We start from the raw sequence: 267,417 nt of genomic DNA on the forward strand, positions 1-267,417 counted from the left end.
GTTTCTATGAAATTTCATCCTGAATGAGAAAACATCTGAGCCCCTTAGAAATTACCCCATGTCCTGCATGAAAAGGGGGAGGATCCCATAACCCAAACTAGCCCCTAGCACAGAGATAAGAGCACATACAGGGGAGCTAAGTGCTTCTGTTAACAATCTACCAATGGAAATCATCACAGTAGGAATTATGCTCTGAATATCCTTTCTATGGAAATTCTGATGGTAAATTATAACAAGGAATTTCCTTGTCTAAACTGACATGCCTCTGTGAAAAGTTTTTATTTCAATAAATGCCTCCTTCCATCCAAAAGCACACTGCTGAAAATACTTCAACCAGGATTCATTCTATACACACGATTACTCAGAATTGATATTATTACATGACACATTCTCTTAAATGTTTACTTAGAAAAACCTAAAGTCTTTCCCACAGATCACTCTGTCCCAGGTTAATGTAAAACATGATTTTATTAAATTAATTCAAACGACTGATTGGACTCTTTCACTTCAGTTTAAACCAGCTCACTTTTCTTCTGTTTCTGTGTGATTGCAAAACTTTCCCTGATTAAACAAAATTCAGAGGATTGAAACAGGGTCACTAAATTGATGCAAGGCTGCGTAGAGATAACGCTGATTCCTTCAGTGCTGAAATGATCACAGTTTTTGGATATCTTCAGGATGGAAAATTTCTAGTTGGAATTTAGGAAAAATTTCTCCTCAGAATGAGTGGTAATGCATTGACACAGGTTGCTCATGGAGGGTTGGGGTCACACTGTAGGCGTTCCAGAACAGTGGAGATGTGGCACTGAGGACATGAGCAGTGGGCAGGCATGGTTGGGTTTGGACTTGAGGACCTCAGTGATCTTTTCTAACCATAATGGTTCTGTGATTTTATGGCTCTAAGAGCTAAGGGAAGAGTTCCAAGGATGGTCACCTGTCCTCCTTGAAGCTCCTCCAGGTCTGAGGAAGTCAAGATTTGGGAAGAATGTTTGCCCTTTGCTTAGTGGGCATTTTATCATAGAACTAATACAATAATAGCAAACAAAGGCCAAATCTGTATAACTGAAGTAGATATAAATCCATACTACCGCTAAGTAAATTGATTATTTTCTTACCCAAAAATTCCCCATGAATTTCAACAAGCTTTGGCTCCAGCCTTTAACACCCTGTAGTAAGCCTTATGGAGCAAGATAAACTGGAGGGGCCTTCACTGACTAACAAAAGTCACCATTCATTTCCCAAAGGTGCTGAAGGTGCCCAAGAAGTCACATAAATAAAATAACAAAAAATAATTGACACAGGAATTATTTGTTATCCTTATTTATTTAATAAAGAAACATAATAAACTTTTTTTTTTGTTGTTGTTTGTTTTTTTTGTGGTTTTTTTTTTTTTTCTTTTCTTTTCCAGGTACAAACAGATTAATATGTCCTATGATATTGGCTGATATTTTTCTTGCTCGTTTCGTAGCTTGAGTGATTCACGTGGTAGCCTTTATTGTACAAATCAACAGAAAAAAATGGTAGCACTCATGCTTATAGACAGTGTGGGCCAACTATTAAGTCAGTGTCTTTAACTAAATCACCGTACTGGGAGGACATATCGTTGCTGTGTACAGATCAGCATCTCCATTAATAAAGTCCTGCAAGTGAGGCTATCTGAAGTTTTGGAGGGGAATTTCCGCATACCATACAAAGATACCATTCCATCTTCAACTTTAAATAAATATGTTCAATGAAACTGAAAACCCAATGGAAAAGTAATCTTCCTGTTACAAAGCTTCTGAAAATAATTTACAATTTATTTATTTTTTCCCTAATAAAAAGTCACACTGTAAACACCTACAGGTAAGACCTATATAGTTTTTGACAATATATTCATTTATTTTTTTTTTAACAGATTGTGGGTAAAAACCAGAACCAGTTATATTTGCAGTAGTACTACAGGATCTCACAGAAATGGCAATGAAATGTTTAACGCATGACTGAAATGACCCGAGGAAGATCTCTTTTCTAACACGATCAGTTGCCAGCTTATCTTCGCATTGCATCCCATTCATCACTGGGCCACACTCTTATTAAGAATAGAAGTTGAACATAAGTTGCAAATAATTAAGATATTTGTAAAACAGAGTGATCAACACAGCGCTGATGTGTGCAAGTTGGCTTTTTGTTGTCGTTGTTATTTGTTTTGAATATTATATATTGAATGATAAAAATCAGATAAGAAATCCTCTTATTTCATAGCTTTTTTTCCTTTTTTTTTTTTTTTTTCATCATTCTGAAGCTTTGAAAGGAAAGTAATTTTACCAGTTGTGAGCCAATAAATGCTTGTTCAGCAGGTGATGCATGTCCTATTTCCTAATTAAACAGTTTCATTATAGGCAGCAGCTCATTTCTAACAATCAATAAATCCCACGGAGAACAAAATGTTTTAATCAGTAAGTCGTGTCCTCTGAGTGTCAGTCACTCTATAAACTCACAATATACTTATATATGTATAGGTATATGCATGTGTGTGTGTGTGTGTGTATATGCATATAAATATAAAAATCGCATACTCTTTCTGGGTGATATGTACAGTCAGAATAAGATTACAGCATAAATACACAGGGAATCTGTATAAAGTTTCTCTAATTTGAGAAGCCTTGAGCAATTTTCTTCTTTGGGGGGTGGAGAGGGGTGAGGGGAAAGGATGGTGAGGAGGAAGGAAAGAATACAGAGTGTTTTCACTTCAAGGAACGAAGAGTAGTTCCCTTAGGTTAGAATCTAATTACATACAAGATTTAAAGGCAACAAAATCTCCAGAGGAACAGCCCTATGTTATACACCAGAGATATGGGGTTAAAAGGGCAAGAAAGCATGATTATAATAATACTTATAGAATACGTTTCATTCCCTTATAGCACTTTGCAACCAGAAAGTCTGACAACACCCCTGTGAGGTAGGTAAGTATTATTACCCCCATTTTACAGATGGGTAAACTGAGGCACAGATAGGTTCAATTATTTGCCTAAAAATCATGTAGCAAGAATCAGGAATAGATCCCGGGAATCCTGCTGGCAAATCCTCTGCATTATCCAATAGCCCACTCTCAAGTGAATGCCTGAGACACCTCTCAATGAATGGAGAGAATAATTAGCCCATATTTACAGATACATAGTCATCCTCTTGACACGTTGTCTTTACACATTTTTACTTGTTTAGAGGACAGATAACAATGGCCATAGACAAAATTTGCTGTAACATGTTGCTTTAATTCTTGTTGCCAACCCCATGTGGATTTTGACACCTTTACAACCTGGGATGTAACTAAATGTCAATCACAATACACCTTAAATACATTCTTGATATCTTTGCTTCTCCAAGGTGAAAAGCACAATTACTCTTCCTTAAAGTGCAATGGCTCATTACAGAAATCTCAAGATTTTTCACGAAGTTCAACCAAACCAAGTACAATCAGTCTGAAGGTGAAAAAGAACCTGTCTGCATTGACAGAACTGCCTCTATATTCCATAGACACTTTCTCATATTCTACCACAGCTGAAAGTTTAATAATAAATAATAAGCTATGTTAGCACATAAAACCTCTAATACTTTCCTACAGCCACACATCCACCTTCCATTCTGTTGTCATTTCTTTGGCCTGAAGCTGATGCGTCAGCTGTAAATATTCCTTTGACTGCAGGAATGAGGATATTTCTATTTTCTAGTGGATTCGTATTATTGGTTCCTATATTTCTTGTCCTTCCCCAGTCATCTAACTGTACCATCTGATAAAATGAAAGATGGACGCTGAGAAGAAAGGATTCAAAACCTCGGAGGTTACATACAGATCCAAGGGCGATTCCCCTCCAACCTTCTTAACACACTACTGCAGCCATTCCTCATGACCCAATCGGTGCTGCTATGATTGATAATACTATTTTTGGAGTAATATTGATGCACAGAGTTTCCAAAAAGGCTGCTTAGCTCAGTGTTCCTGGGAAAACACAGCCTATCCCATGCCCTTAACTCTGCCAGCATACATGGTTCCTTGAGCACTACACACAAGTGATGCACTACTTCTATGGCAAGTTGGATTGCAGTATTCAAAGCAGATTCTTGAAACATACTACAAAATTAGTGCTTTTATTAACAGTTTTACAAACAGAATCCATTATTCTCTGGCTTCCTGAAGGATAGAACAAGCAATTTCTCTTACAATTTTTGTCATCATTTCCTTCTCTAGTTGTTTTTTTTCTTTTTCCTTTTTTTTTTTTTTTTTTCTTTTTTTCTTTTTTTCCCTTTCTTTTTCTGTTCCTGCTGATGAGCAGTTGCAAGTCCCAGCGGGGAGGGCTGAGTGTAATAAACAGTTAAATGTTGCTAACTGGATGGTTTACTTCGCAACAACTTTCCTCTTCAAACAACGGGGATCCCGCATGTTCCTATTAGCTTGACTCAGAGTTCATCATGAAGAGTGTAAGGATCGTTAATCTCCATGGAAAAAGAGACTTTTTTAAGTAAAAAAATATCAAATATAATAAATTTATGAAAGACCATTCACAACATATACAGTAAGTGTTACATTTTGCTACAGCAGCTGTGATATTTTTTTTTTTTTCTTTTTAGAATGCAAGGTCATACACTGCCATAAGTAAACACACTAATATGAGTAAGACCTCAAAAGAATGTATACAGCCAGGCTTTATCTGTGGATAGATATACACTGTGTTTGCTGTTTTACAGTCTAGCATATTCCTATTCACACCATTGATATAACAGCCATGACCCTGCCAAGATTCTTCCTGTGCATATATAAATATAAATATTGAGCCAAGTCAAAAAAAGCAGGGCCAAAGGTTATATGACTTATTAGACTCCTGTAGTTAAGGGTAAAAACTCCATTGTTTCTCCATTGCAACTAATGTTTAATAAAAAGGCTGCTTCGATCGTTGTGTAGTTACAGCATTACATTCTGTAAACAATATTTTAAAGCATTCTAAACAGACATTTAAACAATTGATTCTTTATCTCTGTCTGGTGAGAGCAAACAATCTATGGCCTCATCACTTTTGCTCGAGTCTGTCAACTTCAGCTGGAGATTCTCGCTTGTACCCCTGGTAACACTGTCGTAGGATGGAGGGAAGGACGTGGAGGACAGGGTTTCTGATTTGTCTATTGGCCTGCCATAGTTTTCATTCATCATGAATGCAATGAGACCCTCCTTCTCGGGTGCATCGTCCTCGAGGATGCTGCCATCAAAAGTTCTGTGTCGGTACAAGTAAGACGCCTGCTTCATCGAGCGCCGAAACAAATGTCTCCTGTAGGCGCGCTGGATGATGATGGCGGAGACCTCTTCTTGTTTCCGTCTGAGAGTTGTTGTTATTGGTTCATAAGAGATCTTGGATGGATTCGCCGCCATGAACTTTTCTTCCATTTGTATTTTTAGGGCATCCATCTCCCCAGATTCTCCTAGCACCCTTTTAGTAAAAGCGAACAAAATATCCAAGCAATGGATCCTATCTCCACTGACCATGGGCAGGTCCATTGCTATGAGTTTGATTTTGTTTGGTTTCGCTATGCGCAAAGGTTCTGACAGTGCATCTGCAAAGTCTGAAAGTGCAGAGTACTCAATAAACTGAGTGGCTTCAGGGTCAAACTTCTCCCAGATTTCATAGAACATATCAAAATCATCCTCACTTAGAGGCTCTGTACTTTCCTCAGTGGCTACACTGAAGTTCTCTAAAATAATGGCTATATACATGTTTACAACAATGAGAAATGATATAATGATGTAAGTAACAAAGAATAAAATCCCTACGGCGGGGCTTCCACAGTCTCCCTTTGAACCATTTGCATTTGGAAGGTTTGGGTCGCAGTACGGTGGTCCAGTGTTCAAAATAGGATTGAGAAGACCATCCCAGCCAGCTGACGTTGTTATTTGGAAGAGACAGAGCATGCTGTTAGCAAAAGTTTGGAAGTTGAACATGTCATCAATCCCATACTCCTTCTTAACATAGGCAAAGTTAGCCATGCCAAAAATGGCATAAATGAACATGACCAGAAAAAGCAAGAGCCCAATGTTGAACAGAGCAGGTAGGGACATCATTAAGGCAAAAAGGAGAGTTCGAATTCCTTTGGCTCCACGGATGAGTCTTAGGATCCGGCCAATTCGAGCCAAGCGAATGACTCTGAAGAGTGTAGGAGAGAAAAAGTATTTCTGAATGATGTCAGAAAGTACGGTGCCTTGAAAAGAAAAGACAAACAGCAAGTTATTACCTTGGAAATAATCTCTGATTCCCTTTAAAGAAATCAATAAGGATTATGGAAAAAAATCAATGAAAAGTTCTGCAAACTGGAGGACCTGAGATAAAGGGAATGGCATTATCGTTAGCATTTTCATGGTCACTTAAACCATGCAAAGTTTGTTGAGACTCTGAGCAGAGGTGTCAGTGGTAGTTACAGTTTTATAAAGGGAAAAGTCATCTATCAGGAATGAGAAATCAGCATCAGGTCAGACAGGACACAACGATCTGCAGCTTTTGGTCATGAGCCATTTATCTGGTGTGCAGCTGGTCAGGAGTTTTTTGATTTGAAAATACTCTTTGTTTGCAAAATGTTAGCAAGTCAACATTGTCTGCTGGGTCTGTTTTCATAAGCAACAACCAAAGCGGTGTCAATTCCTACTGGATACTGGTTTGGTTGCTTGCTCATTAGTTTTTCTAGTCTCCCTGATAGGCAGGGAAAGAACTAAGGGCTAAAGGTTATGCTAGCAAGAAAATAAGCTTTCATCATTGTGGCTAAACTCTCTTCTAAGCAGAAATGTAGTAGCTTTGGCCAGATTGTCCAGTGCCAACTGTCTCCAGATGCAATGAGCAATGGCCAGCTCATGCCACCTCATCCCCTACAGAGGGTTTTTGGCATGGCCCAACTCCTCTGATAATGACAGAACCCGGTTGATCATGGGACACAGCTATGGCCAACACAATGGCTCTGCTTTACTGGCTGCCATGGACATGCCCACAGCATGAAGGCTCTGATAACAGCTATGCGACAGTGATGTCCCCTATATATTCACAGAGCTGAGGGTAGCCAGACTCATTGCACCTGCCCATTGCTGACCTGAAGAACTTTTTCACACTAATGTAATAAAAAGTGAATATCTTTGAAAATTTTGCATGTGCCCTTTTCATGTGTCTTTTTTACTTCTCTGACTTAGGCTATTATCCAGCACATGGCTGAAGTTCTGGACCATGTTTGAAATCAGTACTATAGTATGATACAATGACACCTGTTATCTTCAGCACTGCTGTCAGAGTGTTGCCTCTGAACAGATTTGGCTGTCTAGTACATCTCATGATTTCCTTGATCACACAGGTTAGGCAGTGCTACACTGTCTTATTTAATTATTAAAAATCACTTAGAATCCAGTTCTCTGAGTGATTTTTTTTTTCCCCCACAAATCTTTCAACTCTGTCTAATTAAGTTTACATCCACCTTATAAACTTTGCAGTTTGTGTTTAAGTCAGTGCTTCTCTGCCGCTCAGATTCACCTACCTACAATAGACAGAATCACGACGACAAAGTCAAAGATGTTCCAACCATTGGTGAAGTAGTAGTGTCGTAGTGCCAGCATTTTGAAGATGCACTCCCCAGTGAAGATGGCAACAAAAAGCATGTTGATTTTGTGAAGTATGTTCACTTTTTCCTGACTTTGATCATCTGTTTCTACCATCATGGTAACCATGTTAAGGCAGATGAGAATCATGATGGAGACATCAAAGGCTTGTTTTGAGACAACATCAAAAATAAAACCTTGGTATTTGTTCTGGAGGAAGGAAGAGAATTGTTAGTTAGGAGATTTGAACCATGTCAAAATGATGACATGATTGTCTGCTGATTCATCAGGAAGCAATGGAAAATAGACTATACACCATTTCTCACCAGCACTTCAGAAACAAGAAAATGATGATGGATGGTTGGATGATGGAGTTTTCAAACCCATTTACACCTAATGATTCTTGAAACTACTGAAAAAAGACACTGGATTGAGGCCATGAATTCATTCAGTGCAGACATGGCCACTGGAATGACTGTATATGTAAATTAGATTTTTAGTTAATACGGAAGAACAGTGGAAATTCTACACTATGCAGGAAAGTAGGATTGCAAATACCGTCCAAAACTGTAATATGTAAAAGAAAAGTGGCTTTCATCTGCAAAGTGGGATAGCATTTATTCTATTGAATAAATCTCTATTACACATTATTCAAATGAATTATTCTTACCAGTGGTCTTGGGATTGGCTTTTGAGGTTTCTTAGATCCCAACTTTTTCATTGCATTATAATACTTTTTCTGTTCTTCTGTCATAAAGATGTCCTGGCCACCTAAGTATAGGATGAGAAAAACACTGTTATTTCCAATGAAAAGAGCCTCACTGCCTCCATCCAAAATCTACAGCTGTATTTTCTGCTGCTGTGGAGAGATGAGGGGCTGCTACAACTCTGATTTTGTAGAAGTCTCACAGCACAGTTGTGCTAGTGTTAATCTTGTGGCTAATGTGGCAAAGCTGCTGCTTATAAATCAATCTCTTGCCCTTGTTTCGGCAGTGATCACAAGATGATGTACAGCATATTCGATACTTATCTTTTTCTTCTGTTGGTTGAAATTGTCGATGATGACACCAATGAAGAGGTTCAATGTGAAGAAAGACCCGAAGATGATGAAAATCACAAAGTACAGGTACATGTATAAATTACATTCCCATTCAGGCTGCTCCTCACACTGCAGGGGGAAAAGGGAAAACATGAAAATGACACCAGATCTGCACAAACCACAATATTAATGCAGTCCAAAGAAAACTATCCATCAGCAATAAAGATCATGAAAGAGGAAAAACAATGCAACTCCCACTAGCAGAGTCAGAGCTTCACCATCTCTGGCATCTGAAATGGTATGCTTAATTCAGCTGTATTTTATAATACTGTCAGCTGCGATCACTCTGCCTCAAAAAGTGCAACTTCAGAATAAATCCTATAAAATGTTCACAGTTTGAACACAGAAGTGGAAAAGAATCAGCCTTCTGATTCTGATAAGATGGTCATCCCTCATCTTATATGAACTAATGGCACTTGTAAAGAAACAAAAGTAGGATCACAGTATAATTAGATGCTACTGAAAAACACTGGATTTAGTGTAAATGTGTTTAGAACGATATCTTCTTAAGAGAGACTTCAGTATGAAAAACATTTTTATAATAATACTGACATCAGGAAGAACTTTTCCAGGGAAGAATAGTATCTGAAAAACCTGTGGCACAATCCTGGAGTCACAGATCCACAGAGTTCTGGATTATCATCAGCTTATTCATCTCAGATAGAATGGAGAAAGAAGAAAATCATGGTGTTTCAAAGGAGCCCAGTGGCACTATGGGCGGCTCTGGCTTCCCAAATCATTTTCTTGCATAAAATGACATCATTCAAAGGTGATTCTCTGTTGATGCCATGAAGATTTTTCAACATTTGCCCTTCTGTTCAGAGCTTGATTCCCTTTTGGTCCATTAGACCTGACTAAATCTCATTCATGAGAATTCATCTCAACATTTAACAGTAAGTGCAATCTTTTGCCTTAAATTAATTAAAAGAGGGAAATGAGACAATGCCTCCTTCCATTAAAAATAAACACCACGACTTAAAAAATCCCAGTGTTTCTCAAGAGGATCCTGTAAATAAAAATTCAATCCATGGCAAATACAGCAGTCAGTGGGGAGGGTGGAAGAAACAGAACAGACAATTTAGGTTTTTGGTAGACTCAGCCTCACTCAGTAGATGCCTCTCTGTGCTGGGAGTTTTCCAGGACAAATAGATAAATTAACTGAATAAATCTGTGGGCTGCATTTGACTTAATTTCAGGGTCATGAGACTTCAGTACTACCTGCAAAAAACGAAGGTCCGCAATGGGCTAGAGCAGAGTAAGATAGGGATTGGAGGCCTGCATGCATTTTTGCTGCTGTTGTTGAACATACTGAATGTTGCAAAAGTCAATGGAAAAGGAAATAATCCCTCTCACTGTTGTGACCTACCTCTCGTGAATCCACTGCTGCATACATAATATCCATCCAACCTTTAAATGTGGCCTGAAAAGAAACCACAAAATACATAATTGAGCATATTAAATTAGCATATCTGGAAGTGATGGTATCATCATTGTGATGACTTTCCAAAACACAGTGTTGAGTATGTTCTTCATAACTAATGAACTGCTTCTCCTTTAAAGTAACGTATATCCATCAGTTAATGCTCAATTAGTCATTTAAAATCATATATATAGGAACATGACATATGATGCAATTACAGGGGTAGAACAGAGATTTTTAATAGAAATGGGGAACATGGCAATTAAGTCTTCTGAAGCTGGAGTAGGAACTTCTTTATACCTTAACAAGTTCAAGCCACCAGGAAACAGGGCTCCATAGGGCACCTGTATGCCTGTATCACACAGGTCTCAGACCAGGGAAGATGGATTCTATTTCTAACACTCATTCAGACTGACAGGCATTGGGTACACTTTGGGGTCCCACTGAAACTTGGATTCTGCCCTCTTTTAAAACAGTATAAATTGAGGCAGTGTCAAAACAAATGGAGTTGCATGAATCATTGCTGGTTTGAAAGGGACGAAGGCAACCGGCACCTGATGTGAGCCTGGGTAAGGACATTCAGCCTGCTTCACAATTCAGATATGTCTTTTTAAAATATGAAAATAAAAATCAGATTTTCTAATTATTAAATATATATATATATATATATATATATGAGGTTGAACAAGGAGAATCTCCATGACAATCTATTACTGAAGACCTTAATAAAGACAGAGGAGTGTCATTCCCTAGAAGAAACACAAATAAGTGATTTTAGTTATTCTGTAGCAAGAGCACGGCTCTTTGCTGTCAATATTTGCCTCTCATTAGACACAGTTTGATACCAAACATATCTGGCTTTAGTCTGGCTCTGGTCTAAGCCACATTACCTTTACAATTGTCTGCTGAGGTTGTTTCTCATTTGACTTCTGACCTACTTAGACTTACGCTGCATATAAAATCAGTGAGTAGATAACGAGGCATTTTTAGATGCACTGATTTAATTGGATTTACACTAGCATGCATGATCCACTCCCAATATTTTTTCAAATCCTACTGACACCTAGGCTGAATTTTCTCCATGGTGTGCAGGCATGCAGTTCCAGATAATGTTAAATGGAATTTGGACAGGAGTTCCTAGCAGAAATCCAGGCATTTGTGCTGAGCTGGATATATCCAGTGGTTTTAGAAACACTCCATTATCCACTCTCTGTTATTAAATTAAATCCTGGAGGTAATGCTGTCATTCCGTTTTCCTCTGAACACTACCAGTTCAAAGGAAAACATACCTGAGGTTGAAAGAATATATAAAACAACATATGAGAGAATACGTTTGTTTCCATCCACCAGATAAAAAAGAGGAACCTCCCAAATCAGAACTCTTTGGAAAATCTGTGCTGTGGCACAATGTATTGGAACACGCTTCAGATGGAATGTATGCACAGGAATGATCAGCAGTTTATTTCTTTAAACCTGACACACTGATCTTCTTTAACTGCTCTAATATTTTCCTTTTTCGCTGTTCTCTCACTAATCTGCTGAAAGATTTCCTGGTGTCATCACAGTCACTTGCAATTTCAAGCTCAAACTGCTCTTCAGGAAGAGTGGATGGGATGCAACGATAAATCCTTTTGCTCATGGCATAAAACGATGCAATCTTAGTCTATACTTTTCTCCCACTTATGAGGGAATGTTTCCTCTGGAGGAGCTATTTTGCCCCTTGACACGTACCACAGAAGCAAGAGACAACTGCAAGTTTGCAGTGATAACAGATGACAAAATGATCTGATGAAAATAAATATTAAGAGAATGAAGAGATGTAATTTTTCTGCTTTTTCCCAGTTGTCCAGAAGAAGAAGAAAAAACCTCCCAGGCTTCTGGAAAGCTTCCCTAGGCACTTCATCTGCAGAGGGTAAGAAGTACCGAGAATGAAAGAAACACAGCACTGGGGAAAGAAATTATCTGGAATTAGTAACCACTTACACTCCAGATAAGGAAGTGACAAAATCTTCATGGGAGTGTTTGTGATATTATCCTTCCTGGAATCTATCCAGAGAAGCACCATCTTCTACTGAAACTGTCATGTGATGAGATTATCTACAGATAAAATCCTGGGATGGGATTACGTTCTTTTATTTGACTGATGGTTGGAGCTGCAGTGCAGAAAATGAGGGGGGAGGAGGAGAGGTGGGACAGCACTGGATGCCCTCAAACCATTTACTGTAAAACCAAATGGCACCTTAAAATAAATCAAGCCTTCAAATCTGCCTGGGGGAACCATTTTTTGTTGTTTTCCTTTTTTATTCTAGAAAAAAAAGATTTCAATACTGCAATAAGAACCACTGCTTTAGTAGACAGAGACATTGGTCCTCACATTTCTGAAATGCTTCTTCAAGTATTCCCTCTGTTGGCAGGAACTTCTGAAAGCTAAAAGAGCTGCCAACACTATGGCCAAATTACACGTATTTAAGATGGCTGCACCAACTCTATTCTCTTCTCTTTGATTTCTTTTTTCATTCTACTTGATTTTACACAAAACATTTGTCTCATGTATATTTTGCTGAGGATGGCACTGCTGAGCACTGGACATGCCAGAGAACCTAAACGTTTGCATGGCTGCTGGGTCTGCTCTCTTTGAGAGCACTTGTGGAACTGCTGCTTGTCTCTGATCTTTGGATACATGGAGAAACCTCTACGGTTGTACTACAATATGGTTTGTGCAGAAGTACGCTGATTTTTTGAGTATTTTGCAGCCACAGTGAAGGTAAAGTGCAGCATATTGTTTAGCAAAGTGCAAAAGATCATGTAACCTGGTAAACTCAGACACCTCCTGCTATCTCGTGATCATTCTGTAGCTGCTTTGCCAGCTCAGTCATGACTTCCCATCTGGCCTGAAGGGCTGACTTAACTCAACAACTCCCAGATGGCACGCTGGTCATGGAGTGCTCCCATCATACTTCATTCCCTATCTATCTGGAGACCAAGTGTGACAAAGAGTCATAGTATTTAACTGATGTAAGTCTGTTCCCATCCAAGAACAAAGTATATAAAGATTAATTTCTACAAGCAAGCAGTATGGTAAGTGAAAAACAACTTGTTCTCTTGGGGTTCTTCACTGGATTGCTGAAGTTTTAAGATACACTGCAAAATATACACAGAAGTTATCACTGTATGAAAGCAAGGATTCTGCAATGGAAATGAAAAAATCCTATTGGGAATTGATGAGATTTGTCAATATCTGCAAAGCAATTCTGGGAATAGAGAAAATGACCTACTGAAGGACTGGGTTGTAGCAATAATTTCTTCTAATAGATTAGGGTGTTATGGGATTAAATCCCTGGCAGAGCAAATCTTCACTCTTACACATTAAAAAATCATGATAATAAAGATTTTTCCTCTTCATGAATAAGATACTTCCCTTACTTGTAGAGAAAGTCTACATCTTACTTTAGTCGTCCGTTTTGTAAGACTGAGAAACATAAAAATCAAATGACCAATTCAGTGGTGTTAGTTAAGGCATCCTCAGAACAGCACTGATCCTTAGTAGGTAGGAAAAGAGCAAATGTTGTCTGGAAAAAGTTTAACGAACTTGTCAGTGGCATTATCAGAAAGTTTGCCTCTGGACAGCGGTAAGCCTTAAGGGTGCTGTAGTAGCAGCTTTTCATTTCTTTCAAACGTGCTGTAGAAGTGAAGACAGAACGTTAGGCAGACAGGATTTGTTTAACACGTTTCCATTTGGATTTTCAGATATATATCCAGGCATCCAAGGGTAATTCAGAGTCATTTAAAGAAGCTGAAAATGTCAACACTCAAGAGACAAGCGCCACTTAAAAGCTCATATTTTGCATCCCTGAGGGCTGTAACCAAAATGCTTATCTCATCATTACTACACGGTGTCTCAGCATACACAAAGATGCAGCATGTATCTGTCCTTTTAGGAGAGCGGTACTGTTAACTGATCCCCTGCAATTCCTACAACAATTTGCCCACGAAACGTGAGCCCATATGGAGCATATTTGGCAAGAAGTGCCTGTAATTGACACTCCTTGGCTGGAGTCTGGAAAAAGAGATCCAGATGTTTGGGCCCATTTTATGTGGGTGTCATCTTTACACCTTACTGCCTAACCCTGTTGTTAGCAGCAGACAGAAGAGCTCCAGGTGCAGGATGAAAGTCAAAATCAGTACCTTAATGGCATCTGCCTCCTGCACTTCCTCCTGGAGGAAGGAGCCAGCACTTGCCATAGAAGCTGAGCAAGCTTTTAGGATTCCTTCTCTCCCTGCCATAATGAGCTTGTCCAGCCTGCACAGTCTCCATGGTTATGGCACTACTTTTGTACTTGTGCAAGTTTCTGTACTTCCTTTCTGTACTTCCATACATTTGCACCTACAGCAAGTGTGCAGACAACACCAAACTAGAGGGAATGGATGGCATCCAGACAGACATGGACAGGCTTGAGTAGGTGGGCCCATGCCAACCTCATGAAGCTCAACAAGGCCAAGTGCAAGGTCCTGCACCTGGGTCAGGGCAATCCCAAGCACAGATACAGGTTTGGAAGATAATGAGTTGAGAACAGGCCTGAGGAGAAGGATCTGGGAGGGTCAATTGATGAATGACTCAACATGAGCCTGCACTTGTGTCCCTTCCAATACAAGCCATTCTATGATTCAGTGATTAAGTGGAAACTCTACTTCCCTGCTACCAATATGGGATCCCAGGTTTGAATGAAACCTGAAGTGCCATCAAGTCCATCTTCTGTTGGAAAACAGCAGTAACAGGCTATTCCTTTATTAATGTGCCGAGCTCCAACTTATCACCAATTATGTCTATCTTGTTCTAACCTTCACGTGTGGGCAGAGGTGCCAATGACTGCATCAGGCAATAGACCACATTGTCCAGGTCATCATAGCCTTGAACACCTCCAGAGATGGGGTACCACCTAGAATTTTAGTGCATATGTGATGGAAGCTGCTCAGGCCTGCATTCATTATATTTACTTAATTTAGAGTCAAGTCTCATGAACTTGACTAGCAGAGAAAGTCTGAACATGTCTTCTTATTTCTGGGGTTCTTTAGGAAAAAAATTAATAATAATAAATAAATTATATATATATATATATATATATATATATATAATTAGGTATATCTTCTGATGCATTTTTATTTCACCAAACAAAGGAGGCATCTGGCATGCAGTCATGGAGGAGATAAGAAGCACCAGGTGAGGCACAGTATTTTAAACCTGGAAATTTTTGCTCAGCTAGATTGGTTGTTTAAGTAGAAGACAAAGAAATCACTATATAGAACGGAAAATCTAATTAAAGCTGTTCAAAGTGAGTTAATCTACCCTGCATGAGTGAGCTGAATATCATAATTACATGCAAAAGATAAAAGTGCTTGCTCTCAGTTCAACTTTATGACATGAAAAGAACTCTAAATGGCTGTGCCCATTCTAACCCTGCTGCTTTCCAGAGAGCACAAAAGCTGTGTCTCCATGAACAGGGGTCAAAAAATCACAAACTTAAGTGTATGTATACCAAGAACAGAAAACGTAAGTTTATAATAATAATCATTTCTAGCAGAAAGAGAGCTACTTCATGAAGATATTTCATCTGCCAGTGACAGAGAAAAAAACATCTGTCAGGAAGAATATTTGCATCTGATGATGTAACAGAAGCAAAAGATAGGACGAGGGATTTGTTAGAGGTCCACATCTTCGAAGGACACAGAGGGTGGATGCCTGTGTAAGACAACTGAACTGAGCAACTGAGCACCCAGCATGCAAGATTTTATCTATGAAGTGATGAGTGCCATCACAGACACTTCAGAACAGTAACGTGCACATCCAAGGTATTGGTTTCACTCTTGGCACATAAAATACTGTATAGACAGCACTTTTAGCATGGTTCCATACCATGCAATCACTAGGCTTCAGAGCAAATTAGGAACAACAGAAATAAGTATCATTATCAGCACTTTACATGAGGGCCCCATGGAACTGAAATGAAAAACAATTTGCCTAAGATCACACAGCAGGCCAGTGACAGAGCATGGACAAGAGGATGGCTCTCCTGTGGCTTTATCCATTAGGTTCTGCTGTCACACAGCATGTTCAGACTCTGTGTACACAACCTGTTTATCCACGTTTTACGTTTCCTGATGAAAAAGGTCATAAAATTGGCTCACATCTGTCTTTATAGATCAAATATTGCAGCCAGCTTTGAACCTCAACAATGTTCTCTAATATGCTCTCTCCAGTCTTGGAGAGAGACCAGAATCTCTGGGGTTCCTGCAGTCTGATCAGTGCCGTGTTTCACAGTTATGTTCAAGCTGACACATTACGTTTACCAAGTGGAAATGAGGATGAGCATCCAGAATGAGAGCCACCAGTGTCCTTCTCAAACATCACTAAGAGATTCCTCTGCAACTTTGTTCAACTTTCCACTGCTTTGTGCAGTGACTTCAGCTGAGTAACTGAAGGTTTGTTTTTTCTGAGAAGGAAATAATGAAGGCCAGTGGACTCTGTCCATGTGAACAGTCCTTCCTTCACCAATACTTTTTGTTTCTAGATCTGAACTTTGGTCTGGATTGAAAAATAGGAAGGAAAAATAAAAAATAAAAAGATTTAATTCACTTCAATAGTTCAATCACTTCCCAGAGGATTTACATTAGTGATGCACCAGAAACTCAGAATAAAACCAGAAGCTGCCATAAATAGATCTAGGCAAAACTAATATGAATAATCCTCACTTGAGAAAAGGAATTCCCCTGATGAATAAGGCTGAGAAAAAGAAGAAGACTACAGAGGTTAACCTGATCCTATGGTGTGATAGTATCAACAGGAACAAGCAACATTTGTGCATCAGAATTTACTTTCAGGTCACCATACTTACCACTTGCAGGAGAGCCAGGTATCCAGCGCCAACGTTATCAAAGTTAACCTTAACTTTTGTCCAGTAAAATGTGCCAGAAACGTTATAGAGTATGCAGTCAGTCATGTTGTTAATAATTTTAGAGTCTAAAGGCATATCTCCTTCTGTCTTATTAATGCACTTCCCAAACTTCCCGGCAAACAGGTTGACTCCCATGATGCTAAAGATGAGCCAGAAGATGAGGCAGACAAGCAGAACGTTCATGATGGAAGGGATGGCTCCCACAAGGGCATTGACCACCACCTTGAGTGAAATGGAAGAGAAAAAAAACAAAATTACTGACATTTTTTCAGAAGAAAAAAATAAGTAATTTCTAGAGGGATGACAATTTTTTTCCAGGTGTATCTTTTAATTTAGAAACAATCTGCAAAGTCATCATGACCTCCCAGATCATACTGGATAATATACTTCAGTCAGATCACCTTTAATAATCATGCAATTAATTGCAAATTACTGGTTGTCTCAAATAGAGAAGAAAAAAAAAGTGAAATCTTTTACTGAGCTTAGGCTCTCCATACTTCTTGGGCTATGAACTCTAGCTGTGATAAATTTTGCTGCACTAAACCAAAGTCCACTATCTGGTCAGCATGAATGATTAAAACAGGGAAAGCATTATAATGTAACACAAAGATGACTTTATGTTTTCTCATGACATGCTGTAAAGATCCACTACACCAACCCAGGCAGAGCTGTAACCCCCAGTTCTGTTCAGTTTTTATTTGTTCCAGCACAAAGCCACAGGGCTGACGTCACATACGTTGCTGCACCCACTTCCACTCATAACCCCCATGACAGGGCACAGACATTGAAGTTCCAGCACTGAGAGCCATGGCCATGCCTGCATCTCACTTTTTCCCCTCTGCCAAATCATGTTCAATGACTCAGAGATAATGAAACATGACACGAGACTGGAGCAAATCCTGCAACACCTCTCTGAATGAATTATGAAGAGAGGATTTGATTCTTCTCTTGCTGCTGCTGCTCTTACACCAGCCTGATGCCATCTGCTCTCCTGGAAACACTCCTCATTTGCACTAGGACAAGCTAGAAGACTTAAAGACCCAAATATGTGAAGACAAGTTATTATCATAAATTCATGCTAAAAGTTTAGCTGCTAAACTTGCCATGGAAAGTACATAGGCCTGTCTAAGAATAGGTTTTATACCTCTTCATTTCCATCAGTGCCTGATAGGTGGAAGAACCTTCTCAGTGACTTCTAGAAACTGAGCCACTTCATTCACAGTGATATAAATGTTGCACCACTTGCGCCTGCCCCCCATCCATCCCGATCTCATGGATCACCTTCCCAGATGAAGCTCCTTCAAATTTTAAAATCCAGAAATAGGTTTGCTCCACGTGTTAATCCCACCATTGCTACAGATGCCACCAGACATCTTGGAAGCATTTCCAGGCCCTGGCTATAATTCCTAACCAAAATTTGGCATGGCTTTTGCAATGACATTTAATTTACACTGTTGTGGTTTCAAATGGTAGACCAAAAGGATAATGAGATTATCTACTCTTGGTGTTCTTGGTTATAAGCAGGTGCCACATTTTTTCGTGCAGGGTGTGCTCAATTTGAAGCACTTCTCACCTGCTGTTTGATATAAAATCATAGAAACATAAAACCATACAGTCATGTATTCATAGAATTAGGGAATAGTTTGAGTTAGAAGGGATCTTAAATATTTTCCAGCTCCAACCCTTGCCATGGGCAAGGATACTTCCCACCAGACCAGTCTGCCCGAAGTCCCATCCAGTCTGGCCCTGAGCATCTCCAGAGATGGGGCACCCAAAGCTCTCTGGGCAGCAGAGCCAGTGCCTCACTGCTCTCTCAGTGAAAAATTTCCTAATCCAAGCCCACCCTTTTTTATTTTAAACCTGTTACTCTTGGCCCTATATGAAGAGATATCCTCTCTTTTCATCCCAGTTTACAATGTGTCTGAGTTATCACTGAATACTGCTTTGTGTAATTAAAAAGCAGAGCCTCTTTTTAATTGCTGTGGCTCCTTCGGATTTCTAATAATGTTGGTAGATCCCTGCAGAGAGTTCCCCATTTTTAACAGTCCAGATCCAGCACTTTGGGGGGATTTCAGTATTCCAGTGCTGCCATCCAAGGAAGCACTGCCCTCTTCCACTGCTTATGACATTATCTCCCTGTGTACTGAAGGATTGTAATAGTCACCTCCTTTATCAGACCTGCCCAAAAGGTTGTGTTGTGCTGACTGTTCACTCCAATCCCTAAGTCCTTCTTATCTGCATTTTTCCAAGAAACATTCTTAGAGTGACCCACTTTTCTGCTCCTGCAGTATACGATGTATGTGGTTTTATTAAAATGCATGTTGCACAACTGATCTGGTTTTCCCCGTGATCCAGATCAGTCAGTATAATTCCCTTATCTGTAATATCACTTACTACCCCACCCACTTTGTGTCTAGTCAGCAAAGATGTTATATTTCCTTCCAGATGCTGCTAAAGTCCAGATTAAGGACAGTTCTAACTGTGACAGATCCCTCAGCCTGGGACATTCATCACTGAATTTACAATGTCATCACTATTTACAATCACAATTTTCAGATCTGTCATCCATTTTAAATTAATTTGAAGTATGTTTACTTGGCTCCGCATAAAGCTTGTGTTTTGATCACAACTGTCCCGTAGTATCGGATTCCACTCTGTAATCTAAGGATATTATACCAGCACAGTTACAATCATCAGCATAATTTGTAATCAAATCAAAGGACCATATCAGTTGCACAAGAATTATTTCCATGAAATCATGCTAACTAGCATTAATTATGCTATTTCTTTCCTGCATGTATCTTGTAGCAACCTCTCCATGACTTTGCCCAGTATCAGTTTCACATTAAACAGTCTTATCATCATCCCACTTATCCTTTTGAAAGGCTGCAATAACCATCTTTGCTGGGAAGAGCCTCACAGAGAATTGGAACCTCTGAAAGTAATGCCCTGAGGGACAAGAGACAGAGAGACACAGAGACTGTAATTTGGGACAGGCAGATCTAAGTTAATTTACCACAGGCTCCAGCATGGTTTGGAATGCGGTAAGTGATGGAGCAATGGTACATGCATGACCTGATAGGGAGCTGTAGTGATGGCCAGGTGGGATATTGGTCCTTTACTATGTTTCTATGTATCTTTACTATGTTTCCTCACTACACTGTCTTTTCTGGGGACGGGAGAGCAGTTCTGCTTTATCTTTATTTAATAAGTTCTGCTTTACTTTGCTGATACCTCTGGTGTGATGAGGGGTGCAGAAGCCTGCCTTCCAAATTACATGTCTGAGGCCATCCATCAAAGTGCTACTCTGTACCTTTGCTTCAGGACCAATTGCTTCCAAAATTTAGGTGCACCCATTTAAGTCTTTTGCTGCAGCAAGAACTTTCTTGATCCTGCTCTCACCATACAGAAATCCTTATTTAAGAAAAAATAAATTACACTAGAGCAAACTGTTATTTTCTTATTGTCGGTGTTGGCTTCTAATGTTATCATGATTTAATTCGTCACTGCACTGGCAATTTTCCCATGCATTCTGGAGCATAAGAACTCCTAATAATGAAAGGTCTAACTGTCCCTAGTTGTTTTAAGTGTGGTTAGACACACTAAAAATAAAATGATTTGGTTTTCCAGTAGCACGTATTCTCAATTACACTTTATGATAGTTTACAAGCTAATTCACTACCTCTGATGGCTCAGAAAGTCTGAATACATTTCAGATGCAGCAGTGGTACAGAGAGGTGATCAGGCACCAGGGGGATGGCAGCTATGGACATCTTAGTATGGATACTTGCTGGGCTGATGCAACATTGTTTGTCTACACCATGCAGGATATCCAGCGAGCCAACTTCTTGCTGTTCTCAGAAAGCCTCTCCACAGAGCTGTGAACATTTTCATGTTATTTCTTTCCTACTGCAGTTCCTTACTTTTCCGGTGCTTTAGGCTACTCTGCCCACTGTTTTTAAGGATTGAATTCAATTTAATTAAGCCGACACAAAGTCATGAGGGAGTACTGTTATGTCAGCTTAGAATACGTTGAAGGGGTTTAGCTTGAACTTGAAATCTACCACTAGAAGCTAAGTCTTCATAAATCAGTATTAAATTAATTTGCACAACTCTATCCCGTAGTTAAAATAGTGCAACTTTTACTGAAACAAACTTTTGTTCAAGCTGTGCCTGCTTCATAAAGCCTTTGAGTGAAGTTGTAAGGTGGCATAAGATTAAGAGCCTTACTAACATCCGCAGTGTGACATCACTTTGTACCAGCTGAGAATCTGCAGATTACTTTTGTTCTGATTTGTGGATATACTTTAAAATACTGCCTGTGTTTGTTGGAAGGAGAGAGGTCAATGAAATAAAGATTTGGTTGCCCAGATGAATATAGATTTTGCTGATCTTTATCTCAAAAGTAACCTAATTTAGAGAATCACATGTTCTCTGGGACGAAGCAATAGATCCTTAATGTTGGTCATCCCCAGAACAGGCAAACTATGGGTAAAGGGTTTTCATGCCCCATTACAATTGTTCCTAGTTTGGAGATCAGGCTCTCCTAGACTCCTGCCTTACATGGCATTGCAATGAGAGCTGTTAATTGCAAGGAGCTCCATGCATGGAGCTCACTACATGTTCACAAGTTCCATCTGATCACGAGAAAGATACGCAACCAGCAAGCAGCAATTAGCAGTAACCTCTGCTGATACAGAGGTTAGCTTTCAGGTTACACATACTGCAAAGAGTCCACCTAGCCTGTGACTGATCAGTTCAGCAGATAGGTTACAAATAAACAGTTATGCTGTAAATATGAAAGAGAGCAAACTGGATCCTAAAGACAGAACACCACCACAAGCTACACAGTTTTAACATCATTCCTGATATCCCGCATTAAAACTCCAATCAGTTCAAATGAAAAAAAAAAAAAAAAATAAATCAATTCATTTGCTTTCCACATCTTTGGCATGTTTAATTTTTGCCTTAATTATTAGTGAAAAAGTCCTTAAGAACTTTCCCAGTCAGTCTTCTTTTAATACATGCCAAAGGCAGGGAGTAAATTTGAAGCTTAGTTATTCCTCTGATGTGCCTTATAAAGCAGAGGTAATTGCTAGCCAGATGCTTCCTCAGCCAAAAAGCTGTTTTCTGAAGTGAAATATGACAAGTTAGGCAGCAGGATTAGTTTATCATGACATCCACTGGAGGACAAAGCCGTAATGGTACAATTACAATCAAGACAAAGGAGGGATTTCTGATTTTGTTGTTTTGGGACAGCATTATCAATCATTTTCTTTAGCAGAAGAGATGAAGACTAGACCAAATGCAACAGGGCCCTGTTACAGGCTTGTTGTCATGCATTTCAACTTTGATCGATGCTTTGTGTGCTCTTACCCTCATCCCTTCAAACCGTGACAGCGCCCTCAATGGTCTCAGAGCTCGAAGGGTCCTAAGGGATTTAATTGGACCCATCTCGGAGTATCCAAGAGTGTTGGCTATGAGGCTTATTAAGGAGACCTGGATGAAGATACAAAACAAAAATCCAAGCTGTTAGTATGCTTCTGCCATTTTCCTTCTGCCTTTTCTCTCTGAAAAGAAACAGCTGGTTAGAACAGTGGAAACAACCCCAGCTTTAAATGAGAGTCATTTAATTGGAACAACAGAGACAGAAATGATGTTTTTACATTCTCACATATATAGAACTCCTACCAACTCACAAAATATTTTTTTTTTCTTCCCATATTAAATGCAAACTTTATAGAATACACTTTCAAAGATGTCGGTTTCCTTTTAACCAAGTACAGAGAATTCCTCTCAATGTCAGCTTGCACAAAGTGGATGAGAAAAGAGATCTCTGTTATGAAAGCAGCATTCTCTGACACCCATGCTCAAGGTGTGTGTGCCTCTCCCACTACCGAAGACATGATGAGTCATCTAAGTGCTATAATTTAGGGCTTTCCAGATGAAAGCACCTGTAAGATCTATCCATTCCCAGATGAGATAAAAGATTTTAGTCTTACCATTCAATTATCCATCTTACACTTACTCATTAGAAAACAAGTCTTCTGGATTGCTGAACTGATTTAGTAACATAGACTCTAAAATAATCCTGCTTTGAATCTGCACTTTTTCATTTCATTCTGGTTCCTCCACAGCCTCCAAAGGGAGAGGAAGCTCAATCGGTGCTCAGCGCTAAGGCCCATACATCTCAAAGCCTACTTCATTGAAATACATTTTGAAATATTTTCAGATCTAAAGGAATCATGGAGGGGTTTCAATGCTCTTCATGTTCTTAGAGCTTTCATACTGCCCATCTCCTTGTATTAAAAAAGAAACCAAAATGAATCTCCACATGGAGATTCTCCAAAGGGCAACAACATGGCACATATTTATGTCTTTGGGGGAAAGACTGGCAGAGAAAATGGCCTCAACCCCACAAAACCTTGGGACTCCCTATCAAGAAAGGCAGGAGGTATAAGAAAAATAGTACACTCAGTGACTGAACCACAATCTGCACACTCATACACTTCAGAGTGATCTCATTCACTGTAAAATAAATGTAGAGATTTATAATGAATCAATAAAGAGCACTCAACACCCTCCTTTGCTTGCTTTGCCCAGTAACTACAAGTCAGATATTTTCAAGGTTTCCAACCTGCCCTGGTTATGTGCATCTGCACGCTTTCCCTTTCATCCCAGATTTACATCCTTAACTCCCTTTTCCATCAAGGTGGATGATGTCCTGTTCAAAGATCAGTCCTTGGATCTGAGCAGATTACCATTTTCTCTAGAGTGCCACAAATGTCACCCTGATACACATCACAGGTGCTGCTGTCCTCCTGACACAGATTTACACAGCATTAGATATCTATTCAGAGGATTAGGCCACGAAGCAGTGTGATATTTGGCAATGATTTACAAGGCTGGAATCAGAACTGAGTTTGTGGCAACTTGTTTAAATGCTCATCCGTTGGTTTTGAAGGTATCCCCGTCAAATATTATTTATAGGAGAATCACTTACCAACAGACTTGGCCATTTGGACTTGATTAAAAGTGACCTGGGAGGTTATTTTTAGGAAATAAAAAAACAAGCAGTTTTCAAAATTGGTGCTGACTGCCCCACATAATCACAGCAAAAGGTGAAGTCAGCGGTTTCTGCAAGATTTTTTTTCCTGCTACAGCCTGGAGCTACTCTTAAGTTTCTGCTTTTGTTCCCTGCTCAGTATGAGAATGGTGCAGGCACCCAGAAAACACCAACAGGACCTGCACAGCCTCCACATTCATGATACTGCACATATTTCTAATCTTTCCAGTATCTGCTTTGTTGTATTTTCAGAGAAAAAAATGTTTCTGAAGACCAGACAGCACTGTAACATTACGGGGCTCGGGTGTATCCTAAGGAATCCTACTATCTTAAGTGTTTCCCTTAAAATGCACAACTTGCTGTTGGGGTTGAGATTTCTTTTGCATGACACACATGTTAATGGGCAAGCTACAGCCTCTCACCCTCCAGTGCACCTCTTCGGATTGAAGATGCCTTTTTATTGTTCTTATTTGCAGGTGCTCCGCTTCTAACATCGTCTTTGAGATACCTTCTAGAACCTGCTAGAACTTACTAAGAAGCTTTCACAATTTTCTGTCCAAACCTTCCTTCCCTTCCCTTCCCTTTATCAAGTAGCAGTACCCTCCACTTTAGCTCTAGGCTGCTCCATATCCCCTTTACTTCTTGATTTTTTGGGGTTCCTCTTAAGTCCCCAAGATGATGCTTCCATTGGAGTTTGCTATCTATCACAAGCCCCAGTTCACAGCCTAGTCAACAATAAGAGTGTGTTGGGCTGCAGAAGGGTCCTCCTAAATGGGATGGGGTCCTGCCTCTACAAACATTAATGGCCGAAATCCCAACAGTCCCATGGGCTGGGATTTCAGTCACAGCGAAGCTCTTCATATCAGCACAGCCCAACAAAAACTCAACCTCAGCACTCTCAGCAAGTTCCCAGAAAGAATTCCACCCTAAAAAAGTGGAAACCCCTGAAAGAAGCAGCATTTACCACCTTGTAAATCCCAGGCTTTGAGCAAGACCACAGCTGATGTTGCATACACAACTTGGCTTCTTACCACCGCTGTAGAGAGATGGGTGTTGCTGAACTCTCTTTGATCCTGGCATTTAGGGAAATATGTCTCTCCTGTTCCTCACTTTCTTGGCTCACAGGTAGTTTTACCTATATTTATATCTACAGTTCTATCTATGCACCATATTTCTATATGCAATTTATCTAGATCTCCTTTGCTGGGGAAAATGATGGATCTTGAAGGGGTTTGAATGACAGCTTCCTGGAGACACACACAGTGGAAGATGAATGAACTCCACATCTTTCATTTCCTTGCCATTTTCAGTGTTACGCTCGAGAAAAAAATCAGAGCTTTTAAACCCTGTGACTGCACTGAGCATCAGAAATGCCAGCTATGGGGGTTATCTGGCCAATGCATGGTGTTCTGAAAGCAAGCCTGTATCATCTATAAAACTTAGCAGCATGGGTCTGTCACTGTACAACATTTACAGGTGTTTCCAAGGCAAAATCAAGAAGAATCAGTGGATCAGACTGCTGTAATACAAGCAATGATCTCTAAAAGGAGACTAGTCTCACTGATAGCTCTTCGAAGTTGTTGCTATTACGCTTCTAATGAGAACAATGCCTAAACTTCTCAATCACTACTAAATTACATTTAAGAAAGTCTTGTCCAAGAATCAGGATGTAGTCACTCCCATGATGCTCAGTGTTCTTTCTACAACCCAGCCATGGTGGGTCCTGTATCCACTTGTGAGAAGCAAAGTGGTGGGGATGGCAAAATGAGCTCCTTAGAAAATGTATCAGCTTCTTTTCCAGCACTGGCTTTATAAAGCACTTCTCTGAGCTATCAGATGTTTCAAACTCCTTGAACTACTCTACAGGGAGTGCATTGGTACTCACATAACTCATGAGCTAAGAGATATGCAGCACTTCTCGGACTACCGAAATTATGAACACAGAGATAAAGTCACAGAATGGGTATATATGTCTTCACTATCTGACAGTGACTTAAGAAATTGGTGTTGTAAACTGATATAAACCCCAGTAAAGCTGTCAAAAGAGAATTTTAAGACCATGGAAAAAAAGCATTGTAAAGTAGGAAGTGCAATAATGAGTTTCCTTTCAGCACACACAGAGGAAAGGGTCTTTAATCAAAGGAGACAGACTTTTTCCCAAGGAGCTATTGCATTTATAGCAGTAGTTGGGTTACTTTCTATATGCATACATTACAATAGTACTTCAGGAGCATGCACACCCTCTATTTGGGCACAGTCTTGGAGAGCAGCACTTCACCTGAGCCTGATAGAGCTCCCTTTAACAAGGATGCAGATTTGAGACCTTTTATCTATCTAATCTATCTATCTATCTATCTATCTATCTATCTATCTATCTATCTATCTATCTATCTATCTATCTATCTATCTTTGCAGTTTTCTTACCATCCTAAAAGCACATCCTTCCAGATAACAAGCAGTGCGATGCTTCTTGGCACAGAACACATCACCACTGAGATGAATTAACAGCAGAGCCAAGGAATAAACTGTTTGGTCTGGGCTGCCAATTCAGTGCCTCGAACCTGTGAGAAGGTTACTGCTAACTACACACCCTGCAAGCTGGGAGAGAAGCACAGACCTTGGCCCTGGTTGAGGACACGGCATGTGCTGTGTGCACTCAGGGATGTGCATTGTTTGCTCCAATGAGAGACTGGGGAGTGGGAGGAAGAAGAAAAATGCCGTCCAAAAGGGAACACAGAAGCTGAGCTGAAAGCTTGGGCCACTTATTTAATAAGCCATTTCAGTTAATACAGGCCCCCAGTGCTTTCAAGTAGCTTTTTGTGTGCCCCAGCAACACCTGTCTCTCTTTAACTGTGCTTAATTCATTTAGTTATTTATTTCTTAAATGCAAGGTAGAAAGAAGAGAGCTGGGATTACTTTGCGTGTCTCCTCCATCAGATTCCCACATGCAACGTGGCAGCTCAGTGCCATTATAAACCAGACCCCTGGTCCCCAGTTGCTTCTCCTCATTCGGAAAGGAACAAAGTTACATCTCTACCCTCGCTACAGAATGAGAAAACTAGAGGGAAACAGGAATTTGCAAATACAGTTGAGACGTCTGTTAGCTCTCTAAAATAGCCTCAGATGAAAAGGGGCTGTAATAATGTTGATGTTCCCTCCAGTACCTACCACATCCGAGCAGAAGTTATCATCCCCTTAATCTTTTCTCATATCTGTTTACCCTTTCACTCGGGCACTGCATTTTCTGCCTCACAGATGCCTAATGCATGATTGCACCTGCAAATCCAGGAGCTGCACAGCAGCAACAAAAGGCAGAAAAGTAAATAAAATCCCATAAATTAGGACACTGCTGACACTAAGTTACCCTGTGCCAAACTTCCACCTTTCTGCCTGCCTCCTTGAGCCACAGCCCTTAAGTTCAAGTGAAAGCCATGGACTCTGAAGCTGACCATGGTATGGGGATGAACACAGTAACAAAGGGCTGCCCTCATAGCAGCAGGTCTGCTTCTGCTCTGAAGTGCTCTCATGTATGGTAATACAATGGGATACATGAGTGCTCGGCTTAATTATAAACAAAAAATTATCTCCTGGAAAGCCAGGCACTAATTCTTATAAATCAGGTTAAAAAAGGCTTTCACATGCACTCAGCCTTTTTGTCTAGAGGGAATTTCCTCTTTAATTTTATTATTATTATTTTTTCCATCTAATATTCAAACTAAAGCTGTGAAAGTCTATTCATATTCCATCCCCTCAGCCCGTTCCCTGCTTCTCATGTCCACAGATTTCAAGACAGTGTGTTTTGAGGCAATATGTGGCTCCCTTGCTGTCCCAAGGGCTTCTCCATACATCGTTTCTCCATTCCAATTGCTTCCTGGCAATCTCCAGAAGAACCTCTTTATGTCTTGCTGTTCTCTTAATCTGTCACCTTCTTCACACCTGCTCAGGCTTTTCTAACAGCTCTAGAGCGTTCCCAAAACAAATGGCTGTGAGCCAGGAATTAAACCTCAGCTTATTTCTGGGAGCAAGCTGAGCAACCTGCTACTGTGTGCCTGCATCCAGAGAGATGCCAAAGGGCCTGTTCACCTTTGGGATTCATGAGTTTCCCACCCCAGCTACTTCAAATGGGTTTTCAGACTGTCTCAGTTCATCTTTTCCATTAGAAAAAATGTTTTTTTCAGAAGGAGTGGTAACACATTAGCACAGGCTGTTTGGGGAGGTGGTATTGTCACTGTCCCTGGAGGTTTTCAGAACTTGGAGATGTGGCACTGAGGGACATGGTCAGTGGGCATAGTGGGAGTGGGACAATGGTTGGACTTGGTGATCTTAAAGGTCTTTTCCATCCTTAACGATTTGATAGTGCTACTTTTCTATAGTCTTCCCATTGTGGCTTTGCCAGACTTGCAGGTGCCATTTATCAGCACAGGTAAGGATTGCAGAAGCATTAGTGTGACTTCTGGGGACTGTGGGACACCTCTAGATAAGTCAGCACATGGCCGGGATTTTCCTTCTTGCAGCAGAGGTGGTTGCGTGGGTGCAGCTGCTTGGGAAAATCAGGTATTCCTGCTGTGATTTGGAGCAAAAGAATTTCTTCATTGTCAACTCCATTCTGCTTCTCATCCAGATGCCGTGCAGAGACAGCCTTGATTTAGGACAGCTGAGCAGAAACGATATTCTTCCCTTCAGAAGATCTATGAAAACATCACCTGATGCATCCCAGGGTACCCTTTGATGCCAACTGCTGTTGTCAGGAGTAGATGGGGATACGCTCGATTATTATTTATTACTTGAAGATGGTGTTATAATGCCAGGGGTGTGCATAGTGATTGCTGAGAGAACATTTCCCCGGGGCTCAGCCCCATCGGATGTGCTCCAGTTCCATCGCAGCTGGTGGGAGTTGAGGTGCTGAGCTGAAAGGATGCTTATTTCTGGGCAGAATCAGGCTCAGCATTACTTGAATATGACATAATGCATAAGAAAAAGAGAAAAGTGTGGGTGCACTGTTTTCAACAATTGAAGTTCTGGCTTTCCTTGTTTCCTTGTTCAGGAAGGACACAATACAATGGTGTCAGAGTAGAAGAAGGAGTCCTCATTTTCATAGCACAAAGCATCCCAAAGCACAGCCTAGACAAAGTAGAAGGTCAATCCAGCATCTCTGCACCACTGGGGAAAGACTTCAGGTTACCTCCTAACCCCTTTTTATCCCCCTTTGACTGCTACCAGTCTTTTCAGCACCCTGTTCAGCATCCAGGATGAAGCTTCAGGTGCAGTGGGAAGATGTTTTGCACACTGCAGCAACTGGGGTTGCAAAGGTGCTGGTTATCAGGAAGAACAACTGTAGGAAAATCCTCCATTGACCAATAGAGCATGGAAAGCTATCTGCACTCTTAAATATGCTTCACATCTCCTTCCCAGAGATGATCCTGCATCTATGGGAGAACATCACTCTGTAAGGAATCTGGCTGTCATGCTGATGGAGATGGCCTGGCAGACTGCATGCAAGAGATCAAAGGTTTCATCCACTACTCTCTTTCTCATAGAACCACAGAATTATTGAAGTTGGAAAAGATCTCTAAGATTACCAAGTCTAACCTCAACCTATCCCACCATGCCCACTGCCTGTGTCCCTCAGTGTCATATCTCCATGTTCCTTGAATCCCACCAGGAACGGTTACTCCATCACCTCCCACCACCTGTGCCAGTGCCTGACCACTCTGAGAAGAAATTCTTCCTAATCCTAGAATTCTAGAATCCTAGAATCACCAAGGTTGGAAAACACCTCCAAGACCATCCAGTCCAACCATCATAATATCCTATCCAAACCTTCCCTGCCACACCCTGAGGCCAAAGGTATTTTCATAACGTTCTTCTAATAAAAGAGTATTGAAAATCTATTCAAGAAAAAGCAAAGGTTGATAAATCCAGTTAAGCACAATCTGAGCTGAGTTTTTTACATCACTTTCAAAAGCTGAAATTCTCCATTAATAAATAAATCTTCATACTGCAACCAGTTCACAACATGTAAGCTCAGCTTCCTGCTGGACTTTTCTCATCACCTTCATTCACCTGTTCCTGCTCCTATGACTGAAGCAAACATTGTCCTGCTATGCCTTGCCTGAAATCCAGCTTGTGCTGCACTTGGCATCTATGTGGTAACCAACATGGGGTGCAAACCAAGATAAAACAAGACATTTTGATGTTTTCGCATGTGTTGTGTTGAGATAAAGCATGCAGAGGCAGAAGAAAGATTTACAGTGCCCACTGACCTGCTAACACACATAAAAACCCCTTATCTTCACATGGAATGTTTTTCCCTGCTTATCCTGAATTAGCCAACATGGACTAAAACAGCATTATATATATATATATTTATATTTATTATTATTATTTTTTTCTTTGAAGAAAGGCTCCCTGGCTTGTGGAGAGGGATTCTCTTTTCTATTAGTGAGCTGGGAGGTTTATGTCATTGGCAAAAGCCCAGAAGAATGCACTGAGACATCCTCAAACATCCCACAAGAGTATTTGCTTTGAGAAATTGGAAGGAAACCAGTCGGAAACCTGCTCTGAGGTAATAATGCTCTGCCGTAACCTGTGGATTTGCAATAGCTCACAGAGAGCACTAATAAATTCACTCACAAGATGCTTCTCCAAGTGACAAGCTATATGATTTTTACTCTATATCTCAGCTGTATTTCTGTCATTCTGTTCCCCTGTGCTTTTCCAAACAGAAACTAGATGAAATCCACATGTTTTTAAGACACTATCCAAAGAATACAAATTGGATTTCAGTGCTGTCTTGGAGCAACTCATTAAGGCAGATTGTGTAATTACTGGTAAAGCAAACAGAAATCACCTTGCTAATCAACGGGGAGTACAGATGCAAAACAAAAACAAAAACAATTAAAATAATCATAAGCTGTCAATATTTACTTCTCACAGCAAGTTTTTAATTGTCACTTAAAGACAATCCAACACAAGGGCATAATTTAATACAATTCAATTCTCAGCTAGGGATAGAAAGACTGTTAAACTTATTCATCTCAAACCCAAAGATTATTAGCTGTTCTTTAACTCATCAGGCAGTGAAGTATTCTAAGTAGAAGTCTCAGAGCAAGAGCTTTCCAGGAAACTATGCTGGAAAATATCTATTTTTTATTATTATTATTTTTTAAGCTTTCAGTGAAAACGACGGTGTATTTAATGAGTGAACATTCATGAGCAGTTCTTAGACAAGCAGGCAGGAAATTTGGCAGTGAACAGGAAATTTGGAAAGGTGCTCAATGGGGAGTACAGATCTCCAAGTAGAAACTCAGCAGTGTCAGGCAAACACCAGAAACACTTCCTGTTATAACCTTCACAACAAGCAATTGCTTTAGGAAAGATCTTTTCCAAGTATCAAATGTTGAAAGATGTGATAACCTCAGGAAGAATTTGTGGGGTAGCGCTCACCCTGAAACCAGTAAGCAACAATCAGGTTCTTTTAAATCTCGATCTGAACTAACTCTTGGTCAATTAAATTGTAGTAAAAAGCTGCAGTGGAGATGATGGATTTGCAATAATGGACTTTTGTAGAGAGATGACATTGGTGCCCGCTTAAGAGGATTTTTCTGTGTATGCCACAGGACATGAAACCTGCCTGTGGCTTTTTTTTCGAGTATTGCTACCAATGAGTTAGAGACATTACATCCTGTTTCTGAGAGAGTTTTCTATCGACGGCTTCTGCATGGTCTTTCCCTTCCTCTACAGTGTGTGATAAGCAAGTGGAAGGGAGGGGATGGGAAGTAATGGAATAGAACGGAAGGAATCCTTATGTTTGGAAAAGATCACTGAGATCATCTAGTCCAACCATCAATCCAAGAAGCTGCTGATTGCAACATCTCAGCCCTCCAAACGATGCTGAGCATTACCTCAATGAAGCTTGAACTAGATAAGCTCGAGATAATATTTATAGGGCAGAGGAAAGAGCTGAAAGTGACACCAAACATGATGCCAGCATGCACAACCGGTGGAGTTTATCTACTCCCTGTTCTAAATCCTGACTGTCTTTGCCTGCTGCAGGACATGCCTGCTTGAGAGCAGTTTTCATAAACATTTGGTTTGAATGCCATGCGCCTTCATCTCTGGCCCTGTTTGTACTTTTTATTTAATCTGCTTAGCATGAAGAGGTTTTGATTGCATGAATACTTGGAAAATATCTATTCTTTGTGAAAATATTTGCCTGTGCAGCCTGGAAAAGAGGCTCATGCATAAACACCATTCCTGATGGTGATGCTGATGTCTGTTTTCACATCAGACACACTGCAGTCTCTGATATTTTGTCCTTTGAAAATAGCTGTGACTTACACTCCTCATCACTCCAGTCTGCGTGCATAGGAAAGTTCTGTTTGTAGAAGTGAGCTGATTTTCAGGGTGCACTTGCTGTTTGCAGGGAGGCAACGTATGGATATACATTGTTCAGTATTTCAGCAGACTTTTAAGGCATCTCTCCCGGGTTCCCTAAACTGAAGTAAGCCTCTGCTTGTGGTTTGGTTATTCCTTCCTACTTTCCTCTCAAAGAAATCAGTTGCAGCATCATTGACATGACTTTATTGTATTGCATTGTATTTGAAAGCTGTCTCTTTCTGCTTTGCTACGCTAACACACTTCTTTGAGATGCAGAGGCCCATTGTCAGAGGTCTTCCTTTAGGGATTCTACCCCAGCAAAAACAGCCCTCAGTCTGCAGATTACTGTGATGTTCAGTCTCTGCAAGACACAGTTTTCTTTAGTAATCCACAATTGCGGAATGAGGCCTCTGCTGCTCCACAGGCCCAAATCAGAGTCAAAGGTCTTTCACTGAGCAGGGTAAGTATGAGGAAATAACAATTCTTCAGCAATGTGCTTACAGCTCCTTTGGGTTCACTTCCCATTTAGAAACAGTGAATGCTTGCAAATTTTGAGATTGTTTTATGAATTATTCACAGCAGAGAAAGGGCTCTGAGTTGTATTTGTACAATGAGAAGAAAACAGATGATAGATGGTTTCCCATGTCCAAAGAAAAATCAACCATTGCAGCTTGAATTATGAATACCGACACCAAATTACTAATGAATAATTTGCAGATCAAGAATTTTTAAGTGAATAATTTTAAACAAATAAATTTGAGAAAATCAGACAAGTGGTTCATCTGCTTCTTTCGGAGGAGCTAATTCACCCATTCAATCCCTTCTGCAGCTCAGTTGCAGTGATTTGGTTCTCAAAGGACCAAAAAGAAAATGTAAATGCAAGTAAAAAGTGTGCTGTAAAAATGTTACTCTGCCAATTCTGACTGGCAGAGTACGTGAGTAATAGGGTAGAAGAGCATCTGTTAAACCTGCTAAAAATACAGTAACAGTTCTCATAATCTGTGTTGGCAAATGACTTTGAAGGAAATGTCGGGACATGAGGAAAAGCTTTTTAAATGGAGGATGCTAAAGGACAAACACTTTTGTAGGGTTGAGGAAGTAACTAAACCAACCCAATGGTGAGACAACTTTTGGGCTAGCTTGGGGAGCCTGTGAAAATAGTATTTACACGTGGGTTAGTAAAATAAGTCAGGGCAGTGGGTATGCAGTGGGTATGCTCCCTAGTGGGAGTCCTAGGGAGGGGATTGTGGTTGTACCCTTAGCTCTAATTATTGTTAATAATGCAGCAGAGCACCAAATTGCTTTGGTGAATTCACCATGCAAACAGTTGATCCTGTCAGGGAGACCCCTACCTACCTACAACTGTGACACTACTGATCTTTCATCTAGCTCCCCTAATCCCCAGAAGCTCATGACGAACATTAGCTCCTGGAAACCCACATAACTTTACATAAGTCCTAGCAGTCTCATTAGAAAGATGGAGAAATCACAGAAGAAAAGCTATGTCACTTGACCTAAACCAAAGTAAGCACAGTTTTCAGGATTGGGCTATAAATTAGGAACTGGTGGTTTCCAATTTTGTGGTTAGATAATTAAACCAGGCCTTCCTCTTTTATTGAAGCTAATCTGTGAAAAATAAGTGCCTTCAATTTAAGAGGTTTCCAAGCATGTATGCAAAGAGGAATTTATGACTTACAATTTATGTAAAGAACTTCCTTTTCATAAATCAATTTATTAAAGCTCTGGAGAAGCTTCCAAAGGCTCTGATCCAGTAGTGCACTTAGACAAGCTCATAACTTCAAACCAGTAAATCATCTCATTGAAGTGCTTTTCTGGAATAGTGCCAAAGATAGAGCAGCTTTCCCCTGAGTGGAGGTTCAGACTTACAATGGGTGGGGGGGGGGGGAAATAATTTATCAGAAGTTTAATAAGTTGCAATCATGGTATAGTTCTGCCAACCTTCCATATTAAAACTTTAAGCTCACAAGAAATGGCCTCGGGGAGATAACTGCCTCTATTGATACTTTGTGATGAGATATTAAAGCTATTGTGGAGGATGCAATGTTTCTGGTCTTCTGATGGTTTTGTAATAGTGACATCACTTTGATGGGAACATTATTCACACCTGCCTCTGGACTCCTTCACTTGTAAACGAAACCAGAAGGAAATGTTACTTACATTAGCAGGGTAACACATCCGACAACGACATTGAATTTGTTGGGCATGCTGTGCCCTTGGGGATACATGGTCACATAGTAAGGCTGGTGACCTTCCACATTCACCAAAGATTGTTACTCACGGAGTGACAGCTGTCATTTTGCTGATGCAAAGCTACCAGACTTAACAGCCCATCCTTCTGTACCACAAAACCACAACACAAGAAGCAGCACAGTTCCAAAACAATACTTACATCGACAATGAGGAAGTCAAGCCAGCACCAGGCATTGGTGAAATACTTCTTGAAGCCATAAGCCACCCATTTCAGGAGCATTTCCAATACAAAGATGTAAGTGAATATTTTGTCAGCATATTCCAGCATGGTTTTTATGTTTTTTCGATCTTCAAGGTAAATATCTTCAAAAGCCTGGAAAGTGCAAAATATTGATTAAAAGCTACTGCTGAATGGTGTCGGAAAGCATCAGTGCTTTACTGCAAATCTGTAGTATCATTTGATGGGACATTATGTACTGGCAATGATTTCTTATATAGTTCAGTGTTACCACCAGAATAAGTGCACAGACAGAGACTGGACTGATCCTAACCTAACAGGCAGAATTTGACCCTTACATTTAGTCAGACATGTCTTGCTGCTAATGATGACAAATTGGGTTATTAACATGCTTACGCCTGTGTTACAGAGCACGGAGTTCCCTGGCTTCTGTTCAGCCACCACATTTCAGGTAGCTACAACTGCCTGCCTCGAGAAATGCTCATTATTATTCACTTAACAGAGCAATTATGTTTTAAAGGTCAAGGTATCTATCTACCCATCTCATCTGTCCTACTAAGCCTGTGTAGGGGATCATCAAAAGGCATTCGGTGCCTGCATCAAGTACAAGCAACTTAATAACCCTTTTAAAATATTTATGATATGAAACAATGTGCCTACTAACATCAAACAAGTAAAGTTATCCCATAATAACCAAGAAATAATCTAATAATGCCATAAGACAGGATCCTGGTATCTAGGAGGCCCACAGAGGGCTTGGTTGGGAGCTGCCTCCCCAGCTGACCAAGCAGCTATTGTTACCCAAACTGCCTCCATGTCCCTATAGCCTTGAAGTCCCGAGCTTTGGTATATTCCTCTGGTCCCATTGTGTCACCTGGAGCACTTGGCAGCAGGAAAGCACAGTGTTATTTGAGAGGGTCTGTGCTAACCATCTTCATTATCTGCATTTACATATTTCAAGATCTGTCATTGCTTTCTGAGGAACTTCCAAAAGTTAGCAAACATGCAGTGCCTGCAGATACAAGAAGTGTGCTACTTGTCACTCCAGCGATCACACTGGTCTTCTGCCTGCCAGGAAACAGTAATTAAACTGACAAGACAGCTCTGGCAGCCCGAGCCAACGCTTGTCCATTTGTCCCCACACTTCAGGGTGACGTTTTCACCGCGACTCAATCTCCTATCTTGCCTTCAAAAATGATATTTCAAGGGTGTGAAAGAGCTGCTGGAGAAAGCCACAGAAAACAATGCACAGACGGGAGTTTATCACTTCTGGTAGGGGCTCACTCACTTTGTCAGATGACTTGCTGTACTTTGCAATTACCACAAAAATAACAACAAACTATTTAAAGTGATTTCCTGCTCTTGTTCCCATCTTTTCTCTCCCTGTTTTCTACCTACTTGTCAGTAAGTACATTTTGTTTGGTCTACCACAAGCACACAGTGAGCCAGGCAGAAGCTTAATAAGTGGTGAGGAATATGCAACTTGAATGCCCCAGGTGCACTGTACTCCTGCACAAGCTATGACATTACAAAAAAGACTAAACTAAACATTAAGGGTTGTTTCTTCTGCCTTGTTTTGTGTATTAAAAAAGAATTAAACATGTTACCTACAGTATTACCCACAATTAACGTTAGAACACAGACTCCCAGTTTGAGTATTTATGGCTTAAATGCACAAGAAAGGTTTTCAGATCTTTTGCAATTAGCTGTAGATGTATCCTCATGATTTGACCACCATATACAAAGAGAACAGAATCACAGAGTCATTAAGGCTGGAAAAGACCTCTAAGATCATTAAGTCCAACCATCTATCCATTCTCAACATGCCTGCTAAACCATTATCCTTTAAACTCCCTGAAGAACTCTGTGTGTTGCAGGGATGTGGCCAGATGAGCTCAATTTTTTGAAAGGCTCCTTCAGAATAACAGAAAAAAACACACATATGTGTGTTTCCCCCAGCATCTCTAATCCAAACACTAAAAGTGCAGTGCTGATATGTTAAAGCACGGTGCTGACATGTGAGAAGGTGCAGTGGAATTTGCCCTTCTGCAGAACTGTACTGAGTGAATTCAAAATCACACTCACACACACAAAAGTACGCTATGAAAAGTAAATGAGATTTGTATTTTAGCCTTCAGAATCTAAGGCACTTTTAATTACACATGTAAGGAAGGGCACTTCTTTAAAGTATATTACAGCAAACGACATGCCTCCTTTTAAAATGCATCAAAAAATTAACACACTGATGCACAAGCTGGTGCAAAAACTGTCAGAACCCATTGATTTCAGCAAAGCTATGACAATTTTCAGTGGCCTCGTATCAACACAAGTTATTCAGCCTTTTGCTTTTCATAATAAAATAAAATCCCCTGGGAGAAATTTCAGCCCATCCCTAGTGGACCTGAAGAATGGTCTATCTCTTTCCTTTTTGCAACAACATTTATATATTTCCATCTTCATCTCTCCCTGCAAAGACTTTCATTAAACTACATAAGCCCAGTTCTTCTGTATTTTCCTCTTTTTTTTTTTTTTTTTTTTTTTTTTAGGCCACTGATAATTTGCGTTGCCCTCCTCTGGAGTTTCTTCAATTAGTCCACGTCTTTCCCAAAGTGCAGTGCCCAGAGCTGCAGTCTATGCTCCAGCTGAGGCCTCCTTGATGCCAACTGGAGTGGAAGAACATGCTTATTTATACAGCCCAGTGGGGTGTTCGGCTTTCGTGCGGTGCTGTGATGTAGTTTATTCTGTTTATTGCCTTCTCCCTCTCCAGCTCCTTTTAGTAAATCTGCTACATTACCAGTCATGCTGCATTTTGTCTTTCTAGCCTTGGTTATCCCTGGTGAGGTGAAGCATGCACCTTTCTAACTAGACTTTCATCTTGGATATTGAAAGAAGATTCATCCGTTTGGCAGAAGTTGATCTCAACCTTCAGAAAAACACATCCAAATGCGGTACTGCCTACAAAGTTAGCAGATATATTTCTTACTCCTTCACTGAGGAGAACATCAGCGGCTGCTGGACCGAATTCCAGAACACTTCTGATACACCCCTTTGCTGTATCAACAGCCAGAAATCTGGGAGAAATCCTACCAATATCAGGGATGTTCCTGACCCATGTAAATCACAGAATGGCCTGAGTTGGAAGGAACCTCAAAGATCATCCAGTTCCAACCCTCTGTTACAGGCAGGGTTGCCAACCATTAAATCAGTAACCATTAGTCAAACTCTAAGAAACTGCCACTACTATAAAGAGCTGAGGGCTGGTAATACAGAGCAGATAATCCCAGCACCCTGTGGGATCTCAGCAGGACAGGATCCTTTATCAGAGTCATTAGCTATGACCAACCAGTCTCCATGAGTGAGCATTCATTCCAGCTGCAAGCAGTAGATTTCTAGGCAGTGAAAGTATGGTGGGTTAAGCTAAACTGTGTTCAGAACATGGGAGTCATCCACTACCTCTGTTGGTAGCTCTCTGATTCACTGCTCATTGCATCTTTTCCTTCACTGGTCAGAAAATATGTTGTAAAAGAAGGAAGAAAAAGGTACGCCTAGAGCCAAATGCAAGTCTTCAGATGGGAACTACCAAGGAGCAGCTATAGGACACTGAAGTGGTAATTCTTGGCTACCTCTTCATGCAGACTTCCTTAAAGATGACCTTTTCAAAACCTATGCACATCATACTTTTATAACAGAAGAAAGTTCCTCATTATATGGAAAAGGCAGATGAAATCAGAAAAGCAGAAAGCCTGTTTTACTCCCAAACATACTTTGATTTGAGAAATAAGCCACGAGGGTTCCTAAGATCACCTAATTTAAGAACATCTCTTCTTAGGCCCATGTCTACTTTCAACTAGCAAGGAAATCCTGATACACTTACCAGGGCTCCACTGCTCAGCAAGATCATGAATATGATGAAAGTCTCAAACCAGTTGTGTTCAACAATCCTGTAGCAAGTTTTCCGGAGCCTCCACCAAATTTTGCCTGGAAATTTTGAGATGTCCACAGAACAGCATGGGAAGAACCGCACACAAACTGAAAAGGAGCAAAACAATAACAAGGCAATTGTTAAAAAACACCCAACTATTGAATTCTTAAATCTGCAGTTAGTACACGCTAAAGAGGATTACTTCTAGCACAAGCTCCTGCGTGGAGTCTTTCCTCCCTTGTTCTTTTCTTTCCCTTCTGATTTGTCTTCTATTTTACTGCCTCACTCCTTTATCCAAAAATATTCAAAGCCTCTTGAAACCTGCCCCAGTGGTTTCTCCTAGTGATTTTTGTGATCTAGAATATTTTGATCATGAGTCACCACTACCCCAGGTCGACCATGTTGTATTAGTCTAGCTCGGGCAGCCCTGCTGATCAGGTTTAATGACTCCAGCAGGGTATTACCAATAATTTCCACATCCTTCTGAATGTAGAAGGGACATTTTCTTAGTATTACAGCACTACTAGATTTGCTGATTAAAAGCAACAACCTGATGAAAAGGAGGTGAGGAGAGAAGGGGTTGCTGCACTGCAAATGGAACAAATGTGCTGAAGAGACTTAGGAAAAGCAGGAGCAGATTTTGGTCTCTTGGTTTCTCGGTCTCTCATGAGACTAATCAAGGCACCAGGCCAACTTTGGAAAGGTATTTAGGTGGCTAAATATCCTCTGACTTCAGCAGAAATTTAGATGCCCAGTCTCTGTCCACACCAAGTTCCCCACCAGCCCTCATAGAACTGTTTGACCTTACTGAGATGTTGCAGTGACAAATATGTTGTGATGGCTAAATGCCATGGTGGTAACGGGGGCCACAGATGAATCTCTGGTGGCAAAATTTTAGCCAATTTTAGTCTTCTTAGAATCATTACATTATTATAACAAAAGAATATTTTAGTTGGTAGTGGACAGATCCATCTTTTCTATTTATAAAAGCACTATGTTCGCTGTTTTGTGCTGGGTAGGAACTTAAAAATATGATTAGAAGACATCTTGGTAGCCAGGACTTGCCCTTTTCCAGGCTGGCCATTCAGCCTTATGTCAGATAATTTGACTCATGTCCTTTGTGGAAGCAGGAGTTAGACGTGATGATCCTTATGGTTCCCTTCCACCTCAGGATATTCTATGATTCTAAGTGTCACAATATTTGCTGATGAGAACTACACCTGGAAATTAATTTATTTCAAAAGCAATCAAGCTTTACACCCTGCCTTTAATCTATGTGTTGCACAGAAAGAGACTTTGTTATGGATCTTTATAGTCCCACCAGGGGAAAATAAATCACAGGCTGACTGCTCCCCCAGCTGAAATGCAACCAAGGTCACTGACACATCTTGAGGCATCCAACAACTGCTCAGAAGTGACAAGAGAGAACATCTCACTGTGGTGATGTAACGCAATGTTATTGCAAGTAGAAATAATATTTAGTCAAGGAATGTGGGGAAGGAAAGAGGGTGAGTGCCAAGGATACACAGAAGGCAGATGCTGCTAATTCAAGGTGGCATAACTGAGGCGCTTGAGCTGCTTGTGATTTGCAAGCAGATCAAATACAAGTTTTGGGATGCCATGATTTCCATGCAGCTGGAAGTGGGGCTGTGCTGGCAGCAGGCTCTGCCAGCAGGAAGCAAGTTGCTAAGTCTGCCGTGCTCCTTCTGCAAGTTTTCATGAGCCAGGATCCTTGCTATCGAGCAGCAGAGGTGTAGGATGTCACTATAATGTTTCACACACAAACCACTCCCAGAGCTCCCTTTTATCCCTCATCTCTGAGATGTCTGGTAGGTGTGGGTTCTTGGGTGTATAAGGTGTATAAGGTTTTGGTATGGGACTAACAACACAGGAAACCATTAATGCAAAGGTAATGTGACAACAAGGCAAGTAACTACTTATCCTCTAAATATTCCTGTCATTCAGACCCACACTATTTCTCAGTTTACCACTGTATGGAATTCAGAGATATTCTGGGCTCAGTTGAAATACCTTAGGTTAATCAAACTGCTTGAGAAGAACATAATGCTAGAAATGCAAGCGTAAGGACTGGCTCTCTGCCTCTGCAGTCAGGTACCACTACACCAAAGGAAAATTTTATCCTTCATTTCAGCCCTAATCTTCAGATAACTGTGGCAAGGGATAAGAAGGTATCACATTAGTCAGCACTTTTTCCTAAAACCTGTCCAGAGATACTAAGGTGCGTGATTTGAGTACTTCTTAGGAATTAAGGACATGGAACAGACTGCAGGCACACAGTACTCTATGGTACCAGGAGTCCTAACACTCTCCTATGGCAGCTCTGCTTGGAAATGGCCATGCCTCTACATCATGACACATGGGTTTATTAGCTGCACCTCTTAGCAAGAAAACTCAGACTATTTCTCCTATTTCTGTTAGTCACTTAGATGATGGCCTCAGCTCAGCTAGCTGTGGGCTCAGGAGGCAGCACTGGGAAGGGACAGGATCTTCCAGCAATTTTCTCTCCCCATCGTAAGATGTTGGATGAATCACTCCCTGGAGGAGTCTGCTCTGCACCAGGAGCCAACATGATTACCTGAGCCCAGGCACAGCTAAAATTAGGGAATCATCTTCCAAGTAAATACTAATGAGCAGGGCATCATAAGATCTGAAGTTATTTCAATTGTGATGGAAAAGCCTTGTGAAATGGTAAAAACAGGCTATTTCTGATTCAGTCAGCCTCCATCTGATCATCTACAGGTACAGAGAGGTATTTTTAAAGACAGAAAGGCAGCGAGGACCATTAATCTTTATTTATTTATTTATTTTATGCTCTTTGATGGCTTTCATGCAATTCTGCTCTAAAAAAAATAATAATAATAAAATAAAATCCTACTTACTGACAGTAATACCTTGAAAAATCCAAAATAGCCACTCAGATGAGTCAGCCCAAAATCACAGCGCTATTAAATCCCATGCTTTTGATTGGACCCAATTCAGAAATGTTTAGACCAGATTCTGATACAATTACTAATGTCAAGTAGCACTTCCATGAATTATCATGCTGGTTACAATTCAGATGAAATGCTATTTTTAACTACTCATAAATCAAATCGAAATAAAGGAAGCTGAGGGGAAAAAAAACCCAACTAAATAGTAAGAAATGGACCACAAATCAGTCTTTTAATGAGCAAAGTTCTATTCCTATTATGGAATTTCTGATTTCCCTCAGTGTCTGCTCTTTAATACCCATGATTTTCAGGACTCTCTAGCAATGCTGGCAGCCTACTTCTTGGTGACCTTGACCCAAGCTTAAATGCTGCTTTACAAGCTTTACATAACCCAACAAAAAAGTATACCTGACATCGGTCAGCATTCCAAGAGTTGTTTTTTCCCCCAGTTTCTGTGAAATCAAAATAACATAAACATCCCAGAGTGTTCTAGACACAATCTGGTGAGGATCTGAGCAATCCTAACTCTGACTGACTCCGACTGGAAAGTTATTAGGCTTGATCCACACGAAGAACACCATTCATTAACGCCCTTTTACACAGCAAGTGTCATGAATAAACCCTTTGGCGTTTCTTATAACAGCATTACTCATGCTGCCTAGTCTAATAGATCTGTGTTATCCCCCCGAAACCAGTGCTGTTAGGGAATCAGTTGCGTGGAAGCTGAATGTCTTGTGATCTATTCAAGGACTTCGTTTTGCCACTCTAATTCATACTGGGCTGTGTGCTTTTTGAGAGCAAACTGACTCATTTCCATCATGGCATTTTGGATTGTAGGCTATTGCTCAAGAGAAACACAAAACAGCAGAAAAAGTCCTACACAAAAGGTCGAGATATTTGCTAGCAAATCAGTGAAGCTGCACTGAGCTGCACTAGTGGTCAACCTGCCCAAGAAGAATAGTTGCTTTCAATTCTTATTTCAACATCACAGACCATTTCTCACTAAAGAGAGACACATTTATCAAGGAACCTTTCCAAGAAACCTTTCCAAATGCATCATCTGACTGTGATATTTGTTACTTCTTGTTTGTTTTTTCATAACAAGGAATTGCTTCCTTCAGTCACTGTGGTATCCTATGGCACAGTCACAAATCGCAGATTAAAATGGGTTTTATCCTGAAGTTTACACTGTAGATGTGATAAACTCTTACTTAAGCATCTGCCATAACATTGAGAAACTACCAACTACCATTAATATATATATATATATAAATTTAATTTAATTTACAGTTTACAATGCATCTTGTCTAACTGTTCATTTTGCCTTTGGTTCTACACTCACATTTTCTAACCTGTCACATCATAATCATGGAGCTGTTAGATGTGCTTACTTTACCTTCCCAAATCAGGAGAAAAATCACCTTGTAAATGTGGGAGCTACAGTGCAAAAACTTCTGCATGTATAACAGCTTCATAATAGCCTTTACAAACCCTCTGCTTGTTTACACCAATATTTACCTTCCGTTTTTGCATAAAAATGTTTAACATGCTTTGGCCAGATTGGGCTGCTGATTCTCCTCAGTAACTGTGGAAGACCAATTAATTCCTTCTATACTGTGGAGCAGTGCAAGTGATACATTTTGTACACAATAATTTTACAGTTACCTCTCCACAGAAGATCCCAATTGTTGGGACATTCATTTTTAGAAAGAAACAATATTTTGCTTAGCTTTGAATGTTGGTTTCAATTCTGCTTTGTTTGACACAGGGAAAATATGGCTTCCTTAGCATAAATTCAAACAGGCAGGTGTTCATAACTCATTTTTAATGCATGTTCCTGCCAACCTAGGTTTCTAATAACCAGCCTTGCTAGCTGTGCATGCTCAAGCAAAATAACAGCATATCCTTTTTGCCTTGGAGGGAACACAACTCTACAGATCCTCCTGTCTACCTCCTTTCTCATCCTCTGGTCCCACTAACCCACAGGGCTAGGTTTTACACTGCACTAGCCCTAACTGAAGAGATCTGAGGCTGAGTTTTGCCATCACTGAGATTTGCCAACACTGTCACCAACATTTGGGTACCTCAGTCATAGATGGAAACTTCAATTATTTCCCACATAATACAAAGGAGAGCTTCCAATAAAGCCAAAGTCTATTGAGGGTTTTCACTCTCTGAAGGGCTTAACAAGGATACACTGCTTGTTTATCCACATCTACTCACCTCCAAACATATCCTCTTAAGAGGCCATTGCAACTAATAGTGTGATGTGTAGAAGTGAAGGCAGTGGGCAGTCCAGCACTGAAGTGAGCCCTGCTTTAAGCATGGGGTTGGGCAAATTGAAATCTACCCATACTGCCCAACCCAACTTATTGGTTCTGCACAAGCGATGGGACTCTGAGTGTCTTCTGATGTCTGAGAACTGTATACAGAAAAACAGCAGCACATCCTTTCTGCTGAAAAATGCAGTTTTGTGGTCTGTTGGAGTTCCCCTTCACATCTATATTTCTGAGCAGCCACTAAGTGCCACTGGAGAGGGTATAATGCCAATACCACTATTAACAAGAATAACTTGACTATTAACCAGCATAACTTCACTTCAGTGCGTGACATTTTCCGGCTGCGATAATCGCTCCTATGCAGTCACATGAAAATCTGGTCACGGGCACCCCGTGTGTCACGGGTTGCAATAGACTGCGTGTTGATCAAGGTAGCTCATTCTCACACAACCATCTGATGATACGCCTTTGCCAGCGGGCCATGCCCGGGGAATTACGCCTGAGGACTCAGTTAAAACTTTCTCCTATTAGGGTCTGGGATAGAGGAGTGTGCTGGGGTCAGGGGCTCTGCTTGAACAACCTTCTTTGAGACACAGAAGATAATGCCCAAGCAGATAGCAATTTTTGATGCAGAGAATGCATACCAATGGAGGTAACAGCACTGGAGTGTTGCAAGGCATCTGGAGGGAAAAGTACCCAATAGCTGGCATTGCCTAGACGTCGCTTTCTCATCAACTGACAACAAGAATGATCTCTCCATTTCTATCAGTTTTTTCCCAGCAATACTTGTTGGATGCCAGAGCTGTGACCCTACCTTGGCTTCACATTTCCTGACCCAAGAATATTCCCTGTTCACCCTAATCACAGCTATTTTCAGATGATAACAAATTAACAAGTCTCCCCAAGAAGAAACAACCCATGGCTAATCTGGTTCACCTTACTCCGGGAAAACTCTGACCTCAGCAAACTTCCAACAACTATTTCCAGAACATGCACTATCTTTATTGCCTTTGTTATCTGAAAAAGGGGGCTGAATTAGGAACATATTTGTTCAGGGCACAACCTGTACTGAATGTGTTCAGAAATATCATAGTTTGCATTTAGACAGCTGATGAACTAACAAGGCAAGAAATTAACTCTCCCTCTCAACCAGCTTCGTATCACCTTATCTTCAATCATAAATGGTAGGTGGTCATTCTCCCACATATACCAAATGCTGTATCTCCTTATTGGAAGACAGCAAAGGCACCACTAGATAAAATTGCCTGGTGCATGTTTTTCAATAAGTCCATTTTAGTACTTAATAACTGTCAATATATTACCCAGATAGACTGTATTTGTTTCATTGCATTTTATTTTAACTACACTGAAATGATAGCTGCATGAGGCTTAAATGAATTGGTAACTTTGAAGAAAGATATTGGAAGGCATTTAAAAAAAATAAGACTATGGGAAAATACTTTGATTCCTTTCATAAATACAAATTCTAATGCCATTGCAGGAAGAGTCAGTTGGACATTCAGTTTACGATTCTGACTTGAAATTCAATGAGGGAATATCCGTGTGCCAAATTCATGCATTTTTGTCAAATTCAAATCACATCTAATCCAATTCAGTAGTCTCTGAAAAAGCCTGTGTGGACGTGTGCTGCCTGGAAAACAGAGCAGATGTGTTGGGGACAATGTTGCCTGCAACTGCCTCCCCATTGCTCCCAGCCACCACACACACACAGTGAGGGACTGGAAGCCAGTTCTGCTTCAGTTCCCACTCAATGCTCAAGGCTCAGCTGGCCATAGCCTGGGAGAAGGTGAGGACAACCTGACTTGAACAGTGGCTTTTGAGGAATGAGAATTGAGGACTAAAAGGATAAAGGAAAGAGCAGTGATGTTGTGCTCAGGGGGAAGGGATAAGGAGCCAGAAGAGCTGATGTCATAGAGTCAATAGAATATCCCAAGCTGGAAGGCACCCACAAGGATCATGAGGTCCAACTCCTGGATTTGACCCACAGTAAGAATGGATTTTGGCACATCTCTTGATTTCTCTGTGGTCAGGATTAGGATTACAGCCAGGCTGCAGAACTATAATGTTTCCAGTGATCCGCCCAGAAGTGACTGCTTGCCACTGCTACCTTGCATTCCATCAACAAGGCCTTCCAACAAATGGGTTGGGTACTGGTGTGAGTCTGCATGATGGAGTTTCAAGCAGGTCTGGCCATTTTAATAAAGAGAAAATGACTGAGTGCAACTGTCCTGCGAATGATCCAGGGCTATGCACTGAATGAAGCAATGGGCTGCGTGATTCCCATCTTGTTTGTTTTAAAAACTGGGAATTGATCATGGCCAATCACAGCATTTATAAACTGTCTGGCATTTGACTAGCACCAGTCTTTTGTTTGTGCAGTTTAATACAATTTCTCACTTTGCAGTGCATAATACAGTTTGCTGCTCACCAGCATCAGTAAGAAATACAAAGTGAAGGAATGAAAACACCAGATCTAATTTCTAAATACCATTGTCTAGGCCAGAACAGTTACAGCACAGTACCATGCTTTCTTCATTCAACTGCATTAATTTTTGGCTACTGCTTTTAAGCAGAGCTGCCAAAAAAATATTTGGATCCTAGGGACATTTGTAAGCCCTGCAGGGCTCCCTTACCTCATTCAATCATCTTTCTCACACATATAGAGATGCACATTTTTGCTGACTTCAGGGGCATTTATACGCCCAATAAAACCTCTCTGTCTGATCCCATCTGAGCAGCTCTGTTTTTATTTCTAATCACCCCTGAGTTCTCAAGGAAATATTCAGCTAACCCTATTTTTCCTAACCCAGATTTAAAGGAATACAGGAAATTTTACTGACATAACATTCGGAATAGAACTCACTCAGAGAAGAAATAACTTGGAATGTTATTTTTAACATTTTAGAAGGGTTTAAAATCTGTGATTTGGTGTAGTATGGTGTTAAGAAATAATAGAATACTGGCTTATTAAAAGCAGTAATCTGAATGTGAATTGTTATCCAAGGTAATTAAGTAAAATACTGTACACATAACACATTCCATGCCAGGTGGAAGTTATTGGATATGCTAATCTTTACACCTTTTAAAACAAGTGGAAGAAAGTCCGTGGGACTCAAGATCCCTGCAGACAGTTTCTATTAACTGCCCTGTGTATATGTTAGCAATAGAAACATCCTAGTCTTGTTACTTCTCTACCACGTCAGATCATACACATATTTTGGAAGACAAAGTCCTTGGTGGCCAAATCAGAAATACTAACCTTATTTTTTTTTTTAATACGTTAAATCCGTAGTACAAAATATGATGAAAAATAATGCCTAGCACGTTAGGAGCTACATAGGAACTTTGAGGTTGCTTGTGGCTTATCTCACTTTGGAAATCCAAAGTCAAATGCACTACAGTATCTATGAAATGTGCATCCAGTGAAATCCTATTGCAAGCAGTCAGAGTAACTTGGTGTGAACATGGAGACATGTTTGATAAGAGGAGGGTTCTCGCCTCGGCATTGCAATGAAACACACAGGCCCTTACCTTCAGGGAAGCAATCTTCAGGCTCCATCAGCTCCTCAGCAAACTCAGGGATCTGCTCCAGCAGTTCTGCAGGATTTGTCAAATCCACTGTGCTGCCTTCGGAAAGGCTGATTTCATCAAGCTTGTTGTCAATAAGAGCAAAGATGAGGAAAACAAATTGATCAATTGCCTCAAAGGAAGCAGCTGAGTTCTTATTCTACTAACCAATATCCCAGCCAAAGCAGTCACGACAGTGAAATGGTCATGCTCAAGTGAAAGCTCTACCTATGCTAACAGTGGTGAGCTAGCAGTGACTTCTCCTATGGGATGAGCAGAAGTCCTCCTGTCTTCACGTTCTGCTCACACGATGACACTACATGCACATGTGGGAAGGCTCTTTCACCTCCCTCATCCCACATCTCCACCCTGGGATGGGACTACACATCTTCCAGATGCACACTACTGCTCTCGAGATTTAGGAAGAGGGACACAAATGTTTGATCCCCAATTCTATAGCACACCTCAAATCCTTCTCTGCAAAATGGGGACAAATATATTCCCACCCCCTGAAGCATTGGCCGTTTTATCTTCTCAGCTAGAAGACTCAGGTAATTTGGGAAAATAGCTGAGGAATGGATGATTGAAGAAAAACTGGTTTTAAGGCTATGAGGGAAATTGGGTTCAACAAAGCAATGGATTTCATGAAAATCTGATGCCTAATTTTGAAAATTGTCTGCATTTGTTCCTTAAATAGGGGTGCACGATAGCAAAAGCCACCCAGATATGAAACAGAAATTTCATTTCAGGTCAAAGCTTTCTTCTGACATTAAACATTTTTAGTTCTTTATTTATTTGTTTTAGAATACAACAGGAGGGATTTTCATTTATTTATTTTAATTTTAGTGGTCAAAGTAATTGTTTTATAGGTCTGTGTTAATCCAGAATTGTATTTTTCTCAATTTCTCAGCCAGGCCATTCTAGTTCAAGGACTATTATTTACTCAGCCCAGCTCAGTACTTGCTTTTGACTCTGTAGAAGAGGTATCTGGCACAAGGTGGTTTATTTGCAAACTGTCTTATTTTCTTCCCCGAGCTGCCACTGAAACATTGCTGTGGTTTATCTCATAATACTATTGTCTTCATTTTAAAAATGAGGACAATAATACTTACCCATGCTTTTAAACAGCCTGTAAGATAGTTATATGAAAGACAGCACGTACACGTAAATTATTATTTTCATGAAGATGACAGAGTTAGAGAATAGGTGCAGCTCTGTGTATTTATTATTAATGTGAAAATGGACCCTCTGTTTTCCAGTATACAGAGGCAATGCAAAATTTATAGCTGAATTCAGAGAAATGCTGAACCTGGGGTAAAATGAGGGAGACCGAACATTCCAGCAATACTTGTAAGCAGGATGGAAGCTATATGTGCTTGCAATTAGCTGCAGCATGCATAAGGTCATATTCTTGGCTAGGGCTTTTAACGCTCTGCTCTGAAGAAGAGCAAATAATTGAGAAGAGATCATTTAAAGAGAGTCGGGCCAGTAAGCTCAGGTCAAAGACATGGCTAAAGCTTCTAAAAAATCCATATTCAGAATGCAGCTGTTGTACAGAGAGTAGCCAGTTTTCTACAGGCTACGAACAATACATGATGGTGGAAAAAAATATCAGGTTTTCACACAATCAGAACTTTCTGTTACTGTTCATTAGGGAATGCATTTAGTCATTATTTCTTCTGCTACGAAGTCATCAACAGACAGAACACTGAAGTAGTCCTAAATCACACACAGCTGCAGGATGAAGAAAATAGGGATCCCGAAGAGAAAAGAAGCTTTGTTGGATACAATTCTAACGAACAGAGAGAAATCAAAGGACATCGTGAGAAAAATGTCAGCTCAATAGCATTGTCATTGAGAGTGCTGTATTTAGCAGAGACAGGATGGGAAATTCAGAGAACACAACTGCAGGACACAGGGCAATTATATTAGACTACAAGGAAAACATCTTAAAGAATCGAGAATGCTTGAGAGTTATCTATGAGGAGGAGTTTTCAGAAATTATTAGAATCCATCAGTGTCAAAATGAGATGGGGAACATGCAAGACAACATGGACAGGATTTATTTTGAAAAGCCTTCAAGGAAGAAGAGGCAGCGAACGGGGATTCAGAAAGCACATGGCAAAGGTTCTGGGGTCTGAACAGGGACTAGAAAAAGAACTCATACATATGAGTGAGGAGGGAAAGGTTAGGAAAGCTTGTAGGAAAAGAAGCAAAAGTCACTCTTTGCCAGAAAGGTGAAAGGGATTAATGTTTTCATGAATGCTGTAAGAAAAGGGACATAAAAGTAACTTATGAGGGAGATGGGACCAATGAAAATTCAGTTGCTTAAGAAAATAAAAGTGATCAATTAACAGGGAATGAGGGCTTGTTAGAATTAGTGGAAATGTAGGCAGGGAAGTATCTAGAAAACCTAAAACAAATGTAAATCAGCAGATCCAGCAAATGCACATGGCAGAGCATGGGCGTGCAGGGATCTGACACACTATGTTAACACACCATTAGCAATCAATAGTGAATGCTCATGGAAAGCTGGAAAGAGCCCAGGAGAGCAGCAATAAGTAAATACAATACTAAGCTTAGAGAAGAGGAAAGGGGAATAATCATGGGAATCACAGATCACTGAACTCTTGCTGCAGCTTGTAATTAAAGTGAATTAAACAAACTCAGTGGAGAAAAGCAGAGTGCTTCTTGGAGGGCAGCTGAGTGATATGTCAAACAGAAATAAAGACAGTGAGGCAGCTCTCCTTCCTACCACCAGTCTATGCACAAATAGGAACAAAGAGGCCAAAATAAGCCAAACAGGACAAAGAATGTCCCCTTTTTCTGTTGGAGGGGCATACAAGGCAAAGGCAACATCAAAAACCTCTTTGGAAGATCTCCCATCTGAGCACAAATTCACACTATCGAGGCAGTTTTTAATGTGTTTCTGGGTGGCGTGGTTCTGCCTGGAATAGCCTTCCTACCCACTGCTCGGCTCTCCAGTAGTGGCAAACTGATCTATTTATTCTTATTATTTTCCAGAAGGCTTGTAACAGGGAAAAGCTTTAATCTCACTGGAAGTTGGTGTTTGCTCAAGATTTAGCTCTCTTATCTGTCTTTTCCCTCTCTTCCTAACCTTTGAAGATCACAGTCTTAATCTATCAAACTGACAGATGATATATAAATTTGGGTGAAATATCTGTGTTTCTGTAATAGAAAAGCTGACTTCTGAAACAAAGGTATTGGCTTGGATTCCCCCATTGCTTCATGGAGAAAACCCATGCTAAGGACCCAAATGTAACAGAAGCTTTACCTTCAGAGAAGACCTGTAGGGATCAGAGTTAGCACCAAAGATACAGAAGAGGAACTGAGCAATATAATTCTCATATGGGTGGATAATACTCAATTCAAGAGACTGCCGAAAGCAGGCAGAAAGAAAGTGAAAAGTGACACGTGGAAAGAATACAGCACAATGAGACTTGACTCAAAGCACTACAAATGAGTGAGTTCAGAGATAAAACATCAATGGACCTGAAAAGCTGTAACCTCAAGTCACCTTGGGTAATACTAAGAAATCAGACATGATTTTGTAGTGGGATACTGTGATGCAAATATCCCACTTGGAAACATCATGCCTAGGCAAGGAGATACTATTTCTCCTCCTTACGGTTCTGTGGGAATTGTATTTGGAACACTGTTTAGTTCTTGGCACAACAATTCTAATTGAGAGAGTTGTAAAAAGAATAAAAGCTGTACAAAATATTTTATGGGGCAGTGTTTTGGCAAAGAAATGAACTGGTATATTCTCTGAGACCTGTGCCACCAATCATTTTATTTCTATGGTGCCTTACTGATGATTTGTATGGGATGAATTTTTAATCATATAATGTATCCTTTACTGACATGAACAGCGTTTTAGTCAGAACACACTCGATGCTTCCTGTTATTGACTGAACAACTCAGAGCCTCGTCCCTTGGGCATATCAAATCCCTTAAGTTACTTCCTCACAGTTGTTGGCTTTATCTGGCTTGCCCCAAGTTCTTGGGACATTCATCAAAAAGATTAACATGTCCTCGTGTGTCGGCACAAAGATTACTTCTGAACAGGAGGACTATAAGGATGCAATGTCCACACAAGATTTAGCCTTCAAAAATAGCATCCTTTGGGCTTTGCTCTTTCATGTTGGTATTCATAGCCTCATGTGAACTTCCGTTTGATTTCAAGTCATCCCTGGATTATCGCCATATTCCTCCACCTCTTTTTAAGCAGCCACAAATAGAATCAATTATACTCTACTATAGAAAGGTGACATTTGTGTTACAGGACCCTTTGAAAGTTGAGGGAGGAAATGGGGATTATTACTTTATCGCAGTGTTGCTGAATATATCAGAGCCAGAATGTTCCTGTCTTATGACATTTCATTGTAGCACTAAAAAAGGATGTAGTTTTCCACCCTTCATGCTAACACATCAGGGTTTATGTATCTTAAAAACACAGTTAAACAGGAAGGATAGGAAATCCCCTGTGAGAAAAAATCTGGAGATGGTCTTCTAATTACTCCCAGTCACAATTCGTCATCTCATTAGTTTGAAATCTGGGGTTTCTCTTAAGTACATAAAGATTCTTTTTTCCTCTGAGGTTGTGATATGAAATGTTTGAGCTTCCTTCCTCTAAGGTCCAGGACCTTTTTTTTTTTTTTTTTTTTTTGCTGAATACAAAATACAATATGCCAAAAAGCATTCTAGTAAGAAGGATTGCTCCTGGAAGAAAACCTTCATGGCCAGAACGTTTCTGGTGACTGGGAGTGGAATTCAGCTCACCTAAATGTAATCTACATGACACAGACATACACAGCTCAGTTAGTTACTCTGGTCTCCCCTTACAACCAAAGGAGAAAAATGGGTACTTATAAAATATGCTTCTGCTGGTCTAATTTAAATGTTGATTTCAGCAGGATATGAGACACTGTCGCCTAACTATATTGACTCCAGATCTTCACTGACTATAAACAAGTCTCATGTGACAAGTCTAGAAGCAGATGTCCACCCCACGTGATAATATGATTCAGCAGGCTGCAGAAGGTGAGCCGCTCTGTGGCAGCCCTGTTTCCACTGCCCTGTCAGGATTTCCACCTGGGATTTCTCCTGCTGGGTACAGGCTCACCAACACAATGAGAAGCAAATGTGATTTGGCCACTATGAACTGAATGACACCAAAGCTTTCTTGTCAGATACACAAATTCTTGCCCTTCTCATGGTCCTATACCTTTAACATGAAAAACAAAAACAGGTGATATGCCCCAGACCCCCACATAAATTGGTGGCATGCACTATGGAGCTGGCGTGACGAATAGCATGCAGCATCAAGCAGGAAAGTGGTTTCTTTTACCTCTTTTTGCCCTACTGGAGGTGGTGGCTCAGCCTTCAACTGCTTATCCACGTGCAACTCACTTAACTCTTCACAAATCTCAGAGTTCTGACTCCGGGCACCTGGGCTTTGGCATCGCTGCCCCCTCAGCTGCAGCTGCTTTTCCTGCTGGAAATAATCCTAGATGGGTTTATTTTCTTTTTCTTTGATAGCATGCTTAGTTCTTAAGGAGATCTCCCCAGCTAGAAGAGAAAATAGCCTGAACTACACTTGTCAGGGGATGACATCTTAAGGAAAAATGGCAAGCAACAAGATTACACAAGCTTACGCTGTAACTTTTCAGGTTTAGCAACTGGATATGTCAAGATAACTGGCTGTAAAAAAGGAAATCACAGATAGGCCGGATTATTGTTTTTGAACTGTTGTTGCTGGGGGGCAGGAGGAAATTTCCTTGCCTTCTCCATTTTCAATCCAGTTTGGAGGCACAGTTTTTTGCAGAGACCCAGGGCATAGACTGGGGCTTGCAGCTCAGCTGAGGGCTGCAGGGTTTGCTTTGAGCTCAGCAACCAGAAGTGACATTTGGCATAATGGCTGGAGAAGGTGCAAGCACAACACCCAGTGCCACACCACAGCTCTGCTCCAAATGGCACGGGAAAACAAGCTACAGACTCACAGGAGAAAGCTAAAGGTATCCAAAAGTAGAGATGAAAACCTGTGGGTGGACATGTAAATGTGAGCGGTGCCTTCAGAGTACTTTGCACCCACTGATGTCAACGGGACTTAACCACAGGTTGGAAGGAGAGCGCATCTGTAAGGACTTCACTAAGAAGGGATGCAATGTGGAATCAGAGCAATAATTTTTTCTGCAAACACATCTGAGCAGAGCCAGTGCTTGGCAGCAGAAGTAGTGCCATTAAACTCAGCCATGTCGTCCTGGGGCGATGATTACTGCTGCTGAGCTTTCTCCAAGTGCTGCCAGGACTAATGGTAGAGCAGAGTGTGTTTGCATGGTTGGCTCCTACATCTGGAAGCCCAGGTTCGCTGCTGGTGTAAATCAGTTCAGCTTCATTGATTCACCTGTGATAGGGATTTCTCTGAGAACTCCACGGCTCTACACAGCACTGCCATCGTTCATGCCATTACTAATGCTGCTACTGAAATATTAATAAAACTCAAGCTGATTTCAAAGGGTTGTGCTGAATTGCTTACAGAAGGACTTCCATGCTGAGAAAAAAATTACAAGCATAACAGGATTTCAACAGTAATTATTTAAACATATTTATCTTTTGCTCATCCACCTCTTTTTTCCCCTTGGCTTGAGTGGCATTCAATGTTATCCACGTACTAAGTGAGCTTCTCCTCCCCAGGGAGCAACAGCCTACCTGCCTCTGTTCTAAAGCCACATCACCACAGAAAGTCCCTCAAGAGGTACCAGCAGCAGAAAAACACTTTATTCCAAATATAACCATCTGAGAGAACAGATGACACAAAGGAAGCAGTTGGTTAAGCAAATTGCTCTCTGTATAAATACTTTCGGACTGTCAGGTTTGCACCAATCCTTTCGGATGTCGTTCTGTGTTTCTAGTAAATTAATTCAAAATCAAATTACTTGTTTCCTGCTTCAGAAGGCATGTGGTCTAAAATATATTCCAACTTTAATAAATTAAATCATGCACGTCCAAGCCTGTACCTTCTGAATGTGAATGTATTACATATAATTTCTACCACAGAATCAGAGAACTACAGGATTGTATCATGGAATCACACAACCGAGTTTTCTAGGCACAGTTTATCACTGATCGTCACGATGTATAATCACCGAATCCCTGACAAAAAGTAACACTTTCTAAAGAGCATCTCTGGAAATACTCTGTTACTCAGGGGAGAACATAGAATGATAGAATCATTAAAGTCGGAAAAGATCGCTAAGATCATCTAGTACAACCATCATCACCATGACCACTCGGGGCCACAAAATGCTAACATGGAAAGCAAGTGTACTTGAGTAAGGCGCTAAGCCATAGAAAGTTGTGGGTTGTTTTTTTTTCTTAATGCAATGTGCACACAACTTAGCACCAAGTAATCTTAATGGCAGGGTATCAGTTATAGCACTAAAACAACAGAAAGAATTGTTTCATGTTGAAAGTGCAGTGCAATCTGGGGTGACATCTCAAGTTCACTTATGCAGAAAGGTTGCGCACCCAGATTCATTAGAAATGAAGGCATAGATGAGAACAGACTGTGTAACTCAGTTGATCTGACAAATATCCAGGTTGTTAAGCAAATTATTGCACTGAATAACTAAGCCCGTGTCAAATGAAAAGCTTATACCATCGCTCTACTGACGAACCCTTCTGTATGGCACCAAAATTCAGGAATGCTTTCATAGAGACTAAACTCCAGGAACGCAGCTCCAGCAGTTTCCCAGACACTGCACTTGTACCAGGCATCTGATGAGTTAACATTAATTAATAGTGATGGAACACATCTTGGCAAATCACTCAGCAGCATTAGGGAATCAACTGGGTTTCTGCAACGGCTGATGCCAGCCCTGGTAAGCCACTCTCTTGGGATGGAATCTCAGTTCCAGCACACAGTGCCTGATGATCAGCAGGATCCTGACCAGGACAAGGTGTGCTCCTCACAGTCTGCTTCACTTTGGACTATTTACTTTTGCTCTGATTCCAGATGATTTGCTCTTCTGGGATCAACAACAGCAGGTCTATCTCCTGTAAAGCTCCCCACCGTGGGTGGTTTATGTAATTTGTTTTTAATTTTGATATCAAGTGCCATCTCAGAAATGCAATACACATTATGTTAATATTTATTGATTCACTTGTTTTCATCATTTGTAAAGTAAAACTGTTCAATGGTACAACAACTTTATGCCTTCAAATGGCTGACTGTAAGCCTGGAATGGACGCCAACTCCTTTAGAGCATCAGCCAGGAGTTCGCTCACCCCTGTTCAGATCTGGGCCCTAAAAAGAGGTGTTCAGCCAACACTGTGCCAGGGATTATCACATGGAGGAGGATGGATCATGTCCTGTTGCCTTGCAGATCATTGGCAGCAGTAAGAAAACAGCAACCAGATTGAAACCAGAGTGTAATTTGGATTACATCTCAAGTGTGTGTGTGCACAGACCCACATACTTGTTTGATGGCACAAATAAATACAGAGGCTCCACACCACATCCTGCCTCTGAAAACCATGGATCAGCTAATTGTTTTGGGCTCAAATGGGGATTAGTGCAAATGCCGATCTCTTGGAAAGAAGACCTGCTGTTGGCAAAGCAAGATAAATACCTGTCATTGGTGCGGATTTGCTTTATTCCTTCCCCCTGGAAACAGCACTTTTTCCATCCTGTGCAAACAAATTTAGAAAGACGATCCCCAGGCTTGCCTCTTTGATGGGGATCATCTCAGATGGGTTCTCCTGATGCTTTACTCACTCTGCCTGCATTGTGACCCTGGCTTAGAGAATTTATATCCTGATTCCCTGGCTGTGGCTGCTGTGGAAAAGATGTGCAGGAAGTGTCCTCCCCAAGCAGGTGGAGATGTACAAAAGTAGCTGGCTCACTGCTGATCCAGAAAGCACTTATGACGGATGTGGCAGCATTAAGTTAATTCAGCGTAACTTATTTCATGAGGTCAGTGTTGGATGGGACAATGCAAATGCAAACTGCCCTTTACTCTGTCTATAGAACATGGGAGAGTATTAGTCCTATGCATCTTCTCAGCACCTTGCTAAGCTCATAGAATCACAGAATCATTAAGGTTGGAAAAGACTTCTAAGATCATCTAGTCCAACCAACATATCACCACCATATCCACTAAACATGTTCCTGTGCCTCCTTACAGACCTGTTTCAGTCACTGCCCATTGCACAAAGAATCACAAGGAGTGGAAGATGCTGGCAACAGAAGCATCATTGCTTTAGCCACGATGACAATATGACTCTGAGCCACTTCAAGAAATGCTATTGCATAGAGCAGCAATTTGTTCTTCAGTAGTCATCAATGTATTTTATAGAATCATAGAATCATGGAATTGCTTGAGTTGGAAGGGATCCTGAAAGGCCATCTGGTCCAACTCCCCTGCAATGAACAGGGACACTCACAGCTCCATCAGGTGCTCAGTGCCCCAGCCATCCTGACCTTGGGTGTCTCCACAGACAAAGCATCCACCACCTCTCTGGGCAACCTGCACCAGTGCCTCACCATCCTTATTGTAAAGAACCTTTGCTCTATATCAAGCCTAAATCTCTCCTGTTTTAGTTCGAAGTCATTTCCCCTTGTCCTGTCACAGCAGACTTTGCTAAAGAGTCAGTAACCAGTCAAGCTTCCTATAGCCAGCCCTGGGATATGAAAACTGTAACAACATCCCGAGGAGCTACTCATGTACTGCAAATCCAGCTCAGTGGCACTACATGTGTAGTTACCAGAGGACTGTTTACTCTGGAAAGTAACTGTTGATGTTTATGTTCCTCCTTACAGACAGCTATGGATTTCCCAAAATTACAGTGTCTGGAAGCTATTGGCATCCTTTCTGGGCAACAGTTTGCATTCAGTAACTGGCACCCTTCCTGTGTGGAGAAGCCAAGAAGTAAACAATCACGAAAGCCAAACTGTTTATATCCTACCTCTGCACAAGGGGAGAAGGAAGCAGATTGCAGTGCTGCTGAAATACAGCAAGTCTGCCATACTGCCCAGCAGCACCTGTTTCCTATGTGAAGTTAACAGGAGGCTGCAGTCGGCAGAGCTGTCAGGCTGACAGCTCCAGGATATGCTGAATTTACTCTTTCTGAAAAGCCTTCAACAGTCTGGGCTAAAACAGGAGGGAAATAAATAGGCTTGATATAGGGAAACAAATGGTGTGTTCTTGTGACCATCATTTATGATCCTGGTTCTCCCCTCACAAATAAATGCAGATCCTTGTAGTGTCAATAAAACCAGAGAATGTATCTTTCTGCATGCTCAGCATGTGAAGAAATATCACCAAATACATCAGGAAAATCCTCCTGTTTCCTTAGTATGAGGTGGGAAAATTACTATCATTAGCGGATGATGGCATCTGTGATGCTTTTGAGGTTTGAGTTGTAGGATTTTTTGAGTTGGAAGGAACCTTTAAAGGCCATCTGGCCCAACTCCCCAGCAATGAACAGGGACACCTACAGCTCCATCAGCTCCTCAGAGCCCCATCCCCTGACTTTGAGTGTCTCCAGGGATGGGGCACCCACCACATCCCTGGGCAACCTGTGACAGCATCTCAACACCCTTAACATAAAAAAATCTTTTCCCTATATCCAGTCTAAATCTCCCCTTTTTTATTTTGAAATCATTTTCCCTTGTCCTATCACAACAGAGCCTGCTGACAAGTCTGTTCCTTCCTTACAGCCCCTGTAGATGATGGAAGGCCACTCCCCAGTCTCTCTGGATCCTTGTCCAGGACAAAACAGCATTCCTGCACTACTCCTTCTGAGATTGATCCAGAGTATTTTATTTCCAGTGTCTGAACTCCAATCCTGCAGGAGCAGGGCACATTCTATCTACCAGTGTGGTCCCTGCTGGCCCAAGACCTTTTCCCACACTGGGCAGCATGCTGCCCATAATAAAGCATTGATTCATTAATCCAAAGGTTCAGTCTTAAAATTAGCTTAAGAGGGAGAAGCTGGCAAAAAGATGGACTGCCAAAGTTAATTTAGCTTGTTATCAATTCAGTAGTCTTAAATAGGCAGCGAAAGTGCTTCATAAGTGTTCATTGTTCAGAGTTCAAGCTAATACCCTCTGCTAAATTGCATTTTGAAGTTTAATCACACTCTACTCTATGTTTCTTTTGGTAATTGGGATCTCTCTACAGCATAATATGAAGAACTCAAACTAATGGGCTCCTCCAATGGAAGCCTGAATTCTGGAAGCTTGCCTCAAAGCACAGTATGCTTTGAGAGGGTGCCTGAAACACCCTGGTCCTTTCTTCCTAACAAGGCGGTGATGTTTTCATCATGGAATCCTGGTGCGGTCAACAGTAACAGAATAAAAGTAATTATTTTAGATGCCACTATTTCCAATTCTGTTCTTCTGGACCATCTTTAAGTGAAGAGATTTCAAGCCCCCCCCCAGCCCCATGCACACACACACACACACACACACACACACACGCCCACTGTTTCCCCCGGCACAAAAACTGGCTGCTGTTCATTTTGTCCAAAATGCTAAATGTTAGCATTTTCTTTACCAAAGGCAGAAACAGCAAGAAATGCTCATTTCTGAGCAGAGTGTCGCTTCAGGGATGGACAGGGATCCTGGGAAATGGCACCCAGTAGGCTGTGACTGACGCGTGGTCCCCAGTCTGGGCTCGTGGCCAAATGCATGTTGACAAGTCTGCTATGCCTGATATCAGCTTGCTCAATGCCAGGCTTTGCTTTTTTATTTTCCTCTTTTTTTCTTCCATCAGCTCCCTGTGTTTCCTGGACCTCAGGCTAGGCTGCACACAAATGCATATCCTGAGCACTGTGCGTGCTGGCTGAGCTTCCTAAAACCTTTATGGGCACCGTGACTGCTATCTTCATGTCAGCGGAGATCTGACACTCAGCCTTGCTCTGCCCAGTCAGACTGAAACTAAGTAGATACAAATTTCATCCTATGCATAAAAACAAAGACAAAGGTGCTTTAAATCTGTGATTTACAGCTCGTTTGGTTGGTTTGTTTGTTTTACTAATGGGTTTGCTGCTACTCTTCCTAAGGAGGTAAACACAGAATTATTCTACTTATTTCATTGCTAAAAAGCCCTGAATTGAGTTTTCAAGGAACGCAAAGCAAAAGACCAAGTTTAAAAAACAGTCAAATGGTGCAACTAATAACAGTGACAAAACCCTGCTGTCTCACTTGATCAGAAAACACTGTCCCAAATAAAGCTGAGAAGCAGACCCCTGCAAGATTTACTGTGTGCACACTCTCCTGTCAGTACAAACTGGGGAGTCATCAGCTCACTTCAAAGGTATTTCATCCAGCAGCACTAAAAAGGAATCTGTCCCATGGACTGGAACTGAAAACAGCCTGATAATAAACACTGCTTGAAAGGGCAATACAGTTCCATACAATAAAGTATATTTCCCGCAGTAAAAGGCTGGAATTAATGCACCCTGCCAAATAAATGCATGACTTCATCTTTGATTTGTAGACGTTACAATTACTAGGAGAGTAAAACACCATCCCAAAGAGTTTTGTATCAAAATCTTTACATGCTGGAATTTTTAGGGCAATTATCGATAATTTCAGCCACACTGATGTCAAGCTGGAATAATTCAATTGACTGTTACAGAATCACACCTGTTTTGGGAACAGGTCCACAATGGACAGAAATGGTACAATTCAAAATCCACTGACTGCAAAAGAAACAGATGTTGGCCCAGGTGTGCATGGTGAACTCTGTTACCTGAGATGTTTAATTCGTTCCTCTACCTCACAAATGATGTATCACAGCTAAAATAAACTTGCAAGCTCTGTGTAGGAATTATTGCTTGAAGTCCTTGACTCTGTGTTATGAGAAAGCTAAAACTTGATGATCCCAATGGCACTCACCGACCTTGAAATTATTAATCTCTTACTGGTAGAAACATGGAAAAAAAGCCATCAGAAACTGCTTCACCTTGTCAAATGGCATTGAATTAAGTCAGTAGCACTGAAAAAAAGCTGGGGGAAGAAGGGAGGAAAAGCTGAGGGTTCAGGGCAACATGAGAGCTGTACCACTGAATAGAGACCATGGTCACAGTCAGCTCTGTTATTGGAACATATGGAGGCAGGTGTTTATATAAAGCCTGGCAAAATAATTTTACAGGGATGTGACTTTGGTAAAACCCAAACAAAAATGCAAAGGAGAGGAGAACTGCCAATCAAGGAAAATCATCAACATGACTGAGAAAGTAGGGAGTTTTGTGGAGCAATGAATATTCAGTGGGCAGTGTGCATCCCTTGGGTGCTATGTGCAGATGCAGGCTCAGCCCTCTTTGAAATCCTAAGAAAGATGCTGCTGTGCCATTGAAAGGTCTTGGGAGAAAAGGGACCTACAGGAAAGATGGAGAGTGTAGTGATAGAACAAGGGGTAATGGCTTCAAACTAAATGAGGATAGGTCTAGAACAAATATACTTAACTGGGAAGGTGGTGAGATGCTGGCACAGGAGAAGCTGTGGGTGTCCCATCACTGGAGGTACTCAAGGACAGGTTGGATGGGGCCCAGGGCAACCTGGTCTGGTGGGGATTGCCCCTGCCCATGTCAGGTGTTGCACCTGGATGGGCTTTAAGATCCCTTCCAACCCAAATCACAATTTGATTCTGTGATTCTAAAGCTCTAAGAGCACATTAAGAAAGAGCAGGTGGGAAAACAGAAAACACTGAGAGGCAATGGAAAAAGCATGCCCTGTCTGCAGTCGTACTTCCCTGCCAAGTCCTGGAAAGGTGAGGCTGAGTAGGCAATAGCTGCCATTTAAGGATTTCCACACCCACAGAGAAGCCTCAGAAATGGGAAGGCATCTTTGCATACTCAGATGGTACAAACCAGCCACTGTGGGAGCTGGGATCTGGCTGCTGTTAAACACGGTGTGCATGCCTGGTGTCGAGGAATGGGTAAAAAGCTGCAATATGCTCCATCCCAGCAGCAGGCAGAGAGCACTTTCCATATGACCCAATTAGCCACTCCTTTGGAACAAATCAATAATGGCATTTTCTGGAGACAAGCAGGCAAGTGCTGCTGGCTCGGCACTGTGCTGCATGGGGAAGTACAGAGGTGTTATCCCTGTGGAAAGCAGTGCCCATGCCTAGCTTTATCACTGCGGAGGGGACAAATGTGGCCAAGAGCCAGTAGTTACTGCAGCATCATAGATTTTCTTCTCTGTAGCATGCCATAGATAGATCAAGTCAGCAGTTTGATTAAGGAAACATATGCAGTAATTTTATTTAAGGGGAAAAAGCTCTAACAGTTGTACTGGGCTGACTCAAACAACAAAGAAAGTTTAGAGCAATTTTCTGATGTTGTGTGAATGACGTTTGCTGAATGGGGTAGGGTAACAGAAATAACACTGAGTTCAATGGTGAAAGTTCAGGACACTACTTTGGGAACTGACCTAAGGATGTCAGCCCCAAATCACTCATCTGGAACCTCTTTTTAGTCTGCCATGTGTTTTTGTTTTGTTTTTTTGAACCACAAACTGAAGTCCCTGTAATAAAGGCACAAATCTGGGCTATAGATGTGGGCACATTGCTGCTTAAGCAATAATAAGGTAGGAATTCTGAAGTCTCACATGTCTAATGCAAATCACATGCACTCCGCTGATGTCTGAAGCTTTTAATGCAGTTAAACTGCAGATAAGTTCTGGTACTAACTCCTGTATCAGGCTGATCGTACACTGAATTGTTCCATCACTTTACTGGATCCACAAATTACAGAATCATAGAATATCCCATGTTGGAAGGAATCCATAAGGATCATTGACTGCAACTTCTGGCTTCACATATGTCCACCCAAAAATCAGACCACATGTCTGAGAAACAGATCCTTACTCCTTTAGGGGACTAAAAATTGACTTGCATACGAAAAGGTGATTTATAAGCAATTATGATAAAATCTATGGAAGCTTAAGAAAGAAATTTCCAAATTGCCCACTGACTACATCCCTCAGTGCCACATCTCCACTGTTCTGGAACACCTCCAGGGACGGTGACCCCACCACATCCCTGGACACCCTGTGCACTCAGTGCATTGCCATTCTTCCAGAGAAGTTTTTCCTAATGTCCAAGCTGAACCTCCTCTGGCACAACGTCAGGCTATTAACACTCATCCTATTTAGAATTACGTGTCTCAAAGAAAGTAGAAAAATGGAAGACCATATTTATGTAACAGAAAGCAATCTGGACACCAATCGTGTCCAAAGCATGAGTGGGACAAGGAGTGGGGCCGGATAAAGCACTAAACAAAAAAGTTGCAGTGATTGGCACGAACACATGTGCCACACCAGGAAGACTAATGAAGCAAGTTCAAGCCCATCCTTCCTCAGTCTCACCCTCTTCTGCCGGCTTCTTGCACCTGCGCTGACTGCTATTGCTCATCTTTTCTTTCTGATCCTGTTGCCGTGCGTGGGCTGCAAGCATGTGTCTCCAGGCTCTGTGAGCAGGCTTACATCTCGCTTACATCTCAGCAATCAAAGGAGATTTAGAAGCTATCAGGTGGGCTTGCTCCTTCAGAGCCCTCTTGGTGACAGTGCCACACAAGTGCAGCCTTCTGGATGACGGCTGCTGCCAGTGTAAGCTTTGATAATAGAAGTGGCAGCTGAAATTTAAACTGAGACATTTCTAAGGGTTTCTCACCATCTGAAATGTTAAGCTGCTGCATGTAACACTGTAAGGCACATTTCTCATAGTCAATGTGGCTTACTTTAGAGCAGCTTTGTGACTTCCCCAGAGAGTCCAGCACTGGTACAGGAGCTGTAAGCTGAACCAATCATAGAATCATGGAATCACAGAATCTTAGAATGGCTGACATTGGAAGGGACCTTGAAAGATCACTGAGCTCCAACCTCCCTGCTGTGGGCTGGTTGCCAACCAGCAGATCACACTGTCCAGGGCCCCATCCAATCTGGCCTTGAGCACCTCCAGTGATAGGGCAATCATTACCCTAAGATATCTCACTGGGATTCACAGTTTTGTGGTTCTGTCTGAGACCAACTTCTCTATAGCTTCTTAGTCATGATGGATGAGTCTGGAGTGATGTGAGTTCACAATGACCAGAATATGGCCCAGAACCTTCAGTTGACAGATAAAGTATGAAGGGCATGTAAGGATTGCGTAGACTCACTTAGCCATGTGCTTGAGAGGCATGCAATGCATGTAACCTCCTCTTCATACATTACTTTTTGCCAATTCTCCCATGTAATTTCATCAAAACTGGCATGCATTTGAAAGAAGGCAATATTACCAAAGGGCTGCCAAATTCCAGGTCAGCCCACAATTATGAAATAAAGCAGGGTACATTTTCTTCTCCTGAGCAATAAATATAAATGTACATTCTCTTTGTACATGCTAAAATATTTAAATATGTAAAAATATGGATTATAATTAGGGGAATGTTAGAATAGATTTGAATGTTTAGCATACCCTTAGTAGATCTTGTTTCAGTTCTGCATGATGTCCTCTACACAAAAAGACACTTCACCATAATTGAGCCCTTTCAGTGTAATCACATCATTTTTGCTTTTGTTCACGTTGTTCTTCCTTTGTGAGCTCTGCTGTGGTTATCAAGACCATCCTGGAGTCAGGAGGTAAAGGCCACTGCAGAGATGAGGCTCATGGGATAGACAATCTCAATAGACAGAGTTCTGAGTTGGAATTCTCCCACATGCACACATTTTCCCCTTTAGGAATTTGACAAAGCAAGTTCTAGATATCTGAATGCACTTTGTGTTGGAACCACTAAGGCCTGTGCTTAAAGGCTGTGAAAACCATCAACTGGGTCTATGCAGTGGGGAACAGCAACAACCTATAGCTGTTGCTTATCAAAGCCTGCAAAACACTAGTAATAAAGCTATTCAGTGTATTCCTCAACTCCTTTCCTTCTAATTCATGCATGTGTTAGCAGTGAACTACATTACTTTCCTGCAATTCATGTATTTTGTGCCAATGTGACAACGTTAACCTAATATTTATTGAAAATTTTGCAAGAAAGATGCTGCGTGGAAATTGAGCATTTTGGCTTGCTTCTTCTAATGAACTTCTCTTCCCATTTTGTTTCACCCTGAATCCTTGTCGTTTATATTACATAAAATAATTTGAAGTTTTGTTAATATTTTCAGCTCAGTTTCTATTTATAATGCTCCATTGCATTAAAATACTTTTCACCTACCACCTATTTCCCTCAAACCTCCAGTAGATCTTACTAAAGCTCACATTTACTTGCTGTACAGCATAAAATGGATTTCCACTTGCCCAACCTGCTAACATACATCCCAGCACCTACATGAACACACTGTGCAGCTAAATCCACATTGCTCTATTTTGAAAATACCATAAACTGCAAAATTCCCAAACCCTTCATGCTTCAGTTTGCTTGCAACTGTAAACAGTGCTTTTTATCTTGAGGAAGGGGAAATACAGCACTGAAACATACGCGCGTACATATGCATGCCCAAATGCATGCCCAAATTCACTTCCAGGCCTCCTGGGCACTCAATGTACAAAGTTTTAACAAGCTTTTACTCTGCATTTCTAAGACTCTGACCCTTTGTCATGTGTAATGGGTATAGCAGACAAGTGAGCATAAAAAAAAATGCACCGCCCCCCCCCCCCCCCCCCCCCCCAAAAAAAAGAAAAAATGCTTCCAGAATTAAATTCATTCATATGATATTACACGTGTTTATACTGGTTAGTATTGGATTGTCTCATACTAAGGCCATCTACCGTATTCAAACTTCACTTTTCAAGTTACTCTGCTTGTAAGTTTAACGTACATAAGGTTGGGAGTAGCAAGCATCTTCAGAGAAGAAAAACAGATTATCTCCAGTCAGCCTTATACCCAAAATGCTTGAACATATTCCTGTTTGATATTCAGCTAAAAGACGAAAGCAATGGACAGGACCTACCTAGAGCTTTATCACTGAGCACACAATTGCCCCACAAAAAGCCCAAACGACATAGCAACTGTGCCTCCAACACAGATCATTTCCAGAAATATATGCTTTAAAATGATATGAACTATTCTCTAAAAGTGTTTGCCAAAACTTCTCAGCTTTTCTCTTGCAATCTAGGTGTCTTTTCAGACATAGGGGCACTTCTCTGACCCCTTGCACTTCCAACTCCTCACAGGCCTGTCAATTCCTAAGACCAGCTAGTGAGCAGCAGCACTGAAAACACTTCCACAGTGAAAATTAATGGTTAACAGCAAATTTGTGTCCATCGTCCTGGCAATGAGTCATCCCTTAGGGACTCTTTTTTTAGAACAGCCCTTCTCCAAGGACTCTTTTGCTTCAGATCTTGCTTTTACTCATCTAGGAGACCAAGGATCCCTCCTGACAACTCAATCCACTGGCATTAGAAGATGCTGGATCAAGGCTGAAGGGAATGGAAAACATTAACTAGACCTGGTATGTGGAGCCAAGAGCTGCAGTTGTTAAGAAAGGAAGATGGGGAGGATGCAAAGAAAACCACTCCCATAAAGATGTTCCTTCATCTTTCACCAACACTTCAAAGCACACAGAATTTTTCAGCCATTACTACTGGGTGCCCTTGGGAATAATACTGTCTGAAATGCCACAGCAAAGGATAGGCAAATAACTGTTTTTCCTGCCTTAAATGCATACAGTTCCATATCTTCTCACTTTCTCTGTCACACTGTCACATCAGCATCTACTTAGTTTTATTTAAGGGAATTACCCACCCCTTGACTCCTGTTACACAAATATAACCAAGCTATTCCCCAGTAAAGCACACCAAGGAAATTCCCTATCATAGACAACATAAGACTCATTCTGTACCATTCCCATGATTCAGCTGAAAGGAAAAAACAGGCTCCTGTTTGAGAAATGGTTTAATTGCTTATGTTAGAAGAATTAACCTAGACAAGCACAAAGAGCACAGACAAGGGAAATGTCTCTTGTTGGAGACTGACTTTTGCTCTTGGATATGCAGGTGTAACTTATTCTGAAGTTACTAACATATCAAAGGCAGGATAAGGCCATAACACATCTGCATCATGAGCCATGGATCCAGATCAAGGGTGGGAACTAAGGAAATCTTAGTAAGAGGTAACTAAAAAAAAAACATTCTAGTTGCCTACCTGCTCCATTTCTGTGAACGTGCTTTGCTCCTCATCTTCCTCCTCGATATCAGACTCTCCCACAGCAATAGGAACACAAATTGATAGGTCAGGATTGGTCATAAAGTCATCGCTGTCTGTAATTCCCAGGTGTTTCTCCACATTTTTATTCATCCCATCCTCAGTGTGGTTCTCTTTGTGATTCTCCATGTCTTTGCCAAGCTCAGCAGTTGTGTGGCTGTTGACACAATTGTTAAGGGCACCTGTATTCTGGGCAGCAAGTTTCATCATTGCCTTCTTCTCAGCTGTTGTCTTGGGATGCCGAAGGACATTGCAGCAAAAATCCCATGTTGCGTGTTTCACATACTGAAGACCCCTGTTGATCCGAGCAAAGGCAAGCTGCAGGTTGTTCATCTCTCCATCCTCATCTGGTGCCGAAAGGTTGTCAGCACTGAAAGAGCTGAGCAGCAAGGCAAGGAACAGGTTGAGCACCTGAAACAAAGTTAAAAGGAAATCGGTGACTCTGAAAGGTGGAAAGCAATTGTTTGGTCTTGGATGAGGGAAGGTTTGAGTCTTATCTGTGCTGCAGTAACATCATCAGTGTTTGTAGAATTACCTCTAATTACAGGTGGTTTCAGTAGAAATAAAGCTCTGCAGACTTCTCCAAAAATATTAATTTCAGGTGGAGGAGTTTGGCACAGACAATTAAACACATTGATATTCCCTTTCCCTCTCCAGTATCCAAAAAGATAAAAAGGGTAAATCTCAGAAACCGAATACAGGATGAAATTTTCACTGGAAGATATCTAATGTAAATATTCTCATAAATGGTGGTATCATGAATGTCCTTTCATTGCTAACATTACATGTTGGAGAAAATCACTAATAGCAACAATTACTGACATCCAGAGAAGTACTGCTTACATATACAAAAATTATAGGAAGAATGTTCTCAGGACTCTTTTGATTTTTACTCACTGTGAATATTATTATTTCTAGACCATAGTGATATAATGGTACACATATGCACAGCACTTCACCCTAATAATATATTTGGAAAATATTTTAAACGTTTTATGTATTTTCACAGATACTCTTGATTCGAATGCCCTCTTGGCTCTGAAGAAAACCTCTTGCAACTGTGAATTAACACCTAAGAGAACACACAGTTTCAAAACATTTGTCCTGCAGACAAAAAGAAGCCAACACACCCAGAATGAATGTGGCTGAAATTGAAAAAAGGCTCATTCTTCAAGCAGGCTTGGTCATGGAAATGCTGCTACTCTGAGATTTAGATTGGACATAAGGAAAAAGATTTTTACCATGAAGGTGGTGAGGCACTGGCACAGGTTGCCCACAGAAGTGGTGGATGCATTGTTTTGGAGACATCCAAGGTCAGGGGATGGGGCTCTGAGTGCCTGATGGAGTTGTGGGTATCCCTGTTCATTGCAGAGGAGTTGGACCAGATGACCTTTAAGGGTCCCTTCTAACTCAAACAATTCTATGGCTCTATAATAATAAATAGCATCTGACAATATCCACACATTTATGGTAAATTGAAACAGAGACCGCAAACTGGCTTCCTCTTGCTCCTGCTACTTCATCACTGCCTACCCCTGCTGGCAGTGAATTCCAAGATTAGATACAACTACATGTTTCAGGAACATATTTCATGATTTACAGTTCTTTTTACCTCCTTTGTTGTTGTTGTTATTGTTGTTTGTCTGTTTTGTTTTGTTTTTGTTTTTGTTTTTCCTTAATAAATACATTTAAATCCAATAAATAAAACCAGTTTTCTCTTGAAAGCCACCCCCAGTAATACATCCTTCTGGCTGATTACCAGATGTTGCACATAGATCATTATTCCTGCCTATGGTCCAAGAGAGTGAAATACAGCTACCAGACTCACTACTGTGAGAAGCTCACAGTGAAGAGAGATGTCTAGGATGATGGGATGATGCAGAGCTGACTCAAACCAATATCAGCTGAAATATATTCACTCTAAATAACGGAGTACCAAACTGCCTGCTATCAACTCAGCTGCTGCCTGAACAAGGCTGATGGATGTCTGTAGCACTGCAAGGGAGAGTTCAGCGTTGCAGCCCTTATGCTGTTGTAGCAATAAAAGGGATATTTGTGAAGATATTCTTTCTGTGATATCTTAATGCCACCAGAATTACTTGCAAGTCCCCTGACTTCTGACTATCTTATTATTATTTTAAATTCATAAAGTCTGCTGGCCTGCCATATGCAGTATAAGAAGTACTTCTGTTTATCGGGGCCCTAACAAACAGCCACAAGCTTCTGCTGTCCCCTTCCAACCCTTTCTTTCAAATACTTGGAATACGTGAGCTGGAATTTTGCAGACGAGCCTGGTCTTAATCACTCCAGTGACACTTTATTTGAAGAGTCCTGTCAGGACTGTTTCATAACGTACTCATTGCAATCACTGCGATTATAAATGAAAGCAGTCAGCAGCGCTGCAGACACCCATGTCCGTTACGAACTACAGAATAAAGTAATGCCTTCCTGAGTACAGCCCTGATCAAAAGTAAAGTGAGATTAAAGCTAATTGTTTCTTAGTTGTTCCATCACGTTGGAGTGTTGCTGACAGCTTGCGTGGATCTCCTCTTACTCACTGTCCTTGTCTAGTACAAATCAGGATTTCATCTCATATCCATTCAGATATACTGTAACCAATGCTCCCCAACAGGCCGTTAAGAACCAGGGTACTGGCTACTGGCTATAATGCCAAGCAAAAGGATCCCATCAACAAATGAGCTACTGGCACAATTGTTTCATCCATTTTCAAGGAAATCTGATAGTTATATGAGGTTCAGAGATAACCAGTTTGCTACAGATATCCTGGAAATGAGCCCTTGGACAGAGGCAATATTCAGGCCATTAATGCAAACACTGCTTAAAACACGCCACATGTGGTGTACATCTTCTTCCCAGCAGCAAATTAAGGAATGGGAAGACAGAAGACCGAAGAACACTGAGTCTAAAGTCTTGTGGACAGCACAGTTTCAATTATGTTACTTTAATAAAGGTGTATGTTGATGTTTGAGGCCATTCAGAACATACCTATAATGAGTATACTCCTAAAGCTGCATCTATCATCCAAGCAGGGCATGATGGGGTGTCACAACAGATACCAGGCTAATGATGCTCAAGGACACAAACTGTCTCCAGGCTCCAGTACCAAACCTCAGTGATCTAATGGGTCATCTAAGCCCCATTTCAATCAAGAAAGGTTCACAGCATAGTCAACAGAGCCTGAGAAACAGAGGTGACCACATTAGGGGCTGCATGTTGCCTATATGTAGGTAGCCGTCTGGTGCCAACTGACCCTAGCATGCCCAAGTCATCCTATCTCAGGCTGATGTTACATAATTTTAATGAGAGAACTGCATCTACCTGGAGGCCAGGCGGGATATTCTACAGTATCCACTGCAGTGCCACACAGAACTGGGTCAAGACCCTTATCTCCACAGACTGTTATGGGAGCTGAGACCTCTCCCTCAAACATAAAACTCCACACAAGCACCAAAATATTGACATCTGAAGCTGAATTTCAACCTATACTTAGTTCTACTGTGTGCAGAATAATTTTTTTGAAATGCCTCGTTTTACTTTTCTGGGTTTATTTTGAATGTTCAACTACAGTTACATTACCCTACTCACTTGCAGGTATATATACCAACAGTATGCTACCACCTATTTTATTTACCATGGATTATCAAGGCAGTGTCGTGTGCTTCCCAGAAATGCAGTTGACATTTTGCACAAAGAGCTATTTGCACTTCACGCTTTCAGCCAAAAATAAATCTCAAATCACTCCCTCTTTCCTTTATGAGCAGGTAACCTCAGAGGTGTATTGTAGGGTGTTCAAACAGAGTAAACTGCTGCATAAGCACTTTATGTTTACTTATTCCCATTTTACTGTATGCGGCATTTTCTAGAAAAATACATGCTCAACCCATGACACATCATATTTTCTGTAAAAGGTTACTAATAATATCCAGTCTTCCTGGTTGCTAACGCAATGCTTTCAGTTCAAGTAAGAACAAACTAAAGACAAATCTAGTTTTCAAAAGCAATGGTAGATTTGCACATCCATCAAGACCCCCTTAAAAAAGGATTTTCTTTCCAATGACATCAAAAATCCAGTCTCTGAAAGCAGGTCACGTTTTTGGCCACTTTGAGGTTAGGAATCAAATGACACACACGCTCAAAGAAACCCCAAATCCTTTAGCATAATAATGTTAAGTATTTACCCTAATGGCAATAAATAGATCATGTTTTCATGGACAGTTTTATTGCCTTTCCAGTGCTAGAAGCTCTAGATATGCCATTATAAGATGCAAAGGCTCAAATTCATCCAGCCTAAAACTGGGTATTTCCCCAAGAAATACCTCCTCTGGAGAAGTTTTCAGAGCATCACAGAATCATGAAGGTTGGAAAAGACCTCTAAAATCACCCGTTTCCACCATGCCCACTGACCACATCCCTCAGTGCCTCATCTCCACGGTTCTACAACACCTTCAGGGATGATGACTTCACCAACGCAGCTTAATTTCAGGTGACACCTTCTGATCAATCCCTCTTTTAAACCATCTGTATGCAAAGTCTGATACCAGAGCAAAAGCATGTGACTACAGCCTCATTTTTCTTCCTTTCTTGTATTTACCTTGACTTGAAAAAATGGAAGGCTGTAAATCTTTATGTATTTAACCTTCCATTTACCATTCAGTCAAACAGTGTGCAGCCCCTGCAATCCCCTGTGCTCCTGTGTATTGATTCAGCAATGTATTCACTGCCCTGCACTCTGACTGGGATCACTGAGACAGAGAGCATTTGGCACCTTGCTCAGCGCTGCACTGAATACAGGCTGAAATATCACTGCTAAGTCTGAGGCCACTTCACAGATTTAAAATCATTCTGTTTTTCATTAAACTAGGATCAAGAACAATGTTGCACCTGCACAAATCTAATGGTAGGGTTAAACCATCTCTAAGGCAAGGCCTTCAGCTGATGGTCTTGTTTGATTGCAGGGGTCTGATAGGAGCTTACCTTCCTGGCTTCTCCTGTAATGAGATCTTTCTTGGCACACACTGCCAACAAAATCAGGCAGCTTCATTTTCAGACCTCATACTTTTTCTGTGCATGAGGCTTAACCAAACCTTTACACTGTGCAGCAACTATGGCCAGGTGTTCTCATCTGCCTGGGTCACACTGAACAGATCCCAGCAGGCTGGAGCCAGAGATGGGACCTTTGCAGTGGAAGAGACTCACAAACCAGAGTAATCCAGGAACTACTCTCAATAGCAACTCTTAGAACCATTCAGGTTGGAAAAGACCACTAAGATATCTAGTCCAAATGTGAACCCCATCACCACCATGCCCATCATGTCTTCTTTCTTTGTAAGCCCACAGCACCCTCTAAAAACCCAGACATATTCAGTCTGAAGATGGGTATTGCCTTCTGCAATGCAAGAGATGGAGGATAGGGAGGACAGCTGAGGGCAGCTATGAGAACTGACATCACCTGAGGGTGCTTCCATGTGAAAGAAAAAAAAGATAAGCTTTTTTTTTTTTTTTTCCTATGACAACAGGGTCCACAGCACAAAACACTCCAAAACAGTGAATTCTGTCATTTAAAGAGCAAAACAAAAATAACAACAACAAAAACACAATTTAAAACAAACCATATCCCTGTGGCAGTATGCTGTCACTGCTGTCACTCTGCTGCATGGAAATGTCTGAGTAGAACAGCATGGTGAGGTATCCAATGGGATCCTGACTACTCATCTAGTACATCCTGAGGATACAACAGGATCTGTACACTTCAACCACTTCTCCAGCAGTGTCTGTTGGCACAAACCAGCAAGATGAGCTCCATACATTTTGTGACCAATATGAAAAACTGATATCATTCCTTCCTGTTTGTTTCCTGGTGGCAGTGGACATTTGCACTGCTCTTTTGCCAGTGCAGGTAGGGAAGATGCTGTTCTCCCTTTGGAGATCTTAGAAAGCCTTGTACAATATGTACCAATTACTTCATTTTGTTCACCACAGTAAAATCCAAGAAGATGCAAAAGAAAATTGCTCAGTAAAGGGCCTTTTTCTGCATCGAGCAAGCACGAGATCTAAGTTTAACTCAGAGACTCACAGCAATGGGTCATCTAGTCCACCTCTATGCTACTGGAGGATTATTTATTTCCTTGGAAGTACATTTTCCAATCTGCTGTACTTTTTCATCCTAGGGCAAAGTTTATCAAAGAGAGAATTCATCTGCAAAAAGCAATTTACATGATCAGTTATTTTCTATAGTCCATTTTCTGTTATTTCAGCTCTGTGTGCTGGATAAGAAGCTTATATCCTCCCAGACCAGTTTCTCTTTATCCCGTATTCAGTTCATAATCCTTGGCCTGTGATACCTTAGTTCTTTGTTGTCAAAATGATCATGATACCACACTGGACACAAGAAGGAACTTTTTCTCTCAGAGAGTGGTCAGGCACTGGAATAGGCTGCCCAGAGAGGTGGTAGAGTCACCATCCCTGGCAGTGTTCAAGAAGTGTCTGGATAGAGAGCTAGAAGATATGGTTTAGGGGTTTTCTGTAGGTATGGTAAAGGGAGGACAGTTGAACTAGATGATCTTGTAGGTCCTTTCTAACCTTGTGATTCTATGATTCTATAAGTACGGCACGAGGTCCTTCTGGCTGGGGGCAGGCACGAGACAACACTGTTGGAGAAGCATTGATCTCCTTTTTGTTTCTTGCCCAAGATCAGCCAGGAAAATACATGGAAATGAGGATATGGATTTCACAGAATCAAGAATCATAGGATCACTTGAGCTGGAAGGGACCCTTAAAGGTCATTTAGGATCATCTGGTCCAATTACCCAGCAGTGAGTAGGGACACTTACAGCCGGTAGTCACACATGCCTGTCAAAGGCTTAACAGGCAAGCTGCTTCCAGTCCATACAGTTAAACAAGCGTATGCTCAATGTATCTCACTGTAAAACTGTCTGCACTGGCGAGATGGAACAAAGGGGCAGAAGTGCCTTTGCTCCCCACTGACTATGAAGAACATGAAGTGTGGCTGATGTGTGTATCTACCTGCATGGTGGACTCTACAAATTGGGTGAGATGAATGGCTTCCCCCAGCTCATCACCATTTTGGTGGTATTTACTATGAGGCTAATAAAAGTTTTGCTGACTATCTTCCATTTGGGGCACTGACTTCCCTGCAGTGCCAGTGGCCTCTTTTATGCCTGATTGCCTTTAAGTGGTAGGAGGCAGAGTAGCAATGCTGGATGGCAGCTGTGCTCACCCATGTTCAATGGTGTTTGCATGGGTGGAGAGAACGGCCACCTTACTCCTCTTAAGGCTAGAAGAAGTATGTATAATTAATTGGTCAGATTCTTCAGTGCTGTTCTCAACACTTTACATGGGAATAAATCTGCTTGAGTAATGGAAGGGTAGATTATGCCCATTAATTACACTCCACAGCACCTTTGTGTCACATAAGAGTTTTTTGAGGTCATTTTAAACTGCCATTAATGCCTCCTTGTTTTCAATGTAGATATAAATCTGGGTAGACACAAGAGTATGTCAGACTTGACACAGGTACACCCAAGAGCAGCAACAGGCAAAGGCCACCACATAAAAACTGTTCTAACTGCCATCCAGACCTGGTGATCTTCAAGATGGAAATGCTTCTCAGAGTGGGATTCTGAGCAGGGAGGAATGACTTCCTACATTGCCGCATCTTTTCATATCTGCTAACCACCCATGTGGGTATAAATCTGCACCATACTGTATCACTCCAAGCACTAGTCAAGAATTAATGAATTAAATTTAGAGGTCTCCTTCACTGACAGACTTCCAGCACTTTTTGATGGTAAGCCCCTATAAATCTAAAAGACAAATCTCTGGAAACCACATGCCCCTTGATCTGAATATATCTGCCTCCAAGTTTGATTTGGTAAACTTGAGTGGAGACAGATATTCTCTCGTCTGCTGCTAAAGCTGCAGCATAAAACAAACACGTTCCCACAGATTTTTCATCACATATCACAGCAGCACTAGTTCATCAGCAAAGAAAAAGCTCCACCAGGGCTGCTGAGGGCTTCTCAAACTAGTCCAGGCAGACAAAAATTGCAATAGAATAACCCAGTCACAAACTTCTCCCAGAATGACAACTGGAGTTGGGCTTGACAATCCTTATAAGTCCCTCCCAACTGAGGTTATTCTGAGGATTTGATATGTGGCCAAGATGTTAAAGGCTCAATGTACCCCCAAAGCCTTAAGGAAGTCAGAGAAAATTCAGTGACTACATGTCATGAGACTACAGCTACTTTTGGGCTAAGGGGAAATATTTTCAAGCTTAAAGAGGTAGATATAGGTTAGGTATAGGGAAAAAGTCTTCTACAGTGAGGGTGGTGTGGTACTGGAACAGTTTACCCATAGATGAATTGATAACCTGTCCCTGGAGACTTTCAATGCAAGGATGGATCAGGCCTTGGGCAACTTGATTTAGCTGTGCATGTCCCTGTTCATTGCAAGGAAATCAGACTATATGAACTTTAAAGGTCCCTTCCAATTCCAAGGATTCAACAATTCTGTGATTTTAACTACAAAGAGAAATGTTCTGCATTGGAAGAATGAAGTTAAACAAAAAGGTAATTCCCATTCAAACACAGCAGAATACATCTGGGGAAAGGTAAGTAATGGAGAACCAGAAGGAGAAAAGCAGAACTGGCAGCAAAACAACAGACAAAAAAAAGCCAGTGACAATGGCTATATGAAGGAATGCCTTCCCTGGAGCCAGTGCATTACACCAAACTAAAAGCAATACGAGAGTAGGCCCAGAGACTAGGAAATTAAATCAGAGTCAAGGAATCATAATTATTGGCTTCTTTTATTTAAACAAGGAAGGGAGCAATTTCCTTTAAAAATGTTATTTCCTAGACTGTTTCTCAGGCTTGAGTGTGAAAAAGATGTCTTCTTTCTGGAGATATTCAGAATTCGCCTGATTGCTTTCCTGCACAATCTACTGGAGGGAACTGCTTTAGCAGTTGGACTGGATAATCTACAGAGGTCCCTTCTGTCCCCTACAGTTCTGTGATGCTGTGATTTTCATGAATGTTGGGGTCCGAGGGAGGTCCGATTTTTCATTTTGCAGGTACAGATTCCTAGGTGGGTAAAACAGAGGCAGAGCTGCCTCCCAGCCAAGAGAGTTACAATTTTTATTAGTAATTTGGCATTCTGGAATCTCCTGCCTTCAAAGCAGTGGGCAGAGGAGGTTGGTGGTGCCAGTTACATATCTGGAAGTAGGGCCATCCTACATCTGCAAATAGCAGGGAGGGCAGAGAGGTGCATATGTGCATTCTTTGTTGTTGTCCTAAAACATGCCCCATTTGCTGTGCCATTACTTCCTCCTGCCTGCCAGCAGTGGCTTTGGTTCTCAGCCCATCCACTGCATTTCTCAGTTCTCGTTAAAGCCCCAGGAAACAAGAAATCCTTGATCTTTTGCAAGGAAGGGAAGGTAATGCACGTTGTTTCCTCCCAAAGAGGATCTCTACAGGAAAAAACTAGCTCTGAGCTGTGCTTTGCAGAGAAGTATTATAAAAAACAAAACAAAACAAAAAAACAACACCCAAAAACCATAAATAAAGCACTTTGTGGAGGACTGACTGCCCGCACTCTTCAAATCAAGTCTGTGTTCCACCACACGATCAAAGCAAACTGTTCTTTCCAGACACGATGACCTCATCCTCAACAAGCTTCTTCTTGTGTCAGGAAATACAAAAACGTATTTTGCTGATGTGGAAATTTGAAAGTGATTTTATTTATTAATTGCATTCTGTGCGCCTGGCTGAAATCTCAGCCACTGAGGCCACTCAAAAGCTTTTTTTTTAAATGCAAGATGGACATAAAACTGGAAAGCAATGAGAAAGACAACAGTGTGAGTTGACCGTAAGAGCACTTTGAAGAGTTTATGCTCACTGCCAGTCTGCTGAAGACAGGAATGAGAACTAGGCAGACAGCCTGCTTGGGGAGCTAAAAACTGCTTCTGCTGTAGTAAATAAAAGTCAAGACCTGTTCTGCAGTCCTGAGGGAAGCAGCCACCTCCTGGCCCCGTCTGCTTGGGGCAGGATTGCTTTGTGCTGCTGCCCACCAAGGCTGCCCCACAAGTGCCGCTGCACAGCTGGGACAATAAGCAAGGAATGCACTAACCAAGAGAAAGAAGATCTGGCCAGTTGATAGATACAGCCACCTGCCTGGTTCTCATACACAGAGAACATCAGCAGGCGTTTAGTTGTTACTGAAGCTCCCAGAAATAGGATGGCATCACAGCTGAATGTGTGATAAGAGGTTACAGGAGAGGAGAAGGGACCTGGAAGTCCACCTGGAAGAAACAGCCCTATGAAGGAGTTTGTAGCACAAGGATGACTTTAGCTTTTCAGCAGCTGCTACAAATGATGGTGCCTCCATTCCCAAAGACAAATATAAGGGTGTTTTTCCATCTCCACAAAAATTCAGAATGGAAAATATCAATATTTTTAGCAGTATACTTCAGTCAGAGCCCTAAAATCAATTAGCACGTACTCATTTCCTGAGAAGATTGGACAAGGATTCACCTGCCTTGCAAGTACTAACTGGAGAAACATACACTGTGCATGGAAAAGATCAATTCCAGTCCCTTTTAAATATCATACACTTCCTAAGAAGAGTAACCCTGTCACAACAACCTGATTGTTTCCCATATCACTTCTAACAAGCTATTTCTAGAGGCAGCTGTTAGAATGAACTGCTCACTGGTGGGGAGAAATAATCAATGTTTTTAACTGACTATTTTAACAAAAGCATAAGATGTGATGAGTAATTAATAACACACTAAATCTGTACCACTTGGCCTATTTTAACATTAAAACCTTGCCCTTGCCTCAGTGCATGCAAGGAGGAACTCTGTTGTCATTATCCTTTCAATGACATCCAGACAACAGTGATGTTAATAAAAAGGGACAGATTGGGTTGTACCTACCTTTGCACACTCTTGTCCAACTAAATTTGACTCATTGTCTTCTAGGTTTTTAATAACTACTCTGCTATTAGCGTGAACTTAAACACCGACAAAACCCTACTTATGTAATTAGCCAGGCACAGGCAGTACAAAAACGGGCAGTATTTTATCCTACTGATTCCTGCTACATAAATATAGATATTTCAAAACTCAGGTCCTCTTCAATCACCAGACTAACCTATATCTCAGCAGACATTTCACTAGTATCACCTTCACAAACAAAATATATGTCTGAGTGTTCATGTTTTTATATACTGTGAGTCCTACTATAGAATCATAAAGGTTGGAATAAAATTAAGGAATAATATTAAGGTTGGATAATATTAAAAATATTGTTTCAGTGCTTCATATCATGCAGTCAAGATATTTGACCTGAAAAAACAAGTAGTACAAAAAGCATAAAGCTGGTTTTTTGAACACTGCATTAGCATTTTTCTTCCTCCATATTTCTAATAAATCTCCTATCTGTGAAGGTGAATACGATGTAGTTTCATATTTCCTTATGTAAATTCCTGTGGAACAGCACAGGCATTTAGAGACGTTATTGGTCAAGAAGCAATAGCTTAACATTCTACTAACAAAAACCCACACCAAAGGCCAACACTTGTCATAAGACACCATAAAATTGGTATGTGGTGTTTTTCTGGGGAATCCTTGCTTCACAGATGAAAAGAGAGCCCTGGCCTAGTTTTTGTTTTCAGCCTCCTTTGAACTGTATCAGAAGTAGATGTACAATAATTTTTATTAAGATTTTAGCTATTAGTACTTAAAAATATCTACCTTTCTGTGGATAGATGATTCAAGGAAAAAGTTGGCAGATTTTAGTACTTATTCAGCATAGACACCAAATGGCACCTTTAAAAAAGGAACTGAACACACTTGTCCCCTAATACAAGATGCTTGCTCAGATTTAGTCACCAAGTGCCAAGATTCAGCTCTTCAGAATAAACAACTGAGCCTATGGCAGAATGCACAAACTCATAAATCTGTAGTGACATTAGGAAGCAGATTACTTTTTAGGACAACATTTGGAAAGCAGTTTTTCCTCCCATCTATTCCCAGGTGCATTTCCCTCACCTCTCATGAACAAAGAACTCTTATACCTCCAAGCCTGGAATGGGCACTACTTAATTTTCCATACAACGACATTTTTGAAACCCAGCAGTTTTTGATGGTCCATCAAAAAAATATCCTGATTTTAATTTCCCCAGTTTTTTTAAGCTCAATTCTCTTAGTGTTCCACACAGGAGTGGCTGGTGGTTCAACTAGATGATCACAGTGGTCTTCACAACCTTAATGATTCCACTTAGGACTAGAGGGCATGACCTCAACATGCTCCTGGGGAGATACAGGTTGGACATAAGAAATAATTTCTCCCCCAAAAGTGTGGTCAGGTGGTGGAAAGGGCTGTCTAGAGATGTGGTGGAGTCACTGTTCTAGAGTGACTTCTAGGCATTCTAGAAACATTTAGATGTTATACAAAGGGGTATGGTTTAGTGGGGAAATATTGGTGGTAGGTGGATGGTTGGACCGGTTGATCTCAGTGGTCTTTTCCATCCTCAGTGATTCTATGATATATGCCCAATAACATGCACAATAATTGTTTCTGTAGGCACTGATAAATCACACCATTTTAAAATGCTTGAGTCTTCGACAAAACGTTCGTCTTTAACTCCAAACAAACCTACAGATGGATGCAGGCTTCCCATCTCTGCTAGGAGCCATCAGAGGCAACCAGCCTGATTCATTGCTGGTGTCAGGATAAATAGTTTTGATTTGATCACTTCATGTGATGCCATCTGTTTTTGGTGGGCCTTTCATACCTTTTAAGGGTGTTTAATACTTGAGCAGATACAGCCAGATATTTGCTCAAAAGCATCAGCTACCTGACTGCTCTGCTTCCTGGACAGCATTCAAGCAAGGATGGATAATGGAGTACACAAACAGCAGAAACTGCCCAGGGATTCACAGACTATGTCAGTAGCTGGCATGAAAAATTTGAAGGGAGAAGCTGGGAAAGTGCTGTGGTTTGGCTGCTTTCCTTTGTGGTCTGGATTCTCTGGTATCACACTAAATGTACCATAAGCATACATCAGTGGAAGCAAAAAGGATGGTAATATGCTGACAGTTGTTTTGACTCTATTTTGCCTGGGTCCTGAAAGGTGCTTATTCATGCATTCCAGGCTGCTCTTCCACAAAGCTGCACGTGATTGAGGAGAAAAATTCACCTCACTTAAACCAGTGTCCAAGCTGATGAGACTAACTCAAATGACACTTCCACTTTGTGCTATCATTTCTTTGGGGCTCAACTCCTTCTGGACCCTCCCTCTTTCTCTAGTCCCCATCTCCAGCAGTCCAACTCTTACCACAGCTCCTGCAGTTTCTCAACACATCCCCCTCTGCTGCTGTACCCTGCACAAACCATGCTTGCTGTTTTGCACATTTTGCCTGTCCTGATGCTTACCATTCCCGACATGCATATTTCTGCTTGCTTGCCTAGTGGCCTTCACAGCTGATGTCACCAACACATAAGTGAATGTTTCTGGAATGGTGAGAGCTGCTGAGAGCAGATAAGGTGAGCAGCAGGACACAGACATGAGAAGGAAAAGAGAGAGAGGTGATACTTGTGCAAGACTTGGGAAAACCTGAACTCCTCCTTGGATTTGCCATGGAAGGACATTTGCATGCAAAGTAATGTTCTCCCCTGAGTACGTACCACTGTGCCTTATCTCTCCTTTCTTCCCTTTTGTATGAAGAGGAATTGATGGGCTAAATGTTGTCTCAGTGAGAATACCTGCTTGGTGGCTGAAGGACAATATGCAAAGCCTGAGGGTACAGACCTATGTGGTGGTTTGAATGTAGAAAAAACAACTTCATCTTGTAACATACTCTTCCCAAACTTGCTTTAATATTCAACAAGCAGATATAGCCTACTGTTTGCTATCAGGAGGCACACAATATTCTACAATTCCAGTTCATTCAAGTTAATCGTCAGCTGTACAACCGCAATATAACCAGATCCCCCTCCAAGGAGAGTAATCTTTATTCACAGAATAGAAGTCTTCAGTGGCCCCCAATGAATTAGAGCATATTTGTCATTAAATACAAAAATAATTACTTGATTCAGGGCAGCAAGTATGGCTGCAGCTCTTGAGTTCTACATTTCTCTAGAGAGAGACAGTAAAAATTGTTGAAAACGTGATTTGTGTAAAATTTGAAAAGAAAATAAGAAGATAGCTGGAAATGTGCTATCATAGGTCATCAACGCTCCATTTTCATTCATTTACTGACACAAGAAATTTTAATGAATAAGGCCTAATTCCTTTGGGGCAAAGCAACCGTAATCACCCTGTAAAAAGCTTTATAGTCCTGAAAATCCTTGTGTAATGCCTCATGTCTCCTAAAAAGGCCAGAGTCTTGATGTAGTTTCCCTCAGCAACAGTCCCTTCATTTCAGGTAGAAATACAAGACTCATCCAATGACCTTTTCTGACCATCCTAGTACACTTCTGCTGTCTGAGCTCTTGAAGTGCAGAATTGTTCTCCACATTTTCTTAGGCCTGTTAGACGCATAGTTATTCTGCTATTACTTGTGATTTTACCACCAGGGATAGTTCTCTATATCCATTTCACTTAAATAGAAAATCCGAGACATTACCATAAACTTCTTTCAAGTCTGGCTGTGACCTGTTCATCATCTACTGTGATGGAGATATATCAGTACTGGTTGAGACAGGACTTTATGGCTACTCCTACACTAATAAATTAAATGTGCCCAGAAACATTTCCTCATGCTGAGTACAATTGAGAGAGATTATCTTGCTCCATACTATTAAGCTTCATCATACCCTGTGCTGACCAAAGCCTACTAGTTGAAGTAGTCCCTTGAATGTGAACATACAGGTACATCTGTATGATGGGCTGAAGGTTTCCTATGGGGTGGGCTTATAGTCCTGCAAACTTGCAGGAACACCCAGAAAGTGATTTTGCCTAACAGTAGGATTACAACAACAATAATTAAGTATTAGGTAGGTACATGGCACCCAGCCCCAACTAGTGGTTCTTGGGGACTGCTACTTATGAAGATGGTTTGGGATAGGAAATTACCAAGAAATTCTCACTGGCTAAGCATCACCCATGCCTTTAATCCCTTCTCTTCCCCACTCAAACAATCCCCACTCAAATCTACTCCTGGCACATCTGTCAGGGCAGGATCCAAACTAACTGGCCTTCCCTCCCATTCATCCTTCTCATTCTAGAATATCTGTTCCCTTCCAGGTTATATTAGTGAGGCTCAGAACAACCACTCAATGGTAGGAAGGGAGACTTTTGTGGAAAGTCGCTCTGAAGTCAAAATACTAAGAAATCACCATTTGTTTGCATTCCCTCGACCTTGGTTTCATACTCTCTTGCCTTGCTGAAGAGACCTGACACTGCAGAGGCCACTCTGTCAGAACTGCTTTGGTCACAGGCCATTTTATCAGCAGACTTTGGATATGAAAGAATGAAACAGTGGTTAATGAGACCTGCTGAGATACCGTGGCATTTGCTCAGTTTAAGGGTCTACAGATTAAAATCTGATGGATGTTTAGCAGCACTTTCTTAGAATACCTCTTCAAGGAACCATCCCATACTGACTTTAGTAAAAGAATGCAGGGAAGGAAGAACTTCTGCTTTCTAAGAATGTGACATTTTTCTTTTTCTGTGTATCACAGTCATAGGCTGTGTCAAACCAGAAAAGGCTTCTATCAAAACATCAAGGCTTCCACAGATGTGAAAGTGGTATAAAAGGATAGGCTCCAGGGCATCCAGTTTTTTTTAAAGACAAGTTTCTGTTGAGTTTAACTAAAGCAAGCCACTTCAATTCTCATCCAAATCCTGCTGAGCAGCTTTGCTGACAAGCACTCAAATTATCATAGGAAAACAGGACTAGAAAGTCCTCTCAGGTCACCAAGTCAAGACCCCTACTGCCTACTGACATGGGCTGTTGAATTCTTTACTTCAGAAATTAGCCAAGTTCCATCTCACAGGAAGCTGGTTTGAGGCTAGTTGTCTTGCAGAAAAGTCTTCCTAGACAACCTCACTGCACTGAGGGTCCAAGGCCTCCTTTTCTAAAGGCACTGATGGGTGATTTATCCTCGTCCTCTGATGATGAGAGCTCTTCCTTGTAACCTACACAGTTCTCCCTGCCTACTTCTGCATTCCTTTCATCTAATCAAAACTTCACTTTTCCCAGTTTGGCTTAATCTCTCATGAGCATCAGTCACTAAAGGAATACACTGCACATCCAGTACTGCAGAGCACTGCACAACAGCATTGATGCTCTCCTTTCTCCTCTGCAATTACCTTTCCTGATGCATATTAGAATCTCATTTAGCTCTCTAACGGGTGCAGTATATCGTTGGCTCAGTTAACCAGTGATAAATACATGTGGGTGTCTACAGCTGAGTTAGAGGGACAGAAATAAACTTTTTTGAGGTCTACTTAATCCAACAGTTTAGACCTACCTTTGGGGAGGACATTTTATGACTTCGTGGACTCTGTTGACCAAATCTGACTACAGAGATAGGTCTGTGTGGTCATCCTAGATGTGGATGCTCACAGTGACTGAAAGGTACATCTTTATATCTTCACAAAGGTTCCCTGTTGATAGCTTACTTAAAAGGGTAGATGTGGCACTGAGGGACATGGTTAGTGGGCATGGTGGTGATGGGTTGATGGTTGAACTTTATGTTAGTGGTCTCTTCAACCTTAACGATTCCATGACACTATGAAAACATAAATACTTAAACAGGGTGAAGTGTGTGACCTTACACTTTGTGTTTCATAATTTCATGCATCATATATTAATTCAGTGATGACAGATAGGCAGTGCTTCCTGCAGGACAGCTGGGCACCCTAGAAATTTGTGATGCCTCCTATCTTTGTGTCCTCCAAAAAAGTCCTCAGTATTTTTCTGGGTTAAAAACATTGCTATTGGACCAAAGGAATGCCCATGAGCAACAATAAAGAGTATTTCCAACCTTTTACTTCAACTTTCATCCCAGTAAAAACCTGACCATATTCTCTTGTGACAGACCATCCACCCTGGCATGCTTATAACTCAAAGCACTGACTCTTACCATGCTGGAAGAAGCTGGTAGAAATCTCACTTGATCCATGTAGCAGGGACAAGAACGAAGGGGCAGCTTGGCCAGCACAAATCAGACTCAAGTAAAGAGGCTGGAAGGTTGTTCATTCTGTGATTGGAGTGTCAGCTTTATTCATGCATGTCATTAGTGCAGCCATGGTCCCTACTGCAGGAAATAGTCCCTTGAGAAGCAGCTGCTGTCACCCTCAGCTCTGACAGTGGCTGACCCAGCAGAGCAGGGCAGTAAGGACTACCTTGTTACACAAACTCCTCTCTGCCTTTTTAATAACTCCTCTCTCAGTTATTTTACTTATTAAGCTCAGGAACACGAATGTACACAGGAAATACGTTAAGTCTAAACTGTAATCATAATTAGTCAGTTTGCAATTTCAGAAGTCCTTATGCATGAGAGAGAGCCTATTTTATCATTCTTTTGGCTTGGCTTACCCTTCCAAAGTAGCTTCCATGACTCTCAAAATGCTGCCAGATGCTAGCAGCACAGTACTGCTGTGCAGAAGCCAGTAACACTGCTCGTCATTTCCCAACTATGCAGTAAGGTTTAGTTCTCTGAGGATGACTCAAACATCAGCTGACCAGCAGTGCACATACTTTCACATGGCAGTGGCACAGCACAAGACATTTTTGGGATATATGAATACCAACCAAAGACTTAAGTATTACTAAAATTCCTTTCAGCAGCTTGACTGCTCTGTAACATGAAGTTGCCCAGGGCACTTACTAATTTTCCATGCTTTTCTTCCACCATTCCTTTGAATTTATGTTAGTGAGGCTCGATAAGACCTGCAGACCAAAGCACTGAGCATATCACAGAATCACATTGCTTGTAACTCTTCCCACCCCAGCCTGCAGCCAGAGCCTGTCTTCTTATTTTAAGGAGTGCTTTTTGGCTAGCTGAGATTTTGTCTGGTGTTCTTCAGCAAATGAGCAAGCTTGTGAACTCGGTCCACTCTCATTGAAGAAACCAAGACCTTTGCTAATGTGGTGGGAGAACAGGATCTTCTTTCTACCTACTAATTAACAACACAAAATCTCCATGTGCTTGGCATGGAATGAGCCTCATGATTCAGAACCTGTTGTTCTTTTCCTGTTTGCTTGGCACTACTGCACTGTCACACCTATGGATCATTTTCTTATTTTTGTCACCCCGAGAGCTCTACATGCAATAATCACTCCTATTCCCCAGTTTTTGCTGCATGCGTTCAGAACTGATGGTTAAAAGCATGAAGCTGGCACTTTTGCTTTCAGCTGACCAGTGAACTTCAGATTACTCATACTGACAGAGGTCATCAATATCTGGTTGTACATCTGGAACAGTCTTTTCCGAGCACAGATCTTTAAATATATACAGATACTGTTCATACAGTCTCCTCTGAATTGGATTTTATAGTTAACAATCCTTATGCAATCTCATGAGTTTTAATATCTAAGGGAATAAGATGCTGCACATTCACTGAGTAACCCATTAATATTTCAAATGTGAGCACTTTCCCCCAAAACTTCTCAGGTATTACTTTCAGATTTCAATATAAACACAGAATCAACTGACTAACAGAGGGAGGAGCTTAAACTTCTGAATTTAGGCTGAACTCCCCAGAAAAACGTGCAGAAACTCATAACTTGCCCTACATCAACTATTACAGAAAGAAAGCTCAAGGTAAAACATAGTAGAAAGTTAAAGTCAAGGCAAAAAGAAACCCTACTACTTTGATTACTCATAGCTTAATCTTTTGATTTATACAATATAAACTGTAACTTTCTCGTGAAAACAAAAATCTAATTATTAAAATTTAAATTAACATAACCATGAAAACTGTGTTTATTTTTTTCATAAGCCCCTTCAAGGGGTTTTCTATCCCAGCAACTGAGAAGCAAAATACCGAGTACTTAAAAACAAAACAACCACTAAAAGCAGTCCATAGCAAAGCCCAACATGTTTTATGGCCACATCCACTATTAAACAACTCACTGCATAAACAGTAAGCCCATTAGAGCCTCAGTGTCAAAGATGCTCTGTAAGCTGAACGGGCAAAGCATTTCCACAATGACTGCAAGCCAGCAAAGCGCTCTGTAAGATGTCAACAGGGAAATACAATTCAGCCTTAATAGGTTCAGAGCTTATGTAAGCCAAGCTTATGGGATGGTCTATTAAAAAAGCAATGAGCAAGTGACTTAACTGTAAACATACCCTGCAGCTTCCTAGAACACACGAGCTAAACATATCTGAAACTCCTCTCAAAGACACTGTGCTAGCTGTAAGGCTCACCTGTTCTGGACCAGAAATGAACAAAAATAAAAATATCTCCCACTACAGTGACAGTTAAGGAGATCTCAAATCTCTTAAGTCTCACCAATGCCTTAAGGAATAAAATCATTATAACAAACCTATGTGTACAGTCAATGAAGTAAAGTTAGAAAGAGCACCATAGTAAGATAGAAGAGGAAAAAGCAGAGAAGGAATGCTCACCCATATCCAAAGACATAGGCTTGCAACGAAAAACTCCACAAAGAATGGATCTCCAGAAAGAGATCCTTCCCTGGTGTTACTCAGCCCTTTAATGGGGTATAGGAGGGGTGGAACCAGGTTCTGGTCACACAGCTGAATTGCCTTCACCTGTGCTCCTGCAACTGACCCAGTTCTTGCCTCAGGTGATCAATCAGTGGTTCAGGCTGTGACTTAACATTTCCCATGCACTATGTGACTTTTTTTCCTCTAAAACATTACCTGTCCTTCTACAAAAACATTAATCTTCCATCCCAATTATCAATGCAATGACACCCCTTTTGGATTTGGGATATGAACAAATATCACCAGATGAGATCTTGGTTCAACAAAAACTAAAGACCTAAAGTAACACAAGTTTTGCACTTTCTGGATAAAAAGGACATCCATTTCCACACACCCAGCAGGAAGGGGAGAAGAAACCATCTGGACAACTCACCACCAGGTTTCCTATAACCATGACCAGCAGGAAGACAAGAAGGCACAGGGGCTGCCCAGCTACTTCCATGCAGTCCCACATGGTCTCGATCCACTCCCCGCACAGGATTCGGAAGATGATGAGAAACGAATGGAAGAAATCATTCATGTGCCACCGTGGCAAATTGCCAGTTGTGCTTATCTTCTTAACATTGTCCAAGTAGCTTTTCCCAAAAAGCTGCATTCCAACCACAGCAAAAATAAAGACGATGATGGCTAGCACAAGGGTGAGGTTCCCAAGGGCACCCACGGAGTTACCGATGATTTTAATGAGCGTATTTAAGGTCGGCCATGACTTGGCCAGTTTGAAGACCCGGAGCTGTGAACAAAACACAGACAACAGTGTCAGTTCATAGAAGCAACAGACATTTCAGCTGATGAATTATTAATACGGGTACAACATGGAATGCCACAGTATGAGGGGATTTTAGCCACACTTCCTGTGAACCTCACTATGTCTATTAATAAAACATCACTTGTTCTTCCTGGGTGAGAATGAAGCATTCAGGGGCTGTGCTCTGCCTTATTAGAGAGACGTGCTTTTTGAGGCTCGAATCCCCGATTCGAGGAGGAATGGAAGGAGGAAGACTCATGTCTCAGTGTTTTCCTTTAGGTTATTTTTCCTCCTTAAATTAAACAGCCTGACAAGCATCTGGGGGGAATGGGTTTAGAGTTTGATTCTGCAAGTGGAGAAGCATTTGTTCTGTGTTTCATTGCAAGCCCCAGACTGATGCTGGTAGCTGATAGATCCCAGGGTGAGCACCACCTCAGGGCCAAGGATCACACATACTGGACACAGTTCATGTCCCACCAAAGACCTGTTCTAAGGATGTAAATAGTTCCTAGCCCTTGTGCTGTGTTTTCAGATGAATGTTTAATTTCAGCCCCACTGCAGAGACATTGCTCAGAATATGACAGGAGGCCCTCAGGATCCAGCAGCGGCAATGAAAAATTTGCATTTTTGAGCAGCAAAGAGAATTTCAGAAAGGAAAAAAAAAAAAAAAAAAAAAAAAGCCTTCCTCTAAATGTAGCCATAAGGGCTTGTTTTCCTGGTCTTTCAAGTTCTGAAGCCACATCATGGCCAGAATGATTAGCATGGACATCCTGGTACATGAAGTGCAACACAAATGTCAGGCTGGCAAGGAAACGACTTTTCTGTTCCAATATGCCGACAGTCTCTCATTAATCGAATGCCACTATCCCATGCATAACAAAAGGAACTGACAGCTAAGGAGTTCCGTGAAAGACAGATGCTGTGTTATGCTGATCAGTTCTAGAAAAAAAAAAAAAAATCACTCTGTGAATAATTCAAAGACTTTCTCTTTTGACAACATTTAAAAGAATGGTGACATGTTTATAATATAATTTAGGAATAACAACTTCCAAAAAGACATGTTACCAGCTCTTGCATTTTTGGGGCCATCATTTATCTGCTGGTTGTTCTAACAGGTGTACAGGTATAAAAAAGCAGATTTTTATTACAAATTGCATCTCAAACATCTGAAGTGTGCCTCGAGTACCTGGCACGGCTAGAAGGAATCAAATTACGTTCTCATTTACCCTGATGTAAATCTGGAACAATTCCATTTATCCCACAGCTCGTATAATTACTGTCACGTACTGCTCACTGGTTTGCAGCAGTTAAAGTCTTTATTACTGGATGCATTTTTTAAGAAAACACGTTGCATTCATCTCAGAGCTTCTACTTAATGCAAGGAGAGGGGTAAGAGCAGAATGAGACCGTTACCAATCGAAAGGAGCGTAACACAGACAGGTTCCCCATGCTGGATAAACCCAGTTCCATCAGGCTCAGTATAACAATTATGCTGTCAAAAATGTTCCAGCCCTGCTGAAAATAGTAGTAGGGGTCAAGGGCAATTACTTTGAAGATCATTTCTGCCGTAAAAATCCCAGTGAAGACCTGCAGAAAGAAAACACGACGTGAAAACAGCCTTCCACACATCCCTCCACAGACATACAGTCTCCACAGACACAGGTGAGCACAGCAGAATGCCAAAAACACATTGTGAGCAAATACGTCATCTTTCACGGTTGATTCTTTATCACTGCTACAGCTCCAGATTTGTCTGGTCTCTTTGCAGCGATGCTCAGCGATGTCTGGGTTCAGCCCTTGATGGGGACAGACACTTACATTGCCTTCTGTCGCCTGCATATTCTCAGTGGTAGAAAAGAAAGCGTAAAGGTGCCTTTTATAAAGGTTAAATCTATTTCAGTGGAGAAACCTGAATGAATGGAGTGGGAGTTTTAAAGGGATATCTGGACTGCAGTCTACTAGCTGTATTATCCGTTGTTATTTTGCTATTACTGTCAATACCAGCTCAAGCCTCCAGCCATTCTGAGTTCTTTTCCTGGCACCAAAGGCAATTAGAGACCCTAATTTGAACCCTCTTATTTTTATTTTTTTATTTTTTTACTGATACTTCCAGCAGATTTCTTCTCACAGCATCTTGAAGACGCATTGCTTATTTATGACACAGTTCAAATGTCGCAGAGTGGAGCTTTTAATTGGAACATATTTCTTTAGAACAACACATAAATATTGCCTAAGAGGCATGGGAAGAAGACATAGGAAGCCTGCTGACAGCAAATTCAGTTTTAACTCATTCCTGCAAAGCATCTGAGAGAATCAGATCTGATCCTTTCAGATGCACTCCTTAAGTATCAGGATAAATATGACAGCCTAAAATGAGAAAATGTGAACATCATGTTGTACTCACAAGGTTTCATTTCCATTCTAAGTACCTGCTCAAGTGCACAGAGCTTCATGTTCTGAAAAGTTCCCTGCTGCACTTCTATATCAAAGCACATGGTTTTCTACACAGCAGTCAATATCAGTGCACTGTGTAGGTCAAAAAGAGGGGACACCAGAACTGATATAGCAGTAACAAACACTCAAGGAGAAATGTTTTTCTTCCTGTAAGTTAAATGTCTGCAGCTATCCCAGCAAAAGGGATCAACTCTAAGCAAGAAATTAGAGAAACTCACCACAGTGTAGAAGGGAAAAATTTAAGGCTCTGTAGTTAAGGTGTTAAGGAATTAAAAAAAAATAAGATAGATCATAGCTTGCATTTGAAGAAAGTTTGACTTTACCCAGTAATGCTTCAGGACTGAATGGCCAGAGTCTTCCAAATGGCCATTTCTCCTTATTGTGGAAAGAGTACTTCAGATTGTGTCAGTGTGAAATGCCATCCTATCAGTGTCCCATACCAGAAACCCAACACAGTGGTCCACCTCTGTTTCCTAACTGACACACAATTTTTGAGTCACTGTGGTTGGAGATACCAGAGATTACCATCTGAATGCCCCAGTTTCCTTAAGGACAGCAAACCAGCCCAAATGGTTGTGAAATCGTATCCAGGGGACTGCCTGCAAACCCACGCCATCATGCTGCCTACACTGTCTAACTGCCTTGCAGAGAAGTGACTCAGGAGGACTGCTTCCTTTGCTTGAATCTTTTTTCATCAATAGCCTTTTGAGAAGGAAATGTCATAGCAAGATAAAAAAAATGTCTGAGCCATCCTATAGGCATCAGGGGCTGTGTATGTGCACCATTGACAAACTTCAAATGGGAGTCATCAAATTGCTGGCACCTGGTACCCAGCTGTTGGGCTTATACAAGCAGCTGGATGATGCAGTGATAAAGGCTGGAAAGCAAAAGAGTAACTACGGCCTCAAATGGCACCAGGTGAAATTAAGGTTGAATGTTAGAAAAAAACTCTTGCCCAAAAGAGTGGTGAGACACTGGAATGCACTGCTCAGGGACATGGTGGAGTCACTGACCCTGGTGGTGCTCAAGAAGCATTTAGAAGTTGTATTAAGGAACATGGCTTAGTAGGGAAAGTCTGATCATAGGTGGACAGTTGGACTGGATGGAGGTCTTTTACAACCTTGGGGACTTGGAGAATTTCCTCTTAAATAAATAAATAAATAAATAAATAAATTCTTCACCTACTCCACAGTGGTGTCTCCATTTCTAAAGGAAAACAGAAATTGAGAAAAATCTCACTTTATCTGCATTATATCATCAAGCTGTGCATGTGCTGGTCAGGCCTTGTGATAGCATTTAGAAATGTTGGTTGCTGTAAGTGATAAACTATAGGCGCCCAAAGGAAGCAAGTGCCACACGGTTGATGGAAATGGCACCATCAGAGTGGGAGATCTCCAACGCATAGCAGGCAGAGTAATCTCACAGATAGCAAATCCATATCCCACTCTCATTTCTTTCAGAAACATTTATTTGGAGGAAAAAATGCCAAAGATGTGCCCTTTTTAATATCTTCCCCCACCTAATGCTGGTGTGATCGCACAGAGAGGGTTAGATGGGATGGCAGGAGCTCAGAGCTGAGTGTGGGTGCAGAGGAGGATCTGGCAGTTGGTGGCCTAGGGGAAGCAGGCACCTGGCAGCCTGCCCTGTAGCCAGGGCTGCCATCCCTTACACAGTAAATTGCAAAAAAACCAACACACTCAATTTTCATTACAAATGACTTTGCAAAATCCACCACAGGATGGAATTACCTTCCCTGACCTGCTCTACTCACAACCATTCCTGTTATACGAGGATTTTGGAAGTTTGGAGGGGGGGAACCTCTTTCCCATCCTGGCAACTGAGGGGAAGGGCAGCCCAGGGCCAGCAGCCTTCTCCAAAACATAAGCAGCAGGCTGTTTTGCTTATTTTACACTTTAACACGGATCAAAATAGCTTCAGGCAGTGCTGAGAAGCTCAGGGTGATGCACACCATCTTTTGTAAAATTTTGCAGTATTCAACAAAATTTCCTTCGCGGTTTTCCCCCCACTCTCTGCTCATCGTCTCCATTTCCATCAGCCTTGCTGGGAGCCCTGTGGGCATGAGGAGGGCTGCCAGGGGCTGGAGATTTGCTGCCCATGGTCTGGCAAAGAGAGAAGCTGCTCTGTCAAAAGCAGAGCAAGGAACAGACGCATTTACCAGCCAGAGGGTGGGACGGCAGCATTGCCACCTGCTGTCACAGATGCTGGGTCCAAAGGATTTTTGTTTTTTTTTCATCTAAGGAGTCATCTGAGAAGGCCACAAATGGCTGAGCAACATCCCCACAACGTGGGCTGGCTGCAGAGAGGAGCTGGGTGCAGTCCTGCAGGGTGACTTTCCAAGCTATGCTTATCTACTGCTTCCCACAAAGGAGTAGAGAGTGGGTTTGGAGCAACCAAAGGAGACACCTAATTTTTCCTAGCATAGCGACAGGGAGATTTGCCAGGACACAGCAGCTGAAAACCTGCGGACTGGCTCCACAGGCTGAGAGACCTTCAATCTGCCTGACGAGGTTTGCAGATAAGAACAACAAGGAGGAGTATAAAAAGAGAAAAAAACATGAGCTGTATTGCGTGTACTGGTGCTGGTACAAGAATTCTGATCATTGTTACTACCCACCTAAACCTGCCAGTGTAGGATGTATCTCAATGCAGACATGACATCTGCAGCATCAATGCATGCTCCTTCTGCTGCTGATGGTCTGAAATCAATGGCTTACAGGGCACAGTTCACTTTATCCAAAAGTAGATGTCTTAAAAACATCAAGTTAATTGTGCCTAAAAATTGTCCATTTTTTCTCCATCGACTTTAAATGCAACAAGCTCTGACAGAGACTACTATCCTGCAAATATCCCAAGTTGGGTGAGGTGAATCCCAGCTTGAGAGCTATCTTTTTTATAGAAATAAAGGGCTTCTTAAATTCAGCCATAGCAGGGTCCACATTCCAGGATACTCCAGATCTTTTTCTGGTCCTGTACTACATCTTGTTTGTGCTACTAGATTTTAGGGGCAGTTCCACAGTGTCATATAGCTAGATATCCTGTGCTTTGTCCAATACAAACTCTTCTGAAATTAAAAGGATTTTTAAACAGTAAGTTTTAAACCCCAGAAGAGGTGATGGTGTGCTCTTGCTTGACGTGACATAGGCAAAGCAGTGCTGACAGCATATTAAAAGAGAATCTTCCCAAGATCTAGGCCAAAACTTTAAAAAGCAACAAATGCATTCCTCAAATGGCATTTCACCTTTGTATTCACTTACCAAATTGCCTATGTATAGCATGTGGTCAAACTCCTTAGTCATCTTATAATGCTCCAATGCCATGAAGAGTGTGTTCAGCACAATGCAGAGGGTGATGGTGAGGTCAGTAAATGGGTCCATTACCACAAACTTGACAAATTTCTTGATTAAAAGCCAAAACGGGCAGCAATCCCAAATGAGAAATTTAACAGCAAAGTGGTTCCAGCATGGAGGGCATTTCTGGTGTGATTCCTCAAGCTCTAAGACACAAGCAGTAAAATAACAGTCAATGCGCACTGAGTTATATGACAAGGAAACATTTAAAATGACTTACAACGTAGAGGAAGACTCTTGAATTACCCCAAACCATTTCTTTATTTCTTTCCTAGGACAAAATATTTCTGTCCTAACAGGCAAATTATGTACTTTGGTTTTTTTTTTGCCGATTGATTGTACTTAGCAGACAGTGGCCTATTCTGAAAGTACTAAGCTTTCAAAGGAGTCACAAGGAGAAAGGAAAATTCACACCAAATATGCAAAGGCTACTATTTCACATAGATATGCACGCTGTTTTCCAGTTTGGCAAATTCATGTGGTTAAAAGAATAAACTGTCTTCTTTTAACTTAGACTGGAAGATAGCTCTTTTCATTGTCAGGTCTCATTTTAGAATCATCTAAAATTAAGAGTTTTAAAGTGTTTAAGAGAAAAGAAGCTTTCACCCAATATTTAGAGCTGATTTACAGGATCACTGGATAGTATGGGTTTGAAGAGAACTCTGGAAATCCCTCAGTCCAACACACTGGCGGAGTGCTGCTATTGATATACTTGAAGAAGTCCTTCTTGTTGTCCTTGACCTTCCCCATCAGGTTTAATTGCTCCCAAACCTTAGTCTTCCTTTTTGCATCCCTGCATGCTCTGGCAGCATTCCTATATTCTTCCCAGGTGTCCAGACCCCATTTCCAAATTCTATAGATCTTGCATTTGAGTTTGTCCATGAACTTCTTGCTCATCCATGCGAGTCTCTTGTCCCCTTTGCCTGATTTCTTACTCTTAGGGATGCACCAGTCTTGAGCTCGGAAGAAGTGCTGCTTGAATATCAACAAATTCTCTTGGGCCCCCTTACCTTTCAATGCTCTAACCCATGGGATACCTCTAAGTTGGTTCTTGGAGAGGTCAAAGTTGGCTCTCCTGAAGTCCAGGGCTGCCATCCTACTTATTGCCTTGTTTCTTCTACATAAAACCTTGAACTCCACTATCTCATGGCTGCTGTATCCCAAGATGCCCCCAGTCTCCACATTCACAACCAGTCCTTCCTTGTTTGTAACAGGGCACACGTCGCCTCAACTATTTGCATCAACAAGTTATCTTCTATGTACTGCAGGAACATCTTAGACTGTGTGGGCCTGATAGTGTTTTTTTTCCCCAGGAAATATCATGGTGGTTGAAGATCCCCCATGAGAACCAGAGCCAATGATACTCTGTTTTAGGAGCCAGAGTATCACTGGTTATCAGTAGGATTTCTGTTCTTGATGTTTAATCCAAAAAATGTATTAAGTGTCCAATTTCTTCTGAAAATCAGGGAAGTGCATAACTCAGTTTGAGTGTGGTACTAAAGCTCCACTGTTCTTTTTAAAGGTGCTTTTAAAGTGTTATTTAAAATACAACTTTTATATGTTCATTTTATTTGAGCACAAAAGAAGATAAATGGCTTTGTAAGTATAATTTGTGTTAAATGATGAAAAAGAAAAGCCAAAAAAGACAGTTAATGGCTGAATGATCATGATTAGCAGAATCGCTTAATGCTTTCCTTTTCTGTTTCCTTTATGGGCATGGAATGCTGTATAACAGTTTTAGTCTATATAATTAGAACCTGAGGTGATAACAGGAAAGCTTCAGCCAAGCCTGCTATTTCAATCAGTTCATAAACAGCCTCCTTTCTCAAGCCAGGACGCATTCTGAAAGCATTTTCCTTGGACCACAGATCTGCAGTGTAGGTTCCTTCTAGCACATTTTCGAAATATTGGTTGATGTCCTACATGTACAGACTTTGCACAAACACCTGCACTGCTCTGAGATCTCTGGGAAACTGAATTGCTCCCAACAGATAACTCTGTCTTTCCAGCTTCCAAACACAAGGTTTGGGGAGAAAAGCCTAAAATGATGTGAGAACCATTCTTAACCCAAACAGTTTCCAAGCAAAATTCCTATTGTGCATTGTTTTCAGAAACCTACCCCTGCAATGAAGCAATGAAGACTTCCTAATGGACTTAATTTTCCAGTTAGAACCCAGAAGAATCCATTTGTCTTCATACTCTTCATGATCATTTCTAACCAACCCTGGGAATTCCACTCTCACTGATTTTGATACCTTCACAATGCACGTGTCAGATGTGATGCTTCTCCCCTGAAACTCTACATTCAACAAAACTTTTTTAAGCCCAAGTTGTTGGTGAAGTGGGTAGTTTTGTCCCAGTCAGCTACATGTGGTACCTCTGTCCTCTGTGCTTCTGTACCTTGTGGGTGAGCTGATTCTGCTCACTGACCCAGCAGAAAACCAGTTTTTTGGGTTTTTTTTGTGCAGCCCAATTATACTGCAGGAACAGGGAAGGTAGAAAGTGTGACCATCCTCTTTTGGTAATGATGTAGCATAAAAATGGCCTAAACCATTTTAAGAACCCACATCCTTTCTCACCAGAGCTAACCTTCAAAAATTACAACATACTGAATATTTTTTGGAAGACATCTGTAAAAGGAAAAGAAAAATCAGAGGTATTTTCCCTCTTATTTTTAAACAACAACAACAAAAAAGCAGGTCCCTCCTGCAAGGCTTTGCAACATCTGGAGACAAAAGGGAAGCAGTGGCTTTCCCAAGAGTTGAGAGCAGAAATCGAGCAACAAAAGGGGGAAGGGACTTCTGGTCTGGCTGTCCCAAGCCAAACATAGAGCTACTATTATACCTAAAGTCTGTGAAACTTTTTCTTCTGATGTGATGTTCCTCTTGTTAAGAAGTATTCAATTTCAATGACTGATCAAACTTCGGGGGTTAGGAAAACTTCATTAAGGATTTCTGCTGTATGAGGATGAAAATGCACATCCTCTGAGGTACACTAAACTTGACAGAGACTATTTCAGAGATAAAATATTAGAATTAGTAGAAAGTATCATTAAAGGAATGTGCAAGAAGTCCAGCCCAGGCCTTCTAGGCATTCTTAACATTGTAAACTACAAAAAAACAAAAGACCAATGAAAACAACAACAAAAAACCTTTGCAGGTCAGACTGAATACTGGCATATACTGAAGTGATTATGCACCTATTAAGAATATAAAACCTTATTAATTATAATATATGTTTCTGTGTTCTGACCACAGTACTGCTGATCATAACCATAGAAGGTTGTAAAAAGCTGAGGAAGAAGATGGGCTTTGTGGTTGTAGGCTGGGCCTTCTCTTTAAAGAGGCAGGCCTCGTCCTTTCCTATAAGATATCTCTCAGACAAGTCATCCAGTCTTGCATTACCTTCCTTTTCATCAGCAACACAAAGAATAAGTCACCAGGAGAATCCCAAAATTCCTGTGTTCCACTCTGCCTTCCTGACAGTCTCCTATACTCTTAGACATTAGTTATTCAGTCTCAATTTACAACACAGAAGACACAAGGAGACCTAAGAAACCCTTTCCTAAAAAAGCAGTGTATTGCTAGGAGTTAGGCTAGATTTAGATTAGACATTAGGAAGAAATTCTTTACTCAGAGGGCAATTAGGCACTGGCATTGCCTAGAGAGATGTGGATGCCCCATCCCTGGAGGTGCTCAAGGCCAGGCTGGATGAGGCTGTAAGCAACCTGGGCTGGTGGGAGGTGTCCCTGTCCACGGCAGGGGGTAAAACTCGATGGGCTTTGAGGTCTCTTCCAACCCAAACAATTCTTTGATGGTATAATACTCGTAAGTGTATGCACAGTCTGGCGCTACGCTACACCTCATCTTGGTAGATGTGCATCAGAGTCCAAGGATAAACAAAATGTTAGTAGATCCAACTTTGATTATAACACCAGCATTTTGTCAGGATGTTTACAAGTCTGTTGGTAAGATTACACAGCCTTCTGTTAAGGCATTGCTCATATTATAGGGGTTGTAATATTTCTGCAATATTTTCTCCCCAAACCAAAAGGGTTTAACTTTAAGGTTTCACTTGCTGCTTTCCTCCTGCCAACCAAGATACACTTGGCTTTGGGCAGGGAGACCAAAGACACATCTTACCTTCCAGGGCACTGGTGATGATGCTGACAGCGCTCACTGCCCTCTGTCTCTGGAAGGGTTCATCCGAGTGGTCCACCGACGGGCGATGGGGCATTAAAAGCTGCTTCTTGCTGGCTTCATCTGAGGGAGAGGTCTGTTGAAATGAACACATCAGGTCAGCTGAATAAAACAAGGGCAAAAAAACCAACGCAAGGCAGATATGGAGCAGTGTTTTCTAAATTGTCTAAGCGGTCTTCTTTTCTAAGTCCAAAGCTCGCCAGTTCCCCAATTAGAAGTGGGCTGCTGGGGTATGGCTTTTGAAAATGGCACTTTGAGCAGTTTTAAAAACTTGACCTTGCTCTTTACCTCTGTGTAAACAGGTGAAAGATGCAGATGAAAATAAAGGGGCATTTCTGATACCAGAGAAACAGCAGCGCTGCTTTACCACCCTCTTTTCTAGTGAAAGAGGCCCTACTTAATTACATTAATTACACCATTATTTCTGAAATGTGTTAACTGTTTAATTATACTGCCAGAAGAGGAAAAAGGAGTGTTGGTAGCAGCTCCATTACAGGGCTCTGATATCATGCCAAGCCAACTTATTCCTCCAATACATGTTTTTTCTTGGTCTGAAACACTGCCAGATCTGAGGAACATACTGTCATTCTGGTGATCTTTAGTGTCATGGATTCTGAAGCTCTGCAATTAGGGGAGAATTTCTGCTTCCTTTCCCCTCTCCTCCCGCCTAAGAAGAACAAAATCATAAAAAACCAAACTATTTTGGTCTCTTGTTTTCAAGAAAAAGCTTAAGAAAAACAACCCACAAACAACTCCAATGCCAGAAGATAAACAGAACTGCCAAAGTTTATTTAACATTTCATTTTAAATTAGTTTTATTCTTTTTGAAGCCTTAGGTTTCTGAAGTCAATAAGAAGCACAGCACAACTGTAGGCACACTGTATTTAATACTTAATATTTTCAGCTCACAAGTACAAGATGATAAGACTTTCATTATTACGAGTTCCCACATTATGCAGAGACGACTCCTACTTGATCTACTCCTCTAGCTCTTCCAGAGGAAAAAGAAAGGATGTTTGGGCTGCAAGGATCTCTCCAACAAACCCAGTAAAGATAATTCCTCAAATGAATGTTTGAGGAGGCTGTCAGACACCGAATATAGCAAAAGAGATGCACTGTAGATAGATGGGTCCCAATGGTTCCCAAAATACAGCTCAAGAAAATGTGAAAGGTAAAGAAATCCCTAATAAGACAAAAGCCACTGCTTTACACAGATGTTGTGCTTTTGCCCCTATATATCTAAATGAGCTATGGGAACCTGATTTAATCTTCTGGATTCTGGATCTTCTCAGATTCTTTGGATCCAAAATAGCCCCAAGTGTTTCAAGTAGCACCTAATTAAGACACACTATAGGCAACAATTCCTTGGCTCTGCTGCCAATGGCTGGGTTTCCTCCAACAAAACTGTTCTTCAAGACAGGCAATTTTGTGACAGTGTGGGTAAAAGAGCACTGATGCTCTTTCTGGAGTGTGATCTCTTCAGAGTAGAGAAAGTCCCTTTGTTGCAAAGGACAAGGACACTCAGCCACTTGTTGACACTGAAAACAGTCATCTGGGATATGGGTAGCAGGTCACTTTAAAGAACAGCAGATAAAAATACCAATTCCTGCAAGGAGAGTAATGTTTAAAGCAATCACTTAAAACAATAGCTAAGTCAGAAAAGCACTAATGCTTCAAAATGGCTTTCTTTTTTACTAAAATGTTCTCTTTTGTTAAAACAATTGTATCATTGCCCATTCAGTTACTGATGCAGTTGTATCCAAAGTAGAGGTGTAATCATAATCTATTCAAAAAGAATCCCACTTGAGTCTAACAGAACAATAAATCGCTCTATGCTTGGTTTAGAGGCTGGGGAAATCATGAATGGTGATTCAAATGCATTAGTTCACTTTATTTCCTCCACCTCAAAAAGGTAAAATAAACAAAGAAGCAACAAATGTTTTAGTAATGAAGAGAGTTCCATAAACCTCCACACCAAACTGGAGAGCATAGGAAGTACGAAGGTTGCTCTGAAAATAATGCCTCCTAATTTATTATGTTGGCCCATGACACAAGAGGTGGATCTATCAGTGGGATGGTGGTAGAAGTTGAACCTTCTTGCCAGTATTCCACTACACTTTGTTACCATTCAACAGATGGCAGTGGAGGGGCAGTCTGACAGAATGGCACCTGACATGGAAGTGCCTATGAAGCAAAGGTGTGTCACTGAATTCCTCCATGGCACCTACTGATATATACCAGTGTTCGATGAATGTTTATAAAGTCCAAGCAATGGATGGGAGCACAGTGAGGTGCTATGCTTCAGCAGTGGCAACAGCAATGCAAAAGACAAGCCAAGTTTCAGACAGCCATACTCAGTTGTCAAACCATGAAATGAAGAGAGTCACCTGCACAAATTGCACAAATTAGCTAATGGTGGTGACCGTGTTCAAAAAATACTGCTTTGTAGCTTAGAATTTGCTCTATCAAATATTATTATTGTGCTCTTTACATTGGTTATCATTTCCGTGGAAACATAGAGGAGGCATTACTTTTGGAGCAACCTACATATGTAGGACTGGAAAAAATATAACTAGGAAAAAAAAAAGCACCACAAGGGAAACATATTTTTAAGTAGAATAAAATAAGGGGGCAAAGGGGGGGAGGAGGGGAGGGTGAAGAAAGAAAGAAAAAGAAGGTAAAATAAGCTTTAAATAGAGGGAAAAAAATTAAATGAACAAATAAATAAATAAAAGGAAAAGCAACTAAAAATGCCAAATAGCAAAGCAACTCTTCTGCCAGTTCCCTCTGTCTATAGAAGGAAGCATACGAAATCCTCTAGATCATCTAACTCTTTTAAAACTGTAACGTCTTCCCATACCTTCTGACCCAGAATTTAGCATATATCAATAGCACTTCTTTATACAACCTCATCCCCAGAAGTTTCATTTTTTTTTGCCTGTCAAGTAAGATAATATATTCCCACTGATGTGTGCAGAACTGCTTTTGTAAAATTCATGGGCTGATGGCCTTTATCTGCAAGACACCTTTATTCACAGGTGCAAAGAGTATTCAGTGTAGCAGTACAGAGTTAGAGAGAAAGCATTCAGATTCATTCCTCTTACTGCAGGATTCAGCTAAGCCAGGATACGTGAAGAGTGTGGGCTGAACCTGATGAGTTGAGTGGAGAGGAACCTGATGAGGTTGAACAAGAGCGAGTGTAGAGTCCTACACCCAGGGAGGAATAACCACATGCATCAGTACAGGTTTAGAGCTTGACTTGCTGAGAAGGAGCTCTGTGGAGAAGGTCCTGAGTCTCCTAGTGGAAAACAGGTTGCCCACCAGCCAGCATTTTGCCCCTGTGTCCAGGAAGGTCAATGGGATCCTGCAGTGCATTAAAGAGAGTGTGGCCAGTAGGGTCAGATGTGATCCTGTGGAGAGGTCATGTCTGGGGCACTGTGTCCAGCTGTGGGCTAATCAATTCAAGAAAGACTTGGAACTGCTGGAGAGAGTCCAGTGTTGGCCACAAAGATGATGAAGGCCTGGAGCATTTCCCTGATGAGGAAAGGCTGAGAGACCTGGGGCTGTTCCACCTGGAAAAAATAATGTTTATAAATTTCTAATGGGCAGGAGTCAAGTGGATGGGGCTCTTTTCAGTGGTGCCCAGTGACAGGATGAGGAATAATGGGCACATTTGATCAGCCTGCAATTTTGCATGAAGTATATTTTCCAGAGAAGAAAGTTTCCATGCAGACGAGTTCTTCAAAATTACTGAAGTTACTTGGGGAAGTTCATGAGCTTTTGTTTTTTGTTAAGAATAGATCCATGAGCAGGTTTTATTACATATCTTAGAAGTGAGATAGCTAATCCTCATGGAAGGAACTGGAAGTTTCTGCAATCCGAGGTACAAAGCAATTCCAGGAACTGGACAAGCACAGCAGTACAGAGGCTATTAGCATCATATAGAGAGTATACACAGGCACAAAGGGTCACGGTACTTATATGTCCATAGAAATAAAGCAGAAATAACAAGGGTCTCTAGAGTTATGCAGGGAGTCTCCATAGCGTCCAGATGAGAAATCACAATGGAGTTAAATACAGGCATCTCTGTCAAGACAAGATTATTTGGGTTGCTCCTTGATTGACTGGAAATGTTTCTCCTTTGGATTAGCTAAATTCTATAGGGACAAATATGCTATTCAGTAATTTACATGTAAATGAGGATGCATAACACTGCAGAATTATTTTATTCTGAGCATCCACTGTTCTGAGCTATGTCAAAATTGCAACACAAAGATGGGCTTATATGTGGCAGCATTTTCAAGATCACATTTGGGAACTGGGACAGCTTTAATTTTCCTTGTACAGTAAAAATCTTTTCAAGCATAAAAGAGGTGGACAGGGCACACCATGAACAATGGACCCAAAAAGGCACACAAAAAAATATATTTAATGAGATCAGTGGTGATCATAATAGCACACAGCCTTAAAAAGAAAGGCATTTAATTTTGTGAATACTTGCTTATTTAACGAGATGCACAGTAAGCCGGAGAAGCTTGCAATGTTTGTGTTAAACCTGAACAATTCACCATAGGTGTGGTCTTATTTTGGGATGTGATAAACTTTCAAGCCAACAGAAACTGAAGCCATGATGACAGCAGTCCCAGTGGACAGCCAGCAAGCTTCCAGACATATGACTTCTTGGTGGCAGTGTTTGGATGACTTATTGCGTTGACCTTTTTCTGAGCACAAAAACTGCTAACACTTGATCTTTTCAGCAGTCCTGGGGCAAAGGCAAGGAGGGGAAAAAAGAAAAAGAAAGAAAGAAAGAAAGAAAGAAAGAAAGAAAGAAAGAAAGAAAGAAAGAAAGAAAGAAAGAAAGAAAGAAAGAAAGAAAGAAAGAAAGAAAGAAAGAAAGAAAGAAAGAAAGAAAGAAAGAAAGAAAGAAAGAAAGAGAGAGAGAGAGAGAGAGAGAGAGAGAGAGAGAGAGAGAGAGAGAGAGAGAGAGAGAGAGAGAGAGAGAGAGAGAGAAAGAAAGAAAGAAAGAAAGAAAGAAAGAAAGAAAGAAAGAAAGAAAGAAAGAAAGAAAGAAAGAAAGAAAGAAAGAAAGAAAGAAAGAAAGAAAGAAAGAAAGAAAGAAAGAAAGAAAGAAAGAAAGAAAGAAAGAAAGAAAGAAAGAAAGAAAGAAAGAAAGAAAGAAAGAAAGAAAGAAAGAAAGAAAGAAAGAAAGAAAGAAAGAAAGAAAGAAATTCTACCTTGGGGGGAATTAAGGTCAACAACAACAATAAAAAGAAAAATAAAAAAATTAAAAAAACAAACAAACAAACAAACAAAACAAAACAAAAAAAAATAAAAACACCTTAAACCCATGTGTTCAGCAAAACAGTTTTCTGCTCAGAAATAATAAAAGCCAAGATGTCTTCTTTTTGTGTTAAAAAAATAAAAGAACAAAAATTCCATCTGAAGATAAGCTCCTAAATCCTCTGTTTGGCACCTCAATAAACAGACTTGGCTTTACTCAGGGCTTATTTACCCCCTTCCCTTCATAAAGAATCAACACACAGATTTTGATTTTACTAAAGGAGAAAAAAAATTGTGATGAAGAGGAAATTCAGCAAAGGTTGGGAGATCCCAGGTAGCCCCAACCTTCTCCTTACTGCTCATTCCAAAATCATGTCTTGGGTGGCCCTGCTCTGCTTCTAAGGAATGGATGGTATCCTTTGTATTTTTATTTTTTTTTTTGCTTCAAAAAATTCACAGGTGCTTTACTTATCTTCATTGAATCCCATGGATAAACTGAGCTCCCAATAACAGCTCATTAACTTAATCCAGTCCTGTCCAAATGGATCAGTATCTTGTGAAGAGAGGTGCTAATCTACATACACCAAGGAACAACAGAGTAATATATAAATACAAATAAACTCTAGATAAGCACACAGAAACTTTAGCCTTTACAGTGGCCTGAAGTTGCTTAAATAACATTCAGACTTTCTCTAAGAACACAGAAAGTTCAAACCTCCAGCCAAACAATTGTTATCAGCAGAGTTGATATATATATATATATATTACTTTCAAAATATTTTCAAAATCAGTCTCAAAACACACAAACAATAAAATTAAGACTTAAAACCGGGTTCAGCTTTCAGCCTATTTATTCCAGGCTAAGCCTGCTGAGATCAGTAGCTGCACCAGTCGAAGAAAGATGGTGGGAAATCTGGGCCAGTCCTGATTCATAGAATCATAGAATCATAGAATCACAAGGTTGGAAAGGACCTACAAGATCATCTAGTCCAGCTGTTCTCCCTTTACCATAGATTCAGTGTTCTGAGGATCATAGGGATCTCCAGGAGAATAATTTGGACTTAGCACAAGTTTCCTGCCATCAGCACCCTGCAAACCTCCAGCCTGAGCACCTCTTGCTCTTCGCATCCAGGCAGACTGCTTGGCCCAGAGCTTCTGGAGGGCGTATGCAGATCATACTTTTACATTACACTGCTTTACTCTTCATGTGACCTTTCTAGCTTGAACACTGCCCTTGGTGCCAGCAAGGACAGCTCCCCAGAAACTCTACCAGATGGATGCCATTCTGCATGGACCATGTCCTCCATGACCAGAAAGACTGCTGAACACTCAAACTACCCTACATAACTGGTCTAAGCACCATCCACTGAGATTACATGAATTTCCTCCTGCTTCAGTAGGTGTATTTAGGGATGGAGAAGACAGAAAACGTAAGAATGTTTAGTTTCTCATGGAGCTGACTCATAACCACACATGCCAAGAACCAGGGCCAGCACAAAATGAAGAGCATTTAAAAGTCATTTTTGACTTTCATAGAGAATCAAAGAACAGCTTGGGTTGAAAGGGATCTCAAAGATCATCCAGTTTCATCCTCCTTGCCACAGGCAGGACTGCCCATCACTACATCAGTCACTAGATCAGGTTGCCCAGGGTCCCATCCAGCCTGGCCCTGAACACCTCCAGGGATGGAGCAGCCACAACTTCTCAGGGTAACTTCTCAGGGTAACTTCTCCCAAAATCTGGTATGAGCAGTGTGGATGTTGTCATGTCACATCAGCTGCAACCATGGCCAACCCCACTGGAAAGCAGCCCTCAGCTAGGACAGGGCAATGGCATTAAGACAGGAAAGCTGTTCATCCTGGTCCCAACTGCACTGCCCGGGGTAAATTCAATGCTGAATGATGCTAAGAATGAACAGGCTAAAACTGTAGAAGTGTCTTGCAAATTGGACACAATACATAAGTGACGCCTGTTCACAAAAAGAGCTGGTTCTTTGTTTCTTGTTCATGGAGGATGGAGCAGATACAGCACAAGTGTCTCTCATCTGGGGTTTACACTCTTATGAAACTAATAACAGCAGTGGGGCTGGTGCAGCTTCACCCAGTAACATCTTCCTTCTACCTCCCCCAAGAAACAATAAAAAGAAGCCAGATAAACTAAGCAGGAACAAACTTAACTTCAAAAGCTTAACAAGAAAATAGCAGAAATAATCCAACACGGAGTCCCAGAGGTGTTATCTCTGAACACACTGAGGTTTTCAATCTGCTCTTTCCTTCTGCCTGTGGCCCACAGCTGCAGATGCACATATGTGCCCAGCTTTCATGGTTTCTGTAGCAAATGCATTTGTACAGCAGTGGGTTTCTTTCCAATTAGCTTTTAACTCCAGCTCACATTTTCTGGCTAGACCAGATACCAAACCAGTTTTGCAGGAGACACAACATCCTTCACATTGCATCACCACTGACCAAGCATCTGTTACTGGGTGCCATTTCCTAGACGACCAGGGAACTGCCTAGTGAGCTTGCACACTCAGGCCATTTCATTTTCAACATCCATCTTCAAAAGGCAGGAAGCTGGCAAACGAAAAGAAATGCCAGCAGAGCTCCAACTCTCCCTGTCACCTCAGGGCCCAATCCTGTAAAATACCATTTTTTTTTTGCCATAAAAGTTTGAGCGCTCACATGGTTTTTTGAGCTTTCTGACAACTGCGAGAGCCTCAGCAGGCTGCACAGCTGCTTGTCTTACAGAGAAAAGGGGGCATCCACTGCTCACCTACTTAAGCCTTTTTACTTTAATTCAGATTATTATGTTTTTTTAAAGATGCACAAACTCCTTCTTCCACAATTCTTTAACATGCAGCTTGTTACACTGCAAGCATAATTCCAGTAAAAGCCCACCATCTTCAGCCTATTGCTCTGTCATCTAGAGACCGCTCTCAGGACTGGTCTCTCTTGCTTGGAAAGAGTGCAAATGGGAGTACCATGTCCTAAATGTCTGTGAACATCTGAAAAAGATGGACCCAATATTGTCAACAAAGCAGGTAGTTCTCATACCACCATGCTTCCCATAGCTTCCCATGCACAGAACAGACCCTTCTTGCATTTATAGCATGACATTCTATTTGAAGGGCTACAGGGAGTGCTCAGATAGGTAAGCAAAAACTTCTGACCAACGCTTGAAAGGGAAGAAGCTGCCTTTTCTACAGAGAAATGAAAGCTACTTCTCAGTTTACTGATAATCTGACACCACAGCTGGGACCTATCTCATTTGCCTTTCTTTTCAGGAAATACCTTGACTAATGCACATTAGATCATCACTTGCTTTTCACCCTCTCAGTGTAATCCATTTTTGATATGTGGTTACTCTTGGTGGGTTTCATCACACCTAACTTAAGACCTTTGTGATATGGAGTTTTTCACCCTGGGCTCTTAATGTTTTCAAAGAATAGAAAGAGATGCTTTTAGGGACAGAGATTATTCCAATGTATTTCAGATCTCTATGATAAAATAAATCCTGCCCACATAGTGACCAGACTACCGTTGCTTTAAAGATCATTGAGAAAGATGAGCTCCAATGTAGCGATCTACATGAAAAGAGATAAATTCACTCCATATCAGTCATATGACAACCAGTCATCATTGCCCTGCCTGTGAAGAAGTTATTTTCAAAACAGTATCTCATGGTTTTCCAAGTGAATTTAATCATATGTCTTAACAATATCAGTCTTAATAGTTTTACTTCCAGCCTTAAGAAATATTTTGCAATAATGGTGCTTTGCAACAAAGATCCTGGAAATCGTCTTATCATCTGCTCATCAGTCCTAATGGGATGCTAGAACTTTCTGAGTACTACTTAAGAACAGCCCTACACAAGCAGCTATACAGAAGAGCAGAAGTTAGATGCTTACAGATAATAAACAGAGGGAGAAAACGCAGTCTTAAGATGGTAAGGCAGAATACAGAATCATTTTAAAAACATTATTTCTTTCCAACACACAATGTCAGATGTTCAAGTGGCAAAGGAACCAACTTGAAAAATATCCCTACAAGAAAAGAAAATCTGTATGAATCCCAGTATTTAGTCCTTTCATGGCATCACAGAATATCCCGAGTATGCCCTTTTCTTTCTGAGTTGGAAGGGACCCATAAGGACCATCAAGTCCAACTCCTGTTTCTTCCAGTTAGCTCTGAAGGGCAAGTCTTACCCAGAGTTGGGAACTTATGTGGCACCAGACAGATGTCACTACGTGAGTTAGCCTGTTGCCTTCCCACCCTGCCTACGATGGTGGGAAGTTTCTCTCCACAGATTGCAAACTGTGTAAATAAATTACAGCAAACTCCAACAACATTCAGAAGGAAACGAGAGCATGAATCACATACAAAAGTTATAAAGTACTCACCAGATCGCCTGTCCCAGGTTTTTCCATAATAACTGGGGGGAGCAGTAACCCTGCAGGAGAAGTAGGGTCTGGGTTGAGTGCCCCGGTGCCTCCTCCTATCAGGGAAACCACACCATTGCAATCCACTGAGCTGTTCCTTTTGCCCATCTGGGTGTAGTTGGGAGTAGTAGGGTGAGAACTATGGCTCACTTGACTTTGAATGCTCAGACGTCTCCCAGATCTTGGAATTAAGAGAGAGCCCCGGTGGCTTTCATTTTCCCCAGCGGTGCTGATCTCATCATCGGCAAAATCTGTTTCGGAGCCAGTGTCTCTACCACGGAGTCGGAAACTGAATATGCTTCCGTGGCTGGTTCTGCGCTTCACCAAGTTTGCACTGGGACCATAACTAATGCCAAGGAGAGTCTAGAAACCCCCAGAAAGGAAAAAGGGGAAAGAGAAACAACATTTTGCAACATGTTTTGAGGAGCGAGGAAGGTCTGGGGAGAATAATAGGTTCCATTTTAAATCAAGTGATTCAGAGAAAGATTTAATTACATGTATTCAACCTCTGCAAAGTTAAGAGATTGAAAAATCGGTCCTAGCCAATAAGTATTTGTCTAACACTCAACAGTTAAAGATGAACTGACATAGGAAGGGTCAAGGCAGCGTTTGCCTGGTAACGTGATGCTTCCTTTGCTTCTACTCCCTCCCCATATGATCAGTGCCAAAGGACCTGGGAAGACAGCAAAAGGAGTAGAAGACAGGAGCGGGGAAGGGGATCCAGCTCCAGTTCACCACATTTATCACACATCTTCATAACAGCTGGGGAAGGAATGTTGCAGTGGGAGAACAAGAGATAAAGAAATAGGGCAGGAAATGAACTGTGGGAAAAAAATGAGAAGAAGAGGGAAGAAGAAGAAGCAGAATACGACGGAAGAAGGTGATAAAGAAAAAAAAAAAAAAAAGAAAAAAAAAAAAAAAGAAGAGCAAGAAGAGGAATATGATTTATTGGTTTGTAGAATGACTACCCCAACACACACAGATGCTTTGAGGGGTAAGCAACCTCAGTATACAGCAATCTCCTTTACACCTAAATGTCAGCCTTGATGATCCACTGTGACGTCCGCTGGTGAGAATGCAACTCTGACAGAGCACCAGCAAAACATAGCCAAGCACTAAACATGTGTAAACCCTAACAGAGTGAAAAGGATGCTCAGAAAATGCATAAGGAGTTCAAGTCTATCCCCTTCCCTCGTACCATGAAGAGGAAAGTAATGGTAAGAGCATTTAGGCAGAACATACTTTTGATTTTACGGCCTGCCCAGAATTATCAGCTTCTTCAGAACTTTCTCATGAGCCAAGTATATATGAAGAGAGGTGAGAACTCCACAAACCAGCAAAGCCAAATGAGCATTATTTCTTTTTGCACTGTAGCTCACCCCGCCGGATTATGTAATGATGCTATTTTGTGACACTGGCACAAGGAAGCACACAAAAACCAGGCTCCTTCTAACTAAAAACAACCCATTTGGATTGCTACCAAACTTTTAACTGGTAAAAAAAAAAATACAATCCATGCCTGGGTTTCCATGACACAGTCATTGAGACTGATTTCTGATGGCAACACACTTCCAGCTGCTCAGATTGCATCTGAATGATGACTCAGCCTTACTCCCTCCAACCATGCCAGATATTGCCTTGCGGAGAAGATTTACTATTAGCTTTGAAATGTGTCTCCCATGTTTCTCATGCATATGACATCCAGGGGCAAAAAGTGAAAACAAGAAATATTAATTTAAGGAAGATACTGGCAATATACGGCTCCGAACCATGATCATTCTGGTACTTAAAGTCTTGAAATCCATCCAGAATGAAGCTAGAGAGCAACTCAGGCTTTAACAAAGGTATAGTTTGTAACACAACCCACTCAACCAATGAGGCGAAAATGAAAACTATTGAGATAAAAAAAAAAAAAAAAGTATGCTATTTACAGAAATGCAGCTCTGCATAAATCTTATAAGCTTGGGAGTCTGTAATTGGTCACATTTACTTAAATTACTTACTTGTTTTCTATCAGCTTTTTATGGCTGCCAAGTACCCCTAAATTCACTGACAACAAAATAGGAAAAGACTTAGCCCATTACATGGCTGTTCAGAAAACAAACAAAAATAAAAAGCACCAATTTTAACTTTGCCCTAAGTTAAGCAGAAACAAATTATCTGAAGCCATTTACCATCATTTGATACACGCAGCATGTGTAGATTCATATTCATGCATGTCAGTATCGTTTATACAAAACCCTATTTAACAACAGTCTCACTTTATTTTTGTTCCTGCAACGTACAGTAGAAACAAGTGCCACAAAGTTTTGACTTGGAGGCAACTAGCAAAGCAATGGAAAAATGTAAATATCATCTTTATATATCATTAAAAATGCCCTCAGAGGCACGTTTCGTCCTTTTCTGCTCCTCTCTTTTCTTTTTAAGCTTTGCAGGTTTCTCCTAAGAGCATTTTGACTCTAATAGGAAATGGACAGATATAATCAGATGAATGAAATTAGAGTAAGAAAACAAATTAGGCTGCGAGGGGATCCCAAAGCAAAAATAAATAAATAAATAAATAAAATGCTAAAAAAGAACAACAACAAAAAAGAGAGATAAAATAGGTTCACAGGTTCACAGAAATGCTTAGTGAGCATTTTTAATTCATTCTGAAAAGAAAGTACTAATATGTTTCCTTTCACAGCTCTAACACACACTATCTCCAGGTCAGTCGTCACATTAAATATTGATTCTTCTCTCCAGCTGGAAGTTTCAGCTTTAATTGTATATTCAGAGCTTGGTCGACCCAGCAAGTGCAGTGAGAAAGAAGTGATGTTTCAGACCATGGCTTACCATTCTCCTCTGACCGTCATCGTATTCACACTTAGAATTCCTCTGGTCTTCCCCATACTCTTCTGCTCCCAAAGATTTCTTTTTCTTTCGCCTGTTTCTTCTTTCCTTGGCATTTTTGGATGCTAAAGGTGACATTTCCAGGGAGCTAAGTGACATTGAGTCAATCCCTTTAGCAGCTAGTGCCTAAAAGAGAAGATGGTAGAAGGTGCAAAAGTTATTCTTCAACTTTCGGATCCCACTGAGCACTAATGGTGACTCATTTTTCATTCTACATCTTAAGTTTGTACAAGAGATAAATTTAAATTTTGAAGAGGTCATTAATGATAAAACTATCTCACTTGGCTGGAACTGTTCTTAACCTTTTTGTAACCTCACTGTTTAGTCATGAGGGAAAAAGAGACAAATAAGAGCCAAGTTCCCAGTACAGATGCACGCGTGCAGGTCTACCACTCGCACCCTGTGTTGGAAAACAGGAATGGTTTCATAAAATAATCTGATTTATGGAGAGCTCATGAGCAGTAAATCTCAACACTTCACAACAGAACCAGCTTGTGGGCACACACTCCTTTTGGAGCAGCACTTCTGTTGGTGGCCAAAAGACTGGGGTCGGTACACCACAAAATCAACATCCCCCATGACTGCAGCTCCTTAAACCAGGAGGCTGAGCAAAAGGGGAGCCAAGCTGGTGGCTGTGCTTTCCTCTCTGTCATGGAGAGATGCTAGGAGCAGCAGGCAATTCAGCCGGCACATCTTTGTAAACACTTATCCCAAGCAGCAGCACAGGCAGCTGTGATGAGAGATTCAAGGAGAAAACCATGGGCTTAACTGGAGATAAGGTGGACTTTGCTATGCCTGTGCTTCAGTGCTGTGCTTGCTATCTGGTGGGATCACGGCAGGAGCTGCCTGATAACAGACCAACCGCTAGCAACCCAGCAGAAGCCGACTGCAAAAGCCTGAGCACACAAAGCAAGTCTTGAAAGCAAATGTGCAGCAGAAGGAAGAATCAATACCAGCAGAGAGGAAGGCGCAGCCCACACCAACAAACTGGGTCCCCATCCCCAAGGATGCCAGCTCTGCACAAAGCTTGAGGTCAGGCCTGGAGGTACTGTGTCCCAGCAGGAGCCACATCAGTGACCCACAGACAGGCCCATTTGCAGAACCCCAGATGGAGTACGTAAAATGAGAGAAATATAAAAAAAATTAAAAACCTCCCTAGGTTCCCAAGAACAGGAGAAACAGATGAATCCTCAGTGCTATTGTCTGCAAGCCACTAGAATCAAACAGGCAATCAGCTCTCCACAGCAAAATACTCCCTTCCTCCCACAGGCATCAGTCCAAGGAAAGTGAAGGCACTTAACAGTTGTGTAAAGAATCAATCATGTATTTCAAGGAGTAGTGGTAGCTCTATCAAGCTGAGAGCACAACAAAACTTAATTCCCATGGGAAATATCTTTCATGGGCAAGCTGCTTAGAGCAGGGAAGAGGGCTCAGACATCAGTCTAGGCTGTTGTATTTTGTTTAATATATATATTTTCTACAATCAATTGATTTAATTGCTGTGCTGAAGTTCTTTCTCTTCACAGTGATTCAGCAAGTCTTCTGGTGTTAAATTCAGGTTGAGGAATGTGTTAGAACAATTGTGTAAATTGACTGATGGTCCCCAAGCAGGTCTATCAGTTATATCTATGTTCTCTTTATATTGAGCAACATCAATGCTGGTCTAAAGAGTTTCAGTTTTCCTTTCAGATTGCCATCATACTGCGTTGAACTCGAAAATATTGTAGGTTGTGCTATTAAGCTTGCTGTACTCTTACTGAAAAAGAAGCTAATTTCAGTTTCCTAGTATTTTCTTACCCGTTGCTTGGACTGAAAATGCTTTCTGCTTTACATCAGTTGTTGAAAAAGGATTTGGACCAAGTTGTTCCTCAGGGCATGGAGGATGTGCCCACATCCTCCCTACTTGCTCTTCTTGATTGGCTTCCAGTGACTGAGCTGAACGTCCTGCCCCCCCTGCACTGCAAACCTCTGTTAAGACCCAGGGCAGGGAAGGACATGGGGAGCTGGTATGTCCTGCAAGGACAGGTGGTCACTGAAGGATGCGAGAATAGCATAGCTCAGGCAAACCCTGACATGTCATTTGTGCACAAGATGGAACTTAAGGTGAGTTCTAGTTGTACGGTAAGAAAGACAAAACTGAGAACTTGAGATAAGAGCCTGAAGAGCAAAATTAAAACTGAGTAGCTCTGACTGGAGCGAAGGAAATCTGAAAGCTATATGGCATAGCAGGACCACTCAAATCACTTTGCTGAGCATCTTCTTCTGGATGTTCAGTTTCAGATGCTGGGGGCTGATTCACAGAATAACCGAACTTCACAGGTAGTTATGGACAGCTTCATTTTGCAGGTACAAAGTCGTAGGTGACAGCCTGTGGGCATTCAGACAGCCCAATCAAGTGAACACACTGGATCCCATCCTCTGTATTCGTAAGTTGCTTCTCCTCAAAAATGAGATAATTCTCCAGGAGGACTGCAAATACTAATGAGTAGTTTTGAAGCATGCGGAGTCTGAGGGGTGACAGGAGGCACTGAAAAACCTCAGAGGATTTTAGTCATTTGGGTTTTGAAGCAGTCTTTGAAAGCCTGAATCTGGAAATCTTGAGTTGGCCTAAGGCCACAGAGCAAATAAGGAGAAACTCAAGATCTGCTCTTGAGTCACACTGTCAACTCTGAACCAGACATAGGAAAAATGAGACATAGCTGGTTAAAGAGAAGACCATGCTGTAAATCATACAGAAAAAAATGGAAACAATTTAGGTTTGCACGAGAAACCTTCATTTTGACACATGCTGACTTTCAGGCCTTAATGTTCCTTTTCTGTGTACATACATACAGGTTTAACTAAAATCAAAGACTTCAAAAGGAAATGCTTAAATATGTTTAATTATAACCGGGGCTACCAAAGCTGACTGTTATTAAGAAGAGCTCAGCTGGAGTCAAAAGACATGAAAATTTACACAAAACAGGTACAAGCTGGAGTTCAGTTTGCTCCCTAAGGTTATGGCATAAAGTTACTCTGTTCATATACAGACTAAATTGCATTTACCTCTTACTGAAATCATCAAAATAGATCTTTAAAAGGACCTAAGCCATGCATAAGCCTCTACTAGCACTCGGTAAAGAACGAATTGCATTTTCTATTTTCTTTCCAAGGATTTAAATGGTCTTTGTATTAGGCCCTGAAGCCACACGTACCCAAAAGCAAATTATGTATATTAGTTTATATTGTGTATCGAGGATTTATTTCTCTCAACTACACTGCTGCATGTTATTTCAGACTAATTTTCTTATTGTCTTCCTGATCACAGCACCTAAAATGTTCTCTTCAACTGTTTAATAGAGGATTTCAACCCCACACAAACCACAGGCAAATTAATTGGTGTTATTAAGGCCATGTTGCTACATCCATATTTTGGCCTCCCTGTTTTGCTGGAAACTGCAACACAGCCTTAAAGCCATATCCCTTAGAAAATTTCCACAGTTTAACCTCAAGATCCATCCATTCACTTGTTCAGTTACAAAGTCATATGCACTTCACAAGAGTTAATATCCAGCTTTGTCTCCATTATCAGACAACAGGGTATTCATGGCAGTGTAAACGAAGCTGTGTGAAAATGAGCGTGGGCTGGAGATGTGGTGGAAGGAGGTTCAGCTGGAGCTACAGCTGAGCTACCAAAATAGATGTTCTGTTCTTGAATGCAGATGTAGTTATATCATCATGAATACGCTGTATATGTCAACGAATATAAATTCATCTGCTGGCATACACAGTTACAGTTCAACCAATACAGCTCTGGATGCGTAAACACTAAATGGCCTTACTCTGAGCAGGAGGAATCATCATTTTTCCTTTAGAAAGGATTATAACATGAGGCTGCTTTCAAACAAACTCTTATTTTGAAATAAAGAGAATTTGAATCTTTTTTACCCAAGGACAGTCACATCATCCAGTTTACCGACCTCCTGTTCTTTCTTTAACATTTCCATGGCTTCCCGAAACTTTCTTTCCTTTTCTTCTGTTTCAGCAATAGTGGCTTGGTTCTGCTCTTCATATGCCATAGCCACCACAGCCAGAATCAGGTTGACCAGATAAAATGAGCCCAGAAAGATGACCAGCATAAAAAAGAGCATGTAAATCTTCCCAGCAGATCTGAGAGTCTAAAAGTACAAAGGTAAAATTACTAAGACTTGTTTACAATGTATTTTGAAAGGAAAAATAAAAGATATTTTGATTCTTCTCTAAACATAAATTTAAAATATAATTTTAATTCAGCTTTTGTTCTTCACAGAATCATAGAATCACCAAGGTTGGAAAAGACCTTCAAGATCATCCAGTCCAACCAGCTGTCTATCACCAATAGCTCTCCCTAAACCATGTCCCTCAGCACGATGTCTAAACATTCCTTGAACACCTCCAGGGTTGGTGACTCCCAACCAGAACACGTTCTATGACAATTTATGACATCATTAACCAAAATAACCTTTTCAACAATAAGTTTTCACACTGTGGTCAAAAACTGTGTGCTTTGCACTAAAACTCTCCTTTCAAAAGGAGAATGTTTTACCAAACATTTCTTCAGGGTTTCATTGAGAACAAATGCCCTTATAATCAGCTGCAACAATAGCTCACACAGCTCAGTCTACTCTTCTCTGGTCCATAGAAACTTTCCAAGAGGGATTCACTTTATTTCTGTTCAGATATCAACAATGAAGGTCCTTTTGCAGTTGGTGGAGAGAAAAATAAAAGGTACTTTTGGGGTGAAATTCACCTAAGCATTCTTGAGAGATCTGCTTTGACTGCACTGTCCAGCTTTTCACAAGATTCATAGGCATAACTGGAGTTTAGCATTGTAGGTTGAGCTTGTATTACAGATATGGAAGAGCTTGACACTGGTGATAGAAACTACCATGTGTTATTATGGGGTCCAATAATATGAGAGTTTCAGCCTTCCAGAGTTGTGCATGCAGTTCTGCACCACGCAAATGAAATTGTTCAAAGAATCTTCTCAAATTCAGGTAAGTTCATAGAACTCTGCTCTTAACTCCAATTCTGCCCTCTCCCTCAGGCAGACAGTCTAATGCATTCTCATATGATCGATACTTCTCAGAAAGGAAACTGATTGTAACAATTGATGGTCCTTGTCCAGAACGCGCCAAGAACAGTGTACTTAATAACTAGGAATTATTTCTCACCTTTAATTATTTGATTTTTAACTATAACAAGACACTGTGCTTATTTCCTATTTCAAAAAGTAATAGAACACACTCGTACCTGTTGGTAGAGGCGCTCCCAATAGTCTTGAGTCATAAGACGGAACAGAGAGAGAAAGGCCCAGCCAAAAGTATCAAAGCTTGTGTAACCATGGTCAGGATTTTCCCCAGCCTTCAGACATATGTATCCCTCAGGGCAGGTGCTGCAAAACAGGAGAGACAATACATGAAATGTGACATAGTTGGCTTCAGTATGGAAAAATAGATTTCAAGGGACGATATTGACTGCTCTTGCTTAAATGCACAGATGCTCCAAGGTAAATTCTACTGAGTGAAAACACAACGATATATTCCAACTTCACAGCACCAAAGATCTTTACAATCTTATTTTTCCTCTGAAAGGGAAAACTAGGAAATGGTAATCACAGCTAGAGCTGAAATGATTGCCTGACATTCTACTGTTTGGAATAGACAGAAATGAGGTGTCTAACTAAGCAGGACTTTGGTACTCAAATGTAATTTCTACTACCACTTACTCCTAATTAAAAATCATAAACTTGGTGTCTCCTGTTACAGTTCTGTGTAACACTCTGATGGTGAACCTGCTTTTCTGGTTGTGTAGTCTGACACTGGCTGGACAACATAAGCATTTGCCATCTGAGCTCCTTCCTGATTGCTTACCTGACCTCACAATCACCCCCTGTAAGGACTAAATCTTCAGCCTAAGAAACCCAACCCTTCATTCCAGCACTGGTTTAGTACAGGGTCATGACATTTTTTTTTCTGTTTTGACTAGGAAAATATTGCAGATCCACATATTAAATGGCAAAGGAGATATCATGACTTACATTGGCTCTCATTAAACTTTAAGACTCTTTACAAGTAATTTTCTAGCCCCTGATGCCAGAGCTGAAATAGAACTCTCTCTGCTTTAGAGCCAGCAGTGGCACTATGTACCAAACTGCACCTCATCAAATTAAATAGCACAAGGTGGCAGAAATCCCTGATCACTGAGCGTCCTATTCCAGCACTGAGGCAAGAAACACTTAGTCAAAAGATTCCACGCACCTTCACACCAGAAGCCACTTCCCAAACTTCCTAATATTGCCACACATCACAATGCGAAGCAATAACACAAATAATGAAAAGTCACTTTCAAATGACACACACACACATAAAGACAAAACGAGATTCATGAGAAAGCAGGCTGTGCATCAGCAGGAAAATCAAGATTAATTTACAGATGTGTAAGTTTTATACTGATATAAGTCAAATCTCTGCACTGCATGGCAGGAACCCAGCACTGCATGTTGAGCTGAGAATACATTGCTACGGGTTCTGAAGTTATACAAATCTATGGTGTCAGCTACCAACATTACACATTCAAGAACATTTTAAGAAGCTTAATTTAATATCATTAGTCAAGCATAAATTTTCAAATAAGTCTGCTTTGAACACTGAAAAAAAGGAGTGTTGAAGCGCTGCAAAATGTCTGCAAAGACATATTTGCAGTGATCTTCAAAAAAAAAAAAAACCAATAAAAAAAAGAAAAGAACAGTTGACACTTAGTGAATTAAGTGTTATACACAAGTTAATATATTAAGTGATTCCATCGTCTCAGGTAGAGCCAGCTTAGTTTTTATCAGCTGAGAGTTTAGACCTTAGTAACTGCATCTCACAGAGAAAGAAAAAAGAAAATGCATCTCAATTTCTCCCTGCCTAGAAATGCTTTCTTCTAGAGTTTTCCTACTTCCAATTGTTTCCTGATCAGAGCCACATTTGAATAAAAATTCAATGAAGTAACACTTCTTAGAAAAGAAGAAAATGCAGAAATTTGGGCTTCCCTCCCTCCCCTAAAACATGCAAAGACACGCTGAATTCCTCTTGTATAACCATGTCCTTTATCGAGGCAACATTTTCACTAAACTTCCTCTCTCCCAGAGGCAGCATCTGCTGTCACTTTGCCACAGAGACATGAGATTTCTGCCTCAGATCTGCTGCTGCGGACAGCCTACAGTGCCTGTGACATGCTGCTGACACCATTCAAGAGCTCTGAGAAATAGATCCTCTGGGTTCCAGAGAAGAAAACCCTATCTGTTTGCATGCATACATCATGCCCAGGCAGGACATGAAAATTCTTGTTAAGGCTCTTTCCCTTTGCAAAGAAAATAAATTTGTTGACACACTGTGCTTGCCTGGAAACTGAGTTATTATTTACAGAGGTGGACATAAAATCACAGAATTGTTTGAGTTGGAAGGGATTCTTAAAGGCCATCTGATCCAACTCCCTGCAATGAACAGAGATGCCTATAACTTCATCAGGTGCTCAGGGCTCCCTTTAGCCTGACTTTGGGTGTCTTTTTCCTTAGTCCTGCAGGAAAGGCTGATCTCAAGAAAATCCAGTGATCTGTTCTCACTGCTCTTATTTTAATATTACTACTAATGGCCAAAACATCTGAGTGCATCTCTCAGGTTTACTGCCAGCCTTTCTTACTGGGAAAACTTCATTTTGAAAAAAGAGAAGGCTATTTGTTGCAATTGCTTGAAAAACCTAAGAAATGGAGATGAGATTCTTTTGACTATGAATGTGAGCGACAGCTCCTCATACTAATATTTTTTGTTTATAACACTGTTACCATTTTCCCATGTTTCATTTTATGTATCTCAAAAGTAATCTCCATGTAGCAATAGATCGCTAGAGTAAAAAGATTAGTGTGGTTTTGTAGTGGGCATACACAGTACTCTCATACAAGGACTTTCCTGAAAGTAAAGCCTTCTATTTTATGATGATGCCCCATGATATCAAAGGTGGATATTGGTAAGGCAGTAGAGGTTGAACCTTCCCACCAATATTCCTGGGTGGTACATCTCAGCTGTGGCAACACTGGCCAAGTTCCAGACAGCAAAGCACAGTTACCATATCAGGAGCATCTCAATCAGCTCATCCATGTGTATCAATGGATTATGACTAGGGAACTGTATATCAAGCTGAATATCAGCCTCAATGAGTGATGTGACGTCATCACTATGAGACAGAGTCAAAATGGAAGTTCATGGAGTGGTGTCATGAGAATTTCCCATTGAAGGTAAAGTTCAAGATGCAGCCCTCAGGTGGTAAAATGTTGTGCACTGTCTTTTGGGATGGAAAAGGGGCGATCCTTCTGGCTTTCCTGGAACCTGGATAAATCATCAACTCTGACCATGATTATGCTGACTAAGCTGAAGGCTCCAACTTCCAAAGTCAGACCAGAGAAGAATGCAGTCTTTCTCTGGCAACATGATGACTCCAGGTCCCAGACCAATTTGAAGACTGTGGGGTGTACTGCTAGTCTTGGCTGGACTGTCTTGCTGCACTCACCATATAATTTGGCTTTTGTGCCTTCTGACTTCCATCTGTCTGGGCCAATGAAAGATGGACTGTATAAGCAACATTGTCCTAGCAACTCTGTCATCATAGCAGCTGTGAAAATGTGTGTCACCTCCATTGGTGCAGATTTTTATAAGCATGGCATGCAGGCTCCTGTTCATCACTGCTGAAAATGCACAGTGAATGGCAGTAACTATGTTGAACTATGCGGCTATGTGTACGATGAGCTACCATCAGCACAGAAAACATGAACTCCAGCTCAAAGAATGCTATTAACATTAGCTCACATCCCTCTTAACGGAGACTAGATGCTCAAGACAAAAATCTCTTACATTTCAGCTCCTTACACTTCCTCACCCTCTTTTGTAGCCTACAGAAGTGACAACCCATGGGTTGTAGGTGCCCTGAAAAACTCTGAGAAGAAAAGGAAATGCTGCTTCCCAGAAAAACACTCAACAGAACCTTACGTGGAAGGCTTTCACATGAGAGTATTATTCTGCAGCTGACACCATTTCCTCAGAGGATTTTTGTAAGGAGTCTCAAGATCTTGCTGAAGTGTCTTAGATGTATAATAAAGTCTTCCCCTCCAGATTTATTTATTTATTTTTCAATCTCTTTAGCTTCTTTTACTTTGGGGAAATATTACAGAGGATTGCACTCTCCTCTGATTCACAAGGATGGGCAGCAACAACAAAGTACCTAAATACAACATCCTGCACAGGAGCCTCTTAGGATACTGTTCAGTTAATCACAGTAAAATTAGCGTCATTGATTCAGAAAAGTTAAAAGCATCAGTCTACCTACCCATCCATCAGCCTGTAATCACCACTGTAAGCTGGCAGTGGCACAGGAAATTAAAGAATAAAAGAAACAGCTTTGTTTTAAATAACACCGATTGGGAGCGCCAGATAGTTGTAGCTGAGGGGCGTAATTACAAAATGTTCTGGCTCAAGAGTTTAATCTCAGCAAGCCAAGGAACCTGCTGATTCAGACCACAGTGGCCAATAAGGTTTTGCAATAAGATTTGTAAAACAACCATGTGCTGGGTTGTAACATTCAGACCCTGCAGATACAGGGAGTGTTGTCCGTGTGTTGCCAGGAGTTAGCAACAAACTGCTGCTCAAGTCAAGCATGTCAGCAGCAAAGTCAGGTCTGCCCCTTTATCTGGAGTAGGTTGCGAAAGCTCCCTATGGTTTGCCACACTTAATTGCTTATAAAAGAAGCAACAGTGTGCATTCCACAGAAACACACCAAAAAGGAATAAATAAAGCCATAAAAACAAATAAAGAAATAAGAAACATATGATGTTAATGGCCCCTAGGTGTCCCTGATTTGGTCACAACTTAAGCCTAAGAATGTAAAAAACAAGCTGAAAGGTTTACAGCTGATGTCATGGACACATGTCTAATGCCAGTGTAGTGCCTGATCATCATGATGGGGTTTCAACCAAAGATAGCATTCCCTCTGCTCCAAGGTGGGTTTTTAGACTTTATGTTACAACAGGGGAAGCAAACTATCATTTATTCTCAATCAATCCAGTGGTCAGACACTGGATCTTCTGCCTAACCCATCCATCAAAATGGAGGGCAATAATTAATCATCATAAACACAATGACAGACGACTGCTTAATGAAGATGGTAGCCCACAGTTGGTCTTCTGCTCTCATAAGGTTGATGAGCTTATTACAGCTTTGACTAAGAGGTAATAATACCCATCCTTAAGAACTGAGAGGATTTGGATTTAATCCTTACTGCTGCTGTTTAAACAGAGATCTGATCTCACAGATTCACAATTGATCCCTAGGAGTGGGGGGCTGCTACTTTTACCCTTAAGGCTGTATAATACATATAATTATCATCTACATCCCCTGCAGCATCCTTCAGGTTACATTCTTGCTTACTTCTATTTCTTGTACTCATGTCAGAGAGCCATCCTCATTCTGACATCACTGTAACCAATAAAGAGGAAATGGAAAAGTCTACGTGATCCACATCAGAATCTAGTTAAATTCATGGAAAATATGCTGCACAACCTGTAGGTTTGTAATAAGTTCATTAATACTGCTTACTAAACTGAGGTGTAATTAGGCTATTAGCTTTGGCAGTCTAAACAATGTACTTCAGTCTTCATAAAATATTCCCACCTTGGAAGCACTGGAAGAAGCCACATTTGGGAACTATATCCTTTCCTCAGTACAGTAACATTTCCAGCCTTTTCAGCCATCTATACCCAATTGGACTGAACTGGGTGAGCATTACAAGGACAATGGTCCCATTCTGCACACGTCAAAGCCCGTTCACTGGGATGGATCCATTCATGCAGCAAACAAACGCACATGGACAGACTGCACCCTACCTGACAAAGTGAGCTATTCACAGGTCACCTACAAACAGCTGTTTGTGGCTACCTTCCCCATTCTTGTCTCTGCCCAGGGGTACACACAGTGAAGGCACCTGAGCATCATCTTCACCCCAACCCATTCCTGGTTTGTGATTCTAAAATGCGAACCCTCTCTGATAAAGGAGATTTTCTCACCGCATTTTTTCAGCAACCAACAAAACACAGCCTGAACCTGAGACCTTCAGATCTTAAGACAGCAAATGATTATAATAATAGCAATAATAATAACACAGGTTTACTTAAATTCAGGCAACTCTGAGTGCAGCAGACCTCATTGCCAGCAGCAGAATAAAAGAACCAACTGGGTGCATTATTCTCTGCTGCAGTTCCTCAATTTCCAGCACAGCTGGCATTGTGTTGCTGGGTATGTTTTCTTGTATTGGGGGACTGAGAGCTATGGGAGATCAAGCTGGTGAGCGTGTTATTCTGGAAGATACGTATGTCATTCCAAGCTCTGTGCCTTCCAAGACTGAGCAAGAACTGCAGCACTGGTTTGTGCAAGACAAGTTAGAGCTGGGGGAAGCAAAGGAAGCATCAGATAGCAGCAGTGCTCCTTGGTATGGTGTGTATTTCTTCTCCACCCTTCAGGGTTGTGATAAGCCTCTGCAAGGGGCTTTAAATCACCCCATGGTGGATGCATAAAGGCAAAGGAATGTTATTACAGCTCAGAGAGATCAAAGCATTGCACCACCGTACATGCCGTAATGGGTATGCTGACAGCATGTTGGCGTGGAGAACCTACCATAACAGTGTTACTTGCAGTATTCATGCCGAATATGAAAACAGGCATCTAATTCAACTTTATGCACTGGCATTAATTACCTTAGTAAAATGCCACAACACAAAAGGAAACAAAGTTTTATTGCAGGGATGCTTCAGAAACATCTAGGACTTGCTTAAAAACTTTGAGAATCACGCTACATGGTACTGCCTACATCCCTAACGTGCAGGCAGCTCAGTGACAGCAAAACTTACCAAACCATGTAGAATTTTGCCCTGCTCTGCACATTATTTTAATGCATCCTGTTAAGAAAAATCAAGGTCATGGAGAGGATAAAGGTAGCTAAAGTTTCTATAGCAACAGTTACTAGGATGCGGTTGCCAAAGGTGCTTTCTTGTTACATCCTGAAGTAGCTGTACTGGCTGCTTTTCCTTCCTGTTTACTACTCTTTTTGGTAATATCAGTACAGACATGATGCAAATGTGCTTTCTTTGTCAGCATGATCTTGCAGACTGTTCCTGCCCATGAGCTGAATATACAGGACATATCATGTGAAAGGGAACAACAACAACAAAAACAAAAGCAGTCTGACCTTGAGGGGACACAACTGACTTAAAACATGCACACTTTTCCGAAAGAAAAAACAACAAAACTAACAGCTGCAAATAGTACTACAAGTCGGGGGGGGGGGGGGGGGGGGGGGGGGGAGGGAGGTGAAAAGAACAAAGATGAGTTTCTCTTTTTCTGCTCATTGACTTTGCATACTGCATATTGTCCATTTCTCATTCCCCTAATGGACAAATCTTCCTTCTGTTCCTATTGCTCGTCCAAACCTGTAGGCAGACAGAACAGCAGCCTAAGATGGAGAAATGTCCCTGTGAAATGACAACAGCACAAAAGTGGAACTGCTTTGGATCTGAAATCTATGTTCCTTTTTCATGGACTGATAATCCCAAGCTGAGGCACCCTGTAAGTCCTTGCCCTGTGGGGAAGCACAGGGCTCCATGGTACTGCAAATCTCATTAAAACGAATGGTTAATAGTCACTGAGAAGGAACATGCTGTAATTGCATGAGTGGCACAAGGCAGGATGGATGCAGCATGCCATATAATGCTCCCTGTAGCTCATCCCTGGGAGATTTGGTCTAGTAATCACAGCAAGAGATGCCTGGTAGAGATGCTGTTGATGTGCTCAAGCTGAATGCCAACCCTGGGGCTGAACATGGGATCAGGAGCGCATTTCCTCAAGCCAGTAGTGTTCTCAAGAGTCTCCCTGGCCATTTTGCCCAGCACTGACCACATGCCATCACCTGGGGCCAAGCACAAAGTGTGCCAGGTGGGTCCTTGAGCATACTCTAAAGCTTTGGTACAACCACAGGTTTTGCCATTGGCTCTATCACTGTGCTCATTTATGGGTATCTGGCACATTTGACCTCACTTTTACATTGGACTACACTTTTAAGATGATGTAGATGCCTCCTAAAGGCCTGGGATGCTTTCTCTGGCCATATGTGGTATCTGTTTCTCCAGGGAGGAAACCTGGTCATCTGTAGCCCTTGCAAATCATAGTCCACTTACTGGTAACAGATTTCAAAAAGGTTAGAGCAGCTTTCATGTTCCGATCCTAGCAGAAATCTTCCAAGTGTTTGATCACTGTACCAGATCTTTACTAGACCTACTCCTCAGGGCTTAGAACAAGGTTTCAAAGATAGATGAGATACTAGTCTGGGAATTAAACTGAAAGGCAGATTTATAGAGGAATTTGTAATCCCTTTGAAAATCAGAGTGGTAGAGCTTTCTCCATTTACTTTAACCAAATCAATTCAAAGAAGCTGAAATTGCAGAGAACTAACTCGAATAAATCCCAGTGCAGCCACATCTAAAAGAACAACTAAATCTAACCCGAAACACATTGAGAAACATAAATAATTCTGCAAGTACCCTACACTCTCTATTTATTGAAAGAGCCTTGCTGCTAGCTCCCAGTGACTGACCAATCTGTGACACATATCTCAGAGCAGAGGATTTTTCCATTAACTCAGTGCTCTGAATGTGCTTGTTGTTAAACACCAAGTACGCATCACTACTGTTGAGACAAAGAACATCCTCGATCACAATCATTTTCTCTCGACTCCAACCATTAGTTCTTGTTTCCATTGACTTCTCTGATTCTCTTAAATATTCAATGTATTCTAGCAGCACATCTTGGGAAAATAAATAAATAAATAAATAAAAATGCAGCTGGATAAACAAAACAAAAAGACCACAATTTTTCCACTTGATTCAATGAAGAAAAATCAATTTTCAGGCTTCCCGGATCAAGTTTCAGAGGCATCACATGGGAAATCCCTCACCCACAGACAGATTGGTCCCTGTCCCAACAAGAAACATGTCCTCACCCCCACACTCCTACCACATCTTTGCAATGTCATTTTTAATGTAGCTCCTCAAAGTTGCTTGAGTGTATGTAAAACAATAAACAAACGCTTTTTCTTCCATCTGCTAGCTAATGTACTGGAGACACGTTTGCTGCTGCTGAGTGACATCCATCTATTCAAATCCCTTCTGAACCAGAATCAATATTAGCTAGATCCATTACCTCCTGCTTTATTGGCAGTTTGGGTGCTTGTTCAGAAAACAGTCCCTCCTAGTAATGTAATAAAGCCCCCACCTTTGAGAAAATTAGGTTGTCTGTGATACAGCATCCACTGATGATCATTTCCCTGCTGATTTTGGCCTGCTGCTACAGCTCAGGTTGCAGTCGCCATCACTAAACACTCTTACATCAGACCATCTGAGTCTCACTGCCAAATAATTTCCAAATTTAGATTTTTATTTATTTATTTATTACTCTTCTATAATAACAGCAAGCAGCCAAACCTCGAAGTGTCATTAACATGCTTTTAAAAATGCACTGAAATGGTTTCTGTCAATTACCGTGAGATTTAATATCCCAGCCACAACACAGATATCCCTCAGTGTAACAACATATCCCTCCTGGAGTGCACACATGATACCACCATACCCAGCATTTTTTCTGGGTCCTCAGCATAACCCAGAGGCTAATAATCTCAAGCTCTTTCAGAGCCAGGGCAGAAGTAAGCTCCAAAAAATGCTATGAACATTCAAACATGGCTTTGCCAACTGTCCTTCCCACATTAATTTCATTGCTAATAGGTGGGAGGACTATGATCTGATGCATCCACTCACTCATTTTCCTTCCCCTGATCTTGTGCTACTGAACGCACTTGCTCTTGGCTTTAACCACTGATGGATAAAGTGAAAGTCCTACTTTGTTAGCCTGTCAGCCTTTAAATGATAGTCTTTTTACCTAATGGGTGGGATGACTTTGCAAGTCCCCTGAGGCAGCAGGATCATGCCTAATCATCCCTATGTCTTTAAATAATAGGAGTGGATGACTGATGGGAAATCTGTGTAAGGTACAGAAGGTGAGACAACATTTACTAGTCCTGAACTGAAAAACATCTGGAGTATTTGTTCCCATTATTAGGCATTTAAAATCAAACCACACCTAGTGGTACTAAATACTTCACTGGAAGAACAACGGATGAAGAAAGCTCATGCATAAAGTGAGAGTGGGTTACTCATTAACCGCACAAATAACAATTGCTTTGATATATTCAAAGAAACAAGCACTAGGACTCTAAGGGTGGCATTTTCCTCTTATTACATAGGAGCAAGAAGTTCTCCCCTGGCAGTTTCAGGCTGCATCTCTTGTGGTCACAGAGTCTCCATGGGAGCTTGCTCCAATCACGATCTTTTTCCTGACACACTGCAGTTTACTGACTCTCTAGAGTAGGTGATTTTGTCAATATACCTTTCTAGAACACAAACCCCAAATCCATACAGCCTATAAATATATAGCTATTCCATAGGTATTGGATCAGTGTTTAACTTCCCACCATTTGGACAATTCCAGAGCTGTAGGCCCTAAGCTATTCCTCACAAACTACCTATAATCTAATCAACCCTTTCAAAACTATTCAAGCTGTCACATCCACAGATCAGGTCAATGGTGAGAATAATGTGTAATATTTCATGATGTGCAAAATGTTGCTGCTGTGCTGAGTATTCCTTGCTCAATGGTACTACCTATTGCTTAGGAAAGGCAGTCCTAAGCCAACCCAACAGAGCAGATACAAGGTCATCTACCTCCTTGGTTCAAATATCAAGTATCTATCATATTTAGATCAAAATCTCATCCATCCCACCATGCTAAGGTCTCTATCCTTTAGATATCCTTTATCCACAACTTGAAACATTCTACAGTCTTTGCATGGCTTATAATCTCTTCTTCCATTCCCTTCAAAAGAACCTTTCACATAAAATAACACATCCAAATTGCTTAGACCCCAAAGATGGGACATAGAAAGAAAAGTCAGCATTCACAGGTGGTAGGGGTATGGACAAAGCCCTTAGTGCAGAATAAATTAGTATCCCATAGGAACTGATCTCCTTGCTGCATATACTGTAAGAACATGAAATACATGCAGACTGTAAACATATCACATACGAGTGTAGACCACACATTAAAACTGAGTATCTTCTCACCTCCAAAGCATTCTATTTTTGAAACTAGCATTTTTGGATTTCTTTATCATCCTCTGCCAAAAAGAATTCATCATCACTCAAGATCCCCCTAGTTTTTCCGTTTCCATTCATTTCTCATTCATTCCCTTTGAAATACGCCCCATTCAGCCAACGTTACTTAATTTTCACATTTTTATTTATCTTTTTTTTAATGGAGGAATTCAAATACATTGAAAAAGAACTGTAATAAGGCCCCTAACAATTTCAGACCTAAATAAGTGACACATACAAACTTCTCCTCCCCGCAGTTCAGAAAATTGTATTACTATGCGCAATATTGTCATTATCCTCTCTCCTATAACTACTGACACAAAGAGCTTGAAATATCACGCTGGTGAAAAGTGGACAGAACTGAAAGAAATGTAACAACAACATTAAAAAAAAAAACAAGCAAACTCAGAAGTGAAGATATTTTTAAATCACTTACCCAGCATCAGTGCTATTGCCACACAGTAACACATCTTCCGTACCATTCTTTATGAAGTAGTTTACTGCAAGAGAATTAAAGAAATGGCTTTTTAACTGGCTACACCCTGGGAATGATAGCACTCACAAATGTTATTCATCAACCAACTTATTCATTCGGGATGGTAAAAGAGATATGAAAGGCATGGTTTTATTTGTTCTGATAATTTCAGGAAATGTAAAAATGAAGATGTTTTTTTAAAGCTTTTTAAACACCCGCTGTTTATATTCCAACCTGACCAGTGCAATACGGTGGAAATAGGGCTGTGAGCTCTGTATGAAGGAAACATCATCCATCTAGCAGTGTCCCTGGCTGCTGTAGTTGAGAACAATGTTATTGAAGTCAGGATAGCAGCACCCAATGAAAGTAATCCATAAGTTTTCCCTTTGGACTCGACACTGATGAGATATTTATTAACTGAAGATTAAGATTAAAAATGCAACCAAGTCAAGATCCAGTAATACAAGCAAAACATCCCATTCCCCTGATCTGGTGAATTCTACTCAGCAGAGAAAATGTGCAGTACAAAGAAAAAGAAAATGGAAAAATGCACGTCATTAAAGATCAAACAAACAAGGAAGTATTCATAAAGACAAATATTTATCAGCACAGTCATCTGTAATGTCAGTGGAGAGAGACAGACACTTCTCAAGGGAGACTCAGAGGAGCACACTAAATTTAAATGCTCTGGATCATTCCCTGGTTGACTATCAATGAGGCTTAAGGAAATCAGCATCCCCAGGCTAACGAGAGCCTTTGTGTACATACTCCGTCTTCTATCTCCAGCCAGGAAAGCAGTCTAAAATTCAGAGAAACAGAACAGGAAGCCAACTCCTCAAAAGGATAACCAGAAATGGGTTTGAACCCAAGTGACAACATGGAAGAAAGGATAAAAGCATTGATATAGAAGCATTATAAATGCAAAACAGAAGACAACAGTTGATGGAGGGTAGATGTAACAGTGTGCTTTGTTTCAGCAGGGAATACGGACCCTCTTTTTACTTAAGTCATGGTGTCAGCCCTACACAGCAAGTGTCTGTGAGTTGAGGAGCTTTGCAGGTGTTAGTCTGGAGAGGTTCTCGATTCTAGGCTAACACCCTGTTGTGAAAAGCTATAAAAATCAAGTGCGACAGCTTATCCAGGCAGGCTATGCAAAGAATGCCACTGAACAGATGTGCTGTGGCTTTCTCAGTAAGCTTCAAGCAGTGGAAAAGCCCTACCCTGCTGCATGCCAAGAAGGAATTACTGTCCATGAGCTTTGAGGTTTGTGAGGGCACGTGATGGTGTTCAGAAGTTACCAGTGCATACACCCTGCTCAGACCACATGCTTTCCTGCTTTGCTGTATGCTTGGCCTTTCTACAGAAATATCTTGATTCTCAGTAACACCACTGAGTTCAGTATGCCCAAACAGCTGTGAAAAACCACCAGAAAAGGGGGAAGGATGTGGAGTCTTACATATTGCTTCACTCTGCACTTCTGCTGCTGGAACAATTCTGCTTTTCTCAGGACAGATGGTATCTGATTTGGGACACACGCAGTTGGTGACACAAACACTTTGTGATTCAGGGGAAACATGACACAACCATAAAATAAGGGATAAACAACAACAGAAGTTCTGCACCTTGCTAATAAATGGTATTGCTACATGGGGTACCCCAAACTTCTCAAGCACGCACAGCTCTCTGGGAATTGCAACATTACATACCACAAACGCTAAGACCAGGAGGACCACAGATCTGTAACTATACTCAGAAAACTGAAACAACGGGTTGGATATTAGGCACAATTTCTTCTCAGAAAGAGCAGTGATGCGCTGATACAGGCTCCCTAGGGAGGTGGTGGAATCACCGCCCCTGGAGGTGTTCAAGAAAAATGGAGATGTGGCAATGAGGAACGTGGTCAGTGGGTATGGAGGGGATGGTTGGGGTCGGACTTTGTGATCTTAGTGACCTCTTCCAACCTTAATGATTCTATGAACACCTCCTGCTCATCTGAACCAGAAGATACAAACGGCATCAGAGCACAGAAATAAGGAGGAAAGTGAGGATGTGTATGCAAAGAAGACATTTAAAATCTCAAGAAGGTACAAAATCCTGTTGTCTGTTGTTGACAAACATTTACACTCCTAAAATCAGCAATGCAGTGAGTGCTAGGCAATGCATGCTGGGGAATTGGTATGCAAACGCTGCTGGGAGGGGGATCTTCGCCACAGGATCTGCAACTGCACAGTAGAGAACTACCTCTGTGTGCCAAACTTCAGCCTGAAGAAGAGCTGAATTACTGATTCCCTACTGATAAATGAAGGGGGGATTAGAGCATTATGCCTGAGGAGACAAATTGCTGTATTATCAAAAATGCACACAACAATCAATTTGTCATTCAAAGCAAGTTGGTTTGGATTTCGACCAAACATGCCAGGCAATCAGAGCTCTTTAAGGAGGAAGCAGCCATTGCTCTTGCTTTTAAGAACAAACCACTTTGGTATCATATTAGCCTACGGCCTAAGCTTTCTATCACTTAACTCTAACATGAACAAAGAATATAAAACTCCTTTTTCATTTGCAGTAGGAGCTTATCTATGAAATGTAGACTGCCCCAACGGATAAACGCTTTATGAGAACAAAACTTTGTCATTGTCTTGAAAGATTCTCATTGACTTTTGTTACACTTTGTCAGCTTTTATACTGAAAAACTTCTACGTGTCAATAGAAACAAAATAGAGAAACAAAGCTGACCATACTGTATATTTTTTTAATGTCTTAAGTAAAATAAAGCCAAAACAAGTCAATTTTTTCACACATGTTTATATGTAAATAATCTAGATTCAATGTGCCTTTTTTTTTCTTTTCTTTTTTGAAAAATCAACTGCATTTTATCTTTTTCCACCTAACTTTACTAAAAATTTGGTGTTAGTTATGGTGTATGTGAAGTCTTTTTGTAACTTTCCTACAGGAATTTTCGGAGTAAAATAACTACCCAACCTACTCGATTATACAAAATAATAAAGTCAGTGATCAGAAAACATTCCCTGTGTATTCGTTTCTGCTTGGCCACACATTATTTATTCCACTGTTGCCAGACAAACATCTATTTTTAAATAATAGAAAACATTTTCTGACAGCGTTTGTAAGTCAGAAATTCAACAGAAACATGTTTTCTAACAACCAGATGCTGTCTTCTCTAAAACATATGTACATTTGTGTCAAGTCTAAGCCTCATAAAAACATACTAAGATGCCACATCCCCATTGCACCTGATGCAGCATTACTCATGCTAGGTTGGTTCCGCTGCCAATAAATAGGTGCAGTATAAACCCTTGCCCTGGTGTCATCTTTCCTGGACTGTGTTTTGGAAGTGCTGAGCTCAATAAATCAAACTTACAAAAGTGAGTGCTCTTGAAGCAGCTTACTACCTTCTGAGAGTTTTGTCTGCATACAAAGGAGAACATGAACTGCTTCAGCCAGAGTGGGCCAAGCATCATGAATCTGGCCCAGGCTCACATCCCTGGCTGTGTACTGGGGGAAGGAAGCTCATCACCTCACTGCAATGAGTGGTTGTGCCAGTTGGAGGAAAGGTAATAGGAGTTTACCTCCATGATATGGATCATCCCCCTTGGCATTGACATAATCTAACATTAATACACTTGTTGCACCAAATAGTAAACACTCATCTAGTCTGTTTTCACTCAGAGGATGGTGACACACTGGAACAGGTTGCCCAAGGAGGCTGTGGATGCTCCATCCCTGCAGGCATTCAAGGCCAGGCTGGATGTGGCTCTTAGCAGCCTGGTCTGGTGGTTGGAGACACTGCACATAGCAGGGGCCTGGGCCTAGATGATCTTTAAGGTGCTTTTCAACTCAGGCCATTCTATGATTGTAAGATTCTATTTCCTAACTGTTTTGAGGAAAGGATCAATAAAAAAATAGATAACAAATAGGTAACAAATAGCACACAGCACAGTTACATTATTATTATGGTTGCACTCTGACTGTGCAGTGGGGAAGGTCTGCTCTTCTCCATCACAAGCAAAGGGACCTAAGAATAAATGCAACCAAAGAAACACTGTGAATCCAGCCCTGCTATGAATCTACTACACTTGTACTTACCTAGAGCAATATAATTTCTCCAGCATCCTGAAAGCTCCTGGTCCTAACTGTACCCATCAATGGTTCCTTAAAGCTTAAACTCACAACAGAATTAGGAAGATTTGTAAATTGATTGTAAATAGTGAGTAGACAAAATTCTGTAGGCTTCCAGTGTCTTCCTTCCAAAGTTCTCAAATATCTATCATCTCCTCTTTTCTACTGTTTTATTCTACGCATTCTCAAAGCTATCAGTATTTCATGTTTCCACATTGCAATTTTCTGTCAACTTCCTCAACAAGATAATAATTAATTCTAATTAAAATTATGCTCCATACCTATATCGCACCACTGAGCAGAAAGCTGCAGGGTAGAAATCTCTCCTCCTTTCAGTCTAAAAGGATGAAAAAAATTTTCCAGCTGAGAAAAAATAAGTTCAGCTTAGAAAACACAGTTCTTAAATCCACATTGAGTTCCTTTTTCAATGGCCCAGCTGAAATGATGTTTTGATTTGTCTTACCACTAAGTCATCAGAAATTGAATATATATATACAGCATGATATTTAAAAGCTGCTCTTTACGCAAGTGTAATTATATATATATATATTATCACACTTGTGTAAAGAGCAATGTTCAAATATCATTAGTCACTGCCCAGAGTAGAGTCCTCTGGCTGACTTTCTAACAAAAACTTTAGAGAGGTGTCTGTTATCTTGGACTATTTATTGCAGCCATACGGGTGCACGCTGGTTGGAGATTTTCCCTCTGTGCTACGGCTGGCATGGAGTACTGACAGCCAACAAATAACCAGATCCAAATTTAAAATGCAGTTCAGAAAGCCCCGTCACCTTACAGTTGTGATGTGTGACACAGAAATGAAATAGATAACACCCCTTCCTCACCCTTTTGCCCACCGGCGCAAACACACTGTACCTCCTGGTAATATATAATAATTAAAATGAATCTTTGCTGCACTTGCTGTGTGCACACTGTGTCACTCACAGTGAAATCTCTAATAAATGAAATTGAGTTTGAAGATGAAAAACATGCCTCTCACAAAAGCGATGGAACAGGCTGTATTAAGGGTATTATTAGGGAAGAATGCTTGGGAATAAATGGCACTGCCAGTTAGTTCTTCCCTGCTAAAAGGGGTTGCAAATAATTATAATAATGAAGTACTCTCCTGTTGCTCACCCCCGACAGGGGATCTGGTTCTCTTCCTCTCTTCCTTGGCATTTGCTGTTGTCAGTGCCTCTATTGGGTTTTTGAATCATGGAATTAGTTGGAAGGGACCCTAATGATCATCCTTTTGCAACCTCCTGCCACTTTCATAGAATCACAGAATGGCCTGGGTTGAAAAGGATCTCAAAATTCACCCAGTTTCAACCCCCCTGCTACGTGCAGGGTCACCAACCACCAGACCAGGCTGCCCAGAGCCACATCCAACCTGGCCTGGAATGCCTGCAGGGATGAGGCATCCACAGCCTCCTTGGGCAACCTGTTCCAGTGTGTCACCACCCCTCCCAGTGAAGAATTTCCTCTAAAGAAACAGGAGAGGTTAATTGTGAGGACATTATTGGAACAGAGTCTAACAGATACTCCACCAAGGTTGCCACAGCTTGGCATGGGGACCACATCAACCCCTTGAGCATTTTGAGCCAAGTGATGCAGGAGACAACATGAAGCAATAAACACAGGGTGCTGGCTTTCCATAATCTTCAGATCCCCTCCTTTCGTGCCCATATCTGGTCAGTCACGCAGACCCGTATGCTTGGAGCTGAAGGCTGTGTAGTGTATAACTAAAAGCATATTTAGTGCCACTTGTTTAGACAAGTGCTTCACATGAATAGGCAGCAAAATGCTGAAGTGCGGGCTCTGAAAGTTTTGTAGAGGGCTGTTTTGTTGTGTTTTACAGATATAGATATATGTGTGTGTATTTTGCACAAAGGAGTTCAAATCAAAAGCTGCTACAAGGGCTGAATGCATTTGTGATTACAGACAGATGCCAAAAAAACACACACACACATATATTAAGGGCTTGGAGAATCAGCCCTATGAGGAGAGACTAAGGAAGCTGGGGCTGTTTAGTCTGAGGAAGAGGAGGCTGAGGGGAGACCTTATTGCTGTCTTCCAGTACCTGAAAGGTTCTTACAGTGAGAGTGGGGCAGGTCTATTCTCACTACTGACTTGTGACAGGACGAGGGGAAATGGCCTCAAGTTGCGCCAGGGCAAGTTTAGGTTGGATATTAGAAAGAACTTCTTTACAGAAAGGGTGGTTAGGTACTGGAATGGGCTCCCCAAGGAGGTGGTTGAATCGCCATCCCTGGATGTGTTTAAGAGCCGCTTGGATGTGGTACTCAGGGATATGATTTAGCAGAGGTTTGTTGTTGTGGTATTTTTGTGGTTGTTTTTTAAGAGATAGGCTACTGGTTAGGCTGCGGTTGGACTTGATGATCTTCAAGGTCTTTTCCAACCTGAGTAATTCTATGATTCTATGATTCTATATATATACACAGAAGAAAACACTCCTGGTTGCATTGTGATAAAGAAATCAGATGAATTGGATCAAAAACTGACTGGGAATCAAAAGTTGGAGATGAAAAATCAGTGTTTCTCTGAAGGCTAAGAGGGCTATGCCTGCACTGCTTTAGTACAAGTACAAATGAAAGAGAGGGTGAGCAGGGAGGTGAGAAAATCTACTGACAGCACATTATTTTCCAGGTAAGTCAAGTCCAAGGCCAGGACTGAATGAGGAACACTACAGAGGCCAACACCACTAAGAAAATAGGTGGAGAAAGGCAAAGGCAGATACTGTGTCCTCAGAATGTGAAGTAAAGCAGAGGAGAAAATCTCACCCACCCATTACCCTGTTAAATTTTAAGCTCCCTACATCAGTTCAGGTTAGAGATTTGTGCTTCTGTGGAATAATAAACTGTGAAGAAAGAAAAATGTTACACTGAGATGCAGAAAGGATGCAGCGCCATATTGGAACAAAGTTGCCAATGTATAAACCAGCGGCTTGTGTCATCCATAAGACAGAGCACCACAGCATTGCTTTCAACAGAGAAACTGCTGAATTGGGGATGGGGGACAGGGAGAGGTAAGGAGGTACTGGGAAGTGGGTAATGAGAATGACTGGGAAAATTTGATCTAAAAAAATTGAGATGTTTCATCTGAAGAAAGAGGTGACAAACAGTCAAAAATAGCATTCTAGAAAATGAGAACTTTGTGTGCTCCTAGACACAGGATTTGATATTTTTTTTTGCCCTAAAAATATTGGAGGGAGAGCAAAACCAAAGACAAAGGAAATATCTTTTTAACTGCACTTGTCATTTCAACTGCTGAAGTTTCCGCTGCAGGCTGTCCCTTTAGCCACAACATTCAAAGAGAGACTTGTTACATATGTAGATAAGGATCTCCAGAGCTATAATAGTTAATGTTCACAAAAATTCATTAAAAAAATTGTCTGTACTTTGGGCTGCAGCAATTTATTCTGGAACACGTGGAGGCCATTCTGAGCCACAGACAGATGTTGCCTAAGGTAAAACCGAGTGAACCTGACAACTCCCATGTTCCATCCCCACCTCAGTTGGGTGAATTCTGCACTGATGGAAAGTATCAGGAGAAAATATTCCTTAATGTTTAAAGCCGGGACAATAAGGGAAAGCAGTGGTGCGAGCTGCTCTGCGCTCGTGGGCTGCTCAGTGTTAAAAGTCAGAGCTACCTCCCACCAAGGCTTGCTATTGCTGAGCCCACAACAAGCAGAAGTCCACGGAGTGGTTCCAAGGGGCACAGAAATGGTCCTTTCAAGTGCTCCTTTAAACAGCACTGTGTGAGTCAAGTGGTATGTACTTTGGTAGCTTATGAGCAATTTGAGGGTGCAGGAAAATTCTCAGACTGCTGGGTTTCATCTTTTGCGGCAGGTCCTTCCTCTAGCAAATCTCTCTATGAGCAATAATAACGCATCAACAAGAGCAAAAGAAATGTATCTGGAGGGCACATCCTTCTGTTCTACAAACTGTTCCAAAGCTCTTTCACCACAAGGTTAAAAAATAATGTTGTATTGTTAGGAAGAGGCTGTACTTGATACACCAGCACAGCACCTGTGTGTCTCTGAACCTTGTACTGCTATTGGCTCCTTCTTTTTCTATGTAGCTTAAAACATGGAAGTGCACAGGTACAATACTCATGTTAATAACACATCACTGCATTAATGTTTCAGCATTTACTAAGCAATTTATCAGAAGATCCACAGCACCTGAACAAAGCCACAACATTTACTGCTAACGGTGGAGTAATGCGAGTAGATTCCATCCTGACAAGCGCCGTATGAAAGCTGAGAGAGGTTCTTTGTCTTAATCATTGATTCGCACACAATCATACATAATAAAACACCTCTTCCAGTCTCAACCTGATTTATTGCATCCCTCTTTTCTCCCACCTCCGTAATTACTCATCCAACACTCACTGTCTTCTATTACCACCTCGGACAACACCTAAAACACTTCAGTGCTCCCCAAACCCGATGCATCTATTATGTGACTTGGACATCATTATTTTTTATATTCCTCTCATGCAGTTTCAGAATATCTCTTCATACAGCTCAATTTCAGTGATTCTTAAAGTGAAAATGAAGTAACTCTCCAGACAGAGCTAACAATTGGGCACAAGAGCTAGAGAAAATATATGTGTAGACACACATCTACATACACACACCTATATTTTTACATACTCACATATGTATGCCTAGACATACTTACTTTATTGGCCTTATTTTATTGGCCCATTTTATCTAGGACATCAAAGAGGAGGATGTGGAAAGACTTTTGAAGTATTTTATACTGACTGCTGGGATGGAATTGCCCTGATTTAGCAGCTCTGAGCAGTCAGGCTGGCTCTGATTGCATTCACACCTCATGCAAGAGCCACAAGCCTGAGACCCCTTCTTCAGCCAAGAAGACCATAATTCTGATGCATAGCACATCACTGTTCAGCACGTTGCTCTGTAAACAGAGGCTATCTATGAAGAGTTCCCACACTCCTCAACCTTAGGCATCTAATATGGCTGGTTTACTTGGACCACCTCCCTAGAATGTCTATTATGGGTTAGAGATAGGAAATGAAACAGGCTCCTCCAAAGGCCCCCTCAGAAACTTTCTTCTCCAGATCATCCTTATTTCTTGGTTAGCTGTATTTGGGATCTGCAAATACTAGGACATAAACTTAATGTATACAAACATCTTCCTAAATAAAGAACTCAAAGTAACTATGATGATTTTAGGTGACAATATCAATATAGACATTGAGTTAAACTGTCTATAGGTATTTCTTTTTCTCAGACCTCCAGCATGACTTCAGAAAAAGAGAAAAAGTACTGCCATGAAATGAGTGCCAGAAAGGACTCTGTAATAAGAAATAGCAACCTTGAAAAGTCTATTTTTAAGCTATAAAAGTGGCAGGTAACTCCCCCTGCCAACAGGTTAATAAATTTTTAACAACACTATTATTGTTATTGTTGTCCACAGCGTGGACAATAGTGTTTTATTTTACTTTATAAGACACCAATTTAGAGAGAAAACATATATAGCACATTCAGAACCTCTCAATTAAGGTATTTAGTTTAAAGGAAAAGAAAATGCGGAGTTGTGAGACTAGTGCTTTAAGAATGTTTTAATAATATTTTTACTACTTTTTTTAACAGTTTTTTTCTTCAGTATTTCATTTGTGGTCAATTTTCAGTCTGAACCCTGTTCTACAAAAGCACACGCGATTTAAACTCAGATTCCTACTCACTATTTACTGATGAGTCAATAATCCATTTTAGTAATGGAACACATAAATTACATTAAAAATTCTATAATCATTAGCCAGGAGACTCAACTACTTTCAGTCCTTTGGTACATCTTTTACTCTCTCTAAGCCAGTGACATGTCTGAGTTCATATACCTTTCAGTCCACTCTGACTCATGCATTCATAGAGCTTCACTTCATGAAATACGCCTTTAATTTTAACACCACAACCTAAGGCTTTTAAGCATGCTATTTCCAGCTAATTTCCTAGAAATCTTTACAAGTATTGGAACTAACCTTGTAGTTCTGCAGTCACCTGGCATTTCTAAACCATTAGTCCTCCTAAAGATAACTGGCAGCTTAATAATTTTGATATCGATATACTGATCAGATGATTTTCACATTGCCATGGATGTAAACTATCCTATTTTGTACTTTATTTCCCTTTATTTTATTTTCATAAATGCTGCATCAACTAAACTTCAGATTATTAGGTTTTTTATTAGTATCTCCAAATAATCCTCTTAGGGCCTCAGTAGTCCTTTAGCAAATCTAGAACTGCAGATATGAAAAATAAAATCACTTATTAGTAGCCAGTATTTTCCCAGATGAATTAGTTATATATGTATTTTTAATTCTGAGCAGACTGTAGCATTGGCATTTGACATCAAGATATTCTTAGCCTAAATCTATCTACTAGATAGATATCTATCTAGTAAAAGGAATGGGAAAGTCCTCCTCTTCATCATGAAATATGCCCACTGAAAGGCAATTTTTTGACCTGCATCTTCGCTGTGAGTAGACAGTAAGGAGATAAGCAGTTGTCTCACCCTGCCATGACTGCCATACATAAACTGAGAAACCATCAGCATGTGATCAGGCAAAGTTTCTCTCATAGAATTAAGCTTTCAGTGACAATGATAAATATAAAAGACAAGTCCTCTTTTTGATAGAGAAAACAAAAATATTCAATGTCATTTTTGTATTCCAGAATTTAGTCGTTGGGGAACCTGAATGAAATAAATCTCCCATTGAATCTCCAGGCACAAGGCTTTTGTCTCTTGCTTTCCTAAGGTGCCTGGCATTTCCTTCACTTGCAGTAGCCATTGAAATCTGCCATTTCAGAGGTGTTATTATAAACCGCTGATCGTGCTTAGGTTTTTCCTTCCTGGTGGATTGTTGTTTTTATTGTTATTACTATTATTCCTTCTCCAGAATGAATGACTCAGCTGCACTGGTTTTGAATTCTCCAAGGAGCTTCTGTAATTGTCTATGTTCTCTTTGAATGAACTTTGCTATCTCAGTTTGACCAATTCTCTTCTCTAGTTCATCCTCAGAATAAACAGTGACACCACTCAGTATCTTAATATATTCAGCTTTTTATTTAATTTGGTCTGCCTACACTTTAATTTAACTGTATATATTGCTTAATTCCCTGAAGTACTTGAAATTTGGACTGTTATTAAATTGTGGCCAGTACTACTCTGTTAAACAGTCACTTCATTTCACCATAATGCTTATGCAAAATGGAATATAAAACGCTATTCCATCTAGTTACAAAATGAGCCAGTCCTTCCATTTCTGAATTGCTTCAGCGTAATAGTCAACATTTAATGAAAATCCTACTTAATATTGTTCTTCCTAGTCTAATTGCTGAGCCACTTTCTTCAGCTTTTCAAAAAATACTTCATTATTCTTATTTTGAGGTCAGTACATTTTCTTGATAGATCTACTTTTCTTCTAGTTCTTCAGTGGCCTTTTGTACTGACTCTTTGTTTCAACTATTCAAACAATTCTTGTCCATCTGTTGTAATTGACAGCCATTTGCCATAATGCACTACATATTTATTTTCCAATATTATGAAAACATGAAAACATCAATTGTCAGTGTTATCGCTTACTATTAATACTGCATGGTCAAACCTTAATTCGCTTTAATCAACCATCTTATCAAGTTGATAATCCTTGTAATAGGGAAATCCACTTTAGTGATAACACTCATAGCTTCATGGCCATATTAACCATAGCTGGATTTACTCAATGAGCATCCCTCAACTTCCCTACATCAGCACTATGCAAATAAACTTATCTAAGGCATGTTGGAGCAGCTGCAGAATCCCTCCCATTTAAAGCAGTGCTGCAGCAGGCCTTGAGAGTAACTCTACATTTTTATTAGAGACAACTAGTGTTGCATTTACCTTTCTTCTACTCTCAGAGAACTGGATTATCTTCACAGCTCCATTACATAGAATCTTAATAAAATATCCCAAGTTGGAAAGGACCCATAAGGTTCATCAAGTTGAACTTCTGGCTCTATGTAGGACCACTCAAAAATCAGACCAAATATCTGAGAGTGCAGGAGTTGGAAAGTGCCTTAATACACCAAAGCTGCAGAGGTATCCTTAGTAGCTCCAAAAGCTGGAAGATGGAGAGCACTGCTGGGAAGAGATGTCAGCAAGCCAGCAGAGCTCTAGAGTGGTTTAGCCATTTAGTATTTTCCCCTTTCAGCTGGCAAGAGGCTCTGGTTTATGGACACTGAGGGGACACATAACCTTACAGTCAGGATCAGACCTGAAGATGGCCCTCATTCAGCCAGAGTTTTGTGAATGCCCTTCCTTAATGCTCAGTCAACCACATTATGACTTGGACTTGTCCACATTGGACTTGATGATCTTCAAGGTCTTTTCCAACCTGAGTAATTCTATGATTCTATGATTCTATGATTATGCATTAACAATACAAATATCAAGGTTTTTATTCTTTGAATTACAGCTTTTAAACACCACTTCTTGCAAGACTGCTCAGACTCCAGGGAAAGGAACAGAGCAGAAAGCTCAGAAATCCCTAGCATGGAGTGATGGAACTGCTACTGGCTCAGGTCCTGTACCTGAGTGAAGAGACATAACCTGGGTGAAGAGCCATACAACACTGAGAAGCAAGGCTGAGTTGGTGACAACCTTGTTCTAGTCCAACAGAGCTCTGGATCAACCCAAACAACTGCCCTGAGCCTGACTCAGGGGTATACAGTGCAGACAGCCCAGGTAGTGAAATGAGGACTGTTGGGTCCCCACCATCAGAGCAGTGTAAACATAGAGTATTACTCTGTGTTATTTCCCACCAATCAAATTTTCAGTTAATGAGTATACTATGGTGTTGATTCTTCCCCAGATAAATAAAATACCAAAAGTCACTGATCACCAGCTCCCAGAAAGGCACACTGGTCTGGTTGCTTCCTTCTTTTGAGAGTATCATTTAATGTTATCAGATATGAGCCAATGTCCACTGCAGTCACTGGGAATTGTCTTGTGTTTATGAGGGTTTTATAGCAACCTCAGCTAATTGCTGGGTTCCCTGTTCACATTCTGATGTTTATTTACATGAAAAGCATTTCTGTTTCTTTCTTTTTGTTTGTTTGTTTGTTTGTTTTAATTTATGTTAATAAATGAGTTCAGTGAACTTATTTCATTGTAACTCAAAGTCTAGCAGACTGTAGAGTATTAAAAATTGCTTTGAACTAGAAAATAAGTCTTTTGATAATAAACATCACAGCACCAGATACTGTAGGATGGTCCAATCAAGATAATGAGTTAAGACCCTAATAGCATGAAATTTCCTTAAAAAAAAATGCTCCTGGGATTTTTCAATATAATAAATGTTCCGCTGTTAGATTTTTAAGACTTTCAATTCAAAGTTTCAAGTTTTGCCATAAGATGATACAGCTATAAATGATCTTAAAGGAACAGCACACAGAAGAGACCTACAAACAGAGCTAAATTTTTGGAGATACCCTAAAGCTGTGAAAATCGTTGGTGAGGCAACAAGGTGCTCAGCCTGCATTAGGAAAGCACTAGGAAACTTTCAGCATGAACTGTGAAGGCACAACAGAAAACATTACCCAGTGTTTCCAAACCACATCAATGCAGTGAAGATGGAGTAGACACAGTCACATCTGTTGTATCACATCTGTTGTACCAATCAATACTGACTGATGTGATAATAAATAAACAAGGCTAAAGAAAAGAATTTACCTGGATCATTAAGAAATTCCTCTGAGTTGTTCCATGTCCTGCCATCCAAGTACAACGTGCCATTGGTGAAGTTAAACTGGGTGTAGTCCCTCACACACTTGTGTCGCAAGTTGCCCATAAAGAGCTGGAGGCCTATGAGGGCAAAGACACTCAAGCAGAAAACGGTCAGGATCATCACATCAGCAAGTTTCTTAACAGACTGGATAAGTGCACCTACAATGGTCTTCAGTCCTAGGGAGATAAAAGCCAATAGTTTATGGATTGAGACACTGGAAGATATGTGCAGATACTTTTTATGATGAAAATCTGGATAGAAGGGAAAATTGGAAGGGTTTCTATTACATGTTTGTAATTTGACAGCGGAAACAGGAGACAAGTGATCACCATGAACACTCAGTTTGGCTTGCTATCCTCTGGACAAAAGTCTTGGTGTTGCTCTTACACAAACACTCATTTAAAAATGAATTGAAAGAACTGGATGGAGGAACAGTGAGAAAAGAAAATAATCATGGTTGAAGAAAGTACAAAAAGTCTTTTATATATTCATGGAGCTGCAGTAAAGACTGTAAAACCTAAATCCCACTGACTTTTGAGAACATTAATTAGTTTTAACCAGTTGGGTGATTGATAACTTTATCCCTCACTTAAACAGATAAAGAGGCATGGAAATGTTATTTGTTGCCTGATTATTTGACGTTTTTTAGTGCCAGATTCTGCTCACTGTTCTCACATGAGTAATTCCTCTCCTTTCAATTCATTTGCTTGAGACAACAAAAATTTGGGATTAGAAGAAAACCAAATAATATGGACAACTAAGTAAATCCAGTGGAATCTGTGTAAAATAACCTGAGATTCCAGTAATACCTGGGCAAAATGATTCATTTTATAATATGCTAATGGAGATAAATCATCTTATTATAATCACCAAAGGTTTTAGTAACACATACTGTCTTCTGTTTCAGTGTTATTTCATCCTACAATACTAGATTCATATTATTATCCTGTAAGCATATAGATTTAAATAATTATACTGTTTTCCAAATGAGTATTATTTGCTTTTTAGGGATATCAGACCTATCTGAGCTGATTGCATGACATCAATACAACAAAACCTACTTTATAACCCCTTCTATACAGTGCCTCCTGTAGTTGGACATTAATACCAACTGCTGAATGGTAGCAGATTTGTTGTTTCTTTACTATGTGCATTTAATCAATACTTAGTAAGTAGTAACCAGTGCTTCTGATAATCAGTGTTACTAGTATGGCAGCAGTAAAAGAAAGTGAGTTAAATAGAAAAATAGAAAATGCAAAGAGGAAACATGAGGAATTCTCCTGGGCAATACGCAGAAGCATGTAGAATTGCTCACTGAATATGAACGTACACATTAAATCTCAGTTCCCTGGAATTCCACCCCAAGAGTCTGGCAGTAATGAAGGTTGAGTTAGTGCTGTATAATTTAAAATAATGTAAAAAACGCACTTGAGGGTGTGTAGGAAGGCAAAATGCACTTTTGATCTTGCTTAAAATTCTGTAGATAAAGTAATGGGAAATCATAGATCCTTAAAGGAAGATAATCTTCTAGAATGTAACCCAGGTCTAGCCATCCACTAATTCAGCAGCCTAAAATATTGCAGTCCTGCATAAGGCATCGCAATTAGGTTAACACATGAATGATATTCCTATAAAATATATATGACTATAAAATGGTCTTCCAACCAAATGGGACTGAATCTGATGTGGGGCAAAATACTGTCTCTAAATTCTGTGCTTGCTTCTTCAAAGATAGTTTGTGCCACAACAAAAACAAAAAAAAAAAAAAAAAAGAAAGGAAAAGGCTCGAAAGTTCCCTCCTCTGTATAAAAAAAAAAAGGCAAAAGATATTGCAGTACAAATACTACTCAAAAAGCTGGATATTCATGGGATCAGCACTCCCTGTAAGAAACAGATTTTGAAGATAAGGTCAGTTCTGTTCAGGTATCTATATGAAGGTTAGCTTTGAACTTTCTGTGTTCATTTCTAGGTTTGATGACCAATTTTGATTCACAAACGAAAAGCATAGCTTTTACGCTAATCTAGTCTTGGGTAAACTTTATGTCTGAAGTTAAACAGGTTTTAGTTGTAGTGCGATTCTGAAGGGCTTCCATGTATCTCATCCTTACCCAGCTATGAGACTGCTATTAAACAAACAATGGGGTGGGGAAAAAGGAGTATAATTTATAAATGCAATATTTATTTTATACTCCACTATTATGACATTTTCTCTGTGACTTTCAGTGTCAGCTGTCCTTTAAACACACAGATGTTTCCTCCCTGAAGCTGGTGGAACAGGAAATCTGAACGCAAACTGAGCTTTAAAAAAGGGAAAATGGCCAAACCACAAATTCTTTCGCTTCAGTGCCCTCTGTGAAATCCCTGCAGTACATTCATTTGTTTGTAATACAAATACCAGCTTGGGGCCTGCATTTGTACCACTCAAGTACACTAATTAATCTTATTCACATTAGCTAAGACAATGGGAGAACTAATGTAAATAGGGATAATATTGGGAAACAAGACCTACAAGGCACTAGTCACCAGTTAAGACTATCTGCTTTCAAATGCAGACCCAGTTATTGTTAATTTCAAGGTCATTTCATGAAACACGCTTTTCTCAGTTTACTTACTGGGGTTTTAAATAGAAGACTACTCCTATGCTGTTTGTTTCGTAAGTTAATTTCTTGCAGATATCAAATAATTTCTTTACAAGAGGGTTTTCTGCTTTACTTTTTTATTTTATTTTATTTTTTTAAATAGCATATAGACTTGTGAGCAGCTCAGGAATGCTCTACTAATACAATTGCTGTAATTAATGACCACTTAAAAATAACTGGTACTCTGCCTTCTGGAACTTTGTTGCAACTTTTCAAGAAAATAACTTCAGGAGTTGTATACTTACAATCTAAATGTGTTATTTTCTCACTCTTTAAAAAGGAAATTTGCCCATAAAGCTAAATAGCGTCCATCAAGTAGCTTGGCACAATCCATTGCTAAGAAGAGTGTTTAAATCACCATTCATTTCAACTTCCTGTTTATGGTGAATTGGAGGGTGAAGGGTAAATAAGGACAACCAGAACCTCTTGCAGGTGCTCCACATTGCTCTGAAGCAATCCCTATGTTTTGTAAAAGCAATGCTAGATACACTCAAATTTAGAGTGCTGCTAAATCTTCTAGACAAATAATCCTCCTTTGAAATATTGCCAATCAGAGCACTGCAATATAGCTTAACAGAAGTTACTATTTATGGGGCATTAAAGGCATTTACTTAATTCTTGCAAGTCAAACACCAAACCAGGCAGCATGCAACAAAAACAGAGGAGCCGATCTAGAGCTGAGTAATGTCTACATCTGTTAATGACTATGGGGCTGTGGATTACTCTTACTGGAGTAATCAGCACAGTGGTCTCCTGAATCACTGAATTCTTCCCACGCTTCTGGGCCAAATCCTGCTTGCAAGACATGAGTAACATCAAAGCACCCAAAGTCAGTGGGATGAAGGCTGTACAGGCAGACTGACACCTGCAGAAAGCAAGAAGGATTTGGCCCAAGCACTCCTGTTAACACTGGTAGAAATTAATACATTCAGAAGTTAATCAAATAATCAGTTCCCAAATACAAATCAGAAACCATAGAAAGTGCAAGCAACACCAAACAATGAGAAATGGCAAGATCCCACATCACCATCCATTCCTCCTTTGAGATGTGAGAAAGTATTAGCATAATGACACCCATACCAGATGTTGGCAATCACCTACAGAACACTGGACACTTCTGTTCACAGTCTGAAAATCAGTAGGGAGAAAAAGCAAAACCAAAACCAGAGTGTGTCTTGTACTGTGACTGCCTTCTCCTGGCCTTCTTCTCTCGAAGATGTGCATGTGCCTTGTACATGTCTGCACGAGTCATGTACACATACAGAGAGAAGAGCTTGCTCTCAGTTACCATCCTTTATCACCTGCCATGATGAGTGTATTTTGTCATCAGCCACTGACACCTGGAGCAGCAGAGAGTATAATACCATGTTGGCAAACCTGAAAGGATGTCAGTGCTTCTGTAGACCATCTCTGCATGAAAATGTGACTGTCAGTCCAGTTTCCAAGATGCTAATATATAATGCATTTCTCAACTAGCTTCTCCCTGAGCCATGTGATTTGCCCATCGTAAGGATGAAACCTGTCTTTCTGTAGGGGGACTTCGGTGAAATTCAAGCAGTGATCAAGGGTCAAACTCCTCCACGCAGCCTTAATTCTTGCACTTCAAGCTCTGTTCTGGCTATCAGTGAAGTACTGGATAACATTCACAGCACTATTTATAGTCTTTAGACTAACACTAAATCAAACGGGAGCTGGATCAGGCCCCAAAGTGCCTTGGCCCAATTTTCTGTGAGGTCACCTTTTGCCTGTATCCTGTCATTTTGTGTGAAATGTCTGTGAAGTGCACGACTGCTCTAGAAAGAGCAGAAGAGCTTCTCTGGATACAGGCACATCACAAAATGGCGATGTCCACAATGACCTCCATTTTGAGGCTCTTGTTGAGGGGGCATTGAAGGATATACCTGAGGGCTTTGAATTCCCTCAGTTATTCATTATCAGAAATCACACTGGTGATTTGCACGCAGATAAATTATTGGAGACCTCCAAAATCATAGAAAAGATTCCCGTTGAGCATATTAGGATTTGGAGACACTGGCTGGGGAAACTTCAGTGGGTTGTCCTATAACTGATCACAGTTTCTATCTAGAAGGAAAATAAATGAATCTGGTTGCCATGGCAGTGAGCAAGATGCTAATTAATAAATAAAACCACTGAGAGTTAAAGGTTTTGCGTTCCCAAGCAGAGATGTTTGCTATTTCTAAGAACCTGAACATAAGGGACATATGAAGAAATTAACAGCATTTTTATGCAACGAGTCTAGATAAACAGCTTATCAGCTACAGTACAAAGCTCGTCTTCCCTGGTATCATGGGAAACTGGAAAACAGAATGAAATGGGTGTGCTTAGTGCCAAGAAGGGAAAACTGAGAGGATCCTTGAAGATTCTCAGGTATATTAAAGGCAGCCACAGAGGGCACTGACCCAATACCTTATTGGTAATGCACCAAGAGAGGGTGAGGTTGAATGGGGTCAGGAGATGCCAGCATGACACCAAGCAGGTGTAGCCCCAGATGCCTACAGAGCAGGAAGCACAGCTTACTGCTAGATGCTAACATTTAGGTTGCTGAATCTGGATCCGAAACCTTCCTCCTAGGGCAAAAGTAAAGGTAATGAGTTGAGCTAAGCACAGCCTTGAACCAGGAGAGTGGACTCAAAGTTTGGAAGATCATTTTAAATCCTGTGAGTGCACATCCCCTAAAAATCCCTGTGCCTGCTTGTGCACTTAGAGCAAGGTATTAAAGATAAGTGAGATTTTTAAAAGCACTAATTGTTAGCTTTGTCGACTCCCTCTGGAGTCAATACTGAAACTCATTGATTTCAAGTGAAGCAGAATGCCTTTGAAAACCAGCCTCTAAGTGCTTTGCTGGACAGAAGCCTTATGCTGTGGAGGACTTGGCCTGCTACTTTTGAAAAGCAATTTCACTGAGCACGCTGAGCCCAAGTACGTTTGTGCAGACATAACTACCCGATAGAGAAGCATGATCAATTTTATTGAGGAAAAGCTCAGATATTTGCAAAGGAGAGTACATTATAGTGCTTCTCTCTGAAGATAGAAGAAAAAAAGGCCACTTTTTCTGCAGATGCACCCAAAAATCTTACAAAAGATATCAACGTTCATTATCTCTTCATTTTTAGCTGTGGAATGATATTTTATCCTAGCACAAGCCTATGTCATTGTCAAAAACTCGGACTGAAATCCAAGTAAACACAGCATCGTGCCCAAATTTCTTTGTTAGACATATAGACACATGCTAGACATATATTTAACATGTCTGACCAAAAGAAAAAATGACCTGGTTCCTCTGAAACTATCTATTAAAAAAAAATTAGAATAGGAAAAGAAAAAGCATATCCTTGTTTTACAGGCAGCTAAGTGATCCTTAGCAATTTGTAGCTCTCAACAACTATAATTTAAACATGCTTAGGGCGCAGGTAATCTTGACAATAAAATTTAAGGGCCAGATACGTTATTTGCATATTGTTATGCATCCATGACAGCAAATAATTCATTATGAGTACCTAAAAATGCAGTTATCAAAAGGATAATTCCATAGGATGAAAGAAAACAAGAAAATTTGAGTTACTATGTATCACTCAAATAATATTTGTCTTTTTTTTTTTTTTTCCTATTAACAAACAAATGGAACAATTCTGTATTCATTATCATTGAAGGGCTTTAGTGAACTTTAAGATAAAGCTTTTCCGAATATCTCTATTCTCATCAAACGAAAAACAGTGATGGTTTATCACTTTATATAAAGCCAGATGCAGAACATCAGAAAATAGCTCAGCAAAATTGACAGGCTCTGCTCTGAAGAAGCACAAGATTGAGACAAGATGGAAAGTGAAAGGTGCCCCCTGGAGAAAGCTGTCCCTCCAATTTAGTCTTCAAATCACTAGCAAAAGAAGCTAGGAAACTCTGCTTTTCTTTCTGATTACCATCCCACATGATCTGCAAAACTGCTCAACTTGCTGATCAGCTTTATTCTTTAAAAGCTAAATTCTGACCTATACTTTCACTAAAAAGTAGCTTTATTTTTCAATAAACTCACTGATTTCATTACAGTAATATAGGAGCGATGGAGCAAACCCTTGGCCCACGTGTACATTTCTTCAATCCCTCAATTCCAGAATTCCCATTTCCACTTCACACTCCTTGTGAGTGTTGGCGATTAGTCCCTAGATGTTTATGCCATGGTTTTTGTACAAATTTGTTCCATTATATACAAGTGACATTTTGATAGCAAGAGTGGGAATGGCCTCAAGTTGTTCCAGGGGAGGTTCAGGTTGGATGTTAGGCACAATTTATTTTCAGAGAGAGTGGTAAAGCAGTGACACAGACTGCCCAGGGAGGTGGTGCAGTCACTGTCACTGGAGATGTTCCAGAACCCTGGAGATGTGGCACTGAAGACATGGTCAGTGGGCAACATTGATAGTAGTTGGATGGCTGAACTAGAGGTCTCTTCCAACCGGAATGATTCTATGATTCTACAATAATGCAGGTGTGCATAATACAGTGGATGGCCAAACCTTTCTAATCCTAAAGAGCTGTGAACAAGAATCTGAGCAGTCTCAATTCTGTGCATATTTTTGATGTGTGATTGCCAGCATCTGTTCAGGATTATCACCAATAGGATCTACCATGCACGGTTTTTGCTATCTTCTCTACCTTGCCATGCAGGTTGGAGATGTTAAACACTGAGGCTGAATGAGACCTGTCCATAGATAATGCTCAGCAAGAATTCATCATCACATGATTAGTCCCTACTGGACTGCATAAATTACTAAACAAAAAGTATTATTACCATTTTCAGAAAAAGAAATAGAATAGGTTATAAGCAATGAAAAATAAAAGAGTTTCTTTCACTACCAGACCTGTATAAAAACTGTTATATTTTGTTGGGGGTGGCTGTGCTGGAATCACGGTTTTTAATATGTAAGAAGATGTGATTTGGTGAAATGCTCCACCAAAATTAATGATGGAACTTTCCTGATCTATTCAAGGTCTGAAATTTAAGCACTGTTTCTACAGCGAGCAGATGGACAAGCACTAGGACAAATCATTCTACCTGTGCTTGCAGTCGTGAAACTCAAAACACAGACTGGGATTCCTCTTTTGATGTGCTCTTCAACACAAATACACACCTTGAGGCCATTCACCTCCCATTTTTAAAATCAATATCTGAAGACTTCAAAAGAGTTTCGTTGCCATTCTCACACCGTTCTTAATCAGCACTTTGTGTCTCTGATTCACAAGCCACTGCATGCAGCCCGTCTTCCAGCAGTATTCATTTTAGTGAGGTCTGTAGTTTTGGAAGCACTCTAATTTCTTCTCCCCACAGAAATGGTATTGGAAATGTATCAGAGACAGGTATTCTATTGACAGGTCACATTCCCTACATTCCTCCATTTCCTGATCAGTATCTATGGTTAAGTCACTTGTATTGACTGTGATTACTACTGGAAATGGCATGTAGGCTTTAATGGCAGCCGGAGTGTTTAACCTGGTTTTCACCTGAAATGACTGAGATTGTTTTCAGCGCCCGCAGTACTCTGAACGTTCGCAAGGCTGAGACATTGCCCAGGTCCACAAATTCAGTTATGTATCTGTAACAAGGGAAAGTCACACACAAAGACAATGACAAAACACCAGCAAAAAAAAACAACAGTCAAGGGGACAAAGAGAGACAGAGAAAGAATCACTTGTAGCTGAGAGCCAAAACAGAAGGATCGAGGCTTCTTACCTGGGATTACTGATATAGTTTTTAAAGCTCTCAATACCCTGAAAGTCCGAAGAGGTGAAACACTGCCTACATTCACAAATTCTCCTACATACCTGTAGAATTAAGTTACAGTTATTTGGAATTATACAATAGAGTACGAGACTTGTCTGAATGAAGGATGCATTCACATATAGCAGGAGCGAACACATCCAAATGAGAGGTGACTCCACTTGTCTGGCTGCTCTTTGATGCCATTTGTTCCAGGTTTTTCATAGCACACATTATTGCAAATGTTTCTTGAACTATTAAACTGATATAACAGGCATCAATTATTTTAAACTGTGGTTGAACTTTGTTATCAGACTGTTCAACAACAAATATTATGAAGATTTTACCATCATGTAGTTTAACCAAGATTCTTTGCATAACAGGAAACATTAAGAATTGCTTTTCTGCTCTTAAAAAATACAAAATAAAAGCTTTGAGTACTCAAGCAATTTTCACGTAATGACTTCCACGAAGTAGGTACAAAACAACGTGGGGAAATATCAGTGCAAATATTTCTGCTGGGTTATTTACTGTGCAGCACTGTACTGGGTGTTAAAGCAGATGCTGGTTTCAAGAGATGCTTAAAGCTTTATTTTATTTTGTACATCAAATCCATGCCCTTTAGCTGCTGGAAGAAGACTTTTGGATGAGTATAACTGAAAACCTACTAAACCTATTTATGATTATAAAAAACAATCCCAGCTATTCACTGGTGTGTCTATTTTGGTCATCAGGGATACCCATACAGCAGCAGAGCAAAACGCTATCAGGAGGGTTGGCTATAGAATGAGTTGGTTTTATCAGTGTTTGCAAAATTATTTCCACCAAAAGAGTATGCAGTAAAACCAATCATCTCTGTATCTTCTGGACCCTATTGTATGGCCATTTACATTTACCTACTCTACTTCTTTGAAGCACTTGTTTTCATGTGCTAAGGATAACACTCACTAGGATAACACTCTAACAAAGACTGCCTAAGTGAGGTTTGTGCAAAGGACTCTGCAGGAAGACAAAGCATCCTTTCTGTATCTTCTAACCTACATTATGTTCTGGAAGAGCGGTATTCTCCTCTTCATAGATTTACAGGGGAGCCTGGCATTTACCTGTCTGCTCATTCCTACCCAGTCATACCCAGCACTTCTCTCCCAGACTCTTCTAGAGTGTGCAAGGGTGTAAAACATAATTAGGGGAGAAGCAATGGCATGGAAATATGGCTCTGCAGACCAGAGATTTTTACAAACACTAATAATGTGAACAAGCATATTAGACAAATACTTCTGCTGCCTGTTTGTGACAGTCAACCAACAGTGATTTTATCAGTTTCTGGGATGAAACCTGAGCAGCTCATTGCCTTTATCCTGGGGAGCAAGAAGCAGTTGGAATTCCCATTCCAAGTTTTTCAGTTAGCCAGGGAATTATTTGTAGACGTTAAGTATTTGGCAGGGCATTTTCCAATCCAGAGCTACACCAACCTATTCATTTACTGTTCTAGAAAGTCTTTGCTTGTCTGATAAACAGTAATCTAATCAGGGTGAGTCTCCTAAATTTTCTTGAACCCACCCATAGCCCCACAAGGCATGGCTGTGTCTGCTAGCATGCGGTAGGAATAAAGCTGTGAAAACCTCTTGCACCACTGATCTCTAATGAGCTGTTAAAAGCTACTCTCTATGACCCAAATTGTGCTATTTCTGCCTCAAAAATAAGGGGGTAGGAACTTATTCTGCAGTAACTTTACAGCAACTGATGGTCATTCCACTGCACACCCACCAATGAAATAATCATGTTTCCTGTTAGATCAAAAACCCTTGGTCCCTCTAAATCTCATGGCCCTTTATCAGGCTCTCCATCCCATGGTTTTGTTTCCAGATACAGAAATACCAGTAGCTACAAGCAAAGATAACCTGTGTAATCAATCTTACTTTAAGTGACTTGCAAATTGGTTTACACAAAGGGTAAATCTTATCAGAATAGAGACCATCATTCACTGCTGCATACTTGGGAAGGAGGTTTCACTCTACTTATGAAGACCACACTGCGGTCACCATTAGCTTTCGCTGCTGCCTATAGGCTCATCAGTTGCAAATAGCGAGTATATATTCTTTCCCTTCTGTATTAAACTCCCATTCCTTCTTTTCTAATCTAAAATTGTTTTTTTCCAGTTCTATAAGCTGGAAAGGGATATCCAGATCTCGTCTGTGCTGACTGCTCAGACACAAATTTCAGTTTAGAAAACAAGAGGTTTCCAAAGGATTTTGGCAGAGCTGGTTGGGATGACAACCCAACTTCCTCCCAAGCTGAGATAAGGTAGAGCAAATGCACTGCCAAGGCTGCAAGTTGTTGCTCACCTTGCCCTATTTCACTCTTCTCATTTCTACCTCACTGTCAAAAGTCTTCTTCCTCTAGAATACAGGGAACCAATGCACTGAAGGTCATGATGAACTCAGAGCCCTGCAGATAAACTCCCTGCTTTTCATACTAATGGACAGGTCAGACGGGAAGTGACATTTTGGATTGTTTTGTCCCGTCTCTAAACACTGCAGAATTAAACTGCTTGAGAAAAATATCTAGTGTATGCTGGCATCCCAAAGCTCCTCCCCATCTGCCTTGCATATTTTGAAACATCACAATGGCTAGATGTCAGTTTGGCCAAATCTGTAGGAATGCAGTAACAGATACAAAGATCTGGCCTTGGGCTCACCTACTAAAATAAATGGGATTCTTCCCAATGAAGTCTGCATAGATTTTACAAGTCTTCATGCTTTCCTTCTGCTGAACACTACCAAGAATATTAGCCCTGATTCCAGCATACCACCACTGGCTTCACTGATTCTTACTGCTGTTTGAACTAAGTTTGGGTTGAACCTTTTTTTCCCAATTTTGGTTTCAGTCAAATATAATGGGCCCAGGAGTTCAACTCAAGTGTAATCAATTTCCCCAGAGCAGTCTAGTTTATTGTCAGAATGGAACTGAGAAATCTTATTCTGAAACCACTCAGGAAAACAAAGATCATCTTAAAATACTTCAGCATTTTCTCATTTTCAATATAACTTCAGTGAAAACAAGCAAGCAAAAAGAAACAGCTAGACAAGTTAAAAATATATATCTATTGCACATCACTGTCTCAAAAAATAAAAAAGAGGGCTACTTACGCCATAACAATAACACTGAAATCCAGCCAGTTCCATGGATCTCGAAGGAAGGTGAATTCTGTCATGCAAAATCCTCTTGCCAATATTTTTATCAGTGACTCAAAAGTGTAAATGCCAGTGAAAGTGTACCTGAGGAATAAAGTGTCCGAGATAAGCAACAGCATTAGTGAGCACTTGAGAGAAGGGATGGTGGAGGCACGCACAGCCCAGCCCTTGTCACAGGAGACACTCCTGCCCACCTTGTTGGGTTTGTTCATGTGGGTCATGGCTGCAGCACTGGGGCTGCCTGCAAGCATGTGTGGACCAAGGAACATGTAAGAAATGGGAAAGCGCACATGACAGCCACAGGATGAAGATAAGTTTCACCATAGGGTGTACCTTGATGAATTCTCACTCATTAAGTCAGGCATGAATACTGCTACGCTGATAAGTTGCGCTATGGGACTTCCAAAGCTCTGCCTGCAGTCGCCAATGAAAGAGGAAAGGATTATGCAGCATTCCTTGCTGTTTCTCATATTAGAGGGACAATGGTTGTTCCATTCATACCTCTCATCTCCTCCTGCCCAGGTTGTTTTGAAGGATAGCATTTAAAAAATGTTGCCTCCTTCATTTTCTCAGCTAAAACTGGTGTCCTTCCTGTAAAATTCCACAATCTGTTGTAAATCACATCAGCTCTCAGAATTAAACAACAGCATAACATCATCACTGGAAACGAGGAACCCAACCCCTGTCCCAACACTGCATGTTCTAATTTTGACCTGCTTGACAGTAAAAGAGACACAAGGGTCTTTTTTCCCCTAAATACAAGTTGTTTATTACTGACAACCTCTTCACTGTGATTTTAGGTAGAGCACACACATTTTTCCTTTCACAATAAAGATTATACTTGCAATAATATTTAGCAAATTCTCTGTGGAAGAAAGAAACATATCTGACATAACAGTCAGATCGGTATCCACTCAGAGCTCTACCTGCCAACACAGACATACTTCAGGGCACACAACAGTTCTTTTAATAATATGCTTCTATCTGAGACATCTAGCCCAAAGGGACTTGGTATTCTAGGACCTATTTCAATAAAAATAATAAGTGTTTAGCATCCACCACTGATAATCCCCTTGTCCCCAGGTGAAGATGTACATGATATCAAAGCAGAGTTCTTGTGAGGCTCTTATATACCTAATCCTAACTCTATAAAAGCACATATATATTTTTTTTAATCCCATAGAACACAAATTTCATAAGCCTTAATGCTTCCACTGGAAATACTAGCAAGAGCTTTCTGTTTAGTTGTCTGTTTAGTTCCTAAACATCAGTAGCTACAATGGTATCATCACATAAACAAAAATAGAGAAACAAAAAAGACCCAGAACAGTTCATGGGGAAAAAAAAATAATAATAATAATAAAGGTGTAAGCAATTAAGGGGGGTGATATACAGAAGAAATGTATTATTCAGAAGCAGGAGATGTTTCCTCTTAGTTCAATATTCCTTTGATTTGCAACTGGGTGAAATTACAAGCAGCGGCAAATCTGACAGCCTCCTGCCCTCCTGTCACACAGCACAGCTAGTTACACATTCTATAAAACCTCAGCATGCTTCATCTTAAAAGGGAGATAAGCAGGACTGCTTTTGTGCAGCAGTGCATGTAAAACCTTCCTCATGCCTCCTTTTTGACCGCACACCTATCTTGTGCCCAGCTCTTCACTGCTCTTAGTTTTATTCTTGCCTTACAAATATAGGTCACTCCAGTGAGTCTCTTTAAGTGTGTGTATTGAGTAATACACGCAGAAAACGCAAGCAAAAAAAAAAATAAACTTAACGGTACATAAGCTCATTAAAATGATAAAGCACTTGTATTTATTCAGCATGTCAGATGGTTTAATTGATTGTATAATCATCATCTAATTCTAAACGGATCGGGCAAAGTCCTCCAGCAACTGAGCAGCTTCTTCAACAATACAAGCTGGGGTTTATTTAAAGTTTTTAGTGAAAAAGTTTAACAATCTCTCTCTCTCTCTCTTTCTTTCTTTCTTAAACATGAAGTATTTATTCTGTTTTCAAGGTGGATCTAGGACAAATACTTGCACAGTATTACTCCTGCATCCCCTGTGAGGCTCTGAAACAGTGAAAAACTGGATTACATCCATCGTCTTCAAATCCAATATTAATTAATTAGAATTAAAGTTTGTTGGGTTGTTTTGTTCCTCAAAACTACTTGCTTTTGATTTAACTCTCTTAATTTGAGGAGGAAAAGCTGAGAGGTATGAGGGGACACAATAAAAAGGGAAACATGGAAGGGAAAGGATTTACTCCATGCTGCATGACTCCATTTGCATTTCAGCTCTATGAGTCTCTGATGCCTTGCTCAATGCACTGATAACATCATTCATATTTTCCTATCTATAGAAGACACACCAACCACTCTGATATTTTCTTTCACAACTTTAACATCCTCGGCTGTAGATTTTGACATACATGGATGAGAAGTCCGTGTTTCACCTACATGCATCATTAACATGGTATGGTGTGACATTTTTTTCAATAAGGACAACATCAGGGGAAAAGGAAAGTCATAGACATACTTGAGGGTACAGAAACACTGTACAGAAATACATGAAACATCCTGGGACTTAGATGTTAGTGTGATCAGATGAAATATTTGGTTCAGAGCTGCCTATAATTAGTAATTTGTGGCCTAGAAGCTGTCCCCTGCATGATTCTATGAAACCTGAAATAAGGGCATTTACTGCCTCTCCTCACAGCCCTGTGTAGACCAACCACAAGGCTATCTAACAGCAGATGGTCATGTTTATCATATGTCAGTCAAAAGTAAAAAGTGTGTTCTGATTGGTTCAATGAGCCAAAATAATTGTTTAATGCACTGTAGGTTGATTAGCTTGTGCATCTGGTATCTCTTTCTGAAAGGAGCGTTTTAAAGCAACTTAAAGAAATGAAAGGGGCTTTCTGAAGCCCGTTAAGCCCTTTTAAAATTCACTTTAGAAGAAAAGTAAAAATAAAATTTGAGTGACATCTTTGCTGTTTTATTTTCTAATGATTTCAAAAGCTAGAAAGAGAGGAATACTCACAAAAGTGTTACCTCATACTGTACACCTACCAATGATTACAGGGGAATGCTATTCATGATGTGCTCAGTCCAATAGAAACTTCTGTTTCCAATGAGAGTTTAAGGACAGAGCTATGTCCTGGAAATAATTAAACTTAAAATCCATCACCCTATTTTAATGTGCCCAATGTTGAACCTCTTGCCTAGGAACCATGGAAGGCTAGCCAGTTTCAAATGGAGTTCTCATTGTATGTGATTTCATTCCGATGTAGCATAGCAGGTGGACTTAGCAATAAGTATGAGCTTGGAAGACTGAAAATTGTTAGTTTTACTTACTAAGGGAGTTTTCACAGGCAAGAAACAACTGGCAAAACATTTTGTCAGGACAGATACTATGGTCAGTGTTACTGGAAAGAAATGAGACAACAGCAAACAAGAGGAAAAGAACGTAACAAACAGAAGAGGAAGGACAAGATAAGGATGGGGTGGCTGTAAGTCAGCCAGGATACTTACTCAACATATTTATTCCATGATGGAGTCTCTGATTGTGCCATGAACACACAATTAGTTAAAATAGTGCACATAATAAACATACTGAACAATGTAAATAGGTGAATTAAGGAAAACAATGCATTTATGTGACTTCATATATTTTTATCATTTCATACAAGATGCAACAACTCACTCATAATTTCCAGCACTACTGTAGGCATTTGTTTTCAGTTGCATAAGGAAAAAAAGAAATTACAGAATCACAGAAAAACCGAGTGACTCCTGTCTGTTTTTTCCTATTGCATACATCTTTTATGCATACTTTTAAGCAGGAAACAAACACACCATCTGGGCAGTGATCTGAAAACATGATACTTAAATGTACAGCTGTGCTGGTCAGATGACAAAATGCATAGGTGCACAACTTTACATGAAAAGCAGGATTAGACTTATGTACATATACACAGAAAAACCAGTGTCTGCAAATTCTGATCTAATTTTGCAACCTGAAACTTTTCTCAGGTAGCAGGCAAAGCTATAAATCCAGACTCTAATCTGTCCAACAGACTCGAGGTCTCACAATCAGTATATGTTTCACCAAAGCTAATATGAGTTTCGTAGCTCTAATTTCAAGGTTTGGTCAGCAAACTTCACTGGTAAATACACAGTGTTGACCTGAAAAGCTGTTTCAGCTGAGGAACCAGCTTCCCTATCTGGAGGCTAGAATGGAAGTCCCTTGTGTATAGTCTGTACACTTAACTGCTAAGCTGAGGCAATAAATACAAAGAAGAGCACCCTCAATCAAATTCCTGAAATTCAAAACATAGTTCACTGAACTGCTCTGCTAAAAGCACATGTTACTCTTTACAACTATGATGGGGTTCTCCTGCATAAATAGTACATCCCACACTCTTGGAGAGAAAGTTTAAGGAATGAGTTTAGGTGGGCAGAAGTTAAACATCCCACAGTCCAGTCAACAGCCTGAGACCCTTCTCAGAGAAGGACAGCACTATCCAATTGTAAACTTCTTCTGGCTTCTTCAGAAGAAAAGTTTACCTGTTTTCTTGTTTTACACGTTTACCAATCCCATCGGTGGTAGTTTGCTGAGAATAGTAGAACTGTTCTATCACGGACCCAAAATCTCTGCTGAGTACAGAGTGGAGCATTTTCCAAAGGGCCCAATAAGGCACTGTGACATTAAATTGGTAGTAACCAATCTACATGTTCCCCTGTGCCATTCAGAGAGCAGTAATTGAACCCAGAGGGACTGCTCATCCCATAAACATTTTCCACTTGTGGGGCTGATACATTCTGCTGAAGGACTGGGAAGATGGATGAGATGCAGACTCATTTACTTAAGTCAGCTTGAGATATGTCTCTGAGAGTTGTCTACCTGCTCAACACAACGAGGTTGTAAACTGCTGCTGGCCTAGAATATGCTTTTACCTACAGTGAAAAGTAATGAAAACAATAATAATAGAGCAGAGTGCTATCTTCAGACCATGCCAAACAAGAACTATCCTTCAATTCCAAGCAAAGAAATTTCTCTATAATTTCTGAAAACAGAAATTCCTGAAAACAGAAATTCCCACACAAGGAAAATTAGCATTGCTATCTGAAATCTAATGCAATTGTTCACATAGAAGTTGTTGATCGTTAACTACTTAGAAAAGACTAAGTGAAGGGGATGAAATTGATGCAATCTGTGATATCACTACTGTCTGTTACCTATCTTACAGCTGCTATTACTTCCAGTATTTGAAAGCTCACTGATCCATGAGTTGACATGAATCACACACATAGCTAACACGCTCCAAAAGGGTGCATTGGTTGTACACTCTGCTATGGACCACAAATCCAATATAGTAAGCTACATATTAGGATCCTTTCTGCAGTAAATTGAACCCGACATTTATGTCCAATCTGAAGTTACAGAATGACATCTTATGCAGACTGCATAAAGAATACCTGTGTTATAAATTTTATCTTCCAGCACAAAGATACTGAGTAAAACACTGCATACTTCTATTCTAGACTTCATTATGGTGGATAATAGTTAATTAGCAGACTGAACATTGGTGTCTCTTTAAGTAATCATTGCCAAATTACATATAATATGGGCAACCAAAGGTTAGTCCCAATCAATAGTACACATAATTGGTGCTTCACAAGGTCTCATTTTCTATTACCAAGGAAAATGTATAAAATCAGATAGAAGAAAGGCTGCAATCACAAACTGTGAACACAAATTATGAATTCTAAAAGGAGACTTTTTTAGATGGGACAGAATCCATAATTCTAATACCGATGAAGGTAATTTTGGCCTAAAGCCTATTCTGAATCAGTGACAAATCGAGACCAACTATCTATAATAGCTAGAAAAAATCAGGAACTAGTAATTGCAGTGTTTTTATGCAGGATAGTAAACTGCTTGGAGAAACCAGGGATACCATAGAGCTGCCTTTGGCTTGCAGGCAAGAGAAAGCAAGAGGAGCCTTTTAAGCATAAGGCACAAATGAAATGCTAGCAGCGACTTCATCTTAGTAAATAAAGATGCTAAGAGAAGGTAAAAAGTTTTCAACCTCTGTTCTATTTCGCATTTTCTATAGGCCAAAATGAAGCAGACCTTCCCAACCCATGTCCTCTATGACAGAAATGGGCCAGAGTCTTTTTGGGGCGTCTGTCTGCACCTCATAAAGTCTGAAGAGGAGGGGAAATACCTGGAAGATGTTCAGGGCCATGCTGTTAATTGAAGTGATTCACATTATTAGAGTCTGCTATCCTGTGGATGCTTTCCCATGGAAGGGTGTGCTTCTGAATGACAAGAGTAACCATGCTTGGATGGATGAGCAATCAGCATACAGGATCTATCCTGTCTGAAGTCTAAGAGTAAGTACTCAATAGAAAGCCACTTAACCAAGAAATGTGACCCCCACAACTTCTATGGAGGATGATCTTATTCTGTCCTCTCCCTTCTGTTCTACAGTTGGCCTTCGAGGTACATTCAATGACAAGCAAAGGAAATATGGCCTCTACTAAAGATGTAGCTTCAGATACTTACGTGACAGGGTACCATTTGTTAATGCTCTTTTTTGGCCTTGCTCCAGGGGAAATAAAGACTGCTTGATTACACTCACGCAAGGCAACAGATCTGGTTCCCAGATTCATGTCTGTGATATTATCCGCTTGAGTACTTGCCGATTCAGGCTCCTTTCTGCCTGGGATATTGACTTCCTGCTCAGCCAATTGCCCTTTGTGCTTCAGGATGGTTCAAAGGCCCTTTATTGACAGAAAACAACATAATGCCTAATGCAGGAACCTCAGCACTGAGTGGCTGGGACTGAAGCTGCCACCTCCTTCCCGTGCTGGCTGGGGGCTGAGCTGTTGGATTGTCTGACATTATCAACACAAGGCGATAACTTGGATCTTTCTGGAACTAGAATGATGTTAGGATTGCAGCCTTCCACTCCTGAAACATTACACTTCTTATCTCCCATATTTCTGCCCCCCGAAAGGTCTTTGAAATTCACTCCTTTGTGCTCTTTATCCTTGGAAGAAACACGATAAGGATTTCTGGCACACTTATCTTATGGCTGACTGCTACCAAGAGCATGTTGTTTCTGTGTATTATACACACCTGTGACCTCGTGGCTTCATGGGCTTCATGGCAAGAAAGGGAGAAGACAGAACACCAGACCTGGAGCCAATATTTACACATACCTTTTCTAAGAATCTCAGTTTTCATATTCTTCTCTTAGCTGCAGCTGTGGAAATCAAGAACCTCAGCAAAGCTGTGCTGGTGTAGCCATACCTTGTAAACACTGTTGGGCTCTGGGTATGCAGCAGTGTCTGCTTCACTGTTGTAACCTGACCCAGAAACAAATAACTCTGCAAATTGCTATGCTTTTCCTTCATAACTGTAAAAACACATTAGATGATATCACATACTCTTTTTTTGCATATAATTACTTTTGCCATATTGCTACTGTATCACTTTACCTATTTCTCTTCTTTCTAGAACACCTATATTCACACTTTTTATGTATTCCCCACTGCATGTATCACTGGAATCTGGTTTATTTCCCCATTTTTTTCCCCACAAAATCTGATAATATATGAGTGTTTCTAAGAGCGTTTCTACTTGTTTAGCATTAGTTCTCTCTGATGGACACGGCATTGCAGCTGTGGGATTTCCATCACTGAAATGCCACACAATCATCACATCATCACGTACAGTCTTTGAATTATCACTATTGGGTCCCTTGTGCACACTACTCATTCCTAGCTGGGTAGCAAGTTGCACACAAAAACACACACACGCACACACATAACATAATAACAGAACAAGCTTTAAAATACTTCATTTCATAATAATAATAATAATAATTATATATATATATGTAATCTAGACAATTCACAATTAAATTCTGACTGCATATATTCACAGAGGCTCATAGGAGACACTGCTTAAGCCCTCAGTGGCAAAGCTCTCCCACAGTGCACATCTCCCTGGACATGCTCCAGCCCCAGTTCCTTTCCTGTCTCAGGTATTGCACCACTTTCCTTCCATCTACCGACTCCTTCCCAACCATGGACAGGCACTTTACACCTTTTAAAACTAAATCTCATCAAACTCTCAAGAGTGGCTCACATCACCTTTCAGTACCATGATATAATCACAGTTGTAGCTCAAATTACAATATGAAAGGGGGGAAAAAAATCAAGTTTTTCTGTGTATACAAACAAATGCATCAGAAAGGTCTAAAAAAATTAATTTAACTGCTTTCTCACTTTCTGTGTTTAAAAACAATAGTATAAAATACACTAGGAGGGACATCAACAGAAAGGATATGAATGTACCAAAATTTTAATCGCTGCTCTTCTGACTGGATGGAAAGGACTAAGTATATACAAGGCAGGAGTGGCACTAAATCGAAATATTGTCTTCCCTTTGTTCAGTACTACAAATGTCTGGAAAAGAAAATAGAGAATAAGAACATTCAATATTTGCACTTACATTAGGCTTTTCCCATCCCATTTTTCCAGGAAACTCCTGCCAATATCCCAAACCTCTTCCTCACTCCATCCCAGATCCCCAAATTGTTTTCCACTCTGCAGAGTCATCTTCTTCACTGCCTACAGGATCCTTTCATACCACTTCCAGTTCTACCTCCATAACAGGACTAGATTTTCTACAGCAAATGATGGCATGGAGACTAAAATGCTTTAGAGAGACTTTTATGCCACTTTACTACTGCTGTGTTGTGACTCCATCTTCCCTACCTTGCACACATTATTGCTTTCAGTCATTGTTTCTCAACTCACCTTTTGAGAAGCTATGGTGGTGACAGATTGGAGCTCGGACTAGATGAACTTGGTCTTTTCCAGTCTAAATGACTCTAAGATTTCAGGAGGCATATCTCCACAAGAGGATCTAACCTGGGCACTAAGGCATTGTCACTGTGTTCATATTAATATGGAGGGAGGAAACCCATACTGAATTACCTTAAATCCAAAGCAAAGATGAACTGGATGTTGACCCAATTATATAGCCCTGAAAATGCCCACTCATTCCTGGAAGGACTAATATTCATTCGGAGAAAGGACCAGGCCACTCAGTAGATAAACTCTTAAGTAAGTCACCCACTTGAAAATAAGACCTCTGTGATCCTAAAATTCAAATCTGTACATTGCTGCTTGTGCATGGTGATAGCAGAGCCATAAATATCTGTAAGTTAATTCTGGCCTTTCCAGGACTTTCTCTTTGCCTATCTAACTTTAAGTCAGTTGTTTGAACATCATTTTAATATAAGTATCACCGCGGTCATATTAACCTTTTATTTACAGGACATAGCTTAGCCCAAAACCAAGAACATCAGTAACTGAAAGAAAATGAAGCTCCCTAAAAATTATCTGAGGTTCCAAGCCTTATTTTATCCTCCATGTTGCAAAATGTTTGTAAAGGAGAATGAACTGTAGTAAGCAACCAGCCCTGCTCTGCTGTCAACAGCCTTTTGACAGATTCAGTTTGCACTGTTGTGGCTTGGTCCAGCCTACATGTCATCAGGTGATGCTCATTTTGGGATGAAGCTTACTGTTCTGGAGAGTGCCAGCATTGAATGAACCACTCATTTCACCTTTCAGCTCTGTTTTGATAATCATAAATGGAGTTAAACCATTCCTCAGCAGAATAAATACTGCCTTTCAGAATGGTCATGGAGGTGCTTCCCATCTTGTGATGAGTGCTAGCATGACACTCGAGTTCTTAGTCCCATTACTTAAGATCCAAGCTCAATGAAGGGACTCAAAAGGCCAATACATCTGTGAAGAGTCAAATCTCATGAAGATGGAAGATACAGTAGATAAAAGCCTCTGGTTTCCTTCAGCTATTGCTCTGCCTTTTTTAGATTATCTATATTCATAATCAGTGTCACTTGAAAACACCCAGGTTTTAATTATGTTTTTTATCCCTCTTTGTGCAGTTTACGTGCTTTTCAGGAGCCTTGCTTGTGTCAAAAATCTGGAAAAGAAATATTTTACTGACTGTAGAAAGATAAAAACCAGAGCCCTTAACACAAAGGAAGATGTTATGGTTCAGCAAATGCCAAGAAACAGAACGCCTTGCTGATGCTCACCTTGCGATCATTGTAGAAGGGGTCAATGTCCTCCAGTGGCTCTCCAATAAGCTCTGGAGGAACAGTCCCATAGATATCAGGCAGTTTCTTGCATGCTTGCAAATCAAACTGAGGCTGAGGTTTTTCCTCTTCGCCCAGATGCTCTCTGTACTCCTGCTTCGCATTCCTTGCAAGCTTCTCTGCAATTCGCTTCTCAATAGCAGCCAAGGATTCGGGCGTGAACCGGTGGAAGCTGTTAGTACCCGGTGGTAACAAGAAGTCAGCCATCTTTTCATCCTGCTTTGTCTATACGGGTCTTTTCTCCAAGTTGCGGAAACAGCTGAAACAAAAAGCGCCAAAGGTTTGTGATGGGAGCAAAGCAAGAACTAAGCCAACAGAATGAGAAACAAACACGCTAAGCAACAATTCGTAGGTTATCGATTACCAGGAAACTCTTTGACTATTCTGATGTGATCAGTAGAACATCAAGGAAAACAAAGAATCCGAACTGTTATTTCAATTAGCAATCACTCTGTGATCAGAGCCAAAAAAGAGTTGATTACTGTGGACTGTTCATGAGTTTTTAAGTCACTTGGGAGCCTCAGTCATATCTAAGGAGTAATTTACATTCATACAAGCTTAAGTTTCACTGAAAGTCACAGGGATTGGATTCCTAACTCATTTTTGAGAATGCAGCCCTGGGAGTGGATGAACAATGCGCAGATGACTGCAGGGCAGATTTAAATCCACCGATCTCGGGCCACATGATGCAAACTCTAAAAATGCCCCAGCTGTTCTATTCCAAATTTAAAAAGCAAAGGGTCAAGTTCAGATCCTTAAATCACGCAGAAGTTCTTCATAATCTCTTTCTTAGGATTCTGAAATGCAATTTTTCTGCGTTTATTTTCCTTCAGGGATAGAAAATAACCATCTTCCTGATATATGGCAGGACTTCTGAGTATTTCCTTCTCCTCCACACCCCACAATCCACAGGATGCCGGAAGCCCAAATGTGCCTAGCAAAGCCCTGGGACCTTCATGAAAGCACTCCAGGCTTCTAAGATGCTGTGAAACCCCTGCTGCCCATTCATCACATCTGAAAACCAGGCTGGCTGTCTCTAGTATCAGTATGAACATCTAACCCGGAGCTGTTGGGTTGACAGAGCTTCACTGTTAACACTTCCAATACCCAACGGACTAAAAAGAAGTGAGAAGTGCCATACCTCTTCAACTTACAGGAAGAAAATCCAAGTGTGAAAAATGCAACAGAACAAAAACTCCTCTCGTATCTGCACTAAATAACATGGATGACTGTGAAAATTAATGTAAAACGATTGTTTGAAAAGGGATGAAGCTTATCCCTGTTCTAGCAGCCTGCACAAATCCATTCAAGTTCACTGAAGCTGTGCTTTGCAATTCAATAGTGTCTTAAGTGGTGTGCTTCTTCCAGCAAAGGAAATCCCCACTAGACAACAATTAAAGCACATTCCACAGAAGGAAAATATTATTTATTTTTCATTATTAATTGGAATATCACCAGATACTAAATCAGAACATAAGCAAAGTAATAACACCATAGATTTTGAGCTGGGCCACCCTATTGCATTTGTCAGTGTGTGCAGGCTACAACTCTTTGTTGAGCTGCAATTGTTTTCTGCTTTCAGATGGCATTTGTCTATTTATAGCGGATAGTTCCAGATAGTTTGCTTCTATTAGGCTCTCTGATGACAGCATTTTTGTTAGCAAACAAGACTTAAACTGGACTCTGAATGACAAATAGCATATTTATTGACTCAAATTTATTTGAGTAAAGCACTCTTTCAAACAACTACTGTTTTTCTTTCCTGACTTCATTTTGAAATGAATTCATTAAATTCTCATTGATCAAAGCCTATCACACAGGAATGATTTACTGGAGTTTGTACATTACACTCTGCATTGCCACTTGTTTCAACAAGCAGGCCTAAAATGAATAAGCCCTTCCTGGAATTTGTGTATTCTAGCATTCTTCTTTATGTAGCTGTTCTCTTCATGCTTTTTCCCTCTCCTCCCTCATCAGTTGTTCTAAAAACAGGAAATCAGAAGCTTTCCCACAAACTGAATTTCCATATGCTCACAGTTTTGTGATGGAGCACCATCCATGCAAACAGATAGGCTCGGTGGCGGGTCTGAGCTTGTATAGAATCAAAACCACCATGGGAACCAAAGTTAATATACCTAGCCATCTGCAGGTGCTTGTCATCACCTGCTTCTAGTGCCTTGCAGGGTGGGCCAGGCAACATGATCTAACCTATGGAAATAATGTTGTTATTGGGAATCTAGAGCTTTATATTTTGCTTTACATGGAAATTATCAAACTGGGGAGTTACTTAGTCACTAGAATACCATGAGGATTTGTAATGAAGTCTCACTAGTGTTAAGACTGGTGGGAGTGCAGAATTAGTCCACATAGCCTTCGTCTGACAACAAGCTGTGCTATGCTGGCAGAGGGCAGTGACACTCACACTCATGGTGAACTTGTGCACGGCCCCATTCACACTTCATGAGCTGTGTCATGATGGGATGAGTGTTTCCATAAGCCTGCCTCAGCTCAGCCACTTCTGCAGCCCAGTCTGTACAGCTGAGCTGGATGCATGGCCAAGAAGCACGAGGGACACCAAGTACTTTGATGAGATAATAAGAGAATGTGTGGAACGTCTCTGCTAAGTGCAACAGTTTTCATGGGTGTTGCTTCATCAAGAAACTGAATATTCATAGAATTCCTTCTTAGAGTTCTTTAAAGACTTCTTCAAATACTCATTCTCACTTGTCACTTATCAAAATTTAAGAAAAAGAAATGGAGGGGGAGAGGTAAGAGAAAGAAAAAAAGTGGAAGGGAGGGAAGGGGAGGGGAGGGGAGGGGAGGGGAGGGGAGGGGAGGGGAGGGGAGGGGAGGGGAGGGGAGGGGAGGGGAGGGGAGGGGAGGGGAGGGGAGGGGAGGGGAGGGGAGGGGAGGGGAGGGGAGGGGAGGGGAGGGGAGGGGAGGGGAGGGGAGGGGAGGGGAGGGGAGGGGAGGGGAGGGGAGAGGAGAGGAGAGGAGAGGAGAGGAGAGGAGAGGAGAGGAGAGGAGAGGAGAGGAGAGGAGAGGAGAGGAGAGGAGAGGAGAGGAGAGGAGAGGAGAGGAGAGGAGAGGAGAGGAGAGGAGAGGAGAGGAGAGGAGAGGAGAGGAGAGGAGAGGAGAGGAGAGGAGAGGAGAGGAGAGGAGAGGAGAGGAGAGGAGAGGAGAGTGATGTGGGACTGCAAGGGAGATAAAATTGCCGAAAAGAATTATCAAAATCAGAATTTCTAATTATTGTCTAATTACTGATGATTATTTCTGCTCAGAAAAAAAAAAAAAAAAAAAGGAATTAACTTTGAACTCAAAACCACATCTTTTCAACCTAAAATGCAAATTCCAGATAGGAACAAAGTAAAAAAATAAATGCTACTCAAACTTCATTGGAGCTTTCAATACTCTTCCATTTATTGTTCCTAAAACAAATTGCATCCTCACAATTGAAAAATCTTGACTTTCATTTGACATAAGTTAAAATATCTACATTTTAATATACATGGTCAGTATAATTCTTTTTCAATTTCATATGCTTTCAGGAAACAGACAGGATGATTTCTTGTCCTTTTTATGTCTAATTCCTTTTAATCTGTGAATTGCAAACATTTCTACAAATAGACAGGGTTAGCCCAGATGTTTCTTAAAAGGGTAAGAAAACACCACAACTTAAAAAGGGAAATCATCAGTGACTGAATCAAAGAGCTGGAATGCCATTTCTTAGGAGATAATAGCTTTTGTGACTCACATTTTTACAATATAAGCCTGGATTTTTCCATCCCTCTCAGGCGTATTTTTGAAGTACAAAGCTTCAAAACACGTTGTTTCTGAGATATCACCATGCACAGAATGAACATTTCCCCCTTGCTTGTCTTTGTTAAATTCAGTTAACATCGGTTCGCACTGATAAAAAATGTACTAGTTATGTAAACAAAATGTGCATAAGAAAACAAAGCCCTGAGAAGCATAATTTCTGTGGCACAGCAAGTGGGAAAAGTACAAATATACTGCTAGTGTCTGTATTTATTCAGTGAGATAAATGCCATTTTCCATGACAGCTTTAGCCTTACCCTCAAAGGTTTCATTCATCCCAGCTCAGAACATCTTTTGGGCTCTCCAAACAAGACACGTATGCTCTGCCCCCATGGATGGTTGACTGTCACTTGAACGGCCACTTGGGCAATGGGATACAAGGAAAGTAGGTCCTGCTCATCTCCAGATCCTTGCAGATGCTCCTGCATGTGGTCTGCAGGCTCAGACCACCATCCTAGCACCTGCCAATCCTTTATTATGGTCTGAGATGCTGACAAAATCAGTGGGGAGGTCCCATCAGCCAGTGGCAGTGGGGAACAATGAGACTAAGGTCTTTTCTATGCACTACACCCAGGTGACGACTGGCTTCAAAGAAGCCTTGGCTTTTCTTGCTTTTATCTCCTGATTGCATGGTGGCACATGACTGGTACAGGGGGTACCAGGGACATACACATTTCACACATTTGAGAGCCATTATAAAGAAGCCAAACTTGAAGGTCAACAGTGAAAACATCATTCATAAAATAAAGGTTGTATACCAACCAACACACTTGTCTCAAGTAGGATTTTATTCATCCAACCGTTCTAAATTCAATGATGCTTCTCAAGAAGCAACAAATGACCATAGGTCAGGGTGGTGGATGAGAGAATGTGGGAGCAGGTATGTCTCAACTGTGATTCTGCTAGATCTAGACCTTACAAAATAAGAAATGGGAGATTGAAATTAACCTTCTGTTTAAGAAATTGTCAAGACTAAATACAGCCTTTGCATTCCTAACTGCTGTGGTAACAAAACAATCACAAGGATGTTTTCCCCCCTTTTCTCCATATAATCTCCTTGGCATTTTCCTTTGACCTGCAGAGCATTGCAAAACATGAAACTAATAGGCGAGGGAAATAAAGAACAATACAATGACATATCCAATTTAATGCCACTGGTCTACATTCACAAATTTTTAGGCATAAGTTTACACGCCCACACACATACATACAGACACAGACTTTACAAAGCAATACAAGGTGATACTGGACCACATAAAAGGTTTATTCCAATCATATAGTAAGTAATGACGTCATGGAGAATTAAAATAATTAAAAAAAAAAAAAAAAAAAAAATCTACATAAATTTCAAGAGTCTACGGGAGTGTTATTGCACATAATTTTACTGACCATCAACATACAATCTTATGAGACTTGCTTCACCTGTACTCCATTTCACGCTCCCCAGCTAGGAGGCATCAAAGGAAATTCTCATTGAAACTTATACTGAAAAATTTCATTTTTCCTTGATATGCACTCTGTGCTCACATCAAATCAAGGGGGAGCTCAATTAGGCAGCCCTTGGAATCTTGCACTGCACACATATTATTTCTGCTTAAACCTGGTTTGTGTCTTTTTTCCAATTGGCATAATTTTGATAAGACCACACAAAGTGATTCCCTGTCATACATGGCATGGTTTGACAGTTGGACTGGATGATCTTATTGGTATTTCAAACCTTAATGATTCTATGTTTAAAAACATAAAGAACCTCATCTCTCGATGACATAAATCAGCACAGCTCTCCAAATCCTAGGGAATTCCCAGCACCTGGGGAAGTGACCCACTAGACCAGGAATATTTGGATTGAAATGGTTTCTTCAAAGAGAACACCTTCACACCAAAGGGTGGATACCAATGAGGTTGTTACTGAAGTTTCAAAGTAAAAGTCCAAATGGTGACCAACAGTGCAGGGAACGCAAAACTCTACTTTCTCACCCAAAAGCAAGAAAAGAGATGCTGACAAATGTAGCAGAGATCTGGGGACATCAACACCTGCTGAGAACCAGGCAGGCTCCCACTGGTATTCCACAAAAATCTGATGGAAACAGCTGCTACGTTTATTGCCTTTGAAGGAGATCTTCCAAAAAAAGCACTCAGAAGAGCCCTGGCTGACGCAGGAGAAGCTACAAGGCAGAGCTTCTCTTACTGCCCACGTCACAAAACCAGCCTGCAGGTTGATATGACATCTCAAAGCACACAGATTTCCTAAAACGAGCCTTGCTTGTTCACCAAGCATAACAACTGAGGGCAGAAATAAGTGAGAGAACTCACTGCATTCACATCAATGAGGGGGAAAAGAAAGAAACAACACAAAATGTCCAACCCAAAAATCTCAGCGTTACCAACCCACAAACCTTCCATCACTATCAGCTCTCACTATGGGGTATCTCCTTTTAAATCCAGTTTAATGAGTATTGCTGGCATCTCACTCATTAGAATCCTGGCATTTTGATGTTACCAGTGACTGATAAGATAGTCTTCAGAAAGCTTACATGTGCTAAAAGGAAATTAACTCAGAAGATTTCTTCCCAATATTGAAGCAGTATTTGGGGATGACAAATGTTATGCCAAGAATTAAATGCTGGCACTGAGGCTTCTCTTATGATAAAATACATATATTTAGTGAGCTAAAAATATTCCGACTCTTTGCAGGTGTTTTTATTTCAATTTATGCTGTAACTGAATGATAGAAACAAGCAAGAAGAAAACAGTGTTTCATAGTTACTAATGCACATCTCTGTGTTTTGCTGAAAATTTTAATTCTCTGCACCCAACATGGTTTCATGTTTATTTTAATTAACTAGAGATTAGTCTCTGAGTTATTTTACTATAAACTACTCAGCCTTCAGAAAATCTCCTTTCCTCCTGTGAATCAACAGATCTTGAAGAAGAGCTACCAAGAAAACCAAATGTTTTCAGCTAAGGATACAGTCCGCAGGTTTTGAACAAGAAATAAGAAATCTACAGGAGAACTCCGCATTATGCCAAATGTAATACACATTGCTCACAATTTTAGGTGCTCTGAAAGCTCACATGAATAAAACATATCAAATCAGGTCTGTTTTATTCACTGAGTGTTTTGTAAAGACATTCTAACGGATATAGGAAGTTGTAAAACAGCTATTAAAACATATTCTAAAGCCATTATGGGGTAGCTATGCTATTGAAAGAAGGTAGGCTTTATATGCTGGCCACCAAAAGCTTGGTTGTATGCTTTGAGAATAGGGAAAAGTCTGATGTATTAAGATGAGGTTATAAGTAAAGCATGGCTGATTATTCACATCTAAGTTATGGAGAGACTTTCATCAAGAGAGAAAACCAACAGACTGATAAAACCATCACCAGAACTGGTATGGGGATGAAACTCTGTAAGCAAAACTTAGGGCCTCTTTTACAATTACAGCACTGAAATTAAAGACAAATATGATACAGTAGGCAAACTTTGGCAGTTGGACTAGATGACCTTTAAGTGTCCCTTCCAACAATGATCTGTGAACAATTTGACACTATGAACCATTTGTAAGAGTAAATGCTGTGACGTATTCCTTCTTTCAGATGAAACAAAAAGAGGCTGAGAGGGGTCAAGAAAAACTAAGAGAGAGACCCAAACCACACAACATCGAGTGATGGGAGGCGGCAGACATGAGATGAGACATCAAGCCCTGCTAAGAGCACCTCCATCTGCAGTGTCAGCAGCACTCTGCTCGACAACCACTGTTCTTCACCATACTCCCATCCCATCCATACACCAATAGTAAACCCAACTTCCCAGCCTCATCCTCCTCAGTCCCTTTTTCTTATCCATCCACTGAGAAAATGATATTTTCCTCTCTTATCTACTTTATTTCAAGCCAACACCATTCTTCCACAAACCTCTCTCTGTTCACTGAGCCCTCCAAAGAACATTTGCACCAAACCTACATGATTTTGGCACAGCTACCTTATCGTCCTAATTATCCTGCAATGCAATTCTGTCTATTGAAGTAGCTTCCCATATTCAAGGGTGGAGGGTTTCTATTTCTCTATACATTTGTGTGATGTCGGATGCTAAAGGAGCCCTAGCTACACACATTTTCAGCACTTTTTGCAATGAGGCACAGAAAAGAAAAATCAAAAGGCACAGGTTTAGAAGTGCACTTGGCAAAATTACTTTTCTCAGCAATGGAAATAGAGACAAGTGAAGGACAAACTGAACGGGGACTCCATCATGGAGAGGATGTTTGCTGGGATACATGGAAGATTTGATTCATTATTCAGTGCATCGTAAATTTGAGAATACTATTTGGATAAAGCCAGGGGATCTTCCACTCTGATGGAAGGGAAGAGATTTTCCTCCTGAGAGACAGATTATTGCTGTCCAAAGAGGAGGGATATTCTGCCTGTTTGCAATTGAAAACTGCCTGTGTGTGGTTGCCAAGTTTCGGAATCAGTGCTAAGAGCTTACACAGGCGCTGAGGTGCAATCCTCGCCTCACATGAGCCAAGGGGAACATTTCCTTTGACTGCAACAGGTGGTGGGTCAGAGTCCTGGTGTCTGGGAGACAGAATTATTTCATTTCTGCCATTCCTTTCAAATGCAGCAACTCAGCACAGCTTTGTGGAAAAGATGCAAAGGAAGCTGGTGCCTACTGGCAGCTATTTGATTTGAATTACATAATGCTGTAACCCATTATGTAAATGAGGAGGATACAAGCAAGGATGCAGCGGAGCCAGAGGTTCATTGTTCTTGTATTTATACTTTGTAGCCATCACCATTAGCACCCAGATTGCCTTCTACTCAATACTATATTTTGCCATCTGGTTAGCTGAATTAAATTGAATTTCTCCTGATACTAACCAAAACCTAACGTGCATCTGAGAGAGCATCTAAATAGTGGGGAACACAGATGATTTTAGAGGTATATGAGTGAGTCACATTACCAGGAGTGATTCTTTCTGTGTCTTGTGGATGTCAACAAGACTCATGCTTCTGAGAACCTCATCTCTCTCCTGAATATTCCAACCTTACCTTCTCCCCATATAATTTCCTCATCTTTTTGCATAGGATATGTTTCCTAGAACGAATAACACATTGCACAAACAGTATTTGTCAAAAGTCATGACATTTTCTGTTAATTAGCAATAATATAATCATCCAACTAAAACTGCTGGGGACATTGCATTTACTAACAAGCTACATCCAAACATGCATTTACGTGTCAACAATGCATGCTTGAGTGGTTGGTAATACTTAGTTGGGCCTGAGGCACAATGCACTGGAAGCACACAATAATGGCCTAGTATTGCAGCTCCTATTGTGGTTTCTTACTTAATTTAGCTTACGAGACTAAACAGTCAATGAGTAAAACAGAAAATAATGCATCAAGTGGCCTGTGAAAGAGTAACATCTGATGATGCTACGGCAGGAAAACTCCTAAATGGAAAGTGGACTAGCTCCATAATTAAGAAATTTTTTTGCACTTCCTGAAAGAAAAACAAAAACAAAAATGCTATTTAAAAAATATACATATATGTATATATTATTAATAACAGCAAAATGAATAAAATACATCAAAAGAATATCTCAGATACACTCTTGACTCTAATCCCCTCCTATGTCATAACATTTTCTGGGCGGGATCAGCCCTACCATGTGAATTCTGGCAAGGTAAGAGATCCCAAGGGACATTATTGCTGTGAGTTTTAATAGCATCTGCTCTGACAGAGTCCTGAGATGATATGAAAGTGACTGTGTAGCTTGAACATCAGAGTTATTTATTTTTCCTTTCTTCAGATGACGTCTACTGAAAATAAAAATTTGATGTGAAAATGGAAGATTTTATCCAAGACTTAATTTTTATTCAGGGACGAGTATTTTAAACACCATTTTCTCATCTGTACACTCTTTATCCACCCTACAGTACAGTTCTTCAGTTTGGACAGGACAAATAATGTATTATAGAAGTTTTTGGCTGTAAATATATGCACTGAATATGAAACTTGTATGAAATAGCCTCATACACAGTACAGAAGGAATCAGCTAATATCTGTCTTCTTTGATGCAATGGAACTGACTTGCCAAACCAAAGAAATGAAGGACATTAAACATTCAGGTAGAAGTAGACACTGTCAGGACATGAGTCATCTCTCCTGTTTTACAAGTCTACTTAAGTGAGATAAACAGTGCTGTGGACCCTAAAGAAGGTATAGATGATTCAATCTGTTGATTAGGACACCTAAATTTAGGTATGGGCATGTAAATAGGAATTTGTGAAGTCAATGTCTACACTTACAGGTCTGCTTTCCTCTGACAGAGCAGGGTCATCTGAACTGGAACCCATCTCCCTGTAATTCAGATCACTATGGAACACGATTAAAGGTGTGTGTTGTGTTTCAGCTTTTCTTCTGCTTGACTCTCCTCGGGAAAAATGGAACCAGATATCTCTACATGCAAGGTAGAAAAGCAACAGAGCATGGGGCTGTTCCACTCCTGGAGATGATAAACTCTGGTAACACTTCAAAAGCAGATTTCATTTCTACAGTAGCTTTCTAGTGCCCACTAGTATTTTACAGCATGCAGTAAAGACTTTCAGCTGTAACAGACCACCTACATTTAATTACTCAATGACAACCATACTGTTCCCAGAAACATGGTCACTCAGTTTTGACCAGTACTGTCAGGCAAACCATTTAACTCAGGCATTTGGAAAAGACTGTCTGCCTCATGTTTCACTTCTACAGTCTAAAGGGGTGACTGGGGTCTGGACTGTGCAGTTATACAGACAAAAGTTGTCCTGATCTCATATTGTTTAAAAGCAGAATGAAATACCTGTCAAGTGTCATCCAGTATTCCTAAAGACCACAAAGAAACAACGCAAAATAGTTGACAGTGAACCTCCATCCCAGTTTTCTATCAGTTTTCTAATCCAGTCTTGAGCTTGTTTTGCACAACATGCCAAAGCAGAACAAATACCTGATCACGGTTTCTCTTTTTCCACACAATTTTGTTTAGTCTGGCTCCAAAACATGATTCCCCAGCTTTAATTCCATTCCAAAAATATTGCCAAAACCTGCAGTGCTAGCTACATAAAGACTATCTTCGACTGTAGTGCTCTCCAGTGCATCTCTACTGCCAGACAGATAGGACAGAAATGTGTACAGGGAAATAAAAGAGACAAATTTGGGTGGAATTACAGTTTGCCCTGATCAAATTCTCAAGGACTGTCACATTCTCTGGGGTCTCAAATCAATAGCCATCATTTAAATCATAGAATGGTGCATCAAACATGATCACTAAGTCAATGAGTTACAAAGAATAGAAAGAAGTTAATGAAGAAGACATCCTGGAAGAAAGGGTCAAAATAGACCAGATTTCAGCTTTGAATGGTAGCCTTGGGCTACCATCTGACTTTTCCTACCTCCCTTTTCCACCCCCTTAAAGCAGTGGAGTTGGCAACAGGACCAGGTAAAATCATAGAATCATAGAGTGACCTGGGTTGAAAAGGACCACAGTGGTCATCTAGTTTCAACCCCCTGCTATGTGCAGGGTTGCCAACCACCAGACCAGGCTGCCCTGAGCCACATCCAGCCTGACCTTGAATGCCTCCAGGGATGGGGCATCCACAACCAAATGTCACAAAACACAAGGATACTGTCACAAAGAGCACAATAACACTTTGATAGAGAAAATTCTCAGCTGCAAAGCGCTATTTTTCAACATAGGCACCACCTTTAGCTGTGTATGGTCTCCAGTGATGAACAAGAGCCTGCATGCAGCACTTGCAAAAACATGCACCAGCAGAGTGGCCACTGCCACTGTTGCCTCTGCTGAAATCAACCAGCCACTGCCTCACTGCACTCACATCCCCTGCTCAGCCTCAATAATCATTCAGCAAGTGTCAATGAATGTCAGTATCTCTCTCATTGCTTCCTTCTCTCTGCCTTGGCAAATGTAATCTGTGCCCAACTCCTTCCTAAAACTGCCTCCAAACCTGGGCCAGAACTGCTTGCCCCACTGACCCTTGATGTTCTTCCACATTCTCACATTTCTTTCTTCATCGGGAGGCTCCAACTTAACCTAACATTACTATAAACCAAGTGGAAACGGTTTACTGCGCATGTCTATAAATAGAATTGCAATCATCTATGCTTCCGTTGCTTTAAAACTAAATTTACCAAGAGATTATTCTTCCGTGAGGTTTAGCACATGAGAAGTCTGATGTTTCAAAGTTCAATCATTTCACAGTTATTTATGAGCAGAAAATCTTATGGATTAATTTTATAAAGAAGCACAATCAGCTAGGGGATCAGGCCTTCCTGCAGTGTGAATGGTCAGAATAAGCCCATCAAGTCCGTTTTTTGCTTTATTTTGTTTCATTTTCTTTTCTATATTATCTGGTACGTTTGCAGACAATGCCCAGCTGAGCACCAGCAAGTGTTTCAGAAAACCCTTCCAGGTAACAGCTAAGACTCCTATGGCTGACTACAGACTGAGAAAAGACATACAGACATACATTCTCCGTTCTTTGTGGTGTGGGTTTTTGCTTTTGTTTTCTTTTTAAATTAGTTTAGTTGCCACATTAGGAAGTTTACAGAACCACAACAGTGGCATGGATCTGTGGAAGTTCTGGTTCTGCATGAAACCACCCCCTCAAGAGGAAAGGGGAGCAGTGTGTCCTGCCCCATGTAAGAGCTGACTGCAAATTTCTCATTGAACCTCTTGGAAGAAATGCCTTTCCAATAAGGGTAGCACTTTAGTAAAGTGCATTCACTTGTGATACAAATTCCTTTGTGTAATAAAGAATCCTCCCAAATGAAAGAGAAACAGATTTCTCATAGAGAATCACTATTTTCTAAGTTAATACTTTCTCTCTAAGAATGATGGGGCAGAAATCAGCCTCACCCCATCCCACTGCTGGTTCACCCACTGACTTAACATCCTTCTGATTGTGTTTGCAAAGTATATATTAAAAGAGAAAATAAAAATGAACTTACCACAGTCATTTTGATACTGACATCAATATATACATTGATATTACTTGGCTTTGTCCTTATGGAAGATATCTCTTTAAATCACAAAGCAATAAATGTGACAGTATCTATTAGAACCTAGGAAAACATGCTTTATTTCCAAAAGTCACCTCTAGTTTACCATCTAAGCACAAAATGTTTAAATAAAGACAAGGAGGTTTGAATGAGTAAAAATTGAATTATTAAAAAAAATCAGATTAAGGATGAGCAAGCTGCAGCTGAAGCCATGGATTTCCCACTGCAACAGCTTCAAAACATTCTTGAAACACAACAAATCTTAAAAAGAAAAAAAAAGAAACAAAAAAATAGTAGGGAGGCAGATGATAAAGCTCTAACTGATTGCATGAAAACATCAAGCACTTTGGTTCAGATGAATAAATAATGACGGCGTGTTATCCAGGAAACAGTGCAGTGCCAAGTCTTTTTGATCTCAGACCAACTGTTGGGTAAAAGTATGCTGAAACACTCTCTTGGGCAAATGGGCCAGTTGCATCTCATCTCTGGGACTTTGATTATTTAAATAGGGCATTTATTACAAGAAGGAATTTCATCCCAGTGGAAATTGTGCACTGTATTAGTGTCCTAAGGACAAACCCAGCCCTGCTTGGCTCATTCAGTATGATGGGACTGTGAGAGCTGGGAAGCTTGGAGCACCCTTGTACCTCCTTACACTGAGATGTGCTTTGCCCAGCTAGAAACCATGCCATGGTCCCAGCTGCTTTGTAATGCCCTCCTTTACAAGCTCCAAACCTCAGTCCAGACAATAAATGATATCTCAAGGCCAACAGTTAAGTCCAATACATTTTCAGAAGGCAGAAAGTACTGCCATAGAATGAATGATGGAATGGCTTGGGTTGGACGAGACCTCAAGATCATCAAGTTCCAGTGCCCCAGTCCAATACTGCCCACCTTCCCTCCAAGAGAAGAAACATCTCACAGGTAACACTTCCATTTTGCACCCTGCTATTTTGGAGGAATTTCATAGAATCAAAGAGTAACTTGGGTTAGAAGGGACCTTAAAGACCATCCAGTTGCAAACCCCTGCTGTGGACAGGGTTGCTAACCACTAAAACAGGCTTCCCAGAGTCCCATACAACCTGACTTTGAGCACCTCCAGTTTCTCTCTGTCCTTCTCAAAACCACTGAAAACAACCCACCAAACAGCATTACCCATGGAGGTGTTTCTGGACTTCTTCTCTTTTTCCAGCAGTTACTCCCCCACAGAACACTCTGCTGGACGCAGAGTTCTTTCCCTCAGGCTTTGGAAGCCTGAGAGCTAAAGTGAAAAAAAAAAAACAAAACAACCCAGGCACTAATGCAGGAAGCATAAAGAGATCTGATAAATGCTCCAAAGCTTCAGCTTCCAATAAACATATGAACTATTGCAATTGCCAAGAATTATGACTGCGTGACATTATATCCAGCTTCTTGCACTTATGAAGAAGTAAGGAGGGGTATCCGATGTGCAGATGGGCAGCGCTACACAATCTGCTCTGCTCCACTATCTGCGTTTTAATGGGCACTCACAGGTAGTCACAGAGCAAAAGTTTTCACCTTAAGGAAACATGTGAACTGACCAAACAGTTTGGGTTTGTGTTTCATTGTGTAAATGGACACAAGTGAGCAATTCTGGACTTTGAGTTAGTTTTCACATGCTCTGAAGCAGGATGTCTTCCGATCTGTTTTCTACTACCAAAAAAATAGAGAAAGAAAGAGAGAGTGAAAGAGGGAGACTCTCACCTCTCACTATTTTTAAATGAAGGAAGGCAATTTTCACATTTTATGTGACTGAAAGTTAACATTTTTGGAAACTGTTAAGTCAGGCTGCATAGGGACATGATAAGAACACTGGAAGAGTAACAAGATTGTGGGCACACTCCACACTAGCTTGAGAGATCAGCTCTGGCAAGATGAAGATTGTTTTATATTCACAAACTCTTATCTTAGAAAGTGTTAATTTACCCAGCTGGTATTGGCTGGGAGGATATTGAGAGCTTTGCATGATCACACTTCTCTCACTTGTTCTCATGTTCAAAGATAATGAGAGAAGATAACTTGGAGACTGTGAACATTTAACTTTGGTCCATCAAAATTTTATGGCATCATTACACTCCTGAGCTATAAAAAAACATTATGTGCCTTTTTACAATAGTGCTGATTTATTTATCCTCAGATTTCCAAAACTACACCTGATCCAAGGTGGGATAAGTGGGCAAAGAGGGATGCAGGAGGAGATGTAGGCAAGGAAGGGTGGAATTTGGTGTCCTCTACAAACAATACCAGCCTCACTGTGCTACGGGTCCACAATATGGAAACATCATCAGAGTCAAATTTGCATTCTTCAGATTCCATTTCTGGAAATGCACTTCAATCATTTTCATTCTCACTCTGGGTAGAAGGGCTGTGATTCATTGTTGAGACTGCTCATATTTTCCCCCTGCTTTTATAGATGTTGTTCCTTGGTGCACTTCTTAACAGAAATAGGGCAGCATAATTTATTAGAAGTGATGGTATTTTGATCTGTGACCATCAATAAGACTGAGGCCTTTGGACCAAACGCTGTTATCAAGACATGCATTGAACTGGAAACAGCATTAGAGAAGAGACAGCTAACTCAACGTTAATCAAGTCTTTCTGTTCTTTTGGTATCTGAATATTGCCACCAGGCTTTCTGATAATACCAAACCTCCAGCAACTCCAGCCAGTCACACACTGATTTATTAAGGTGGTCACATAGACAGGTGACTTGAGATATTGCAATGCAAGGATTACAGACCAGATTGACAGCTAAGATAATCGTCTCTAGGGCCAGGCACAGGGTTCTGTGTTCACATCAGGTTTTGCATGTCAAAGTTCAGAAAACTCCGCAAATACATAAGATCATCTAGGCACAAATTTATCTCACTCAACAGAAATTAGAGAAGGCACAGGATACAAGTGGAGGCCAGCCCAGTCTCCTGGAAATGCCCTTTAGTGGTCCAATGCAAACTGCCAGTGTGATAAGCATGTTGGCTTCTCTGTCAGCTATAGTCCCAGCTAAGACTTCAGCTTAACTTGCTTCTATCAACTTTTTACTCCAGAGCTTACTGCACTGGTCAGCTCTAAGAGCCACATCTCCATCACTGTCTATTCTGCATAAAGGAATTGCAAAATTGGCTCTTTCCACCTTTCTTAATATTTAAGCATCTGGTCTGGCAGCATCCATCACTGGGGTAGCTTTAGTAGTAGGTGCCTCAGAGGGATGAAATAATAGCAGTAGCAAAATGAGATGTAAGACAAATGGGGATAGGGAGGGAGGGAGAAAACTGATATCGGGGGTCTGTCAGAGCTGGGCTATATGAGGCCATACCTATTGCAGCACAGGAGTTAAAAAACACCTTTACATATCAGCAACAAAAGAAAACAATGAATGTGAGCTGGTTTCAGCAAATGGTTGAGGTGGGGGAACCGTATGGTAGGAATAGATACACCAAACATAAGCTGCTCATGGTGGGTAGAGGCACGAAAAAGCATTTTGCATTATTTAGACCCAAGCTGTGAGTCACTGCTGGGCAGCACAGTGTACCCACATCTCCCATAAACCAACCCCACCAAGTGCAAGGGCAGAAGCCATCTTACATTCAGCTTCACTGAGAGAGCAAATTGCCAAAATACAACAGCTCTGCAGACTGAAGGAAGGAAAGGGCAGACTTCAGCAGGAAAACTGCCTTCTGACACCAAGCCATTTTCAGAGCTCTCTTCTGACTGCCGTGGGAGACAGGTTTCCTCCAGCTGCGCACCTGATGCCATCAGGGTCAATGTGGCGCGGTCTTTTCCGGCCTGCAGGCTGGCAGTGAGCAGATAATGACCCTTCTGAGTGCAGCGCTTCATTATACACACCAGATTAATGCCCTCCTCCCAGACTTCTCCATGAAGGAGCTGGGATGATTTTCTGCTGCATAGTCAAGGGCTTTAGATTAACACAGGCAACAAAGCAATTTACTAATCCTGAAAACTAGGCATGGTACCAAGTGTTCCTTCATAATGTTAGACACTAAGATGAGTAGGAAGGGCAGGGGGGATTTTCAAGTCTGCACAAACTTTTTGAGCCTCTGAACTAAAACCCAGCTCCCAGAAATTTTTGTTGCTATTTTTTATTCTTTGACAGCAGCACCCAGAGGCCCCAAATGCAATTAATTTGCTGTTATGCATTGGACAAACACACTGCAAACTGAATGCCAACTAAAATGATCTGAAGTTATTTGCCTCTTCGATCAGCATGAGAAAGGGATCACAGATCTCCGAGGCTTTGCCAGCAGCCCTCTGCCTTCCTATTCAAGAAGTGCAAGCAGGAACCTTCACCACGGGCTGTGTCAAGATACAGGAGGTCTGAAAGCCCAAGAATAAACAAGATGAAATCTTTTCTTTGTCACGTATGAATTTCACCTGATATCCATCGTCTTAAACAACAACGTTGTCTACCAGCTCAACTGAATCACTCCAAGTAAGAGTTCAAAGCACTGATTTTGAGCCATAAATACTGTTTTCCTTGGCGATATTCAGAACCTACTGATTGCTGGGAACCAAAGTGGACTCTCCAAACAACTGCCTGGAGTTCATTTGCCATCCAGCTCCGGAAATCTGCCTTACGGACTTTAGCAATGCTCATCAGCTCAGATCAGTCATGAGGGCTGAGATGATGGGGATGCCAGAGAAGCAGGAAGGGAGGGACGAGTGCTGCAGCTCAGCTGGTTCACTGGAATTGTGTGTGGGAGGCAGGTTCACAAACAGCTATATTCCCTTTATTTCTGGATTTGCGTGTCTGCTTGAAAATTTGTACTGGCTCTGCTATATAAACAGGAAGATGGGAAACTGAGCTATAAATAGCAAAGAAATTCAGAACCCCAAAGTTTACCCTTATACCTTTATGTCGAATTTAAATGTCTGCCTCCCAAAACACGTCTTTATTTATCCCCAGATTCAGTTCCAAGTCTTAATACCTTCACTAGCTATAATTACTTGTCAATAGGATGAAAGGTAATGGCCTCGAGTTGTGCCGGGGGTGGTTCAGGTTGGATACTAGGAAAGAAATTATTCTCAGAAAGAAAAGGGCATTGGCACAGGCTGCCCAGGGAGGTGGTGGAGTCAGTGTCCCTGGAGGTGTTCAAGAACAAGGCAGATGTGGCTCTGAGAGACATGGTCTAGTGGGCATGTTGGGGATGGGATAACAGTTTGACTAGATGACCTTAGAGGCCTTTCCCAACCTTAATGATTCAGTGATTATATGATTCTACTTTTCTTCTTGCAGCTGTGGCTGGCTTTCATCCTATCACCCTTCACTCAGATTATAGGCTTTAACCAGCCCTTTTCCAGCACTCCTCCTGGAGTTTGCTATATGAAGTGGCAGATGTTTATCTAGCTTATCTAGAGACCAAATACAGCACATCATAGACTTCCCCACCAGTAAGAGTCTCTAAACTTGAATTTATAAACTGGCAACTAATTAGACAGCATGATGTTGCCAACTGTGAAAAATGACGGTCACGCACGTATCTGGGTCTGAGATGGGCACAACCTCATACCCCTACTCAACTATAGCATGTCCATGTTCATATCTAGACCAGAAGAAGCAAAGTCCTCATCAGTTGATCATGCATACAGGATGGCCAGCCTGTTGGCCTATCTTGCAGCCTCTCCATGAATAGAGACCAGGACACAAGGCAGTTAAATCCTCTTTTGGGGAAGGGATGTGCAGATATGTATAGCCTAGAGCCACACCTCACTCATCCGAGACATTTCAGATCCTGAGACGGAGAGGACTGATGCCACATCAGTGAGATAACCACATTCAATATTCTAGGTGTAACATAAACAAAGCAGAGGAGAGCAGTGTTTCAGTATGTGCTGCATCACTCATATGTAAATACTCAGAGCTTGCAGTATTAACTACAACGGATGCTGAAAAAACAGGATGTGCAGAGGACATCACAGGAGTCCTTGCACTAGATTTTTTTTTTCCCTTTTTAGCCTAGTTTTCTGATGAAACAGGCTTATCTGATCATGCTGTCTGTCTTTTAATCCCCTCTAATAACTTTTGAATCCATTGGCCAATTTCAACTATACTTGAGATGGGAGTAGACATTTCAGATATACTAAATGCCCACTCATCCTATAGAAATGAAGAGCTATGTAAAATAAATCACTGTCCCCACACTGGGCTAAATCCAACTCCTTTCTTGTTCTGAGAGGTGGCAGTCAGTATGTCAATCAATTTAGGAATACAAGAAAATCATCAATATAACACATAGCTTTGAGCCATTGAATACATTGCTTCTTAGCCCCCAAGTGTGTAAGAAACTATAAACTTTGAAGGGCAAGGTAAAGGTACAGCAGAAAGCTTCAAATAATTATTTTTTGCTACTCAAAAAGCAACGTAAGCTGTATTTATCTTATTTTAGGATAATAACCTTAGAAAAGTAGAATCAGCGATGCTGTACAGCAATAATATTGTGGCTCCTCTCTTCCACCTTGAAATATTAAGATATAAAGCTCAGGTCCCAAAGAGTAGACAAACACTGATGTGAATAAATCCCTTAAAGCAGCACTGTACAGAACAGTGAAGTCATGAAAGCCATTCAGCCCTCCTTGACAGTGTTCAGACCTCATCTGAGTTCAGGAGCAGCCAACTTCACACAAAGCTTCTGACTAGGAAAGCCAAGAGGCAGTGAAATTCTCCCCAAGGAGCCTGATTGCTAGGCTGAAATCCTACTCTCTCTAAAAGCAAAATATGGTACAAGAGAGCTGAAAAAGAAGGCTATGAATTTACACACACTTATAGCTTTATTTCCCTGGCTACATGCACCACACTGTATATCTGCACTGTATATCTTTACAAGATGTCTGGTGCACAATGTTGTCGTCCCAAAAGCAAGTTTTGAGCCATGAGCAGGAATACACTCCCAAACTCATGTGCTCTTGCAACAAATGGGTGCAGATGAGCATGGGTCTAACAAGACATTTTCCTACATGGCAAGTTCAACATTTTTAAAGCTTCCACTAAAAAATAAATAAATAAATAAATAAATAAATAAAAATAAATTAGCTCAGCTGCTATATATCATGAGAAATGGATGATGCACCCTGGCAGAGTGCCTGGTCACCAGCTGTAATCCAACTTCTATCTCTACTAACAACAGAGGTCTGACAGTGGACACCATGTCACAAAAGCTGCAGAAGACAAAGCTCTGTGAAACCCCTAGCATGGCCAGTGAAACTCACACAACTCTGCTGGCAACACTTGAGGAAGCTCTGCTCTCTTCGCTGTGGCTACCAATGACCTAGTGTCCTGAAACCCAACAGGAAAACTCAACATCAGCTTCTACCTGGAGGGAAAGGAGTTCAAAGGACTCCAGATTGGCCTGTGGCCAGACTCAGAGGAGTGTTTAATGGGGTGCTTGTAAGAGGCATTTCAGATATTCCCATAAAAATGCCATTTCCTTGTAAGTCCTACACAGACAGACTTGCTCCACTCCTCTCCCAAGCAAGGAATGCAGAAATTATGCCCACAACAGGAGGTTGTCTTCCCACTCAACAGCCAAGCTGCTCTCCCATCAGTCAGCCTGATTCTGGAGGCAGCTCTCAACTCAAAGTCAGCATCCAACAGTCAAATGTACACAGCTGGCTTTAAAACTGAAAACACAAGATAGAATTTAAGTGGCTGAGAGGCCAAACTTGGTTGAAGAAATCACTTTTTGTGGGTTGGTCAATGCAGGTCTGAAAGATCCATCTCCACAGATTAGGCTTTCTGTGCTCTGCCCTTCTCTCCTGCCACATGAGCATTTCCAAGGCAGAATGTAGACACACTTATGATATATAAATACAAAAATATTAGTAAGCTTGTGGTTTTCAAGCCTATATCTGCTGCATCTATCTCAGAGTTTCAGGATGTTACTTCTCTCAGCTAACAGTGATAGGACAAGAAGTAATGGCTTTAAGTTGCACCATGGGAGGTTCAAGCTGGAAAGATTTCTTCTCAGAATGAGTGACAATGTATTAGAACAGGCTGCCCAGGGAGGTGGTGTGGTCACCATCCCTGGGGTGTTCAAGAAAAGAATAAGTGTCTCCCTGAGTGGCATAGTTAATGGGCATGGTATGATGGGCTGACAGCTGGACTAGATGATCTTAGTGGTCTTTCCAATCTAAATGATTCAGTGAAGTTGTGCCTGCACAGTCTGCAAGTCTTATCCTGAATGAAGCTTCAAGGACACCGTCAAAAGGCAGGGTAGTACCAACTGCACCTCTTTCCATAGGTTAGTTCACCCTGCTGCTCCTTCTCCATGACCCTCATCCTTGTATTCCTTTATCTTGTGAACAGGTCCGCTGAGGTAAAGACGCTGACAAAAATCTGGGTGGTGAGGTCACATACACCATGGTCACATAGTTCCACCACAACAGCCTCTGTTTTGGAAACTGTTTCCAGAATATGCAGTTCACTTGCTCTTCTGGTCATCCAGTTCCTGGATCAGACAGAAACCAGGTAATTTTACCACAAATAAGACTGATCAGCAATGTCCAGCAGGGAACTACCTTTAAGTACTTATGACAAGAAAAAATGCAGGCTTCCCTTCTTCCTCAGGGCAAACTCTTAGGCATGTGCTATGTCTGCTCATTTACAACCTGTTTGTTGTTTTTGTTGTTGTTTTTCTTTTTGTATTGCATAGGACTGCCTATAGGAAGGTAAATAAAATCCCTCTATTCATTCACACAGGTTTTCCCTCTTCTGCTGTCTGCTGCCCAGTCCTAGAATAAAAATTGGTCCTATCTTAAATACAGCAAAGTGACCATCAGCTGTAAGGTGATAGATATCTTTTAAGCACTCCTGGCAAAACAGGAGATAATGCTATCACTTGAGGCTTGACTTAGCACTTAGGTTTGAGCAACACACAGTTCAGAGGAGGTGGGAAATAAAGTGCGTCCTTGACTCTATTTCACATCCTCACCAGTTCTCCTGCTTGCTAAAAAGTAATATATTTGCACAGGCGTTAACTGGTGCCTGGCTTCTGTGCCAACACAAGCTGCAGCTCCCCATGCTCACTGGTTTATTGCTAATGCAACAAATAGCCTTGGGTGAGCAGAATTTGTTGTGACAAGTTGGAAGAAGTTCACGCATTGGATGATGAAGTTGTTCTTGCTACTAGCAGGTACAATTGTCTTTTCCACTAAACTAGTAGTGCACTACCTCCTCCTTTTGCTCTCACCTTCTTTTCCTTTTTGACATTTTGCTTTAATATTTTGCAGACATCTTGCTCTACTTTCAGCAGTTTTGTGGAGTCTGCATTTTCAGAGTCTATATGGGGCTAGGGTCAGGGTTAGAACCACTCGTGATGAAATACTTTGAATGCTGTTATTCCTACAGCATGGCCTCAATATACATGGCAAACTCCATGCAAAGCAAAAGTTGTGCAGGACCCCAGTAGAGGTTCATTTTGAGGTCTGGAGAGTAGCACAGATCTTGGCTGAAAAAACTCAGCTTTCCTGAAGACAACAGCTTTATTGTGTTTGATCACTGAAGCACTACATTTAACCATCCTATCTAGCAAGGCACATGGCGAGAACAAGGCTGCTTTAAGCCAATATGAAATGCGTGCAGAGATCGAGAAACCTCCAGGCAATGTCCAGGATCACACACAAGTGCCAAATTCCCCTTCTTTCTATACCTGATTAGCTGTGTAAGGCATGCATTTGCTCTGCTCTTGTTAGCTAAAAGCCTGCATCCAGTGCTGTTTGTTGGGGTGGGAAGTGCTCCTACTTGGAAGGAAGCAAAAGCAAGGTTTTGGAGAAATAAATAAATAAATAAATGGTGGTGAAGACAAAACCTCTGTAGAGCTATAAGTGGAAGGATCCTTTATCAGGCCTCTGGGACTGACGAGAGCATTCTGGGGCTATCTGTGGAAGCTTGAAGTGGGGATGCAACAAAACCAGATTTCCCTGTGGTTGAAGGATATTGCCAAGATAAAGACAGGAGATGTTATTGTTTTGTTTGGTTTTTTTTTGTTTTTTTTTTTTTTTGTTTGTTTGTTTGTTTGTTTTTCTCCCTACATTCATCAGTTTAAGGTAGTAGCTATCATTTTCTCTTCTTTGAGATCAGTCCCTGGATCCTCCAGCCAGGTTTGGCAACACTATTACTTGTCCAATGACCTCATTCAGCTTGCTTCAAAGCACCCACTGAAAACATCACTCAGAGCAACATCCATCCCCTAATCTCATACAGGCACAGACTCTCCTCTCTGGGGTGATGGCCCTCTCTTCCAAAATCATGATTCCCTTTGCTTCAACACGCTTTAGCCTTTCCTTTGTGAGACGTCATGTCACAAGCTTCCTTGAGACTGACTGAACTGCGAGCAAAACTAGAGCTCCCTAGCGTGACCATGGTGGTCTTCAGTAAGCTCTTTACAGCTCTCACTCCAGAGTGTCTATTCTGCTCAATCTATCATCTGATTTCATCTGTTCTCACCATTTAGAGGGATAAGTAAAGTGTCATGGAGCAGATGAGGCAGTAACAGTGTTTAAGCAAAGTCCTGCCCTTAGCAAGTAACCTTTAAAAATAATTGCAGGTAATTCATGTGAATGCATCCTTTGACTTGGCTTAACTGGGCTTGACTTTATGCAACTAGACTAGAACAGAAAGTTAATTGGGAAGAAAGACAGAAAACCACTGAGATCAAGGCTGAGTGGCATGAGACTCTTTACTCACGAGAAGTGTGAAAGAGGATCTCATAATTGCTTATAAACATCTACAGTGTGGGAGTCCAGTCGATGGAGGGAGGCTCTTTGGAGGCATGCAGCAATAGAAAAGGGGACAACAGGCAGAAATTGGAACACAGGAATGTCTGTTCTAATACAAGGAAGAACTTCTTCACTGTGAGAGTGATGGTGCACAGGAATAGGCAGCCCAGAGAGGTTGTAGAGTCTCCTTCTCTAGAGATATTCAGAACCTGGACACTTTTCTATGCAATGTACTGCAGGGAACTGCTTTAGCAGGGTGGTAGACTCAGTGACCTCCAGAGGTCCCTTCTGACTCCTGATTCTTTGATTCTGTGACTGAGCTCTTCAGGGATAACCAAAAGTTAAGGCACTGTTAATTTGAAGTTAAACACATGCACTTGTGCTCAGAGTACCCAAAAGTGAAATCCTATTAGTCACCTTAAGTTCCTACCTCCATAATACAAAATTATGTCACTTTCAATATGAAATTGCTACTTTGAGTAACAAAGATCACTTCAGATTTTCAAAATACAGACACGGCTGGACTATTCAGGCTTAAAAGTCACTATTTGCCTAAAGAAGATTTTCTCAATCTATATTTAAGCATCACAGAAAGCATCACAACCAAGATGTCATTATCTGTTTCAGCATTTTAAGCATAAAAAAACCCCACCACAATAAACATTCACTTAAGCAGTTTGAGACTGTAAAATTGGAAAGAAAGTAAAAACTAGCAACACGAAAACATATAGAATGTGGTAAATGCTTAAAGGACTGCAGATAATGCAATGAGAACAGTGGGAAGCAGGGTTGGTCTTGGTGGTTGGTCAGACTGAGGGCTCTTTGCCTAACCAGGGCTCCCTGCATCTTCTCCACCCTCCTCTGCCTCACTCTTCATCTCAATGGCTCAACCCATTGGAGGAAGAAGAGGGATGGAGCAGAGCAGCTGTGGCTGTGCAACTCCTGGGCTCAGCAGTATGGGAAAAGGCAACGCTGAGAAACCATCCTTTGCCCATTTCTAATCTGGGCACCGGTGAGTTTCCCACCAGCAGCAGAAGGGAATGACTCACTGCACACCAGCATGTGGACCGAAGCACTCAGCACACACACACACTGAGTCAACAACAGAGCAAAACTGTAGCCTCATGCAGCGATAGGAACCACAGAGATGTCCCTCCTTGCATCCCTCCTTCCCAGTGCAGGGGAGGAGTCTTACGCTGAGCACACCTAGGTCACGCAGTATATAGGCCCGTTAGACATTCCTGGACCAGCTCCAAATGAATAAAAGCATCCCCCAGCACATAACAATAATAGGTCAGGTCCTAGAAGCAATAAAACCACATTAGCAGCCTGTAAAACTATGCTAAGTAGCCTCTCTGGTTGTGCCCTGAAAAAAAAAATTGCCTCCTCTGGTAGCTCTTTACTCCAACCACTTACACAAGTATCTGCATTTTTTAGGTGCAGAGCAAAAGCTCTTTGGGCAGGGAGAGCACCCTGGGTGCAGAGGGAATATCAGGATTGAGGTGGGCTCTTGCAGCAGAGCTTCCTCCTACCTGGGACTGGCTGCCCAAAAGCACAGGGTGCTTTGGGGTGCTGGGAAGTATGAGGCCTCGCAAGGGTTGGGGGCACCCCTTTGGCCAAGATTGCAGGGACCTGACCACTGAAATGAAGCAGATCCTTCCATCCCAAAGACAGGTTTGGCCACAAACATGCAGAAATTCCTAGGACTATTTTATTTCCCCAGCAAAGCAAAGCCAAACTCATCACTATCATTAATATTGATTGTTACTCTCAGGGCACATAACAAAGGTGAATGATCTCTGCTACAATGCGCTTACAAGGAGCCCTACATTCCTTACACAGGAGTCGTGTTTCCTCTCAGGGCCACCCTGCAGCTGATGTGGGGATGACTGGGGAGCTCAGCAAAGACCAGGGTTTTGTTATTATCTGGAAAAATATCTAACTGATTAAAGTTTGTATTCTGAGTACAGCCATGCCATAGGCTTATGAAAATCTTCTCATTTGAAAGTCATTTTCCTCCTCTGCATCTGGGACAATCAGCAGCATGAAACAGGAAATAATAATAAATAAATATGCATCAGCCCAGAGTTTGTATCCAGTGAAAGCCAGGAGGCCTTGAGTTTCTCACTGAGGGACCCTGGTATCAGTGGGTCTGAAAGACAGAATTCTGGTATTTTCTGAAAATGAAAAAGAAATAAAACAGTGGGTCTTGAATATCTCCACAGAAGGAAACTCCAGCCCCTCTCTGGGCAACCTGTTCCAGGGTCTGTCAGCCTCACAGCAAAGAATTTCTTTCTCATGTTCAGGTGGAACTTCCCCTGTTCCAGTTGGTGGCCAGTGCTTCTTGTCCTGATGCTGGGCATTGCTATAAAGAGCGTATCCCCAGCCACTTGACTCCCATCCATTAGATAGATATTGATAAGCATTGATAAGATAACCCCCCTGCCCACTGACTTTTCCACTGCACAAAACACTTAAATTAAAAAGAAAATAAAAACAGAACAGGAAATAAATGAATAAAAGAAAGACAAGAACAGGAGGGCCAGCAAATAATTAAAAGCACACAGTGAGAAATGTGTGGCTAGAGGCATCAATGCCCTTCCTGAGGACAAGAAGGAACTTTTCAAACACTGAAGGACCAAAATATTTCCATACAGATTTCTGTTCTGCACTCAGGAAAAAAAAAGCCATACAACAGAATGATAATGTGCTGAGAATGACATTCTTTCCACTTCAGAAGTGATAAAGAAATTCGACATACAGCAGCTTCCCTAGTTTGACTTTTTTGCATCAACAAGTCAGGATAACTGCACCCAAGTGCTACTACAGACTAAAGATGGGCTCTGAGCATTAGTGTTGCTTTCCGACATGTGGGAACTGTTGTAAAGCACCAGAAGAAAACCACTGTGGCAGTATTTTGTAAGGATGGGCAGAAAAATCTGAGTGACTGTTGGCCTTTCTGCTTTCTGGGTACAAGAGGAGAATCACTGATGCAGAGCTTGGTTAATCAGGGCTGAGAAGATATTAATATAATTTGATGGGAACATTACCTTTCTATAGTGCTCAGATCTGGTATCACCAAGTCAAGGGTTAAGGTGATGAAATAGAAAGATTGAGGGAAGCATCACTAAGGACAATTACAGACTGGAAAGCAGGCTTATGGTAAATGATGCAGAGAGCTCCACTGTACCTAAAAGTAAGGGAAGGGATGAATCCACTGCTGTACCAGTACCCTCGGACAGGTACAGATGCAGCAATTCTGCTGCTGTGCATACTGCAGAGGGCTTTGCAGTTTGTTGGACACAGATAGAAGAAATCCAGTGACCAGAAACTGGAACCAAAGAAATATAACTTAGGTCAAACGTGTACATTATCAACAGAATAATTTAAGTGTGATTAATCAAAGACTGGCAGTTTATCAAAGGCTGAAAGATGGAAAAACAACCTCTCTGGGCAGTCTGATCGAGTGGCTGGCAGTCCTGCTCATGGCAGAGGGTTTTGGAGCTGGACGATCTTTAACGTCCCTTCTAAACTAAGCTAGTCTATGATTCCATCATTATATGCTTTGCCACCAACACTAATGAATTATGGGGAGACCTCTGCTATTCTGTAATAGGATTAGATAGTCGCAGTTTCACTTCAATAATTTCTGAAGGATAGAGTTGAGCCTAAATCCTTTAACCTGTATTGTTTGTTTTTATTTATCCCACTGCCAAATCAACAGAAAGGCACAAATACCTCACTTGGGCTTGAAAACAATGCACAGCACAGTGTTTGTGTAAGTCTGAAACAAAATGTGAAGGGACAGAAGAGAAAGCTATCCAGATACAAATAAGATGCAATGGTGAGAATTGTCCATTACTGTCCATTTAGACCTGCACAGAGTCCCTCTCTGCCAACAGGACGATGACTGAAATACCCATTCCTCTCCTGCTCTAGGGGCTGTAATGCAGATAGGCGAGCACTGTCCCGCAACACCACCCAGCCTGCCAGGGAGTGGGAGATAGTCAGCCTAAAAATAGGCTGTCCTCTGCTTTGGCTCTCCCCCCCCACTCAGTCCCCAGGGCACAAGGCTGGGGAAACAACCAGAAAAGCAGTGGTATTTTTGGAGATGGAGGAGTGGGATGCAGCACGTGGGTCCCCACCTGACCTCATGTTTCTCGGAAAGAGCCTTTTCTGTGATGTTTTGCACTGGAGTTGCAACCTGAGCCCCACGCGTGTCCTGTAAGGGACAGTGCAGAGCAGAACAGCCCGACCCGGCTGTCCTTGGCTGACCTGTGGCTAAAGCCAACACACAGCAGCTGAGACCGAATTTTGTCATGCGGGGAGCACAGATCCCACTACAGGTCCCCCTGTTGGAGTCTCTCCAGTATAACCACCACCCTATTTGGTTGGAGGAAGCAACCTTTCCAGGCAGCAAAGCCTCACAGGATAGTCTTTAACAGGAATTTCATTGACGTTTAAAGGCGTTGTAGGACTTTGATGAACACTTGAACTTTCGTCTGACATTTATGTGCCAAAAACTCCATATGAAGCCTAAATCAAGAGACCTTGCTATCTGCTATTGATGCTTTCTCTCACATACAGCTCTACAAAGCTCCTGAACATCAGTAACATTCCAGAAATCACCAGTTCTGCTTTTAACTGAGCACAAGTCAAAATCAATTAGAGATTGATCTCAATTATGGCTTTTTTTTTTTTAATTTATTTTTAGCATGCAGTTCAGTAACTAAAGTGAAGAAATGCAATCAATGAAGCCAACTTGCTCTTTAGCAAACCTACTACCCAGATTATAACACATTTTTGAGAAGTTTCTCAAGCTCACAAAGGCAACTGTGTAAATAATGTCACTTATTGAATTCTGCAGAGTGTTCTAACAGCAAGACTGATGGGTTGCCTAATACATCGTGTAGCTGCTATAAGCAATAATCTCCCATGCTAATCACAACTATCACATTCATTAACATTATAGAAACCTCCTGAAAGAAATAATGTACCAGGGAACCATTCAAACATGTGCAAAATCAGCTATGAATATAAAACTAGCTTTCTAACTAGCACTGGGAAAATATTAGAACCAACATGAGGATATTTTACATCACACAGACCTAAGTGTGAGAGGACCTGCATTTTCGAGTCTGAGAATCAAAGAATATCCAGTGCTGGGAGTTTCCCACAAGGATCACCAAGTCCAACTCCTGGTCCCAAACAAGACCATCCAAAACCCAAACCAAACTGTGTGTTGAACTCCCACAATCTACAGTGAGCATTAACTGATGGTGCCCCACGTTCATGGTGGGATCCTGGTATACTGGAGTGAGAGAACAGAATGTATCTGCAAGAGCATTCCCCTAGATTTCACTCAGAATGGGAAATCCAAAAATCACTGTCATGAGGAACACCACACAAGCCAGCAAAAATGGAGCATGTTCGCACACCTGCTTTTGTCATAGGATCATTAAGGTTGGAAAGAGCACTAAATCATCTAGTCCTACCATCACCCTATGCTGAGCAGCATGCAGGGCTGCTGTTGGCCTGGGCATGAGAAGCTCAAAGTGAAGATGCCCAAGGGGAGGGCATGGGATGAGGGACCTCTCTGAAAAGGCTCACCAGACAAAGGGTGTGGAACTGGATGGGCTTTAGGACTTCTTGCAGCTTAAGCCATTATGTTAATTGGGCCACCATGGCTTATGTTTTGGGGTCAGCAGGCCCCAGTTTTGGTTCATCAAGTAAAAAAAGCAGTCATGTACACCCTATCTTACCTTAGCAAGATGATTAAAAAAAAAAAAAAAAAAAAAAAAAAAAAAAGATGATAATATCCCAAACCTGGCCATGAACATTCTATGCAACACAGAGCAAGAAAAAGGGTATTTTGATCTGTAAGTGATGCCAGAGAATGGGTTCAATTGCTCAGAGAAGGCAAAGGCTGTTGCAGATTGGGGTGAGGGAGGAGGGGCTGAAGGTGGCTCTCAGCCACCTCTGTGCTGCTTTGATCCCAGGCCAGTCCCCGTGGTGGCTGTGCTAATCTGTGCTGACCGCGGGTGCCTCCCGGCAGGCACAGTGACAGCTGGGGATTACTGGGGTCAGGGGCACCCTCCATTTTCCCTTCCTCACAACACCTTGTAGCCATGCCTGAGGTCAGGGTTGGGAGAGAAGCAGCCAAAGCATTGCTGTGAGGATGCACATTCACTGGGGAGGTTCTCAGCATATCTGACCTATCTATCTGTAAATGTCCCTGTTCATTGCAGGAGAGTTGAACTAGATGACCTTTAAGGGTCCTTTCCAACTCAAATGATCCTGTGATTCTATACCCCACACTGCATCCCAGCCCCACTTTCAGCAGTATTATACAGTAGCCAACCACACATCCCCCATCTGACACCACAGGAGACAGATCACAGCAAAATGGAGAATGTGCAACCAGCAAAGTTAGAAATGGTGTTCCAGCTGGTGGAGCTCGAAATGGCATTTCTGATATTCCTGTTTTAATCCTGATTGTTTGGATATGAATATATATATTCATACTTGATTTGGTGCCAGCACAGTCAAATATCCCCAGACAGGCAGGGGAACTTATCCTTTGCTACATATGGGAGAAGATTAAAGTGGAGGGCCAAGATCCTCTTCAACAATGTCTATGCCCCTTTTCCACCTCTCCTGGTCTTCAATAGGACCACAAATCTTTATGATGAAGTCTTTACAGATGTGATTTCAAAAGGGGCTGAAATCTCAAAGCTTTACTCCTTAAATTCCATTTAAAACTACATAACAATCCCTATGTACCATACACCCCGCATCACAGGACCTTGGTTAACATAGGCTGAATGGACACAAGCCTGGCAGTGGGGTAAGAAAATCCAATACAATATGGTACAAAACAATAAACGTTCTTTGAACAACAAACCTACGGATCTGTGGTGGATCAGCTGTTGTGAAGCTGTGTGGCTGAATCACTCCACAGTCACCTTCTTACAGAACAACAGAATCACCTAGGTTGGAAAAGGCATTCCTTTGAGTCCCTCTACTCTTTATCCAGGAATGTCTTTCAATAAAACTTGCATAACTCAAGTATCTTCCAGTCTCAAATCTCCAAACCAGATAATCCAACAGGCTGAAATGCTACAGGATAGGACAGATACACAGTAAAAGCAACAGCAAAACCAGCCTTCTTAAGAAACCAGGCAACAGCTTTTTGAGTGAATGACTAAACACACGAAACACTGGAATAATGCAACAGCATTTTTGTGTTCTTTCTTAAATTCAACCAATCCGGGCCCTAAGGGGATACAAAAGACATTACATCTGTCCTAACAGTATATCAAAAAACACCTGAAAAAGACCATTACAAAATTCTAGTGGGGAGAAAGGTGCTTATAAATACAATGCCTGATCCAAAGTCAAAGTGAGCTTTACCTTTGGCTGCATCGGGGCTCTGGATTAGGTCCTTAAAATAGTGCTGGAAACATTCCAGAAAACTTACTTCAGCTACATTTAAAGCCTGTGCTTTGCAGCTATTCGGTAATTTTCACAGTTAGTGTTAAACTATCCAGGGAACTTTTATGCTCATAAACAAAGCCCCTTTCTCCCTTATGTTGCATTTATGTTGACGTTGCATCATTGACTTCAACAAGCAGTCTCCTGATTCACCCTGTGAGGAGAAAGCCATCAGAATCAGGCACAAGAGATGTGCCTAAAAGCCCTGTTTCAGGTTCTGAATATCAATTTAGCTAATTAATAACAGAAAACCGCAGCCCAGAATCTTTCAGTGTTTTCAGACCATAACCTCATATTTATTTCTCCCTGTTCCCGGGAGAACAGCACCAGGCGTTTTTATTACTGTTAAGCACAGTTTTTGGGGTGTTCACAGCCACAGGTTGTCCAAGCCACCCTGAGAAGTCAGGTGGACATTCATACACATTGCTGCCACTTGTTGGAACACCATGGGGCCATGAGTGAATTCTTTGAGGTTTTCAAGTTTAGTCAACTTCATAGGAAAGAAAACCCAGTGCAACTCAAGCAAAACTTCCACTAAGGGTAAAAGAATCCAAGAATTCAGACTTTCCCAGGAAGGTTTCTACCCCCATTTTATCCTCTGCGAAGAATTCAGAGCCTTGATTTGAAACTCATCGAACCCAGTAGGAACAGGAGCACAAAGGAAATTTGTTGCAAACCCTACAACATTATATTGAGAAACTATGTTACTTCAGCTAAGGAAGTACTGAAATATTAAGAAAAGTTGAAACAAAGAAGAAAAAAATAAAAGAGGAAGAGAGAGAAGATTTATTCCATATTTTCCCCCTCACATATTCCTATGTTTTTTTCTTTAGCGATGTCATGTGGTTTCATAACAACTATTCACTTTTCCCTCTTTATCTAACAGCTGTCTGCTGAAAAAGACTCAAAAAATAAATAAATAAATAAATAAATCTAAGCATGTTAAAAATGAGAGAAACTATTCATATGCAATGTATAATTGCATACTATATTTAAATCCCTGTACATTATCTTTCAAATTATATTTAGTTTCAACAGGAGGGGGGAAAAAATCCCTTTACTTTCTGGCACTGGCAATAGAATTTGTATATTGTTTTCAAATACAACAGCTCTTTCTGAGAAACTTTTGCCAGGGAATAACTAATGGCTCAAGACAGGGAATCTGGCTAGATCAGATGTATTCTGACACTGGCACACTAACTGTCACCCAGAGCAAAACTGGGGAGTCCTCAGGGAAACTGCTGTGCAAATCTGGATTAGCTCTGCCAAAGTCAGATGAGTTGATCTGGGTTTATGGAGTCGAGCACAGAACCTGGTCCTCTGCTTAACAAATGTATGGACCCTCTCAGTGCCTCCAGCAGCACAGGAGCCACGTCGCTCCACGTTGAGGGCTTGAGATGAAGCTGGAGATGATGTGCTTGGCCATTGGAAAGGCGAGGAGGCAGCTGAGTCACACTGCTGTGCTAAATCAGGGGAGGAAGGATGGTCAGAAACCTTCATCCAGAAGGAAAAGACAGCACTTGTCCTGCTTTGCATGTTACAAGGACACAAATGTTGGGGAGCTTTGGAGGAGGAGGCCTTCTCCTGGCCAAGGAGGTGACACCACTGACTGCACCCGATGGAGTATTCCAAGCTGCCAGGGAGGGGAATACGCATGAGTGCAGGGGGTGCCTTAACCACAGCACCCAGCCCCATGACACACAGCGCAATTACCCTGTAGTAATCAGGCAGGTATTTTAAAAACGCTTTGGCATGATTCTATAATTGTGCATTATGTAACGGCTACTAACGTGTCAGACCCCAGACGATGCTAAATGCTCGTCTGCGGGTCAGGTTGTAACACTCTAATGTTGCTGTGCAGGTTGGGCTGGAGCCTTCCTGTTGTTTTTCCACAGTCAGTGCTGTATCTCCAGCCATGCAGGCACCTGAAGGGCTTTCCTGCCACAGAAAGCCTCCCCCTAGCATTCCTCTCTTTTTTTGGTGCCTACACCGGGGGGGGAAAAGAAAATTTCATCACAGAATCATTCATACTTATGAGCTTTACATGATGGCAAAGGTTTCATTTAATTGCCACCAGTACACTCTCTGAAAACTTGGTAATTTTCAGGATTTCCCTCAGGCAATATCTGTCTATGTCTTCCCCATCCTTGGATGGATTCAAATGTTAAATGGGGCACCAGCACCCTGAGCTGGTGGTTGGCAACCCTGCCCACAGCAAGGGGGTTGGAATTGGATGATCTTTAAGGCCTCCTCCAACCCAAGCCGTTCTGTGATGTTATGAATGTACAGCCCAGCAGTAAAAATGCTCTTTGGAGGACTGAAGTAGCCTGGCAGTAGGGCACAAAACCTGAGCAAACTCCAACAGGGGTGAACTTTGCTTACTGGGAATCAGCAGAAATGATCCCCAGGAGCTGTTCTGTTCTGATTACCTGGGGTCAAGCGGGTTCCTGTGACTTCTAGACCTCATGTAGGCATGCTGTAAGCCAGCCTGGAGGAACGGTGACATATTCAGATACTGAGACACAAACAACTGCCCGTTTGTTTGGGAAGAGTGACCATTTCATTACAATAAGAAAAAGAATCTCTGAAAAATCGTTATAAACAATACAATCCCTGTGAATGGACTATCTAATCCATCCCCAATTAATGGGTCTTGAAAGAATTTGTCCATAGGCAAGTTCTTCCATACCTTCCTATTGCACAGATGTTTCAGTGTTATATAAAGCATTTAGAAACAGCAAAAAGAAAAACAGACTTCTCTAAAGCCCCAAACCACAGCTTAATGAGCAAAATCAGCCTACAAACTCCATGACTACTCCAGGCTTCTGGCACAGACAAATTACCCATGCCCTAGTCTGCTTTCAGTGTTATGCACTCCAATATTAACCACCCATATAACTTCATAAACACTCTGTACTAATACTGGCGCTAGAATAAAACTAGGAAAGCATCATTTGAAAGATATTTGGAAGTCATATGTTGGATAAAGAGCAGTTTTAGAACCTTAGGAACTCAGTTAGCTTTATAAAAGACCTCTAACCAGTTAGTAGGGCTTTCCATCACTGCCATAAAAATCCTCTTTGGCAGAAGCTGTGCAAAATCAGAAAAGTTCAAATCAAGCTGAAAGTTGAAATACACAACCTGGTAAAGCACAGAGTTATTTTTTTTTTTCCAGGATAGAGCACAAATTGTTCCACTTTCAAATTAATTAAGTACAGTAAGAAAAAAAAAAAAAAAAAAAAAAGGAAAACTCGGTGCTTAGCAGCACTTGTAACAAAACATGCTGAAAAACTAGAACTTCATTATTTGATGTCACTGCAATATTATAAAGCTACAAAAGAATAATAATAATAATGAAAACCAAGCCATTTTTGTCATGCAGAACTGAGACACAAACAGCTTCATTGATTACAAAGAGCAAGAAGCACGTTTTTGCTATGGAAAATTTTTTTGACATCAATGAAAATTTTGCAAGAAGAGGAAACCTCCTGAATCACATCTCCTCAAAGGTGGATATATTAAGGGAGAGTGAATTTTTGAGCTTCACTTGCCATTTTTCCTGAGAGTATGCCCAGGAAACTGATAAGAGGCCTGAATAGGAAGGGTACAAACTATGGTTGTCATTGCTGGCACTACGTGGATATGATAAAACCACCATGCTTTCTGTTCTGCTTATACTGTCCCTCCAGGAATTCCCCAGCCTGCTCAGGGATTGGGATACAGACAGCTCTGGTCAGTATGTTGTTCTTCTCCCAGGCTGAGATCTAACCAGCTCCACTGTGGGTTCTTTCTTACCTACTGCCACAGGGCAGCCCAGTGACACCATAACAGAATGAGTGGGAAATAAATAAACTCTGCTAATCTAAGGAACATGGGTTAACTTTGTAAGGGTGACCACATCACCTGCAGCTCAGCTTGAAGGAAGTCACAGTCTGATGGAGAAAAGGAGCCTCGATAAACTCTTATCTCTTCTGTGACACAAAAACAGTCAGAAGAGAAGGGTTAGGGACATACCAGTTCTGAAAAAAAAAGTTTTCTTTTTCTCATTATTAGTAACTCTAATTACTTTGAAAGAAGAGCAGTGAGATAAGTCCTGCAGAGCCATAAATGTGACCTGATTTCCTTCCTGATTTAGAAACTGTCACTTCGCAAGAGAAACCCAAAGAGACAAAGAGACAGAGCCAGGTGAAAGTGGGCCCAATGGTTGGTTCACAAAATAAATAATAAAAGATCGGTAGAAAACAAATCAGGGGTTTAATTCAGTCATAAAGACAACTATTAGTTTAAAGATAAACAAATGTTTATCACGTTTATCTGAACAGCATGACAGTACAGACAAGATAGTCACCCTAAGCTAACAGGAATATACCTGACTGACTTCATGTATTTTTCTCCAGGTTCGAATCACAGAATGGTTTGGGTTGGGAGGGATTTTACAAATGATCTAGCACCAACCCCATTGCCACAGGCAGGGATACCTCCTGCTAGATCAAATTTCCCAAAGCCCCATCCAACCTTGTCTTGAATATCTTCAGCAATGGGATAAGCACAAAAATAGACAGTAAAAGTGAGAAGCAATGATAGAATTCAAAATATAAATTGCTTCATACATTGATTATGGCTCTACCACAAGACATCATGTAAACAGAAGCAGAAGTTAAGCATATAATTCAGAGATATACCGCCTTTATGAAATAGGAGCTTCATTTAACAGAACTGAGAAATTACTTGTTGCCACTTTTTAACTATCAGACCTATAATTTCTCAGAGTAATTCTTGCGGATGACTGGAGACAACTTACAAGGTAGCAATTTTAGGGAAAAACTGAGCATCCGCCCTCTGAAAACAAAAGGTCTCCTTCTATTTGTCATATTGAGCTTCCAAAAGTAAACCAAGGTAGCAACAGATATTGATCTGTTTCTTTCAAAAAAGATGACCACGATTTCAGAACAGCCACTCAACATGCTTTAGCAGGCAAGCCTAAAAGTTCTTTCCTCACATACATGGACAGAGCATTCCTTCAAGATACACAATTGAAAATGGTAAAGAAAACAGTCAAGAAGAGATAAATCCCTGTCTAATACAGAAAGCAACAACAACAGAAAACAAGATTTTTAACATAAAATTAAACTAGTTTTCATAAATTTCATAAATCTCCTGCACCCCTGAGAATGTCACTTCCTATCAGTACAATTTTAAATATAATTTTGATTACGCAGTTAAATCAAGAATGTAGTTACTACTCAACTGTTCTCTGTAGCTTGTGTAAGTCTCGTGATGTGTGTGCTAGTCCCACAGGAGTTAGTCCATCATAGCAAGAATGGAGACTAGTTCAGATTATATTCCTGGTTCAGACCAGGAATATAGTGCTCTCCACTGTGTTGCACTTTTTAGACTCTATCCTCATAAGCTGTCACACAGAATCAGGAAGCCTCATGATCCACATACACCGTTCATGGTCAAGGTATTTAGGGTACACAGCCAATGATGCAACTGAGTTCCTCTGTGATCTCTGATGAGTGACTGAGGATATGAAACAACTTCAGTTACTCTACCATACTGTACAGACTTTTTGTGTGCTTTAAACCTAAAGAACTCCTTGCAGCATGAACTATTTGTCCACACAAACTCAGGTATCAAAGTCTGATCATCCGTGTTTGTAAAACACTTTGAGAGTCTTAAACAAAAAGTACCGTTCTGCCTCAAAAATGGATTCAGAATTAGTTTCAAGAACTGACGAGAAGCACGTCACAACATCTAACTCCAAGCAAAGACAAATAATATTTCCCTCTTTGCTTATTTCTGGCAATACTCTGGTCTGTCTCATACCAAAGATTACATAAACTAAACTACTTAAGTCTGAGAGCTTTTGGCACATTAATCTAAAAATATCACAACTTGCGGTGCAGGACTCCATTGCTTAATTTTTGAGACACTTTCCCCAAAAGACACACTTTTTCCCTTAAGGACTGACTATTTCTGAAGGTCTCCAACAACCACATTTGCTGTTTTTAGAGGCTACACAAGAAGAACAAAAATACTATCAAAATCATCAGGCATCACTCCAGTCCCATTTGCATCATTCCTACCCTCAGCCCAGTTGAGGCTCCTGCTCAACTTTTTTGGAATAAGGCATCTCGTCAGAGGCAAGGAACACAAAACAACAGCAGAGACACTCAAAACCACCACTTTCTTGATCCACTAGAATGAGGGAGTATCACTCCTCACTGCCTTAAAGCTCTGACCTTTCCAGTTCTCTGCCACTAAAAGCTTATAGGATCTGCTGGATCCATCTGCAGCTCCACCTGGCCTGCTTTCCTACGCCAAAAGGACGGATCAAATATACGTGTCTGAAAACACATCCCTGCTTCCTCTTCGTGCCACCCGGGAGGGACCCTCCAACTCAAACCATACCGCCTCAAGACAAGCGGAAGCCTCCCAAAACCAACTCGTGCAAAGCCCTCAAATCCCGGGAAATAGCAGCAAAATCAACTTCAGCACCTTGGACAGGACACGCTCACGCAAAATCACTAAATAGGCACATCGGCCCTGAAAACGCTATGACTGGACGTGACCCCCTAGGACACATCTGCGGGCCTGTTTATTTTTAGTATTGACAAATCCTCTTTGAATCGCCGCCTTTATTCCACCATACGCCCTGTATTTTGGGAATAGCAGCTCGTCGCCCTGGTGGAGAGAAAAAAAAAAAAAATCAGGGCCACAAGCTGTGGATATGACACCCGTCTGCAGGATCAGCAGCTGCCCCAGCCTCAGCTGGAAAGGCTCAGCTCAAGTACTCGCAAAGCTCAGCTCATCCTTTCCAGGCAAAGCAAGACCTGTTGCCGTAGGTGAGCAGAGCTCATGCGTTTCTCTGCTTTTTAGAAGCTCATCTTCACTTTCTCACCCAAATATCCAGGGGAGAAATATATATATATATATATACACACATATATATATTAAAAATAAATAAAAAAGAAGGTCTGATTTGTTCCCGTATTCAGACACACTTTGGTTGCATAACTTTTGCTTTAATTTAGCCTTCGTTCTCTCTTACGGTGCTCCCAGTATGTCACCGGTCCCCTTGGGGCAGCCTTGATCAAATCACAATCACCTTGTCAGTGTGCTGCACAGCTTTCCCTGTTTTCCTCTACTTCCTTAAGCCAAGCAGTTTTTAATTTGTGCTGGAAAAACTCCAAACATTTCAAGTACGGGTGTTTCGCAAAGGGCTTTGAGATGAGTGGCGTTATTAAGACATATGCTTAATATATTATGGCAGTTCTTACAAGTAATATCAGTAACGCTCTCATGATACACAAGAATGATTAATTTTCCTTGCCACCGCAGAAATAACCATCCGAGCTTATTTCTTCCCTTCGAAACGTGCCACTAAAATTCCATTCAAAGCCATCAGAACCACATGACATTCACCAAACAATCTGCAGAGTATTTTCTGTGTTGTTGTTTCTTTCCGGCACTTCTGGACACGGAAGCAAGACAGAATCTAGACCAATTTCCAACCAGAGTTACTCTCCATCGACACAACATCTACATCCACATCTAATCCACTTCCACACCCCGGCGCAAGCTCTGCTGAGCCAACTTCTCCTTCCTGAAGCCTCACCTCGCCCTGCCTGGACGGGACGCCACCAGTCCCACCTCGCGGGGAAAGTTTGGGGAAGGGAGAAATCCCGTCGCAACAAATTCCTCCTTCCTCTGACTCGCTCTGTACCGGACGTCTCGGGGGGACGAGGGCGGGGGGGGGAGGAAGAGGGAAGAAGAGGGGGGGAGAGGAGGGGAAGGGTGGTTTCTCCTTATGCTTTTTTTCCTTTTTTTTTTTTTTTTTCTTTTTTTTTTTTTCATTTTTTTTTTTTTTATTAACGAGCAAACAAAAAAGAGAAACTTACATTGGTTTATTTAAATATTCCTGCTAAACCAAGAGTCCCAGAGCCACTTCATTGTATCCATAGAGTTTTAGTCCCCGAGCGGTCCGTCCCGCGGGAAGGGCCCGGCTGCGGGGCGCTCTGCCCGGCCGCCGCGGAGGGCTCATGGCTCGGAGCCGCCGCGCCGTGTGCGGCAGCCGCGGGAGCGCAGCCCCGGCCGGGCGGCGGGGGCGGGAGGGAGGGGAGAGGGAGGGCAGAGGGAGGGAAGGGAGGCACCTCCCGCATCTCCCCGCCCTACAGAGAGGAGCCGGGCTGGGGCGGGCCGGGCCCGCAGCGCCCTCTGCCGCCGGTGGGAGGAGGGAGGGGGAAGCGGGGAATGGGGGGGAGGAAGGATGGGGAAGGGAAGGGAGGGGAGGGTGGGGAGGGGGAGGAAAAATGGAGGGATAGGGAGGGGAAAGAATGGCAGGGGAAGGGTGGAGAGGAAGGATGGAAAGGGATGGAGAGGGGTCAAAAGAGGGATAAAGGAGAGAGGGAGGGGGTGGGGAAAAAGATGGAAAGGGGAGACGGATAGGAAGAAGGGAAGGGTGAGAAAGTCTGGGGAAGAAAGAAAAGGGAAAAAAAGGTACTGAGGGACAGAAGGAAGGCTGGGTGGAGAAAATAGGGAGAAACGATGGATGTGAAGGTGAAAGGAGAAACGATGGGTGAAGCACAGAAGGGAAGGAGGGATGGGTGAAGCACAGAAGGGAAGGAGGGATGGGTGAAGCACAGAAGGGAAGGAGGGATGGGTGAAGCACAGAAGGGAAGGAGGGATGGGTGAAGCACAGAAGGGAAGGAGGGATGGGTGAAGCACAGAAGGGAAGGAGGGATGGGTGAAGCACAGAAGGGAAGGAGGGATGGGTGAAGCACAGAAGGGAAGGAGGGATGGGTGAAGCACAGAAGGGAAGGAGGGATGGGTGAAGCACAGAAGGGAAGGAGGGATGGGTGAAGCACAGAAGGGAGGTGTGAGGAACAAGGAAGGATTAAAGAGAGAAAAAGGAAAAGGTATAGGAAGGAAATAAGAGGTGAAGATACAGATGACTGGTGAAGGTTGGGGAAGAAGGGGGGGTGGAACTGTGATGAAAGTTTGGGGTTGTCACTAGGAAGTTAAGGGGATTTGGAGAAAGGAAGGGGTGAGCACACCTGGAGAAGGATGGGGAACAAGGGACAAGGTGGGACAGAATAGAGAGGGAAAAAGTTTGGAGAGGGAGGTGAGTTCGCATGGGTAGAGAAGAGAGGTTGAAGAGATGGAGAAGAGGGTAGGATGAGGGAAATGTGAGGAAGAAGGAGGTGAGAAAAAAGGCAAGCATGAGGGGTGAGAAGAGGGAGAAAAGAAAAGAAATGAAGAGAGAAAGGGAGGAAGGAGGGGAAAGGAGGAATGGGGAATAAAGGAATGGGGAGAAAGTTAGGAGTGGGCTAGGAAGCAAGGTGGAATAGGGAAAACTAGGATGGAAGGTGGAATGGGGAAGAAGAGGGAATATGAATGCTGTGGGTTGCCATCAAGGAGTTGAGGGGGTTTGAAGGAAAGATTTGTCTGAGACAAGGAAACATGACAGAAGAGATGCTGGGGAGTACACAGGACAGGACCCCAACACCCAGGGGAAGGGGACAGGCTGAGTAGTGCCAAAGTTTGCCTTGGTTCTTCCCATAGACAACCAAACACAACCAAATGTAAGGGCTCCTGCAAGCTCCTGCCCCAAGTGCTTTAGTCCTTAAGGAAGAGTTGAGGCTGGGTCATGCTTACAGAACAACGTGGAAGTGAGCAAATACAGCAGCTTTTGCCAAAAAATAATCTGCCTGGTGATAAGTGAGAATGTCAGAAATGGATGCTCATAGGTGGACAGAGGAGCAGCAGTTTGCTAGAAATACTGAAGTATTCAGTACTGTAGAACTGGAAGGAACTTCTGAAGAACTGCAAAAAAATGCTCACAGTTCTGAACAAGGTAAAATAGCATATACAGAGAAATGAGCAGTGCTTCCCTTGTCCAACAATGGGCTCTGAAGAGTATGAAACTGCTCTGCAACGAACCTGGAGCAGTAAGAAACACTGCTTTGAAAGCAGCTGAAGGCTGGATATTAATTCTACAAGTGCTGCGAAAGGAGCAGATCAGGCAGCGAAGTGCTGAGGATGCTACAAAATGGCCCAAAAAAGCAGCAGTGGCACTAGGAAGGTGAGCAATGAGATCTCAATTCAGAAGGAAGCTCACATCCAAAGAAATTAACAGATGAGGAGATCAGAATTGGCATAGATGTAAACTGGAAAAGAGAATGAATAAGCTTATCATGGGAAAGGGCAGGTGGAGAGAAGGAGCAAGGAAGAAAAGGTTGGGACTAGAAAAAGAAGAGCACAAAGGGAAATGGAAGTGAGTGAAGATGGAGGAGGGTGGATGTGAGCAGGAAGGAAGGTTCCTGATGGGAAAACCACCCCTGAAAGCCTGCAGCAGTGCAGGATGTTGTAGGAGGTAGTAGGAGACAGAAGAAGACAAATCTTCAGGGAAGGGCCTTTGTAATCACTCCATATGAAGCTAAATTGTGGCTGTTCGGGGGAAAGGACATCCTCAAAAGTACACAAAGGTAGCTACGGGGCAGTGGGACCAGCATCCCTGCAGGAAGCTCAGAACTGTGCTGACTGCTCCCACAGAGCCGTGCATGAGACTGAAAATGGGGCTTCATTCCCCAATTCCTTCTTTAGTAATCTCAGCAGTGATTGTGCCAGGCCTGGTCCCAGAAGTTATGAGGGCACAGGGGAGCCACCAGAACCTCAGTGCCACAGGTTTAGAGTCGCAGCCAAGGAACAGAAGGGAAAGCCCCTGAGCTTTCATTGAAGTTCCCATCCATTGGTCCAACCAGCTGTTCTCTCCTTTGCATCCAGTATTGAGCAATACTATTTTAAGTTTTCAACTCTGCCACTCTTTCTTATGGAGGAAAAAAAGCACTGTAAAATCTTGAAGAAGCACAAGAAAGATCCATCCTCATTTCGTCTGCCTTTAGAAATGGAGAAATTACTCCTAACACCAGCAAATCCTTGATCCTCTGGTAATGAAATCAGCTCAGTCTGAGCAGAGCTTACAGGAAACACAGAGTACTATTTACAGAAGAAACAAAGAAAATAAGGGAAAGGTAGGGAAAAGGACAGAGGAGGGGAAATGACAGGAAGGGAAAGCTATCTGTTGGATGCATTCTATGCCAGGATCAGGACTGAGAGGATCCCCCATATCCCATCCTATCTCCTAGGGAGACCCCAGAAGAACTTGCCCCCAGGTTTCCAGATCAAGTATGCACATGTTATTCAATTCCTATATATAAATTTCCTCCCCTCAAGCATTGCTTTATGGAAATGCAACCCTATGCTGAAGGGCAGCACATCAGGGTGGGATATGGATCTGTGCAGCAACAAACTCACACAGCAAGGGGAAAGCATCCTTGGGACACAGACAACTCATAATGGAAAAACTCATCATACAGCAACCACATTAACTGCAGCCCTATAGACAGACTGATCAAAGAGATGAAATTGATTAAACATGCATTACCTCACCCAAATCTTCAAGAAGCATTCAGGTAATGTTAACTTACCGAACGTCTGTGAAGAAGTTCAAATGAGTCAGCTGAAACCCAATAAACGTGTATGTCAGATGGAAGCACCAGCAGCAAAGTAAATACTACGTGGGAGATCAGTTGATGTCATCTTTCTATTCACTTCCCTCCAAAAACCCACCTTTTTCCTCTGAAGCATTCACTGCTCTCTTAAAGGAATTACAGACAGCAGTGCTGCTTACAAAGAGCCATTTATTGTTCCAAGGTATTTATAGAACCTTTCATCCTAAATCCCCACACATTTGTTGCCACCTGTTTTAAGGAAACAAAGGAATTGGAAAGACACGCCGCTCTTGCAAATGAGAGAGTTTGGAGGAGAGATTTGGTTTGAAACGTGCTGTTCTTTTTCTTAAAATAAATTAAAAATAAAAATAAAATTACAATTCCTCAGAATCCTGTAAAACTTAATTTGCCTCCACATATACACACATTTTCTTCTAAATTTGAAGGGCCTGCCCTCCCACTTTTATGCGAACACTTCTGATTTCCACAGACCTTGGCTCTCTATGAAGCCTTTTGCCACCGTACCTCTTAGTGGTACAAGAAGCTGCTGGAGCACTGGATGTTATTGGGTTTTCATAGGCAATGCTCAGTTTAGCCAATACTTCCCTCTACTGGGCAAAAAATAATATTGTTATATGCTATAAATCCCTTTGAAACAGAGGGAGACACCGGAACAAGGGTTTTTCCCATCTAAAATGACAGAAGACTGAAGGTGCAGAAAGACGTATCACCAGCTCGCTGCTTTATTCATTAGGTAAAAGGGCCTTGGCCATCCCATTGTGACCCATACATAGGACAGAGAAGATCCTAGATCCCACAAACGTATTTCCCTGATGCATCCCAGCCCCACTGAGAGGAAACAAAACAAACCTGTGGGGGTGTATTCCTTTCCTATCCAAACCTTCTCTCTGCTATGGAAAGCACAAGAACAAGATTCAGAGCCCTGATTTCTTTTCATCCCCAGCTTTGATTTTGATAAGCTAAGAGACCCTGATATAAATCTTGCTGCTATGTCAGCTGATACATCTGTATCGGTCTTCAGCTTCTATCTTTTAATTAAGTCTATCATCCTCGTGGAGCATCTCTCATCAAGCATCCATGGGGAAATCCTGTAACGCCTGGCTAAATTGCTACATTTGTTCAATTAGACTCAAAAATGTAATCCTGAAGTGAGCTAATCTAATTTAAGGGGGAAAAAAAATGTTATGGGCAGGCAGCGCCTCAGAGAGCAAACGTGTCCAAGTGTGAAGAAAGCATTCAGTGCCCTGATAGGCACATAACAGCTCACATTGAAGTAAAATTTAGTTTGCCTCCTTTCCCCAGCGCATCCCAGAAGTGGCTCCCTCCCTACCCCCACCCCCCCTCCAACACACACAATTAGGCCACTTGTGTCAAAACCAGAACACAGCTGCGTTTTAATTTGGAAGGGGGTGAAGGTTACGCTGTGTTAAATTATTTCCATGCCCATGGACAGCACAAATATTTGGTTGTTAGGTAGTTTAGAGAGCAGGGAAGCAGGGGATGTGTTCACATTGCCTTTAGTGATTAGCAGCATCAGTATCACAAAATCATTTGTGTTGGAAGGGACACTTAAAGGTCATCTGGTTCAACTCCCCTGCAACAAACAGGGACACCCACAGCTCCATCAGGTGCTCAGAGCCCCGTTCAGCCTGACCTTTGATGTCTCCAAGGGCAAAGCATCCATCACCCCAAGTAACCTGTGCCAGTGCCTCACCATCCTTATCACAAAACCCTTTTTCCTATATGCAGTCTAAATCTCCCCTGGTTTAGTTTGAAACAATTTCCCTTTGAGAGTCTTGGAAAACAGTGCTTGGTTTTCCAGCAAAGCTTTCTATTTCTTCAGTTTCACCTGCACCATAATGAAGGACTTTTCCTTCAGAATGAATGAATGAATTTCAGACAGTCAGATTGTTGAAAAAACTTCACATGGACTTGTCAGTGCCAACCCCCTCCAAGAAGTTATACAAACCCCACGTTCAGTAAGCCTTCCTACAAGGGAGCATTCACACATCAAACCTTGGTAAATGCTTTCCCTCTTTTTTTGGGTCAGAAAGATAAATTAAAGACACAGAAGGCGCCTTACTCCCTGCAGACTCTCTATGGAAGAACATGGCCATCTCTCTTAGGGACATGGTCTAGTGAACACAGTGGTGACGGGTTAATGGTTGGACTAGATGATTAGACTGATCTTATCCAACCTTAATGATCCTTCTATTTTATGATCCCCCTATGGCCTTGAGAAGCAGCACGGCTTATCTAGTGGAGGATGCTGGGGCAGCTAACAGGCACACATGGACTGAGAAAACATTTAAGGGATGAAATCTAAACTTTGCCAAGCTCTGATTTCCTTATGAGGAGGACATTATGGCAGACAAAATAATAAAGCTGTTAATGGTTTCTAGGACACAAGTCAACATGAAATCTAAAGCATCTTGAAACATAGCTGCTTTATAGGTTCTGAAAGGTTGACCATACATGGCATAAGGTCTTGTTTGCTACAGCTTTAAACCTTTTAGGCACCTTCTTTTTTCCTTTGGGTAGGCAGTTTGAGCAAATCTTTGCCTTACTTGAGCATCCAGAGCCACTCCTTGTACACTACACAACTCAAATGCTTTGTGCAAGCCTGCAGTTAGGAACATGACTTCATATGCACCATGGAGGCACAGCTAACATGCACACACAAGTACTGGAGGCAAATGCAGAGTGAAACAGTCATTTTCTGCATTAACATCCTTATTCCCTTTTACTCTTTCATTGCAGTCCAGCTGCCCTCCTTCCTCCATTTAACACCAATTAAAATCAAACTTCCTTCCAGTACACTTACTTGGTATTTTAAGTAAATCATCAACCATTTCTATTTTTTCTTTTTTTTTTTAAATTTAATTTGAACTATCTAATTAATTGCAATGCCTGTTAGCTTGTATTCAGACACTGCCACTTCAGTTTCTGGGAAGTACTTGGGGTAGAAAGATTCAGCGCAGCTAAGCAATAAAGACCATAACGTCTTCCAGCATAGAAATAATCCTGTGAACTTCCTTAGGACTGTTGTACACCTACTTTCCCTACTCACATAAGCCATGTCTCAGACTAAATGTGCTAACAAGAGTTTATATGAGTCAGAGTATATAACAGAAGCTTGACACGTTTGATGGAAATTAAACTGAGCTCTCCTTTTTCTTGTAGGGTTTGCATATAAAGTTTCTACAGCATTTTTAGCCTTTCTCTCTCTCTCCTCACTGATGTTTTCAGCCTTACACTTAGTAAACTGCAAACGTAGTAGGCTACAGGGGTTTGACTACCCGTGTTGTTTTGCTCTCAAAGTCTCTAGTCCACCAGATCAATCCTATACGGCCTCTTCCCTCTGGTGTGTCCATTTCTACACCCATTTCCAACTACTGCAACAGTACAGAGATATGACAAAATCACCTTGCTTTTTGAAAAGACTGGAAAGACTACATTCTGGGACTGTCATTAGTATTATTATTCTTTTAGATTCTTCAAGATGAACAAAGGCCAAGGGGACCTACCCTGAAACCCTTCCAAATTAATGCTCTCCTCCTGTTATTACATGTATATGGAAAACTTGACTGAGTCTTGTTGCTCTCAGGGACAGCTGTTATGATTACTGGTACTCATCCTCCTGGTGTGATGAAGGCATAAGAATGGGCAACCAGCAGAAGCCTGAGTGTAAATCAGTTAGTAGAAAAGGATTCAGTGACAAGCAGGCACTCACAAACTGTGGTTGCATTGGCTAAAGCCATTTTCTACTTGGTGAACACAAAAGGCTCTTTTGCCCAAGAGGAGAGTCACTGCCTCACACACATCTGAGTTGCCTCCTTCTCTCCTTCGTCTGCCTTTCTGCAAGTACAGCCTGCAAACATCTCACCCCTCACCTATTCACTCCCAGTTCCAAACTTCCATCAACTCTCATCACACCTTTGCCCCTCATTTTCTTTTCCCAACAAGATCAAACCAGATGGGAAACAAAGTTAGAGCTTCAATAAGAGGACTCTCTGCCATCAGTCACCTGTAACCCTAACACAATAAACCAGCCTGCCTCTCAAAACAACAAGAAAGGACAGGGGGAGGACAGCACTCAACCAGGATCTGACTGTTAATGCAACAGGATCAATTACCCAATGGGATAATCTATACTAAAGTCACCAGGTCCTCCAAGCATCTGAAAGTTTGCCCTGTTAAAAATCAAGGAATCCTTTTAGTCCCTTTGGTTTAGAGAAGATTTTAAACAAAACTGTAATTGCAGAAGTCTCTCAGCTTTTTTACTTCATCCTTAATGTAGCATCCTACCTCTGATAAATGGGGCCTTTAAGAACTGTACTGCTCTTGACTGGAAATCTGGCATTAAAGAACATCAATGCACACACTGAACAACTGCATTTGCTTTCCAAGCTGACCCCCTCTGAGTGCAGGGTCAGACCCTTGCTGGATATTGAATGCTTTCCTCAGCAACAAGCAAAGTCCAGCTTTCTTTTTCTTTTTTCTTTTTTTTTCCTGCAGAGTTTGAGTGCTTTCTTGGAGAGGTTTTTTCATTTATTCTTTCAACCATTTTCAAGCATTGATTTGGGGGTGATTTTAAATGAGAGAGCAATGGGGCTTCTGCCAGATATTGGGAAGAGAATTGCTATCCCCAGCACAAATACAGCCACCCCTAGACAATAGCACAAAATCCTAACAACTGACTTCTCCCAAAGAGTTGCATGGGGTCAAGAGTTGACACTCTTTGAGGACACCCAGGCGTTCAATAGAAAGGATGGATGCTGGACAAGGTTTTCTCACTCTCTGGCACTGTTCATATTTTGCTTTTTCTAATGGATTTTTACTTGTTTCTTTAATTTATTTATTTTTCCTTTAGTCCTATTCGTAACAAAGGAGAAGAGAGAAGAAAATGAACACTAAATGAGAGATTCTGATCAGAGGAATTTATCTACTTCTGATTTGAGTGGAAGCTTACCTTGTATGTTTTAATTACTGCAGCCACCTGTAATACATCAGTAACTCACTCATGTGAGTCACTCCCCAAGAACATCTCACCACTCTGTAGTCTCATTTCCTGCCCTGAGTTTAGTATCTGATACACAGAAAAAATCAGCTGTGAAACCCAGCCTGTACAATGGGCAAACACCACCACTTGTTACCAAACAATAGGAATAACTTCTTCTGGGAAAAAAAAACAAACAACAAAGCAGGATGAGATCTCCAAGTCCACATGTTCTGAATGCCTCACTCCAACAATATACCCAGCAAGAACTTCTCTGAGAAATATGGCACCAATAACTACATCAAGCCCTGTTATCTCCTTGGAAAGAAAGGCTACAACAGAGTCAGGGCTCTAATTCATACAAGAAACTCTGTAACTGAAATGAGTGTTGGGGCTCAATTGGCAAACTGACTGAAGCAGATTTGACCTCACTTCAGGGTTCAAGCCTTTCTCTTAAAACTGAGACTGTCCTGTAAACCCATCAAGGTTGCTGCTTTACAGCTTTGAGATTTGCATGGTTCTTCTCACCTTGCATCAGTTATTGTGGGACTTCTCTGCTCTCATCTAGGTTTCTAAAAGGTAGGTAAATCCATCACTGAATAAGGCATGTACTGTCCTAAAAGTCACCAGAGAGACACTCCTGATTTTCCCATCCCCATTTGGATATAATTAATCAGCCTCTGGAGCTGTCTTTCTCCCCTGCATTTAGCCTAAAGCTGGAGTAGTACCATCATTAACAATAAATTCACAGCACATCCAGCTGGATTCTTCCCATCTGGACTGTGTGGGAAGAAGAAAGATTTGAAGACACCCATTCTTATCTTGAAAGAACAGTGGATATCACATCCTCCTGAGGAATCAGCACTGCCTGGAAGCACAACTCCAGAAACAGATCATGAGAGAAGGGGAACACTGTCCAGAAAAGCACAGCATAATTGGTTTATTCATCTGAAGAGATATTGTTTGGATCAGATATCAGGGCTGATGTCAGCTAATGGGCTGCTAAGGCTTGTGCAAAGAAATAAAAAATGGATTTTGAAGAAAGTTTGCAGAATTTAAGTATGAGGAGATACGACAGTGTTTGCTAAAAGGCTTGGTAATGCACCTAAGACTGACTCAGAACACAGTTTAATCTAAATGGGGAAAAAGAAATTCAGGATTGTTTCTAATGTATAAATCTAATATGAGCTTGTCTCGCAGCTTACCAAAAACAAACAAGCACAAAAGCAAAGCCTCTGCAAACCTAAGTTAAATTCACAAAAGTTCTAACAGAAAAGGCTCTCAGCTGGTATTAACTGGCTCAACACCATCAACCAAGCAATATCAAATTTCCCAGAGTAATTAAAAATGAATTAACAGCTGAACTGTTGGGTGCATTGGGCATCATTTTTCTTATCCCTTACTATGGTACAGCCTCAGTAGAAGAGAGAACTTGATAATAAATTGGGAAGTATTTGTCAGATGAACCTGAAACATCTCCAGCATATATGTATATACATAATGTTGAGAATAAAGTATTCACATTAAGATGTTTGGGTAAATGAGGTGAAATTAACTACAACTGTGCACAGGAAAGATATTTGCAGTGTCTCTCCCGTCCTACTGGGGGTCCCCAAGGCAGTCTACTTGTCTGGGTTTGCCTTACATCAAGCACCCTGCTTGATATATGACACATGCATTTGCAGAAGATTCGCATATATAAAAAGCCAGACATGTCATACAGTACAGTCAGAGCTGGTAGAAAGGTCAGAGTGATGAAAATAGGCATATCCTCACCCCAACATTAGGTTTTCATAGATTCTTATTATCTCTGTGAGTATCTTTATCTCAGGAATGAGCCACACACTTTAAGAGAGCAAAGAGCTGTTACTCTCACTCGACTGACAAACACTGTTGCATGAAGAGTTTCAGCATCCTCTGCTGTTAATTAAACATCTCGATCCTGTGATCCATGCCAACAAATAGTATGCAATGCATGCTACATGACCCACTGAGACACTAAAAACTGACACTGGCTTATAGCATATATACAGAGTAACAGTTCCCCATGCAACACGTGCTTGGTTCATGCCATGGCAAAAGAATAGCTGAGGTTGAATAAGCAAACATTGCTGAGACTGCTCAACAGCTTGATATCAACTAAAATCCAACACTGCAGTACATGTTTTCACATTGTCTCATGAATCCAATCAACTGGTACAGTCACTTCTCTACTGTGCTGATTGAGAAATATCTGTGGTGCAGATATGGTTCATGTGTTGCATCCTGTAATGCAGTATCACAACAAACACTTGGTTCTCACTTGGGCATAAAGCTGTGTTCACAATGCAAAGGGAAGCTTGAAAATACAACTTGAAACTCATCTAGGTAAGACATCTGCCAAAAACATGAGTGAGATGCAAACAGCAACAAGCACGCTAATGAGAGATGAACCAGACCATACTGCTAGTGCCTCTAACAGTCAGCAATGGTTTTAGGGATTGAGCACTGCCAAACCAGGGTAACAACAGATTTATCTGATGCTTTCCCCATTTGAGGGGGGAAGAACAAAAAAGGTTTTGTGAGATGTTTCAAGATCACCAAGCAGAATGTTCTAAAATATCATAATACAAGTGCTTCTTATGACAGTAAAGACATTTCCTTTCAAGATTAAGCGGTGATTTAGAGGCAGAAGACATGAAGCTAAGTGTTTCCCAGCTTACTAGTCTTACAAAGAGCAAGACTGACCCTGATTGAATTTTCTCCTGTCATTTATGTGAAGACATACACCATTTGATCCTCCTCAGCCCTGTTAAGCTTAATCAGGTGTTCCTCCATCTGCTCATGCCCCAAAACAGCACCCAACCTTCCCAAACCTTACCTTAACAAATCTGGGAGACTCCTCTTCCAGATCATCTTCTCTGTCCTATACAAACTTCTCCTCCTCCCAGTCTTTCCATCTTCTTTTTAGTTTTTCCTTCCTTTTTCCCCTGGTCTTTTATAACTTACAGCTGTGTTGATGGCCACTTGGGTTAACCCTTTCCCTGCCACATCCTATAAAGCTCCTGACAGGCAGTCACTACTCTTCAGCTCCCAGAGGGAAAATAAAAACAAACAAAAAACTGGCTGTATCTTAACAGGATTCTAATGAGCATTACAGGCAGTAGTTATGAGGCCATATGGGAGCATCATTCATATGTTGTGTGTTGGAGAACCAAGGAAGACTGAAAAAGAGCCAAAAGATTACTTGATTACTAGGGAAAATACCTGTGTGGAGTACTTTAAGAGGTCATTCCTCTCACATTAGAGTGCTGACAGTGAAGAAGTTCTATCATTGTATGGAACAGCAAGTACTAGAGAACCCTTTAATGTAATGTTAAACACGCACCCGTGGCCCAGGCCCCTCTCAGATAGGTTGTATTTATACCATCGTAAAGCAGACCTTCCAGATCTCATCCCAATTGATGGGACATGTGAAGACTTGAAACACATCTTGAATTATTAGGTCCTGAAGTTCTGGAGCAGTCTGTTCCCCCACTTGAAAAGGGTGTGGATGACGTATTTTCTAGATGCATTTTCCAGCTTTCCTGCATGCCAGAGGCTGGGCCTGTAGACATGCAATCATGGAAAGATTCCACTGCATGCAAAACTGCAGTAGGGAATCTGCAACCACCGTATGCACTTGGTAGTGTGTTTGATACAGACTGTATTCAAAATAAGCATTGCTCAGTGCTCCAGTTTAACCCTCACTGACATTTATTCCCCTCTCAAAAACAGCCACAGTTCTCCCCACTATTTTCATTTTGCAGGATTAAGCAAACTAGGCTTCCAGGCTTCTTTCTAAACCTTTCTAATCCCTTATCGTAGAAACCCTTTAATTCTTGTTTGCTTTGAAAGAGTCTTTCTTGAGCACCATTTACCAATGCATACATGGGTGCAGATGAGATCTCATCAGTGCTATAGTATTAATATTTCCTGGACCACACTGTTCAGGTTACGGATAACATATTGCTAAATGAAATTGAACTGTGATCATTCACAAGGCGGACAGAAGCAGTTTTCCCCTTTCACATATCAGAGCTCCTGTATAAGTACCCACTGGCAACTTAGCAAGTCTCTGATTGCTTGGGTTGTTTTTTTACCTCCTTTTCAAATACAAGCATTACATTCCAATTTGATTTTGTTTATTTTTTTATCCTGTTGTGTCTTTCCTGTTCTGTCACATTCCCACAAAACCCTCACTGAGAGATCTGCAGGTCCACATGCCAGCTCTCAGCAGCATTTCTGAGCAGGGATTACTTTGGCCCCCAGTTTGATTGCTTTAATTCTCTCCTCTATTCATCCACAGATGTACTCACATTTCCATTCAAGCATATCAAGTAATCCTGTGTTGAATATCATCTTCATCAAATGTAAGGGAGAATGTTTACCTGGTTTAACTATTATATTTGTCTATGATGGAAGGAAGGAAGGAAGGAAGGAAGGAAGGAAGGAAGGAAGGAAGGAAGGAAGGAAGGAAGGAAGGAAGGAAGGAAGGAAGGAAGGAAGGAAGGAAGGAAGGAAGGAAGGAAGGAAGGAAGGAAGGAAGGAAGGAAGGAAGGAAGGGAGGAAGGGAGGAAGGGAGGAAGGGAGGAAGGGAGGAAGGGAGGAAGGGAGAAAGGGAGGGAGGGAGGGAGGGAGGGAGGGAGGGAGGGAGGGAGGGAGGGAGGGAGGGAGGGAGGGAGGGAGGGAGGGAGGGAGGAAGGGAGGAAGGGAGGAAGGGAGGAAGGGAGGAAGGGAGGAAGGGAGGGAGGGAGGAAGGGAGGGAGGGAGGGCAGATAATCTTGAACTCTAATACTTCCCTAGTTCCTCACTCTAAGACATTCCTGTATCTATTTTTTTAATCACTTCCTCTATATAGCCCTCTGGTTGTTGCTAACTCTCTTTTTTAGAGTGTTGTGTATTTATGTATAAACCTCTGTACTTGACATCGAACTCTCAACTTTTTTTGCACTTTGAGTTATGTCATTTTGATCTCAAACCACTAGGAGGAAGCATTCAACAAGTTTCACTGCTCTGGTGCAGATCCCAACTTAACTGCTGATTTTATGATTGCTCTGAGTTGGGAGCCTGGAGGGCTGCTGGGTCACCCTTCTCTTTAAAGTGTGGAAGCACATAATATCTTGAAGAAATGTACAGCTATTCACCTTTCAGTCAAGCTGACTCCACTGCTTCTGATGCAGCATGTTTTCATAGCCCCATCCTCAGAAGAGAAGATACTTCTAATATCCAAGGTAATTTCCTTCCTGGCTATTCCATGTGTCTGTTAAATACTGTTCTCCCTTGCATGTGTTTTCCCACTGTTTTATGTACTGAAGGTTACAGTGCATCTTCTCCGCTGTTATTTCTAAGCTGAACAATTCAAACTTGGATCTCTTTTCATAACAAAGAATGCTGTTTGTTCTGGTATTGCTTCTCTGCATTTAATCCAGTTTTAATGTGCAGTTGTTTAATTGCAAAGGCCTTTGGCAAATGGGAGGAAATTCTTCTGTTTGCTTTAAATTGCAATGCAGTTCTACTGATTTCCCTAAGAAGTAGCTGAGAATCACTGAACTGAATGATCAATACGATCCCATTATGGTAATAGTCTCAGTGGTAAAGTCACTACAGATCCTGACTTTAATGAAAAAAGGGTTTTTTTTTTTTCTTCCTTTTTTCTTTTTTTTGTCAGTTCCACACAGTCTTTTCCTATGTTGTTTGTTTCTCCTCTAACTCCTCTTCACTACAGAGAAGCTGTGGATGTCCCATCCCTGGATGGTGCATAGTGACAGGTTGTATGGAACCCTGGGCAGCCTGGCATAGTGGGGGGCAACCAGCCCATGGCAGAAGGTTGGAACTGGATATGTGTCTTCCAACCTAGAGCTATTCTATGATTCTAGGAATGGGGTGCAAGTATTCGAGGCTTTTTCATTATTATTTCAGTATTTGCATTAGTAGGATCCAAATTTAAGAGAGTTCAGAGGAGAACCAGAAGAGAATACCAAAAAGACTGTCTTCCTGAAAATGATGTCACTCTTACTCAGAAAGGCTTCTGCACAAGGCAATATTTACCTTACACATCACTGTCAGCCCTCACTCTGATAAACAAATCACTGGGGGCACCAAATTATATTTTGCATGGCAACAAACTGTAGCAAAATATTGGTGGGAAGGTTCAGCCTCTACTGCCATATCACTGACATCTGACTCTAATGTCATGGGCCAACATCATAAAATAGAAGGCATTACTTTCAGAGCAATCCTGGTATTAACCCAATCAAAAATCCCCCTTCCTGGCAAAGACAAATTGTGTTCCCTGTGTCCAGAGAGGAAGGAGCTCTGTGCAGCCTGGTCTGGCTGAAAGGAGGGGAAACTTAGGGAATACCACAAAATAAATTAAAAGGTATTATAAATATTATTTATTAGCAATCAGTGTTCAGACAGTCTTAACTATAAACAATGTCATCGTTAAGATATACTTTACCATCTATAATTAAAGGAAATTTCTGTCCAAAGAGCTCACAATCTGAAGAGGTGAAAGAGATGGGAGAAAAGGGAGAGGATATAAGACAGGCCACGTAACTGCCATGTAGGGAAGGGGTACTGAAGAGCAAAACCAGCTTGCTGCAGGTCATACATGGAGTGTATGGCAGGTCCCAGCCAGCTGCAAAGCCCAGTTTTCTTTCTGTCTGGAAGAAAGCTCATCTGAGCCTCGACAAATCTTGTAAACTCAACTCTACAGCTACAACCCAGTAAACAGGAGAAGCACAAAACATATTCTGCTGACTTGCATGTAGCATGCTTGAAATTCAAATGAGAAATAAAACATCAAGGGTAATTTATGACTATCTCTGGTACATGACAAAAGATAACACTACAGCCATTAGGCAGCAAAGTGCATGAGCTTAAAGTATCTACAAAGTATGTGACAAGGACAAAAGACTATGTATTGTTTGGACATGTGCTTCTCTACAAAAACCAAGCTTGTAAGGACACAATGAGGATAAAAACCTTTGCAATGAAAATGTGGTGAAGTGCACAGTAGACCATCTGCATGCATTCAGTAAGAAGCAGCATCTGCGACTACATCCACAGCACAGTGTTAACCCCAGAATCAACTGCCTCAACTCAGATGTCCTAATTGTCCACATTAGTTGCACTGTGGTTTCTTCTAACACGTGCAGGGGCAAAAATCCTGTCCCTTCCAGTGAGGAAGCAACAGCAAGACACATCTATAACCTAACCACATGGCCTTGGACGATTCCCACAACCTTGATCAAAGCAGCTTACGTGGTCGCACAATGCACTCCCTGTTTGAGTTCCTGTACAAGGGTTCAGTACAACTTGTGAATATTAAGAGTTGCATTTATTACTTTGTTAAGCTGCAGTAACACAATAGCGTACATGCCGTGACTTATTCTGTAGGTTGATCATACTGGAAGAAGTCCTCTACACTGCAGATCATGCAGGGGCTAAGTTTCAGTTTCCAAATATTAAAAAATAAAAAAAATCAGCAGCCATTTATTTAGAAGATTTTCAATGAGAATATCAACTGGGGAGTGGACTAAGGAGAAATTCTGTGTGATGTTAGGTGTGACATTGTTTGTCACTTCTGTGAACACACTGCCATGGGAGCTGCCTGTGAAGTAAGAGGATATCACTGATAAGACAGGCTCAAAATCCTCCACAGCTTTTTCTGCCTGTATTAATATTGAACAAAGCTGAACACAGAGTCCAGTGCTAAAGTTTGGCCACTAGCATAGTTAAGTGATCAGGCTTAACCATGGCTAAATGATCAATTCTGACAGTTCCATTTCAATGGGGAAGGCAGCCTCAGCCGATGTGTATTTACAGTATCATCTTCTGTGAACATTTTTTAACAACATTGTTAAGCCATAAACTATTTAATGTCCAGAGATTTTTGGTCACCTGTAAATTCATTCTCAACCACCAGATTGCCACTACTGGCTCTTGTGACACTGTCATATGATGGAGGAAAGGATGCCGAGGATGAAGTTTGAGATTCATCAAGATTCCTGCCATAGTTTTCACCCATCATAGAAGCTATGAGTCCTTCTCTTTCTGGAGCAGCATCTCCAAGAGTGTTGGCACTGTAAGTTCTGTGATGATACAGGTAAGAAGCATGCTTTATGGAGCGTTGAAGCAAATGACTCCTGTAGGCGCGCTGGATGACCGTGGCAGAAGCTTCCTCTTGTCTGTGTCTGAGTGTAGTGGAGATGGGCTCATAGGATTTTTTGGATGGATTGACAGACATGAACTTCTCCTCCATCTGTACTTTCAGTGTATCCATTTCCCCAGAATCCCCTAACACTCGTTTGGTAAAAGCAAACAAGATATCCAAGCAATGGATCCTATCTTCACTGACCATAGGCAGGTCCATTGCTATGAGTTCAATTTTGTTCGGTTTTGGTACACGTAAAGGTTCAGCCAGAGCATCTGCAAAGTCTGAAAGTGCAGAGAAAGTTATGAACTGAGTTGCTTCAGGGTCAAACTTCTCCCAGATTTCATAAAAGATGTCAAAGTCGTCTTCCCCTAAAGGTTCTGTACTTTCCTCAGTAGCAGCATTGAAGTTCTCCAAAATAACAGCTATGTACATGTTTACTACAATGAGAAATGATATGATGATATAACTCACAAAATAAACAATTCCTACTGCAGGTTTACCACACTCACCTACTCTACCAGTTACATTTGGATCACAATATGGTGGCCCCGTGTTTAAAATAGGACTGAGAAGGCCATCCCAGCCAGCTGACGTTGTGATTTCAAAGAGACAGAGCATGCTGTTCGCAAAGGTTTGGAAGTTGAACATGTCATCAATGCCATCTTCCATCTTCACATAGGCAAAGTTAGCCATGCCAAAAATGGCATAAATGAACATGACCAGAAAAAGCAAGAGCCCAATGTTGAACAGAGCAGGTAGGGACATCATTAAGGCAAAAAGAAGAGTTCGAATTCCTTTGGCAGCCCTGATGAGTCTCAGTATTCGTCCAATTCGAGCCAAGCGAATGACCCTGAAGAGCGTAGGTGGTAAGAAATGTTCAAATGCTTTACCAATGCCAGAAAGCAGTAAGGCTACAAAGGAAACAGAGATAAATGGTTAGAATATCACATTTCTTAGCTAGTTATAGGGTGAAAATACAATATTGATACTAGCTTAACATTACAAGCATTAATGGAAGTCCAAATCAGCCATTATGAACTGCATCTTTCATCTGCTGGAAGACAGTATTTGTTCCACCAAGAATGGCAAGCACATTTTGTTGCACAGCTTTAAAATCTGCATCTGTCAACACTTGTTGATTTCAGAGAAAACCATCAGTCAACTGCATAAATTCTTCAGCAAGCACTGGTTATGTTCTTACCTTCTAACTTTGATGTCAGCTGCTGACACTGTGGTGAGGTAGGTGTCAGTCTCTTTTCTCTGGTGGCAAGTGGTAGAACAGGAGGAAACAGCCTCAAATTACACCATAGGAGGTTTAGATTAGATGTCAGGGTGAATTTCCTTATGGAAGGAGTGGTTAGGCACTAAGCAGGCTGTGATGTGATGGGGATATGATGGAGTTGCCATTGCCAGAGATATTTAAGAGGTGTGTAGATATAGTGCTCGGGACATAGTTTAGTGGTGGGCTTTATAGTGCATTGTGGTGGTTGGACTTTATGATCTTATGGCCCTTTTCCAGCCTCAGTGATTCTGTAATTTACACAGAAACTCAGAAAGCAAAGTATAATAACAATGTCATGGTCATCATTTAGATAACATAATCAGGGTGCATGCAATCAAAACCACCGAGGAACATCAGTGCAGTGCCTTGAAGTTCATTCAGCACACACATCTAATGGATGTTATCTTTAGTTTGCATGAAAACTGACATACAGATCTAGTGGAGAGCAGAGGTCTGGCTTTTCCAAATTTAGATGCTTTGGATATATTTTTCCAGATTTTTGCTCCAGGAACTTAATTCCTTAAGGAAGAGCTATATTCTAGTTGTGAGCCAAAACATAACTCACAGTAATGAAAATAGCATTTTTTCTTCCCTTAAATATCTTCTATGATTTTGGCAGTTCTGGCCCTTGGAACAGTTAAACTGGCAGAAGAGTTCTATATGGCGTTCTTCCACTGCAGTCTCTTCATGTAATATCTAATACATTTGGGTTGTTCTTTTTTGTTCTGCTACACAGTGCACACCTTTAATTTCAGCCACTTAAGTCAAAGTTTCCAAAACCAGAATTCTAACATCTATAACCTGACTCCAATCTTCATATATTCTCTATACATTTAAATTCTCTGTTAAAACACAGATGAAAAAAAGCATCATTTTTTAACTGATCAAAGACATTGCAGTTGAAATTATATCTAAAACAATGGAAATCATAGTGTATTATAGTAGATTATGTTGGCGTGTTGGATCATTAATTCTGTTTTTCACAGAGAGAAACAACAATTTTGAAAACTGCTATGAAATATTTTATGTAAAACACCTTTAATTATTTTTGAAATATTCTTATTAGAAAAACAGTCGAAATTTAAGAAGGTATAATTTCCTATTGTTTTAATAAAAGCATGGTGGGATTTTTAGACCATGAATTTCTTTTTTGCTCGACATTTTGCAGTATTATGGTTTCCATTTCAACATCCACTTGAGGATGATAAATTTAAACTGTTTTGTGTTTTGTTTTTTTTTCTGAAAAGAATGACTGAATTATTAAAGAATTTATCAATCCGATTTTACTTACCAACAATTGACATGATCACAACAACTATATCAAATATGTTCCAGGCATTTGAGAAATAGTACTGCCTCAGGGCCACCAATTTCAGTATACATTCTGTAGTAAAAATAGCAACGAAGAGTATATTGATTTTGTTAAGAACATTGGTCTTCGCGTCACTTTGTTCATATGTTTCCACCATCATGGTGATCATATTAAGGCAGATGAGAATCATGATGGTGATATCAAAGGCTTGATTCGTTACAATGTCAAAAAGGAATCCTTGGTATCTGTTCTAGAGGAAAACAAACACATCTGGCATCAGTTAGGAAAGCAGGGAATACTCATCTGTACACGCTTACTGACATGTCCAATTTTTTTTTTTTGTTACTATGTCATTTAACTATTGTAAAGATGGAGAAATTTAAGGAACCCTGAATGTTTGACACCCCTCCCATCCTGAAGTTTAATCACTTCTAAGCTGCATACAATCCTGAAAATGTTGTTCAGAAAACTCAATAAAATTTTAACTTCTAAAATCTTCCAATATAACTTTCTGGTATAGAATTACCTTCCAGATCTGAATAACAACATAAAGATTGTATATATATATTATATTCAATATGTAAAATATGCATTTTTACATGAATTATATTGATTTCATAACAAATTTTCCTTTTGAGGAGTTCAGACATTCTTACCAATGGTCTTGGAATGGGTTTTTGAGGTTTCTTGGATCCCAGCTTTTTCATGGCGTTGTAATATTTTTTCTGTTCCTCTGTCATGAATATATCTTCACCACCAAAGTATATAAAGAAATGTCAGTGTTATTTGGTGAGACAGCAGCACTGTTGTAGTTATGGATGTCTAAATGACTGGAAACAAGCATTCCTTTCTTTTCACATCTTGCTGGTACTAGCTCTCCTTGTGATTTGTAACTGGGCCCAAAAATAGCAAAGTAGCATAAACCATACATTCACATGGCAGAAGTCCTGGGGTGAAACATAAGTAGCTCAGAAACAGGGAAACGAAGAAGCTACTGAAAACCTACGCAACAATAAGACTTTCCCTGGATTCCCACATCCTGTTCTGCTTGAACACACAGAATACTTGTACACTTAGGAATACAAAACTGGTTTCTAAGAATACAGACTCAGTACCAAGGCATGGAGTAATATCTATGGGAGTGAAAAGCCATTGTCATTGCCTCTGAAGCATTGGGAATGAGCTGGGTGTTCCAGCTATTGTAGAGCAGAAAGCAGAATGAGCCTCACCCTACGTGCTACTTCTGCTGATGCTTTAGTAGACGTAAATAAAATTTTTATACATTAAAAACAGCAAGGATATTGTTTTCGAAAAGGAATCACGATCAATATACTCAGTATACTTATCTTTTTCTTTTGCTGGTTGAAATTGTCTATAATAACACCAACAAAGAGATTCAAGGTAAAGAAAGATCCAAAGATGATGAAGATCACAAAGTAGAGATACATAAATAAACTGTGCTCCATTTTCGGCTGTTCATTTTTCTGCAGGAATGAAAAACAACGTGAAACATGACCTATGATAACATGGGTCCAATTCAGAATAATCTTCATATTGCAGATGCTCTAATGAACCAATTCCAGGAGGAACTAAACTCTACAGCTTTACTGCTAGTTGCGACAAAATCACTATAGTTTAAAACCACAAATACCTCATAATGTGAAATGTTCTGTGTGTGCCATACTGTTGGAAGGAACATGAAATCATGGAAGAAAATAACAATTGTTGTGCAATTCTAGGACCTCATAGAAGACAAAGGAACATTTTTGTTCATGATGACTACTATTCCTCTTGAAACTGAACACAGTTCTTATGAAATGTTTCAGTATCATTGACCTATTTAAAAACGTGGATCAAAATAATGGCACTGCAAAGAATTAATACCATAAAACTTTGTTAATTTGATTTCTTTTGTGATGTTTATGTAGTTTCTGGCTATGCTGTTGTTGAAGAGGATAATTTGATTCATACTGATATTCAATATGTTTGCACTGCTTATAGAAGCTTATAGAAGAAAAACTGCTCTTAGCTTAATGGGGAATGAGGTTTAGTTTTTGGGTGGGTTTTTGTTTGTTTGTTTGTTTTTGGCATAAAAGCTGATCTTTCTTTCCATTTCAGTCCTGACTTGCAGTCTCACTATATGTACTTGGAGTCCCCACTGAAGTCAACAGAAACAGTCACTAAATTGGACTTCCTTGACGTGATTTCACAGACATTTCAGAAGTATCAGTTCTGCTTCTTCCAATAAGAATGGGAGCTGTGAAGGGCTCAGTAGCTGAACAATCAAGTAAACTGTTTAATAATCTAATTCCAAGCTCATGCCAATAGAATTGTTGGCCTGGGTGTATTTTCTCCTATGTAGCAAAAACAAACATACAAAGAAAGAAGCGTAAAGGAACAAAGCCCAACCTGACCAGCTTTCTTTCATGGCCATTATAAATGATAATAATAAAACCTAATTTGTTTTTCACTTTGAACCATTGTATGTATATATATATTTCTACAGTGTTACTTTTCTTGATCTAATTGTTATAGTCTGTTAATTTTAAATACTTTGCCTCGAAATACCCATTACTTTTTTCTCTTTAACACTGGATGGTATTTCTGATAAGACAGTAAATGCTACCAGCAGGATAAACAGTAGACAAAATGGTGCTAGAGGTAATGCCTGACAATGTATATGATTGCTTATCCAGTTTGATTCACTTGGTTTGTTTGATTCTTGATGAAGTTTGGTCTTATGTTTTGGACTATGCCACTGTAGCAGTTACAGGTTTATTCCAGGCTCAAGTTTCATAAAAGGTGATGTGTGAAGGTAGGTGTCTCCGTGAAGTCTCCTGGTATCTAATTGACTTCCAGTTATTAGGAGGTGCAGTGAAAACTAAAGAGGTGCTCAGCTCACCAGAAGAGATAGGCAGGGAGAGCTGAAATCCTTCTGCTCATACTGACTAGATCTCCATCACCCATAGAGGGGACTTGGAGGTGAACTCCCACAGAGACCTTACACTGCAGGTAAATGCATCTGAAGCTGAATCTCACTATCCATCAGAGCAAATCACCATCAGGACAGTACAGGTTCATTCACAGACAAAATGCTTACATCAGCTGATAAAAGGCATTACTGGAAAGCTCTAGCACCATCAACAAGCATCACAGTGTAAAAATCACAATGAATTTGCAGAAACACATAAATGTCAACTGACCTCTCGTGAGTCTACTGCTGCATACATGATCTCCATCCAACCTTTAAACGTTGCCTAGAATGAACGATTATCAAAAACACGTTGAACTTATAGAGTAAAATTCTTCACATCATATTCAGTATCCAAAACACACTGGCTGGGGAAAGTGGCTTTACTGTAGTCATAAACACCTAAAACCAGATGACTTCAGGGACAATTATCATTGCTGTATATGACAGCCTCTGCTCTGACAGGAAGAATAAGCCTGGCACAATGAAACAGACCACAGTATTCTATAATCCTGCCATGACAAACCTTCACCAGCCTGGACTACTAAATGCCTTACAGCCCACATGGCTGAGCAAATCTGTAGCAGATTAGGTCAGTATTCTACCCACACATCCTTTCTGAGGCTGACTCCAGCAATCAGGCTCATGAATTGGTTTTATCATCCAGAGAGGCTAGCACAGCACTCATCTGACATGTTTTATCCTTAAACAAAGCATGGTGGGCTACAGTTTGTCCCCAAGTTAGAATACCTCAATGTTTTCAATTTTCATTCACTAACAGCACTGGTCTTTGATCAGCCAGCTATGAGGTAAGAACAGGCTGTTAGACCTCTGTTTTTCACCATCCATAGAGATGAGTTAGGGGTTGGCAGGAGGTCTATCTGACTTGGCACTGGCAAGTGAAGACAAGCAGCACTTACCACCTGAAGAAGAGCCAGGTAGCCAGAGCCAACATTATCAAAGTTGACTTTAACATTGACCCAGAATATTTTCCCCGTGTGATTCCATGCTTGACAGTCTGCTTTGTCATTGATTGAACTATTCAATTCTGAATTTTCTTCTGTTAGGTTGACACATTTCCCAAACTTCCCAGCAAACAGGTTGACTCCCATGATGCTAAAGATGAGCCAGAAGATGAGGCAGACGAGCAGAACGTTCATGATGGAAGGGATGGCTCCCACAAGGGCATTGACCACCACCTTGGGTGAAATGGGAGAGAAAAATTGCACTTCGTTAAATAAAGATGGACTCAGTGCAATCAGCTGTTGTAAAAAACTAAGCTGTCAGTTAGTTTTGCAGCAATCAGAAACCTTATGTTTTCCATGTAAATATTTGTCACAGTTGATGTGGATACCTTGAAAAAAGATGTATAATCTTAGTCTCTCAATGGAAGGATTGGAATGTTTCATTTTACTGTGATCCCTCACTACATATATAGACTACAGTGTGAGTCCCATCCTCTTTTGATGACTTTCAGGTCCCTTAGTTTTGTTATGTTTTGCTTTCTTGATAACTATTTATAATAGAAGATTCATGGATTATTCTCCCATAACCATTAGTGCAAATAACTGTATTGTTAATGCTGTGGAAAGTACTATTTCAAAAGGATTGGCAGTGACTGTCCACTAGCATTTTGTTATACCTATGTTTTAATGCATCATAACACTTGGGGTCTACAGCTGTGATCTAAGGATCTGATTTGTGCTGTAGGATCCCAGAAGTAATTTTTGAGTATACACTAAGACGTAACATTTTGCTTGGCAAAGTAAGACATTGCTAAGTAATACAAATGCATCCAAGTACCACAGCCAGTGAACTTAACATTTAGATAGCAATATGATGGGCCAAAATGAAAATGAAAAAGCACTGTGAAGGTTTTGGAAGCCTTGTCACAAGGATTCTGCACAGCCAGATGGAAACTAAGATGGAACCTGATTCAAAATTGACTTCAGACATAGTAAGCTTGGTGCTAAATTAACAGAATGCATTAATTTCTCTGCACCTTCAGTGACAGTATTGCAGAGAACTTTCAGCTTCACTTCCAAATGATATCCAAACACAATTTATATTTCAGTTGCAGTGAAGTTGCAGTCCCTTGTTAGCGTGTAATGATGATACCATGCATATTTATGTTATCTGTGGTGACAAATCTGAGTGTATTCCCTAAACCAAAGTTGAGTCCAAACACTATGGTCACCACTGCTCTTTCACATGATAGTATATAGAAGTTTTGCATATGTCTGATTTCCTCTTCATTTGTATAATGATAGATTTTCTAATCAGTCGCATTCAACAGCTTCATGTTGTTCCTAGCACCCCTTTGATGGAAAAAGGCAGCAAATATTCTACAAAAAATCAGACCTACTTTTTGTAAGAATAATTATATAGGGGAAAATAGTTGGGTAAAGTATGTCTGAACAGCACTTTGTAAACCAATTCAGTAAAAACTTGCAGAACAGAGGTGAATCTTCCCTCTGAATTACCTTTTCATGAGCATTTAAGAATGAAAATTGCTAACTCCAAATTCTTTTCCTCTACTTTGTTTTGGGTTTTATCAGTAAGACAGAAACATAGTATCGGCTGTGCAGCAAAGGAGTAAAGTTCATCCAGGTCTCATTTTAATTTCAACAGCATTTGAGACTGATCACTTGAGTGAAGTCTGTAAGGAGTGGCCAAGCGTAGAGGAGCTCAACAAAGGTGCTCTCATAAGGTGCTTTCATAAATCCCAACCTTAGATTGGTGCAGACATATGAACTCACAAACATGCAGCCAAATGTTACAATAACATTACATGTGTTTTACAACTGACAAGCTTTAATTTGTGTTCAGACTTACCCTCATCCCCTCAAATCGTGACAATGCTCTTAAGGGTCTCAGTGCTCGAAGAGTCCTAAGAGATTTCACACCATCAAATGAACTACCTAAGATATTTATCAAAGAGACCTGAAATGAGGAGACCAAACAAAGTATCAGCAAAATCTTGGCACCTGTTTCTTTTTTTCCTACTGTAAATAAGTAAATAAATAAATGAAATAGCATCAGTGCCTAGAGTACAATATCCTGATGCAATCATTAATGGAGGCAAGAGTGTTTTTTTGATTTTATGTCCAGAAAAAAAAATGGTGATTGTGCTGCTAAGTCTTGCATCAGGATCTGCAAAGAATCATGGAACGGCTTGGGTTGGAAGGGACCTCATAACTCATCCAGTTCTGACCCTCTTCAGTGGGTTGCCACCCACCAGATCAGGCTGCCCAGGGCCCCATCCAGCCTGGTTTTGAGTGTCTCCAGGGATGGGGCATATAAATGTATAAATGCTGGATGCACAACTTACACCTACAATGAGGAAATCAAGCCAGCACCAGGCATTGGTGAAATACTTATTGAAGCCATAAGCCACCCATTTCAGGATCATCTCCAGAAAGAAGACAAATGTGAACAATTTATCGAGGAACAACAGCACAGCTTTGATGGTTCGTCTCTCATTTATATGAATGTCTTCAAACGCCTGAAATCAAGATATATAAATAAATTGCAAAGTCAGAGATAAGCTTAAAACATGAAAGTGTAGAAACAAAAAGGCCTCTTCATCATTCAATACATGATTAACACAGATGTGAACTCTTTTACTCATATGTATGCCTGCTGGCAAACCTGTAATTCTTCCTGTCCTTTTTTGTTCTTTTTCCTTACAATATACACACTCATGGACATATACTGACCGTGCATGCTGGGATCTAATCAGGAAAGTCTATTTTTAGACTTTTTTCCCAATAATTTTTATACTTTCTAGAGAACTGAAGTACTAAATATCATTTAATAGTTTAATGACATACAGAAACATCTTCATTTCACAACTGTGAAAGCCAGAAGAATCTAATGTACACTCAAATGGAAACAGCTTGTGGGAGCTGTGTATTTTTAGCATTTTTCTCTCTAATTTGTAATAGTATGAATAATAAAACTGTGATAATTACAATAGCAGATAAATGACTGCTCTTTTTCACCTGGTGAGTTCAAAGATACATCCTGCATTTTCTGCGAAATGTAACTTATCTGGGTGCTATTAAAGATAAAAACACTTGTACAGAAATACATGAAATTGTGCTCTACAAACCAGGGCTCCGCTGCTCAGAAGAATCATGAATATGATAAAGGATTCAAACCAGGAGTGCTCAACAATTTGGTAGCAGGTTTTCCTCAGATTCCACCATGTTTTTCCTCCAAAGCTTACAGCTCTACCCTTACAACAACTAAAGTATCGAACACAACCTGAAAGTGAGAGATAATGATTGCAAGTAATGAAAGTACATGCAGATCAAGGGCACATCTGATATGTGTTGTTCTGATGCCCACTGTCAAGTGAGGTCTGATTTTACACACTTGGGTCAATCTAAAATTCATTTTGACTGTGTCCAGTAGAACAGAGTTCACCTCACCTCTCTATAATCCACTCTTTGATGTTCTGGTCTTTACCACTTAGAGGCAATCTGTTGGTTTTTAAGGAAAGAGAGTTTATTTTCCAGTGCCATAATCTCTCTATTCACTGCAGAAAGGCGATGACTGAATCACTTGCTGACATCTCAGATTAAGTGACATTAATCTCATCCTATCAGCTCAGCATTCCTAGAACAACAGGATTATTTTTGATGTTTCACAACCATGTAACCATGAGAACCTTACCTTCTGGAAAACACTTTTCTGGAGTCTTCTTGTCTTCAGCAAACTCTGGAATCTGCCTCAACAGATCTTCAGGGTTTGTCAGATCCACTGTGCTGCCTTCGGAAGAGCTGACAGAATCAAACTACCAAGCAAAAGAAGATCAGGTATTGATTCTCCCTACATTCAGTTCCAGGTGAATAAGATCCACAAGCGAATAACACTCAAAATCAAAATTTTGTTATGAAAAAACTTTGTTGTTTCAAGTAGAGTTAGGAATGGAATAGACTTTGTGACATTAAACGTATGTGAGCTTGGAAGTACCAATAGGTGCATTCAGATAGGAGCCAAAGACATATATGTACAGTATCTATCCACATTAAGCAATTTTAACTGCTTAATAAGCTCATAAATTAGAGAGATTTAAACTTGCTTTCAACTACACACACCCCTCGATGGGATAAAAACTCAGGAAAATACAGTCTAACAGGAGAAACAGATAAAGAAATATTCTGGATATCTGTTAGAGTATTTAAGAATTAGAAACTGGAATTGTATCATATGCTATCCAATTCCGAAGCTTGTCTGTATTCCCTCAGATATACATATATTGTACAATGAGTTGTTTGTTACAGATGACTTACTCTTGGATTTTGTTTGTTTTTTTTACGTGTATTGATGAAGAAGAGCTCATTTTCGTGGATGTTTTCCTAATTCAGAATTATTCTTAATTTATTTATGAATCATAATGAGAAACTCATTTATAATATTACTTTTCTTGAAACTGAGATATTTATGACACAGGTTGGCTTGCTGGAATTTCCCACTTTTGCTTGGAAGGATCTCTCTCCTGTAATGAAATATTTTTCAACTCTAATTTCAAGCAATGGAAATCAGCAGAGAATCTTGTAAATTATTTATTTGAATCAAATTATTTTGATGCCTCTCCATTTCTAAATGCTTATCTTTCCTTCATGTATATATATACATATATATATTCATGTATATATATATACATATATTCTTAAAACCCAGCATGGGTTCATTTTCATTCACAGAATCTGCATCCATCGTTAACCAGCCAGACTGGCTCAGTGCTGCTGCCACCACTGAAATCCAGTCCACCAAGTCCATGAGCAGAAGCGTATCCAAGCATAACCAGCACTGGAAAGTCAACATCATAAAAGCTATCTACATATATCTACATATTTACCTCTTTATGCACTGGTGATGCTGGTTCAACCTTCCTACCTTTCCCTAGGTAAAGCACACTGAATTCTTCAGAGGAGAGTCCTGAGATTTTACTCCAGCTTCCTGAAGTCTTCCCTCTTTCCCCTCTTTGCCTTAGGTGATTTTCCTCCTGAAAAATAATCTGTAGATTAGCAGGGTTTTCTTTTTCCTCTTTTTGAGGGGTGGATAAATTGGAAAGGAAAGAAAAATAAGTTGTACGTTTCATTTAAAGTGGGGCGCTCTGGACAGAAGTCATAGTTATGATCCTTTTAAATGTGATACCTAGTAATAGAGATAGGGAAATTTTCCCTTTTGGCCATACAGCAATAAGGAATTAGTAATTCAGTGAGCTGTTTGACACCTGGATCCCAAGACTACAGAAGTGAGAGTTTTTGCATAGGGATTAAAAGGGAAGCTTCATATGGGAAACACAAATACAAGAAAAGAACATTTTAAAAGGCTCTAATTGATCAATTTACTCTCATTCTAAACATTCCTGATTGGTACAAAATTTGTTAACTATGGCGACATGAGTCAAGGTATGCCACCTTGTGCCAGGGACAGTCTTCTATCATGCATTTATCTTTTAGTATATGTGCACCCTAATATCATACAATCATAGAATGGCTTGGGTTGGAAGGGAACTCAAGGATCATTAGGTTCCAACCCCCTGCCTTGGGCATGGTTGCCAATCTAGTACAAGATCTGGCTGCCCAGAACCCTATCCAACCTGGCCTTGAATATGCCCAAGGGGATTTGATTTATTTATTACCTGATTACTGTATTCTGTGTCTGAAAATGTGCTCAGCTTCTCCTCATCTTCAAAACCCTCACTTGTATTCTCTTCCTCGGCAATAGGGACACAAACAAACACATTAGGATTGGTAATAAAATCTTCAAGACCTGAGCATATTTCCCCATTTTTTTCAGCCCATTCAATATTGTAATTGTCTTTATAATTTTTTCTTTCTTTTCCCAAACCCAGTGGGTTCTGGGCAGTCAAATTGTTTTTCTTCTTCTGTGCTTTCTTTAGATGCTTGAGCTTTCCACAACAGGCATCCCACATAACACTCTTCACAGAGTGCAATCCCTTATGAATCCGAGCAAAGGCAATCCGAAGATTGTTCATCTCTCCATCATCTTCTGCTGTTTGGAGACAATCAGTACTGAAGGAATTCAGCAGCAGCGCAATGAAGAGGTTGAGTACCTAAAAAGTCATTGAAATAATGATAAAATAAAAAGTCTGGAAAATTGTATTCAGAAATCTAAATTCTAATGCAGAAGACAAATGCTACAAAAGCTCAGTCTTACTGATCAAATGAAAGCAAGGCAAAAATGAAATGGCTATGGAATAACAGAATGGTTTGGATTAGAAGGGACCATTAAAAACATCTTGTTCCAACCCCCCTCCTATAGGAAGGGCAACCTCTCACTAGACCAGGTTGCTCACAGCCCCATCCAGCCTGGCACCTTGAACGTTTCCAGGTAGGAGCATTCACAATATCACTGAGCAACCTGTTCTATGACCAAACAGTTTAAAGTTGATGAATTAAATTTCTCTCTCAGAAAGCTCAATGTTCCCTTATAATTCTTCCCCCTAAAAGTTATTTAAAATCATGTGTATTTATTTGGTCAAAACAGCTTTCAAACATTACAGTAGTAACAAATGCTGTGGTCACCACCAATCAGTTCAATGACAACTCTCCTCTTCAAACTAGAATTAAATCAGTCCTCTGTGGAAGTTTCCCAGCTGGGGTGTAAAATCAGATTCGGGCACAGCAACACTGTTAAGCATACAACATTGCTGCAAAAAAAAATCAAAATCAAGCGAGGCTCAAAGTGAGGTTTCCTTCCTGTTATTGAGTGATTTTTGTTGTTGTTTCCCCATTTATTTATTTAAATGCAATGGAAGAATGGGACAGAATTATTCTTCTGATCCCATTTGGAGTAGGATTTACACTGGGCAAATAACATCTGCAGCAGGATCTTCATGGAAGTGACTGGCATAAGCTGTAGCTCTTGCTATGTGAACAGGCTTTCAGAGAATTCATCTATAGAGGTAATCAAAGAAAATCCCAATTTCAGTGATACAAGCGTAGATTCTGTTATTGCTGATAAGAATCTTGGAAGACTTGAAAATATGAAAAAAAAAGGCAGCAGCTCAATGGCAAAGGGTAAATCAGGCTTTTACAGACTAACAGGCACAGGTAACTGTTCTAAATGTGCTTTGGGGATCTACTATTTATTCTTGAAAAGACAATTAAGTTGGCTCTAGCATCAACAGGATAAAGAGAAGATAATATTGGAAAACTCACCACTAAATTTCCTATTACCATGACCAGCAGAAAGACAAGAAGGCACAGTGGTTTTTCAGCTACCACCATGCAGTCCCACATGGTCTCAATCCATTCTCCACACAGAATTCGGAAAACAACAAGGAATGAATGGAAGAAGTCCATCATGTGCCAACGTATTTCACCATTTTTTTTAATTCTATCACCATGGGTCCTATAGCTTCCTCCAAAAAGCTGCACCCCTACTATAGCAAAAATGAAAACGATGATCGCCAGGACGAGGGTCAGGTTGCTCAACGCACCCAGGGAGTTACCAATGATTTTAATGAGGGTGTTTAAAGTTGGCCAGGACTTTGCTAGTTTGAAGACCCTCAGCTGTGTGAAAACATAAAAAGTTGTGTTAGACATCAGCAGAGATAACCCACCTTTCTGCTGTTCAAACATGTAAAAACCATTTTATAGACGCTGTCCACCAATCTAATGTTTGTGGCACTTTGACACTAACACTTTTAGAAAAGTATTTACAGATATATTTTCCCAAGAACTGTACAACATTGCAAAGATAAACCGAAGTCCTTTGAGAGCCTGGCTACCCTTAGTTCTGGGAACTGCCTGGCCTACGCAGGCAGGAATTTGTGCAGTGTGTTTGATGTAGGTTGTGGTACCCAATTTACATGTAACACAAATGACCAAAGCTAAGAGACCAGCTACTGTATAACAGAAAAAGATCTTTCTTTCTGCAGCACAAGCCCAGTCAGCTCATAGTACACAGTACAAACACCTTACCATCAAATTTATGGCTATTTGTAAGTATTCTTCTTTCTATCAGGACAATTTTTGTAAGACTATTCGGGCTAGTATTTCATTTTCTTACTTTAGTTTTATAACACCTATATTCTGGAATATTTTTTTTCTGAATAATACTTACTTTATTAAATGGAAATATATATGGCATTAAACTTCAACTCTAACACTGCAAATTAAAAACTATGTTTCTTATTCCCATTGTTGAGAAAATAAAATAATTTCTTGCATCATAGCTACAAACAACAGAACTATCCTCTATTATATTCACAACATAATGTTAAATAGAATGATGTATATGTAAGGCTTACCAGTCTGAATGACCGCAAAACTGATAAGGTTCCTCCTTTTTGGCTTCCTTTTTTGCCTTTGGGTTTGGATATAGTCAACTCAATTAAACTCAATGTGACAATTACACTGTCAAAAATATTCCAGGGCTGCTGAAAATAATAGTAGGGATCTAGAGCAATGATTTTTAAGACCATTTCTGCAGTGAAGATTCCTGTAAAGATCTGTAATCAAGAAACAGTAGCATCAGCCTAAAAGTTACCATTAATTAATCTTATTTAGAATACGTTTCCACCAGTACGGTAACATTCACAGATGCATCAATAAACCCAATTTTTATGAACTTCTAATGTACTTTCTGTTAAAACAAGAGAGTTGTTTTCTGCTTTCTCAGAAGTGCATTAGAACTGCATCAATAAGATCTTGGAATCGTCTGTATTAGAAATGTACACTTCATAATCACAGAGTTTGCTAACCTTTCATTTTTACAGCTACTCTTTGTGTCTCAAGTGGAAACAGTCATCAATCAGTTTTTGGCATAAAAGGTCACGTGGTTGAAAATTCACTTACCAAGTTGCCCACTTTGAGCATTAATTTAAAATCATGTGTCATATTATTGTGTTCCAAAGCCATAAACAAAGTATTCAATACAATGCAAAGCGTTATTGTGAGATCAATGAAGGGATCCTTTATGAAAGCAGCCACCTTTTTCTTGATTCTCAACCAAAGTGGACAACAGTTCCAAATTAGATACTTTAAAGCAAAATCTTTCAGGAATCTTGGGCATTTCTGTTGGGATTCTTCAAGTTCTAAAAGCAAAAGAAAACTCCATCATAGTTAAATAATTGTTGCTAAGCAAGATGGTGAAAAAAGAAATATTAAATTGCATCAAGTACTCAAAAAACAAGACAATAAAAAAGGAACCTCAAAATTCAGATAGAGCCCCAAAGCTTCTCTGTTCATGCAGTCCCTACATCAGCTAATAAGTCCAAGGGTAATCATAGAATCATAGAATTACTCAGGTTGGAAAAGACCTCAAAGATCATCAAGTCCAACCGCAGCCTAACCATAATACCCTAACTCTAACAACCCTCTGCTAAGTCATATCTCTGAGCACCACATCCAGACGGCTCTTAATGTAATGTAATGTAACAGCTAAGACACATTAATAAGAGACTAAGACATCCTAATATCCAAACTGGATATTAGGAAGAACTTCACAGAAACAGTGGTTGGGCACTGGAGGCTGCCTGGGGAGGTGGTGGAGTCACTGCACCTGGTGGTATTCATGAACTATGGAGATGTGGCTTGTTCAGAAAACAATGGAAATTTAGGCTGATTTCTAATTTATTTTTTTATTTTTTTATTTTTCCCCAGAAAGATATGAAGTGAAATTACCAGCCAGCAAAATAACAGTCAGTAATACAGCCCTCAAAAATTCACATAGGATAGTACGTTAAGTTCTCAGCATCCAGGAATTGCCACAATTAATTCTGTTTGTGTAATCTTAATGATTGAGCCTGCATGCATATTCGTGATGGAGTAGCAGCCACAGGACCAAGAGAAACCACTGCCCTGGTCCTGCTTCTCATGCCCCAGAGAAATTCTTCCCAACCATCATCACTCCAACCTCTTCCTCAGTCCTATGAAATGTGATATGAAAGGCAAAGGATAAGTTCTAGTACATGATGAATGTGCTATAATGCAGTCTTTTTAATTAAAAAAAAAAAAAAAAAAAAAAAAAAAGCATAATTAGTTGTGTAATTCCTAACTACACATCTATAAATCTCTGTTAACTTTTAAGAAACGTATTGATATTTTGGTCTCTTACCCTAGCATTACCTCAGGATTGAAATAAGCATAATGAGGAGCCACTTACCCTCTAAGACACTGGTAATTATGCTGACTGCACTTGCTGCCCTTTGTCTCTGAAGTGTCTCATTAAAGTACTCCACTGATAGCTGAGGATGTAAATGTATCATGCTGCTCTCATCATTCACAGCTGGCTGCTTAAAGAAGTAAACACAATTAGGGAGATACCACAGGAATAAAATGAAGTAGGATGCAATGATGGGTAACTATGAAAGTTAATAGGAACGATGACACGCAGCCAAATAAATGTACCTGTCTACAAGATGTAATAGTGTTGAGAACAAAGGTCCTACACATCAGTAATAAGGCTACTGTAAATGGATCCCTCAAGCATGTAACAGGAACAGGGCAAATACAAAGCTTGGAAATAGGCGTGAGGGTAAACAGACCTAATAGTGTTCCAGAGAGTAATGGAAATGGAGAGAGATGAGAGGTAAAATAGTAATAGCATATTTCTGTCCATTTGCAGAGGGGACTTATAGAAAAAACTATAAATGCTGAAGGTGCTGTACAGGAGAAGGAGGTAAAGGTGCTTCTCAAAACAATCATCCTGGACAGGGCAAAAGATAAGAAGACTTTCTGGTGGGTTACAATGCCAGCACTGGTAACCCAGCTAAAAAACAAAAACAAAAACAAACAACCATATGAAGAAACCATAATATGAATCGTATACTTAAAATAGCATTTTTCCTTACCAGATCACCCTTCCCCAGGTCTTCCATTACTGGTGGAAGCATTACCCCTTCAGAATGGGCTGTATCTAAACCATGCACCTTGCCATTCCCTCCTCCCATCAGTGAAATCATGCCATTGCAGTCATCCACGTTGGCCTGCTTGCTGCTCTGCATGCGGCTTGGTATGGAAGGGTGGGAGCCATGACTCTTCTGACTTGGCATGCTGGAGCGTCTTCCCACCTGTGGCACCGACATTGACCTGCCCTGGATCTTGTTCTCCCCTGTGCTGTGGGCTTCCTCATCAGCGGAATCCGCTTTGGAGTCAACTTCTAAAGCAGGTATTTGGAAATTGAATACACTGCCATGGCTAAGCCTGCGTTTCACCTGATTGCTGTTGGGACCATACAGCAAGGCAAGGAGGGACTGAAAGAAATAAATAAAGGGAGAATGGCAGAATAACATAGAGAAGATTTGGGGAACTGATTGAAGTTTAGAGTTTCAGAACATTTCTTATCAACTATAACAAGTCTAAAATGCTTATTTCATTTAGATTATTCAGGAAGGATTTTGTTTAGGTTTTAAAAGGCAGATAAAAAATACTGCTGGCTTTATCAGCTATTATTATGATAAGCATTATATTTGTATTTTAAATTAGAATTTTAAAAAGAAAACGATGGCACTAGAGTTAAATTCTGATATTCATCCACTTCTTCTATGTCTTTGTGCTATAGAAAACGTATTTTAACTGCTGTTACAACTTTACTTTGAAAAGGAAACGCTGTAAGCAAAGAATGGAAGAAAAGTTTACATATAATTCCTCCTTATCTCATAAGGTTGTTTTAAAAGCTAAAGAGTGATCAGTGTTTGCAACAGGATTTACTTCATGCTTTCTAGCAACTTATTCTAGTATTAAATTTGTAAAAGCTGTAAGGATCTCAGATTCAGACAATAGATTACCAACTTTCGTTGACTGTCTGTGAGCTGTGACTTGGGAAACTGTTCTTCTTCAGACTCTTCTATCCCCAAGGACTTATTTCTCTTTCTCCTATTGCTTCTTTCTTTGATTTCTTTGGCAGACAAAGGAGAGCCTTCAAAGGAGCTAATTGACAGAATATCAATCCCTTTCGCAGCCAGTGACTAAAATTAAAACAAAAGCACAGGTGGCATTTTTGCTGGGTACTTACAAAACAAGCGGCAAGAAAACACTTCTGTGCTCTATATTATTTTTTCTTAACAATCTGTGTTTCACAAAAGTTGGTAAAAATTTTCCAATATGTGATAACAGTAAAAGAAAGAGAATTTCTGCAACATATGGAGCACGGAACAATTTGCTATTTGCAGTATGTTACATGATCGTGTGTATTGCGCCTGCCAGGGGCAAAATAATCACACTAAAGCTCCTATTCCTCCATATGGCATAATTACTTACAATAAAAATACTCAGCTTGAAAGTAATGCTGTAGAATATATATTTATTTCCCCAAATAAACACTCAAGCAGTATTAAAATTCAGTCTTGCCAGTGGGTATCCATAGGACTGTAGTCACGCTGTGGCTCACTTGCTTTCCCATACTGAATTTAGGACTTGAATGTTTTCAAAGTGCAGAGGAATATTTCATTCCAGAAGCTTCTAAACTATGTAAGTTACCAGTGACTTTTCACTCGAGTACAGTGGGCTCTGTCTTGGATGTGAATGCACTTCAACACCTGAATTAATCTATATTCCTCTGCTCTGCAATCCAAAACAATGAAGCAGAAGATGACCATATGTTACTTTGGAAGCTGATACTTTATGGAATTTTATATTTTCCAGTCTTTAAAGTTTCTTACATCAGATTTTAAAGATCATTATCAGCGAAAAAGTTCGTAGTTGGAAAAATATGGGAAAAACAAAACCACAGCAGAACAAGGAATTTCTTCTGTATCTCTAATAATCTCACTGCTTTAAAGAACATTTCCTTTCCCACAGTTAACTATCATATATGGCTGTATACAGGGAGTGATGCATTTTCTTATGTGTCTAGTAACATAGCATGGAGACTAAATTTTGCAAGGATTTAATTTATGTACCTCCTGATCCTTCTGTAATAATTCCATGGCTTCCCGAAATTTCCTTTCTTTTGCCTCTGTCTCAGCAATGGTGGCCTTGTTCTGGTCTTCGTATGCCATTGTTACTACAGCCAGAATCAAATTGACTAGATAAAATGAGCCCAGAAAGATGACCAGCATGAAGAAGAGTATATACACCTTCCCAGAAGCTCTGAGGGTCTGTAAGCACAAACACCCCAGGGATAAAAATTACCATATTTAATACCAAATAGGTTTTCAACATGTCTCTTAAATTTTTTAGAGGCACTCGGATTTCTAGACAAAATGCTTTAGGAAGATTAAAGAGAAATGTACCTCTCTCAGCCCTTTCTCCCCATCTTTATAATGCCATTGCTTATGAACCCATGATCACATAACATAACCCATGAGGATAGCTGAGGACTCACTGTTGCATTTTGAAGGACAGTAGAGAACCCTTTTAGCACTTTTTGAAGGCTATAAGACAGCAGTGTAATAGGACTATTGCTTGAAAGCACTTGAACATCCCTTTTTAGGGAGTCAATGGGAAGCAGCAGTTTGCTGGTAGGGGGAAGGGAGGATGAGGGCATGATGACTTGTGGCTACTTCTTTTATTTGAGGTTTCTTTGCCAACCATTTTGTGCTTCAGATATTCCTCCATCTGCATGACTGATTCTGAGTAAAACACAAAGCTGGTACCTGCTGATACAGACGTTCCCAGTAGTCCTGGGTCATCAAGCGGAATAAGGAGAGAAAAGCCCAGCCAAATGTATCAAAACTGGTGAAACCGTAATCAGGATTTGGCCCAAATTTCTTGCATGTGTATTCTGGAGGACAGGTCCTAGAGGTGATAGTGAGAAGTGCAGTTCTTTTAACAGAAGGTTTTGGAGAAACACTTCAGCTCATATGAGAGTTTGGATTATTTATTTAGCTCTGCTTTTCATTACACTGAAAGCCAAACTTCTACTCCAGGCAGTAAATGGCTGGAAACTGGAGAAGGAAAAAAGCAGCACCTATAATTCAGCAACAGAAAAAAAGAGCTGGAAAAAAATGCTAACCCAGGGAAGAGAAAGATAGCCCTTCTGGAAGGAATTAAGACCTGAATAAGACAACTGTAGGTTCACACTTCATTCTCAACACACATTAAATTATCTGACCCCTGCTGTAATTTACTGAGTTCTGCAGTCAAGAAAAGCCAGGAATCTCTATTTCATTTCCATTTCTTATGACAGAGCAAACAGAGAAGCAGTGAGGCAGAGAAAAGTTCCAAACAAGAAATACTCTGAAGTACGTTTACCCAGCACTAGGACCACATAGCAAGATGTCTGAGGTGCCCGGCTTGATGGCAAAGTGTTCTATAAACGAAAGAGAGAGAAGAAATGTAAAACCAATACATTTTCTAGTCTACATCCTCTGTACTTTAATAGAGGTGGTGGTAATACCAGTGAGCTATGAGCGTATGTACACACACATGCAAATCACTTCAAACAAATACAGAAAGAACACTGAAGGAAAAGAGATGGGTTTCCCCTCATTGACAGCAACTGTTCCCTATTGCAAGATGTCCTTTCCTCACTTATACACAGGCTTCTCCATATGCATACATTTCAGACTGAGGGAAGCCCTTAAAACTTTTATGATATTATCTCTTAGACCCATCTATGGAAGCCAGTGATGAACTGGAGGATGCAGGCTCAAGAATAGCTTTGCATTTGGCAACAGTTACCATATTCTATGGCCCTTGTCAATTGACTCTCTAAGACTGAGTTTGGACATTCTGGGGGTAACACAGACCTCTTCTGCTTCCAAGCAATAAGAAGTCCTGCTTGGAGGAGGAAGGAAGTGTCTCTGGCTATACAGATAAACACCAGACCACATCACTACTCTACACAGCTGAAAAACTAATGCTGCTCAGCCTAGAAATACTGATTTGTCCATCAGGATGCTGAAGCTATGCCCTTTTCAATCTCTTCTATTTCTCTTTGCATGAATTACTCTAATGCCTGAGCAAACAGCAGACTGGAATTAATAGTTTCAATTCTAAGGGGTAATTAGTGCTCTTAAGATGTGGGTTTATTATCTCAGATGTAAGGGATATCTCATCTCTTCCTGATGCTTCTCAAATCTCAGCTGGAGTTATCAGATAGGTCAGTATTATTATTAATTATTATTATAGATAAAATACATACCTGATATAAGGTATGTATGCTATGAAGAAGAAAGTAATTTTGACTTTTAAAGAAATTCCTCAGTTCCAAGCTGAAGACAACATAACTGAGCAGCACAATGAAGATGCTAGAACTCTTCAAGATGTAGGGAAAGCTGAACTTTGGGGAATTACATCAGGGAATTACTCCATGTTTCTTTTGTTGTCATATCGTTCTCAGAAACATAGCTTGAAAAATTAGGAGTTTATAACAAAGAGAAAGGAAACATTCCTGGATGGCTGCAAGCTGCTCTGGCAGTGTGAAGGGCATTATCATGTAGCTGCTCATCCAGATATTCAACTTCATATACAACAGTGGTTACACATGCACATGTAGGTCATTACATTGTCAAATAAAGAAAGAATTAAGAACATTACCTGTATAATTAGCAAACGTTGCAAAGGATTCCCATGTTTTGTTATGTAAAAGATCACTGATGGTGGAATCTGTATTATTCTTCATGCACTTGTATCTCAGATTGCCCTTGAAAAGCTGAAGGCCTATAAGGGCAAAGACGCTCAGGCAGAAAACGGTCAGGATCATCACATTGGCAAGTTTCTTAACAGACTGGATGAGTGCACCTACAATGACCTTGAGTCCTAGGGAGACAACATACAATGAAAAAAACGTGATGAAAAGCTGAGAGCAATTAATACAGGAACAATTTTTTTTCTTTTTGCATTTGATTGACCCAGATGTTCCATTATTCTTTTTAAGTTATCTAGGCAAGGATGAGGGACAAGCAAGCATCGTCCAAATCTGCATGCAATAATGAATGTGATCAAAAAGACGAGAAAGAAAACACAGGGGCAACACGCTGGTTCTGAGTTTGTATTTAGTCATGAGAAAATGACTAACTTTATAACTAAGAGAAGAGTGGAAGAAAAGCAACAAAAAAGCTTTGTTCCAAGGATGCTGAAAGATGATTAATAATAAAGCCTGTTCTGTTGCCAGAGGTGTTTCTGTTGAACCATCACACATAGACTAGGCTAGAAGAACACTGTAAAATCAACATAATAACATGTTATCAAAGTCATTACTATATAATAAAAGAAAATTAAACACAATATTATTTATATTGCTTGATTTATTCTGCTTGGGCCAGCTGGACTGGGAAAATACTTGTGTCTACCAATTCAGCTGCAATCAGTGAAAGATATACAAAGAAAATAAAAAGAAGGAAGGAAGGGATGAATGAAGAGAGGGAGGAGGGAAGGGAGAAAGGGGAGGAAGGGAAAAAAGGAGGGAGGGAAGAAAGGAATGAGGAGGAAGAAGAATCCGACACTTTGATCAGAGGAAAGAATCAGCTATAAATCACATAGGATTTCTTACCTGGGACTACTGAAATGGTTTTTAAAGCTCTCAGAACCCTGAATGTCCGAAGGACCGACACGCTTCCCAGGTTGCTGAATGCTCCCACAAACCTGTAGAAGCAGGGCACTTTGATTAGAATAAACCGAACAGTTATTTTAGTGTTCATTTTTAACTTTTAATCATCCTGTGTGTATTTTGAATGTTAATAAACTACATACCAAGAGGTGCTTTGTTTGTTTGTTTGTTTGTTTGTTTAAGATTCATACAATAGAAAGCCTTTCCTGGATTATGTGAATTTACTTATAAAGGTTTCTCTTTATCTGTGTAAAGCTGATTTTTTGTCGGTATCTTAAAGTATTATGCACTTAAAATATGAAGAAAAATGCCACTCAAAGTTATTCAGTTCAGGCTGAACCAATCCGAATCTATCTCCTTTCCATAGCTGCTTGTAACCACTATGAAAACTTAATTATTATCATAAACTAAAGTTTGGAACAGTGAATTTTGAATGGTCTCAAACATAATCCACTGTGCTGGTGTCCATACATAATGCTCTGTTTTCAAATGTACACCCTCTTTCTCAATAGAAGCTTACATTGGACAGCAGAGATATTACATGTAAAAGGGCCACAGAGTGGTATGAGATGGGACTGTAGAGATTAGCTGTATCTTGCTTCATTCCCTTTTTAAAAGGTAAATGCATCATAGTTGAACAGAGAGTGATAAAACAAGGGAAGAATCGATGGTTATTGACTGTAGATGACCATCTGTAGTAGATGGTTTCAGAGTTTTTTTTTTTAGTTTTTATTTTTTATACTGCAAACTGCCTTTGACAAACCAGCAATGAAATCTTTAAATACCGAGCAGAAGCACAGGTAGTCCATATTTCATTTGTTCCCACTTACGCCATAACGATCACGCTGAAATCCAACCAGTTCCAGGGATCGCGAAGGAAAGTGAATTCATTTAGACAGAAGCCTCTTGCCAATATTTTTATCAATGATTCAAAAGTGTAAATGCCAGTGAAAGTAAATCTAAGTACCGAAGGAAAACAGCAACATTAGTAATTACTGTAAGAGGATAAGAGATGCAGACAAACTATATACTGTGTAGGCCAACAAATCAAGGGAAAGTCATAGAGAAGTGAGGGGAAACCTGATTTCAGGGTCCTTACAAGTAGTTTGAGACAGTAGTTGACAACCATCCCTCTATGGCTGCTATCATACATGCCTTTCTTTTTTTCTTTTTTGCATTCAGCAATTTCTTTCAGACTCTTCCATGTGAGTCTCCAGAATCTGAGTAACACAAAACTTCCAGCTACTTGCTAAAATAAGGATCAAAATTCATGCCTGGTACTTATTTCAAGTAACCACGCAAATGTAGGATATTCAGTGCATTATTTACTTGAGGTACACTGCATCCATTTCTATACAGATGGTTAAAAAGCTTACAGAAATGCAAAGCTGAGGATTTTCAATTTAAGACAGCAATTATTCTTATTAATGGAAAATTATCAGTAAAAGCTCTTCTGGACTTATTGAGCGCACTTATCATTTCAACAAGGTAGAGATCTCCCAAAGGAATTCAAAAGGCATTCATTTGGTACTCAGTAAATGCAGTAGGAAATTATATGTATGTAGTGCTTCCCTCTTCATTTGGAAAGAATTATTCCAAAATTGTCACTGAAATACATTTGAACAGCAGTTTTGATGTCAACAGCAAGCATAACTCTTATCTAATCTTTAGTGCTCTCACAAGCACGGAATTGTGCTCTGGAGATGTATGAATTAATGCCATGCAGATTCTTGTTTCTGCTTGCCTAAGAGTTTGCCACTCCTAGCTGTTTCAGCATCAGAAATCATGAAGCAGATTTTAAACTGTTTGTAAATTAATTAATTTGGAATCTTTTCCTTTACATTGTGTTAGCACTAATGGAGTTCATGTTCTAACATTTTTATAGTTTTAATTATAAAGATATTTTTATTATTTCTAATATTTTTATGAAACACAAATGAATATCAAGTAACTTCACAAAGTGGGGTAATAAACTGGAGTGGTAGGACAGACAGGATGGTAATTCAACAGAATTTCTGCAGAACATAATCTACACTAACACTCTCCTTTAGCCCCATAATTATTGCAGTTACCAAGTCCAGAGACAAAAATACTGCCTCAAAGTAAAAGCTTATGAAATCTTAACACAAGCAATAGTTTTCCAAACCCCTCATAAGCTACCTTGTATGAAAGATAGAGAGTAGGTTAAATAGTCAGTTAGGGCTATAGAACTGAAATACGTACACACCCACAGATACTTACTCAACATATTTGTTCCACGATGGAGATGAACTTCTAGAGGACTCATTCTGAGCCATGAACACACAATTAGTTATAATTGTGCATATTATAAACCAAGTGAATAATGTAAGTCATGGGAGTGAAGGCAAAGAATACGACAACAAATTAGAATCAGTTACATATCCCACAGTTTATGAAATTAATATTTTTAATCCTTTCTAAAGCACACCTAAGGACTGCAAGCACACATATATGCTGATTCTGAGTCACATTAGATAACAACACACCGCCATAATTATTTATGCCATCTTGATTGCTGTGCAGGCTCTAGGCGTTGCTGACCTGGTAAAATGATCCTTAATCACTGAGACAGAGCAAGAGGAAGGATGCCTTTTAAATTTAATTTTACAGCAAAAAAAAAGTTAAATAGAGACTGTCTGACTCGCCCAAGGCCTCAGCAGCAACCAGGATGTAACTGAGAATCGAACCCACTTGGTATCACATAACTTCACTTTTCCTTGCACAAGGAAGGTCATGTGAATAAAACATATTTTGCTGTTCTCTTCTACCTCTTCTTCCTTTTTCACAACTTATGTAGTTTATGGAGTTTTACCTTCACATAAGCTGGGAGCAAAGGTTTGCAGGTAACAAATAGAAGTTCCTGATTACCATAGCAGTGTAAGCACTGATGATAATAAAGTAGTTCTCATAGAACTCCAGTGGAAGCATATTTATTTTTAAGCGAAATGAAATGTTAATAGAAGTTAAATAACATACAGAGTCACTCACCTCTAAACTGTGAGACCTCTATTCGCATGTATGGGCAGGGCAAAGTCTGCCATGCTACTGGTGGGTGTCTCAAAGGATATTAGATGCCAACTTTTGGTGTTGCTCATCTATTCTCTGGGACCTATTGACTATAGGTTCAGAAGTAGAACAGGGCATCTAGCTCAAGTGTTAACTGTAGGCACAGCCAAATATTGCCACAAACTCATGAGATGGACCACAAGTGCTGAAACATCAATAACAGCCAACTCATTACCCAAGGATTTAATTCTTATAGTTTGGGTAAACAGAACATGAGATAAAGATTAGAGACCTTACTAGTTTTCTCACTGAGAAAGTCCTCAGCATGAGATGCTTGTTTACGAGACATCAGGTAATCAACATCAGAGATCACGCTTATAATACAAAATAAAGTAGAAAGTCAGGCTTCAAAACCCTGAGTACTCACAAAACTATTTATTACTAAATAGAATAAGAACATAAAGACAATGGCGATATGTAAGTAAACTGTAATTAGAAGTTGTGTGGAACAAGGAAAACCTAGGGCTATTCAATGCTCCAAAACATAACAGGAAAGGATAACACAGATCTCTGTAGCAAAAGAGTGTGAATGAAGCCAAAGAAAAAGGATATGAATGTATTGAAATTTTAATTGCTGCTCTTCGGATTGGATGGAAAGGGCTGAGGATCCATAAGGCACGTGTAGCCGTGAACCGGAAGATTGTTTTCTGTTTGTTTACCACTATGAAGATCTTAAAAATAAATGTCAAGAAACAAAGTAAAACTTTCAGGAAGCTGAAGGGAGTATATATATATTTTATTACACCTTGTTCTACGAAAGGCTTTGATGTTAGCTTTTGTTTGCTTGTTTAACAGAGTAGACTGTAATATTTTGCAACACTTTTATCATAAACTGATGAATGAGTTAATATCCACTAACTATTAAAACAGAACAAAAATCAGCATGAACTTCCTTTTTTAAACCCTGATCCTTATAAAGAACACAAAATAAATTTTGCATATGACTGTTCTCTTTAGGCAAATTGGACCTCTGAATCAAGCTGTGCAAAGGTGGAAGAGAGTTGCAGACTTAAACATTATTTGTCAATATGGATATTGATCCTATAGCTCTAAGACTGTAGAAATTAACTCAAAATATTTCTCAATTTCTCAAGCAATAAGCTTCATTTTTAACGGATTATTTCCCATTTCTATACTCTTTATTAAAAATCATTTTCTTTAAGCACACATGACTAGAATACGAAGCTTGAATAAGTAGGTTTAAAGGATTCACCAGTAAATGTTTTATAATAATGTTTATACTTGGATGATCATTCATTGTGCATGTTCACATAGCACAACCATTGAGACAGGTAGAGAGTTTAAAACCATGAAAATAAAGAAAATTTCCAAAATTATCATAATTTCTGGTAAATCTGAGTCAAAACCTCATTTACTTCCTTTATCCATTTCACTTCTGATGTTTCCACGCTGATTTAAATGCTAATACAGTTCATGATATTTAATTCCTGTAATTCAAAATTAAGGTATTTTTCCTGAAAATTACAGTATGTCATTCAGCTGTGCCAATTTCCCACATTTTTAAAACATTGGAAGGAATTATAGTTTTTCCAAAGGAGTATAAGCAAAACTGTTTAATAGATTATTCACACGAACGCTCTGTATCCATATAACAAACCAAACGAAGATCTAAACAGTTTGGTTGGCTCTAACCTTGCGATCTTTGTAGTATGGGTCAAGGTCTTCCAGTGGTTCCCCAATGAGCTCTGGAGGAGGAGTTCCATAGAGAGCTGGCAATTTCTGGAAAGCTTTAAGATCAAGCTGAGGACGTGATTTCTCCTTAGGTTGCTGGTCTATGGAGCTTTTTTTATGATCCTTCTTAGCAGCAATTCTCTTTTCAATAGCAGCCAAGGATTCAGGAGTGAATTTACGGAAGTTGTTGGTACCAGGTAGTAGGAAATCAGCCATTTTTCATCCTTCTCTTCTCATCAGTGATTCTATCCAAATAGAAAATAACTGGTAATTGGTAACTGGAGAACAGTTCAGTAATAGAAGTTAAAACTCTTCCTCCATGTATGCCATAAACACACATTTCTCAGCCATCATGATATAAAAAGAAAACAAATCCATGATCAGTATTTTTCAGTGAGATGCCTGTTCAGTATTAGTTTAAAATTGTGCGTATCTAATTGGAGGGGGAAAACCTCTTTAACTTTAAGAAGGTGTTTATACCTATTAGCATAATCATTCATTTGGAGAAACATAAGGTGCTGGCTTAATTTAGTATTTGGAAATGAGCTAAGATCCACTGAGTGCAACATCATCAAATACATGGAAGCTACTTCTGCTGTAGAAAGAACTGGTTTGAAAATAGCTAGTGCTGACATAAATATTCAGATGTATAACACATCCTTATGGTGCTGAGGATATCAGCACAGGGACAAGCAGAGTCCAAGTGTTGGAGGAAAGGCCTGCTGTGCGAAACACTGATAGAAATGGCGACGCATCCTCAGCTTTCTCTGAAAGACCTTTCGTTGCATAAACAGATTTGCTGCTGGAGGCTGAGCAACAGTACCTAGAGAAGTGTCTCTTAGTGGCTGCAAAAGGTTTCTCCAGTCAATCCCTTCTAAGTTACCGCTTTTTCACTCCTCCTGAAGATTACTTGGAACAGAGGTTTCTGTTTTGTTTCTTTAGGATTGAAGGGATACGTGTATATCTATATTATCTTCCTGCACAGATTTTCATGAAGGACTTATTGCCTGTTTTACAAAGCATAACCTCAGGGGCAGTGTTAATTCATGTTTATTTGGGTCACTCAGCAAATTCTATTAGTTCCTGAAAATACTTTGATTACATTTTTGTGGTCTTTGGGACTGCGATGGGAGGATGAATGAGACCTGATTTAACTTGCGACACATTGACTGACATGGACAGAAATAAGGCATCTGACAAATATCAATAAAATCTTGATATTTTCTACCCAGATGTCAGAATAACGAGAATTAATTGATACAAGACAAACTCTTCACATCATTTCACGGCAAAGTTTCATCAGATACTAGAAAAAAATCCATTCAGCTAAATACTGTTGGAGACTCTAACATGGCAATACAATAAACACCTTTGGATTTCATGACTGTATATCTAATCTAGTCATCTTGTGCTTTTTTTTCATTAATCAAGTTGATAGAAAAAAGTAGTTTATGCAGCTGAAATCGGAGAATCATAGAGTGACTTAGGTTGGAAGGGACACTGAGGATCATCAAGTTCCAGTCCCCTCACAACAGGCAGAGCTGCCAATGAATACAGATGATGAAGAAAACCATCCATTATGAAATAAAAGAGGCTACAGGGCTGTTTGATTTTCTTTGGGATCAATTGAGAGCTTGAGAACGCTTCAAAAAACCTCAAAGAAAGCCCAGGAAGTCTTTTTTCATTGATTATGACCCCTGGGACCATGGACAAGTCTTTCCATCCACCTTGACTTCAACATGGCCTTCAACATTAACTACATAAGTAGCAGCCTGAGCTCATCTTCAGAAGTTTAGATTCTGACCTATGCTCCTGTACCCTTCCTTTCTAACCACTACATGGAACACCCCAGGAAAACACTGAGTCTGAATCAAGAGGCTTTGTTTCAGTGCTAACAAATAATTTTGACACCAGTTTGCTGACTTCCCAACAACACAAAACGATTTCAGTTCTCAGCAGATACAATGTGATTTCAGTTGTCCTCACAACTGTAGGGAACCACTTCTGCAAAAAGAGTGACGAACTAAACACTGTGAATGCTCTTAATTCTTCCAGGCTTCCCACTCACAAAATAACAAATACAAAAATTAACCACTTCTCCTAGCACAGAATAGCAACTTTTCTGGAAGAGGAAAAGGGCATACAGGAAAAAGTACTCATTATTTTAGCCTTTTAAAATCAAGACAAATATCTAAAATCTGTGTGTTATAGTTCAGCAAAAACAAAAACTATACCATTCACTCTCAAACTTTCAAGACTTCGACTAGTAGTGTTTTGTTTTGTTGATGCAGTAATTTAGATGCTGGTGGTGTCAGTAATGAGAGCTGTGAATGATGCATGAAATGACACCATTTCTGTGCAGTGCACGGAGGGAATACAATAATTGCTTCACACTGCATCGTGCCAAATAATCCACACATACCCAACCCTCCACACGGTACTTCCATAAAAGCCTACCTGATTGCAGAAGTTCACCATTAAAATTCTGGTCTTGTTGTAGATTTCTAAGATTTCTCTCCTTTCTTCCATTAAATTTTCTTTCAAAAACCTTAAAATAACCTTTGATTGTCACACTGTTTTTCCCCAGAACTACTCCAAGGCATAGCAAAATCCTGGAACTCAAAATGCTGTCAGGTAGGGCCTGGAAAAGGCACAGGGACAGGTAGAGTCTGTAGAGCCTCAGCCAGAGCTGGAAATCAGGTGAGGGATCTTCTCTCCTGGTGCAGGTGGTTTTACAAATTGCTCCACAGGTGAACAAACATTAAGGAAAGGAAAATGGAGGCTTTCCTTTGCTGTTTCACACATCAGCAATAAAACTTGCACTGATAGCAGCCACAAGCTGTGGAGAGACTGAATTGAACTTTTTGTTCATATGCAGTTGTGAGCTACTCAGTCTATTCCTGAGTAAAATCTAATGAATATTAAACTTGGAGTAATCTCAAAAAAACTGTTCTAGGTTCAAGCTACATTCCTAGTTTCTGTTGCTCTTGTCTCAGAGAGTATAGCATTCAGTGTGTGGCTGAATTTAATTTTATGTGTGAACAAAGCAAGATTTATCAATTTTACCAAAATAAAAGGATTTAGTGTAAATCTATTTTTGCTCATGAATCAATAAAGCATTGCTTTGTTCTTTTCTCAAGAGGTAAATCATCTAAAACAGTGTGAAGTTTAAGATCTCTTTAAAATACAGTGTTCTTATCTTTCAACAGACTGAAAATCAGAGCACACTGAATGAAATCAACATAGCTGAAGAAGAAAACCAAAGAAAGCATTGATTATTTGTTTTTTTAGATTTCAAAGATACTTCCTATTATACATTTTTCAAAGAGCAAATGTGTAGCTAGATAACTTTCTGAACTAAAATTCCTTTCTTCCAAGTGTCTTTTCCAATTTAGAAATGCTCATTTCGACAAGCAAGGAAACAAGATCATTATCAGAGATATTTTCTCTCCTTTTCCTGCAATTACAATCACTCCAATTCAATCCTCAGTTAATAAATAATTGTTGGTTCCAATTATTAGATTTCCTGGATTCATGAGCTGTTATGGAAAGACATGAAAACATGTTGACAATTACTGTGATCTAAATGACCAGGGCAATTAATACAATCACAACTTCCAGAATTATATTATTACACACTTTTTTCTTCAGACTGAATGACTGCAGCTCTTACCTGTTAAAACTGCTCCTTTTACTTAAAAATGCTTTCCTAAAATTCACAGAAAGTTTCTCTTAAGAAACTGGAATAACAGTTGTTTGACGACTACATGTGAAAGGCTCGTCCTCATGGAGCAACTAGAATGTTAGCATTGCCTTCAGTATTGCTGCTTTCCTACTCTTCTGTATCTTATCCAGGGAAAATGACATCCAACTTGAGGAGGAACAGCTTGGGACTGTAGACAGAAACATCTATTTGTACTCCCAAGAATTATATGAAGAGCCAAGAACATCAGTATGGACCTTGGAAAGAGATGCCAGCTGCATCTCCTGAAGTTACCATGGTAGCTTTGGGCTATGCTGCATCTTTCTAGGTCTGAATTTCCAGTATGTAAGATAAAACTTTCTAGAACTAAATAAGGAAATATTTAATTAACAGCAGTTTAAAGCTTCTGTAGAACAGTTCCATAATACCCTCAAACACTTTTATATATTTTATAAGGAGAAACACTAAACCACAACAAATAGGAATTTTTTTAACCATCTTTTGGACATGTATAATAATAGCTTTTCTTCATCAGCACATTACTTTTTAGTCACAGAATCATTCAGGTTGGAGGGCACCTTGGGAGGTCTCCAGTCTAACCTTCTGCTCTAAGATGGGTCATGGCATATATATGAGGGAAGGGCATATCCAAGGAAATCTCCAGGGGCTGAAACTGCACAAGTTCTTTGAGCAATCTGTTTCTGTTCTTGGTTGTTTTAAACTACTTAGACCCCTTTTTGTATCAGCTTATGCTCCTTGCTTCCTGCCTTCCCCCCTGAACCCTACAATAATCAAGAAAAAACAAAAATATTTCAAATATTTAATTAATTTGAAAGGTAAATGAAAATAAACAACAACAAAGACATATCTACATGTGTGAAACAAATACTATTTCAACTTCATCCCATTTTGACTCGCTATTTACAATAGTCAACTGGAAACATCCCATGTCCTGAGGTGGCCAAGGGTAATGACAGCATATATCCTTGTTAGTTTCCCACTTTTACATTATCACACTTCACCTGAATCAGGTTAAATCCCAAAATTTGTTTACTCTCTGTAGACATGCTGGCTGAGAGCTCTGGCCTGCTGAGCGTCTCAGTGTGACATCAGGCTGAAAGGAGATGGCAACAGCTGACCTAGCTACTCTATAACCTTCTTTGTAATCATCAAAGATGAGGGCACAGATAAGCTAATCATAAGTAAATATACAGGTTAGGTGAAATTCAGGCTGAAAATTCTTCTGATATTTTTTCTGTCACCTATAAAACTTATTGTGAGGTAAACCTCACTCTCACTCTGGAATTTCATAGTTCCAGTTCTTAGCAGTAGTGAATGAAGGTACTAAACAGTGTGGAGCTGCACAAATTAATTTATAAAGATCTGATAAAGGCAGTTAGCATCTACCCAGAATGCCCCTTTGGGTGAAATTAGCCTCACATCATTGCACATATCTCAGAATCAGACTGAAACACCTCCATCACCTCTCCAACTGCCTGCTGAGACACCTGTATTTCAGGTGATTGAATCCAGTGGAATCAGTGCTGATTGACGGCTACTGACTACCAGAGATGTGTGAGATAGATTCTACTTCCCCATCTCCTAGGCCTGCTCTTCCATTTCAACCAATGGGTAAATGCTAAACTTCCAAACATCAGTAATTCTACAGTCATTGACAGGACTGAGCAAACATCATTAGCTGCCAGCAGACTGTGAACACATAAAAATTCTAGCATTGCCTGATATTACATTGCTTCCTTAATGACTACTTACAGGACAGGACTTCTTAGCAATTAGTGAACCGTTAAGTCACATTTCCCTTTGCCTATTAAGGTTGGACTAATTTTCAGCTACTTTGCTATCATAAATAATTTAAATCTCTGCAGAGATCACTTTTTGTAAGTGCTTGAGCAGTCAATTGACAAATTGTCAAATAGCCAGTTGCAAGCTCTAAGGAAGTTATGAAGCTGTGGCAGCCACAGGAATCTTGAGAGAAAAGAGTGGAAGTGCCTTTAATGATCATAGTCCACTGCAACAAGAGTTAGAATGAATTAGATCCTATCAGCATAGTTATTAGTATATGCTCATGAACTTCAGTGGTATTGGGAAACAATGCCAAGAAAATAGCCCAACAATACAAACAACCTGTAGGTCATCAAGAAGTGCAAAAGTGCCCAGAAATGGCTGGAACAAGATTGTGAGTGTCAGCAATAGCAATAGCAATAGAAAATCCAAACACAATGGTGCAGTTTGAACAGCTTTATTATCAACAGGGCATTCCCTACCCAGTCATCTAGCTAAGGATGGTGGGGTAACGGGAGGACAGAAGCTGGTGGGAAACTTCACAGCCCACCACTAGGATTCAGAACCATCTCTCCAACCTTTGAGGAGCCTAAGGAGTGGAAAAGATCCCAAGAAGAACTCACAGCCCAGAACTATGCACAGCATGGCTGAAATTGTGCTACAGTGAAGTCATGTAACTCATAAAATTGCGTATGTCTGTGATTAAATTTTGCTGGTATCCAAGTCCAAGGGCATGACATGCTGTCATTTGGCCTTAAGTAGCTGCATGTCCCCATGAGATGAAGATCCTTCTACTGTATTATAGTCCCATCTAGTAAGAAAAATTGACTCCTTGCTGGACACAGATGATGGGACAATAAAGCAATAAAGATGTAGAGTTTAAAAAGGAAAGAAAATTAAAAAAAAAAAAAAAAAAAAAAAAAAAAAAAAAAAAAAGAGGAAGAAGAAGGAGAAGGAGGAGAAGAATAGGAGGAGGAAAAGAAGAAGAAAAAGAAGAGGAAGAGGAGGAGGAAGTCAGGACTCAGCCCTATCCTAATTTGAATAGGAATAATCCTATCTAAAGTTGATTACAATGGGCAAGAAGCTCTGAGTGATATAAAATACATCTTGACTTGGAAATGCCATAACAAGAAATATAAAGTGATGTGCAGGCAGACTTAGGAAGAGTGGCCAAGGAAGGTGAGCTTCTCATTTTTTCAGACATGCAAAATGAGAAAGAAAAGGAAGGAAAAGAATTTCATTCATTTCACAAAATTTGGAGGGCTGAATGCTGCAGAAGGCACAGTGGAAAGGAGCATGTGCTGCAGCTGTGATTTTTAACAGTGTATTTTCCACAGTGCTGGACTGAAACCACTCCAGGCTTCATATATATTCAAGGTTTGCGGAAAACTGAGGGAATTCAAATTCACTTTACCCCTAAGGGATGAGAACTAAACACAACTTGAAATTCACAAGAAGCTAAGAGCAACTATGCAACAAGAGCTGCAGTTTCATTCAAATGATTTGACTAAAAAGCAACTTGCTTTTTGCATTGAAGCACTCAGCGAAAGCAGCTTTGAGTTTAGAGAAATTACTTGACTCTGGAAGAAAAGAAAGCGAATTAAGCTAAAGCCACATCAATTTCAAACTTGTGCCCACAGCGTGGTTTAATGCAACCAAAACAATCAGTTCAAATGGTGTCACCACTATCATTCATATCACAGAACCGCAAATGGCTGAAGCTGGCAGGAACTCTGGGTGCCTATGGTCGCACCCTGCTCCACCAGGGCCATTCAGAGCTGAGTGCCCAGCCCCACACCCTGGTGGCTCCTGGACATTTCCAGGGAGGAGACTCCATGGATGCTGGTTCCACTGTTCATTTCTTCATAGTACACAGAAAATATGAAATCATGCTAACAGAGCGTTACCAGACTTAGGGCCATAAACATCGGACTGTCAATAGGTCAGTTCTGACCATATTATTTATACTAGGTATGTCATCTATTAGGTAGTTCCTCACTCTTCATGATCAACTTCACCATTTCAGATTTTCATTCCACAGAAAGAAATTGCAAATTCAAAGAAATATTCTGCACCATTGTGGAAAATAGTCTCAGGTTAAATCTAATAACCACAAAGAAAGCCAAAATGTAGTAGTACAAAATAATCAAAACTTATGAATTTGTGTTAAAGGAGCAGTACAGCAAAACAGCAAAGAGCAACTCATTCTGTTGGGTTTCTCTATGAGTTGTCATAATCATCCCTATCATCCTTACTGAACATCTCTGCATAATATACCACTTTTACTCCATTTAAATACCATCTCTAGAGATGCTGCTGTTATCTTTGCATTAAAATGAATGCATCTATGCAACTCCTAGAAGATAAAAGCTACTACAGCTCTTTCAAATGCAATCCTGAAACTTTTAATCTCTTCCACATCATCAAAGTTAAGAGTTCCTGACACTTCTGCGTGCGCCAAAAGGTGGTCCTCTCTACTGCCAGTTCCCCTGCAAACAGCCAAGGATGTGTTCTGCTATTGGTTGTTTCATTCTTTAATAATTCCACATCAAAATTCACTTATTACTGTATTTGCTCCACCAGTGTATCAGGACATGTAGCATAAGATAAGATTAGGGTAATTATTGTTTTCTGTCTTTGTTTTGAAATAAATGTTGCAACTCAGGAACCCAAGCTTTGTATGTAAAAATATCTCTACTGTTCTTACAGAAATGAAAGTGCTCTAAACACCTATATGCCTATTCTTTATATGCCCATGCTCTGTTCTATACGTTATTTTTGAGCCTAGATAACACATTTCAATAAAATAACATGTCAAAACCATAGGGAAATTTCCTGTGCAAACATATTGCATTTCAAGTCATACATACTCCCTTCTTCTGACTTTCAGTTTCTTATATATACCACCATACGCCAAATAAATAAATAAATAAATAAATATTGCTTCTACTCAAGTTCCTTAATAACAGGTGAGGGAATCCTACAGGAGACCCTAGCACAAACCACTTCCATTCTAAGACAAAAGGCAGCAAACCACAGAACTTACATTTTTTCCTATGTGGTGCGAGGAGTCACTTCTTTTGGTGTTGGAGGATCAGAGCCCAGTTACCTCACAAGAGACTGCTGGAAATCCTCCCCATTGCTGTTATTATCTCCACTTCCCCTCTCAGCAATCCCTCGCCACTCGACAATGCTCTTTATCAGGGTGTTATTTGTATGTGGGGGGTGCTGGGGGAGGGAAAGGAGGATGGAGCAAAGGCATCTATTTAGCCATCAGAGCAACTGATGTGTTGGTACACAGTCCCATGGGAAAGGCTGTAACCTCAGTAAGCAAAGCTGGGGAGGCTCCAAGCCTGGCATTGCTTTAAGATCTTGTTCCATCCCTGGGTTTCTGATTGTCTTTCACAAGAAAGCAGATCATCAGGAGGGAGCAGAGCAAAGCAGACTGAAGGTGTGGGGGCAAATGTGCATTTCAGTCTCACAGTGACTGCTATCTGCACCACAACATTATTTTTTGTTCATGAAGGCATATTGGCTTTTATATTGTATTTGATTATTTCAGTTCTTCCTTTGGGAAGATTATTAGGAAGGTGAATAATGCAGAATATTCAGTTTATACTGATGTGTATATATGAGTGAAGCTGGGTAGAAGGCAGGAGAGCTGATGACAGTTCTGTCACTACATCTATGTGTATGTATACACATATATGTGTGTGCAGAGGCATATAATGCTTATATCTGGTTAAGATTAGCACACACTTAGGACTTACTTTAAGGTGGAGGGGAGCTGACTTATTTTCACTAAGCACTGTCTGTGCAAGGATTAAATATAAGCATCAGACACCAAAGTGACAAGTCAAGGCTGATACATTCATTTCAGAATGCATATTTCTTTCAGAATCTGTAACATTTTACATATCCAAAATGGGATGGATCAAAGGAAAGGAAGAAGACTGACCTCTGGATGGAATATGAGGCTGTGCATCTACTTCTGAGAGTCCTTTCAAAATGTAGGATCTGTTTTGACTCAGAAGATCTAGATACAGATCCCTGTGATAAAGAAAATTAGGACCAATAAAGGAATCGTTGGCCCCATCTACGTGTTGGCCTTGGCAGCTTTGGTTGAAGTGGAAGAGAAACATTCCAGGAACACAGCCTTGAAATATACTGAGACATGCTATTTTATTTTCCATTAAGTGTGGGTTGGTCACTAATTTCGTTCTATCTTTAAATGGACCTTCTTTCAAATCTTTGTAGGAATGTGAGTAATTAGGATAAAAATCATGAGGGTACACCAGGTCTCCAACTTTGATGCATTGGCAGAACATCATCATTTTGGGCAGAAGTTTTTGTTTGGTTCTAAATTTAGTGAGAGTGTTGCTGTAGGATGAAGCAAACACATAATGATCAGGAAGAATATCCACAAATGAGGTTAGGAAATCTCATGACAGACTGAAACAGGCATAAGATGTATTAACCCACCTGTTTCACAACTTTTGCTTCTACCAGAGCAGTAAGTAAGCTCATGTGCAGAAAGTAGCATGTTCTGATTAGTCAGATGAATCCCATACTTCATAACACACATTCCATTCATATCCTCTCTTGTTCCCTGCAAGCTATTTGCTTGTACTTGATCGTATATAAAACCATCCAAAATTTGTGTTTTTTTATGCTTTTACTCTCTCTATATATACAAATAGATATATAAAACCACTTTGTAAATTATCTGACATCAATTCTGAAGTATGAGCTGTTAGAGTCTTGGCTTCAGCAGTTGTGAAGATCCTCTTTTCTGTATAACTCTCTGCACCTTGTACTCTCTAATTGAACAAACAGGCAAATAGTACATGTGACATTCTGCCTATCAGCTCTTCTCTGCTTTAGGGGAAAGTTTATAGGAACATTGGAAGGATTTATTGTCATCTCTGGTTGAAGAAAGAAGGAACTGTGTCTCATGTTTATCTCAGGCTTTACCAAGTCCATATGCTAAGCCTGAAGGGCAAATAAGCCTTCAGTTCTGGCCCAGACTTAACTAGAGAGGAGCTTATCTCTTGGTAATTAAAAAAGTTCTGGGCATTTTCAAAAGGCACCTTGTTATATAGATTGCATTCAGTGTATGTTCCTTCTGCACACTGAGTTAGCACAATCCACTGACTGCTTATGATCAAGGGAGAACTAAATCATTTCCAGCGTTTGACAAGTTTTGCCCTCATGGTTGGTTAGGAAAGCAGCTGACCCACATCTCCTGTTCTGCAAAGTGGATTTGGGTCACAGTTCAGAGAAGGGCAGCAAATCAAGAAAAATGCAGAAATCATGAATGGCAGTAGGCAAACAAAACATGCATTTACTGGAAGGAGAGAGGAATTGTTGTCTTGGCTGCATCAACAGTGACTAGGTATAACTGAAGTTTAAATCCTGAGGTTATATATAAGCTTATGAGTGATAGCATCTAAATGTGAATATCTATGTGAGCTGAGGACTACCCGGCACCTCTGCCTGCCATACCAGCGTAACATCTCCTTTCAATGTGTGGGGAGAAAATACACATTAACTGCAGTTTATTTTTCTTGTCCAAAATGAGGTCCTGGTTTCACCCACTCTTCTCGCAGCACAACAGTTTGAGTCCCCTCCTCTTCATCGAGTGAAGAACCTCCAACCTCAGCAAATTCCACCAATCTGAGCAGGTGGAGGAGAATAAACCTTCAGGGAAAAGAAACTGCAAAAAGGTCAGCCTTGCTAAATGAAGAGCCAAACAGCATTCTTCATTTGTAAAAAAAAAACATCTGGAAGATATCCATCTGTATCAAGGTGCTTAGAGGGAAAAAATCAGGATGTATTTAAATGACCAAGCAATTTTTGTGAATGCTAGTAAGACTAAAATGACTTAATTAAGTGGTCAGACATTTGATTGATGAATATGTGGAGAGATATTTGAGCTTAAAGACAAGTGAAACATATTCACATGATGTATGTTTGCTATTAGAAGAGAGGGATATTCATTAAAATTAAAGTCAGTTTAATCTACAATAAAGCTGAATCGTCAACTTAAATTGAGATTTAAATGTCTCTTCCATTCTACCCTCCACAGTGAAGCGACAACTTTAGGGTAAGGAACAGTTACTTAAAAATAGTACAGTGGAATTTCATTTCTTTGTTCCCCTTAGCATAACCACCGGCTTCCTTCTGTGTGTTTCCTGACGGTCCTGTAATGGGTATGTGTGTACATACGTATCTGTTATAATAAATTATGCTATTTTATAGCAATTTAAGAAATAATGAATGGAAGGTAGATTGTGAAAAATTATATATCAGGTGCAGCAATCAGTCAGAACCCACCCAGCTTTTTACGTAGCATTCATTGCTATGGTAACAAGGACACAATAACAACTACAATGACAGCTTTAATTGGGAGAAAGCAGATGAGTTGCACAAGTGTAAACATTTTTGCATGCATTTCTGAAATATCACATCACTAAACGTAGGAAAGATTAATTGCTGGTCCTCTCTGAGAAGTTAGATATGATCTGGAAAAGTTAACTATAAATTCTTTTCCCATTTCACTGTCATCCTCCCTTTAGGACGTGGCATAAAAGTAGTTTATCATTTGATAAAGATGTGTCAATCAGAGCTCGTTCAACTGTGCGTTGTAGGGGAAAAGACATGAAACCCAAATAGAACGTGTTAGCAACTACTGTGCCTTCATCTGGGAAATGAAAACGTCTGTGTTGTGATGCTTTCCTCCCCTGCTGCTAGCAATATTGTCTGTTAAAATTCTTTGACAGCTTTCAGCCGTTCCATGTGAAATTATACAGCTATTAATAAAGTAAAACCTCACAGATTTTGGGCAGCTTTCCTATAACTAAAATAGAACCATAGAATCTCAGAATCGTTGAGGCTAGAAAAGGCCTTTACGATCACCAAGTCCAACCACCAGCCCGTCCCACCATGCCCACTGACCATCCCTCAGTGCCACAACTAAATAATGAGTAACAGCTTCTCAGCTGCAAGTATTGTGGCTCCTAATGCTAACAAGGACTTTAAAGAAAAATAATCAATTTTGCAACTTTTGTGAACACACTGTTTCAGTGTGATAATTTCACCTGTAACAGATGTGATTTTACACAAACAAACCAGGGATGAAATTGCCCAGCTTACGCTTAATTTTCCCTATAAAGATATCACCATGATGAGATTTGTGTTGGAAAATTTTTGTTTGAGATGATGTGCCATTGATTTTGGGCTGTCAGCGTAACTCTGCTATGGAGGGTAGCCTTCAAATCACGCCAATGTCCAGGAGACACACTGAACTGTACGGTGTTCCCACTAGCTCACACCGCTGGAACCTCTTCAGTGCTATTTTAGAACACATCCAATGGACACCAATAGTTTGTAGTCAAGAGGAGAATCCCTCATAAATCACAGCTTGTGAACCAGTTTGAAACCCAGGAAAACGGTGCTGCAGAGAGCTTTTAGTGATTTATGATGGTTTTTACTGCATAGAGATTAGAATAGCTGTTATAATATATTACATTGCTGTTTTATTTTAAAAGAATAGCCAAAACCATTTTCTGATCCACATAACAGTGAAGTCTAAATGGTATAAAGTAGTTAATTGCCATCTTTGTCAAAATAAAGACCTAGTATAAAGGAATCTCATTTCCTTTTATCAGAGAATGAAATTAAAAGAAAAAAAAAATCACAGTGATGTAAAATTCAGCCTCTTTTGAATGGATAATTGGTATTACAGAGTAACAGGAAATTGCTTTCTTTGTAAGTATGTATTAAAATCATTGTTACATACAGTAATCTTCAGCTTTTTAAATGGTCCAATGCACATTTCAATCAGGGAAATTTGCTTATCGTCTACTGAAATGGAAAACCGTGCATGGCTCTTTCCTCTTTCCTTGGTGGTCTATCTCTAAGAGAATTAGAGCAGGGAAGTAAATCAAGTTAGAAAATGAACACGACTAGTACTATTTCATCAAGCAGCATTAAATATGTCTAGATATTTCCCTATCTCTATCAGCTGTTGGATATTTACTCTTTAAGAAACTTTTCTATCCTTCATGTTACTACTTTTTGTGATTATTATCTGATTATCTGATGAAAATCAGAATCAGCTTAGAGTTATATCAAGATATTATACCCTGAAGTGTAGGTTCAGGCTGGTAAGAGCAATCATTCAGGAGTAACCAATTTTGAGGATCTACACACAGAGAACAAGCAGATAAGCTAATTAATACATAATAAGATGATCGACTAAAGCATCCATTTGGCTGAGTGTAGTGATTTGGAGCCTCCATTATTCATCATATTTGAATATGTGGAAAAAAAAAAATAAATAAAGATCTGTTAAATACTGTTTGGAAAGACAGAGGTCTGTGATCCTTCACAGCTGTGCAAAGAACTTGTAACAGCAAATCCAAACTGAGGAATCTCCAGCAGCTTTCCCTTTGTTAGCTTAATAACTAAATTCTGCACATATTGCACGTTTCTTTGAGGTCTTTCTTCAGTATCCCTGCTTGACAATGACCATGTTGGGCTCTGGTAGTCTGTGGTTGAAGAGAATTGAGCACACAAATTTTTTAGTCAATTTCTATACATTTTCAGTTGATCTTTAAACTTCTGATGGAACAAGAGAATGTGAGGAGAGGAGAACTTCACAGTCAAGGCATCCATCTACTACCACAAAACTTTCCAACCTGGTGCCCCAAAACCAACGAAGAGCTCTAATTTAATGAGGGTTCTCCAGGGTGATATGCTATTTCCTAATGTGAGATGTGATGTGAGATTATGTCACACAACGAGGCTTTGTGAGTGCATAACTTCAGCTTTAGCGTTTATTTTGACAGCACAACTTAACTGCCCCCTGCTCTTCACTCCATATGGTATGGCTGCACACTGAACAAGAACTCTTGGTGGAACCAAAGCCCGTCCTTTTTATTTTGCAGTTGGAGTATTTTTATATTTGGTTACCCACCAGCTCAGGCTGCCCAGGGCTCCATCCAGCCTGGCCTTGAGCACCTTCAGGCATGGATACCCACAGCTCTTGGCAGCAGTGCCAGCACCTCAGCACCTGTGGAGTAAGGAATTTCTTAATGCCTAAATGAAATCTATCTTCTTTTAGTTTGAAGCTGTTACCACTCACGCCATCACTATACTCCCTGATGAAGTTCCTCCCCATCTTCTCTGTAGGCCCCTTTAAGAACTGGAAAGCCACAATGAGGTCTCCCTGCAGCCTTTTCTTCTCCAGGATGAATAAATCAAGCTCTCAGACTATCTTCATAGGAGAGGTCCTCTGAGTGGCCCTCTGAGCATTGTCATGGACTCCTCTGGGTCCTTTTTATTTACCTACTATGTTAACCACCCACAGGAAAGGTCTTTCTGCCTCCTGGACCACTGAATTTACCATGCCAAGTATTTCATCTTTTTACTTGAAGTGCAGCATTTCCTATGACAGTCAATCCTGCTGATTTGTATTGAGAATGCTTAATCCAGGTGTGATGTCTGAGTCTTCTGACAGAGGACACAAATTCTTGTTATTTGATATGGTCCATCATTATCTGGGATCAGCAGCAGAAATGCTCTGGCAAAGGAAGAGAAGCATTGTACCCTAGGAGCAACAATAACCATAAGATAATTCCGTGAGTGCTTGCAAACTGAGAAATTATCATGTTATTTGAGCCAAAAAGTAATTTAATTTGATGATATTAAAATAAATTAATTACTCTTTAAATAAATAGGAATGTTTTCCTTCATTAAATTCTTTTTAAAGTTACACTCGTGGAAATTAGGATCTTCTTAATATCAGGTATCAAGAACTTTCTTCAAAGAATAACAGGAAATGACTAATACAAATATACAGTGAAGCCATTTGGTCACTTACACAAAGGAATCTTCCTCCAGCTCTTTAATGGACTAATGCATGCTGAATTGTAATGGGGCTAATTTGCTCAACACCTACTTAAGGAGAAGACTCAGGGGTGCCTCATTTTTGCCCTCTCCTGGGCCTAACAAAGCAATATATTGCCTACATGAAAGCATCTGTGACACTTTGATAGATGCAGTGAGCTTCAGCCAATGCATAATTGGGCTCTGCTAGGAGAAGTGTCTGAAATTGCCTTTCCGAAAACACACTTTAAAGGTCTATCAAAATCAACAAACAGAACAGAAAATATCTAGGATTTGTTTCAACATTCATCTCACCGTTGTCTTTTACAGCTAAAACAAGAGCTTGGAACTTGTTGAAACAGGAAGACACGAGTGGAAGGTCAAAAGGACTCTTCCTGTTTTGTTCCAAGCATCCGCACTCTGTCAACCACAGCTGGTTTTGTGTCAGAATCACATAAAGACCAGAGGTAGTAATAATCTGAAACAACGTTAATGCCTCACCTGTGTGTCACCCTCACACTTCTGCTGATATGTTAAGCTTCATTACCCTCCAGAAGGGAAAATTCAGACAATCTGTCAACAGGCAGTTGCTGTAACATTAAAAATCCACAAGTGTCTTTGCACCTGTAAGTGCAAAGGTAAAATAAATGCCCTGTAAATGGAATCAGGTTTACGTTATTTTACAAGCCTCGTTGTTTTTGTTTACATACAACAATACAAGCAGATACCAGACATAAAAGACACACTGAACAAGATTTTTAGATTGTGATCCAATTCTCACATGTTAATAACACTATATTTATCTTTCAGTTTCCTGCAAAATATTTGGAGTAACTGAAAAGGAAATAAGTGCTTGTATTTCTCTACCACTCATTCAGATACAGAAACTGGTAAGCAGAGTCCTCAAGACCAGAACTTGGTGCATTGTTTAGGGATTACTTTTTAAGGCATCAAAGGTCTGATACGTTTCATCCCTACAAGACTTTACAGCAACCATTACTTTGTTACATGGAATGCATTCATTTCTGTGGGTTTGCCCACTCTTTGGCTTAAAAACAAAGCAGAAGCCAGAAGGATAGTGCTGGTAGCTTGGTTTGATTTCATCCTAAATATTCAGAGAGTCTTGGACTTTATGTGAACACACAAGTGGTGTGCCTGGAATGGCAAGAATGGTAGGACAGTGTTTATTAAGTGGGGTGCAGATACCACATATCACACACAAATGCTGAGTGTTTGGGAAGAGCAGATCTTTTAAGATTTCTGGGAATCTACTGTTCTGTGAGTTTGAAGCCAGCAAAAAACTTTCCTCTTTGCTGCGGCAGAGGACTTGGGAATTGAATTTGCATTTAGTAGCACTGGCGTGGGCTAAAGGCCAGCAGCGTGCTAAAGCAAGTAAATATCATTGCTCTTCACTGCCACAGAAAGACAGAATCAGAAAAAAGCCTTACAGGAAGGATGGAGCACCCGTTGCTTATGTAGAGGAGCAGGTTTACTGAATCAACTGCAGAAAGGCAAAGTGTCTTGTTAGAAAATGTCTTAGAGTCATAGAGCCATAGAATATCCTGAGTTGGAAAGGACCCACAAGAAAAGCAAAGCTCAGTGCTGCCCCTCCATTCCTGTGGGTCACCACAAGGCCTCCCCTCACTGATCAGCGCTGCCTGATGTTTTATCCTCTACTACAGCTGGATGTAGTATTCAAATCCATCAACATCACCAAAACAGGAAATTTGGGATTTGATTCACTTTATTATTTCTTATATATTATTCATGACATGCTATAAAACATTATGAGGTTAATTTAATTGCTCGGCAATTAAAATACCTGCTTCTGTATACATAGATAAACATATAAAATTTACAGCCTTAAATGAATATGGCTGCTGTCACTGTTTCTGTAACCATAAATATGAGCAAATACCTTCTAAAATTGTGTTTCTTCTCTTTTATAATTGCCCAAATTTTAACAAAAAGAAAAGCCTTGCTCAAAATGTTTTCTTCTATATATTCTTACCCTTGGATAACTGTGCAGTCTAATACTGTCTGACCAGATTCTTTTAGACTTGCCATATGTGGGGAGCGTGGTGTTTAATACTGAATTTCGTTACTTGAGGATATTCAATATTACATGGGATTTTTAGATTTAACAGAGTGATATGAAATACACTGAAGGCACAATACAAATGGAGGTAACACTTAGCAAAACATAATGGTTGCAGTATACAGCCCAATCATAATATCAGTGTAATACCCATAATCACTATGTAATACAGCCTCTATTATGACACTGGGCATTCTCATTCACCAGGAAGGAATATAGAATCGTAGAATCACAGAATCATAGAAATGTTTGAGTTGGAAGGGACCTTTAAATACCATCTAGTCCAGTTCCCCTGCAATAAACAGTGACACCCACAGCTCCATCGGGTGCTCAGAGCCCCATCCAGCCTGATCCTAATTGTCTCCAGGGATTGGGCACTAATAACATCTCTGGGCAACCTGTGCTAGTGCCTCCCCTTCCTTATTGTAAACTGCTTCTTCCTTATATCCAATCTCAGTCTCCACCCTTTTTGATTGAAACCATTTCTTCTTGTCCTATCACAACAGACCTTGCTGAAGAGTCTGTCCCTTTTGTTTTTACAGCCCCTTTAGGTACTGAAAGGCTGCTCTCAGGTCTCCCACAGCCTTATCTTCTCCAGGCTGCCCAGCCCAGCTCTCTCAGCCTATCCTTGTAGGAGAGGTGCTCCATCGCTTAGATCATTTTTGTGTCTCTCCTCCAGACATGCTCCAGCAGGTCCACATCTCTCCAGTACTGAGGACTCCACATCTGGATGCAGCACTATGTGAGTTGAAATCAGTTTGAGCACATTTCTTCAAATTCTTTTGTTAGTTGCCTTTTTACACGCTGTGTTGGACTGAGCCAGGTATACTCACCACCCATGCTGGTCTGGTAACTCCAGAGATACACTCTATTCAAGAACTCATGGTGAAATATTTACACCACCAGCTGATCCACCCAACTGACATAGAAGTCCAGCAAAAATGAAGGCAACCCTCTGGTCTCCTTTGTGTTGAGATAAAGTCAGCTTTCTTAGCATCCATTATGATCAGTGACACTCTTCATTATTCCCCACTCTTTTAGGGCAGATTGCGTTTCCCCCATCTCCTTTCAGCCTCCTTCCATGGTACAGGATTTCTGGTCAGTCACAAATAGGGAGGAACTAAATGTCATTCTCTAAAAGTGCCATGGTGGGGTCCCATTGGTACAATTTAGACTAAAATTTACTGGTTTTGCACTGAAAAGAGAGATAAATTTTCTCTAAATGTTGTCCAGAAGTAAAAGGCAAAGCAGAAGCTAGAATTTTTGTGTATGGACAGTGAGGAATTTGTTCTCATACACAAGTACAGATTCCTGGCGGTAACTGCTACAAGCTCCTCTAGTAGCAATAGCAAGGTATGTAGCAAATGAAGAACAAAGAACCGACCTTCTATTATATTTGCCTCTTTCTGTCTGTGTTATTTTAGTAAATGATTCTTCCAGCCATAGCCACAAAAATAAGTAGATAGTTGGAGTGGTGGTATGGAATCCTTCCTTATGAATTCTGCAGAGAATGCTAAGAGTGATGGCATAGGAGGAACTCTACTAAAATACTATCACTGATCTATTCATTTGAAGAAAGATGCAGACATTGAGAATTGCTGTAAAAGTTTATTTTTCTTGTACTTCACTATACCTGCAATATTTGGGCAGGAAAATAGGACAGCTTTTCTGGTAAATCTAACCTAGGAATGCTCTGACCTTTGCTCCTGTATAAGCCCATTCCCTTGGATCCTGCAGAGAAGAAACTGCATTGCCCTCAATCTGCCCAGAACACTTGCAGCTTTGCATTAAAGTAATAACTATTATCAAAATCAGCTTGGCTTGTCTTACCTTAGCTCTACAGAACCATGAAAGCAGATAGTGTAACAGATTTGCCCAAACAGCTATATTTCCTGAGGTGTTGCCAAAACATCTCTATTGCTCTTTCAAACCTCCCTGCAAATCAATAAAACCACTTACTAAGTTGATGCCTTCACATATTTTCTCTGGAATTTGCAGAGCAAAGAGCCTAAACTTCTGCCACCGCACTCTGCTCTGACACTGCTCAGAGTCCTTAGCCAAATATTTATAATGGATGGGGTCACTGAGGCAACTCTCAGAAAGAAATCTAACACAGTGTTGTAGGAGTTACAGGGGACTCTTATCATTGTGTTCCCAATGGGAGGTAGATAAGAAGTCGCCTCTTAATTTTCTCTCTAATTGGTCTAATTCATCGATTGTACAGAGAATCTAGAGCTACATGTCCAATACCTTGCTGGCTGGTTTTATTTAGACCCCTGCATAATACAAACAGCTGTTGAATAAGGAGGGTAAGACCAGTGCACCCATAACAATTACATTTGAAAAGGGTATGGCTACTGTCACGGAATCATAGAGCAATCCAAATTGCATCTAACCCAACACAAGGCCAATCCAGATCCAACTCTGGAATTAAATCAAGTTGTTCAGTGTCTTGTCTGACTGTGTTCTGAATTTCTCCAAGGACAGAAATCCCATCTCTCTGGGTGATCTGTTCCCATGTTTACCCACCCATACTGTACATTTTTCTGTTTTTCTAATATCTAATCAGAACTTGTTTGTTAAAATGCCTCTTGATGTAATAATGTGCACTTCAGAGAGACTCTCCCTCCCCTATAATCACCTTTTGGGAAGCAGAAGGCAAAACCAAGAGCCATCTTTTCACCTCTTCTTCTTAAGACTAAATAAAACAATCTTTCAGCTTCTCTTCACGATCATGTACTTCACCATCTTGTTAGTCCTTCAATGGACTTATACTTATGTCTCTTATGTTGAGGAAACCCCCCAAAATTAAATGAGCTGCATTAACTTTTTAAAGATATGGAATTTGACTCCTAATCATCTGTGACTACTTCTTGGTAGCAGAGCACCGGAATGCTGGGTTTGAATTTGTAAATATCTGAGCTAAACAGCAGGAATATCTGCCTCTTTAAAGCAAAGCTTGCGATATTATACTGTTGGATTGAAAATCGGGAAGAAAGTTCCCTTTTGTTCAAAGCAACAGATTCACTGGCCATTTTGCATTCCAAATGTAGAATGAATCAAACAGTTTGCTAGGAACGGTTCTGTGTTGTGTAGCAATACATACCTCAGTGATACCGATGGAGACTTTGCTCCCAATTGGTTTTTTTATGATAACAGTTTCCATCTCTGGAGCTAAAATCTGCTGTTACATGATGCTTGTTTTGAGTGAGGAAGGCATACTGGATGCTTCTAATCTCTCATTTCAGAATATCCTTTTGCTAGAAATGATGATACTTCAAGATACCAAAGGGGAAGGGTCATTATGCTGTTATTTCATCAGTCATCAGAATATGGGATGTTCCCTTACTATGCACCTGTGATGAGGCACTGTGCTAAGTGAGCCAGCTAATGGGATTACTGATACTCCATTGTTAATTTCCTGTTCAGTTTCTATAACATTTTGCTATTGATGGGAGGCAAAGTAGGCCATAATTTTCTTTTCTTCTTTTCTTTCTTAAATGCAACGAAAAGTATTAATATGTATGAATTTTTAAATTAACAGGTGGATTATTAAAACTGAAAAGCCTTCTACAACCCTAGCAGTGACTGCAGAAGCCACCCTCTGCATCCAGATGTGATAAGATACCACATACACACACAGCAGTGCTCATGCAGAAGGCATGTTCATGATCTA

The 267,417-nt window shown here is 40.5% G+C and overlaps 2 protein-coding genes across 2 annotated transcripts; both read right to left on the bottom strand.

Moving 5' to 3' along the window:
* Window positions 1-2,481: 2,481 nt before the first annotated feature.
* Window positions 2,482-201,730, bottom strand: LOC140249057 (sodium channel protein type 5 subunit alpha-like). Its single transcript, XM_072330304.1, has 28 exons — window positions 201,608-201,730; window positions 162,517-162,835; window positions 160,734-160,852; window positions 155,903-155,992; window positions 152,323-152,451; window positions 149,147-149,238; window positions 140,710-140,940; window positions 126,770-126,833; window positions 115,305-115,446; window positions 113,993-114,190; window positions 109,977-110,159; window positions 107,103-107,504; window positions 97,367-97,499; window positions 93,132-93,370; window positions 88,816-88,989; window positions 87,031-87,387; window positions 66,868-67,338; window positions 53,072-53,218; window positions 47,665-47,785; window positions 38,835-38,989; window positions 34,922-35,095; window positions 22,443-22,565; window positions 17,007-17,288; window positions 10,063-10,116; window positions 8,624-8,765; window positions 8,268-8,368; window positions 7,537-7,807; window positions 2,482-6,225 (listed from the first exon to the last, which is right to left on the bottom strand). The coding sequence occupies exons 2-28, from the start codon at window positions 162,781-162,783 to the stop codon at window positions 4,991-4,993; spliced, it is 6,096 nt and encodes a 2,031-aa protein (XP_072186405.1). The 5' UTR covers window positions 162,784-162,835; window positions 201,608-201,730; the 3' UTR covers window positions 2,482-4,990.
* A 16,406-nt stretch (window positions 201,731-218,136) lies between these two features.
* Window positions 218,137-246,462, bottom strand: LOC140247932 (sodium channel protein type 5 subunit alpha-like). Its single transcript, XM_072328132.1, has 27 exons — window positions 246,208-246,462; window positions 245,107-245,225; window positions 243,709-243,813; window positions 242,298-242,426; window positions 241,411-241,502; window positions 240,456-240,677; window positions 239,169-239,226; window positions 238,571-238,712; window positions 237,875-238,072; window positions 236,762-236,941; window positions 235,826-236,227; window positions 235,138-235,264; window positions 233,829-234,067; window positions 233,282-233,482; window positions 232,188-232,541; window positions 230,645-231,079; window positions 229,856-229,999; window positions 228,667-228,787; window positions 228,101-228,255; window positions 227,309-227,491; window positions 226,822-226,929; window positions 224,907-225,185; window positions 224,219-224,272; window positions 222,362-222,499; window positions 221,672-221,776; window positions 220,995-221,265; window positions 218,137-219,332 (listed from the first exon to the last, which is right to left on the bottom strand). The coding sequence occupies exons 1-27, from the start codon at window positions 246,460-246,462 to the stop codon at window positions 218,137-218,139; spliced, it is 6,012 nt and encodes a 2,003-aa protein (XP_072184233.1).
* Window positions 246,463-267,417: the final 20,955 nt, after the last annotated feature.

This window comes from Excalfactoria chinensis, chromosome 2, assembly GCF_039878825.1.
Source record: "Excalfactoria chinensis isolate bCotChi1 chromosome 2, bCotChi1.hap2, whole genome shotgun sequence".
NCBI classification, from domain to species: domain Eukaryota; kingdom Metazoa; phylum Chordata; class Aves; order Galliformes; family Phasianidae; genus Excalfactoria; species Excalfactoria chinensis.

What these genes read in the sequence shown, in the direction of transcription:
- LOC140249057 (XM_072330304.1), bottom strand. Translation starts at nt 162,783, where the DNA reads ATGGCTGACTTCTTGTTACCACCGGGTACTAACAGCTTCCACCGGTTC. An exon ending in GGAATTTCTTAATGATCCAG is followed by an intron (nt 126,834 to 140,709) that starts GTAAATTCTTTT and finishes ATTCTCTTGCAG; the next exon opens with TAAACTACTTCATAAAGAAT. An exon ending in ATGACGGTCAGAGGAGAATG is followed by an intron (nt 107,505 to 109,976) that starts GTAAGCCATGGT and finishes GGGGGTTTCTAG; the next exon opens with ACTCTCCTTGGCATTAGTTA.
- LOC140247932 (XM_072328132.1), bottom strand. Translation starts at nt 246,462, where the DNA reads ATGGCTGATTTCCTACTACCTGGTACCAACAACTTCCGTAAATTCACT. An exon ending in CTATGTGGTCCTAGTGCTGG is followed by an intron (nt 238,713 to 239,168) that starts GTAAACGTACTT and finishes TATCACCTCTAG; the next exon opens with GACCTGTCCTCCAGAATACA. An exon ending in TGCTCAAAGTGGGCAACTTG is followed by an intron (nt 233,483 to 233,828) that starts GTAAGTGAATTT and finishes TCTTGATTACAG; the next exon opens with ATCTTTACAGGAATCTTCAC.